The sequence below is a fragment of the Tenrec ecaudatus genome, chromosome 5, assembly GCF_050624435.1.
Source record: "Tenrec ecaudatus isolate mTenEca1 chromosome 5, mTenEca1.hap1, whole genome shotgun sequence".
Taxonomy (NCBI): domain Eukaryota; kingdom Metazoa; phylum Chordata; class Mammalia; order Afrosoricida; family Tenrecidae; genus Tenrec; species Tenrec ecaudatus.
Window position 1 is genome coordinate 75,106,764 of NC_134534.1, and position 288,358 is coordinate 75,395,121.

At 38.5% G+C, this 288,358-nt stretch overlaps 1 non-coding gene across 1 annotated transcript; it reads left to right on the forward strand.

The window, feature by feature from the left end:
• Positions 1-74,486: 74,486 nt before the first annotated feature.
• LOC142449711 (small nucleolar RNA SNORA48) lies at positions 74,487-74,629 on the forward strand. Its single transcript, XR_012784829.1, has one exon. It is a non-coding gene; the product is annotated as a small nucleolar RNA SNORA48 (small nucleolar RNA).
• The last annotated feature ends 213,729 nt before the right edge of the window (positions 74,630-288,358 follow it).

Sequence of the window (288,358 nt, forward strand, 5' to 3'; positions counted from 1 at the left end):
CATGGAAGAAGCAAACGAGCCTGTCTGACCACAAGGTGCAGAAGGGACCAGTTATCAGACAGCAAAGAGCTAAAGACCATATCAGTGGGTGCCCACCTCCCTGATACGACCAATGAAGCCAAAATTGTGCATAAGCAAATGTGGTGAAGAAAGCAGAAGTTGCCCAGCTATCAAAAGATAAAGCATCTGGGGTCTTAAAGGCTCAAAGATAAACAAGTGTCCATATAGCTCAGAAGCAACAAAGCCCACATGGAAGAAACACACCAGCCTCGAAGGGATCAGGTATTAACCATCAAGGAACATAAAATCTTATCATTGAAAAGGTGGGTGAGTGCAGAGTGGAGACTCAAAGCCCAAAGGTAGCCAACTGGACACCCTTTGCTGAGTGGCTGTGGGGAGGAAATGAGCCAGGCAGGGTGCAGGGTAGCAATGATGAAACATATAACTTTCCTCTAGTTCTTAAATACTCCCCACCCCGTGTCCCCACTATCATGATCCCAATACTACCTTGCAAATCTGGCTAGACCAGAGGATGTACATTGCTACAGATAGCAATTGGAAACACAGGGAATCCAGGACAGATGACTCCTCCAGAACCAGTGATGAGAGTGGGGATGCCTGGAGGGTGGGGAGAATATGGGGTAGAAAGGGGGAATTGATTACAGAAATCTACACATAGCCTCATCCCTGGGGGAAGGACAGCAGAGAAGAGGCCAGAGGGAGACGTCAGACAGTGTAATATATGACAAAATAATAATAATATATGAATGATGAAGGGTTCATGAGGTGGGGGTAGTGGGGAGGGAGGGGGAAATGAGCAGCAGATATTAAGGGCTCAATTAGAAGGCAAATGTTTTGAGAATGATGATGGCAACAAATGTACATATGTGTTTGACACAATGGATGTATGTATGGATTGTGATAAGAATTGTACGAGCCCCAATAAAATGATTTTAAAAAATAATATAATATGTTCCCTGCTCTCCGGTTCCTGTCGATGTGGCTGAGTGAGTTGCTGGAAGCTAAACTAAACTTTTAGAACGAAAACTCTCTCCTCTCCTTCCATCCTTTCACAGAGAGAGCATATGCTGTTTCTCCCTAGGAAATTCTCTTAACTTTCTCTGGAGTTCATTGGATCCCCGGTAAGAATACTGAAAGAAAAGAAAAGTCTTTTTGAGCCCCAATAATAAATGTGAGGAAAAAAATATCAAAGCAAAAGAAATCTCTATAAGTACAGGCATGTATAAAATGTAAACAATTTTTACTCTTTTTATTTCCTGACAATTTCATTTTCTAGCTATATCAGTTATCTTGTTGTGAATCTTAGAGGAAAAGTAGGAAAACAATCAAGGTTGTAAGAATGAATATGGAAATGCATTGAGAGGGTGAATAAAGGCAACAAAGGAAAGGTAACATAAAGAACAAATACTTTGAAATGAAAATCAGAATTTAACCTTTTGAGTATTTCATGAGGCTCCTTGTACTTGACAAAAAGAAAGCCAGGCCTTGTGTTTTATTGTGATCCTACCCCTACCTCTAATGCCCTTCTCTTCTTAATAACATGTCTTGTTACTAATCTAAATAGTACCATCTTTCATATTATTAAACTATAATCAGCTACAAAATCTAAATTCTATTCATAACATCCTGATGTTTCACATTCTCATTTTTAAAGTTTAAACCATTGCTAAAGACAGGGTAAAAGTAGTCACTTTTGTTTAATGGCTATTAAAGATACCATAAATAATTGTTGAATCAAAATGGTCAAATAACTATGTTTGTCACCTATCTGTTGGCAAGCAACTTGACACCAGATGGGATCCCCTAAATACATATTTTGATTTACCCTCCCAAAGAGTTATTTTTAATTCTATAGAATATGTAGAAATTAAGGTGAATGATAAGGAAAAGCAACTTCATATTTCATAAAGAAAGAGTAAAATATAACATGATATATTACCAAATATTGGATTTTGGAAAGGACTTTTGAGGATGAGTTATTTTGTAGATGGACCAGCTAGCAACAATTGAAAGTCATTGATGGGGAGAGATAGTTGATTTGCACATTCTGTGACTCTTAAGGGAAGGACTTAGAAATATTAGAAGAGAGCAGAGAAGTTACAGGGCAGAGCTTGAGTGGTCCACTCCCTTTGCACACTTCTTCAAAGGGCAGCCATGACTTTGGTTGAACACCTGCTCTCACAAAAGTCCACTCAGTTCTATGTCAGTCCTCCCAACAAACAAACAAACAAACAAACAAACAAACAAACCCACAGCCACGGAGTCAATGTTGACTCATAGTGACCACGGGGGTTTTCTGTTTGTGGGAGTAGAAAGTCCTATTGAACTGCTGGTGGTTTTGAACTTGAAACCACTACCCCACCAGGGTCTATAATCCTCCCTTATGATTCAGGGAATAGAAGTAGCGGTGGGGAAGAATAATATATACAAAAGCATATTAAACTCTGAGATCAAAGTTTGCTAGCACATTTGACTGTTTGGGGGAGATCTTCCATGATGGAGATAGTTCTCCTGTAGACATGATTGGAACATGGAGCTGGCCTCTCTTACTGAGCTGTTTCACCATCCTTCTTGGGGTCAGTGATCTATACCCTCAGGGGGCAGGCAGGTAACATAAATGTATGAAGACAATAGGCATAAAAAATGAAGATAGAAATGCTTGTATTCAACAAAGTTAAATTTAGGTTTATAAGGTCCTAACATATTATATCCTGGGCTCAGGATATTAAACCTTATGAAAAGCAGGATCAGTTCTATATTTTTATTGCTATAACTCCACCAGTAAACACTGATAGTAGTAGACCTTCCATAAGGATGGTGCTGGCATACGGGAACTGATATAATCTGATCTTTTGCTTTATAGCACCACAAAAGTGCTCTTTTAGGTCTTCAGTGGTCTTCAAATGGCAAAATCTAAGACTGTATATTCAACCTCTATGGGTTAATTGCTTTCAATTAAAAATAATTAAAAATAACTGATTATTGGAAAGTTTTCTTATCTTTCTTGATTTCATATTCCAGAGGCCTCTCTCCTCCCCTCCCCTCCCCTCCCCTCCCTTCTTCTTCTTCTTTCTTCTTCTTCTTTCTTCTTCTTCTTCTTCTTCTTCTTCTTCTTCTTCTTCTTCTTCTTCTTCTTCTTCTTCTTCTTCTCTCTCTCTCTCTCTCTCTCTCTCTCTCTCTCTCTCTCTCTCTCTCTCTCTCTCTCTCTCTCTCTCTCTAGCTGTGTCTATTAGGTCTCAGATTCCTACCTACCCCTTAAGTGCTGTTGTAAATAATGGCATCTTCCTTTCCCCCTTCCATCCTTCTGTTTGGCTTAATTAATCAATTTCCATATCTTTAAGTACTCTCTATTTACTGATTCCATTTCAATTATGTTTCTTCTTAAATATAAAAACAGAAAGGAAAAAAATCACCCAAACCTAAAACCAGAAATTTCTTTCTGAATATCTCCATATGGATATTCCACCAAACCAAACAAAATCACTGCCGTTGAGTCAATGTCAACTCATAATGACCCCCTGTGGGTTTCCAAGGCTCTTAACTGTGAAATGGAAAAGAAAGCCCGGTTGCGAGCTGCAAGGTCAGCAGATGGACACCTGGAGCCGAACAGTGGGAGAAAGATGGGGTTTTCTATCCTGTTTAAGAGTGAAAGTCTTAGAAACCCACAGAGGCAGTTCTAGCTTGCCCTATCGGGTTTCTATGAGACGGTATCAAATCTATGACAGTGAGGTAGTCTACAGCTATACTCATATGTGTCCCCAAATCTTTGTTCCACCACTAAATTCCTCTGTAATCGCTACAGTACTCACTGTTCCATATGTTTGTGAGATCTTAATAAATACTCAAGGATCCTACTAAGTGTCACAGTGGGTTAAGCATTGGATTACTAACCACACGGTCATGGTTAAACCTATCACTGCTCTGTAGGAGGAAGATGAGGCTGTCAGCTGTCCCACAGGTTTACAGGCTCAAAAACACTATGGTGAAATTCTTCTCTGTCATATAGTTTCACTGAGTCAGAATAGGGGGACCCCTCTTGGCGTAGGGTTATACCTTGGGCTATGGACCCAAGATCAGCTGTTTGAAATTACTAGTCACTCTGCAGGAGAAAAACCAGGTTTTCTACTCCTGTTGAGAGGTGCTTGCTCAGACACTCAGAGGGGCAGTTCTACCTATCTATTGGGTGTCTGTGAAACGGAACTGACTCGCTGGCAGCGAGGAGTTAGAACTAATACAATAGCAGTGGCTTGGCTTGCTTTTGGTTTGACTAAGTAACTGCCACCGCTGTTCTGTCCATTTGCGTTGCATGAGCCTGAGCACAGTAACCATAGTCTCCATTCAGGGACTGCAGAGGAGCAAGTGCCTAACAAATAGGGGTTGAATACATAGGTGTTCAATAAACAAGACATATATCATTTTGGAAAGCATCCCATAGTAATTTTAGTTTATGGGAAGAGCCTGGACAATATGCTGAGAGAGCTGGATTTACACATCAGCTTCTGTTGCTTTCTTAATGTGTTATTTATGGTGAGTTTGTTTACTTGCCAAGGTTTTGGTTTCCATATTTTAAAAAAATGAATATTGTTTTTCTGCTAAATAAAACAACTGTGAGTCAGTACAGTGCCTGAGTTAATGAAGGCTTTCAATAGATGGCAATTCTTGCCATGTAATCCCTTTCCTCCTCTTCATTCACATTCTCACTGTTATTTTGTCCTCCCTGAACTTAAGTAATAAAGGTAACTTGGCCACAGGGTTTATTGAAATTTGTAACTTGTTTTGGGAGAGATATTAAAAAGTGGAAGGTGACTACTCATCTCTGCCATTGGAGCTTAAGGAGGAGTCCCAATGCCAGAGGAAAGAAAGCCAGTCCAGTAAGCTGGGATTTCATTCTCTCTGTGAATCATAATTTTCCTTGGAAAACATAGAAAAATAATTTGCAGTAAAATATTTGTTGAAATATATTTTTCCACTACACATGTTATTCTGAGGTTTAAACATTTTTATTTAAGTTAATCAAGATGTTTGTGTTAGTGAAGTTTAGCTGAAGTCCAATATATGATTTGATGCAAAATTCTTTGCTAAGTAATAGTAGGGGGTTCCTCCCAAAAAACCAGGATTATTTTTCCAAACTATGTATTTAAATTTTTTTAACAAAGCAACCTCATCACCTTCAAACTAATATCAATTACACTTAATACATTGCTCAAATCTGGGAGTGCATTCCTGGAAACATGTTTAATGTTTGGATGGCTGACAGCACATCCCTGGTTTTTTAATTCACCTCTTCAACATCCTCAAATTGCTGTTCTTTCATGTCCCTCGTCATTTGTAGAAATAAAAAAAAGTTGCAAAGTGCGAGGTCAGGTGAGGTCACAGAGTGAGGTCAGGTGAGGTCATGTGCGTGGGGTAAGTGAGGCATGCTGTATTTTGCCAAAATCTGGCGCATCGAGATGGCTGCATTGAGCAGGTGCGCTGTCGTGGTGGCAAAACCAGTTCCCCATCTGCCACAAATCAGGCCATGTTGGTCACACACTGTTCTGCAATCTTTTCAGAACTTCTAAATAGAAAGTTTGATTACAGTCTCATCTGGTGGAATAAACTCCGATGCACTACGTGTTGACATTTTTATCTTTGGTAAGTTGAAGAGCTTCCAGATGAGGCTTGTCATCAATCAATATTTCACCGTTTTTGAAATGAGAAAAGTACATATGTACACTTGAGTTTTTTCCCATCGTGCTGTCCTTGTAAGCTGTGTTCAATGTCACAACAGTTTCTGCAGCATTTTTCCTGAGCAGGAAAAAAAAATCACAGTTGCATGCTATCCTCTTAAATCAGCCATCACAGAAAACAAGGTTAGAGCTTTAAAGAGCTTTAAATTGCTTTAAAGAGGTATTTTGCATCAGATTGACCCAATGCAATATGGCATCTGCACGTGAAAGCTGTAAATGAACACAGAAGACCATAAAAATTTATTTATGTATGTATTGTAAAGAATATTGGCATTGGTAAAGAATATTGAATAAACTGTGGACTTTCAGAAAATTAGCAATAGGTCTGTCTTGGAAGAACAGCCAGAATTCTATTCAAACTAAAGATGGGAGACTCACAGCACTTGGCTGAGACAGGTTCTGAAAAGAGACTAGTCTCAGAGTGCAGTAGCACCGAAGAAACATATCGTTTTCCTCTGGTTCTTTAATGCTCCCTCCCCAAACCCCCACCACCCCACTATCATGACCCTAATTCTACTTTAAAAATCTAGCTAGATCAGAGCATGTACATGGATACAGATAAGAGCTGGAAATACAGGGAATACAGGACAGATAAACCCCTCAGGACCAATATTGAGAGTAGCCATACCAGGAGGGGAAGGGGAGGGTGAGGGGAGAAAGGGGAAACCAATCACATTGACCTAATTTTAATCCCCTCCCAGGGAGATGGATAACAGACAAGGGGGAAAAGGGAGACATCAGATAGTGCAAGATATGAAAAAAATAATAATTTATAAATTCTCAAGGGTTTATGAGGGAGGGGGGAAAGGAGAGGGAAGGGAAAAAAACTGAGGAGCTGATACCAAGGGCTCAAGTAGAAAAAAAATACTTTGAAAGCGATGATGGCAAAATAGGTACGAATGTGCTTGGCCCAATGGATGGATGGATGGATTGTGATAAGAGTTGTGTGAGCCCCTAATAAAATGATTTTTAAAAAAGAGAGAGAGGGACTAATCCTCGGGAAAGGACATCATGCTTAGCCAAATGTTTGCTGATAAGTTGGTTCTGACTAACAGCGACCCGGCATACAACAAAACAGAACACTTTCTGGTCCTGTGTTATCCTCACAATTGTTATGTTTGAACCCATTTTGCAGTCCCTATGTCAATACGTTGTGTTGAGAGGCTTCCTCTTTTTACCTGCTCTTCTATTTTACCAAGTGCAAGGGCAATGACTGGTAACGGAGGTCCATATGTGACCTTTCTGGCTTCTCGATCAGTACAAGGCAGAGGTCAGCCATGTCGCTGACCCTGGCTTCTCGATAGGCACAAGGCTAAATGCTCCCTTCTTAACATTTTACCTATTCTGAAATTCATAGTTCCTCCCATGCCACTCTGCATATATGCTGGGTTTAATAATCAATTGCATTGGCCACACAGTACTCTCAGCTACTACTTACAACTTTAAGGATGTATAGGGTCCCGATGAGTCATAATCGACTTGGTGGCAGGGAGTTTATTGTTTTTTAATTAGGGAAGTCAGTAGGTTACTATAGGTCAGGATCATAAAACAGTATATATATTGTTACCCCTCTCCTCCGCTAGCGACCACGTCTCTCATCCTCAGTCTCATCCACGTGGTCCCTTGGCCTTTGCCTCCATGGGCCTAGAAGCCAGCCCATCTATAGTTTTGTCTCTCAGTTCCATAGTCTAGGGCTGCGCGAGGAGACCCCAACCGCTCTGCATGGCTCCTCCTAGTTCCTGATGAATCCGGTCTTCGTGGCCTTCACCACTTCAGACAGAGCAATTGAAATTGGTCTTCAATGGTCTTCAGGGTTTCTCTCTCTTTCTGGATGCTTCACAGATGTCTCATCCTGTTAGCCATGGAGGGGGTAATAAAAACACCAATCCCCTCTATTAGTTTTACATGCCCCTGTTTGTATAGGCCCACCCAATCATTTGTTGGGAGTTTGGTGGGAGTTACAGATGGGAGCCTTGGTAGCCTGTGGTAATGCATTGGGCAGCTAACTGCATGGTCAACAGTTCGAAACCACCAGCTATGCCTCAGGAGAAAGACTAGAATTTCAATCCCATAAAGCGTTACAGTTTTGGAAACTCACAGGGGTACCTCTACTTTGTCCTAGAATCACTGTGAGTTGGCATCGACTCAATGACAGTGGGTTTGGGCTTTTATTTTTTTTGAGTTTACAGAGACTTGGGTCAAAGTATGACATTTCACTCCATGGCATCAAGCATGGCGTCCTTTTCCAGGGACTCATTTCTCCTTCTAACACATCCAAGGTACGTGAGATGGAGACTTTCCATCCTCACTTCTAAGCAGCATTCAGGCTGTACTTCCTCCAAGGCACATTCATTTGCTCTTTTGGTTGCCCTTTGTGTGTTCACTATTCTCCGCCAGCACAGCTCACACGCTCCTGTTCTTCTCAGCTCTTCCTATTTCACAGGCATATGAAGCAGCTGGGTCAGACACACCTTAGTCTTTAAATTTACACCCTTGCTCTTCAACACTTTAAAGAGAACTTTCCTGTCTTTTCAATCACCTTTTGGCATCATCATGTGTGATGCTCCTGATTTTCAGTTTGTCAGATCTTCGATCATCAATGTTCAATGAGTGAAATCTATTCTTGAGATATTCTTGAAATTCAGGTGGGTTATGTTCAAAGCCATATTTGGACTCTACCAGACTCAAAAATAAAATTCCTCAACTTCAGCTTGAACTTTCAGATGCGTGATTGATGACTTTCCACAGTCATTCTCTGGCCCAGTTTTGGCTGCTGATCTTTAGCTGCTCGACCGTCTTCTCCCACAGATGAAGTCAGTTTGATTTTCGTGTATTCCGTCCTAGAAATCCATGTGTACAGGTGCTGTTAATGTTGTTGCAAAGAACTATTTGTGATGAAGAAGCCATTGTTCTTGCCAAGGTCTATAATGCAGTCTCCAGCTTCATTTCTGTCTCCAAGGCATAGTGGAGAATCTGTGAACAAGAGATGGGGTGACAAGGGTAGCAACACTGGGCTCAAGCAGCAGCAAATGTGTGGGCGGCACAGGACTGGGCACATTTTGGATGGCTAACCACCAGGACAGCAATTTGAAAGCAAAGTGGCTCTGTGTGAGAAAAGGGAGGCTTTCTCGTCGCTTAAAGAGTTACAGTCTCAGAGGGCATAGGATGCCTGGAGGGGCTTGATCAAGGGCAATGTAGATGAGAGAAATACCGAAACCCAAACGAAGGCTGAACATGATAGTGGGATGGAAGGAGAGTCAAAGGAAATAGAGAAAAGAACTGGTAGGCATAGGGCATTATAGAGGTCTAAATATAGGCATGCATGTATGTAAATACATTAATATATAGTGTTAGAATAGATCTATGTACATATATTTATTTATAAAATATTACAGCAGCAGATGGACATTGGGCCTCCACTTAAGTACTGTCTCAATGCAAGAACACTTTGTTTTACTAACCCGCCACTCTGTGATGCTCACCTTCCCTGACATGATTGCTGAAGACAAAATGGGCGCAGAAGCAAATGTAGTGAAGAAAGCTGATGGTGCCTGGCTATTGAAAGATATAGTGCTTGGGGTCTTAAAGGCTTGAAGATAAACAAGCAGCCATCTAGCTGAAAAACTACAAAGCCCACATGGATGAAACACACCAACCTGTGTGATCATGAGGTGTTGATGAGATCAGGTATCAGGCATCAAAGACCCCAAACAAAACAAAAAAAATCATGTCTATGTGAAAGAGGGGGAGGGCAGAGTGGAGGCCCAAAGCCCATCCGTAGTCAGTTGAACATCCTGTCAGAAGGGCCACAAGGAAGAGACGAGCTAGTAAGAGTGAAGTATAGCACCAATGAAACACACAACTTTCTTTAGTTATTTAATGCTTCCTCCCCCTCCCCCACTATCATGACCCCAATTCTACCTTACAAATCTGGATAGACCAGAGCATGTACACTACTAGTACAGGTAAGAGCTCACAACACAGGGAATCCCAACACATAAACCCCTCAGGACCAATAATGGGAGTAGCATTACTAGGAGGGTAAGGAAAGTCTGGGGGAGGGTAAGGAAGAACCGATCATCATGATCAATGTGTGATCCCTGCCTAGGGAGACAAACAGCAGAAAAGTGGGCGAAGGGAGACAGCGGTCAGTGTAAGGCATGAAAAAAAATAGGTAAATTATCAAGGGTTCATGGGGGAAGGGGGTTGGAGGAGGGAGGAGCTGATACCAAGGGCTGAAGTAAAATGAAAATGTTTTGAAAATGATGGCAACATATGTACAGATGTGCTTGACAATGGATGGATGCATGGATTGTGATAAGAGCTGTAAAAGCTCCCAACTAAAAAAAAAAAAAAGAGTTACAGCCTCAGAAACCCATGGGGGCAGTTCCCACCCTGTCCTCTAGGTTTGCTAGAGTCCACATTGTTACAATGGCTGTGAGGTTCTTCACAGGGTCACTAAGAATTAGAACCCATTGAACAGCCACTGAAACAGCAATAGGGCACAAAGCATATTTGCTAAGATATGGACTCTGTTCTGGAGAAATAGCACAAAGCTTTAGTTAGACTTTTTAAGGCATGTATCAGACTCAACAACAGACAAACATCAGAGCTAGGTCTGAGGGACCAAGTCAGAGAAGCAACAAAATTAACTTCTTACTGAAGTTGAAGGGTTTTTTCCTACAGGTCCAAAGAGTGACTGAGAGACTACCTGTTGAGGCCGGGGAAGACCTATAAGGCTTGATATGTAACAGACAGCATAACTTCTCGATGATTCTGAAGGAATTACGGAATGGGACTGGGGCAGCAGTAATCTCATGTTTGGGGGAGGCGTTGTCTTAATTTCATCATGAGGATTTTTGCTCTGATTCATGCTTTCAAAGTCGAGTGCTTTAAAAATATCTCTCTGTAAAAATTTCAGAGGTTTTGAGAATTTTGATTTCAGAATTCAGTGGATGCACTACGTAGGAGTCCTGTGCCAGGCGCCCTAGGTGACAGTGAGAATTTTACCTGGAATGAAGACACTACAGTCAGAGCTGGCAGATAATGCAAAGGATAGCAGTTGCTTAAGGCACGGACTCGAAGGAGTGAGGATGCTGGAATCAAGCACAACACCATAGATTGGAAAAGTAATACACAGTTGGCTGTGGAAAACTGGAAAGCTGTGAAACAGGAATTAAGAATCTGTTGAGTTCTGAGGGGTGGGGTTGGGGGCAGAGAAGCATGAAAAGCATTACCCAAATCGAATTACCCTAAGTTACAGAGAAATCTGAAGCTGAAACTAAGATTCTAAGGGAGTAGAGACTTTACAAGGAATAGTATTATTTGTGGATTTGGGATCAAATGACGAATCAGCTGACACTTGAAAAGGACACTAGATGCATAGTCTGTTAAATGCTTGATTATTGTGTCATATGCATGCAAGTCAACGTGGGTATCTCTCTTAAATAACTCTCTGACCTGCAATTTGAAACAAACAAATACATGATCGAGTGCAAAGTTGTTGTCCATTATAAGAACAGTTTGGGGGACAGCACAGGACTGGGTGGTGTTTCCTTCTGCTGTGAGTTGGAACTCACGTGGTGACATCTGTCAATAACAACAATAGGTTATGTTTATTTAATTGATGCCTGAGTGATCTTTCTCAATATCTGATCAATGTGTTTTAGCAATATATTTTGTAACATTCTGTTAATTGCCACTGAGTAGACTGCTTCATGGCAACATTATGTAGAATAGAAAAATGTTGCCAGGCTATGCCATTTTCATGATTCTAGTTATGTATGTGTCTGTAATCTCACGCACAAGTAAAATTCTACTGAAGATCATTCAACTGTGGTTGCAGCAGTAGATTGACAGGGAGCGGCCAGTGGTTCAGGCCACATTCAGAAGAGGACATAGAAAAAGGAGTATCATTGCTGATATCAGATGGATCTTGGCTCAAAGCAGAGAATACCAGAAAGCTGTTTAGTTGTGTTTTATAGACTATGCAACTGTATTTGACTGTGTGCATTATAACGACCTTTGGATAATCTAGAGAAAAATGGGAATTCCAGAGTACTCAGTTGTGCTTATGTGAACATGTCCTACAAGCAGCAGCAGCTGTGGGAAGAGAACAAGTGAATCCGGCCTGGCTTAACATTAGGAAAGAGTGTGCATCGGGGCTGTATCTTCTCACCATGTTTATTTAATCTGTATGCCAAAGAAGTCGTCAGAAATGCTTATATGAAGATTGTATGAAGAAGAATGGGGCATCAGGGTCAGTGGAAGCATTATTCCTAACCTGTGATATTCAGATGACACAACCTTGCTTGTTGAAAGGGAGGATGACTTAAAATACTTGCTGTTGAAGGTCAAGGATTGCAGCCTTCAGGATGGATTATGACTCAATGTCAAGAAGATCCAAATCCTAACAACTAGACCAATAGGTAATCTGATAAGTGGAGCAAAGGTTGACGTTGTCAAGGATTTTGTCTTGCTTGGATCCATAATCAGTGTTCTTGGGAACAGCAGTCAAGAGATCCAAAGATGCATTGCAGTTAGTGAATCTGTTTCATAGGACTTCTTTAGAGTGATGAAAAGCAAGGATGTTATGAGTGCACCTGACCCGAGCCATGGCATCTTCAATAGTCTTACGTGCATGTGAAAGTTGCACCTTGAGTGAGGAAGACTGAGGAAGAATTGATCCATTTGAATTAAGGTGCTGGTGAAGAATATTGAATATAACACGGACTGCTAAAAGGACAAAGTGATCTGTCTTGGAAGAAATATACCCAGAGTGCTCCTTAGAAGCAAGGATGGCGAGACTTAGTCGGGTATTTTGGCCATATTGTCAGGAGAGACCAGTCCCCGGAGAAGGCTAACAAGTTTGGGAAAGTCGTGGGGCAAGGAAAAGAGAAAGCTCTGCCACCAGATAGATTGACACAGTGGCTGCAGCAATGGTCACAGGTGTGGGAACAATTGTGGCGATGGTGTAAGACAGGCCACAGCAAGAATCTGTTGGGCATCGCGTCACTCCAGGTTGGAACATACTCTACAGCGTTTGACAACAAGCGTGCTTTTTACGGCTCTCACATCAATCCATTTCATTGAGGATTTCCCTCGGGTTCACATTTTCTCTACCTTGTCAGACAGGGTGTTATTCTCTAGGTGCCATTCCGGTGACAGGTCATCTTGATGCCGTCTTCAAAGCACGTGCGTCGATCTTCTGCCCATCTTCAGTTCTCAGGATCCCCCTGGCTGTACTCTGCTTCTTTTAAGACTCGTTTCTTGTTCGGTTGGCAGTCCGCAGTTGCTTCGGTTTCCTATCCTTCATCCACCTGAAATATCATTCCCCTACCTGAAATATTCTTACATGCGTGACTTAAAATATGCTGATTTACTTACTCACAGGTCTAGGAGCTGGAGCACCTAATTCAGGGCATTGGCTCTCGTAGAAGACTCTACAAGGTCTGGGAGAAGAGCTTGGTCAACTTTAGGTTCCATATTTCTGGCATTCCAAGGTTCCTAAGTGATCTTCACAGGGCATGTGTCCTCTCCTATGAGTAGGTTTAGGATACCATCTACACTTAAATAAATAACCTTTTTAGTAAAAACTCTGTTTCCCAATATTATTTTACCCACAGGCTTATCACTTTGGATTCCAACACCTACTTGGGTAGGGGGGCATAATTAAATTCATAAGTGGCATATTCAGTATTCTCAGCCAATACAGCCGTTTGAATGCACTGTCTCTTCTTCTGTCTTCATTTTCATTATGCAACTTTTGCGCATAACACATATCAATATCGCATTGAGGACTAAAGTGTACCTGTCCCCATCCAAGGTCTAGCCAATCATGTCATTTTCATGTAAAGGTTTCTAATGTAGAAATACAAAATGGATGTTTGTTGTATAATATCTGCAAACATACCTAGACTAATTATAATGAGCAAAGCTGTGGGTCAAAGGGATTAATTTCACCTATTTATTTATTTATCCCAGGGAACTCAGAATTTGATGGTGGAAATCATCCATATTTTATTTACAATGACTACTAAATTTCAAAATAAAGCTATGCTGCCATTGAGTGGATTCTGACTGGTAGCTACTGCACTGGGAATGGAGAAATAACTGGCAACATGTATATTCTCCAAGAGACTATGTCTGCCGAGGGATAAAATACGTAGTCAACTAAATAGCATTAGACTTATGACAGAGTTTAGTGAAAGTTTGGAAGTGAAGCCCTAATACAGATGAGGGAATACAATAGTAGCAGGAAGGATCCTTCCTTCCACTTCAATAACTACCTCCAGGAAGGCAATTACCTCCGCTTTGAGATTTGAAGTACATCATAATTAGCTAAGAGTGGAACATTCCAGAGAGAGCAACAGGAATACAGTAATGTGGCAAGCTGCACTGGACAAATTATTTATACAAAAGCAGAACAGAGGTTAGGGTGTAACCTGGAGAACTGGAAAGTAGACAGTGCAGAGAAAGCTCCAGTGGCAAGTCCTAACGAGGATATGGAACAGTGTTTGCGGGTCTGGTACAAACTTTGGGTTTTGTCGCAAAATAGGTGCCCTAAAATTAGATAAGTGTACACAAGTAATATTTTTAGGTTTATGTTTTAAAGATATGATCATAATATTAGTGTTCAGTACAGTTTAGAGGGAGATTATTTTCAGGGTTAGATGTATTGCAATTCCTTCCAGGAGTTAAGAGATTTGGAACTAAGGTAATAGCAATGGAAATGAGAGGAAGCAGTAGATTCATAGTCCTATAACATTATGAAAACAGACTCAATAAGATTTGGTAAACAACTGGATATAGTGTGCAAGTATAGACGAAGCAGAAACTGTTTTCATCCCTCACTGCATTCACGAGTCTTACACAGAACATGTGGTGAAATAATGGATGCTAGGGGAAGCAAACTTCCTCTCCTCTCGCTCTAATTGTAATTGCTCCTAGAGCCTCAGTAGTAAGATGTATGATTAACTATACAGTTGCGTTTGGGCAAGATCTAATCTTAGATCATCTAATGGAAACACGGTTCTTTTTGATGCCCTCAGAGTTGACTGCCACGCAACCTGAGTCCAGGACGCATCAAGGTGAACGTCCACTTACCTCCTTTCCCCCCACCTTTCCACTGCAAGTAGACTCTTAAAAGCAAAGGTACTTAAATCGTTTTCCCTCTTTCCCAATGATTTCCTTCACTGATGGTGTATCAAGGAGCAATATATGTGCCGAAGATAACAGCCCATCCATTTTCCCATGGAGAACACCTTTATGGAGTCAGTCTGAGAAAAAATTTCCTCTTATTTGTTAAGTAATGAAGCTTAAAAAAACACCACTGATTAATGTCAATTATTTGCTAAAAGCTCTAATCACACATGAATGAAAAATGAAAGTAAACAAGAGAGGAGGAAAAGGGATTATGCAATCACACATTAGTAGGGGCAGTGAGTAAAAAAGGGCTATCATCTAGTGAGAAAACAAGAAAAAGGGTGCAGGCGATAGACAATGAAGTTGAATTTTGAACAAATTGAGGTAAGTGCAGGTATGACATCCAAGGAACAATGATCAATAGGAAGTCAGACATATGAATGAGTGCTCAGGAGGAAGCTTGGGGTGGTGTGATAGGGTATGTCAACTTGGCTCAGTCAGGATCCTTAGTGCCTTAGCAATTAAGGCATAATATTCCCCTATGATTTGACATAATACAATGCAATCAACTCCATGGGGTCTGCTGTGAGTGACCAATAAGCTGTTAAATTATTCAGGCCATAGCTACAATGCAATAGCAAAGTTTCCTCATTGATGTGACTCAATTCCTATATAAGTAAATGCTGTGGGGACGCTTGCTAGTTTTTCTGCTGGGTCTGGATCATCTGGCTTATTGACCTCTCTTTCTTTGGACTTCGGCCAAATCCAATGGCTTGCCATAATGCCTGCCAAACCTGGGAGCTTGCTGTGACCTGCCATCTGACCTGCTGACCTAGGATTCATTCACCTCTGCAGTCATAAGCTTGACTATGCTGATTTTGGATTCATCTGCTTCTTCAGCTAGCTGGTGGTGTTCCTGCTAAACCTGGGTTCATCAGCCTTTTAAGTTACACCAGCTAAAGCCTCCAGCTTGAACAACCATGGACTTGAAATTGGATGGACTCTTCCCTGGCTACAGTTATGTGAGCTATTTTCATGGTATAACTTCCTCAATATTTCTCTCTCTCTCTCTCTTTCTCTACACACACACACACACACACACACACACACACACACACACACACACACGGTTTGGCTTTCTAGAGAATCCAGCTTAAAATAGGTGGGGATTTTAAATTGGAAGTAGTTGAGAAAGGGTGAAGCAATTCAGGATAAATCTATGTAGTTGGAAGAAAAGATAACTTAAGGTGGAACCGTGGAGAATGGCACTGTGTTTCTTAAAAAGGAAATATGCTCGTGAAGAAGCAGTCATGAAAACAGAATCAAGGAAGAAGACAATGCTGAGAAAGCAAGGAGACAAGAGGATGACTGATGTGTCAGTCAGTCAGCCCATCAGTCAGGCTGTCACTGCCATTGACTCTTTGACCACTCATTGTTAAGACCCTGTAGGGCAGGGTAGAATTGCCCCGGTAAGTTTCTGAGATTGTAACTGTTAACAGGAGTAGAAAGATCTCTAGATTTGCAAGGTGCCCTGGTGGCGGCACAGGTTTGCTTTGGGGACTGGAGCTGAGGAAATTGGGGTTTAGGGAAAGGAAGGAATTAATACTGGCTGTGCGTTTAGATAAATTATTGACTACAGAGACGAGAAGTTAACACAGGCTTTAGCGAGGTCCTGTATGCTGTTCCATTGGTCCATGTAGCTGTCAGTGTAGCAGTACCAGGATGTTGTAACGGTTGGGGCTGAGAAATGGGCTTTGAGGTAGAGAAGGGAGAGGCATTGTACTTCTTCTTAAGAAATTTGTTTTTTATTTATTCTGGACCTCTTTCCATTCCATATAAAGTTAATGATGAGATTTTCCATTTCTCTAAAGAATGAAATTGCAGTCTGAATTGGAATTGCATTATACTTATAGATTGCTTTGGGTATTATTGACATTTTTACAATATTAACTCTTCCTATCTACACACATGGAATGTTATTCCATTTATCCAGGTCTCTTTTGGTTGCTTATAGCAGTGTTCTGTAATTTTCTTTGTAAAAGTCTTTTGTTTCTCTGGTTAGACTTATCCCTAAGTATTTCATTTTGTTTGTGTGGTTATTATACATATTATTTTAAATTTATTTTTAGAGCACTTTTTATTACTGTACAGGAATCCAACTGATTTTTGTACATTAAATTTTTATACTGCTGTGTTGCCCATTTTTTCATTGTTTCTAATAATTATTTTGCTATATTTGGGATTTTCTATGTATAAACATCATTATCAGCAGCTAATAGGGAGAGTTTCATTTCTTCTTTGCCTATCTGGATTCATTTGATTTCCTTTTGTTGTCTGATATCTCTGGCTAAGATTTCCATCATGATATAGAAGCTATAGTAGTATAATGTTTACATTGTGGGCTGCTAACTTCAAAGTCAGAAGTTTAAAACCAGGAGAAAGATGGAACTTTCTGTACCACACCTTTCCCCTCTAAAGAGTTACAGTCTCAGAACCTCGCAGCAACATTTCTACCCAATCAGATAGAGGCGTTATGAGTCAGTGTCAACTGTATGGCAGTGGGTTCTTGTCTGTTTCCCTATTTCCAAGGGGATGTTTTTTGTTTTTCAATGCTTACAAAGATGTTGGCTATTTGGTCTTTATTGTGTTGATAAGTTCCCATTTTATTTCTATTTTCTGAGTGTCTTTTTAATCAGGAATGGGTATTGTCATGTTACTTTTCTGCATTAACTGATATGGTCATAGAGTTCTTATTGTTTGTTTTCTTTATGTGGTTGATTACATAGCTGTTTTTCAAATGTGGAGAATCACACTTGATGATATTGTATTTTAATTAAAAATATATATATTCTTGTGGTCCATTGGCCAGGGTTTTGTTGAAAAGTTTTCATCTATGGTCATGAAGGATATGGGCGTGGGTTTTCCTAGCTCAGTAGTATTTTGTTGGTTTTGTATTAGGGTTATGCTTAAGTCATGGGATGAGCTTGGGAGATTTCTGTCCTTTGATACATCCTGAAATGCTTTGTGTAGTGTCCGTGTCTGCTGTTCTTGGAATGCTTGCTGGATTCTCTGGTGAGGTCATATGGACCTGAACTTTTTTTGCATTGGATGATTTTTAAGTACCTGATCTAATTCTTTTATTTGGGTATTGTTATGAAATTCCATCAGTCTGTTAATGGGTAGATAGTGCATTTTTAGAAATATGTTCATTACATCTAAGTTTTAAAGTTTGTTGGAGTACAGTCTTTCATCGTAATAGATTGTTTTTTAAATTTTTCATTTAGTTCTATTGTGATGTTACCCTTCTATCTTTTATTCATGATATTGATATCCCCTCTTTCCTTTCCTTTGTAAGTGATTTGTAAGTGCCAGTGATTTGTCAATATTGTTATGAATTTCAAAGAACCAACTTCTTTTTTTTAAACATTTTATTAGGGGCTCATACAACTCTTATCACAGTCCATACATATACATACATCAATTGTATAAAGCATATCTGTACATTCTTTGCCCTAATCATTTTCTTTTTTTACATTTTATTAGGGGCTCATACAACTCTTATCACAATCTATACATATACATACATCAATTGTATAAAGCACATCCACACATTCCCTGCCCCAGTCATTCTCAATGCATTTGCTCTCCACTTAAGCCCTTTGCATCAGGTCCTCTTATTTTTTCCCCTCCCTCCCCGCTCTCCCCTCCCTCATGTGCCCTTGGTAATTTATACATTGTTATTTTGTCTTATCTTGCCCTATCCGGAGTCTCCCTTCCCCCCTTCTCTGCTGCCCATCTCCCAGGGAGGAGGTCACATGTGGATCCTTGTTCCCCCTTTCTAATCCACTCACCCTCCACTCTCCCAGTATCGCCCCTCACACTCTTGGTTCTGAAGGTATCATCCACCTTGGATTCCCTGTGCCTCCAGCCCCCATATGCACCAGTGTACAACCTCTGCCCTATCCAGTCCTGCAAGGTAGAATTCGGATCATGGTAGTTGGGGGGAGGAAGCATCCAGGATCTGGGGGAAAGCTGTGTTCTTCATTGGTACTACCTCGCACCCTGACTGACCCATCTCCTCTCCTAAACCCCTCTATGAGGGGATCTCCAGTGGCCAACAATTGGGCCTTGGATCTCCACTCTGCACTTCCCCCTTCATTCAATATGGTACATACACACACACACACACACACGTACACACACACATATATACATATACATATACATATATATATATATATTTTTTTTTTTTTGCATGATGCCTTATACCTTGTCCCTTTGGCACCTCGTGATCGCACTAGCTGGTGTGCTTCTTCCATGTGGGCTTTTTTGCTTCTGAGCTAGATGGCCACTTGTTCACCTTCAAGCCTTTAAGACCCCAGACACTATCTCTTTTGATAGCTGGGCACCATCAGCTTTCTTCGCCACATTTGCTTACGCACCTTATTTATTTTATAGATCATTTTTGTTTTCTGATTCTGTAATTTTTTTGATTTTGCTTTTCTTGGTGATTTCAGGTTTGTTTTGCTGTTCTTGTTCTAGTTTTGACAATCATGGGTTAAGGTTTTGATTTGGGTTCTCTATTCTCTCTTCATGTGTTGTTTTTGCAATAAATTGCCCTTTGAGTGTTGCTTTTCCTTTGTACCAAAGGTTTTGTTATGCTTTGTTTTTCTCATAGTTTCAAGAAATGTTAAAATCTCACTCCTAGTTCATCTGTTACCCAGTAGCTTTTAAAGCAGTGTTTTGTTCAGTTTCCACGTATCTGATTCCCACTTCCCTGCCCCACTTAATCTTCACATTGCTGATTTCTAATTTTATAGTATTTTAGTCTGAGAAAATAGATTGTCAACAGTACTTTAACTTTTATGAAGACTTGGTTTGTGTCCTGATATGTGGTGTGTTTGAGAGAATATTCTATGTTCACTAAAAATATATATATAGTGTAAATGTTGAGTGCAGTGTTATATGTCTATATAGTAGATCTAGCTGATTAATTGTGTTGCTTAATTCTTCTGTGATATTACTAAATTTATTTCTTTTTTATTATTAATGAATTTATATATTTTTTCATTTTATTTTTTATTAATAAATCTTTTTATTGGGGCTCATACAACTCATCACAATCCATACATACATCAATTGAGCAAAGCACCCTTATACATCCGTTGCCCTCATCATTCTCAAAATTTGCCTTCCACTTGGGTTCCTGGAATCAGCTCAATTTCCTTTTTTTTAATCCCCCCCATCCCTCTCCGCTTCCCCCTTCCCGTTGCACCCTTAATAGTTTATAAATAATTATTTTATCTTATCTTACACTGTCCGGTGTCTCCCCTCACCCACCTTCCCATTGCCCATCTCCCAGAGAGGAGGTTACACATAGATCTCCAAGATCGGTTCTCCCTTTCTACACCCCCTTCCCTCCCGGTGTACCACTCCCACCGCTGGTGTTGAGGGGTTCGTCCGTCCTAGATTCCCTGTGTTTCCAGATCCCTACTGCGCCGTTGTACATCCTATGGTCTAACCAGGTCCTCAAGGTAGAATTGGGGTCATGATAATTGGGAGAGAAGGAAGCGTTCAGGAACTAGAGGAAGGTTTTGAATTTCATTTTTGCTATACTGAAGCCTGAGTGACCCATCTCCTCCCCACTACCCCTCTGCAAGGGATGTCCAGGTGTCTACAGATGGGCATTGGGTCCCCATCACGCACTCCCCCTCATTCATGGTGATGTTATCCCCCCCCCACACCGCCTTTGTTGTTTGAGACCTGGTCCCCTCTGCCCTTCACGCTCACCTATGTTGGTGTGCTGCTTCCGTGTGGGCTTTGTTGCTTCTGGTCTAGATGGCCGCTTGTTTGCTTTCAAGTCTTTAAGTCCCCAGATGCTATATCTCTCAGTAGCCGGGCACCATCAGCCTTCTTCACCACACTTGCTTATGTACACATTCACCTTAAGCGCTTATGTGAGGAAGGTGATTACACAATAATTGTTTTTGTTCCTTGGTGTCTGCTACCTGGTCCATTGAACACCTCATATTTGCTTAGGCTGTGCGCTTTGTTGCTTCTGAGCTAGATGGCTGATGATCTGTTCACCCTTGAAAATGGTCTATTGAAGTCCCTTACTATTTTGGTTGTATTGTCTATTTTTCTCTTCAGTTCTATAAGAGTTTGATTAGTCCCTTACTATTTTGGTTGTATTGTCTATTTTTCTCTTCAGTTCTATAAGAGTTTGATTAATATATTTCAAGTGTCTTTCATTGGTTATATATGTGTACTATGGTTAAGTCTTCAGGTTCTATTGTCTTTTTAATTGTCATGTAGTGCCTTTATTTGTATCTCATGATGGATATTGCCTTGATGTCTACTTTTTCAGAGATTAATAACTACTCCTGCCTTATGCTCATTGCCTTTGCCTTCATAGGTATTTTTTCCATTCTTTAATGTTTAGTGTATCATTATCTTTGTGGCAGAGGTGTATTTCTTGTAAACAGCATATTGATGGCCTTAATTTTCTTTTTAATAGATGAACTTATTTATTTAACATTCTTAGAATTTTGTTTTATTATTATTATTTTTTTTTTTTACTGAACTCAGAGGTAGAATCTCCCAGAGAGGACAGCCTCTATCTCTTGGAAATCTATTCCTGACATTTTTTGTTAGCTTTTTCACTCTCTTGGCCAAACGTTTGGTATATTTGGTGGCCTCATCCTTATTTTTCATGGTGCCCTGTTTCAGACCAATGTACCAGCATTTGTATTGCAGGGCACAAACGGAGACACCAACATCACAGCAACACACAAGCCACCACTTGTCTGTCAGTTTGTCATACAGTGGCTTGTGTGTGTTGCTGTGATGCTGGAAGCTATGTCACTTGTATTTCGAGTGCCAGCAGTGTCACCCAAAGTGAACAGGTTTCAGCAGAACTTCCAGACTAAGAACAGACATGAAGAAGGAATCAGCTACTCAACTCTGAGGAAGTAGCCACTAAAAACCTTAGGCACAGCATAAAAACATCATCAGATACTGAATGTCTAATGATTGGAAGCAGAACATGGTGGGAGATAGTAGTGGACAATGGGTACTTGGTGTCAGAAGGTACTCAAATATGACTGAGGAAGAGTTGCTGTCTCCCAGTAGCACCTGACATACTAATGTGAATGGAGTAGAGCCTGTGGGAGGACAGCCATTGGGATCCTATGGGCTGATGGGGCACAACTCAAGGTGATAAGAAATGGCTGCAAAAACGTGCTAATAATTGTGACTTGAAATGCATGATATGTGAATTTAGGAAAATTAGAAGTCTTTAAAAATGAAACGGAATGCTTAAAGATTGATAACCAAGATATTAATGAGATGAAATGTATTGATATTGGCCATTTTGAGTGAGAAAATCATATGGTTTACTATACCAGGAAGGATAGATTCAAGAAAAAAATGGTGCTTTATTCATTATCCAAACAGACATCTCGAGATCTATCTTGAAATACAATGCTGGTCTGTGATAGAATTATATCTATCTTTTTTTAAGAAAGTTTAATTTAGTTGTATTAAATCAATTGAAACAACTATAATTCAAATGTATGTACCTATCCCAAAAGCTAGTGATGAAGAAATGGAAGAACCGTACCAGCATCTCTAGTCACAAATCAATCAAACATGAAGTCAAGACATAATTGAAAATTATTGGCAATTGGAATTCAAAAGTTAGAAGCATAGAAGAAATAACAGTAATGATAAACACTGTCTTAGAGCAATGAAGCTGGGGATCACATAATGTAATTTTGCAAGACCAATGACTTGTTCATAGCAAATATATTTTCCCAACAGCATAGACAGTGGCTATATACCTGGTCTTCTTCATGTAGGATATACAGAAATCCAATTGACTACACCTGTGACTCTATGGAAGAGACCATAAAGAAGCATAATACTAGCAGCTAAAACCAGGCCATGGGCTGAGTTTGGAAATGATCCTCAATTTCTCAGAGATAAGTTCAGGTTGAAGCTGAAGACAATTAAAACAATCCCAGCAGAGCCAAAATACAACTTTGAGTATATCCTATCTGAATTTTGAGAAAATCTCAAGAGCAGATTTGGCTGATTGAACGATTGAACACTAATGACAGAAGATCTGATGAATGGTAGAAGGACATCAAGAACATCGTTCACCAAGAAAGCAAAAGGTTATTTAAAAAGACAGGAAAGAAAGAAAGAAAGGATAAAAGTGGATGTGAGAAGAAATTCTGAAACTTGCTCTTGACCATGGAAAGACTAAGACAAATGGAAGAAATGATGAAACAAAAGAGCTGAACAGATCATTTCAAAGGGCTGCTTGAGAAGATATTGCGTAATAAGTCAAATATTATAATGAAATATGCAAAGACCTAGAATTAGAAAACCAAAAAGGAAGACTCTGTTCAGCATTTATGAAATGGAAAGAACTGAAGACAAAAAAAATCATCCTTGAAGTTGTAATATGGAAAGATTATTTGGATAAAATAGTGAATGATGCAGGAAGCATCCAAAGAAGATGGAAAGAAAGCAGAGGGTCACTGTACCCACAGGAACTAGTCTAAATTTAATAATTTCAAGTGATAGCCTATGAACAGGAACTAATGGAAAGAAATCCTAGATGCACTGAACGCATTATCCAAAAACAAGGCTCCAGGAACTAATGGAATTAGTAATTGACATGTTTCAACCAGCTGATGGAGCACGGCAAGCACTTATTCTTCTATGCGAGGAAATTTGCAAGACAGCTATTGGCCAACAAACTAGAAGAGACCCATTTTTGTACCCATTCCAAATAAAGGTGACCTATAGACTGCTCAAATTATAGAACAATATAATTCTTATCACAAGCAAGTACATTTTTTTCTGAAGCTCATTCAGCAACAACTGTAGCAGTATATTGACAGGGAGCTTCTACAAGTTCAGGCCAGATTCAGAAGAGAACATAGAACAAGGGATATCATTGCTGATGTCAGATGGATCTTGGCAGAAAGCAGGAAATACCAGAAAGATGTTACCTTGTGTTTGATTGGCTATACCAAGATATTGGACTGTGTGTACTATTTCAAACTGTGGATAACCTTAAGAATGCTTGTCCAAGAACGCTACATTGTGCTCATGTGGAAACGGTACATGAGACATGATATAACTGGTACATGATCAAGAAGCAGTTGGGCGAACCAAACTTGGGAATACTCTCATTTAAAATAAGGAAAGTGGTGAGACAAGGTTGTATCCTCTCACTATGTTTATTTAATCTGTATGCTAAGGAAATCATCCGAGAAGGTGGATTATATGAAGAAAGATGTGACATCAGGTTTGGAGGAAGACATTAACAATCTGTGATATGCAGATGACACAACCTTGAGAGTGAGGCAAACTTGAAACATTTGCTGATGAAGATCAAGGATTGCAGTCTTCAATATGGATGGTAACCCAATGTAAAATCATTATAACTAGCCCAATAGGTACTATCATGGTAAAGAGAGAAAGGATTAAAATTGTCAAGAATTTCACTTTACAAGTATTGAAAAGCAAGGATGTTACTTTGAGGACTAAGGTATACCTGACCCAAGCCAGGATGGCCTTTTTAATCATCTCATATGCATGTGAAATTTGGATATTGAATAAGGAAAACCGAGAAAGAATTGCTGGGTTTGAATTGTGGGACTACTGATGAATATTGAAAGTACCATGGACTGACAAATGAACAAACGAATTGATCTTGGAAGAAGTACAGCCAAAATGTTGCTCAGAAGCCCAAATGATAAGACTTCATCTCATCTACTTTGGATGTGCTATCTGGGAGTACAGTCCCTGGAAAAGGACATCATGCTTGGTGAATGGAGGGGTAGTAAAAGAGAGAAGATGGATTGACAAGGTGGCTGCAACACTGGTCTCAAACAGACAACAATTGTTATGATGGGGCAGGATCAAGCTGTGCTTCATTCTGTTATACATAAGGTTACTATGAATCAAAGCTAACAACACCAAGTTGAGTATCTTTCTCTTTTCTTTTTAATTGTTTTATTAGGGGCTCATACAACTCTTATCACAATCCATACATACATCAATTGTGTAAAACACATTTGTACATTCATTGCCCTCATTATTCTCAAAACATTTGTTCTCCACTTAAGCTCCTGGCATCAGGTCCTCATTTTTTTCTCTCCTTCCCCACTCCCCCATCGCTCATAAACATTTGATAATTTTTAAATTATTATTTTGTCATATCTTGCCCTGTCCGATGTCTCCCTTCACCCACTTTTTGTTGTCCACTTTCCAGGGAGGAGGTCACATGTAGATTTTTGTAATCGGTTCCCCCTTTCCAACCCACCCTTCCTCCATCCTCCTGGTATCGCCACTCACACCACTGGTCCTGAAGGGATCATCTGCCCTGGATTCCCTGTGTTTCCAGTTCCTATCTGTGCCAGTGTACATCCTCTAGTCTAGCCAGACTTACCAGGAATTAGGATCATGATAGTGGGGGTGGTGGGACTAAGCATTTAGGAACTAGAAGAAAGTTGTGTTTTTCATCGTTGCTACATCGCACCCTGCCTGGCTCATTTCCTCCCAGAGATCCTTCTGTAAGGGGATCTCAGTGGCTTACAAATGGGCTGTGGGTCTCTACTCCGCAGTATGCCCCTGATTCACTATGGGAAGATTTTTTGTTCTGATGATGCCTGATCCCTTCAACACCTCGTGATCCCACAGGCTAGTGTGCTTCCTCCATGTAGGCTTTGTTGCTTCTGAGTTAGATGGCCACTTGTTTACCTTCAAGCCTTTAAGACCCCAGAAGCTATATTTTTAATAGCCAGGCACCATCAGCTTTCTTTGCCACATTTGCTTATGCACCCATTTGTCTTCAATAATCGTATCATGGAGGTGAGCACACAATGATATGATATTTTTGTTTTTTGATGCCAGATAACTGATCCCTTCAGCATCTCGTGATAACACAGTTTTCTCTTTTCATATGGCATTTACTGATCAACTCAGCTCTAGCAATCCAAGCTCACGAAAAAGTGTCACAGAAGCAAGTTTTTATATATTTCCTTATAATTCAGACCATCTGACACCTTTAACCATTTTCATCAGTTCTTGCTCCATAGACTAGGACTATCTGTTGGCTCCGGATCTACCCAGCACTTTATACTCTTTAAACCTCTCCTCTCTCATCTTTATCTTTAGTCATTCATGCCAACATGTGGCAAAGGAACAATCCAATCTTTAAACTGCTGCAATTCCCCCCACAATTTCTAATCAATAGGTGGACCCAGTTGAATACTGCAGCAAGTATAGCAGGCTGCTCACCTATTCCTCTGGTTCCTTGAGGCTTCCTCACCCCCAATATCATGACCTCCATCCTGCCTTTCACTTCGAGCTAGACCGACCGGCATATGTGCACAGGTACAGATAAGAGATGAGAGCTCAAAACACACAGATTTCAGGAACAGGAATTAGAGTAGTGGTACCAGGACGGTAGGGGGAAAGTGGGGAGAAGAGTAAAGGAAGAGGGAACCGATCACAATGATTAATGTATAGCCCCCCACCCCCACCCCAGGGGTAAGGACAACAGAAACAGTCTCGTGGTCTTGGCCCTGGTGCTGTCTTTCCATGCATGGATCCTGGACATGCTATACTCCATGTACTTTCTGGTAGTCCTGGGATTCTCTGTTCTGCTTCTGAAATGGCTCACTTTATACCCAGTGGGATGGCAAAATCTAACTAAGCCCCTCCACTAAAAGTATTCTCTATATAATATTCCAGAAAATGTAAAGTCTATGGTATGTCAATTGTAGCTATTAGAAATAGCTATGATGGCAAGAGTTCAAGAAAGCTGATTACAAGATAGAATGATTGAGAAAACAATTGAGGTCGAAGACTGCATTTAGTGTTGTGCAAATTGATACAAATGAATAATTTTATTCATCGGTGTCAAAAGTTGAGGAATAGAAACAGAATTTAAAAAGTTAAACCTTCAAAGGACAGTTACTTACTCAGGTGTTGAACTTCACTGTCCAAATAGCAGCATCTACTAATGTTTGGAAGCATTTAGATCTCTCTGGAGGAAATCCGTTTCATGTAGTGTACTCACTAATGCACTAGGATTGAAGAAGCAATTCACTAAAGGTGACTGTGGGAGAGTTAATATACTAATCAAGTGTCAGTTTCTACCACTAATTAGGCATTTCACAGACTGATAATGTATTTTCAACTATGCTGATAATATGTTGTATTTAATAAATGTTTTTTCGATGTAGTATTTTCTCTACCATGGCCTGTCAGAAGAAAGAGCAAAACTGTTTTGAAAAAAATTATAGCCAGATTATCCTTTAGAAGTGCAAAAGGCCAGACTTATTTCATGTACCATGGACATGTTATCAGAAAGGCCCAATCATTGGAGAAGGACATTATATTTGGTAGAGTCAATTAAAAGGGGAAATGTCTTCAATGAATAGGATTGACATATCAATTGTAACAATAGGGCCAATATGAGAACAGTGCATGTATGGGCATAATTTGCATAGTGTTCTGTTTTATATAAGGCTTTTTATGAATCATAACCAACTCAAGAGCACTTAACAACAATATTAGCTCTTTCATATTTCCAAGTACTTTTGGGGAGCTATGAATTGGCAACACTCAATGGCGGTGAGTTTGTGGGTTTATTTTTTCTTCCCTGAGTGTGAGGGTCACTGCTTTGATTTTCAAAAGTTTTGCTTCTTGCTTGGGATTCTGCCTCAGACTTGACATTCTTGTCCTTGTATCTTTTTGTTCCCGGGACTACCTGTTCTTACGTCAACACTTTCCACAGCCTTGGGGATGAGGAGGATCTTCCAGATGGGCATCTGATTTTTGAATTTGGGACTTAACAGTATCCACAGCCATGTGATCAGCTTCCTTAACGTTTGCTAAGTCTGTTGAGATGCTGCAGTGAATTGCAGAACTCTGAGATATGAGTTTCTATAATAAGGGGTGGTGATGGGGGACTGGTGATTATTATCCAGGATAATGGGGTGCTATAACATTTTGGGAAAGGGCCATTTGAGACACTGTACTCTGCATCATGAGGACTACTCCTGTATTAATTGTTCTAAAAGAAATATATTTATATATTTCTCTATATATTTATTATTCATCTATTATATAAAATATATGTATATAAATATAATATATAATTTATTATATATTTTATATAAAACACATATTTTTATACATATTTTATATATACAACATATATCTCTTTTAGAACAATTAATACAGCAGTAGAATTTTTGAAATTTGTTATTAAACTTGTTCTACTCGAGCTTAAAATAAAAGTAATCATGGACAGGGAATTGTATAACTAGTACCTTTCTTGACATACAACATTGGAACATAAGTTTTCAAATAAACATGGCAAAACTAAAACCCCCCAAATAATCTCTCCTTTGGTGATGACCAGTTCCGCTGCTTGCACTGTTTGGATGCACATCACCCTGAAATCCTAGTGTGTGCTGTTTTGGCAGGGAGATCTGTGAGGGCCTCCGCCTTGGTCAGTGATACTGGGGTGGATTATTACTCAAAAATACCAGATGGCTGACTGTAATCAAACAATAAAGCAACAGAGAAAAGTTAATCCTGATTTCTTAATATGATGTTAAGCTTTTGCAAAAAAAACAAAAGCAAATTCCAGTGTAAGCTTAGGCCATTGATGTGTTTTATCACAATATAGAACACATATATGTTGGGATATTTCAATTATAGGCCTAGATTTTTCTGACTTTACATTGCAAGAATTTCAGAGTATGATCCTAACTTGTCCTTGCCCTGTGGCCATGTCTCTGGGCATCACTAAAAGAGGTGGCTTCAACTTTGGAGTGCGTTTAGAGCCACTCTGGATGCTTTCTTCACCTCCATGAAGCAGTCGGGATACCTGATTTTGACTTTCTTCATTGCCTCACTGCTGTTATTGTAGGTGTTGGTTTACTTTTGCCCACTCTAGGAGGTCTTTGACACCTTGAACTATAGTTTTCATATTTGTGCCCCTTTACAAGTATTTGTTAATAATCAAATAAATAAAGTTAGAATCATGGGATCCATAGAATATATGGTTATTGATATTCTCAATTTCTCCAGTATTAACCGGGCATCATTAGCGATGTCTAAAAATTATTTTAAAATGCAGCCTTTACTTGAACACGTCCAGGGTCTGTTTATTCTATGTCGAACCACACTCAGTGCATTGCTGTTGAGTCTGTGACGAGGCAGAGCAACTCATCTGGAGAGAGGAGAGCCGTCCCATGGAGCGTTCAACGATGCCCTCTCTATGGAAGGAGCGTGTCTGACCTGTCTCTCAGGGACCTTCTGTTGGGTTCCCCACAATCTTTCTGTTACAGGTGAGCGCATTTACCGCTGCACTGTCAGGGCTCCTCTTCCTAGGCAAAGGCACTGAGTTTTATACCATCCTAGCGGTAACATTTATTTAGCTAATGTGTCTCAAAGGGTAATCTATCTTCCCCTCCAGAATAGAAGCTCTCACCGGTGATAGTTGCTTTCGAATGAGTTGTTGTCAACATCAGCCCTTCCCATGATCCTGGCACTTTTTTTAGATCAGGTGTTTGTCTGATTTAGCTGAGACATTACTGCCCTTCACCTTCAGCATTTTTTGTTTCTGGCTAAAATAACTCTTTTCTCTGTTTTTCTTCCACTGCATTCATTTGGCAAATAACCTCTCTGAATTAATTTAAGCACCTGCCTTTTCAGTATCTGCCCCTAAGCTGCTTAATGCCACTGGAGAAAATAAATTGGGTAGATTAAACCCCAGATTTATAGTCACTACCTCACCTGTGCCTTCCATACTCTCTGGCATACCTAGGTTTCCCCAGTCAATTTACTCCCACTTTCCATAAATGTTATTTCAAGCTTCACCAATCTTTCAAAATGTTCAACCCCAACAAACCCCATTTCTCCCTTTCCCTGCCATCTCTCATTTCAGCGGATGATCCCTTGGTACCTGTGCCAGAGAAAACATGGAAATCGCCAGACAGAAATGCCTCCAGCATCTCCTCTCTCCTTCTTTTACTCTGTGCATGCCTTCCTCCTGTCCAGGATCAAGCTGTGCTTCATTCTGTTGTATATAAGGTTACTATGAGTCAAAGCTAACAACTTTTTGGGTCCTTTCTTTGTGCTGTCACTAGTCCCTGGCTGCTGCAGACAGTTCATGCAATCGGCTGCTAACTGAAAAGTGTGAGGTTTTAGTCAGTCTAGCGGTATTTTATAAGAATACCCTAGCAATTTACTACCCCCCAAATCAGCCATTGAAAACTCCACGTAGCACAGTTCTCTTCTTACATGGGGTTACAGTGCGTCAGAAGTGGCTCCACGGGAATTGATTTGTACTATTGACCATCACTCTCTTCAATATTTCTTCTCTATTGGCTCCGTAGTATCAGCCTTTGAGGAGGGTTCAAATTTCGCTCATATTAAAAAACCTTCACATCTCTTATTGGCGTGTGTACTCTATCTCATAAGTACACATTTTAAAAATTTTATGTCTCACTGTTGTTTTTCATGTCTTCATCTGCCTTTCACTGCTCAATCTGCTGAAATGTTTTCCAGCTTAACTCTGTCACTAAAGTTGCTTCCAGGAAAGTCAGTAGTGCCCTCTCTATAGAAAAATCTCCTGGGGACTTTTCAGGATTTACCTTATTGATCTCAGAGTGACATTTGGAATTGCTAATTGCTTCTTTATTCTTGAAAACTGTTCTCTAGCTGCTCTGACAATTCCCTGTCCAGATGTTACCCTGATCCCTTTGGATGCTGCATCTCAGAGTGGTTTGCAGCCTCATGGGTGGTGCTCCTTAGTTTTGTGTCTTAGTCAGGTTGGCATGCTCCATGGATGGTCTTATTCATTCTTTGGCTTTGAAATACCATCTGTTTGAGTATAACTCTAAAATATGTATCTCAGATTTGTTTCTCTGTCATTTGGAGACCTACAGTTGAATTTTCCACTTAAACGTTAAGATCTCCATGTTTCAAAGAAGCTATTTTTTTGTTCCCCAAGCTGCACACTTTCCTGTGTTTTCTCACAGTGATTGGCAGCCCTCAGTTGCCTAAATGTATTTCGTGACTTCTCTCTAGTCGCATCTCCATGTTCAGTGGACACTGTCTTGAAACATCCCTCAGTCACTAAAATGCTCCCTCTGCTCACACTCACGTCCAGCTTTCATTGCCGCAGCTGTTTACTTGATCAAAAATCAATCCAAGTGGATTTTTCACCTCTAGACTACCTAATTCAAATTCCATCTCCAACTGTAGCCATCATGATATTTCTCAAAGGTCTAATCAGGTCACACTCTTTAGTGACTCCAAGTTACCATCTGAAGAAAGTACAAGCCCCTTAACCGGGTTGACAAGTCCATTATAGTGTCCTCTGTCTATCATCCCATCTTTGCCAGTCTAATCTTGAGGCTCCAACCTTCTAGTACTAATTCCAAGTACTCTGTGTGCTAAACCCACTCTCCTTTCTGGAAGTTCTCACACAATTTTAAGTTCTGCCTGGAATAATTTTTACCAACCCCCAACCCAAGTTCTCAGTTTTCATATTAGAGACTGTCTTACAAAAATTCTAAAACAATCATTGTGTGATCACCTTCCTCATATAAATGCTGAAGATGAATGTGTGCATAAGCAAGTGTGGTGAAGAAGGCTGATGGTGCCTGGCTACTGAGAGATATAGCATCTGGGGACTTAAAGGCTTGAAAGAAAACAAGCAGCCATCTAGCCCAGAAGCAACAAAGCCCACACGGAAGCAGCACACCAACATAGGTGAGCGTGAAGGGCAGAGGAGATCAAACAACAAAGGCGGGGGGGGGGGGTCCGTGGGAGGAATCACATCACCATGAATGAGGGGGAGTGCGTGATGGGGACCCAATGCCCATCTGTAGACAGCTGGACATCCCTCCCAGAGGGGTAGTGGGGAGGAGATGAGTCACTCAGGGTTCAGTATAGCAACAATGAAACTCAAAACCTTCCTCTAGTTCCAGAATGCTTGCTTCCCTCCCAATTATCATGACCCCAATTCTACTTTGCGGACCTGGTTATACCAGAGAGCGTACAACGGTGCAGTAGGGATCTGGAAACACAAGGAATCAAGGACGGATGAACCCCTCAACACCTGCAGTAGGAGTGGCGACACCAGGAGGGAAGGGGGTGTAGAAAGGGAGAACCGATCTTGGAGATCTATGTGTAACCTCCTCTCTGGGAGATGGGCAATGGGAAGGTGGGTGAGGGGAGACACCGGACAGTGTAAGATAAGATAAAATAATTATTTATAAACTATTAAGGGACCAGGGGGAAGCAGGGAGCAGGCAGGGAGAGGGAGGGGGAAACAAAAAGGAAACCGAGCTGATTCCAGGAACCCAAGTGGAAGGCGAATTTTGAGAATAACGAGTGCAACGAATGTATAAGGGTGCTTTGCTCAATTGATGTATGTATGGATTGTGATAAGAGATGTATGAGCTCCAATAAAAAGATTTATTAATAAAAATAATCTTCTCTGAGTAAGAATGAGTTGCCACTCTTAGGTGCTTCCATATATTTTTACCTACTATAGCATCCAACAGAGCTTGTGTGCATTTTATCTATACTTTTAGCTTTGTAAAGGTCAACTCATGTCTATTTTATATCACATTTATTTCTAGCAAATGGGATATATTGGTGCTTAATGAAATGAATGAATCATTGGATGAATGCATGCTTGTTTGGACATATACATGTTTTATCTATTTTCATTGTGTTATTTGGTCCATTCATTCTTTGTATTATGAAATTTTTACAAAATCTACGGTCTCATATCTCCTGAAGAGCTCCACAAGAGTGGCTTACATTCACATTTCCATATTTCTGAAAATTCGTAGCTCACTGGAACCTAGCTTAGTATTTCTAGTATGCTTTTGGACACTTCTGTTCTTATTTGTTGGGTTACTCTGAGTCAGAATCGACTCGTTGACCGTGTGTCAGCTTGCTCTCCTGCTGCTTGGTTTTTGTGCTGTCTCTTCTCTGAGTCAAATCAGTACAGATCTGATATTCAGATGTTTTCACATTTTTCAAGGATCCTTACATATAATAAAATATGGGTGTGGAATTTCTCACCATCAAGGGCTCACTCATTTCAGTGTTTCCTCTTTTGCCATCTTTATATACTTCTTTCCTTTATATTTTCTTTTGAAATGTATCTTGCCAAAAAAAGTCAGATTTTTCTTGCTTGCACAAACCAGATGAGATCTTTTCTGGCACTTTTGTTTTGGCTCCTGCTTTCTAATCCGCTTCAAGCCTGCCCTTTTACCACAAACAGTTTAAGATACTTTGCAAATCAAAGACAGTTTCCTTCTTATGAGAATAATGCACTCCTCATCTCGTTTTGATTGAAAACTTTTTATTCCTCCATTCAACAAATATTTATTGAGCTATATATAGTCCTAGGCACTTAGCTGGGTGCTGTGGACGCAAAGCTGTGAGGAGGGGACCATTTATCATGAAGAGTTTAAACTTAGGGGAAAACAAAAATGAAAGAAATATGGTTAGAGTTAGGAGCGCGCATAGAGAGGAGACTAGTGGTGGCAATCCAGTGTCACAGACCGATGCTAACTCCAAGCTGTCTGATGGGTGATGAAGACTGGAGAACTTTAAAAAAAGTTGGTTATGAAAGGCAGGAGATAGCTGGGATGGCTCGAGTGGAAAGTGGACATGCAGGGTGTCAGCTCATTCCTTTTGTATCCAGCCCAGAGCCTAGCCAGGGTAGCGAGTGTCTAACTGGGGCCACTGGGCTTTGTTAACTTCTTTTCGGGTTTGGTGTTTTAGAATGGGTAGAGTGCAAAACGATGGAAATTCTAGTAGTTCAAACATGTGAGTTCTAAATCTAGCTAATTCCTTACCCCAAAGAAAACTTTAGGCTATCCCAATAAAATGATTTTGAAAAATAATAAAAAATAAAAAGGAAAAAAACAAATTTAATTTAAAAACAACAAAAAACTTTACGCTAGCAATATAATCTGTGATTTTGTATCTTTGCTTTATCAAGAGAGTGAAAGTATCTATATTGTCTTACAAATTAGTGAGAAGCCTATCTAAACAGTATGGATATGTTGTTTAAAATTATGTGATACAAATGATCTACTAACTAAATAAAAATGTAATATTTAGAAATTAAAAGCTGTAGGTTTTATGAACCCAAAGTTCCAAGTCTTAAAGGACTCCATAAGTATGGGTACAGTGATTCAATAAATAAATAAATACATCATTTCCAGGCTACTTTACCTTTTTTATATTTGCATGTACTGGCAATATTTCTAAATGGATCAATCAAGAGGATGATGAACCACAGTAACCTGACTAGTTGTTGGGTTTTTTTCTTCCCAATGAGTTCGGGAATCATAATGATTGTGGTTTCAGATTTTTGTCCATTCAATATGGTGCATTTTTCCAGAAAAGATTCTGCCTTTGCAAGTATATTTTAATAACAAAAGAATGCTTTCAAACTGTGAGTCAATTTAGAAAGGACAACCCAACATCTCTGAAGGCCAAACACTCTAAGAGTCAAAGCAAGACCTATAGAAAGGAGACTAAGCCTTTAGCTGACTCTGCACTAACGTTGTTTCAAGCAACGTTGCCAGAGAGGTACAATGCTAAAACAGAAATGGTGTCAGGATGAAAAACCAGGGAAAGGCATACGTGGGATATGAGTAATGTAAGGCAATATATGATTTTCTAAATAAACATTTTGTAACAGTACAGTGGGCTTAGATTTTTTTATAAGTGTCTTTTCTTAAATGCAGGATGAGTTAGGTAATATATTAATAAAACATATGATGAAAAACAGAGCAATGTACAATGGGAAAGTTTTCATCATCCCCCATCATCTTTTTAAAATTAAAAACTTCTCACGTTTTTTAAAATGAGGAAAATCATAGTTAGAAAGAACTCAAACATCCCCCAAGCAATATATTAAATTATTTTTACAAGTCTTATTATGTTTATAAGGATAATTGTAGAATTATAGTTATTTAAAAGCTGATGTTTTTCCTGAGTCCTGATATACATTGCTTAAAACAAATTTATTTTATTTAAAGAGACAAAATCAATGTAGAGAGACAGTCTCGTTATAAAATTAAATTAATAGCCTCATCAATAAACTTGATCCAATCATCTATTCAGCATAACAATTAAAAATAGAATATGAGGCTTCACATTTATTTTAATTCAAGATGACCCAAAAAGTCTAAGTACAAACAGTTCTTTAGCTCCCACTAAAAAACAAACATTTAGTAGAATTTAAAATGTTTTACAAAAATAGTTCAATAACATTTAATATTCTCTTTGAAGAATTTGAAAAATGTTTGTTTACCAACTAATTTTATGTCATAATGTGATAACTAGATAAAAATTTCATTGACTCCACATCAGAATGAATGCTTTGATCATGTTGAATAATATCAAATAATAAGTTAGTCCAATTTGATATTACAGTTACAGAAATTCTTTTTATGTAAGTGACTGGTTATTTGATTTACTATTAATCCAACAAAAGTAAAGTGGCTGATTTATAGAAGTTTCTCTTTTCTAAAAGAAGGTTCTTTGAACTATTCTGTGTTTATCATTACATGTTTTTTGTAACCTTTAGAAAATAGAGAACATGATCACATAGGAATCACACAACTCTATATCAATAAGTATTCTCATATCAACACAGTATTCTCAAGGGAGTATGAAAGGAGAGATGTCTTAAAAATTATGGTGATTTAATTTTATTTTGCCCTAGAATGACATTCTCCTGAGTATTTGTGAAAATGAAGATGAATATGCAGGGATACATTCGGTTGATTTTGTGCCAGATGGCCAGTTGAAGAGGCTGAACTAAGCTGAACTGATTGATTCGTTTTTGCCATATTGCATGCTGGGTATTCATACAAGGACTAACATTTTTGGTAGTTTGCTAATTCCTCCCACTTTTTAAAACTTTCTGGGGATGACCTCTGCTTTAAAATAACATCTTTTCTTTTTCTGTAAGTTATATCACGTGGTCAGCTCTGCTAATTTTTCTTAAACTTTCTCTAATAGAACTAATTTATGCATGCTGTGTATTATTCTGTGTTCATAAAGATTCAATTTTCGTATTGACTGACAAACATTTAAAATAAAGAAAAATAATCGCCTTTTCAAACTCTGGAGAAAAATCTGCTGGGAGCAGAAATTATGACTAAGACTGTAGTAGGTGCATATAACTTTAAGTGTATATAGACTGTACCTTCTGACCTCCACAGCATTTCCCTGTCAACAAAGAGAAGGCCAGTGGCACATCTATTTGATACTGGTGTCATATGTTCTTATATCCGCAGAGACAGAACTATCTAGCAAGTGACAACCCACTGATTAAGGAGTGGATATCTAAATGACCAAAGCAGGTGATTTTAATGACAATGTGTTCATGGTCTGCTGGGATACTCGCAAACGTTTATTTGTCATGGTTCTTCTCTGTGTTGCTCATCAGTAACCGAAGTTGAAGTTTCAGATAGCTCACACACAGGAATGTGAACTATCATGACTAGGACTGCTAGACTGAGCACTTGCTCTCTCTACATTCGTTGGGTCTGTGGCATGAGCAGGTTTTGACGATAAGTTTGCAGATAGTGACTGATAGTTTAAGAACCACACTATGGTAAAGTAGTTACCAAAACCTTATAGAAAAAAAAATCCCTAGGTAATTCTTGGCCAGGGATGAGTGATTCCTGTAGGGAAGGTAAAGGAGTGACTCTTTTTTGAAAGTTTAGTATATACTAATTTAAATTCAAATAATACGGCTTACTCTACAATAAGACAAATGTTCAAATTTTGTGCTATTATAATAAATCATTCTCCTCCCCACCGACCCCCCCAAAGACAGATGTTTGGGGTTTTAACCTCAAATAAAACTTGGAGGTAGAAATAAAAGTGGAAAAGAGGAAGGAAAGAGCTATCATTGCACCTTTAACAAATCACAAATAGCACCATTTATTATAAAATTATTTTTAAAAGGATCATTGTAAGAGTTATAAAAGGACTTTGTATATATGACTTTATAATAAATAACTCTGAATCCATTATGGACAGGAAATTTCACAATAATAGGAGAGAAAACACTTTTCAGAGGAAAAAACAAATTATCACTAAACATGAGTCTACCAGTTTCAAAACTTCAGTCATTTATCCTCCACAGGAATTTTAGAGAAAATCCTAGGCAAAATGAAGGAGATTATTCCAAGGTGCATAAGGCTAAATTTTAATCTATTTTAATTCTCATTTATATGTTTATCAAGATTACGTAATATCTTCTGTGCATGACTGGTAGATGAAAAATTTAATAAGAAAACAGATTTTATTGAGAAAAGAGAACTAAAATGGCATTATCTGGGAATGAAATTTGACCTTTATGATTTGGGTTGTGAGAGCAAAATTTGTCAATTTATTCTGAGAAATTAGTTTTGTTTTTTTCATCTCCTGCAACTGGAGAGTGATAGAAGCTTCACATGAATTTCCGCTCTGTTCAAGAGTCCCCCGGCCTCCACGTTACCTCTAGTGAATTGGTGAGCCAAACAGGGCAGGCAGCCCTGCGGACTCCAGGCTGGAAAGGATTAAGCTGTGGACTTGCAGTACTTTATTGACCTGGGTCTCAACATTAACCTGTTCTGATCCTGTAATTACTGTGAATGGATCAAGGCTTACAGTTTTCCTTAATAACACCCCATGATTTTTTTATTCTGTAAAGAGATTTTCTATTCATGTTCTTTACTCCTTTTCAGAGGTACAGATTTGTAACAAGAAGGAATGTGTGTGGCGTTGCTGGCACACTAGGAGAGTCGGATGCCCAGTGTTCACCAGCTATACAAGACAGAATTCCACACATCCACGTGTTTTTTAAGCCTAACGAATTCTACAGTTTTGACTTGTATTTTTGGTTAACTAATTCTCCCCCTTCTTCTTGTCCCACTCCTACTGGTCTTAGGAGTAATAAAAGTGGATATAAAAACATTGATTACAAATAAGATTTATTTCTGTACATAAGGAGTTTTAAAAATACCATAATTCCATAGTTATCTCCTGATTTTCATTTTTAGGTTGCCTACAATCAAAATGATATTAAAATCACGAGTGACTTTAACATAGAATAATGCATACTCAGAAGGAATCATGTGTATGAGTGGTTCAGAGGCTATAATTAATAATCAGTATTTTATTTCAGTTTAGAAAAACAGCTGCAGCTAGCTGATAACATATAAGAGTAAAGTAAAACCTGACTATTAATAATGATGATTTGAGGTAATCAAAAATGGTGACATTTTAATTTCATTTTGAAAAATGGTTGGAAGTCTAAAAATAGTTGACTGAGTTAAGAATTGAAAGGTAAACAGTGATCCATGTTAGGAATTGACAGTGATCCATGTTAGGAATTTGATGATCACAAAGTCTGAAATATTACAAAGTAGGTAGTCTGCTTCTTTGTGTGCAATTTTAAATTTTCATGGAAATTGTGCAGAAATTCAAGAGCACGCCTTTGAAAAGTGATCGTGTTCCATGAGTGAAGTGAGTGAGAGAACACAAAAACAAAGTCATATCTGAGTAGGCAAGAGAAAGAATCAACACATTAGTGAACTAATTTTGTAACTATTACATTCAGCACGGCAAATACATTATAAGATTTCTATGAATGTTGTATTTGTCAAAAATAATTATATTTGTAAAGTGTCAGCATGACTTATTCTTTTTCAGAGAAATAAATAAAATATTTTTGAGTAAATATTCTAAAATTTAGTGTGGTTAAGAAAAAATGGGAACTCCAATATAGTGTAATACTTCAACAGTTATGGAATATTAGATGGATGATGTAATCCAACTTCCTTCAAGTTTCTGTTTAAAGTAAGTAATGCATATAGGATATAGTGTTAATGTCATAAATTTGTTTTATCATAATTTTCTCATATCTTAAATAGAGGGACTATTATAAGTCAACTTGATTAGCCTGTCAAATACCTCTGTCTTTGTTGTTGTTTTTTCTAAGCCTATGAATGAGTTATATTGTGCCTTTAAGAAGTAAGAATTTGAAATTAGGTAAGTTAGTAGTTGGCTGAATAAATCCAGTACATGGATACTGATTATGAAAATTACATTGGTTTAGAAGTGCTATATGCATCATCTATTTAAAGGTGGCATTCTTTGATGATATTTGGTATTTCATATCATCAATGATTTTTATAATGTGGTAATATTAGCTAATGATAATCTGAAAACATGGCAGGTTTATAAAACTAAATTGACAATTAATTATATTAAAATTGGATATATATAATGTTATACTTTGAAATACTGCGTAACTGATAGGAAAGCCACAGTTTAATTACATCTTTTTCATAACTGTTTCCAAATGAAAAACATTTGGAAACAGTAGGGTAGTTTTCATCTATAGAATCTTTTAAAAGACCAAACAGAAAATTTATTCGTCTTATTTTTTGTGGGTACTAAACATAGAAAAATATATAGCAGTTGATTTATTATAAGTGGGCTGGGTCATGTCTCCTAGTGGGCTTTTCAAACCTTTACTTGATGCTCTGGCCCTTGCTGTGTGTCTATCACTTTGTGTTAAAAGGAATTTCCCATGAAAGCCCACAAAAGTAGCCTAGAATCTGATTATCCTCTTCCTGTGAAAATGTTGATGAGTTTGGGTCAGTATTCCACCTCTGTTGACTTCATTTGCACGAGGCTCTACAGGAAGGAAGTTGTTTCTGACTGAGAGTGGCAAATGTAGCCTTTAGAGCTAGAGAGGCTTCAAACTGTAAAACACAGAAGGTTCAACATGACAGTAATAGGAAGCCATGCTGTTAGGAAAGTCTATGAGATTATGGTCACATTTTTATGGTAGGTCATCATGTAAGCATTTCTCCCCTCCATCTTGGACAAATGAACTTGATAAAGAAGACAGAGATGACTAAGAGTTTTAAGAGGTCCTTCCCAAGTACTTTGTTTAGACTGCTCAATTTAAAAAAATTCATCAAATCATTTGAATTTATTTTTGGCCCAGACCTATTTGTCTTAATAGGAAAGAAGATAATATTTGATGAGGGCCTTTATATTGACCACCAGAATAAAAGTAATATATTTTCAAACGCAATTACTCTTGTGCTTCGACGTCATAAAGGCAGGTCTGTCAATAATGCATCATATTTTGTGTAGTCCTTCACAGAGTGGATTACAGGAACATTTGATTGGACTTTGAGTCCCAATTAGTTTAACTCAGATCTTAGAGGTGCTAGTGACTGGAGGCAGAGGGTTTGCTATTTTGTTTCAGGGGGAAAAATGTAGTTTTCAAATGTTTGCTTCATTACAGCTTAAATAAATAAACATTTGTTTTTATTTCATAATCTGATGTGTTGTACTCTACATTTTGACAATAAATATAGAAAATTAATTTTTTGTAAAATTGTTTAACTGTGAATTGACTGAGTTCTCTATTAAGAATCATACCCAGAGTTTCTAATGAAAAACTTGCACTCTTAATACTTTCTTTAGTAGATCCCACATTAAAGATTATAAAAACGAGCTATCAGCTGAGCAATTTCCATTCTAAATATAAACTGAAGCAGTGAGATTCACAAGTTTATATTCAGAGAGCCTTGCTATGTAGGTGATTTAACTTTTGATTGAACAAACCGTTTTTAAAAGATGTGCATTTATTTTTTTCTATATAAGAATATTCTGCATTTTATCATGTATTTGTATTTCAGAATTGACTGAGAATTATAGGATATTCAAATGCTAATATTTTTATTTTTTAATTGTCATGATTCTGGACCATCCCATCTTTTATTTTAGAAAGCACATATTTATTATACATGGTAACACTGGGTAAAATTTACTCAGTGTAGCTATTTTTCTTTATATCAAGTACAAGAAACATTTGAAACAATTAAAAATATTTGTTCTTCCTTAGGAGAAGAGCTTATGATTTCCCTTGAAAAAGAAAAATAGTAAGCCAAATTCAAAGACAAAATTTAATGTTACTTAAGTATGCCAAATGATGTAGGTAAACTAAAAATTGAGTTAAAAATTAGTATAGCCAGCAGCAAACATAAGAATAAAAATAGCCGACTTTCAGAATGTCCTACGCAAATATCAGCAATGTTTGTTTCTCTGTGACCTATGTAGAATTAGTGGTAAGCTTTGCCATGTTGTAGATGAGTCTCTTCTTTGATTTAGATAAACACATTGAGGACACATGACTGGTACTTATATTCGTAGGGGGGAAATATTGGATATAGGAGATATAAGGACAGTTTCCATTTTCCAGCTTTCCATTGTTCCCTGCCTACATCAATTTTCAAATATAGGCTTACCAACATTCGGAAAACCAAGTCTATGGCCATGTATTTTCCCCAGAAGTCCATGATATTCCTTATGTTATTGTGGAAGGCTTCCCATGGATAATGCATAATTGTATGTGTATGTTTCTAAATTAGGTATATGTTTTCAAGAATCACACTTCCATCTCAAAAATGGTATAGTGAATGCTTATCACATACTTATTTAAGCAAAACTAAATTCTTATTCGAGCATAGTATATGAAATAAGGAGGAACTGATGATTCACAGAAGCTTATAAATAGTTACCACGTTGAGAAGGCCTACCTTGTACTGTGTACTTTTCCTTACTTAATCCCAAATGGAAGATAGTACACGCGAGTTTTGCAGGGAAATGCAGGCTCCGAGGGGGTAAATGTGAGTAGAACTTATAACTAGAGTGTACAGCTACGTCCGTCTGAATGAACTCTGCCAATTTATTGTGGTATTTGCACCAAGGTTTAGAGTTGACAAAGCATTTTCATATGAAGGAATCTAAGTGTATGAGTTCAAATAAAACATAGAAAATTCTAAAATGCTGAAAAAGCAAATACATTTGATGGCCTGTGGGGCAGCTTTACACTTGCTAAGTCGACCAGATATTGTTTTACATTTACATAGAGACTTCAGAATGTCTGAAAAGTCCCACATCCTTTATAAATCTTTTAAAGGTAGGGTCTTTTTGGAATGAAGAACCAGACCTGTGGACACAGTATAACTATGTGATATTGGAAAGGAGACAGTAAGGATTCCTTCTTGCTCCTTGGTGCCAATCCTCAAATGACAATACTGCATTCACGTTTGCAAAATGCTGAAACGCCTAAGAATGGTAGATACTGGATCTTATGCCTTCTTGTTGAAGTGTCCTTTCTTTACTATCAAGTACTTTTCCTTCTAGTTCCTCCCAATCAGTAGTCTTTACAATGATTTGTTTAATAATTTTTGTATACCTATCATAATCATTAAGCCAAATCAAATGTGTGTAATTATGTTTAGTATTTTGCTTTCTGTGCTCTTTCAAATAAAATGGGGAATCTATTTCATTTTAGTTTTGCAAGTACGTTTTGGTTTGGAGCTGTTCATTGTGTATTCCAAAGACATAGTGCAGGTCTAGTACCTGTGTTATATATTTAATAATACTGGAGGTGAAATTCACTGTTTCGGCTTTAAGAAAGCAAAAATGCTAGGAAACTCCTGAGAAATTCACATTCTTTATTTCCAATCTGGCCATTCTGTCAGCTGAGGTGAGTAAGTTGTGGGAAGGAAATATAATCGCAAGTGGTCAGACACCCCAAATTTTCATTATAAGTTCCACAAATAACATGGCTTTAGGATTTGGGTTCAAAACATAGTGGACTAAATTATTTTAAATGGATTCTAAGATTTCCTACTTTCAATGACAGTGGCAAATGACTGCAATTTCCCAGCAATTCATTCAAATTAGTAATAGAAAACTGAACACAGGGGAGATAGAGGCTCGATACAGTCCCTTATCAGAATACCATCTTTTATGAGTAGACATTGCATTAACTTTGTAGTATTCTTACTACGTATGTTTCAACCAAGTCTAATTGCTGAAAAAAATGGAAAGAAATTTTAATTGTGGAGCATTTGAAGAAGTGTCCTGGGTTCTTCTAGAAATCCACTGCATGTAAATTGCTGAAGCACTGTGGCAGATTAAAGGCAGGAAAAGAGACATAACACTAAATACAATGTGTGATCCATAACCCTGGGTTAGACCCCAGATTTCTCATTCCTACAAAATAAGTTCCACAGAACATTATCAAGAGCAATAGCAAAATCTAAAACATCGGCTTTTTACTAGATACTATGATTATATCAAGGTTAAATTTATTGGGTGCAATAATGGCAGGAAGGTTTATGTGGCACACTGCCCTTTCTCTGTGAAGGGACAAGTTGAAGTGGCATCGTATTTGTATTTTAAATTAAAATTGCTCATCATAAGAATATAAATTTTAGGTTGAACAAAACTTTTAACGTTCATTAAGTTTTGACTGGAAGGGAGAAAGCGAATGTGGGGAAAATATTAGTAATGATTGAATTAGAATGAAGAGTATTGCAATGTTCATTGACCTATTTCAAATTTTTTGTAGCTTGGATCATTTTCAGGAAAAATTGGAAAATGCTAACATATTGTTTCCTTTTAGATAGTTATAAAATTATTTTATTTGGAATAGACATACAGTAATCAATGTCCACAATAAATTCCTATTATCAAGAACAAATAAAACCTCTTCTTTCTTACTCAGGAGGTTCGGTGCTCAAATTATCTAAACAATTGTTTATAGATTCATGTCACTTTTATAGAAACTGTCACTTATGAAACTTTCATCAGAAAACCATTTTGAAGTGAATTTCGCATCTCTAACTGTATGGACATATTTTTACCCTATTAGTTGGAACTCACTCTATTGTTCGATAAATACAATACTTTGATATTTTGATTTGTTTAACTATGAACCATGACAATTTAAATTCCTGGTCCATCTTTTAAATAGAGTAAACTAAAATTTTTGTTACTAAAATTTATGTATTATATAAATCAAAACACAATATATTCTAGAAAAATGTAAAATGTATTCTGAAATGACTGACATTCAAGATAATACAATGTGATCTTACATCTCTTAAAATCTAACAGATCTGATTTTAATTCTTGGTTGGAAAAGTTTACGTTTATTTGAGTGTGAGATCTCTGTCCTTTTTTTCAGTAAAATGCATGTTGCAATGAATTGGTCCTAAGTATCAGTCTACAGACTGGCCAAGGAGGCTCCTGTAGTATCAGGTTGGGGATTTGTGTTGTGGGGATCCCCCTTTCTGATTTGAAGATTGCATGACAAAGGACTATTAAAGTAAAGGGCAAAGAATTCAATTTCTTGATGTTGCTTTTCTTGGACAGGCTTTAAAAGTAGGTCACGTAATGTTATCTGGATGTGTGCATTACAGCAGCACCTGCTATGCTTAAGGCCGATCAGTGTTTTCATTTTCAGGGTTTTTAGACTGTATCTTGATTCTTTAAACCCAAATAATCTTCTATCCAAATGATAGTGAATGGATCTATGGAAGGAATCATGCTTTTATAGTGTGCAGCAGTTAAAACAAAGATGTCTAGCATAATATATGCTGAGGTAAAAATGAAAGCCCAGGATTAATAGAATCAATCTAACATTGGATAACTCAATATTTGGTCTCTTTTTTAAGGTCTGTGAATTGTGCAATTAGATGTCTACTTAGAGATCCTATTAAAATGGTAATTATACGTTTCTGAAATTTCTGTTTCTTATATTTTAATCACCAACAGATGAATGTACTACCTTTTAGCTTTTATAATATTTCACCTTTTAAATTTGTCTAAGTAAGGCTTTTTGGAATGGGAAATTGTATTTTATTATCATATGCTAGTCCATTAATACAAAGAAAAATGCTACTAATATTGCATATATAGATACATATAAAGATTTTATATACTCCCATTTCATTAAAAATCCATTCTTTGATATATCTGAATTAAGTGTCTATGTGACAGATAAGAAAACTAATTATTTTTTGGTATAAATATTAAAATTGTATAGCTTTCTATAAAAATTGATACCACTTATGTCTATCTTTGAGATTCCTGAGAAACTATGAAAATGTTGTAATTTCATTTTCTGTAAGAGATATATATGCAAGAACACATACATTTCAACAAAAGTAAATTTTAAGCATTTAGTTTAAGAACAGATACATATTTGGTAAAGCGATTAGTTTGTAGATTTATAAGTATTTCTCAAATAAGCCCCTCCCCACCAAATACAATCCAAAAGCTAAAATAAAAAAGGTAGACATGCTATTCTGTACAGAAAAGATCCTGTGCTGCTACTGGGGACTAATTAACTACAATAAAAAATGCTGAGTTGATTGTCTCTTAGTAATATTTCATATGAATTGGAAGGTCATGCTGCCCTTGAGCAAAACTTAGGTAAAAAATATAAATTATAAAGGAAATGGTCACATTGCCTAAAAGGATGATTTGATTTTGATGGATAAGTCTTGTTTTTTTAAAAAGAAGCATTATATCTCTGATTAAGAAATTGAAATATTATTAAGAGCAGTAAGCAATTATTATTTGGTGAAGTTAAACATATATTTGCCACAATATGATGCCTTGTTCTTGTAAATTGGAAACTCTATTTTTATGTAATACATTTACCAAGGTTTTTTTTTTTTAAGGTTTCCTGCAATATAGGCTCACCAGGGTTAGATTAAAAATTAGTTTGAAAGAAGTGTCAATGACGTTTTTCCTCCCATCTGTGTTCTTGAGTTTTCTTTTCAAGGACTTTGATACCGAGAGCTCATGCAGCAATATTGAAGCTGGATGGGATGAGTTAAGGAGAGAGGCTTAAGATGGCTTAACTGGCATTTCTGCTTACATTTTAAAGACTCAGATCAGTGTCATCTGAGGCATCTTGATGATCTGATTCGACTTAAAATATTAGAAATACAGAGGGAATGTGCCGTGCTTTGCATGTTTGGTGAGTTTATATTTTATCAAGGTTGCTTACTTCATACAAAGATCTCGACTGACAGTGACTTTTCCCCCATTGACATTAAATGAGAAGGCAAAAAAAATTATTTTTCCCGGGAAAGCCAATGGTTTCCTACATAAATGGGTTCAGATTTAATTTTAATGGAAGTGAAACATAGTCAATAGAGGCAAATTAAAACCATATAATTTTGTAATCTTAGTTTAGCTATAATTGCAGCAATAAAACAGTGGAAAGAATAATTGTGGAACATATGTTTGTGAGTGACATTACCTAGGTGACTCCTCCTTTACGGCAGTGTGCTGTCCTATTTGCTTCCCCCTCCCTATGTATTGGAATGACAAACCTGCGAGCTTGGAGTTCATGCTGATTGCAGCAGCTGCTTACACATGGCGTCTCCATAGCAACTGCGAAGGTTGCCATGCAACCATATTCTTTTAGGGACAGTGAAAATGCCCAAAGGCTTACTAAAAATACATGGTGGGAAAAAAAATCTGAAATTTTCTTACTACTTTTAGTGGTTATGAAAAACTATGATGCACGTAGAAAGCGCGGGTCAAGCAAATCAAAATCCTGCCCTGGCCTTTCAAAAATGGCTTGCTGTTGCCTGAAATCTCAATCTTTATTCACAGAGATGACTTCTGATCGATTGTAAAATTGGTAGCTTATGCTAGGCCGCTCTTGCAGTCTGGAAGATGCAGTATGGTGCTATTGGTATTCCTCATGGGGTTAAAGGTCAGTAGAAAGTCATCAATGGCATATTGATCGGTGGGGCTGCAAAATGCTCATGTTTACACCTTCGCTCTGCTTAGTATTTCGTACCAAACCTTTCGTAGACGCATGCAGTCTCTGAGTGGGGTTTGGAACAAACCATTCCATCAGCAAATATGACATCACTTTAGTCAGCTCCGCTGTTTCAGCAGCTTTCTATAAATAGCTAGTGAAAACACTGAAGACAAGACTACTTGCAGCGACTTTAGCCAACCAATCTGCTTATTCAAATCGTTTTAGAGAGGTTAACTTTCTAATTTTTAAACTCTTCAGTAATTCTCTAAATTTTTCAATGAAAATGATTCTTTAAGGGCTATTTTTGTATACATATAAGATCTGCTTACGCATGAAGATTTCCATGGCACAGCCCTGTGAGGGCTGACCCCCTTTAAAAACACGGATAGCTACGGACCAGCATCTAATGAGGTGGGCGATGCTCTACCGTCTCAACATATATGCTCTCATTCAGATAGGTTCTTTGCTATCATCTAATGTATTCTCTTAAAAATAGAATTTAGTGAAAGACAATCATTTAGCAGAGATATGACTAGCACCAATTTATAAGACTGTAAGGCTTATAAAAATCAAATAAGTTTGTAATACAGATAACTATTTAAAAAGGATAAAGAACCCCTATCTTATAGTAATTTTCTTTCACCTTATTTCACATGTACTCTGTCATATTCTAACTCTTAACATTTTTGTGCCATTTTATTAAAGATTATTCCATGGCAATATTTTCAAGTGAGTACATTTCTCAAAAAATACTCTAGAATGCTGCCATTTCTATTAGACTACTAGTGACATTGTCATGTTTTGCGGTTGAGGCATTTAACACCTTTCTGTAGCTTTTATAGTGTTACACATGATGGCATAGTAATAGAGGTTTTTCTTAATTCAATAGGTAAAACAGATGTCTCTGAAGTCATTATGACCTGTTTCTATAGTCTACCAATATGTATGATTAATCTATTTATTCAATCTAGTTAGAGTGCCAAATGAATGCTTTGCTTATAAAACTTCATCTATCTACACCAATTTAACAATGTACATGTATATCTGGCAAATAGAATACAGCTTCCTCAATGTAAAGCATCCCTAGGAACAACATAGAACATCTATTTAGTAGGAAAATCTCAACCCACATACTAGCCAATTTCTTACTCCTGTTATAGTTTTCTTTTGTTGCAAGCAATTTATGTTCTTAAAATACTCAGATATTCTTTTTTAGAAAAATCTGTGATGGACAATAAGAATGTTATCTAAACCAATATTTTTTCTTTTTGTTATGAATGCATATATATTAACCTATTGATGCTTTATCTCTTTGATATTCTTCTCTAGTAGATAACTCATAAAGAATACCTAACAAACATGGGTGTTAAATTCAATTAGTAGCTGCATTGAAAGTAATGTTTTTGCTGTTGATTCTAATATAGATTTGCATTATTACATGAGCAGAGATTATCTGGAATGGACAAAATGTTCTATAATATCATGACCTAAATGGAAAACCCATTTTAGAAAAATCATTATAAAATTAAATATATAAGCACTTAGTAATCATTAAATTTAACAAGTTACTTGAACAGTTAATATATCTGACATTTTTGCAGAATTTGAGCTCATATTATTAAAAAAGAGCAACTATTCATCAAATAGTATAAATAATCTATGGATGAATGCTTTACCTTTATTCTAGAGTGTTATTTTTTAATTACATACCTTATGACAGAAATGAAAATATTTACATTAGTATTGATTATCCGCCTCCAATTCTACTATTTTAAAAGCGAAATAGTATGCCAGTTGCTTTTTTAGTATTTTCTTGTTAATAGCGATTTGCTGTACAGTCACTACACATATGTATTTTATGTACCTCGGGTTTGGTTTTAAATTTGAATCTTTTTCTGGGATCTGTTTTGGATTTGCATCCCATGGCCTATTAACAAATGAATAGACTGTTTTCATTTGCCTTGATTAGCAAGCCTCTTTCTGAGTATGTAGAGATTCCCAAAATATTCGGGGTTTAAAAATGTATTTTAATTTAATTTCTTTTTCTAAAAAGCCACCTTGAAAGTGTGAGAAAAATCTTCTTTGAGATTATATTGGATGGTTAATGAAATAAGAATTGTAATTATGCTGATAGCTTTACTTAATGCATCTTAAATATACTCCTACATGTTCATCTATGCTAAAACGTAATAACAAGGCCAAAATTAAGCTTAATTTCTAAGCATCAGCTCTACTCAAAATTTTAAAAGTTAACATTAATAGCTCAGAAAGATAAATGATTAACCAAAAGAGATAACTGCTTATTCAAATATAATGACAGGTGTTTCAAAAACAATTACACAATCCTATTTTAGGTCAGAATCCCTCAACACTCTAAAAAATGAAACTTGAAAAAAAATCTTCCTAAGCTCTTTTTTTTTTAAATGACAGTGAACCATTAAATCTCATGAGTAATGTCAGAAAAGAAGCTGGATTGTGCATGGATTGCTCTTTACCCAGGATGCACTTCTGTCTGCAAGATTCTGAATAGAGACACACCTGCTAGCTAGCTGATAACACTCTGGGGTCATTTCATTGAAGAAACTGTCAGGCAGGAGGTACTTAAAATAAAGCCACAGACAAAATCATGACCCACACTGTGGAGACTAAAAAGGTGTAAAAGCAGGAAGGAAATGTAGATAAATGCACATTCCTTTGTACCATAACAAAACTTTTACATGTAAATCCAACTGAAGAAGAAAGAATGGGGAAGAATGTTTCCCTCTACAGTAGAAACAAATTAGATTGTTCAGCTGCACACTTGGCTCCCAGCCAAAGGAGTCGTGTGCCATGCTTGTTTGCCTACCAGTGCTGCTTAGATTGGCAAATGCCCATGCAGTTTGAAGAGGGCAGGCGGAGGACTGGATGTCTGCCAGGAAGTGTGTGGGACGGATGCCACTGCTGGACTCCGTAGCCTAGTAGGAATGAGGAGTACAAAGGCATTCAATAATCTGAATGTCCCTTTGCTTCAAGAGAGTGGTGCCAGGCAGCATTTAATGAGAGATTGCTTTGTTACAAAGTCCTCAACATCAAGTGGGCTGGTGAGCTCATTAACCTGACGGCAGCAAATAAAAAAGGCACACTCAGAAGACTCCCATGATAGCCTACTCAATGGGGTAAGAGCCCTTTTGCTTCCTTTATGGTGATCCATTAGCAAGCAGCAGTGTAAACACCGTAAAGCAAGCCAGGTTTCTGATTGTTCAACTAAAGTCTGTTTCCCCTTGGGGATTATACCACCAGTTGATGGAGGATTTTTCCTCTCAAGGTTTCTATCTACTATATAATGACCTTCTTTGCAATGAAGGATTTGGGGGGTTGCTCTTAAGGGCCTCGTTCCAGTTAGCGAAACATGAGCAGTTCAGGTGTCTGACAGAAGGTAATGATGTAGGACACACAGAGGCACAAACTACAAAGTCGAGGAATCCCAAGGGGAAATCTTGCCGTGCGCTTCAGAAGCCCAAAATGGTGAACATGTTGCATTGCTTTCTATGGTTCCCTTTATTTTTAGCTTTCATGGGACGGTACATTTATCCAGGAGGTAGGCCACCCCGGCAGTTAGGAGATAGTTAGTTCACTGAGCATCTGCGTCGGAGTGCTGCTCGGGCTCTCTGGGGACCGCCTTACTCCGCGAAGGCGCGCGCGCCAGCAAGCATTCATTTCGTCTCCATTTGAAGCATGTTTGATGGGTTGTTGTGCAGGAATTCAGTTTAGAGCATCTAACAAAAATGCGACAGAATATTTTCTTTTAAAAACTGTCACTCTAAGATGGCTATCAAGCCACTTCAATAGTACATCTCTAGAAATCTAAAGGCCATCTGTTGCTTTGTGACGAGGTCCGTTTCTAATCGGAAAATGTCATACCAGGGCCCATAAATGACTCTGGGGATTGGTTTGGGGAATGGGGAATAAAAAGCCTGTTACTTTCAGGTCACCAGTTCAAATCCAGGACTTGTCACCAATGAGTGTCAGTCATTGTCTTTTCATTGATATATGATGATCAGGATAAAAAGAGTTAATGATTTTGGTTTTAATTTTAACTGGCACGTGTCTTTAGCAATCAAAATTGCTACCTACCTATCTTCACCACAGAGTCTGGATATGGAAACGCTTATTTTTATTTTCTTCATTATTCTTCTGGGGAAAGGGTCAAGTAAAACTGTGATGAAATCCTTTGTGAGGTTATTCTGGCACTTCATTAATTTTTTTTAAAATAGAGTACATCAAATTGACTTGTGCATGTTTCTAAATATAATGGTCTGCCTTCACAATTGATTTCAAAGCAAAGTAATGCTGAAAGTGACTTATGTTCTAAAAACAGTCAATTCATCTAACCATATAAAACAAAAGGAGTTGTATTCCTGTTTCCCATAGAGAATATATTGTTTTTAAAGGTTGTTATCTGTATAAATGAATGGTATGGAAATTAGTTTGTGTTTGAGATATACAGAAAGAAAGATAGATGGATAGATCAAGTTAAAATCATAGATGATTTTCTTTTTAACTGGCTTCCTGTTTAAGATAAAATAGGCAACAGATTATTAAAAATAACAAACAACAAACTAAAACTACTTTTTATTGACATATGGTTGGGAAGTAGATCTTTTTAAGCATGCTAGACCACTAGAGCATTACAAAGGTTTAAGGAGCATTTTAGAGGTTATTTTTCTGCATTGTGAACATTTGGATGTGAGCCTACGAAATTTATTTAACCTTGCTTGTTCATCTTTTTTTTTCCCACTTTACTTCTCATAGTAGCTTATGGAAATGCATTAACAATTTTTAATTTTTTGCATAGCCATTGCTAAGACTAGAGCTAAAGTTGTATAGTAGAAGAAGCAATGATTTGGGGAGGACATTTCAACTTCTCCACTCATGAGTTGTGTACCTAAGTTTCTTCACATATACATAGACAAGAACATGTGGCTCATAGGATATTGAAGAACTCAAATTCAGAAAAATAACTTGAACATTGATGGACTTAGAGGTGTTATCATTGTTGTTATTCCCAGAATATTGTGATTTTAAGATCTTGTTCATTGCCTAGTCATTAAACATCAGCCATCCAAGACTCATTTTATTAAGCTTTGTCTAGAACTCTGTATGTTTATTGCTGCTATCAACAATGATGGTACAGAACCCATTGAGAACTAAAAGCAAACATACCATGTACATCCTACTTTCCAAAAAAATCAGAAGATTTGATGCAGACTGTTTACTTAGCCATCCTTTGACAATAGTAAATAGTTGACCATCTCAGAAAAAGGTAGATCATTTAAGGTACTCAGATTACCTGATGTAGGAGGCTCAAAACTCTTATTTTTTTTATGTTACAAGGTGTTCAAATATGATATTTTCTCCTTTGGTTTTTGAATGGCAAAAGTAAGCCCAAACACGCACTTCTCTAGGACGCTCCCAGTGCAATGCAGAACACTGCTACTTACTGAGTTATGCCTGGTGATAACTACAAAGTTGGAAACTGACGGTCCCTCTATGGGAGAAACGTGTAGCTTTCAATGCCAGTAGAAAGATTTACAGCCACAGAAACTCACAGAGGCGGTTCTACTCTGTCCGGTAGGGTTGCTTTGAGTTGGAATTGAATCTAAGGCAGTGAATTTCTTTCGTTTTGAGGAGCCAGTTCAAAGTTGTGACAAGATCCAGGGCTTGATTTCCAAAAAGACCTGGGTTGAAATCAACCCAGTCTTCAACTAGCTGTGTGTGACTTTGACTAGATTTGTTACTGCCCCCATGCTTTTCTTTTTCTATCTTGAAAATAGGGATAATGTTTTATTTGGAAAGTTATGATAGTCTTCATAAAGAGCCACACACAATGCAATATCCAATTCAAGACATAAAGAAAGATCTGTTTGTTGCCTGTCTCTTAATAGAAAGGACAAGAACACTGAACTATGGAAGATTCACAGAGGAGCTGACATATGAAATAGAAGGATGGTAGAGAATTTGATTCTGCTGGTGAGGGAAGTAGGCGTGCTGTGCCTTAAGCGGCAGCATGAGGAAACCAGAATTTGCTGTGCAGTGGAACTTCAATATGGCTAACCAGACTCTACAGATAAGAAGAGAGTTTTTTGTCATGATTCTAAATGATCTTGTATAAGATCCTATCCTCTCCTGGCTAGTCAGCTGTGCTAATCTCTTTCCTGGTGCTTACACCAGCCTCAATCCTCATAAGTCTGTCTCCACACTGCAATTGGAATGACCCCACCCCCATCCCCACCACAATAAAACCACATATCACCGCCTTAAAATTCTTTCCTTTGATTTATGTTAATTCTCCCAAACTGGCCCAGACATCTTCGGTGGGACCAATAATTAAAAAAAAAAGAAGAAAAACTCGTTTCCTTGGGGGGAGTAGTGACTCACAGTGATCCTATGTGTATCAGAGTCCAATGGGGCTCCATAGGGTTTTTGATAACTAATTTTTGGAACTATATCATCAGCTTCTCTTTGAAGGCATACTGGGTGGAATCAAAGCTACAGCTTTGCGGTGAGTAGACAGTGCCTTAGTTGTTCATACCACCCATTGGCTTCATGAAGAGGCAACGGGACATTTAAAGGAGACAATATCACAACTGCTAATAGTATAACTTAGTTGACAAATGCCATTCAGGGATGTGTCCATCTGGAGAGGGCGCTTTCTCTGTACTGAGGATGAAAAAATGAGCAAGCTTTGGCACAAAAAGCCAAAGTTCTCAAGATACCAGATTGTATGAACGGCTCTGTGTTTGTGACTGAAATCATTCCCCTTGTAGTCGGACTCTTTGTCCTCTCGGTCCTCCTATTCAAATCTCTCACATCTCTAAGCTCTCCCTTATGTAAATCTCACAAGACCACATGTTCCCGTGCCCCTAATTATTAGCTACTACATTTGCATATGTATTTGCTCGTTATCATATTATTAACTGAGGAGCAGATCTTGTAACTGAAGTCATCAGGAGCGACACTTGTGCCGGGGCTTTTCGGAGAGACCTGTCCTCCACTCGGAGCTGTGATTTCTGTAATCGCAAGAATGCAGAACCCATTTTCCTTGACATACCTTATGAATGTCTTCATCTAGTTTGCGAAGCAAAAGTCATCTCTCCAAATGTACTAAATTAGTTCTTACAGTCTTACTAACAGCACACAAAAATATTGTCAAGCATAAAAAATATCATTAGAAAGGATTCGTTCAAATACAGAGTATATAAGCTAAATTAAGTGTTGCAATCTTCAAGGCTGCTGGTATGTTTTACTATTTGTCTCTGGAATACGGTTTTCTAAAATAATCTGTATACATAAGGAAACATATAATACAGTCATAAACTGTGCGTCATCCTCCATACTTTGATCAGATGGCTTCTCAGCTAATAAGAGCTAGCATGATAATATGTGCTAGTTTTTCTCAGCCATTGAGGGTCAGTGTGCCATACTACAAACACTGTTCATTTCAGTTTTTTTCCTTATTATATTCTCTGTGAATAATTTTGGCCCATGTCTGCTGCTAAGAAATGTATTAGATTAAAAAAATGCATTAGATTTGTCCCTGCTACCCCAAAGCAAAGAAACACTATCTTACCAAACTGAATTGAAATTTACCAATGGCAGAAGGACCTTAAGGAAATCGTGGAGGAAAGCAGATGCAGACGGCCAGGCCATTGAGAACGCATGCTCGGATTCTATAAAGGGCCTCCAGCCCGTCAGTATAGCAAGAGAACGCCCAGCGACATTTTGTGAACCACGTGTAGTCGTGTAGGGGTTGAAGTGTGGCCGAGTGTGACTGGATGCTTTTATCCACATGACGCTGAGGCCAGCCCGGCCCAGAAGACTCCCAGTTGACCATCCATTTCCTGAAGCGCATCCTTTCTGTCAAACGGAATCTGTATGGAGGCTGTGTATGTCATGTTCTTAGCCTGGTCGGCTTCTTATCCAGGGCAAAAGTTTTCTTTGTTCAGATGAGAATTATGTTGCCTTCAATGGCTTTCCATTTTTTCGTTTTTGTTTTTTTTAATGATAGATGTTGCATACGCAGAGTTTGTACACTGTTGACTTTTGGTTTAGTTCTGTTTTCACTCTCACGTTTTGCCTTTTGGGGTGTACTGTATCCCCAGTCAGAAATTTTCCTTTTTTACGTATCTATTTTCTCATTGTTGTGAGAGGTGACCCAGTGTATTTGACTCATGGGGACAGTTGAACTGCCCTATGAAGTTTTCCAGGCTGTCATCTTTACCAAAGCAAAAGGACAGGTATTTATTTTATGTGTTTCATATTCAGTTAGAATAATCAGATTTGGAGTTAGCAGCTGAATGCTTAACCCTTGTACCCTAAGGTTCCATCCCCACTTGTCTGGTGATATGAAATTTTTTGGATCTTCAATCTAGTATCCTTTACGAGTTTTAAAAAAACTCATAGGCCAGGCGAGGTATTGACTAATGTGCCACTTGCATTGTTAATCTATCTTCATTTGCCTGTCATGGTTTACCACCATATATCGCCAGCACCTAACATGATGCACTTAATGCATTATATGTTCGAAATTACTATTTGCTGAATGATTGAGTGGAGACTAATTCAGTTTTCACCATCCTATCTTTTCCCTTCACTCCTTATTTTCCAATTATTTTGATGTCAATAAATATTCTTCAAACACACAATGTTCTTTCACACTTTCTGCCTATGTTTACCATCTTCTTCAGTGTGAAATGCATTTTATGCATATTGGAACTCTACTCAGAGCTTCAATACTTTGTCCTCAGATTAATTTCTTTTGTTGTGTGTGTTTTTCTTACTTTTATTGGGGGCTCTAACATCTCTTATCATCATCCATACATGCATCCAGTGTGTCAAGCACATTTGCACATATGCCACCCTCATCAGTTTCAAAGCATTCTCTTCCCCCTTGAGCCCCTGATATCAGCTCCCCATTTCTTTCCCTTCTCTCCCCCCACCCAGCAAAGGAATGGTGCAGCAAGGTCCTCAGGGAATGCTAAAGGTAGACTTTGGGGCCAGGGCGTGATGCCCCAACAGACTGGACTGGAAAACACTCCTAAAAGCCAACAAATGATCCTTGAACGAATTACAAGGTTTTCTTTCTTGTTGTGTTTTGTTTTGTTCTTTGTCAATGGTTTGTTGTTGTTTTGTTGTATGTTGTTGCTTGGTTTTGCTCTGTCTTGTTTTTGTGCATGTTATTATCTCCACAGGTCTGTCTATATAAGATAGGCTGGATGAACAAGCTGAAGGAACAAAAAGGGGAGCGACAGTTCCGGGGGGAAATGGGAGACAGGAGGTGGGGGGTAAGGAAGTGCTGTTAACAAACCCAGGGAGAAGGGAACAACAAGTGATCCAAATTGGTTGTGAGGTGGGTGTGGCAGGCCTGGTAGGGCATGATCAAGGGTAATGTAATGAAGAGGTATTGCTGAAACCCAGGTGGGGATGGGGCATGATAGTGGGACAGGAGGAAAGTCAAGGGAAATAGATGAAAGAGCTGGGAGGCAAAGGGCATTTATAGAGGTCTAGACAAAGACATGTACATATGCAGATATATATATGAGGATGGGGAAATAAATCTATGTACCTATATTTATAAGTTTAGTACTATGGTGGCGGAAGGACATTGGGGCTCCACTCAAGTACTCCCTCAATGCAAGAATACCTTCTTCTATTAAATTGGCATTCTATGATGCTCACCCTCCCGACATAACCGCTAAAGACAAAGCAGGTGAATAAGCAAATATGGTGAAGAAAGCTGATGGTGCCCAGCTATCAAAAGCGATAGCATGTTGGGTCTTACATATTTGAGTGGACATCTATCTCAAAAGCAGCAAAGCCCACATAGAAGAAGCACACCAGCCTGTGCGATCACTAGGTGTCGAAGGGATCAGGTATAAGGCATCATCATAACAAAAAAAATCTTACCATAGTGAATGAAGGAGGAAGTGCTGAGTGGAGACCCAAAGCCTATTTGTAGGCCACTGGAGATCCCCTTGCAAAGGGGCCTAGGGGAGGAGATGAGTCAATCAGGGTGTGATGTAGCACCAATGAAGAACACATCTTTCCGCCAGTTCCTAAATGCTTCCCCACCCCGCCCCCTGCCCCCCACTATCATGATCAGAATTCTACCTTGCAAATCTGGGTAGAGCAGAGGATGTACACTGGTGCAGATAGGAGCTGGAGGCACAGGGAATCCAGGGCAGATGATACCTTCAGGACCAGGTGTATGAGTGGCGATACTGGGAGGGTAGAGGGTGAGTGGGTTGGAGAGAGGGAACCCATTACAAGGATATACATGTGACCTCCTCCCTCTCCCTGGGGGATGGACAACAGGAAAGGGGGTGAAGGGAGATGTCAGACAGGGCAAGATATGACAAAAAAATAATTTATAAATGATCAAGGGCTCATGGGGCAGGGGGAGCAGAGAGGGAGGAAGGAAAAAGAGAACCTGATGCAAAGGGCTCAAATGGAGAGGAAATGCTTTGAAAATGATGAGGGCACTGAATGTACAGATGTGTTTTACACAATTGATGCATGTATGGATTGTGATAAGATTTGTATGAGCTCCTCATAAAATGTTTTTTAAAAAGTTATTTTCATATCTTACATTGTCCTCTGTCTCCCCTCACCAACTTTTCCATCATTCATCCCCCTGGGCGGGGGTTCTAAATCGATACTTGCGACTGATTCCCTTGATTCCCCACCCCCTCCCCTAATCCTCCTGGTATCTCTACTCTCATTGTTGGCCCCGAGGGGTTTATCTATCCTGGATTCCCTGTGTTGTGGACTCTTATCTGTAACAGTGTGCATGCTCTGGTCTAATCAATTTGTAAGGTAGAATTGAGGTCAGAATAGTGGGAGGAAGGAAACACCAAAGAATTAGAGGAAAGTTGTGTGTTTCATCAGTGCTGTACTGTACCCTGACTGGCTCATCTCTTCCCTGTGTTCCCTCTCTGAGAGGAGGTAAAATTGTCTATAAATGGGCATTGGGTCTCCAATCCATGCCCTGCCCCCACTCCATTCACATTGACTATGATTTTGTTCTAGGTCTTAGATGCCTGATACCTGATTCCATCGATACCTCATGATCACACAGACTGGTGTGCCTCTTCCATGTTGGCTTTGTTGTTTCTCAGCTATATAGTCGCTTGTTTAATCTTCAGATTTTTAAGACACCTGATGCTATATCTTTTGATAGCCTGGCACCATCAGCTTTCTTCTCCACATTTGCTTATGCACCTATTTGTCTTCAGTGATCGTGTTGAACTGCTCTTGTGTTAAGGGAATACTCAAGTAGAGGCCTAATGTCCATCTGAAATCTTAATTCTTAACATATAGATATAAATGCATAGGCCTATTCCCTTCTCATCATATATAATATATACATATCTACATATCTATGTGCCTTTATTTAGGACTCTATAATGTCCTTTGCCTCCTGGTTCTTTCCTCTATTTCCTTTTACTTTCTCCTTGGCCCACCATCATGTTCGGCTTTCATTTGGGTTTGGGTTTAGTAATTCCTCACTGCTACATTCCCATTGATTAAGCCCAAGAGGCATCCTATGCCCTTCTTTCCACTGATTTTAGTTCACTTGTTGTTCCCTTGTCCCTGGGTTGGTTCCCCTTCCCTCTTTCCTTTTTACCACTTCCCCTTCTTCGGCATCCCTCCCCCAGAACTTTAGTTCCATTCTTTTTATCTCTGAATTATTTATCATGCCTAGCTTATCTAGATAGACATGCAGAGACATTAATCAGGTAAAGTCAAATAAGACAACAAAAGAAGTCAAAACCAACAAAACAATTACAACAGAAACCAAAATAAAAATAACAAAAAGAAAGCCACTGACAAAAATGGAAAAGCCTACAAACATTTCAAGGTCTGTTTGTTGGCCTTTACGAGTGTTTACCGGTAGAATCTGATGGGATACCACACCTTTTTCAAAGTCTACTTTTGGTATTCCCCGGGGGTTTCATTCATCACTTTGCTCCCCTGCTGCTCTGTTGCATGCCCTTAGTGTTTCACCCCAGTGTGATGGGGTCAGATTGTGCACTATTCCCAAACTGTGTCTCCAGTGTTGTCTTCTGAAGCATTATGGTTTAGTGAGGGGCATGGTGTCTTGTGGTAAGGCTGGCCGTGTGGTACTTTCTGTGTGTTGTCTGCTCTGAACAGAAACGTTGTCCTTAGGGCTTGGTAGGACAAGATGGCCTCTCCTCCCTCTCTATCCCTTTCCATTTCTCCCATGTGCTCTAATCTGATGCACCCCTCTCCCCAAGCTGTAGCCCCAGTGCTGTCTTTTGAAGTACAGTCTTTTACAGTCTTCTATGGGGGTGGGTATCCACATAGTCGGGATTGGGGTCCACCCCACAGACCTCTCTATTGGTTCCCTGGTACATGCCATTATGTTGAATTCATGTCTTAGCATATCTGGTTGATATCTGGTCTCTCTTTCCCTCTCCTGTGGAGATATAAGCAATACCCTCCATTTGGATGTGTTAGTTGGGTGGGTTAGTACCCTGCTCTCCCCCCGCCGCCCACCCCCAATGTCTCTTTCCCTCTCTCTTTTTCTCCTGCCTTCTTTACCCTTTTTATTTAGTTGGCTGCCATATGTATCCCCAGATTGGGTTTGGCCCCTGCCATAGTTGCTGGACCTCACCCAGGGATGTGTGTATAGTAGCTTTTTCCCTATGTCTTCCCACCTTTTTTAAAGCTTACCTCAGTGGACTCATGTTGTACTTGCACTTTTCTGTTTGGCTTACTTTACTTAGCATGATTTCCTCCAGTTCTTCCCATGCGGTGATGTGCTTCATATGTTCATTGCTACTTTTTAGGGATGTAGAGTACTCCATTGTATATATGTACCACAGTTGTTTTTTTTTTTTGATCCATTCACCTGTTGCAGGAAATTTGGGTTGTTTACAATGATTGGATTCATTTCTTAAACTCTACCACAAAAAAATTAGTTGTTTCTCTGTCGGCACTTACACAACATGCCAATTGTACCTTTATCCCATTTTTCTTGCATGCTCTCAGGGGGTGGAAATTATGTAATAATTCTTTGTTCCCCACCTACTTTTTCTATCACCAAACCATGGCCCTGGAACATACATTATATGTGCTTGATAGAGGTTCTGTTTTATTATTATTATTAAATTGGATTGGAGAGAGTAGTTTATTTTCCAGAGTTCCAGGAGGCCTATCCTTAATAAGGAGCCCTTCTGACACAGTGGTTAAGCAATTGGCTGCTAACTTGAAGGTGAGAGGTTTGAACTCCTCAGCTGCTCCGGGGAGGAGGGTGCGGCTGTCTGTGTTGACAAAGATTTACGTAACATAGTCCTGGACACCCTACTCTTCAGTCCTAGAGGGTGGCTATTAATTGGAATCCACTCTACAGCATTTTGCTTCATTTTATTTTATTTTGGATGCTTGAGAGATGAGAGTGAAGCATGTTAGTTATTGTTCCTTGTTACAGAGGACAATGTTGGCATACAGATCTTGGGGAGAGGGGTACAAAAGAAGGATGCAGAGGGACTGGCAGAGAAGCCTAGCACATTTCTGTGGGAGGCCCAGGGGAGGGCTCTGGTGAAGTGACTCATCATGGTTTGTGTCACACCACTCAGCACTTTGTGTAACCCCTGCTTTCCCTCTCAGGAAAATCTGCAATAAAGGTGTACATTATTTACCATTTCTGGAAGTGAACTTATAAGATTTGGGAGCTTGTTCATGGTTGTCAGAGGTAGATTGCAGGACAGTTTTTTAAATAGATTATATGGTATTAAATATTAAAAAAGAGAAGAGGTGAAATAGAGGTTAGGAGATCACAGAAATGTATATATATATTTCTGGCTACATTTCACAGGTACAAGGAGAAAGATAATTTTAACCCTTTTTAATAAACAGCTCATAATATCCTTGACTTCCTTTTGTTATATTGCTAGAACTCTCTGAAAATGATTCAGTCACATTAAAAAACTTACCATAACATTAGATGCACTCACTGATGTGTTAAAGGTCATTTATGGTTTATGTGAAATTACATTGTGTGAAATGGCATATCAAACACTGATGGGCTTAAGAAAAAATATGCTGATTTGGGCTTAAGGAAGTATGTAGGAAATGGATGTGATTTGAACTCTCATAGCTTTGTAAATTCTTGGGGAATATGAATGAAGTTCATTGCTGATGTCAAGAGACTAAAGTATGGAAACAAAGGGAACGATGTATTTACTTGTACATGTTTAAGGTATTTACAGCTTTGTCTTGCTGGGGTGCAAATTCACAGAATTCTGGAGTTGAAAGGGTCAGAGGACATTATTCCGTTATTCAACAGTTTAATGCTTAGTTTCTGAGATTGCATGACAAAAATTAGAAGATGTGTTTTAAAATTCGTTCTTCCAATGAGGTAGTGTTAGCATTCTCTTAAGGAAATTCTAATAGCAGACACCCAAGTTTCTCCAACCTCACTTCAATTCGGCTCCAGTACCCCTATTTCCACCTAAGTATCTAAAATGGGAGGAGACGACATTGTTATGTTTTGTTCATTGTAACTGCAGGCTCAATAACAGCCTGCAGTTGCAGATACAACCTTGTTGCTTAGAGTCTAGAGACCTTCCGGCACTTGCTGATAAAGATCAAGGACTATAACCTTCACTATGGCTTACAACTCAATGGAATGAAAACAACCCCCCACAACTGGCCTAATAGAGATATCATGATACACGGAGAAAAGATTGAAGTTATCAATGTGCATAGAAGCCACAGTCAAGATATAAAAGGATGTATTACATTTCATTGCAAATATGCTGCACAAGACCTATAGAAGAGCACAGATGTCACTTTGTGGAATAAGGTACATCTGACCCAAGTCATGGTATTTCTCATTTGCCACATATGCACGTGAAAGCTGAACAATGAATAAGAAGGACCAAATAAGAATTGATACATATGAATTATGGTATCGGTGAAGCATATTGAAAGTACTATGGACTGCCATAAGAACAGACAAACGTCCCTTGGAAGGAGTACAGCCAGAATGCTCTTTCGAAGGGAGGATAAGAAGACTTTACTCATGTGCTTTGAATATGTTACCAGGAGAAAAAGTCCCCCCAAAGACATCATGTTTTGGACATGAGAGTCAATGAAAAAGAGGAAGGATTTCAATAAGATAGAGTGACTCAATGGCTGCAGCAACGGGCTTGAACCTTAGTGCGGTTGTGAGGACGGCCTGGGACTAGGCCCTTCTAAACGCAGTCACTGAGAGAAGAAGCTTACAGAACCACACAAGCACCACCTGTGCATGCGGTGTCCACGTTCTTTTCTGCAGAATGAAGAGTAGCTTGTGGCTGCACCAGAGAAAACAATGTTTGTGGTTTCTTCCTTTATGTAGTGAGAAAGAATTAAAATGGGGGGGGGCAAAAATCTAAACACACCCTTTTATATTTACCAGAAAACTGGAAACCAGAACTCACTTTTCAAAATTGTCACTGACTTTTCTTTTCCATAGTAGGTGATCTATGCTTTTTGGAACTTTTTAATAGGTATTGTATTACAATGACCGTCTCCACCAATAATCAGTTCTTAATGTAAGACATTTTCCCCACAGCTTATGCTTACTGAGCACATTCTAGGTGGGAGAACAGTCATAAAAGTAAAATGAAATAAAAAACCAGACACGCTTCCATTCTAACTGGCATGCTTTCAAAAGGGGCCCTTACTTTGTCAGGCCTTTGGAGAATGAGACAGGTGTTTCAGACACAAATGCTCACCTTGGGGAACCTTCGCTCTATCAGAAAGGGGCATGGAGGACGACAACCAGTTGTCATCAAGTCAGTTCTGATGTGTGCATGACAATGGCTTCATGCCAGAGTAGAACTCTGCGACACAGAGTGTACATAGATGATTTTTAGGAAGTATATCACCAGAGTTTCTTCCGAGGTTCCTCTGATCGTCTGAACCTTTAACCTCGCAGTGATTAGCCGAGTGGAGAGACCATTCGCACCACCCAGTGACAAAGGAAGGGAAAGAGGCCATATAATCAATATTTATTGAACCATATACTCATTACCCTGCAATGTACTTAAACAAAACAATTGAATTTAATCCTAAAATTCCTTTAATGTTATCTGGGGGTGGGGTGGGGCAGGGAAGGATGAGGATATTTTGTAATGGTTTAATTATTCAATTAAGTTATTCGATTATTCAATGATGAAAACTTACATTTTCAATGTTAACATAATAAGGAGAACACAAAAAAAAGAAACCAATGTTAATGGTCTGCTCCAGTCACTGATTTGGGCATGTGAGAGTGTAGAGTGAATAATGAATTTGAAACATGCCATCTACATTACTGGAGGAAGCATGTTGCCCTTAACAAACATAGGGAATGCAGTGGTGAGTTGGTTAGGGGAGAAAACAATATGCCTATTGTGCCATCTATCCCATAGATCCCTTCGATCCACTACCTCTTTTTACTAGATCCCGTCTTAAAAGGCCTGCAATAGCCAGCTCCTCGGTAGATAGATATTTGGAGTGATTTCAGAATGATGTTGAGTTGTGATAAATGTAGCAAAATTACACTTGGTGATAGAGTAAAGATATGTATATGATGGAATATAATATCTGTGCTAGATAGGAAAAGACATGAAATACAAAACTAGATTAAGTAGTACAGGCTGTGCAGGGTAGGATAGGGAGAATAGGGGATCTAAGAAAACAGCTTTTCTTGGTGAGTTTTAAGCAGGTGATATGATGATGTGGGACTGAGAAAATGGGAAAAGCTGTTAGTGACCAGAAAGTAAGGCACTGGAATAAAATATTTCAGAGCTGAAGAAGAAGAAGAATACAGAGTTTCCAGAGAAGGGAGGCTGAAGTGATGGGGGCATGAGGATCGAGTTCAAGCGCTAAGGAAGTGGTAACAGTGAATTGCTGAAGGCCCTGCTTATGTGTATGGTAAGAACTGCTGAGCTAGTAATGTTCAGTGTTGCCATGTGAGAGAGGGGCCAGTCCCATCGGGCTTTCTCCATTGTGATTTTTCAAGAACAGATTGCCCGGTATTCCTCCTTCAGAAACGTTGCATGGATCGGAGTTGCTTGCTGGGTTTGAACCACCAATCATTTTTGTTCGTAGTCAAGTGCTTAACCATTGGGCAACCAGAGATTCTCCTGTTGATGCTCAAAGACAGGCTATACAGAATCTGGAAAAAAAGACAAATTGTCTGCTTGTTCATGGTGAGAGGGAATAGAAGTAGTGTAGCAGGATAGTGTTACACTTAAGAAGAAGAGATGTGTTGCCGTTGTTAGAGAAAATCGAATAGGTTCTTACTTATAATGACCCTATGGACCGCAAACAACTCACTGCCCATTTTATGTAATCCTCACCTTCATTGAATGTTTGCATCTATTCCTGCAGCCACTGTGTGAATCCACTGAATTGAGGGTCTCCTCCTCCTCCTCCTCCTCCTCCTCCACCTCCTCCGCCTCCTTCTTCTTCTTCTTGTTTTCAGACTCTCTGCAAAGTGTGATGTACTTTTCCAGGCACTTAAGTCCTGGGTGATTGAGAGGGTTCCACTTTGGGCTGCTTTGTTAGTCTGGGTACATAAGAGAAACAAATCCACAGAAACTCATATGCATAAGAGAGAGTTTTATATAAAGTGTAAGTTCACATCAAGAAAACGTCCCAACCCAGTGCTGCCCCAGCCCACAGTCCAACATTAACCCATATGTCTGACATCAATCCACAAAGTCCTCCTCCATCTCACAAAACACACACTATGACATCGACTGCAGGTGGAAAGCCGAATGAGTGAACATGTAATCATCTCAGCGCTAGCAGCGGTCTCCACACGGCTGCTCCAGCACCCCGGGCTGCATCGGGGTAGGTCCATGCGGCTTCTCCTCAGGGATGACTTGCAGGAACTGAGCTTTGCCAGCTGAAACAGAAAACTGGCTAAGGCACTGCACCTTGGTCCGACCATCAGAAAGCAAGAGACCCAAGAACTCGAAAGGCGAGGCTCACCTAGCCATTTATCTCTCTGCCCTTCAATTAACCCCACATGTGATTATCGGCCAGGTTGGCACAATAAACTAAGTACATCAGCTACTAATCACAAGGCCATCAGTTTGAGATCACTGGATGCTCCAGGGGAGAAAGATAAAGCTTTCTACTCCCCTAAAGAGTTGCGGTTTTGACAGCCCACAGGGTCCGGTCTGCCCTGTATGATAGGGTTAGGATGAGTTGGAATCAACTCTCTGGCAGTGAGTGTATCCTTCCTTGTACCATGTTCAAAGTATGTGACATGAAGTCTTACCATCCCTGCTTCTAACAGAACCTCTGTCTGTACTTCTTCCAGGACTTATGTTTTGTTTTGTTTTATCCATTCTTCTAGTGGTGATGGTATGTTCCATCTTTGCCAACACCATAATTCAAATTGGGTAAATCTGCTGTACAAGATTGTTTTGGAGTTGAAAAGTAAAGATGTTACTTTGAGGACTAAAGTGTGCCTAGCCTAAGTCATGATCCTTTCAATCGCCTCACATTCATGTGAAAGATGGTCACTGAATAAGGAAGGCTGATACTGTGGCTGCTGCAACAGCGGGCCCAGCATATGAATGGTTGTGAGGATGGACATGGACCAGGCAATGTGTCCTTCTGTTGAGTACATGTTGTTATGGGTCAGAACTGACTCAATGACACCTAACAACAACAGTATCAGAAGCAAACCTAAGATAGAATTGGAGCCTGAAGTGGATATTGGAAGTAATCTTAGTTTTACTGAGGCACAGAATATATTGGAAACAAATAACTAATGTATGGCTTCCTATCATGTACAGGCAAAGTGGCAGAATAGTGGGAAGAGCCAGAGAAGAGGAAGAAACAGGGGAGGGATCCTACTGTGTCCTGACACCTGGTGCCTTTCCTCCAATTTGAAATTTTATCATCACTGTATGGAAAAAAATGATTACCATACTTTATTTTCCCCACCCACCCATATCATACTTTTCTTAGCTGAGTCTCACAACAATTCTAGGGAGCAGAAGCTGTTATTTCTATCTTACAAATGAATGTAAAAAATGATGAGACCCTAGGAGGTTAATAGTTGAGGGACTTTTAAGTCATTGAGTGTCAGCTGTGTAATCTACTTGGATGCAGAAATTAACCAGAATAATGACAAAATGTAGAGACCCAAGCTATGATAACTAGAAAGCAGGAAAATATACCACAAAGTCCTGATATTTGCTTGGTCATACACATCACCTCTGCTCTTATATAGAAGAGAAAAAGTGCAATGTATGAATATATTGGGATATAGTCACAAAAGAGACAATAAAGTACTTTTGAAGATGACATCTTATCATTGGCATGATTTTGACACTTGGTCAATTCTATTATTCTAAAGATTATATTGGGGTTTGTGGATTTTTGAGAGCAGAGATTACCAACCTTTTTCTACAAAATCCAGGTAGTATGTAGGTTTTGTGAAACATGTGGTCAGTCTCAAATAATGAACTCTATTATTGTAGTGTGGTAGGAGCCTTAGACAATACCGAGTGAGCATGGGTATAGTCGAATCAATTGTTGTTTATTTACAAAAGCAGATAGTATATAATCTGTTGGCTATAGTTTGCTAGTACTTGGTCTAGACATGTCTTCTTCAAAGATGGGATTTATAATATCACGTTGGCAAGAACCTGACCACGTAGGAGAACTAAGGCCTGAAGGATTCCTGCATCCAAACAATTTGAAATAATAGAATTGACTAATTTCTGGAAGCAAATATTCTACCTGAATGAACACAGATTGTGACATAAAAACTTAACAGACCTAGAACACAAGAAGAAATTGATTAGGCCATTAAAATCTCCCAACAATGAAAGGACTAGAGCACGCTGATTGGATGGGATATTTCAGAGAAGGCTGTTACATTCCTGTTGTCGGGTAAACAGTACAGCAACCTCCCATCAGGAACAACTGCTTAACAATACTCACATAGAACCTAAGGAGAGACGACACCCGGTACTATGTTACTGATTGGCACTTTTGATCTTGTTTCTATCCAGCCCTCAGGGACCCAGTCTGTGTGCTATGGACAATTGGGATTCTAGATGCCATCATTTGGAGGTACACAACATCATTCATAGGCCATAGAGAAGGATCTGATATGGAAACCCCACATAGCTAATTGTGTTTTACCTCAAACTTACCTGTAGCAGATGTAAGGAACTGACTTACTCCCTGGGCATGAAGCCTGAAATGCCCTTTTCCCTTAGGAGAAGAAGCAGATGACGGTTTTCCCAAGACTATGGATTTTGGCTGGGACCTCATATTTGAGGGTGGCCAATGAATGGTGGCCCAGGACTACTATGCACTTACTATTTTAATGCTTTCCTTGCTTTCTTATGGTATGAATTAGTGTGGTAGGCATGATTCTGCCTTTGTGAATGAATGTTATTGAAGGCTTTACCCTATCACGACCCCCATTGTTTGTATAACTAGTGTCCAGTCACTTAAGAGTTTAATCTGTACCAATCAGAAATTCATGTATTTCAGTCTGAATCTGGTCTATACTTGTATAGTTTCCTTTTCTCAACGATGCTTTCAATTCTATACTATTCTGTGTCCAAAAGACCTGGATCCTAAAGGCCCCCCTTCCTATTCCTGTATTCAGGGATGGAGAGGTCTGACCAACTTTAGGTGTTTGTAGCATGCCCTTCTCTTTATTTCACAGAGAAATAATCATTTGCTCCATGTCAGGATCCTTGTTAGACTTGTGATTATATCTTCCTTAGTTTTTTATGTTCATATTTTAGTATTTATCTATACAAGATAGGCAGGATAGGCAGTCTTATGCAGACAGAAACTGGACTGATGGTTCTTTGTGTTCATGGGAGGGAAGGAGGTGGGGGTAGGTGAGTGGTGAATCAATAACAGGTACAGGGGAATAGCAAGTGCTCTAAAATTCTTCAAGGAGGGTGGAATTTTTTGACAGCCTTGATCAACTGAATTGTATTAGAGAGAAGGTAATGAGAGGTGAATGATTGGTAAACATGATAATGGGGCAGACAGGAAAAAGAAAGAAGGGAAAATATGTATGTATGCATATATATGTATATATGCAAATATATAAATATGTGTCTATTTGTTTAGGTATATATGAGTAAATGCAACAAGGAATCAGACGCATTTTGGGCCTCTGCCTAAATCTTACCTCAATACAAGAAAGCTTTGTTCTAATAATGTGTCATTGCATGATACTTATCTCCCTGACATGATTGCTGAACACAAAATGGGTGCGTTAGAAAGATGTGGTCAGAAAAGTTGATGGTGCCCGGCTATTAAGAGATATAGCATCTGGGGTCTTAAAGGCTTGTAGTTAAGCAAGCAGCCCATCTAGCATGGAAGCAACAGATCACACATGGAAGAAGCACACCAGCCTGTGTGATCATGAGGGAATGACAGGAAGAGGTAACAGAAGTTCAAAAACAAGCAGCCAAATCAATGTGAAGGGGAGTGGATGAAGTGGAGACCCACCTGTAAGATCATTGGACAGTCTTTCTCAGATAGGTCACAAGGAATGGATGATAAATCCAGAGTGTGGTATAGTACTGATGAAGCATATAACAATCCTCTAGTTTTTAAATATTTCCTCCCCTTACTATTATGCTTTTTATTTGTTTACCTCATTGATCATCTTAGATTTGCATATGTTTATTTGTATATTTAAGATCATTTGGCACACGAAGTAAAGACAGATAACCCTTCAAAATCAGTAACAGGAATAACAGTTTCCTGAGGGTACAGGAAGTGGGGGGGTAGGGAGTGGGTAACATTAATGACTGTGCAGCCACACACGATGGGATTGAGCAACAGCATTGTATGTGAATGGATAGATAGGATTGTATAAGCTATGGGGGAGGAGCCCCAAACTATTACAGGAGGAAAATAAAAGGGTTCTTGGGAGGTAGGGTGGGAGTGAGGGGATATCAAGGATTTCAAGAAGAAGAAAAAATGTTTTGAAACTGATTGTGGTACTAATAGTACAATACTACTTGATGTGATTGAATTATGGATGCTATGATATCTGTAAGAGCTTCCAACAAAATGGTGAATAAAAAAAGAGGGAAAAAATAAAATTATTTGAAGTGTTAAAAAATCTTTACCATTGGCTAATTAATAACACTATCAGTAAAATTGCCTTATGCACCAGGGGGGATGATTTGTAAGGTTCTCTATCATAAAATGACAATGATGTCTCTATAGTGAATCAGAGATATACATAAACCATAGACATATGAATGAATTTGGGGCTTTCACTTAAATCTAGCTCCAATCTACACACAGTTCGTTCTTAGGACATGGCCCTACTTGATGCTCACCCTGTGAAGAGATCGCTGAAGATATAAGTGCTAGAGTAAAGTGTAGAGAAGGAAATAGATGGTGCCAGACTTTGGAAATGAATAGTGTTTGCATCTTAAAAAGCATCACTATCTAACTATCTCATCCTCAAACAAGCAACTATTTAAGTTAGGTCTCAACTAAGTCTATGTGGAAAAAGCACACCAGCCTGTGTAATCCAAGGATTGTAAATAATAAATCCAAACCAATGGAGGGAATGGTTTCAGAGATTAAATTGTGAGCACACCATCTGCAAAAGGCTTTGCATAGCAGTGGAAACCCAAAATCCTCTTGGAGAGCTCCACATGAGTTAAGTCTCTGATGAGTCCCTTCTGAACACGATATTGGAATGTGAATATTGGAATGTGAATATTGGAATGTGAATGGGCTATGAAATAGAGGGCATTGTAAAGTTCACTGTGTAGATATATTAGGTTAAAATATAATACCTTATCAGTTTTTCTCTCTTTTTGACCCATTTAAAATTGTTACAGTTTTAAAATTCTTCTTTCTTTTTGAGTGAGGTTTTTCTGTGTTTCATCTAGTCATTGTGATTGTTTGCTTGTTTAGTTCCCTGTGTGTGTTTTGTATGATGATCTGTAAATGAGATTCAGGATAGGTAGCGCTATAGAGACAGCAGCTGCATTGATAACTGACTAGGATATAGCAGGAGAGGATGGGGGCCGGGTAGATAGGAAGCTAATGAGAAGAGATCTGCTACAATTGATTGTGGCGATGATTGCACATATTTTCTTAATATGATTGTGCAATTAAATGTATAGTATATTAAGTATATGCCAATAAAGCTATTTTTAAAAAATTAAAGGATGATTTTACTAGAGAATTCTACCAAACATGTAGAGGAGTTAATATTAATTCTATATAAACTATTCCAGAATATAGAAAAACACAAAATAAGACCAAACTCATGTTATGAAGCAATTATAACCCAATACTCAAACTAGACAAAGGCATTTTCATAATAGGAAATGATATACCAATATATCTTATGAATATATACATGCAAAATTTTTCTACAAAATCAATTTTCTACATAATTCAACAAAATATAAAAAAACACACCATAATCAAGTGGGATTTATACTAGGCATTTGAGTGGTTGAATATTAGAAAATCGAGAAATGTAAGCTGCCATATAAATAAGACAAAAGAATCATAATATATCAACTGATGTGGTCAAGGCAAACATTTGCTTTTGATAAAAACACTCGCCAAAATGAGAATAGAAGGTAAACTCCTGTTCACAATGAAAGCCATTTGTTTGAAACTGGTGGTTAGCATTTTACTCAATGGAGAGCAACCGAAAGCTTTCCCCTTCTGAACAGGAATCAGACAGGGACTCTATTTTGATATAGCCCTGGAAGTTTAACCAGAGCTATTAAACATCAAAAAGAACTAAAAAGATCCAGATTGGCAGAGAAGCCACATAATCCTCTCTCTTTGTAGACAATAGAACTTCATGTAGACAATATAACTTCATATGTAGGAAAACTATAAAGATGCAATAAGAAAACTGCTAGGAGTAATTGAAAAACTTGGCAACATTGTAGGCTATAAGCTCAGTATATAAAAACAAATAGTACTTCTGTATATTAAGGAATAGAACTCTGAAAAGGAAATTAAAGATTAGCATTTATTACCACCCAAAAGATTAACACTCTTTAATAAACATAACCCCCCCCAAAAAAAACTGTACCAAGGAAACTACAAAACACTACTAGAAGAAACTAAAAGCGGCCTATATAAATGGAAGAATGTTCCATGTTCATACATAGGAAGACTTAATATAGTAAAAATATCAATATTATCTAAATTAATCTATAAACATAATACTATTCTGATCCAAACCTTAGCAGTGTTCTTCAAATAAATGGAAAAACTAATTACCAACTTTATATAGAAAGGGAAGAATTGCAGGTAAGAAAACTTCTATTGAAAATCAAAATAAAAACAGAAGGCCTCTATCTTCCTAATTTGAAAATCTATTACATAGCCATGGTATTCAAACCAGCTTGGTATTAATATAATGATAGATATGTAGACAAATGTATCAAAATAGTAAACCCAGAAGTGCAACCAAGCACGTACAGATACCTGATCTTTGATAAAGGGCTAAAACAAATTAAATGGGGGAAGAGAGAGTTGTTTTCATTAATGATGCTGCAAAAGAATGAAACAGGACCCATAACTTACATAATGTAAAATCTGGAACTCAAAATGTATTAGGTGTATTAAAGATCTAAAAGTACATCCTAGAAATATAAAAATCATCAATGAAAAAAATAAGGAAACATGTAAGGCACCCAATACAATTCTTAAACACACAACTAAACTCAGTGAAAAACACTCACACTATAGAACTAGATTGAGCCTCCTAAAAATATGGCATTTCTCTGCATCAAAAGACTTCTTCAAAACGGTAAAAAGAGAACTCAACAGATAGGGAAAAATATTGACAATGGTACTTTGGATAAAGGGCTAATATCTAAAAAACAAGACAAAAAACCCACACTACACCGTAGAAAGAGCAATACAAATAGTTTAATTAAAAACTGGGCAGAAGACATGAATAGACAAGTCACTAAACATAATATCAAGATGACCAACAAACATCTGATGAATTTTTTTAGATCATTTGCTACAAGAGAAAGGCAAATTAAAATATGGTGAGATACCACCTCACATGAGCACTGGTAGCAATATGAGCCCCCAGTAACATGATTAATAGAATAAAGAAAGAAAAGAAAAAAATGTTGGATCTGCTGTGGACAGATCTGAATCTTCATGTACTGCTGGTGGGATTGTCAATTTGTACAGCCACTATGGGATTAGCACGTCACTTCCCTAAACAAATGCAAACTGAAGAACCATATGACCCAGCAACCTCTGCACTCTGTATATACCCAAAACAGATATGTGAGCACTCATGTTTATTGAAGCAGTATCTGTGATAGAAGAAAGATGGAAACAACCACATGCCAATCTATGGAGGAACGGGGAGATAAAACCCTGGTGTGGCATACAACGGGACCTTCGGCATCCTCAAAAACAGCGATGAAACTGTGAGCTGCCTCATAACAGGGATGAATTCCGAAGACATTATGCTCAGCAAAGTTAGTTAATGTCCTAAAGACAAATACTATGTGAGATTACTGTTAGAAAATTAAAAACACATGGCTTTGACAGCAAAAGACACAGATTTTGATGATTATGGGCGTGTGAGGAGAGGGGAATGAAAGGGAGGGAAGAGAGGAAAACAAAGAAACAAAACATGTTTCTGACAGAGATGCGTACTGACAGACACACCCGGCGGTGCACACACAGGCACAGCAGGTCTTAAAACATCATTATTTTAATCATTACATGTATAATTCAGAAGAGAGGATGGTCTTTCATAACCTTTTCATGTGCATTTTCCTTGTCCCACCACCCCCATGCTGGGACAGGTTGAATTGCCATGAATTTAATGAACATAATTTTTATTATCTGGATCTTTTCCTAGAGAACTGTGAAAGTGTAGGATATTAAAAATGTCCTGAAATATGATAGAAAAATATTTCTTGACTCAAAAGAGAATTTATCACCTTTCATATAAAAATTTGAGATAGGTTAAATGTGGAAATTTCAAATATTTTGATGAAAATTTCTTCCCTGATAGATTTAATGCATTCTTCTTCACAACAAAGGGTCACATTGATGATATCCTATCACATATTGAAATAGCATTGTTTGTACTTTGAAGAGAACTTTTTGGACAATCTCATTATACTACATCTTAATAAAATAAGTCAGCATGATAGCATTGAATATCAATCTGGAACTAAACCAAATATGCTATCCAATTATACTCACCAGCTAAGAAGTAGAATGAAAATGATTATGGATAACTTTTGTCAATTGTTCCCAGTTACTTAAAGTAAGCTCCGTGTCAAGGATGCTCATAACTGTAGTTTGCTTTCCCCTGAGAATGAAACTAATGCATTGTAATGGGCGTTCAGATTCTCCTTGCCACATGATGTCTAATATTTAATCATAAGCACTATACAATTTTGATCTTCCTGTATAATTTTGAATTCTAGAAATCTAGAACTAGAACTATCATTTATGTTTCCTTAAAAGTTTTCTTATATTTTACATCATTGCTATGATACCCCCTCTAATATCCTTAATGTTATATTGCCATATTATCTACCTCTTCTGAGTATTTCAAAACAATAAAGAAAAGTGAGAGCAGGTAACTAGAGGAATTGAAAATGACAGATTTTGTTAGCAATCCAGGAATGTCTACCAAAGAGGTACTGTGTAGGTTGTATGGAAGTGATAACTGGCACCACTGTGGAGACTGGGTGGAGTTTGAGCAGATAGTTCTACTGTTGTTAGTTGCTGCCAATCAATTCTGACTCTCGGCAGCCCCAGATATAAGAGAATGGAATGTTGCCTGGTCCTACACCATCCTCAGGATCTCTAACATGTTTGAGCTCACTGTTAGTTTTTAATCCACAGGGCTCATCTACTAGCACCCTACTGGACAATATTCTGTTGTAAGTCATAGAGTTTCCACTGGCTAATTTAAATGAGTAGATTTCAAGGCCCAGTTTCTCATATTCTTGAAACTCTGCTGAAACCTGTCCACCATAGGTGGCCTGGCTAGTATTGAAATACTGGTGGAATAGCTTCCAGCATCCTAGCAATCCAGAGCCAGCACAGTATGACAAACTAGCCCAGTGGATTGAACGTTGAGTTGTGTTAGCTGAAAGGTTGGTGGTTCACACACACGAGCTACTTCCCAAGAGAAAGGGAGGCTGCCTACTTCCATGATGATTCAGTCTCAGAACTCATCTGGAACAATCTTACTGTGTTCCATTGGGTCAATATAACTTCCAATTGACTCTATGGCAAGCGGTTTGATTTTTGGCTTTGGCTTGGTGTAATAGCTTCTAGTATTCCCAAGCAGTACACAGCCACCACAGTATGACAAGCAGGCAGAAGGCTGATGCAGATAATGAGTCACACCTCTTTATCTTCTCATTTGTGATTTCAAGATAGTTTGAGACCTAGGTTTGCCAACTGTGAATAGTATATGGAATACAATGGCTTGAATTATTCCTACTTATGATGATGTAATTTTTTGGAGTATGTACACAATTTAGGAGAAACTTTTAGTTCCTTACTAAGGCTTACTTACTTGGGTAAATGAGGCTATTTAGTTCAGGCTAATGAGGTTAAAGTACTGGGTAAAATATCCCTGCATGAGTTTAACAGCTTTGCACTTCAACGCCAAGGGCATCTCTTGTGTGAAGCCCTCTTCTGAGTAGATAGGTGCGCAGAAACAGCAGTGCATTCCTGTTTCACAGAGGGTTGTTACAATGAGTTGATATAAAACATATCTGGAACAGACAATAATATACGAGGCCAATCCCTGGCCATGGGCAATGAGTATCTGATTGGTGGTGGTGCTCTTCTATCAGTCAGGGACAGAGCCAACTTGAAGTCCTTTGTTCATCCTAGCTTGATGCCTGGATTGTGGCCAGAGCTGTTTCATGCCTAGGGCACATTTTAAAAGGTTGTCATACACATGTTGCCAATTTAAGTGTCCTCATGTCTTTGGAGGAATTTTTATTCATCTCGTGAAGGATAGCATCTTCCCAGTAACATAATTTGAAGAGGGTGGGGGGGGCGGGGATATGCCCATAGTAGAAACTTGGCAAACAATACGAATGATTTAATGTGGTTTTCAACTAGCTAAAATAATTAACTAATATATATATATATATATATATATATATATATATATATCCAAATTATTTGGGACTTGGATTTCCTATCATCTTATTTATTATATTAACAACCTTGTTAAACAGTAGATACTAAATAGTTGTGGTTGAATCAAATGATACATTTGACTAAAGTTGCTTAATTATATAATATGCCAGACTTTGTATTTCTAGTGTTCATATGCATTTTTAGATATTGTTATTATTACTCTTCAGAAAAAGTTATTTTCTCATTTTGAACAACATCTCCACCTTCAGTTTATATTTAAGCCCTTCATATCATTGTTTTCCATTCCACTTAAAATTCCAGCAATACTAACATAATTTCTTAATTTATTTTGGAGGCTTCCCCTCTGTTTTCACATTAAATTAAACTTCCAGATTTGGTATTCTATCCTTGTTCCTTCTATCGAACACTATCCTTCAGAGTACATACAAGTGAAGCACTGCTGAAGATAATTCAGTAACAGTTGCAGCAATACTTCAACGTGCAGTGCCAGGAGTCAGGTGGGATGGAGAAGAGATTATGAAATGAGGGCTATCATTGCTGATGCCAGAAGGATCTTGACTGAAACAAGAGGATGCCAGAGAGATGTTACCTGTGCTTTCTTGACTATGCAAAGACATTGCATTCTGAGGATAAGGAGAAATTATGGATAACATTGCCAAGAGGAGGATTCCAGAGGCCTTAATTATACTCATGTCTTACCAACAGACTGTCACTCAAACAGCATAAGGGAATGTAAAGTGGTTTTAAACATATTTATCTAAGCAGGATATACTTATTGGTAACCAGACTTATTTAATCTGTATGAAGAGTAACTAACCTGAGAACGTGAATTACATGAAGAAGAATGGGGCATCAGTGATATGTAAATGACACAACGTTGCTGAAAGTGAAGAGAACTTGAAGCACTTCCTCACGAAGATAAACACCAACAACCTTCAGTCTGGATTACAATTTAATGTAAGGAAAACAAAACAAAAAAACCAGTGTAGAAAACAAAACCAAAAAACAATCTAGAAAACAAAACTAAAAAATAACAGTAACAACAACAACAACAAAATACCCCAGCCAACTGGGCCAGTGGATGACTTCCGTACAGCAGGATGCAAATGCTTATGATTGATAGAAAATATTATGAAAAATGGGGAAAAGATTGGTAGAGGGTTTCATTTTATATACCACCACAATTAAACCTTCATGAAGGAACTGTGAAGAGATTCAATAGCATATTGCATTTGACAAAATGGCGATACAAGAGCTCTTGTTAAGGAGCATCTATGTCAACTTTGAGGATGCAAGTGTGTGTGCCTAAGTCATCTCATGTATTTGGGCAAAGAAGAAAGAAGATTGCAGAATAACTGTTGCATTTTAATTATGGTGTTGGTGAAGAATATAGAAAGTATCATGGATTGACTGAAGAACTAAAAATCTGTTTTGGAAGAAATATAACCAAATGCTTCTTAGAAGGAAGAATTTTGAGACTTTTAGGTACTTTGTACTTGCTATCAAGAGAGACCAGTCCCTGGAAATGAATACTATGCTTAGTAAAGTACATGATCAATGTACAAAGAGGTTGACCTCCAATAACATGATTGGCAGCCACTGGGCTGCAATAAGGAGCTCCAACCTAACAACTGTGAAGACGATACATGACCAGATAGTGTTTTCTTTGGGTGTACATAGGTTCCATATGTGTGGGAACTGAGTTGTTGATGGCACTTACAAGTAACGTGATCTTTGAGGTGTTTATATAAGATTTCCCAAAGGAAACTCCACCTGGGATAGTTCTTCCATAGTAAGATTTTAGTAGTTTAAAATTTGGTGATTTAGACTCATGGAAGACTATGTGTACTACAGAGGAATGGAGTATTGTAGTAGAACCCAGGTCCTTGCCGGGAGAAGAAGTATTTCTCTGAGAACCAAAAGAAAGTTTTCCACTTTATTTTGAGATGCTGAAATTTACAAAGATTCTTAGAGATGTTGAAAATGGTTATGAAGACTTTTTAAAGTTTAATTCAAATGTGCCTTTCCTCCTCCCTAATACCAAGAAATGGATCATGGACATAGAAACACAATAAAGTTATTTGGCTTTGGTAACTGAAAATAGGAAAAGTATGGACAATTAAATTTAACTAGTAATTATCAAGACTCATTTTAAGGCAAGTAATTTTAACCTCACCCCCCACTGAAATCCAGAACTAACCAATTGAAAATCTAACTGGGTTTAATTTCATTTCCATTATTTTGGCTCATTTCTTCTTAAGCCCTGCCCAGCTAAAAAGAGGTTCGGCGTAAGGAAGTTTGTGCAGCAGTGGGTCTGTGGATGGATTCTAGAATGAAATGCCTGTTTGGGTGGGCTTGAAAGGAAGTCAGCTGAATTCATTTTTTCTAGTAGTTAATTTGACAGGAATGTCCCAAAATGAAAGTTTGTTGATTTATTTTCTTTGATGTCCTCAGCAGGCCTAATTCTTTCTAATTGTTAACTCTCAGAATGAAATGCCATGTCTTAGATTTGGAGCTAAAACCCCGTGGGAATCTACACCCTTCTGATTGTTGAGACAATTCCCACGCAGTCATTTTTCTTGAGGTTGTTGTAATGGTTTGTGGCATCAAGGAAGTCAGCAATCACAATAACTATTGGCCAAGTTTGATGAGCCTATTAATGACAACGCTTTAAAGAAAAGTCTTACTTTGATAGTAGTCAAAACAGAAATCATTCTTAGAATATTAGAAATAGTTCCAATGTCATGCTGTTTTTTAATGTCTGTCCACAGTATGTCAGATCTACCTGCAGGTCACTTTTACGTAGTCTTCAAGGCTAGGGCTATCTAATACAAAGTAATTCTGGGTGTTTTCACAGGCTTAAATATAAAGTTGATAATACTAAAATCTGGAATTAAATTTTTTCTTGCTTTTTTGGTCTTATATCAGTACTTATTCTGATTGCCTTTAAATCCACTCTGTGTCATGGAGACACCATATGTGTTAACGTAGAACTGTGCCGCAGAGTGTTTTCAGTGACTAGCCTTTCAGAAATAGATGACCAGGGGCCCTCAAAACCTCACCTTTAGGTTAGCAGTGAGCACCTTCATTCACATCATGGGTCGTAAGTCAAAGTATTCTTGCTGGAGTTCCTGTTCACACATGCACAGGTTCATTCCAAACAAAGTACATTTGAACATGTCATTGTGATCACTTCCCTCAGCAATGAACTTGTTTTAGTCTTTATAAGAAGTCCTTAAAAAAGGGAGTCTAATCAAAACAGTGGGTTCTGAAGGGATTTGCTGGGCCACTTAAATTAAAGGCAGAAAGTATAGACACACAAGACAGACTTGATGTGAAAGCTCCACTGAATGAGCTGGGCTCTCGCTCAATATTATCTACCATCCTTGGACTTCAGACTGAAATCCCTTCTTTGAGATGAAGCCAATGTTGGTTTCTCAAGGCTGTGGAATTGGTGGTCATTGGATGTTGGTTAGTAACCCTGGTTTTGCTGGTGTACCATGAAAGATGGCCCCAAACTACCATATAATTTCTACTTAATGCTTTCCTTATTTTAATATGACATGTACTAATCTGATAGATGAATGTTATTGGAAAATTTCCCCTAACACCAAGATCCAAAATCATTGTAAACAGAGGTCAATCACTTAAGAATTCAGTGTGTAAAAAAAATAGCAATTCATGAATTGCTGTTCCGAGCTGGGCTGTACTTGCATAACCTCCTTTTCCCAGCAGTGTGTTAAATTCTGGGCATTGGATCAGTTAATGATGCTGTCAGTGGACTCGCCTTATGCCTCAGGGGGATGGTTGGTAACTCCCTTTTTCATGAATAATAATGAGGGCTCTAAAGTGACCCAGAGTCATATCTAATCTGTGGACCAGTGAATGGATTCTGGGCTCCAATTTAACTCTAGTCCCTGCCCAACAACAGTCAGTTTTTATGACATGGTCTTCATGAAGAGATCACTGAAGGAAGATAAAGGGGCTACAGCCAAGTGTGGTGAAGAAAACAGACTACCCAGCTATCAAAAAGAATAGTGTCTGGGCTCTTAAAGGCTTGTATTCAAACAAGCCATCCATCTAAGTGAGACATCAGCCAAGACCACATGGAAGAGGCACACCAGCTTGTTTGATCCAAAGGTGACAAATAACAAAATTAAAATAAGAAGTAGGAAAAAGCATCAGTGCTTAAATTGCAACCACCCAATTTGCAGAAAGCTATGGATGGCAGTAGGAGTCCCAAATTCATCTGCTGGGTACCAATGTGGATTAAGCCTCTGGTAGATCCCTCTGACCACAGTCAAGGGGTGAGAACAACCTTACTATCACACAGAGAAGATCACAAACTTGAATATGGCAGAAGGAACCATGGTATAATATGTTACCTGGTCATTACATCCTTTTGACCCATTCAGGAATTATTTTAATTTTAAATATTTCTTACTTTTGTCTCAACAGAGGGTTTTTCTCTGGTTTGTTTTAATATTGCAAATAATCTGTTGTTTTCTTTTATATTTACTTTTTTTAAAAAAACATTTTATTAGGGACTCATACAACTCTATCACAATCCATACATACATCAATTGTGTAAAGCACATCTGTACTTTCTTTGCCCTCATCATTTTCAAAGCATTTGCTCTCCATTTAAGCCCTTTCCATCAGGTCCTCTTTTTCCCCTCTCTCCACGTTCCCCCCTCCGTCATGAGCCCTTGATAATTTATAAATTATTATTTTGTCATATCTTTCCCTGTCCGATGTCCCCCTTAACCCCCTTTTCTGTTGTCTGTCCCCCAGGGAGGAGGTCACATGTAGATCCTTGTAATCAGTTCCCTCTTTCCAACCCACTTACCCTCTACCCTCCTAGTATCGCCCCTCACATCCCTGGTTCTGATGGTATTATCCACCCTGGATTCCCTGTGCCTCCAGCTCCTATCTGCACCAGTGTACACCTCTGCTCTATCCAGACTTGCAAGGTAGAATTCGGATCATGATAGTTGTGGGGGAGAAAACATTTAGGAACTGGAGGAAAGCTGTATTATTCATCAGTGCTACATTGCACCCTGACTTTTTAAAAACTACTTTCTAGTTTATGAAGCACAGAAGGGGCAGTTGTATAGAGATAATAATTTATGTAATTGCTGATTGGGGATAAGGTGGTAGGAGTAGAAGGGAATTATTTATCTATTTACTTATAATTGCCGTATCTTACATTATTCAATATATCCATTCACATGCAATTCTGCTGTTTGTGTTCTTCAAGTGGAGTTATACAGTCATCAATGCTATCAGCTGCCCCATTCACCTCCTTTCACCCATTCTCTTCCCTTACCCTCAGGGAACCATTACATCTGTTACTGTTTCTGAAGAATTATCTATCTTGGCTTTCATGTATTGAACAATCTTAACTGTTCAAATGAACATATGCAAGTCTAAAATGATTACTGTATAACAAATAAAAAACAATAGCAATATTATTTTGTTGAGATCAAGACTTAGTAGCTTCATTTTATTAAGGTCTGATAAGATGCTTTATATGACGTCAATATTGTAAAACTTACTAAAATTTATTTTCTGTCAGAAAATAGTCTAGATCAAACACATGTGCAATGAAGTAGAGTGTGTCCTATGCTACTGCTGAGTGCTCTATGTCTGTTAGATTCAAAGGGTTGCTATTAGGCAGGCCTTCTCTTTCCTTATTTCTTTTTAAAACTGTTCTCTCCATCATCAAAAGGGATACATATAATTTCCTTCTCTGTCTCATACGAAATTTTTACTTAAAATTTATTGTCATAAAGTAACATTGCCACTCCTGTTCACTTTGAATTACTGTTTACTAGGTATGTCGCGTGCCTCCCCACCATCTAACCTAAATATGAACCTGTGTGTAAGGTGTGCCTCTTGTCATATGGACACATCATACTTTTAGTCCAGTCTACCACTGTTTCTCGATTAGAATATCTAATACATTTATACTCACTACAATTAATTATCAATAAAGAATAATTTACTTCAAATATTTTGTTAAACATTTCTTCCCTCCCTCTCCTGGTGAGATTGGTGGCTTCATTGTTCTCTATCTTCAAAACTGAGTTCTTTTTAGGAATACATTTTCCCTTTGTTATTATTATTTTGATAACTTATTAGAAAATCACTTAGATTCTCTTTAACACATGAGAGTTTTCTTATCAATATCAATCACCTTCATTTAAAAAATGTTATTGTCAATTACAATTATGTAACCTAGAACCCCCCCCCCCCATCTCATTGTAAATGTATTTTATTATATGCGTTCAGGTGGTGGTTTAGTGTCGATCCTTCTAATTGTTAGGCTTATATCATATTTTCTTCTATATAACTCCCTTTAATATTTCTTGCAGGGCTGGTCTGCTGGTTACAAATTACCTTAATTTCTGTTTGTCTGGGAAGATCCTAATTTCACCCTCATTTGAGCGATAATTTTCCTGGATATATCATTTGTGGTTGTTGACAGTTATTTTATAGTAAGGCTTTGTATATGACACCTACCGCCTTCCTGCCTACATAGTTTCTGGTGAGAAACCAGCACTTAATCTTATTGTTGCTTCTTAGTAAGTAACATTTCCCTTATCGACTTCTGCTCTCTAAAGACTTTCTTTATCGTTGTACCTGGTAAGTTCAATTATGATATGTCTTGGAGTATTTATCTTAGTGTTTAACCTATATGGAGTTCATTGAGTATCTTTGATGATGATCTCATCTTCCATATTAGGAAAATTTCTGTGATTATTTCTTAGAAAATACCTTCTGTAGTGTGTTTCCTCTATTCTTTCCTGAATTCCTATTATGTGTAGATTATTTCTCCTCATGTTGTCCCATAGAACCTTTATGCCCTATTATTTTTCCACCTTTACTTCAAAATGAGTAATCTCAGATTCTTTGTCTTCCATTCATCAATTCTTTCTCCCATAATTTCTATTCTATTTCTCCATCCTTCTAAAGAGCTTTTTTGTTCTGGTATTTGATTATTAAGCCTTGGAATCTCTCCTTATTTTTTATTTAAGTTTTCTATTTCCTCATTAAATTCCTTGTTTTGCTTTTCTGGTGTCTTTCTGAATTCTTCTAAACAATTTTCATGTTTTCCTTTATCCTATTGAGACAGCATAGTACTAGTTTTGGGGGGGGGTGTTTTTGTCAAGAATGTCAACAATAAGTGCTTCAAATATTAGGTTTATCTTTCTTTGTTGAGTAAACAGAAAACATACACTGCCTTGAAGATTCACAAATGTCCACATCTTTCACAATTCCTTCCAAAAGTTCCTTTTTGTCTTTCTGCTCATCAGTGCTAGTGTGTGAATGTGTTCTGAGAGACTACCTCCCCGTAGGCACTGCTGGCCCAGGCTCCGAGCTGCAAAGAAACTATGGATGGCTCCCCTTGATCCCTGCTGCTCCCACTCCCTGCTATGATGCAGATTTGGAGAAATGGAATGGCTGGATGACCCTGGTGTACTTCTGGTCCTGGGCATTTCATCCCAGTCAGTTATGACCTGGGGGCTGTTGTTGAGGTGGCTGCTGTCCCCTGCCCACACTCTTGGCACCAGGATGTTCATTCTTGCACTGCTCTCCAAAGGTGCACCGATCTTAAAGAAAACAATTGACAAACAGCCATGGGCACAATCATTAATAAGCACCTGAGATAAACACAGTGCAAAGTAACTGAAAACACGCAGCCCTTTGCACCTCCACTTCATCAAGGCATGATGTCTTGCTCCACAGACTGGTCTCTCCTGACAATAAGTCCAGAGTCCATGAGACAAAAATCGTGCTATCCTTACCTTTAAGGAGCATTCTCAATATATTTCTTCCAAGACAGATTGCCATTTACCAGTCTATGGTACTTTCAAATATTTGTCTCAAACATCACAATTCAAATGCATTGGATTTTCTTTGGACTTCCTTATTCAATGTCCAACTTTCACATGCATAGGAGGCGATGGAAAACACACACCATGGCTTGGGTCAGGTGCTCTTTAGTCCTGAAAGTGACCTTCTTGCTTTCCAAGACTCAAAAGAGGTCGCGCGCAGCAGATTTACCCCATGCAACTCTTCTTTTGACTTCTTGTCCGCTGCTTACATGAACATTGTGTTTGGATTCAAATAAGACAAAAACCCTCGACAACTTCAAACTCTACTCAATTTATCATGATGCTATTGGTTGTGAGGATTTGAGTCTTCCTTATGTTGAATTGTAGTCCACACTGAGGGCTGCAATCCTCCATCTTCATCAGCAAATGCTTCAAAGGTCTTCCTCACATTGAGCCAGCAAAGTTGTGTCATCTGCATAACAAAGGTTGTTTAAAAGCCTCTTTCCAATCCAGATGACACATTTTTTTCCATGGCAAAGAGTCTATTTTCAGCCTGATATAGTTAAGATGAGTCTTTGTATCCTGATCAATGTGCTAAGCTTCTAATGTTTTTTTTTTTTTAATCAGGGAGCACGAATGCACTGCCGCACTCTCACAAATCATGCAGTGGGTGATATGCCGTAAGGACCATTGCTGCTACTGCTAGTTGTGAGTCAATCTTTTCCAGACTCAAGGCAATTCCATGGCCTCTGTAGGGTTTTCTTGGATGTAATTTTTGTAGAAGTAACTGCAATGCTTTTTCTTCTGTAGGACTGCCTATGAGCTTGAACTACCAATTTTTAGGGTTAACAGCCAAATGCAAATTACTTACACCACTTGGGTTCCTTTTGAGTGACATCAGCATCATAAAAAGACAGAGTTTGTTAACACCAAAGGGATCAGTTACCAGGCATCAAAGAACAAGAAATCATATCATTGACTGCACACCTCCATGATAGGATCGCTGAAGACAAATGGGTGCATAAGCAAATGTGGTGAAGAAAGCTGATGGTGCCCGGCTATCAAAAGAGATAGTGTCTGGGGTCTTAAAGGCTTGAAGGTGAACAAGCGGCCATCTAGCTCAGAAGCAAAAAAGCCCACATAGAAGAAGCACACCGGCCAGTGTGATCACGAGGTGCCAAGGGACCAGGTATAAGGCATCATGCAAAAAAAACAACAACGATATAAGTGTGTGTATGTATGTGTATATATATACCATATTAAATGAAGGGGGAAGTGCAGAGTGGAGACCCAAGGCCCAAGTGTCGGCCAATGGAGATCCCCTCATAGAGGGGTTTAGGAGAGGAGATGGGTTAATTAGGGTGCGAGGTAGTACACAGCTTTCCCCCAGATCCTGGATGCTTCCTCCCCCCAACTACCATGATCCAAATTCTACCTTGCAGGGCTGGATAGGACAGAGGCTGTACACTGGTACATATGAGGGCTGGAGGTATAGGGAATCCAGGGTGGATGATACCTTCAGGACCAAGGGTGTGAGGGACGATGCTGGGAGAGTGGAGGGTGAGTGGGTTGGAAAGGGGGAACTGATTACAAGGATCCACATGTGACCTCTTCCCTGGGAGAGGGACAGCAGAGAAGGGGGGAAGGGAGACTCCGGATAGGGCAAGATATGACAAAATAACGATGTATAAATTACCAAGGGCACATGAGGGAGGGGGGAAAGGGGAGGGAGGGAAAAAAAAAAAGAGGACCTGATGCAAGGGGCTTAAGTGGAGAGCAAATGCCTTGAGAATGATTGGGGCAGGGAATGTATGGATGTGCTTTATGCAATTGATGTATGTATATGTATGGATGGTGATAAGAGTTGTATGAATCCCTAATAAAATGTAAAAAAAGAAAAGAGGAGAAAAAAAAGAGACAGAGTTCTTAGAGTTCAGAGAAGAGACAACTTCACTGAATTTCTAACTAGAAGGTACCAGAGGAGAGGAGGTAATGTCTCGGGGATGGCAGGTACCGAAAAAGAGGAGGGGTGGCAGTATTTGATTTGTGCCTTAAAAGAGAAAAGCATGATTTTGATAGAGATGAACAGTGGTGGGAACATTACTAAAGAACAGAATGATACTGACACGGAAGCGATGCTTAAAAACATGATTCCAAGCTTTGCCATGCTTCCAATCACCTAGAAGTTTGTTAAAGCTGATTTGCTGGGCCTCCTACCCAAAATGTCTGATTCAGCAGGTGTGGAATAGAACTCTACAATTTTCACTTCAAAGTTCCATCTCAACTTGAAGAACAAAATAAACAAACAAAACGTTGTTTGGAGAAAAAGTTTGAGTAGCAGGAATTATAAAGGAGTAGTAGAAAGGTTTCTAGAAAAAAGGATTGAGAAGATATAGACTATTTGACTAAGAGCATTGTTATTCCTTCGAAAATAGATATAACTGAAAGATTGGGAAAATAACATTCTTCAAGTTTTACTCTTAGAATAACTTTAATTAGTTCTAGGGATGATGACTTTCCTCATAGATGAACTTATTATATAATTATTTTTTTTGATACTGTGGGAACCAGGAGGCTAGGTAGGAGGCTGATTTCTTTCTAGGTTCCTCTCTGGCTTAGTGATGGTGGGTAGAAAACAAGGTTATAATTGAAAATATAAAAATGCGTTTAAGTGACATTTCCAAAGAAGAGGCTGGGGAATTCATTAGATATTTAGGACTAAATCAGAGATGAGTATAAAGTTTTGTGACTGGGAGAATGAATATACAGACAATTAAGAAAAGCATGAACATCAAAGGGAAGCTCTGACTTTGTGGAGATAATTAATTCCTTGAAATATTATGTCATATAGAATTTTACTGAGGGCTTGATAAATTTGAAGTACTCATGGGACATCTCAGTTTAAAATCTCTCTGAGAAGTAGAACTGAGAGAAGGAATTTAACCTAGTTAACAGTTGCAACTATAGGCACGGAGATGTTCATTAGGAGTTTGAAGAACTGGAAGCCTTTTACATTTTACATACTAGACTTCAAGATTTCATGGGCAGTAAAAAAATTGCAGGTGCTGATAAATTTCAGGGTGAGATCATGGAAGTGGATGAGTGAAATAGAGTAAAGAAGAAAGGCATATAAATCGAGGAAGTCAACCAATTTAATCTAGATTTTTTGGTAATCCAAGTGTGCTCCAAAATTGATCAAGAAGAGAGCCACAGAAAATGACTGAGTGAATAGCTGTAAGTTATTATGAACTCTAGAAAGCGATGAGGGAGACTGTATATTATAGTGAGAAGAATGAAGAATTGTGTCCCCATCACAGAAGGTTGAACATAAGTAAATATATATGTATTCTATTTTAATTGCATTCTATTTTAATTGCATTTCCCCATGAACTTGAGGAAGCCCAGGCGAGAGCTGGTCCTGTGAGCTTGGATTTGAATTGTACTAGCTGCTACCTGGGATGAGGCTGTCTGCTCCCATAGAAGTTTATACTCTTGGAAACCTTATAGAGGGTGCCTATGCGCCAGATGGCACTTGAAGGCAGTGGGATATATGTGTCTATGTAATAAAGGTATATTAATATTAATATACATTTAAGGGCACAATGGACTGGAGGTAAGAAATGTTCAGCTCATTCTTTCACAGGGCTTTCGTCAAATCCTAGAGAACTTGGCAGAGAAGAAAACTCAAGCCTTACTTGAGAATGTCATAAGGGGTGTGCTCACTGCCAACAAGTCACTTCTTGCTCACAGTGACCCAATAGAACAGAACAGAACTGCCCCTATGGATTTTCTGGCTCTGTAAATCTTTATAAGAGTGGAAAGCCTTGTCATCTTCTCTCAGAGGGACTGGTGGCCCGATGGATAAGCCAGGGCTCCAAAGGGAATGTAGTGAAGTGAACTTTCCTCTGTAACTCTTTGCAAGTGATTGTGTGCTGTCACCTGAAATAGAAGCAGTGTGCTCTGGAGTGATGCAGACAATTTACTCACTCCAAGTTAAAGGAAGGGGAAAAAATGGACTTTGTATTAAAAGGTGTGAAATAGACTGTCTTTGTGATGTCCCATCTGAAATCAGAATACACGGTGAATAAACCTTTTGTGTTGGGATTTATGCTTTGAAGAGATATGCATAAATGTTTTTGCATTAGCTTGGGGTTTCAGAGCAACAATGGGAAACAACTGTTGAGAATGAGCAAGTTAATGGAGCAATGTCGTTCTCTAATCTGGCCCTTCCTGGCGACATCCACACCCAACAGGCTTGTCTATGAGCAATTTATGACAAATGCCACTGAGATTGCAATAAGTAAAATCCCTTGGCTAACTGCATTAAGTAAAGGGAATTTTTCTAACTACATTAAGTAAAACAACTTGGGTTATAGTGGGTCATGCAATAGGATGTGTGAAACTAGAGGGGATGGCTCAGTTTTGCCATTCCACTGGGACTAATTGAGCCTTTTCAGAAGGGGTAACAGGCCATGCCAGGAGTAGCAAGAAAGAAGAGCTTGAAGCGAAGTCATCCCTGCATGGAAAGGTGACTGAGACCATGATACAAAATAGAGGAACAAGCCGAGATCATAGATGCACACATTTATTTGTCCTACTGCCCTCTTGCAGGACAAAATAAATAAATATATAAATTCTCAGGGGTCTTTTGACAATGACAAACTTTAGTACAATGGACCATACTTCAGGACAAAGCATAGATCTCTGCTTGCTCAGCCCCTGGTTGTTCTAACCGGCCTAGGGCATGGCATTGCCCACCTTGGGAAATCCTAGCCTAGATGGTGCAGGCGACGTGGTGCACTTCTTAACCCACACAGCAGGCGCAGCTCAGTGCTACGGGAGCGTTGTACAACTTAGCCCAGCAGAGCAGAGGCCAAGGGACTGAGTGACTGAGAACCGGAGAGAACCATGTTTGGCAGCATGACTGAGTAGAGGCACTGAGGATGAAAGAACGGGATCCTTCTTTGTGACCTGTTAGATACCCTAATAACCCCTCCAACTCGGAGTGTTGTTTGTGAGTCCGATGTGGCCTTTGCCAAGGACTACCCAGCCCAGCAAACCAGAAGAGTGCCACAGGAGTGCTTGTTGGTGTCGGGATAAGGGACAGAAGGATAGAAGGTGAGCATGTCAGACATCTGCCTCACAGAAATGACCCGTGGGAAGATCTGGAATCGTTTTTCCATGGTGCAACCAGAGAGGGTCAGTAGTGGCTCCCAAGGCATCTCTGCAGAGCACAAGACTGAAAGCCCTGTGTGGGAGAAGAACATTCGGTTGGAGGTTGAGAGGAGATTCACGACATAGGTTGGTAATGGGGGAGATACACTGAGGGAGTAAAACTGGCATTCAGAGGCAACAATTGGTAGAGGGGCTATGAGGGAAGGGCATGCACTTCCAGGGCTACTTCACAGATGTGAATTAATTTGAACTCATTCTGCCCAAATAGCTTTGCTGTTAGAGCCACTGCAAAACACATCTTGCACTTTTCAAAATGGAGAGTTAGTTAATAATGAATACAAGAAAGAATGAAATGCTCTAGAATTGATTGCAGTGATAAGTGAACATCTCATTTTAGTATGCATAACCCACTGAAATATATGGCATTTGAATTATATGTTAATAACATCTTTAAAGCAAACAGAAAATTATTTTTGGTACTTTTTGAATGTTGCTACTTTTAAAAAAGTGCACATATTTAAGTTTTCCTTAAAAGTTTCAACATTGTGTGATAACCATTTTAGCCTCTGTGGCAAAATAGCAGATTCAGAGGTCATATTAATAATATAAGAAATGTAGGTGTCATTTTTTTCCCTTTTCCAGGTGCCATTGAATTCAGTATAACTGATGGTTCCACCATATCTGTAGAACTATGCCTCATTGATTTTTCAGTAACTAACTTTTCAGAAGCAGATTGCCAGTCTGTTTATCTGAGGTGCCTCTGGGTGGGACTTAAACACCCAGCCAGGTTTAGAGCTGATCACGCTGACGCAGTGAACTCTCCTGGGATTCATCTGCAGTCTCCACATGCAGCGCCATCAAGCGGACACCAATGTCTAGCTACGTTCTATAGAGTTTTATAAGCTCTAAATATTTACAGGAGCAGATAGGCTTAACTTGAATTATACTGTAACCCAGATGATTAAACTCTTACTTTTCCACTTTTACTTAAAGGTAAGCAATTATAATGGCAAAATCAGTTGATTATTTGAGAAACAATACACAATATTATTTATACAGTTAAGACAATAGTGTATTATTTTATTTTTTTAACCCTCGTTTTATCATCAAGCTAAATATCCAGCCTTGCTCTATTTTTTTTTTTATCCCATCTCTTGGGTATCTTTTGTGGAATAGTTATAACCACAAGTTGGGTTTACAGAACTTCACCAATTTTAAAGGTCAACATGTAAATGAACTAATTAGGTCAATGCAAATCACTATAGCACTTTCTCTTACAAACCTCACACCTTTTAAATTCTTTCTGAATTAAATAATGAGCCATATTGTTAGCAGAGCTAGACTAACATAAAAAAGATATTAAGTATTTAAGTTTCTTAGATAAACAGAAAGCTCATTTGCAGATATTTTACAATGATAAAATAATGCATAAAATTAGAAGTATAAGATTTACATAGTACAATATTTACAAAATGGAAATGCAACCTTAGCGCTAAGAAGAACAGGAAATTATAAACTGAAATTGAAAGGAATCAAGCAAATGGAACCAGCTTTCGATTTGTCTAAAATGAATTCCTCTTTCAGCAGTCGAAGAAACTGTTCATTAATACAACCAGCAAACACATAACAAATGAATCTAAGTAACCGCAAGCAAAACAAAAGGAGATTCGGTATCATTTGAAGTATCTTAATTATTTAGAAATGATGCGATTTCATCGCATTAATTACTCCTGTTATTAGTAATTTTGTTTGCCATCAAGCAAGTGAAAGTGGCTTAAAGCTGAGTGAAATACTGGCTTATTGACAGAGAACATAAAACAACAACAAAAATCGTCTATCTCTTTGGTTGTGCTGAGTATGCGTAGTATAGTCCGGATCATGAATCACTAAATTACTTTAGGACACAGAATATTTCTAATGATCGATATGAAGCTGGACTATTAGTAACTCATAGGCAGATTAAAATCAATTTAATATTTGTATGCAAAATTATTATTATTTTTAATTGTGAAAAGATGACTGAGCAAAATGATGATGTTTAATCTCTGTTTCTAGTCCGATTTATATGTTATTGAACATATCCATTTTCCCTAACTTATATCAGAGCTAGAAATAGGAAATCCCCTTTTTTCCTGTTTTACTGCTTACAACATTCCAAAGACACCAGATGCCTCTGTTCTGAAAATAATAAATAGTTACATTTTTATTTTGATATGCATGTGAATCGATCCCTAAAACATAATAAAACTGACATTCCTTATTTCATGATATCTACGAATATGAGTTCTCAGTAGAAGTTTCATTTTTTTAAACCTTAAGTATTTATATTTTAAAACCGAGCGGAATTTTAAAATGAATAACAAATGAGAGAGTAACTTATAATATATTAATTCATGCACCAGCAGATGCCTCTTTTGCTATTAGAGTATGCTTATGTTCTCAGTTTGGGTGAGAGCGCTCACGTGAACATACTCCTCTTGCAAAGGAGACAGCTGCTGCCGCATGTATTAATACAGATCAAATGGCTCCAGAGTAAACAGAGTGCTATAAATTACTTGAAGCCCTCTGCTGATGTCATTCATGCACCTTGAGACTACAGGAGGCTTGATGAGGTTGCTTCCTTCTGTGTGACATCATTGCAGCCACAGAGATGGGGGACGGATTTCATCACTTTGATTCCCTAGCCCATCCGTAATAATTCAAGCCTTCTATTTGGCTATCATGGTTAAAGCTATCTTTAGTTAAATAATTTCAATGATTACATTTTCACTCTTCTTTTATTCTGCACGGATTCATTCACTGGTCATTGGCAGGTGCTGATATTAATAGAATTCCCAGTGTCCAATCAGAGATGGTTCATTGCCTAAGAAACTGATTCTTAAGGGAGAGAGAGAGAAGAGAAAAAACAACAATAACAACAACCCAGAAACAATTGGTGCAGTAATTAAAGAGGCTTTAATTTAGCAAGACTCTGTGTAGGTAAGACCACAGGGTGGAGGCATATTTGTCCTGGAACTATGAGCATATGGCCTTACTCAGTGTTTGTGAAACATGCCTGAAAGCATGGTGGATTCCTAACCACATTAAAAGCATTGTGTTGTTTTTCATATGAATTTACTATTTTTGATAGCCTACGTAAAATTATGGATATGTATGAAAGATACTTTAAGAACTTTATTTAAGCCTTGTGAGATTTTTTTAATTTATACCTCATATAAAATCAAGTGAGCTCATCTTGAAAAGAAAGCTAAATACTTCTCATACATTGTCAATTTTTATTCTGTATTTTGATAGCATAACATTACTTTTTCAATACTTTTCTTATTGGAATTATCAGTTGGCTATGGACAGAATAAGTAAATTTGTTATTTGGCGTGAGCTAACGTTTTTTTGGGGTGGTTTTTTTTTTTTTCACATTACAGTGTTTGTAGAACTACACAAAGAGAGCTGTTGGGATCTGACCTCTTTCATTTAATGAGGATTGGGAATTTAATTGGCTTAGAGGAAAGTTTATATCCTAGTAACTTCAGCACAGTCTAGCCACACGAAAGTTTATAGTTCAAGGAGAAACTATTATAAATCTCATTTGGATAGATTTCTAGATCTCTCTAGGAGCCAACACTGACTGGTTTTTCTTTCTTTCCCTCTTTCTTATTTCCATCCTCTCTCTCTTCCATCTCTGCACGCTCCTCATTTTCCTTCTTCACCCTTTCTCTTTCCCTCTTTCTAAAAGTGATGAACAAATTGGGAACTGTATCTTTGTTCTAAAGAACCCAAGTGCAAAGGAACAGCAGAAGAAAATGAAAACATTTGTGTCTGTTATTGTGATGTTAACATGAAAATCTATACCTCAGGGAGGTGTGAGGCTCCTGGGCTGGAGGTGGGCCTATTCCCTTAACAAAGAGGAGAAATGAGCAAATCCTTCGCCTTAATTTCCTCTTGGAAATGTCTTTGAGAACCCTCCTAGCCATGACAGCCTTATTCACACTCGCCTAGCTTGCAAAGGGTTCAAGATTTGAGTACCATATTAAAATAACTGGATTTGTGCAAACCATGCAACAACCTTCTACTGTGCGTGTTCTAAGCGTGCATTGTTCATATGTAAGTGCACCATCTGTAAAAATAGACTAGATTATAATTAAAATATTGTGAACAGTCATTTCAAATGCTATTTTAAATTTATAGACAGATTTTTCATAAAGTCAAAGCCAAATAACAAAAGGGATCATGTCTGATTCTCTGAATGAGACCTGTCTTCTAATTAGGAATAGCCTATAGAAATCATTCCACTCAACCCCCTTATGTTGCATATGAGTAAACTGAGGCCCAGAAAGGTGAAATCATTTGCTCCAAAGTCAAGTCACTGAATTTTCTGTTTAATTGGAACTTTCCTATATTTCCAGTACATTTTTTTTTAGAAACTAAAAGTACAGCATGTTTTGCAGTGTTATTTAAAGTCAGGAAGGCCATCAGTCTGAGTGATGGTTGTTTTTGTATCATTTTTTTAATTATGACTACACGACACAGCCTTTGTAAAGGGATATTGTCTGTGTCCTGAAACATAAAAGGGGAAAGCACAGAAAGTTATATTTAAAAGTACAAGTTTATTCTAGAATTATTTAACTAGTAAGTGGTTCCACAGAAAAACCCCCATTGAAATATGAGCCTGCCTCGTCTAATGTGGGAATGACTCAAAAGCTTTGTCTTCAAGAAGGTTTTATAGCGCTTGTATCAGAAGATAGGACAAAATACCCGGTTCGAAGTCAATCTCCAAAACGTGCCTTCCTGTTCCATTTAGAAAGATTATTGAATTAATTTAGAAAGCTTTCTAAGAAGAGAAATCTTTGATTTATCAACAAACACATGTTTACCCCATCATCTTCATCTCTAAGTTTCATTTGTATCCATTTGGACATCAGCGGACACAAAAGGGAGGACAGGAGGAACCTGTACTGCAGAAGCAGGTCTTCAGTGGTCCGTAGTGCGTGGGAGCTTGGGTGCGTAAATCTCAAGAGTGCGTAGGTATTTTGTTAAGGAGCCAGCAGCAGAGTTTCTGATTCCTGTTGGTGTCTAGGGTGGGGTGGAACAGTGCTGTCTCACCAAGAAGAGGATTATAAAAGAGTATTCAAAAGGATTTCCCAAAAGTGGACCTGTAGGGGTGGGGAGGGTCACCATGCACAGGGGAGGAGGAGGGGGCAATCAACACTGAGGAACAGCGAGCCTGGCAGCTGTCCCTCTCCCTCTCCTGATGGGAATCTCCCCAGCTGTTCCGGAAGGCGCTGAGGGGAATCCCCAAAGAGACTGTCTCTTGCTCTTTTGCACGGACTCGTCTCTAAGTGACTGCCGCCCTTGGCAGACGATGCTGTTCAGAACAAGGGAAGTCGAGCAAGAAGGACTACTGTGTGCTTCAGGTTTGAAGTGGTTTCACCAAGGAATTTGGGAGGCTAAACTGAAAGGATAGTTCAGTGAAATCTCCTTGGAGACCGTGAACTTCGAGGAACCGATCTCAATTGCACTACTTTCTGGAGCCTGTACTATGCATAGGGATCCTATAGGAACTACACCCTCGTATGTTTGAAATTGTCTAGATGAAACTGGAACGTTCTCCTTGGTATTCCATTTATCATAGCAGTGCTGATACAGTAGCTATTCACCAAGTGTAATAACTAAAATGACTCAATCTAGTAAATTTTATTTAAAAAATTAATTGTAAATATTCCCACAAAAGGGACAAAGACCAAATGTAGAATATATATTATATATATCAATGTAGAATATATATACATATATCAATGTAGAATATAATATATACATATATAAATATAGAATGTATATAAATGTAGAAGATAGAGAGAGCGATTTCCCTTTGAGGGGCCACCTACACATCAGCCTACCTCTTGTTCTTTTTGAGATTCATTAGTAGCATTATTGACTGGAATTCTACAGAAAGCAGCATGATTAAGGCCTGAGCCCATCAGAAATGGTCTATTATTAATCCTTGGTTTTATACTTTAGGTTTGAAAGTAATTCTGCTTGGCAGATGTTCCATAAAAAGCAGCGGCACCTGAGTGAAATGGTCGCGGTGATGCAACCATGGGCTCACAATACTTGTGTGGAGAGGCAGGACTGGGCAGTGTTGTTCTGTTCACGGTACATACATGCAGTCCCTCTGAGTCAGCAGCCACTTGATGGCAACTAATAACTACAGCAACGTGTATAGCATTACATCTATCACACATGTTAGACTTCAAAAACTATATTTATGGGTATGGTATAAACATATTCAGGAACAAGTAATTTATCAATAAAAGAATAAGACATATATACTATTATTGTCAAGATACATGCAATGTATTTCCTAGTAGTTTAACTATATAAAATATATCATTATTTAATTTTGGTTAGAGAAACCGAGCAGCTTATTTCACATATGAAATTAATTATATTACTCTCGAATATTAAGCCCTGGGTTTTAAGCCAAATTTACAAATACTACTCTTATACATTATTTAGGTTATTTGAATATGCTTTATTGTGCCCTGAATTTCTCCTGATGGGTATTACAGATATTTTTTGAATTTTATTTTTTTAATTGCAGAATTTTGTATAGGACATATTCTCTGTATTACACAGGGAAGATTTGATAGTCCACATTTTCATTCGCTGATTCTCATTTCATCATTGGGAAAACTTTAGCACTCCAAAGTTGAGTGAGGTCATCCAAGACATTCAATTACTGCACTTGGTATAGGAGGGCACATGGTTCACTCTCAGTAGAATTCAGCAGTCGATCCATGACACTCCTCTGGGGTTTTTTCTTCTTCTTTTTGGCCCTAGAAAGAATTATGTAGTTATATACCCCTATTGAAACCATCCAACTGTGGTTTAGGGTTGGCCTTACATTGGAGAAGTGTGGGTGGTCTTAAAATTTTATCCTGTTAGTTCCCAAAGAAACTTAGGAGTGGATTTGTTAAAGAACCACAATTGCTGCTATCATAGAAAGTGCTTGGGATTTAGTGACTAACATCGCTGGCTTACTTGGAGCCCTCTATTAACACTTGTGTGAAACCAACTGTGCTTATTTTTCTATAAAAACAGGGTAACCATGCCTACTTTACATCTCTAAAGGTATATGATCCACCTTCTCAGGGAAGATAACTTGATTGAAATATTTCTTTCATCCTATATCTTTTTTGACTCAAAAAAAGTTCTGTTCAAAATACCGGCTGAACAGCATGATCCAATTTTATGTTAACTTTGACCTAACCGGTCCAACTGGTTCTATCAATTTTTACAACCCTCACTGGTGCATTAAAGATTGATGTTTGGTGGTTAAAAACATTATCATGTGGTAGTTTTCTGCTTGGGAGACTTCAAGGATAACTGCTCACATTTCATCGAATAAAAGGAGACCACAACTCGTAGCTTAGCCATCAGATGGGTGCTCTGGAGTCGGGATGGGGAAATCACAGGATAATGCTGGGGGGGGGGGGGGGGAGGGAGAGCGTGGCCGGGAGCCATGTTAGCTATTTGGCTTCATTACGTATGGAATTTTTAAAAAATCTATGATAACAACGTGATATTTGAAATGTGTTACTAAATTTTATAGCATTTTGTCTTTACTTTAACTCAGATACTTAAAGGACAATTCTTTCATGTGGTGACTTAGCCAGGATACCCCTGTAGGTTTCTTACACGTAGTTTCTTTTATTGAAAAAGTGTGGGATCTGCTGGTGCAACATCAATAAGTTGCTCTAAAATTCATGCTGTTTGATTTCTGTCATTGGTACTTAGAAGCCACATAGCTTCAACTTTCTTTTCTTTCTGTATGTTCCTCATTATATAGAATAAACAAAAGTTTAAGACATATGCACTTATATGAGAATAGTTTATAAGTGTACAAGGTTAAAATCTGGACCAGTAAAAATACGGTTGGTCTTTCAAAACCACCAATCTCTTCTAGAGAGAAAAGCAATGACGTATGCTCTCATAAAGGTATATGGTTTCAGAAGCCATATGCTGTAGTTCTGTTATTGACTATAGTGACCCTGTGGGTCACAGAAGGACATACTCCAGGTCCTGCACCATCCTCCTACTAGTTGTTATGTTTGAGTCCAGCATTGCTACAGCGACGTGAGTCTACCTCACTGAGAGCTTCCTTTTTTTCAACAACAGCTACTTCACCTAACGTGATGGCCCTCCCCTGGAACTGGTCCCTCCTGATAACACAGCCAAAGTACGCGAGATGCAGTCTTGTCCTCTTTGCTTTCAAGGAGCCTCTGGCTGTGCTTCTTCCAAGATGGATTTCTTTGTTTTCCAGGCAGTGCCTGGTATTTTCAATAGTCTTTGCCAATGCCATAATTCAAATGTATAAATTATTCTCTGGTCTTTTAAATTCACTGTCCCACTTCCACCTGCGTACAAAGTGATTGAACAACCATAGCGTAGGTCAAGCACCCTTTACTCCTCAAAGCTACATCTTCACTTTTGAATATTCGCAAGAGGTCTGGTGTAGCCCTCTGAAGAAAGCATGTGCCAGTGCAGTATGGTGTCTGAGTTCTTGACTACTGCTTCCGTGGATGTTGATTATAGATCCAAGTAAAAAAAAAAAAAAACAACTCTTGGCAACTTTAATTTTGCTCCAACGATCACAATATTTTTTAATAGTCCAGTTGTGAGAACTTTTTGCTTTTTCACGTGGAGCACTTCTGCCTTTTTCTGTGGATCGGCCACTATGAATTGGAATCCACTTGATGGCAGTTGGTTACATTTTATTTATAAGTAAATCAACAAACTCATCTTCCCTGGACACAGAGAAGCTTTATTTGGGACTAAACTACCCAAAAAGTTGAGTGCTTTCCAAAAATTACTTGAATAAACTTTTTATTAACATTTGGAATATAATTTTGCTGAACATTTACCATGAATTAGGCAGTTGGCTTTGAGGGCTAAATTCTTACTTAAAGAATATTCTAGTATGTTAAATATGATAAGACAGCAAACTCAATTTAAAATTATTTTTAATAGTTAAATTAAGATTTCTTCTACCTTTGCACAGACTTGCTATTATTCATATTCACTGAAACAGCTGTAGATGGACCAGATGGGCATAGGATTGTATCTTAATGAAAACATAACTTGTTTACATTTGTATATATATACAGTACATATGATTTTCTTATTTTCTGCTTACACGTCTTCCAGGCTGAGTGCAAAATTTATAAGCTAGTGCTTATTTTCTAAAACTCATAATGATAGGACAATAAGTGCTGAATTTTAAGAGAGTAATTAACCTTTTTTAGGGGGAGAATCCATACACTGATTTCTCAACTATCTGGAGTACTTTAAGCATTTAATTTAAGTTAATCCAATTAGAATTCACAACAACCCACTGGAGGTCTGTAGTACTATTATCCCCATTTTGCCGATGAGAAAACTTCAGCAGAGAGAGACCAATAATTTGGCCAAGGATAGAAACTGCCAGGTCTGAGTATCGTTTGTTTTTAGAATCCGTGCTATTGATTCTTATGTCTTATTGAATACAGAGGAACACTGGTGGCATAGTGGATTACACAATGAGCTGCTGATCGGAAAGTTGGTGCTTAGAAAGCTGTAGAAAGATGACGGTGCCTTTTCCAGTAAAGTTTTAGAAACCCAAATGTACAGTCCTCTCTGTCATGCAGGGTTGCTATGATGCAGAATTAACAGAATGACAGTAGGTTGTCGAATACGGCAGGTGATGCTTTGGGGGCTAATCATAAAGCCAGAAGTTCAAACCCACCAGCCACTCTGTGGAGAGAAAAAGTAGTCTGTGGTGGTCCTGTAACAATTTACCGACTCCGAAATGTACAAAGGCAGTTCTACTCTGTTCTGTAGGGTTCCTGTGTGTAGGACTGAGCTTGATGACAATGAATTTTAAGACTTACAGTTGTTATTGCTAGGTGCCATTGAGTCAGCTCTAGTCTATAGCAATCCAATGCGCAGCAGAACAAAATACTGCAAGGCCCTGTAAAATTGAGACTAATCAAACACTAATAATTGACAGGTCCTGAAAGTTCTTATTGTATTAATGATAAAGCTGCCATTCCCAAAGGTATTCCTGGGACAGCTTGATTTATAAATGGGAATGCTCAGAGTTTAGTCAATTTCTAGTTCCAAATAACCCTAGCAATCCCCTGTGTGTGCTACGTAAGAGGGGCTTTGGAGCTACTGCAGGACCCTATAGGCCAGGGTAGAACGCCCTCCTATTGTTTCCAAGACTGTAGCTCTTTCTCGGGATGCTGGGACTCGGAATTGACTCCATGGCGGTGAGTGTGAGTTTTGGTGAGATGTCATTCACATACCATAAAACTCACTTTTTGTAAGCATGCAATTATGTATATTTTAGGATAGTCACAGTTATGCAGCTAGCATACTTCATTTTAGAATATTCCTATAACCCCAGAGAAACTCTGGACTTCCAGTCAGCCATCAAATTTCCCAGTCTGTGACAACCATTAATCTACTTCCTGTCTGCAGGGATTGACCTACTGTGTGAATTTCATATAAATAGAAGCACATAATGCAGTGTGTGTGTGTGTGTGTGTGTGTGTGTGTGTGTGAGAGAGAGAGAGAGAGAGAGAGAGAGAGAGAGAGACTGCTTTTTTCCTCCTAGTTCTCTTTTCAAGGTTCATATGGGGCAGCATAGTAATACTCGATTCCGCTTGCCTGTCAAACAATATTGCACTATCTGGAAATAAAGGAGCCCTGATAGTCATGGTTACACATTGGGTTGCGATACAAAACATCAGCCGTTTGAACCTGCGAGCTACTTCTAGGGAGAAAGATGGGGCATTCTACTCCGTAAACAGTTACAGCTTGAGAAGTTCACGTGGCCACTTCTATTTCTGGTCACTATGAGTCAGCATTGACTCAATGGCAGTGAGTTTTGTTTAACTTTTAATATGTATATACCAATTTTTGTATATTCATTTGTACATGAATACTTGGGTTGCTTACACTTTGGTTGTCACGGCTAATAATTCTATGAATATTTTTGTATAAGCATTTGTATGGATACAGGATTTCATTTGTCTTTGGGTATGCATGTAGTAGTAGGATTGCTCAATCATATGATAAGTCTAATTTGCATGGTTGAGGATACATCAAGCCATTTCCCAATGCAACATCACCATTTTATACTCCTACTAAGAGTGTACAAGTGTTTCAATTTTTCCACATACTTGCCAGTGCCTGTCATTATCTGTCTTTTTAATTATGACTAAAGCTGTATGTGTCTGATGTGTATATCTCATTGCAGTTTTGATTTTCATTTTCAAATATTAATAATGTTAAGTATGTGTTCATGTGCTTATTGGTCAATTGTGCACTTTCTTTGAGAAATGCCTATTGCCATATTTTTCCTATTTTTAAAGTGGTTTATTTGTCTTTTATATCTACCTCTATATCTTCTAGATACAAGCACTCTATTAGATATACACCTTATAAATAATTTTCCCATTCTGAAAATTGTCTTTTCATTTTCTGGATTGTGATCTTTGATGCACAAAAAATTTTAACTTTGACATTAGCCAATTTATCTGTTTTCTTCTTTCCTTGCTGACGTTTGCTATCTTATCTAATCACGGTTATGGAGATTTAGTTCTGTATTTTTCCTAGGCATTTTATAGTTTTCACTTTTCCACATCAAATCTTTTTTTAAACATTAGCTTTAAAAATTAAACGTTTTGGTCAGAGCACCACTCTTTAAAGCCGCTTTCAGTCTAAATAATCCAGAGTCAGCATCTTCCTCACAATGACTGTGTCCCCTTTTCAGGCTATAGTGCTCTTTTAAGTGATTTTAATGTAGTCTTGAATGGAGCTTCACATTTTCGTGATGTCATATTATGCCATCCAATTTCCTTCCCTCTGTTGCAAAAACGAGAAAACTAGTTGGAGTATGGTCTACCCTTTAGATTCTGTTCTATCTATCTCCCATGGTTTTGCATCTATGTTGACTTATAAACTTTGAGTGGGATAAACATGTTTCCTAGATACCTGGTGCTTTGGACACCACAGACATCTGATGAGTGTTAGAAGACCTGTCACTGTGAGTGAAGAGAGAGAGGTTAATGAGTGAGAACATAAAAATGTTTAACATAAGTATTTTGAATACTTCTTCATTCCTGTTAGGTACTATCAAACCAGCTCTGACTCAGCAATCTCATGCATGACAATGAAGCATTGTTCTGTCCTATTCCATCCTCAAGATTGATACCAGGTTTGAGCCCATTGCGTGTAGCCATGAATAACCCATTCAGAGAATCTACCTCTTTTCTACTGATTCTCTGTTTACCCAGCATGCTGTCTTTCTTCAGTGATTGATATCTTTTGATGATGTAGCCATGGTGAGCTTCACAAGGTCTCACCATCCTTGCTTCTCAGGGGTTTTCTGGTTGTACTTGCTCTGCGATATAATTACTCATTCTTCATCCGGTCCATGGTATATTCAAGATCTCTCATTGACATTGCAATTTTTTAGTTTTAAGTATGTCTTTAGAGATTTCTTTCCCCATCTTTAGCTCTCTGAAAGTTTGAACATTTCAGGATGTATTTTCTAAAGAGGTCAGAATGACCTTGAAGGTTCTAATCTGGATTTTAGTCGTCAATTGGTACCTTTTTCTATGTATATCGGGCTGTATTTAGTGATGATATTGCTGTTCCTAGCCACGATGTCAACTATGATTAATGGCGACTTCATGTGTAAAGTAGAATACATCAAGTTTCAGGCGTGCCCTTGGGGAAGCAGATTGCCCTGTTTTCTGGGGTGCCTCTGAACGAGCTCTGATTGCTAGCATCCAGATGAGGAGTTGAGCCCTGTCCTGTTTGTATGCTGAGGGCATCCTTATTTTGAGATAGATAGACTGTTGAGCAATATAATCACACCAATTGAAGTGTGGACCGGGAAACTGACACAGGAATTTAGTTGGGTTTAGAAGACTGGTGTTTGCTGTTTCTGATTTACTGGTCCCCCTTTAGCAACCAAGTGTTCGAAAACTATGGTAGTAATTGCTGATGTTGTATGGAAATATCTAAATAAAAATGGCTTCATTTTAAATGGTATGTCAAAGAATAGCTTTCTTTTGAAAGCAAATATTCAGTATTCCCTTTATACCCATATGGATTGCTATGAAATTTCAAAAAAGGGCAAAGTATAAACATATTTATAGTTTTAAAGTGGCTGGCAGTGTTACTTATAAGCAAGTGGTCTAGTCTGAATCTTTAAATGATATGAAATTTAGGATTCAGAAATGATCATGAATTTAGATTTGTAAAAGAATTACAGACAGCCTCAAAATGTGACCCCCAAATGTGCTTAATTTTAGGTTATTTCTCACAGAATATTGCTAGAAGTAATTTCTTAATAATTTGCTTAGTCCTGTTTGGAGTACTTTTAAAAAATGAACCATTGACTTTGCTAAAGTGATCATTCTAAAGAATAATAGAAAAGAATTCTAGGAAATTGTACTTAAAAGATTCCACGTACCATTCCTAATTTATATTAGGACATTTTCTAGAAAATACTTTTTTAAAGTTTTAGGATATTAGGCTTAAAGTCAGTTTTCTTCCAAATTTCTATAATTACTTCAGAACTTTTTCACAATCATGACTTCGTCCCAGGAAATATACAAATAATAATAATGTATGCCAAATCAACTCTAGTCGTTTTTCTCATCAGCATGACAGAATAAAAAATGTCTACTCTTTTAGGCCACCTAAAGTCAGAAAATTCAAACAAAGTACATACACCTCAGTTGCCTAATAATTTGCAATGGAAAGCCGGATTATCTCAATATATTTTTGCCAGGCTGATAGCAGACATATGAGTTCTATTCCAGAAACCTGCTGTATGTCCCATTATGTTCAGCTAGGAATGTGTGAAAATCCACCTTTTTTGAGCGCCCCCCCACACACCCCACAATGGTTACCGCCGTGTACATAAAGCCTGTCAAAGCTCCAATTTCCAATATTCTAATGAATATCAAAAGAGTCCGGTATTTCTGACTTTGACAAATTGCAGATGAGGTTTTATTCATTAAGAGGGCCTGCTAATGTTTATTTAAATGCAATTTACTGTTGCATTATTGATTAGCTACTGCAAAATTATCTTACAAGGAGCACGTGTGGCAAGAAGATTTCAGGTTGAGAGTGGATTTATCTAGGGAAGGCCTGTAGGCTTGATTTAGGCCCCAGGACATGAGAGTTTTAATTTATCTGGAAAGAAAGGCCTGGTGGAAGGTTTGCTTTGTTTGCATTTAGACAGCAGATGAAAGGGGTTTTGATGTTGAGCTGGGAGAAAATGGCTGCCACTCTTGTTATTCACGCAGAGAATTCAGTAAAAGGAAAGAAAAATCTATTACTCAGGCAAGATAAAACAAGCCTTTTCTTACTCTGAAATCATTTTTTGAATCAAATATGTGGCTCTTGTTACCTTCCAAAGAAGAAATAAAAAATTTAAAATATAGCCTATTATCTACTATCTTTTTAAAAATTCATATAGCATGTATTATTATGCCTTACTTTCTATTGCTTTCATAGACTTTGGTGGGTCCTTGTGTCTAATGTAGCTTACGTGGAAATGTATCTTAATTTAAGAGTTAATATTAGTAAATTGTGAACAAGCAGATCTTTCAGATGTTATTTTTTAAAAAGAGGTAGTACAGTCAGCATTTATTTAGGCAGAAATCCTCCTACACATACCAGAAATGCACTATTGACACTAGGAGGTAGGCACAATTCCCCTAAAAAAGTAAGACTTTTTCATGTTGATTTCTTTTAGTTTAATTGTGATGAATATATTAGTGAGTAAAACAAAACCAGAAGAACTGCTCTAGTAATTCTACAAAACTAATAGCACTATATTTCTGTGCATATATTAAAAGATCACAATTGAATTAAAAATAAGCTATATTAAAGGGAATAAGTCTTACAAAAGTTCATAAAGTTTAAAGAAAAAAAAATTTCCTCTCATATTTTGTGTGTTATAGATATTGAGAAAGCAACATAAAAATCTTGAAATTTCTTACCAAAACAACTAAGGCGGTAACATTCCCAGTAAATAACGGGATTTCATTTACTCAACTTTCTTGGTACCAATGGTGCAATATTAATTTATAAAGATAATTTTGGGACTCATGATTTGTAAAAGGCACATTAACGATAAATCTGCATGATGAGAGATGATTTTGAATGTGGAAACTTCTGTTGGAGGTCGATTATCAGTTTGACAGTCCTAAGAATTTCATGGTAATTATTTTGAATATATATATATATATCAACCAACCATAAAAATTAACAACTTATTTCTCAACTAATCAGTAAGATGTATGCCTTAGATTTCAGTATGTTATAATATGACACCTAAGCATGGGTACTGAAATATTATAACCCAAAGACATTTCAGCTGACTTATTATTCTACAAAAAAATCATACCATTGGGAGCATCCTGCATCGAAAAAGAATCAGGGCAAAAAAAAAAAGAATGTATAAAACAAGACCAAACAAAAACCTATCTCGGTGTGATCTGGGGCCACCAGCGAGAATGACAACCACAGAATTGTGCTTTTCTTTTGGTTTATACCACTGGCGATGCAAGGGCGATGACTCCGGAGTCTGACACACTGAAGGTGAATTACTTACCCTATATTTTGAGTCTGCAAGAATAAACACTAAGAGACTGTTGTCCTTTGATTTACAAGAATTCTGAAGTATTCGCTAGTTTTTGACTTGCAGTAACACGGCATCATTAACTCCATAATTGTGTTGTTGTGGTTTCTTTTCCCCTATGTAGCTTTTTGTTTTGATCTCCCTTTCAGTTAAGTTTCTCTGTTCTTTCTCAAGGAACCTCTTGCTATTTCCCCCCCTGTTCCTTCAATTCTTGGCAAACAGAATAACCCTTGAGGATACTCAGCTCATAATCAGAGCAATGAAAAATAAAGTAAGTTATATATTTTGTGTACCACTTCCAGATAAACTGGGAGGTTCCTTCAAAAATATATATATATAAAGCTTGTGATTTGTCTTTACAAGATGAAACTTGGCTTAACAAGAGGTTGAGGAAGATAATTCTCAAAGAGATGATTTGTTAAGATGCTAATAATAAAACATGCTATGCTAAATTATGCTACTTTTATTTGAGGGGGAAAGTTATGGTAGCAGGGACTGTGTTATTTACTCTGTATGTTATATGGGTTTTAGAAATTCTATATCTACAGCCCGAAGTGCTGGGGGATCGACGGGGGGAGGGGACAGGGTGAAAACTGGCCCCTCTAAAGAGCCTTAGGAGTCTTTGGTTTGTGCAAATGGCTAACCGCTTGACTACCAACTGAGCGACTGACGGTTTACATTGACCCATGGGCACCTTGGAAGCAAGGCCTGGCAATAGTCATCAGAAAGATCACAAACATTGAAAACCTTACGGAACAAAGTTTTATTCTGACACAAAAAATGATCACCAGGAGTCAGAATTGATCTGATAGCAGCCCGTTTTTAAAAAGGAGTTGTTTAATTCAATTGTTATATTCTAACATAAATTTTAAAACGTCCAACAATGATCAACAAGTGAATTTATTAAGAAATAAAATGTATTTCTGTAATTAGCTCATTCAACATGCATCTACTACTGAACACCTACAAGGTGTCTTGGCTCCTCTACATGCAGAGTCTGCCTTTGTAATAACAAAGGTGCAATCCTAGGAGAGGCACTGGATAACAAAAGCATAGCCAGGACTGAGTGGGACTAGATGATTTTTTAAAAACCTTTCCCACGCTGAACTATCTGCGATTTTCCCTTTTTACTCGAGTTTATTTGGCAAGGACTCAGATAGAGTTAATACATTTTGCCACTTATTTGTTCTTGAATCTCCAGTCTTTTAGAATGAAGGCCTTCACATTCTTCGAATCTGAAGAAACGTTTTGCAATATTTCTTATGCCACACAAGCTTGGATTGAAGTATACTCTGGGGAAGAATAGTTGATTATACATTAAATAAGTTCATCCTGAGCTTTCTCTTAAAAAGCTAAAAGCTATTGAATCTAACGTCTATGCCAGTAACATTCCTTTTTCCACAAAGGGTAATAGGGCATTCGATAGCAAGAAATGGCGACCCTTTCTGGCCAAGTAAACTTTTTATTTGACTCTATAGCTTTAAAAATTGCAAAATCGGCGCTCAGGACTATGCACTTATTTTTAATTAAAGTTTACATTTCTTGATTTGAGTTGAGGGCTCATAATTTTGTCCTTTGAAAATAAACCTATTTTGCTACCTACTAAAAGCTCTGAAGACAATGCACAACAATTATTTTCACGTAGAATTCCTCAGATGGGTCTAGTTTCTGAATTTCTTTGTTAAGATATTTTGGAGGAATACCTAGAGACGCGGAAGCATTAGACCTTCTTGGGATGCTGTCATTGCAAATCATGTATCCTTTCTGTGATGCAAGACCCTGCCGATGTGCTCCCTGGTAGTCGGCATTGCACAGAACACCTTACATAAACTTTATCGTACTTCTACATTGATCCGACCTGGGAAAGGGGTACAAATGAAAGCTTGCATATTGGATTACTGGGCATTTGACACTTATAAACCAAGCTAGCCAACACATATAAACAATTTTCAATTCTAATTTGTAAAAAAAAAGAGATGCCTTCTTGGTAGCTTGGAAGACCAGGTTTAAATACAAAATTCCTAGTCTTCTTCCTATCTGCAGGTGGGTAAGCCGGTGGGAGGCCTCTAATGAGACCCTTAGTCTCCAAGGCCGGTCCGTTTTCGTTCCCTCTGCTCTCACACCCACTTATGTGTGTGCATCTCTGCGTGAGCTTCCAAGCTCTGTCTATGCCCCTCCTTCTGACTCTCTCACGGGACTCCGCCCTGACCATGTCTCAAGTCTAAAGTGTGTGCGTGCGTGTGTGCTGGCCCGGTTCAGCTCAGAAGCTGATTTGGTTTGCTGGCAAGTGCTGTTGTTGAGAGCAGGGGCTAGGGAAGGCTTCCTTGGCAGAATGGAGGCTTCTCGAATCTTACCCAGGTTGAAAGTTGTTACCGAGCAGCATCATTTTCAGATGTCTACATCCTGGATAGCATTATTTTTCAGCGTTTAATTTTCTGATATTATAATTAATGTTACCATCAGCATTCGTGAGCCTGTATCCCCGTTCTTGGGTGCAAGAGATTCTCTAGGATTTTTACCTAAAAATGAAATCGAATCTTAACCTACGAACATCTTTGATTTTACCTGATAATGCAAACTTGTTTAAGCGAATGTTCCAATGTAGACTCCTTCCCGTGGCGTGGGACTCCCAGAGCGCTAAAGCATTGTACATAGGTGACTTTGTTTATCTATGATGTTGCCAAACGGATGGGTGTGAAATAGAGTAGTTTGGGGATAATGGTTACATTCTCACTTCTCTAATTTATAATGGGATCCAATATCATTTTATAGTTGTACTAGTCATTGTATTTTGGGGAAATGCTTACTCGTGCCTTTTGTCCATTGATCTTATGTTATTTGTGTCTTTCATATTGACTTATAATAGTTACTTAAGAGATTCATATGTATGTTGTGCACATGCACATTTGATGGTGTAGTGTACAAGACTGCACATCTAACTACACACTCTTCATGGCCCCTACATGTTACTAAATTATATGGTAGTGTGTAAAAGAGGGTGAGGAAAACAATGAGTCCGTCTGCTTCCTTAGAGGTATAGTCTCAGAAATCCCAAGGTGCGGTTCTGCTCTGTCTCAAAGGAATGCCACCAGCTGGAATTGATTCAATGTCTGTGGGGTTTTGAGTTGTGCATGGCTATTAGTTCCTAAGTGTGCTCTAAGGAATTACCAAAAAGTTTTCTCAAAGGCCTTGAAGCTACAAGTCTGAATTCAGGGTTTCAGAGTCATGAGCTCTCCAGAGTAATGGTTCTCAACCTGTGGGTCACGACCCTTTGGGGGGCAAATGACCCTTTCACAGGGGCCACCCGAATCATAACAGTAGTAAAATTACAGTGATGAAGTAGCAACAAAAATAATTGGTTGGGGTGGGGACACCACACCATGAGGAACTGTATTCAAGGGTCGTGGCATGAGGAAGGTTGAGAACCACCAGAGTCTTTAGAGAAAATTTGTCTTTGATTCGTCCAGCTTTTGGTAGCTCCCAGCATGCCTTTCCTTGTAGATGTGCCACTGCCATCTGGGTTTCTGTCCTCATGTGGCCACCTTCCCCCGGTGTTTGCCTCTCTGTTTCTTCTTGCAAAACATTAAGCACGTTGAGCCACTTTCATGTCCACAAAGTGCGGCTCTGTAGGTTAGACAGTGGGCTGCTAATCACGGAGCAGTTCAAATCTACCCACAGCTCTGCAGAAGGACGAGGCTGTCTGCTCCCTCAATATAGTCTGGGAAACCTTATGCAGGTCACCATGAGTCACAATCAACTTGATGGCAGTGAGGGTGTTCCCCCGTCTTCTCTCTCTCTTTTTAGTGTAACCTTACCTTAACTAATGATAACTACAAAAAAGCCCCTATATACAGTAGGCTTATGTCCTGAAGTACCAGGGGTTAGGTCTACAGCATCTATCTATCTATCTATCTATCTATCTATCTATCTATCTATCTATCTATCTATCTATCTATCTATCTATCTATCTATCATCTCTCACAATGTCACATATAACACAGTCCTAGATGGTTTAATCTTGTATCAGACAATGAAAACTCTAAGGATGATAGGAGGCCAGTCTGCAACAAATCATGGGCTTAATGTAGGACCTGCTAACATTTCATTTCATCATCCACCAGGCCACCATGGGATAGGGGTGAGTGTGTGTGGCTATGCACCACAATAAACTTTTTAATTGACCCTATAGTTTTAAAACTAGAATTTACTCCTCTCCAAATCCATGGGCATACACTTTGCCAGCACCAACCATGTGTATATTTGGGAAAGCATACCTATAGCCATAGAAGCTCTGGACTTCCTTGAGGTCAATTCTCCCTTCTGCCTAATTTAGGGATCTGCTCTCCCTCTGCCCAACATGGGTATTCTCATGTAGGAGACTGAGCCTGGGAGAAAACAGGAATATGTAGGTGTAGGTAGGGGAAAGCAGGCAAATGCTGATGTCCAGCCGGGATGCTGCCTATGGAGGCATGGGAGAGCTTCCCCGGGCAGAACTGTTCAGATTGCCCCAAATGATAAAATTACTTAAGACTGTATTTTCTAATTTGCCACAGGTACTGTACAGTCTGCTAATTATTCATCATTGTCATTATGGAAGCTACACCATGTGTTTTTCTCCCGTTTTGTGCTTTCTATGTTTATTTTTTAATGTTGTCTGAATGACAGAAGCTCCTAATTGTAATACAGTCAGCTAAATCAATCATTTCTTTATGTAGTTGATTCAAACTTAAAAGTTCTTATTTTCTCCACCCCCAGCCAGGCTTGGGGCTTTGGGGTTCGGCTCAAGGGGAGTCCCTCTGGGACATGGGGCACAGTGAATGGTATGACTCTTTGCTGGGCATGCCTACACAGTAGGGTATGCTGGGCCCCCTTAGGGTTTCCTGTATGGGCTCCAATACATTTCTTTCCTATTGCTTAAAAAAAAATTCTTCTCTACTGTGAGGTCATTCAGTTATTTTCCATAAGTTTTATTGCCTCATTACATGTAAATATTTAAGGTGTCTGTGATTGGCCTTTGTGTGAGAATGTGAGTTAAATAAAAATCCATTTTAATAAGAAACAGCATCAAGAAAATATTGTAAATAACATGAGATTTATAAATCATTGAAAATGAATTTTCATAGGATATAGCCTTCTGATCAATGAATATAAGGTGAATATAGTCTCTCTCTTAAAACATCAAAACAAATCCACTGCCAATGAGTAAATTCTGGCTTATAGCAATTTTCTATAGGTTTTCTGAGGCTGAACCTGCGGCTAGCAGTCCAACTCTGGCCCCAAAGTTCCATGTGTTGTTGAATATAAAGTACTGCTGCTGAGTTTCAGTTGATCACATACAAGATGAAGGTTATTAAGGATTTCATTTGACATGAGCCTATAATCAATGGTCTTGGAGCGGAAGTCAAGAAATCAAATGACACTGCATCGGACAACTTTAAAAACCTCTTTAAAGTTTTCAAGAGCAAAGGTGTCACTGCGAGCACCAAATGTGCCTGACTCTTCATGGCATTGTCAATTGCCACATATACATGCAAAAGTTAGACAGTGCATAATGGATATTAATGCGGGATTGATGCCCTTCAAGTAAGGTGGTGGAAAGTAATATTAAATATACCATTGATTGTCAGAAGAACAAAGTAATTTGTCTTGAATTGCCATACTGTTCCTGAGGGGTGAAGATGGCAAGAGCTCTTCTCACTTGTATTTGCTGTCAGAAGACACCCCGTCTGAGAAGGATGTCATGCACGGTCAGGTAGAGGAGACCCTTAAGGAGATGGACTGACACAATAGCTGTAAAAATAAGCTCAAACATAGGAATGGCTGTGAGCATGGTAGAAGACTGAACATTGACTTCACTGTGACATACACGGGGTCTCTACGAGTCCAGGAGGCATCAACAACTTGACACGACTTAATAATAATACCAGCAAAGTAGAAGGGTTAATGGTTTCCTCAGAGCCTCAGTAATTTTAGATTTCTACATAAAAGAAAATGATCTCTCTAGAGGACTATCCATCTTCCTGGAGGATTTCGTTGGTCTTTGTTACATCGTTGGCATTCATTTTGTTATGTTTGCTCTTAACAATATTGCCTTCTTATATTTACTTCCTTGTGCATTTTTGTTTTTATTTTCCTTATTGAGTTTATTACCTTATTAATTTTAATGAATATTTAAGGTTATAGATTTTGCCTGAAGTACCACCACTTTAGCCATATCCCACACTTTTCATAAGAAAGGATTTTTATTATTACTTAGTTTAAATTATTTTCTAAAATTTCATTTATCTATTTGATCCATTCATTACTTCGGGTGTGTTTATTAAATTTCCAGCTTTTGTGCCTGGTTATCCCTTGATCGTTGATTCCCACCTTATTTATATGGTGGTATAAAAATATGGTTTGCATACTACTTAATTGCTTGAAATATTTTAAGATGTTCTGTAAGACACTGCTTCTGGTCAGCTTTCATAAAGGTGACATGCATGCCAAACTATATATACACTAGTTAGTTTTGAGAAAATGCTCGCTATCTTGCTCTTGGATCAACCATGCTAATGGGTTATATACGTGTTGATATTTTATAACTTTCATCTATCACTTACTGAAAATGTTGTCTTCAAATATCTCAAGATGCGGCTAAGTGACAAATTGACCTGCTTCACCAACAGGTTGGTGCTTTAAATCCCCCAGCCACTTGTTGGGAGAAAGATGTGGAATACTGCCTTTGTGGAGATTTATAGACTTGGAAATTCTATGTAGAGCTACGATGAGTCAGAATTGACTTAATGGCAGAGAGGGCTATTATGTATTTTATTTCTATTATTTACAACCCATTAAACATTATTAATATTTTTATTTTGTAGTGTGTTGTTGTTGACTGCCATCAAGCCATCACAACTCATAGCAATCCCATGTTCAATAGGATGAAGATTGCCTAGTTTTAGCCATCCTCATAATCATTGCTTGAGGCTGCAATCATTGTTTCAGCCACTGCTTCCAACTATCTCTTTGAGAGTCTTCCTCTTTTCCAAGCATGATGATATTTTTCTCCACTGACCGTTGCATCCTGATACTCCGTCCAAAGTACTCTAGACAAGGTCTCACCACCTTCATGTCTAAGCAGTATTCTGGCTGTACTTTGCCAAGACCTATTTGTTCATCCTTTTGATACTCAGTTCATGGTATATTTAATATTTATCACCCATAAATATTCTTCTAAATTAATGTTGCTTTACATATATTCATGCATGCTCATAAATTTACCATTTCCTGTGCTCTTGATGATTGTTTTGCATGCCACATTTTCATGTGGATTCCTTTTTAATCTGTTTAAAATAGATCCTCCTAAATTTTCATTGGCAAAGGTTTATTCATTGAAAACTCAAGAATATCTTCTTGCTCATTTTGATGTACATGTTTGCTGAATGCAAATTCCTAAGATGACTGCGTTTTTTTCAAGTACCCCGAATTTTTCATTTGCTTTCATTTTCTATTGCTGTGCATCAAAGTATCAAAAATTAATGGCTTACTCCCCATCAGCCTATTCAATCACAGCTTCACATTTCAGAGGTCTGCCACAATGAGGCTGTTTCTTTGGACAGAATACGACAAGACTAAAGAGTTAGCTGTTCTGAATTATCATCTGCATGCTGTGGCATAAACATCAATGTTCATTCTTGTTTGGAGCAAGATTTAGTTCATTGTTGTTATAGTCTATAGCTTTTGCTTCCTGCATGCACTCAGTTTGGACTTTTCTCAGTATTTTGAGATTGCCCACACCCCTTGCTACATGACTTCTTCCACCGTTGAGACTGCAATGTCTCATTCTCATGGTTCAAAGTTCTGGCTTTCTTTGTCTATATTTTAAAATACTCAGATGATCAGGTAAAGCTAAACTTAATAATCTCTTTTTATCTGAAGGTCAGCTAATAGAGCACTGTAATAGTTTGTAGCAGGTTCCAACTCATAGCAACTCTATGTACAACAGAATGATATAGCAACAGGTCCTATGCCATCCTCACAACATTCCTATGTTTGAGCCCACTGCTGAAGCCACTGTGTCACTCCATCATTACAGTTATGAAGTAACAACAAAAATAATTTTATGGTTGGGGGGGGTCACCACAACATAAGGAACTATATTATAGGGTCATGGCATTAGGAAGTTTGAGAACCACTGTTATATATGTTTCTTTATATATATATGTCATATATAGAAAGAGATACCTTTATATCAAGAAAATGTTTCAAGTAGTTATAGAAGTGAAAATAGGCAAACCCAGTCTGGTTTCAAGTCCATGGGTCAGATATTAAATGGGAGGCTTCTCCTGACTGGCAGATCTGCAGAGGCAGATGAATCTAGGGTCAGCCAGCCATGCTTGTGACTGGAGAGGCCCATCAGATGGCAGCTGCTGATGGCTCCCAGGACGGGTAGGTGACATGTCAGGTCTTTGGCTCACATTCAGGGAACCAATGTTTGGCAAATAAAATACAGTACCTCGACTGAGAAAAAGCACTCAAACTTCCCCACAACATCCACTATATACGAATTAGGACTCATTCCTGAAGAAACTTCCTTTCAGTTGCTTTGGGGTTGTGACGTGAGGATTGTGACGTAAGGGATTGAACTCCACATTAATCTGGTTACAACTCCTTGGTTCTTCATAGCAGATGCCATTATGGAGTTGATAACATTGCTTTAAATAGCCTCACAAGGAATTACTCGGTCTCCATAGCCTACCAGACATTGCAGTTGTCTAAAGTGTTTGTGTGTGTGTGTGTGTTACTGGTTTAGAACTGAGAAACAGTTAAATAGTGAATTTTATTGAGCATTTACTTTGTTCTAAAGACTAAGGATACAATTATTAGTAAGCGAAACAGATTTATCTTTGACTGTAGTGAAATGCACTAACTTAAAGGCCAGTCCAACGACAAAGACAAATAATCAAATAAAGATCTATTAGTTTTCTTTTCTCACATTCTACTAGTCATTCTAATACGTATTCAATATTGTTCTCAGTGTTATATCTACTCCTTTTATTATATTTCCTCCTATAGCAAAAAGGTTCTATAAATGAGCAGAACTTGAAGCAAGTGATATTCTGTGTTTCATTTGTCAGGTATGCTCTGCTATATTTTCTTTCTTGAAGATGCTAAGATAAGCTTCAAAGGGATTCTATAAAAGTCAAAGTCCAAAAAATAGACATCTTCCTTGTGAGGGAGAAACCTGCCAAAGGGAAATGAGAACCATGGTTTGATTTCAATGTTGAAGGTCAGATAGTATGCACTTTACCATTTTCCTAGTCATTCATCATTGGTGTCGGTTCTGATTTCTGGGGAGTATGTTCAGATTGGTAGGTATATCTGCAGTATGAGGTGATATATTGATATTTCCTCTGTCTGAATCTATGAGTCATAGATCTTTTGAAGTGCCATGTTATGTAACTTTGGCTATTTCAGAGCCAATATCAAAAGGAGAGAACACACTCAATTCCTTCTCTCCTGAGTGTGAAGTCAGCAACACGTGTCAACACTTCCACTGTACTTTGCTTATTGCAGCCCTTCTTCATTTGATAAGGAATAGGATCTGAAAGAGGATAGCTCACATACTGCAGACCTCGGTCTGCTTATCTAGCTTGCTGCTTAAAAAAAATGCACTGCTTAAAACGATTTATTTACAGCAAAAAAAATCTAAGTGCATCTAAGTGTGATGTCAACTAAGCCAACATGGAAGCAGCACACCAATATCTGATATCCAAGGATTGCACATTATATAATCCAGGGAGGAGGGGATAGTGTCAGAGCTTAAATGGTGAGATTCTGGTTTGCAGAGGGCTATGGCTGACAGTGGAAGCCCAAGATATATTTGCAGGATCTACACAGGGCATATACCTCTGATGCTTTCCTTGTGACCATAATTGAGCAATGGAAATAACCTAGTTATCAAAGAGAGAGTATGGTAGTTACCTAATCTGGTGTCAATTTAAGGATTAAGAGTGTAGGGGCAGAGTCTAGGCTGACAATCTGGAAATAGCCAATGAGACTTCTATGTGGGCATGGCCTTCTGAGAATTCTGGGACTTCCTGGAGGCAGAAGACACCTCTCTTTCTCTCTCTCTCTCTTTCTCTCTCTCTCTCTCTCTCTCTCTCTCTCTCTCTCTCTCTCTCTCTCTCTCTCTCTCTCTCTCTCTCTCTCTCTCTCTCTCTCTCCCCCTGGGAGACATTGTAGAAGACAAGCCACATGGACACAACCAGACCTCGAAAGCCAGAGAAGCCACAGAGACACCCCTGCCAGTGCTGAGATGTTTCCAATTACACTGGATCCAAAGACTTTCTACTCACTGGCCTGTGATCTGCATTCGCTGTCATTGCATGTGTTTCGTGAGTCTGCAGAGGACTTTATAGATTGATATTGGAAATATGGGCTAATATCAGATTTATGGACTTGTTCTGGACTGTGCTGGATGATTTTTCAATGTTCAATTGCTCTTGTGTATAAATCTATTTCTTATACACATATGTGTATCCATGGATTTATTTCTCTAGTCTACCCAGATAACACAGAGAGTATTCTAGAGATGATTATAGTGGATTAAAATAATAAATCTGACTTTAATAGTTAAAACCTTGTCCTTAGTTTTCCCTTTTGATATACTTTGATCTGGTTTTTAAATGTTTCTGTTTTTCCTATTTATGTCTGTTGTATTTTTTCATTGTTGATAGACCTCTTAACTCTGTTACATATTCTTCTATGTTTTGAGTATGTGAAAGCTAGGCTGGATGAATCTATAGAGATAATAACTAGAATAAGGGTTCCTGTAGGGAGGGGGTAATACAGGGTGTGTGTGTGGGGGGTCATGAGCTGATATCAAGTATTACAAGAAAGAAGAAAAATCTTGAACCTGATTGTAGTAGCTATTGTACAACACTGCTTGATACAATTGAACTATGGAATCATCGGATGTCTGGATTAAGTCCTAATAATATGGTTTGAAAGAAAAAATAAAACTCAAAACACATTTCTTTATGCAAACCCAGGTTTTCTTTGGACTGTCTGATTTGGCTTAGATGCAGTGCCAGTCTTGCCCGCACTGCCTTGTTGTTCCGTTGGGTCTGACCCTATTTGTTGTGCTGCTCATCTCCAAGGTCTTCTGACTCACTGTCCTGCATGCTGTGACCTTCATGATGACAGTACCTTTACCATTGCTCGCTCCATCTCTGAGAGTTAAACTTTATGCCTTACAGGGTTGCTGGTTCTGAACTTGGGGACTTTGTTCTTTGCAATCAGATGTTTTCCATGCTTCTCCACTTTGTTTTGATTCAATACTTTTAATAAGACCCACTTTTAACCCCACTCTCTTCCAGATTTAATTGATGTAGTTTTGTGTGTGTTCGTGAAACAAAAATTGAAATTGAAAATCTAGAAAAAGGGTTTATCTTAGTCAAAATTCAAGGTCTACATCAGTAGATAATACTCATTTAAACTTCTCAACATTCTCATTAGTTAATGAATAGGAGAAATAAATGAGCTCATTTTTTTCTTAGAAACCATGTTCTGACAACAGCAAAGCTGTGGACTTTACAGTTCCATCCCTTTAGAACAGTGGTTCTCAACCTTCCTCATGTCGTGACCCTTTAACACAGTTCCTCATTTTGTGCTGACACCCCCAACCATAAAATTATTTTTGTTGGTACTTCATAACTGTAATTTTGCTACTGTTCAACCCTCAAAGGGGTTGCGACCCACAGTTTGGGAACCACTGCTTTAGAATATTAACTGGTCATCAAGCATAATTAAATTGCTCATAACATAAAAAATTACATTTTGGCATTGAAGGCAACAACTTTTTCTTCATAGTTGTGCATTTAACAGATGCTCACCTCTTAAAGCTGGCTGTGCCAGTGATATGATTTTTCATCCTTAGATAGTTAAGGAATGTTTTATTTACTTGTAATCCAAAAGCAACTTATAGGGAGAAAATACTCTGTAAAGATGTGAAGAATATATGATAAAACATTTAGAAACTGGACATGGAAGTGGATATGTAATATATACAAAACAGTTGCTAAAATTAGAGAATTTTGAAATTATACATACCCATGAAGTTTTCTAATTTAACCTCACATCTAAGGCATAACTTGCAATGAATACCATCTTTGTTGTGGAGCTGCTGAACAAATGCAAAATGGGCTCCTCTCTCCTCTTCAGAGGCAGCGCATGTTAGAACGTTCTCCTACACATTGGAGAAAACCCACCTCCTTGTAACTAGCATACGGATTGAAAATATTATCCTCTAAAAAAATTGAAATAAATTCTACCTTACAAATTGGATTAGACCAGAGCATGCACACTGCTACAGATAAGAGCCTGAAACACAGGGAATCTGGGAGAGAAAAACCCACAGGGCCAACCAGGAGAGTAGAGATACCAGGAGGATTAGGGGAGGGTGGAGAACCAATCACAAGAATCAAACTAGAACCCCCTCCCAGGGGGACGAATAATGGAAAAGTGGGTGAGGGATGACGGAGGACGCTGTAAGATATGGAAAAAATAATCTATAACTTATCAAGGGTCCGTGGGGGGAGAGGGAGAAGTAAGGGGGAGCTAATATCAGGGGATCAAGTGGGATGAGGGCGCTTTGAAAATGATGATGACAGCATATGTGTGAATGTGCTTGACACACTGGATGAATGTGTGGATTGTGATAAGAGCCCCCAGTAAAATTATTTTTTTTAATTGAGCATTGTATTGGCTTCCTAGGGCAGCTGTAACACAATACCACAAGGTGAGTGGTAATAAAGACAAAAATGCATTGTCTCAGTTTACTGGAGATTACAGATACGAATTCGGGGCATCAGCAGGGGATGTACTCTTCAACATCCCCAAAGAAAGCACCTACTTTATCTGCTCCAGCTATTTGGAGCCTTAGGCTAATCAGTGCATTTTCAGAGGGCGTCCTTTCTCTGTCTGTTTCTTCTACTCTTTTATAAAAGAAACCACTCTAAAGGGATGACACTTACAAAGAACCTATGCTCAAAACAAGATCACATCCCCAGGTAACAAGGGTTAGGACTTTGACATATCTTTTTTTTTTGGGGGGGGGGGTGGCGAGTAGGGCACAATAGAATATAGAATAAGCAATAACTATGTACTAGGCATTATATTTATAGGTTTTTGGTTACAAAAATAAATATGACCCAGTCTTTCTTCGGGAACATCTCACTCTCTAGCTAGGGAGACAGGCATGTCAAGAAATAATTACCATGGTGGAAGAAGTTAATAAAGGTATTTATGTGAGTGGAGTTCTTTGAGCTGCTTATCGAGCGACATGGTTTCCAGACTCTTCATCATTAGAATAAAAGTCTCTGAGTAGAGGTTGAAGAGATCTTTAAAAATGCCTTCTTATATGAGGTGGCTGTTCTGAGCCATTCAGTTATAGTAAGTATGGCAATAATTGGGTCTTAGCTATAAGATGGTTTTAGATAAAAATAAGTAGAAAAGATCCAATCAATCTTGGATTAGGCATTTACAGATGTGAATCTGTGTATGACTGCGTTTGCAATGCATAAATGGTAATGTAGTTCATTGACTCTTGGAAATAAGTTAATAATGTTAGTCTCTATATTTTAACTTCTATTAGTTGATTAATTCTTTGTCCATAATAAACATTTTAGATTGTTTTAAATTCTTCTAGTTAGACATATTTCCTTGAATTCTAGTTACTTCTCTTTATGCCTTTGATATGATTTTCTAGCCAAGAAGTTTACAGGTGTTTATTTTGCTGTTTTGTTAAATGGATTTGGAATAATAGTAAACATTCTATTATTGGTTTTATTTTAAGTAGGTGAGGGTGCTTTTTAGTTAAGAAATGAATTCACTCTGGTTTTTAGAAGGGTACTTGTTTGATGGTTTGGAACACCTTATCCTGCACACAAACAAGCAAAATCATCAAAGCAAGGACCTCCAAATTATGTGGATGATTCCTTTTGCTATATATCATATCATGTCTTTACGTTGGGTCTTTTCTCCTCTTCTCTTTGGAAGAGTTGTATAATAAAGGACAAGCTTGTCCATCAGTTATGGTTTTCAAAATACTTTTAAATATCCAATACTCAAAATTTATTTTAAAATATTGTTCTCATAAAACAAAGACGAGGTTCAAAATACCAATGGGGCTTCAGAAATTTGTGGAAATTTTCCATTATATAGTTTCATCCATTTTCCATGAAATTTGGAAGCTCTCCTTTACACTGTTTACAACTCACAGGATATCGACTCAACTCGGAACTGCTAATTTAAATCAAATGTTCTCTTGCATATGAAGCATTTTCAGAATTTTCCTTTGATTAGGTTCTGCATTGTCTTCATTAGTATCCAAAGAGAAAGTGCCTCTACATTCGATGGACTTTGGTTTTCTCACTATTCCTGTGAATGCAAGACAACCATTGAGCTGCTCTGGGACTGGATATTTGAGCAGGTAAAATGAGGGACTGTAGCGAAACCCATGCCGAAGTACTTCCCAGCTACCATGTTCCACGTGTCTCTGTCACCCTGTGGCCCAAAGCTCCTTCTCAGGAGAACAGGTCCATTCATTATATCTGACTGTTCAGGGGAGTTAGCGGTTTCCCACAAACCACAGTTATGTCACCAGGCTACACAGTAATGAGCCTTAAAGCCTTTCTTCCTGTTGAGGGAACCTCCTCTTGGTTAATCTAACAAAAGCAGTTGCTTGGCTGACTTCACTTGCCCCTGCTTACCCACTTCATGCCTAGCGGAATTGTGATGATCAGAACTTTCATGCTGTGAGATTGGCTGTCTTCTAAGTTCTTCTTTCATTTCCTTGTATTACATACAATGTAGAGTAGATAAACCCACATTTACAGTGTGGTGTGTGGGTGACCTGAAACTTCAAAACAAAAGAAATGTGTAACAATGTCAGGAATTAAGTTGATGAGTATTCTAAGCCCTTAGAAGGTTTAAATTGGTGTTATTATTGTCAGATCTGAGTGGAAACTGCATGTCTGGTGGATTTAATGTTCAGTTTAGCCTTGCCATTGGAGATGTCATTTACATGAGCCTTAGTTTAATCCTTTGTCAATGAGAAGCTGAACCAGGTGATCATGAAGAGCCATGTCTGATGAGAATTGTCTGTTATCCCAACAGTTGTATTAATGACCCTCTGTAAGCTGTTTTCTTCCCATTCATCTTGTAGTTGTGTTGTGGCTCAGCCTTTGGATATTGTCATTTAAAAATTTTAGATAAGACTGGATTTTATCTGATAAATGCATAGATCAAGTAAGCAATTGGTGCTCATTCATAGTTGTGCTGCAACCTGACAGCCAAAATTGAATTCTGTGACATTTGATCCAATCGCTATCTTTTGACTGTTACATCGGTTGTACCATAGGACATTTAAGCCATACCAAAAACCTGAAACAGTCAGTTCGTGTTACTGTAGGAGTATGAATATGGGTTGAGCAGTGTTGTCAAGCACTGGACCGAGTGATTTCTGGAGGTAGACCGTGCATGAATCCTTCAATGTGTAGTGTATCCCTCAATCCGTTCCACATCAGAGCCGAACTCGAAGGCTGGCTTCTATTATGTTGGATCACCTGCTACTGAAATAGGATTGTGCTGTTCCAATTACAGTCTGCCACTTGATAAATGCAAGATTATGACTCAGAATAATAAACACGGAGGTGTTGTAGGAGGCCCAAAAGCAGCTCATTGTCTAACGTTACAGCTGTCTTTTTTGGAGTATTCTCAAAGGTAAACAGCATTTGAATGTGTACTGTACACTAACAGTTTCTGGAAATGGCAGTGCCTATCAATTTAAAAAAATAAAAAAATAAAGCCTTTCTGTAAACGGTTCACATAACCAGTTATTTGGCTTGAAATGGCCTCCCCATGAAAATTTCTGCTGTAATGTCAAGTCAGGGAATAGTGAAGCTTTGCTGGAGTCCCAGTGTCTAGGAGATATACTATAAATTTAATTTCATGGCAAAGTGAAGTCTATTACAGAAAATCAGAAAGAACTACCTTCTCAGCAAGGCCATCTCTCTCTTTTTTTATTGAGTCCTTTTTGTGTAGCTTTTCCAAGCTTTTTCTGTGCCTGCCAATAAAAGGGGGCACTTTGTTTGAGGACAATTCTGACAGATTAACCAGCAAACATGTTTCCAGTGGTGCATGGGAGCACTGGGTCAGAAAGGGCCCTCACAACTACCTTCTTTAGTTGAGTGGTAACTGGGGAGTTCCCTCTTTTTAACCAGATCCTACTGAACTTAAGCAGTCCTGGACCTCTTCTTGTCTGATAGATGTGTCAGTAAGACGGGTGTTTGCTGCTGTGCAAATGTAGACCAACAAGGGAGGAAGCAAAGGTGGGTACCAGGATCACACCTTAGAAACATCCCAAATGTTCGGAGAAAGACAAAAAGCACAAGATCTAAACCATAGCTACAACACCCCTTCATCGGTGTTTCCTGATTTGGTGTTATGTGGTTCATTCAACACATCAATTAAAGACCGCCTTGGTACTCTGCTAAACAGCTGATGGTTTTTAAATGGCGGGCTAGGACAGCAATCATTATTCTGTTGGGCTCAACATAGAAAATTCTTGGGCATTTACCAGAGAGTTACATTTGCACAGAGCTGGACAGTGATGAGCCGCTGCTAATGTTATTGGATCCCCTGGGACTGTGGTATTTGAGAGCTTGCCTTCAGCTTCTCTTTTGAAAATTGCCATGGAACAAATGCTAGGTTTCTCCAGTATTTGTAGAAGTGAATTAGAGGGTATATTAGTAGAAAAAGAAAGAAACAGGACCGTTACCTCTCTTGCCCTATAACTTTGTGAACGATGGGAAGATGCACTACGTCTCCACTTCATTGACTCTAGTCATTCAGTTTACACCTGGATCAATGAAATGTCCTGTACATGTTCATGAGGTAACTCTCTACAAATATCTATGATCGTGTTGACACTCCTCTAAATTCTGTGAGGTACAGAAATTATAAACATGGTCACTACTTGCAAGAAACCGATGACACAGCAAATCTCTATAAATGAGAGTAGTAATCGATTTTTTTGGTAAGGCAGTGAAGTAGTAATAATAATTACAAGAAACATTTCTTTAATGTTTACCAACTGTCATCCCCTTTACTGTGCTCTTCACTGTATGTCTCAGATAATCATTCTAACAACATTTATAATAATTTTCACAAAGTCCATTTTACTCATGGAAAATCCGGTGTTGGCAATTATTATGTAATGAGGTCAGGCAATTAATAACTGTTTCCAAGTCTGTCTGACTTGGGTCTGTGACATTAATTACTAACTATTTAACTTCCCCAATATAGAAATCACTATCATTTTAATACTAATATTCTAAAGTCTTCTTGTAAAAATACATCCAGCTATTTGTGTTCATGTGCTGCTTTTTCTTCTATTATTTGCATGCTCATTAAATATTTGTTAAACTAATGATTGAGTTGCTGAATTTCTTAAAATTAGGAATTGCAAATATTTGAATTTGAAGCATAATTTTCTCATGTGTTAAGTGAGAGGGAGTAATAAAACAATTTTCACAATGTTCTGTTCACTTTGAAAAAAACATATTTGGGAATATTCATATTATGTTTTAGTATTTTCCATACAGCCATCTAAACATGTCATTAAAAACACATTTGCTATCATCAACCTAATAAATAGAGAAATAAGTTCATTCTTGAAATGATATTAACTTTTGGGTGATCTGATACATCAAACATCATTTTTTAGAACCATTTTATTGGGAGCTAATACAGATAATATACCATTCCATAGTTCAATCACATCAAGCCAATTGCGACCACCATCAGTTTTCAAACATTTTCTTCTTTATGAACTTCTTGATGTCAGCTCTCCTTTGTCCCTCCTCCCTCACTGTCCCCTTGAAGAGCCCTTATACTACTTCTTGTCTCCACAGGTCTGTTAAGCCTGGGTTTCATATACTGGAAACTATAGAACAGAAATTCAGCAGGATTACTCACAAAGACAAAACTATTCAGAGATAAAAGCCGATCTGAAACACACACACATACACATACACACACACACACAAAAGGTTGAAAACCAGATCAGGCCCAATGTGTATCAGCAGGGGGATCAAGTGACAAAGTTGTAACCATTCAAATCAGGTTCATCATTTTGTCCATCATCGCCCATCGTCATCTCTTTAATATTCTCTCTTGGGTTGCGCTTTATTCCCACCCCTCCACTATGAATATGGGGAAATCACCAGAGGGATATAGCCTGGTAAAACTCACAGTGTACTTTGGGCTTCCATTGCCACCCATAGCCTTCTGCAAAGCAGATTCTCACACGTCAGGCTCTGATTCTCTTCCTTCCTTCAGTTTTGGATTATGTGATTTACAAGCCTTGGGTCACAGATGTTGGTGTGCTTCAGTCATGTGGATTTAGTTGATACCTAATTTAGATGGCTGCTTGTTTGGAAGTAAGCCTTGAAGACTCCAGACACTATTCTACCTGATAGCTGGGCACCATCTCATTTCTTCACCACACTTTGCTCTAGCACCTATATCATCTGTGTTCCCTTCCTGAGGGCCATGATGTAGGAACGGAGTGCTCTTAAATTGTGCTAGGGTTCAGTGTGAGCCCAAAATCCATTCCTGGAGCTATGTTGTTGTTTTTGTTCTATCTACCTTTGACTTCCCTTAGAGTCTTCCTAGTTAATTTACAGTAGAAGGTCTTACTGATCAATGCAGAAACTCCTCTAGATGAACAGGACTGTACCTCAAACACACCTGTAACCTGAGGACATAAGACTAAAAATTTATGGCGAGCCTCGCATTTCTTGTCTCTTGCTCTTTGATCATCGGACCAGTGTGCAGCTGCCTTGCTTGTTCTGTCTCTCAATTTGCAAGCTACACTACCTGTGGGACACCTAACCGGTGGACTGTGTCGCTTTCATTTGAGGTTCCTTCAAGACCTGCTTTGCCACAACATTGGAATTTATATCTCTTGAGCTGGGGAGTGTCAGACCCTGTCATCTGGCTGACTGTTGGTGACTTGCCTTTCTGTTTGCTTCCTGTCCCCGGATAGCCTGAATTGCTCCACAGAGGACTACCTGGAAGTCCTCAACACTTGAAGGACTGCCAGTGTCTCATGGGAGTGAGTTGCACTGAGTCATTTGTACTGCTTTATAATTTAATTCACTGTTTATTTCTTATGTTATATATGTATCTATCTGTATAAATACATATAAAATTATTAGTGTTCTGGTTTTGTTTCTCTAGAGAACCCTGTCTAACACACGGAGGCTCAGAAAGCTACAGGGACTGCCCACAACTTTACAGTGAGTGGAGCAGTGGGCCTAAATCTCACATCATGTTGTTGTTCAGTGCGGTTGAGCTGGTGTTGATTCACGGTGCTCCTGTGTAAAACTGGACAACATGCTCTATCCTGAGCTATCCTTACAATGGGTACGTTGTTTGAGCCCTTTGTCATTCCTTCTCGGCACGTTCAGCCACCGGCTCAATCCTTTCTTTGAGTTTCCCCCCTCTTGTTCTCACTCTCTACCAAGCATAATGACCTTTTCCAGGGATTGGTCTCTTCTGATCACATGTCGAAAGAACATGAGATGAAGTTACAGGTTTCTTGCTTCTATGACCCAAGGAAAGTTATTTTCATTCACCTCATGTGCGTGGTTGGGTTGTTTAGAGAAATGAAACCACTGACACTCATATATGTGTAAGAAAGAGCTTTATACAAGAAGTAATCTTATATCAAGATGCAGTATTTGATCTCCATCAATAAATTCTTTAAGCTCGCTTGCAGCAAGCCAGATTGTGTCATCTGCTAGTCACAAGGTATTCATGAGTTTTCCTCCAATGCTGATGCCATGGTCTTCATGTAGACCATTTCTCGATTATCTGCTCAGCAAACAGATTAAATAACAGAGTAAAAGAATGAAGCCTTGACATATACCTTTCCTGATTGTAAAGCAGGCGGACTATACTTGTTTAGTTCAAATGACCGCCTCGACACCTAAGCTCCTCATGGGCACAGTTAAGTATTCTATAATTCCCATTCTTTATAAAGCTATACATTTGTTATGATCTACATAGTTTAACTAATTTTTGTAGTCAATAAAACAGAGGTAAACAAATATTTTCTGTTTTCAGTCAAAAATCCATCTGACAACAGCTACGTTGTCCTATTTCTCCTCTGGATTGAGCTTGAATTTTTGGCAGTCTCTGTACATGTTCTCCTGCCATTGTTTCCACAATTGCTTCAGAAAATGTATTTTTGGTGTGTGGGGTATTAATCTTGTTCTCTAAGTTCTGCATTCTGTTGAATCATCTTTCTTTCATCAAATATGAATCTCCATTTTCAATTGTTTAGGCATAGATGAGTGAGCACTCTCATCACGGCATCCATTTATTGAAACATTGCCATTGGCATCCAACTAATTCCCGGACCATGTTTTTTCTGACAGTGCCTTCAGTTTATCTTGAACTTCAGTTTTTGATCAGATGCTGCCTCCTGAAAAAGTTGAACACTAGCCAATTGTTTGTGCTACAGTGACTGCTTATTTCTTCCATATTGTTTTGAAACTTCTGATATTGGTCACAATTTTGCTCAAAGAATCTCTCAATATTATAACGCAAGGCTTGATCCCCACCCAATTCTTCCAGTTTGGTTTTCTGGCTCAAAGTCTTTATATATTTCACAATAAAACTTTGTTTTATTTTCCCAGGCCACACAATTGAAATCTTCTACACAGATATTTTATTTCATGTTTACCTTTTTTTCCCCACTTTATTTGTTTTATGGTAAAATTTCAGTCTCTTCTGACATCCATTTCAGTCTTGTGTGTTTCTTTCCTGTAATTTTAAAGACCATTTGCTTTTCCCTTCATGTCATCCCCACCACTTGTTTTGTCTTCGGCCATTAGAATAGTGCATCAAATCTGCTCTAAAATAGGGCCTGTACATTCAATTTGGATATACTCAGGTTGTATTTTGCTATTATGCAATATCTATAATTTTTTCTATCATCAAATTCATATTTTTCAACAACTGATCCTTTTATGTGTTAAACTCTTGTTATGAGCAACTATCAATGCAACTTAATTGCATGTTTTGTCAGTTTCAGACTGTAGAAGTTAGTAAAAATATTTATTTCTCCATCTTTGGCTCTAGTGGTTAGTGCATAAACTTAAATAATAGACTTACTACCTAGTCTTTCTTGTGGGCATATGAACATCATTCTATCACTCTCAACTTTGCGTTAAAGGATAGATTTTCTTTTTGATAATTATGGTGATGCCATTCCTCTTCTATTTGTTGTTTTCAGCATAGCAGACCTTGTGTTTGTTTTCTTGAACATGGGCAAAGGTAGTCTATTTCAGCTCACCAATGCCTAGGTTATCAATTATGCTCTCGATTTCATTTTTGAAAGTTTACATTATTTTTAGGGTTTGTGTTCTGATTACTGTGTTCATGTGTGCAACATTTTTTTCCTTCAATTTGGAGTTGTGCACAGCAGCAAATAAAGGTCTGGACAACTTTATCCCACCTACCTCGTTCAGGTTGAGTCCACTTTGATGAGGTAGCCCTGCTCATATTTTACCTGTCTTCCCACCGCAAGACCTTCTCTTCTGACAGTATGGTTCCCTCTACTATTTATAAGGTCTTAGATTCTCTCTCTCTTTTTTTTTTTTTTTTTGCAGAAGTAGATTTCCAGGTCTGCTCTCTTTCTCTCCCATAGTATGTAAGCTCCACTGACACCTGTCTGCCATAAGCGACCCTGCTTGTAGTCGAAATAGCTGTGGTGTCACTTCTGGAACCTGTGTAACAGGCAACCCACCCCAGTACAACAAACTGGCATGCAACTGACAGGTGGCATCATAATGCCGTGAACACTTATTGAGTAATCTCAGTTGAGCTTAATCCAATATTCAATAATGCCTTGAGTGCAATTATTTACTCTATTTTAAAATAGAGCAGATGGAAGCCCCAAAAGATGAAAAATATTACCGAGTGCCAGGGGTTGTTAATGCCAAATCAAAGTGTACTCATAGGAAGACAGTTTATGCAAGAAGTTCCATTAAGTGAAGTAAAAGTGGGATGTGAATAGTTTTTACTTAATGCCAAATGAAGCTCAGCACTCGGGCCTTCCCCTTCAGTATCATTTGCGTTTTCTTCAGGTAAGTGCCTAACTGGTTGAAACTGTTGCAATAAATGCCTATTCTCTTCCCTGTTCTAGTTTTCTTATTTTCATTTCCACTCTTACTGGTGCTAAACTAGAGATTTATGGCATGGCTTTCTCTGTGCTGTCCTCTTGATACTTCCCTGTACTCTGTTCGTGACAGAGTATTTGTATTTCTAATAGAACATAGAGAGGTGCTGTTATAGTTATTTTTGTAATTTAAATTGTGTAGATGCACACTCATACACACACCCTACCGGAATTCCCCAGGAAAGGAACCAACTGCATATATCTTACAATGTACTTAAACATTTAATTATTTCTATATTTTTAAAATGCTGAGTTATGAACTTCCCACTTCCCCCCAAACTAAACCAAACTTACTTAGTACAAGTCATTTCTAATTTAGTGTGATTTTGTATAAGGTTTTGTAGATTATAGATCTTACAGAAAAAGACAACCTCATCTTTCTTCCAGGGAGTTCAAACCACAGACCTAGCAATTAGCACAAAGCCTAATCCACAGTGCCCTAAGGGCTGTGTCCTCACCCATGTACTCCTACATTTTAACATGTTTTTCTTTCAGAAAAAAATTCAACCCAGGTATTTTGTGGATGTTTTAAATATATATTCACACCCCCTCAGCTAGATCTTAGGTTCCATACATATTTTCAAGTGGTGCATACATATTTCTATAGAATAGGATGATGAAGTCATTGTTATACATTTAGCATGTTGTACATGAACATTCTTTCCTTGGATCTGGAGTATCATATTTCGCACATTAGGAATGTAGTGCATATGCTTTAAAAAAAATCACTGCCATTGAGTTGATTGTGAATTGTGTTGTCTTAGGTGCCATTAAGTCAATTTCAACTCACAAAACACTGCCTGGTCCTTTGTCATCCTCACGATTGTTCTTATATTTGAGTCTGTTGTTGCAGCCACTGTGTCAATCCACCTTGTTGTTGTCATTCAGACCTCTTTTCCCTACCCTCTACTTTACCAAGCATGATGTCTTCCTCTAGTGACTGAACTTCTTCTGGTAATATGTCCAAAGCTTGTAAGACTCAGTGTCACCAGCTTTGCCTCCAAGGTACATTCTGGTTATACTTCTTCCAAAAGAAATCTGTTTGTTCTTTCGGCTCTCTAGAGTATTTCAATATTCTTGACCAGTGCCATAGTTGAAATGCATCAGTTTTCATTGCTTTACCTTAAGTATTCAAGGCCCAAATTTCACATGCATATGAGTCTATTGAAAATACCATAGCTTGTCAAAGAACTAAAAATCATATCTGTGGGTTCCCACCTTCCTGATACGATCACTGAAGACAAACGTGTGCATAAGCAAATCTGGTGACGAAAGCTGATGGTGCCCGGCTATCAAAACATCTAGCATATGGGGTTTTAAAGGCTTGAAGATAAACAAGTTGCCATCTAGCTCAGAAGCAACAAAGCCCACATGGAAGAAGCACAACAGCCTGTGTGACTACAAGCAGTCAAAGGGATCCAGTATAAAGCATCAAAGAACAAAAAAATCATAACATTGTAAATGTGGGTGAGTGCAGAGTAGAGACTCAAAGCCTATTGTAGGCAACTGGACACCCCCTTAATGAAGGGTTGTGGGGAGGAGATGAGCCAGTCAGGGTGCAAGGTAGCAACGATGAAACAGGTAACTTTCCTCTAGTTCTTAAATGCTTCCTCCCCCACTCCCCACCCCTACTATCATGATCCCAATTCTACCTTTCAAACCTGGCTAGACCAGAGGATTTACATTGGTACAGATAGCAACTGGAAACACGGGGGGAATCCAGGAGAGATGAGTCCTTCAGGACCACTGGTGAGAGTGGTGATGCCTAGAGGGTGGAGGGAATGTGGGGTAGAAAGGGGGAACTGATTACAAGAATCTACGTATAGCCTCCTCCCTGGGGGATAGACAGCAGAAAAGAGGGTGTGGGGGAGACATTGGACAGTGTAACATATAACAAAATAATATTAATTTATGAACTATGAAGGGTTCATGAGGGCGAGGGGAGGGGGGCAGAATTAAGGGCTAAAGTAGAAGGCAAATGTTTTGAGAATGATGATGGCAACAATGTACATATGTGCTTGACACAATAGATGCGTGTATGGATTGTGATAAGAATTGTATGAGCCTCTAATAAAATGATTTAAAAAGAAAATACCATAGCTTAAGTTAGATGCACCTTAGTCCTCCAAGTGACATCCTAGCTCTTCAGCACTTTAAAGAAACCTTGTGTCTCAGTTTTATCCAAAACAATGCATCATTCGGTCTCTTGACTGCTGTTTCCATAAACATTGATTGTAGGTTCAAGCAAGACAGGATCCTTGACAACTTCCGTACTTCCTCTGCTTGTTATGATGTCATCTATTGGTCCAGTTGTGCGGATTTTGGTTTTCTTGACATTGAGTTGTAACCCATACTGAAGGTGGCAGTCCTTGCTCTTCATCAGGAAGTGTTTCAAGACCTCTTCACTTTCAGCAAGCAAGGCAATGTCATTTTTCTATCACAAATTGTTAATAAAACTTCCTCCAGTCCCGATGCTGCATTCTTCCTTATATAATCAACCTTTTCTGATTATCTTCTCGCCATATAGATTGAATAATTGTGATGAGATGATGCAATACTGAGCATACGTTTCCTGACTTTAAATAATATACTTTTCTTTGCTCTGTTCCCACAACTGCCCCTTGATCCATGTACATGATCTGCATGAGCACAATCAAGTGTTCTGTGATTCCCATTCTCAAGTTTATCCATAGTTTGTTAAGATCCACACAATTTTGAGGGTTTTTTTGCATAATCAATGAAATACAATCAAACATCTATGTGACTTTCAGCAAAATCCATCTGGCATTCGAAATGATAGTCCTTATTCCACATCTTCTTCTGAATCCAGTCCTAACTGGCAGCTTCCTGTCACTGTTGCTGCAAGCTTTGTTGGAAGATCTTCAGCAAAATTTATTTGTATGTGATATTAATTATGTTGTTCTATAATTTGAGCATTCTTTTGGCTCACCTTTCTTTGCAGTGGGTACCAATTTGGAACTCTTGGAGTCAGTTGGCTAAGTAGCTGTCTTCCAAATTTTTTGGCATAGTTGAATGAGTGCTTCCAGTGCTTCACCATGTTGAAGCATTTCAGTTGGAATTCCATCAATCTCTGGAGTCTTGGTTTTTGGCAAATGCTTGCAGTAGCTGTGGTTCTTGCTTATATACTGCCTCTTGAGGTTGAATGTCAATTAGTTCTTTTTGGTACACTGACTGTGAATTCTTTCCATCTTCTTTTGATGCTTTGAGCATCATTCAATATTTTGCCAATAGAATATTTCCATATTGCTTGAGTTCCTGAGACTCAAATTCTTTCATTTTAAAATATAATGAATGCATCTTTGCCTTGTGTTTTTTAACTCTATGCACATTTGTGTTTTTCAACTCTTTGCACATTTCATTACTATATTTTTCTTCTCCATTTGCCTCATATATTCTATTAAAAGCAAGTTTCAGAGTTTCTTCTGATGTTCATTTGATCTTTCTCGCTTCTCTTTTTAATGGCCTTTTGTTTGCTTCATGGATTATATTCTTGGTGTCATCTCAGAGCTGCTCATGCATCATATTTTCTGTCATTGGTATTTCTGTCATTGGTATTTCAAATTTGTTCTTGAGATGTTCTCCAAGTTCAGGTGAGATAGACTCAAGGTCATATTTTGGCTATGGTGGACTTGTTTTCATTTTCTTCATCTTTAACCTCAACTTACAAATAAGCAACTGATAGTTCCTTCCACATTTAGTCCCAGGCCTGGTTAAAAGTGCTGCTGGTTTTAAGCTTCTCCGTCATCTCTTCTCACAGATGTAGTCAATATGTTCTCTGTGTGTTCCAGAAGGACATGTGTATAGTCACTGTGTGTGTGGTTGAAAAACGTTATTTGAAATATATGTCATTGGTCTTGCAAAATTCGTCATGCAATCTCAAGCTATTTCTATATACAGGGTCATCTTTCCAACTACTGTTCCTTTCTCTTTGTTGCCAAATTTTACATTCCAATCACCAATAATTATCAACACATCTGAATTGTTTATTTGGTCAGTTTCTGATTGCTAACAGTGATAGAGTTATTCCATTGTTTCATCAGTAGCTAAAGTGGTTGATGCATACATTTGGATAAGATTTGTATTGACTTGATTTTGTTGTAGGTGGATAGATATTATCTTCTCACAGAGAGCACTGTACTTCAAGATAGATCTTGAAATGCTTTGTTTGATGATGAATGGCACACAATTTCTCTGGAATCTGTCAGCATACTGTCAACATAGTAATCCATATGATTTCCTGATTCAAAGTGACTATTTCATTTCACAAATACCCAAATTGTCAGTGTTTATGCATTCCATTTCATTTTTGGCAGCTTCCAATATTCCTAGGTTCATGCTGTGTTTGATAATTGACTTTTGCAGATATTTCTTCTCATCTTGAGTCATGCTCTGTCAACAAATGAAGGGCCCCAAGGTTTTATTCTCAAAAGCCTTACTCATTAGACATCACTATGATTGACTCTCCTTTGAGAAGGCAGCTCTTCCTCAGTTGTATTTTGAGAGGCTTCAGATCTGAGGAGTTCATCTCTGAAACTATCTCTGACAATGTTCTGCATTTATTAATGAGATTTTAAGCATCTGAGATAATATTTTCAGTGGCCAATTCCTCAGAAATGAACAATCTATGATTTTTTCATGGTCTGCTCATATTCTGGAAGCTCTGCTGAAACCTATTCACTTTGGGCGATATAGATGGTATTACAAATACCATTGACATAGTTTCCAGCATTGCAACAACATACATGTCACCACCAAAGGACAAACTGACAGACAAGTAATGGACTGTGACCCCTAGTTACCCTACATCAGGATTCCAAGGCTTTTAAATATCTTCATATAAAAGAGAGAGTGCCATCTTTCTCCTAAGGAGTGGTTGGTTTGTTGGAACTGCTGACCTTGCAGTTAGCAGTCCAATACTTACCTCCACTGCACCATCATGGCACCTTTGTACATACACCCCACCTACCACCCACCATTGCCATTGAGGAAATTCCAACTCATAGTGACTTTGTGCAGGGTTTCCTAGGCTTTGCAAATCTTTGTGGGAGCAGACAGCCACATCTTTTTCTTGCAGAATGATGAGTGGATTCAAAGTGATGACTCAAGCGGTCAGTAGACCACATTTACCAGCAGGGCTCCTTTATTATATTATATAAATTTTATTATATACAGGTCTCTGCCGTCCAGTTGATTCTGACTCTCAGTGAATATATAGGGTGGGATAGAATGACTGCTATGGTTTTCTGAGACCGTGAAACTTTACCTAAGTAGAAAGCCTTATCTTTCTCCTGAGGAGTGGCTGATTATATGTAATTTCTGCCAAAAGGAAAGATTGAATTTTAACTCAGTCACTTAGTGTCTGTGTGACTTCAACTGAGAGCTGTTTAGCATTCCACGAGGAAGGCACCTGATTATGCTATTATTTTTATACAATGGCTAAATAATTTGAATTAAAATGTTAGAATTAGAAAGTATATTTGATCAGTTTATTGTTTCCCTAGTTATTTTTAATGTGTTCATAGCATATAAATACATTGCAAACAGATGTGAATATTTAGTCCTGTCCACCTGTCATTTATAAGTAGTAAATCATCTGGGATGGCATCAGCACTGGCAGGAGTTTTGAAGGAGAATAACACATCCCAGAGAAAACATGGTATTGTTGATTCCCACACTTGGCAACCCAACATTAGAAAGAATGAGACACCACCTGGTCCTGTGCCATCCATCCTCCCGCCGTTCTCATGTTTGAGGCCATTGTTTTAGCCACTGGGTCTATCCGTCTTGTTAAGTAGTGTTTCAACCTGGTCTTGTTTTCAAGTTTCTCAAAGTTAACTGCAGAGACTAGTTTATCTTCTTAATGGCCCTTCACACTTTCAACTTCATGTAAATATTTGAAAAGTAAAGGAAGGGGAAAAAAAGACATGAAAAAGATAAAAAGCAGGCAGTCATATTTGATGTATCAGGTTTATAGTCCATTTTGCAAGATTACAATTATGGGGAAATCAAATATGAAAGAAGGGTTGAGGAAATTCTGAAGACATTGAAGTTCACGTACATGTATATTCATACAGATCCCGGTTCCTCTCGCGTGTATGGAAGGAAATACCTACCTCCCCTGAAATACATTTTCTTTTCTTTTTCTGATTCTTGTTCCCATCAAGATTGCTCTTGTTGTTCATTTTGACAAGATTCTTTTGGTATAAAAGCATTTAGCCCTTAGGGGAGAGAGGTAAGGAAAGTGTTTTGAGCATGATTTGTTTCCTGTGCTACATATCTCTAAGGATGTCTTGGTCCACAGAAAATAATTACCTTTACATTGTCCAATTCAGTACATGAGAAACTACATGCCAAAGTAATTTCAAATCTTGTTAGAGTTCAGAGTGAGATAAAACAATGGTCATGGAGCCTTTTTTGGTTTTAATTTTGATCCTTCTGTAACATTCAATACTCTTAATGGTCCCTGTTTTTGAAAATGTTCATTTTCAGTTATTTCAACAACATTCTTTTTCAGTCTGCTTTATGATCTCCCCTTCTTCCATTAACCTGTGAATTACCAATGTTCCTTAAAGGGCTGTCCGTTGTCCTTTTGATTTGTTGCTGTTGTTTTCTTTTCTGTGGATTATCTTTTTTAATTTCTACTAACATGGAGCAAAAATATCTCCAGTGAGTATCCAAAATTCCAAACTTATCATTTTATTCCAGAGGCCTGCTCTTCCCATGTGCCATCATCCGTGAATACCCCCAAACAACATGTTGTCTAAGCACAAAACAAAGGACAAGCTCTAACATTTCCTTTATTACATGTAATCATTCACATAATTCTTCAATGTCCACTTTCTTAACATCTGCCTCTTTGTTTAATCAACACCTACTACATCTGCCTTAATTCAGCTTTAATTATTAATTTCTCTTAGGTCATTCCACCAGCTTTCTCGTAGGTTGCAATTTCCTCTGATCCAATCTTCAGATTGCAACAAGAAGCATCTTCTGAAACATGTATTCACAATGATATTACTTTCTTCTTAAATACTTCATTTGTTCCCTAGATTATTCAGGGGAATACAGCCTCTTGGCTTAGCACAGTGGATGATGACAGGCTGTACTTTCTGTTCATGGTTTGGGTTTCATTAAAATCTGCGAAGCAGATAAAAAACAAATGAACAAAGAATTCACTGCCATTGACTTGATTCTGATTCAGAGTGACCCTATCGGGCATAGTAGAATGGACCCTGTGGGCTTCTGAAATGATAACTCTTTAGGGGAGTAGAAAGCCTTGTCTTTCTCCCATAGAGCTACTGGTGTTCTTGAACTGCTGATCTTGCCAGTAGCAGCCAAATGAGTAACCACTACACCACCAGGGGACAGTTTTATCAAATAATCCCATAAATATGTAGATTGATATAAATAAAAAGCCCTGCAGAAGAAAGAGACACCATGCTAGAAGGGTCTAAGGACGATTTTCTGTGTCATCGGAGCAGAGACTGTGGGGACAAGTAGGTAATACGGTGATGGGTGAAAGGCAGGATGGGAACACCATTCGAATAGGTGCAAGGGCATGGACACGAGTTCTAGGTTTGGAGGTGCTTGTTGTGATGCAATACTTGAAAAAATATTGAAAATAATTTGCATACTCCAAATAGATTTCTTTGGGAAATAAGGGCCTCCTTATTTAATGCTATATCTGACGACTTTCTAAGAGTATCTTGGCTAATTAGCAGAAGTTTCCCACTCTGTCCTTTCAGTGGGGGTGACCTAGATAAGACCAATGGGACTGGGAAAAAAGCAACAAATAGTTATCATTGTTGCTGTTGTTAGTCGCCATCATTCCAGCCACAGGGACCCTGTGCACAGCAGAAGGAACCACTGCCTGGTGCAGGGCCATCGTCACAAGGGTTCCTGGGCTTGAGCCCATTCTTGCCGCCATCGTGTCACTCCAGCTCCTCGAGGGTCTCCCTCTTGTTTGCTGCCCCTCCACTTTGCCAAACATGATGGCCTTCTCCAGGGACTGATCTCTCCTGACAATAGACCCAAAATATGCTGGATCAAGTCATGCCACCCTTACCTCTAAGACAGGGGGGCTCACACCTTTTCAGCATGCGAGCTGCTTATAATATCATCAAGTCAAAATGCTCTACCAACTACATATATTTATTTTTATTGCATTTTAATTTTTATTTACTTATTACATTTATTCATAAAATGCATTGAGAATTCTTTATATGTAAAATGTATGTTTATGTACCTTGCATAACCGCATGAGTCCATATTGCACAACAGAACACAATTAACTGTACACAGTGCGCATTTTTTGTCATTACCTGTGTTTACTCTGATGACTTGCACTGAATAAATGAGCTAGGAATGTATAGTCCGGACAGTAGCTGCTGACAGCCAGCCTCAAGCACACTGCCAAATGATCCTCAGTCATGGTGGAATGGTACCTGCACTTAATGATCTTTATGTGGGAAAAGGCTGACTTACATAAATAAGTAGAGCCAAATAATGCCTTCAAGGAGGTAACATATTTTCTTATGTTTGGTTACTTTCCCTCTGCAAGTAAGTTCCAGAACTGTTCATGCTCTGGACTTCACTTGAATGTCGGCTTGTAGTGTCAAAGTATCCCATTGGTATGAAAGGATTACATTTGTGTCTTCTTACTTGGTCCAGCTCCCCCACTCATTTTAATATCTTTTCTTACCTTTAAAAAACAAAAACAAAACAAGGTCTAAAAATTGGCGATAACTTAGCTTGTCAGTTTTGCTGCACTTAGTGCAGTTGTTTGCATATACGTTTGACTCCTAAGATCACATCTGATTGGCTGCGCTGTATATCATTTAAGTGATGGGATTGATGATAGGCTTACATCTATTTTTTTAATGCCAGGCAATCTACCCACACTACATTTGCAATCGACTAGTAGATTGTGATCAACGTATTGAGCACCCCTGCTCTACAAAGTACTATTGCCATACTTCTTCCAAGATAGATTGGCGTGTTCTTTTAACAATCATGGTACTTTTATTATTCTTTGCCAGCACCACAATTCAATCCATGGATACTTCTGTCTTCTTTATTCAGTGTCCAAATTTCACATGCACATGAGGCAAGTGAAAATACCATGGCTTGGGTCAGGAACACCTTAGTCCTAAAAGTAACATCCTTGCTTTTCCACACCTTAGAGAGGTCTTGTACAGTAGATTTAGGTAGGATAATGTGTCCTTTGATTTCTTGAATGTTGATTCTATGAGCATTGATTGTTGATCCCAACAAGACAAACTCCTTGACACCTTCAACCTTTCCTCCATTATCATGTAACTTACTATGTTGTGAGACTTTTGGTCTTCTTTACATAACGTCATCATCCACATTGAAGGCTGTGATCCTTGATCTTCATCAGCAAGAGCTTTAAGTCCTCCTCACCTTCAGCAAGCAAGGCTGGGTCAGCTGCACATCAAAGGTTATCAATAAGGCTCCCTCCAATCTGCACGCCACATCCATCTTCATATAAACCAACTTCTCTGACTTGCTCAGCATGCTATTGAATGGGGATGGTGAGAGAATACAATTCTGCCCGTACCTTTCATGATTTTAAGCCCTGCAGTTTCCCTTTGTCCCTTTCACACAACAGTGGCTTGCTCCTTGTACAAGTTCCTCGTGAGCACGATAACATATTCTGGAATTCCCATTCTTCAAGGTTCTCTATAGCTTGTTATGGTCCACATAGTGGAATGCCTTGGTGTAGTCAATAAAACACAAGTAAACAACTTTCTGGTATTTTTTGCTTTCAGCAAAGATCCATCTGACATCAGCAATGATACCTCTTGTTCAATGCCCTCTTCTGAATCCAGCCTGAGCTTCTGACAGCTCCCTGTCAATGTTCTGCAGCAATCTTCGGTAAAGTTTTACTGGCATATGATTTCAGTGATACAGTTCTATAGTTTGAACCCCTGTTGCTCAAGTAAATATGTATTAAGGACCTTTTATATGCCAAGATGATCACTCTAGACAGTGTAAGTATTAAGAGTGAACTAACTAAATAGATAAGAAGGCCTACCTTGTAGAGTTTAAATTTTCTTAGAACAAAATAATTTAAATGGATAAAAATGAAATGTATACTTTGGTAGATAGTAGTATGATAGTAGATATTAGTAGTCATAAGTGCCAAGGATTTAAAAAAAATACAAGACAGGGAAAAGCATTTAGAGTTTCAGGACAAGGTACCATATATACTTGAGTATAAGCTGACCCAAATATCAGCCAAGGCACCTAATATTACCACAAGAACTGGATTAAAAATGTTCTGAAAACTCGCCTTATACACTAGTATATAGGGTATTACTATTTTATATGGAGTAGCTAGAAGAGGACTCTGTAAAGGTAACGTTGGAACCAAGACTTGAAGGAAACTATGAATCTAGCTTGGCTTGGCATGTGACTGATGAGCAGAAATCAATGCTAGTACTAGGAAGGAAGCAGAAACTTTTCTGGGGTATTTGAGGATGAGAAGGGGCACCAACAGCTGAGAGACAGTGGGCAGTTTATGTTAGTGAGGTGGCCAGCCTGGGTTTTAAGATAAAGGGCTGACCTTAAAGAGATATTAGAGCTTCTTATAAGATGTTCCAGTGGGACGTTCTGCCTTAATTTCAATAGAGAACAACTGGATGCCTTTATAGTAGATAAGAAAGAAAGAAGAATTGGTGGAGGGCATTTGGCATCTCCTAAATGTGACAGGAAACAGATGATCTGTCAGAACTCCTTGAGACTGGTGAGACTATGGAATGCAGGATAGAATATGTGTAATAAACTCCAGGTGCCCAGGCAGTGCTGTCAGGTTAACTTTGAATTGCTCACTACAAGGTCAGAGTTCAAACCCACAAGCCACTCCCTACTCTGCTCCCATAAAGATTTATAAAACCTTGGAAACTCTGTCTATAAGGTCAGAATCAGTGAGTCCAAATCAACTTGATGGCAGAGGATTAGGTTTACTGTTCTCACAAAGCACAGTGCTGAATGAACGCACAAGAAAAATGAGGAAGAAAGGTCAATTACATATTCAGCAACCTGCCCAAACCTGCCTGGGAGGAGGCTTAGATAGACGAAACTAAGTTTCTGGTTCTCTTCCTATTATTAGTCACATTTCATCTTTGCCCTTTTGATCGGTGGCATCTTTCATGTTAAGTACGCTTGCATTGGTGCTGCCGTGATTGTGCTTCTGTATTAAATCCAAAAAGCAAACACAAAACCACTGGCCCCGAGTCAAACGTGACTCATGGAAACCTTTCTACACAAGGCTCCCAAGGCTAAATCTTCCTGAGAGCAGTCAGCCTCACTTTTCTCCCGTGAACAGCTGGTGGGTTTGATGGGAGTCTAAATCACAGCACCACCTTGCTGCAAATAGTAGACACTAATCCCAGTCACAATAGCAGCACCAATTCCCGAGTTAGCCACATTACCTTAAATAACCCTTTCTTTGCTCTGGAATGGTGAATGGAGGACATGTTTCTAGATGAGTTACTTAGCATGCTGGAATAGTGACAGAGGTAGCTTAATAGCAGAAAAGGCCTGGTTCCAAATGGCTCTGATAGCAGTCTTGCTCGCCTTTGCTTCCCTTGGAGGTCAGTGAATTCTGCGCATTGGGTTCATCACAGGTGACAAAGTAAAGGGCACCTTTACAACCATACACGGTGAATGTCGAGTTATTTTGCCAAAATCCATCTGAGTAGGTCATCCTCTTCTGCTCCCTCTGTATTCCATGTGCTGGTGTGTGTTGCCACATGGTTGATGCCCACTCTCGGGAATCCCCTGTGTGCCAGGGAGACTGTGCCACAGGGTGTCCAAGACTCTTGGAGCATTTGCACTACCAACCGTTTGCTTCGTAGTACAGCGTGGACCTATGGGGACCCTCTGGGCATTCTTTTTTTGTCCTGGTTTTGTAATATTTTGATGACTGAAAGTGGAGGAGTTTTTCAAATTCTGAGGTTAGCTTGACTCTCCAACTATGAACTTGTCTTCCTGATTGTGCAACGTACAAGGGAGTGTGCTCTCAGTGTAATTACCATTCCTTAATTCACAGTTGTATGTCACTTTTTACCTTATTGAACACTCAAGGGCCTCTAAATGAGCTCAACTTAACAGGGAACAATTTTCTTTACAACTGTATTTTTCATTAGTGTTGATGGAAAAGCTAATCTGACAAGGTTTTTGAAGGACTTCTACAAATGTTAAACCTGCCTATTGTTGATAAAAGAATTTCAGAAACCATACTAGGCTTGTCATGGGAAAGGAGAAACCAGGGTATTAAATCAACACCTAATAAATAAATACCTGCTAATATAGTTCATAAAACTCCTGACCCTCCTACGTTAGGAGATAGCATTTTTAATCATCAGAGTAAATTAGATAATCAAGTTTTAATCCTTCATCAGTCACATAAAACTCTAAATATTAATTCCACTCTCAAAATATATGATACAAGATCAAATGTTGATGTCTGTTTTTAGTCATATGATCCCTAAAACCAGTTTTGTTAGCTCTTTTAATTACTGATTGATTGTTTCTATATCAGCATGATTTATTTTTTAAACCACTGCATAAGGTACTTTAATGATAAAAATAAAGGTGTAGTATGGAGATAAGAAAAGTCATTTATCACAAACAGATAATTATACTTTAAAGTATAGTAATCCCCCAAAGGGACCGCTATGGTGTCTGATAACGATTTGGATTTACCAAGTTCCAATGAATTCATATCCAACTCTCAATTTTAACCATGATATTGGAAGGCTCACTTGATAACATTTTTAAAATTTTCAAAATAGTAGTGCCATTATTGCTTCCTACCGAATTCTCTATGTGCATCCTAAGCCAAGCCCCTTGCCTTCCAGTTGACTCTCCCACAGACAAAGGAAGTCTACAGACCATGCGGACAGCTCCATAGGGCTTCTGAGACTGGAACTTTAGGGAAACAAAATGCTTCATCTTTCTCTCACAGAGCCACTTAATGCGTTCAAACATCATCCTTGTGGTGTGTCTTCCTGCTACTCTGAATGTTTTGTGAGGGTAAAAATATTGGGCAGCATTCTTCCTCTAGTTATTGGAAAGTTATTTACTAAATATCAAAAAACGCACATCAACATTTATCCCAACGTCATTCTAAGTTCTCAAAAAAAATTCCAGAGGGAGAAAATCTCTGATACAGAGTGTGATATTTAGGCTGGCTGATTACCTGGATGGGTCAGAATTCTCCCATGATAGAATCTAGTGTAGTGTGGTCCACACCACGCTGGTTTTTCTGAGAAGCAGCCAAGGAGTTGTGAGGAGGATGTTATGTTGCTACATCTCATCAAGTTGGTTCCTGCCCATAGTGACCCTGTGCACAACAGAACCAAGCACTGCCTCGTGCTGTCGATGCCACACTCAAGACTGTTCCTATGTCTGAGCCCATGGTTGCAGCCATGGTACCCATTCATTGTATTGAGAATCTTCCTCTTTTTCCCGACTTCTCTAATTCAGCGAGCATGATGCCCCTCTTCATTCACGGAAACAAGAGTTCACATGGAATGAGGTCTGGTAAGTAAGGTGTGTGGGACAAGAGAGGTATGCAGCTTTTTTGCCCCAAACTGGCGCACTGAAATGGCTGCATGCGCAGGTGCTTTGTCGTGGTGGCAAAACCAGTCCCTGTCTGCCACAGATCAGGCCTTTTGTGTGTCACACTGTTACACAATCTTTTCAGAACCACTAAATAGAAAGCATGATTAACAGTCCAAATGCACTACAGTTTGACATTTTCGTCCTTCCGGGAAGTTGACAGATGTTTGTCATCAATCAACCTTTCACCTTTTTTGAAATTAGAAAACCACTTATACACTTGAGTTTTTCCCATAGCGCTGGTCCTTCTAAGCTGTGTTCTGCATCACAACAGTTTCTGCAGCATTTTTCCTGAGCAGGAAACAAAATTTCACAGTCGCACGCTGTTCTCTTAAATCGGTCATCACAAAAAACGAGGCTTTAGGAAAACTGCTTTTATGAAAAACATTCCCTGTGACCAGAGACAACCTTCCCAGGCGATGCCACTGTTTCCAAGTGCTAAGGCTGAGTGTACATCTCCTGTTCATTGTCACCACTCTGGAAACTCCCCTTAGCTGGACATTTTCAGGTTCTTCGCAGCCTCCTCCTGGGATAAAGATTGCCAAGCCTCAGGACACTTAGGACGACATGTCCGTTTTATTTTAATCAGTCTCTCAATCATCCCGTTTAGGTGTGTTTTGGATTGCTTTCTGTGAGGTGATTCTACACCTCAGCACTGAAATAAAACACCCAGGGGAGTTGGGTGGGTTACATTTAGCATGTTGTTATTAGACATTATCGAGTCAGTTTTTTGACTCAGAGCTGACCCCATGCGACAGAGTAAAATTTTCTCCTAGGGTGTTTTAAGTTGTAATCTTTACAGGAACAGAATGCCAGGCCTTGCTCTCAATAAACTGCTGGATGGGTTGCTAGTTTTTCAGTGAGTAGCTGAGCTCTGTATATATACACCAGTCAGGAGGACCCTTAATCATGGCTGCTCTCTTAAATGAAGCATAACATATTTGTTGAGAAGGAGTCTCTGAAGGTGCAAATTGTTAAGCACTCGGGTGTGAGACAAAATGTAGACAGTTGGCATTGACCCAAAGTTGCCATGGAAGAAAGTCCTGAAGACCTACTGCTGATAAACGAGCCATTGGAAACCCTCTCCAATAAGCGCTCTGCTCGGAAACACAGGGGCTGCTGGGAGCTGGAATCTACTCAGTAGGGACTGCTCTGACTTCCTTTCTGTTATTAAAACTTCCGCGTGCAGTGCATTTACATGTAAAATTTTATAAGGTGATTTTGGTTAGCTGAACGGTAAGGTTAGTATTGAAGATACTAACTAGCCTTTTTAAAGACCCGTTTTATGTTAGATTATACTGAATTTTTACTATCTCTGATATCGATATTCTATCACATACTGAATTTTAATTGTTATGAATCTTTCCTCTCATAATGACCCAGATGGGTGGCAGGAAGAAGCAACAGCATAAAACAAATAAATGCAGGGCTCCTGAAGTTAGATAAAGTAGAAATTGTATCAAAGACCACTGGGGGACTCATTCCTACATGCTGAAAAAGAGGTAGCTGAAAGATCATTTTTACATAATTACTAAGCAGTTTCTTTCAAAGTAAAAGTAATCATCACTTTTTATGTCCTGTAATATACATGTAATGCCGGAAGTAGACACTTAAATAAAATCCAAAGCATATTATTTGCTCATTATGGTGCGAGAGCAATTATTTGGCTATGATAGAGAAGCTTACTGTCTCTTCATGCACTGGAAAGAACACCCTCTGATATTCTTTCCTGAACCCTCTGTGGACATAATACAGTTTCCTGAACAGTATCTTCTCAGACTTTGCTGTACTGACAAAATCATAAACTGCCTTTGCAATTTCATGTCCTGCTATCCCTGCATTTGAAGCTCAGATAACGGCTAAATTAGCTTTTCCACTCTTCCCAAACACCCTTGGTCCCTGGAACCAAGCATTTGCTAATTTAGCCTTTTCTGCTCTTTTGGCCAAAATGCCCTGGTTTCTCTGCCAGATAAGCACTGGACAGCTAACCACAAGGTCAGCGATCCAAACCCACAGTCACTTCAAAAGGGAAAGGGGAGGCCAACTGCTACTGTGGAGATGTCGAGACTCCGCAGCCCTGCATCAGCTCTCTTTGACTCAGAGTTGGCTCTATGGCAGTGGGTGACTTTTACTGCCTCTCAGTATCTGTGTTGTCAAGTGCCCTTAAATTGATTCCGACTCATGGTGACTCCGTGTGTGTAACATGGAACTGTTCCCAAAGAGGTATTTGAAAATAGTGACTTTGGGGAAGCAGATTGTCAGGCTTGTCTTCCACATGCCACTTGGTAGATTTCACCCACTGACCTTTCTGTTGGTATTCAGTATTTAACCATTTCTTCCATTCATGACTCCTATCAGGTTCTTACTCTGTTCAATAGTTTCCTCAGTGATGTGTTTCTTGCCCCACCCTCTGGTGATTGCTGTATGCCAGGCTCTGTGCTAAGATAATGGTTTATAGAAATGGATTTACTTAATTCCCACAAAATACTGTAGATACAGCTTGCTAATTTTGCACTTTATGTACTCAAGATAGAAACATTCACTGGGTACCTCAAAGAGGCAATCACAATGTTGGAATCTGGGAACGAAAAACTGTTGTAATCATGGTATTTGCCCAAGAGTAATGTGTATCAATTAGGAAATGAATTTTCAGAGAGATGGACTTGGCCAATGTCAGTAAGTGAGTGACCTAGAGCTTGAATCTAGGTCTCTCTGGACCTGCTCTTACAGGCATGCTGGGTGGTTGGGGTTGTAGGCAGAGGAGCCTTTTCTAAGGACCAGAATGTCTCGTCTTCTTTGACATACTTTCTGCCTGAGTCAGATACATTCATAAGTGTGTGTGTGTGTGTGTGTGTTTGTGTGTGTGCGTGAGCGTGTGTGTGTGGTGTTGTGGGGACTGATAGGAGAGTTGGAGAGATGGATGGAGGGATGAGCAAGCTTCTCTGGTGTTTCTAGGTCTCATTTCCCTGGCTGAGAATGTTTTTATATCACAACTATATAGCAAAGTTTCCACATTATTTCCTATGTATGCATTTTTCAGGGTCCCTGGGTGATGCAAGTGGTTAGAGAGGGTGCAATGTATCCAGAGATGCCTCCAAAGAAAGCCCTGGTGATCTACTTAAAAACAAAAGAACAACAACAAACAAACTTAGTTACTGAAAACCTGATGGAGGACAGATACTCAGTCACATGAGCAGTTGCTATCCACGCTTCCATCCCCAGAAGAGTACAGGTTAGTTCCCTAAAGCATGTTTCAATGATTTTGCTCAGACCAGTTTTAAGTTTGAATCGACTATTGACAGCTGCTTTACAAAGCAAAACAAACAAACAAATAAATAAATAAGGTACGGGGGGGTATGTGTTCATAGGCTATAATATTACCCTGATTATAGTTTTTGTTTCTCTAAGGAGAAATGAAAGTCATATTGGTTGACTGAATACTGATATTTTACTAGATCTATCTATTCTCTCCATCCTCATATCACTGTAAGAAGGTATTTCTACCCTTATTTTACACATAAAGAACGGGACGTGCAGCTGACAAGGAACAGGAATGGAATCCAAACTGTCTGTTCCCAGAGTCCTCCTTCCACTCTACCATTCAGCTGTGAGGTCTCTGTTAGGATGTAGGCCCCTTAAAGGTAGACACCATCTAGATTTGTACGTTCACTGCCTACAGCACTTGGCATAATGCTTTACCCAGATTATGTTCTCTGTGTGTGTTTGTCTAGCGAATGAAGAACTAAAGCAGGCCAGGAAAGATTTTTTTTTGCTGTTGTTGTTTGGGAAAATCAAATAAGCATCAATATATAAAGCCTTTGAAGAATAAATAAGCCATCTGAAATTATAATGTCAGACACATTATTACATTTCACAGTTTTACACAATTTACACATTCCCATTGATCCATGAAATAATTTAATTAGATAGATCATAGCATTATGATATAGTTTGATATTGCCTTTTTCCCCAGCATGTTGTTGGACAGAGATAAATTCCCTCTCAGAAAGGAAATATATTACAGAAAGGTCTAAATACGGATGAAAGGACTAATGTCCAGCTCTTCCATCCCCAGAAGAGTACAGGTTAGTTCCCTGCAGCATTTTTTAATGATTTTGCTCAGACCAGTTTTAAGTATTCCAAGCAATGGAGCTTCTGTCATAGCGAGGAACATTAGAGGTGGATTGAAATATTTTTATTGGCAACAGTTACGGCTAAGTTTTTGAGGTGGAGCGGGAGAGAGGCATTTTCTAATACTTTTTCCTTACTAGAACGATGAAAGCTATCAGAGCCGTAAGTGATACATTTTGTGATGCATTTAGTATTCACCTTTGTTGTAAACAAAAACAATAGAATCAAATTAGACATATTTGGTCATTTTAATAATTATTTATTTATGGTTATTGAGACTTGCACTGTTTAGACCTTCAAAACTCACTGCCACGGAGTCAGTACTGATGGGGAAGCCCCATCTCTCCCTGCACACCTGCTGGTGGTCTCGGATGGCAGGCCATACCAATCACAGCCCAATGGATAACCACTATACCACCGAACTCCTTCTATTTAAAATCATGTTATTATTATATCCATTTAATATTAACCACCTTGCTTAGGGAAGCTTGGATTAAGCATTTTCACATTTAAGTTAATTTTCATTTCATATGCACAAGGTTGAGGATAGGACTTTCTGGTTTCAATTCTCTAGCATAATCAGGTTACTTCAATTCATAGGGGTTGTACAGATTGATAGGAGGTAAAGGTAAGAAAAACATCTTAACATACTTATAGGCAGATGACACAGAGAACATAGATTTCACTTGTGCATCGATGATTTAGTGTATTTGTGGAAGTTCTTCCATGCTTACGTTCTGCCACATTTCTTCTGAATGTCTGTGAAGGGCTCAGTCTTTCTTTATATTTGTTCCAGAGTCTTGCTGCCCCTGGCTTTTCTCGCTTCTTTCCTCTGAACTATCTACCGAAGCATGGCTTTTTCTTACTGACTTCTTCCTGTGATTCTTTTGGCTCCAACCTGTCCTATTGCCTGTGTGTTTCTCAGAATGCAAGAGTGTCAGACCCACCTTTTTCTGTTGATTTTATGTAAAAATTGAGATCTTGCCACCCATACACCCAATAATAAAGAAACTGTTTCCAGCTTCTTTGAATGGAATGTGGCTGAAGATGCATCAAGGCCCACATAACCTGCCAGTACAGACTGATCGTATTATCATTATATTAAAATAATATTTTGTATTTCCAGTGACAGAATGGTATTGTCTTAAATGACAAATATGCAAATGAAATCTCAGAGACATGACATGACTTTCTCATAACCACACAGCTAGCAAGGATGACTGGGGCCTAGTTTCTCTGAATTTCATACACAATGATTATAAAACTACTTCATTGAGTAGTACATTATGCATATTTAGCTTTGTTCAACTTGATGTTATAAGTGCTTCTAATCAGCGATTCACATTTCTGAACTTCAGTTTCTTTTTTATTTGTAAAATGCAAGTCTCACAGTGTCCTGAGTATAGACAAGATGATATAGATGAAGCTGGTAGTCCAGTTCTAAAGAACTAATAATCTATAGCTAGTGTTCTTAAGTTCTGTAGGATCTAAAATATTTGAACATTTCCTTTTTATAATTTTTATGTTTTTGCCAGTGTTGCCAGTGTTGTCCAGCACACTCTTCTTTTTCACTTTTCTGAGGTTTTTCCTGCATGAAAATATCCTCCTATTTTCAGATTTTCAGCAGCGATCTTGATGATAATAGACAAGATTTATTGAGCATCCATCCGATAGCTACTCTGCCTAGGTCACGTCACTGACATTTACACTACTCTTCTAAGGTCTGTGCTGAGGGCAGTGGGGCTCAGTTGTTACATACTTCCCTTCTACATGGGAGACCAAGGAGCTCTTGAGGTGCTGTTGGGTAAGGTAGGATTGCTAACTGTAAGGTCAAGGGTTGAAACCCTCCAGCAGCTCCTCAGGAGAAAGAATTACAGTCTGGGAAAATGTATGCAAGGCCACTCTGAGTCTGAATCAATGAGACAGCGGTGGGTTGTTTTTTGGGTTCGGTTTTGTTTGCATGTTGGAGACCAGAGTTCAGTTCCTAGTCAGTGCACTTCACGTGCAGTACCGCCCATCACCACAGGCTGAGTAGGTTTAAGCAGAGACTGCAGGCTAAGATGGAGAGAGAAAACCTGGTGAACAACTTTCAAAGTCATCAAAGGGAAATCCTATGGACCCCAGTAAACCTGGATACAGCGCGAGGCTTACTATTGTTGTCAGGTTCCAGCAAGTGAGTTCTGACCTGAGTGACCCCATGTGCAACAGAACAAACACTGTCCAGTCCTCCCCCTCCACAAAATGGATCCTATGCTTCAGTCCATTGCTGCAGCTACAGTGATGACCCATCTTGTCCAGGCCCTTCCTCTTGTCACTGCTCCTCTCCCAAGAATGATGCATTTCCCCAGGGACTGGACTCTCTGAACAGTCTGTCCAGAGCAGGCAACATGAAGCCCCCCCGACCTTTCCTCCAAGTAGCACTCTGGCTCATACTTCTTTCAAGATAGAGTGGTTTGTTTTTTGGCAGTCTATGGTACTTTGAATATTCTTCGCCAGCACTGCAATTCAAATGCATCAATTCCTCTTCAGTCTTCCTTGTTAAATATTCAACTTCACATGTTTGAGGCCATGGAAAATATCATGCCTTGAGTCCAGTTCTCCGTAGTCCTCGGAGTAACATCTTTGCTTTCCTCGAAGGAGCTCTTGTGAAACAGATTTACTCTATGTGGACAACTTTTGATCCTTTCACTGCGGCTTCACGAGCATTTATTGAGGATCCAAGCAAGATAAAATCTTGCCAACATCAACCTTTTCTTTATTTTTCACAATATTTCCTATTGGTCCAGTGGTAAGGATTGTGGTCCTCCATACATTGTGTCATAATCCATATTGAAACATGGAATCCTTCATCTTCATCAGCAAGTGCCTCAAGGCTTCCTTACTTCCAGCCAGCAAAGTTGTGTCATCTGCACACCACAGGTTGTTACTAAGCCTTCCTTCACCCCTCCTGGTATGTTCATCTCATTTAATCCAGCTTCTCGGATTATTTTCTCAGTATACAGTTTGAATAATTATAGTGAGAGGATATAGCCCTTTTGCACACCTTTCTTGATTTAAACCATGAAATATTCCACTATTCTGTTTGCAAAACTGCTTCTTAATCAATGTACAAATCCCCCATGAGCACAATGAAGTATTCTGGAATTCCCTTCTTCTCAAGGTTATCCATAATTTGTTATGATATGCACAGTCAAGTGCGTTGGCATAGTCAATAAAATATAAGTAAGCATCGTTCTGGTATGCTCTGCCTTGAGCCAAGCTCCATCTGACATTGGCAATAATGTCCCTTGTTCCATGTTGTCTTTTGAATTTGTCCTGAGTCTCTGGTAGCTCCCTGTCAATATACTGTTTCATTGTTGGATGATCACCAGCAACATATTACATGCAGATGACATTAATTATATTATTCAATAGTTTGACTATTCTATTGGATTATTATTATTATATTTTGGAACATGTACAGATATGGATGTCTTCCTGCCAGTTGGCCAAATGGTTGTCTTCCACATTTCCTGGTACAGACAAATGAGTGCTACCAGTGCTTGATTGGCTTGTGGAAACTTTTAAATTGGCATTCTCTCAATTCCTGGAGCCTTGTTTTTAGATAACATTTTCAGTGTGGTCTGAGCTTTTTCCTTCGGTGCCATTGATTCATGCTCAGATGCTACCTCTTGAAATGGTAGAATGCCAACTAATTCTTTTTGGTACAGTGACTCGGGCATTCTTTCCGTCTTGTTTGCATGCTCCAGACATCATTAGATGTTTTTCCCCATAGAATCTTTCAAAATTACAATGGAAGACTTGATATTTTTCTTGAGTTCTTTCAGTTTAAGATATGCTGGGTGTGTTCTTCTTTTTGGGTTTTCTAATTCTAGGTCTTTGAATATTTCTTTATATTTGGCTTTGGCTTTTTGAGCTGTCCTTTAAAATGTTCTATTCAACTCTCTGAGTTCATTGTTTCTTCTGTTAAAGTTCATTTGCTTTAGCTAATCTATGTGTAAACAAGTTTCAGAGTCTTTGATTTTTTCTTTCTTTCCTGTCTTTTTTATGATCTTTTGCTTTCTTCATGAATGATGACTTGATGTCCTCTCCTAGCACGTCAGGTGTTTTCCATCAAATCTGTTATTGAGATGTTCACAAAATTCAGTTGGGATAGACTCAAGGTTGTATATTGGCTTTCTTGATCTTGTATTAATTTTCTTCAGCTTTATCTTATATGACTCATCATTGTTCCACAGTCAGCCCCTGCCTCATCCTGGGTGCTCATATTGAGCTTCTTCATCTCTTCCCACAGCTATAGTCAATTTTATTTCTTTTTATACCATCTGGAAAAATCCTTTGTGTAGTCACCTTTTATGCTGTTGAAAAAAAGTATTGGCTCTGAACAATCTGTTGGTTTTGCAAAGTTCAGTCATGCAATCTTCAGCTTTGTTGCTATCACCAAGACCATATTTTTCAAACTACTGTTCTTTTTTATTTGTTCCCAATTTTTGCATTCCAATCACCAATAATTATCAGTGAATCCTGATTGCATATTTAATCAATTTCTGACTGAAGTAGTAGTTGGTAAAATTCTTCAATTCTTTCCTTAATAGCTTTTTGGTTTGTACATAAATTTGAATAACAGTTGTATTCATGGATTCCCTTAAAGGTGGATAAATGTAATGCTATCAGAGGCAACATTGAACTTCATGATTTTGCAATTTGCATCTTGTCTTCTTCCAGGCATAATAAACCATATGTTTTTTCTCATTCAAAATAACCAACACCAGTAAATTTCAGCTCACGAATGCCCACAGATATCTATATTTATGAATAATATTGTTGAAGACTTCCTATTTTCTTAGATTTATACTTTACACATTCCAGGTTGCCCTTATTAGCAGTTTGGCAGTTGGTTCACCTTACCTGGAGGCCCATCAGCCAATGAAGACCCCAAAGGTTCCACTCCTAGAGGCTTCATCTTGGCCTTCCCCACTCTGAGAAACTAGTACCTCCACCGTCAAATTTTGAGTACCCTTCAACCAGAGAGCCCATCTTCTTCAACTCTCGCCAGCAATGTTCTGCTTCCATTTATTCGGCCTTCAGTATCTGACAATGCTTCCGTGCTATGCTTAAGGATTTTGGAGGCTCTTTCCTCCAAAGCAGGGAACCGAATCCTTCTTTGTTGTCTGTTCTTAGTCTGGAAGCTCTGGTGTAACCCATTCACTTTAGGTGACTCTGTTGGCATTTGAAATACTAGTGACATACCTTTCAGCATCACAGCAACATAAAATAAATAATGAATATGATTGAACTATTGAGTTGTATGGCATGTGAATTATATGCCATAAAACTACTAACTGAATAAATTAATTTTAAAAATACATAATTAAAACATTAAAACGTTTCACTGTCTAAAATTATTAATAGTCGTGAGTTTTAGGAATTACCAGCCCATTATACCTCACTGAAGCCTAGTCTATTGATATTTCTACATTCTCTTTCATTTTCAATGGAACAACACATAATAGCTCTATCACTACCACAACATTTATAAGACAATAAGCCCTGGATAAACCATTTTTCAGTGCTTAGCTGTGAATTGATAGGTCAACCAGTCAAACCCATTAGCCAATCCATGGAAGAAAGATGTGATAGTCTACTCCATAAACATTGGCAGATTTGGAGATCCTATGGGGAAGTTCTACTTTCTCCTATGGGATTACAAGTTCAGAAAAATTCACTGGCAGTGAGTTTTAGGTTTATTTATATGGCATGCCATTTGGAGTCTTCAGCTATTTAGAATACAAAGTGAACATATGATCACCCTCCCTTGTCCTCCAGCAACTGACTGTCCAGTCATGGAAACATAATTACAATACAATCTTCTACTTCCATAGAAAGATTATACTAAGGGAACATTAAGGACAAAGTATTCTACCAAAATTTTAAATACTATGATAAGGAAAAATTTTGTAAAAATGATATTTTAAAAACAGATAAATAAGAAGTGGGGTAATACATTTGACTCTACAAGTTAAAAAAAGGTAACATTCTAAAGTATAGTTGTTCAGACAGATCACCAGTGTACACCATAGATAAAGAATGTGGGTACCAAAATGAATGTAGCAATAGAATGAATGAAGTGTCTAAGAAACTGCTCAAAAATAGAAATTCCAATTCCAATAAATAAAAAGCATAAATAGAAGGACAAATGTTAATAAATATAAAAGAGCATGATTTTACACATAAAATTGAAACATGAATTAATGTAGCAAATGATATTCAAAATTAGATGGGAAAATTTTGAAGGATTATTAATACTGATTCACACTCAGAGAAGAGAGAATATGAAAGATACAGTTGATGGGGTATTAGCTGAAGCTTTTCGTATTCAACTTGAAAATAAAAATTAAAGGTAAGCACCCAAAATTATTATATCTGACTCAATGTATATTTAAATTCAAAAGTACTATGAATATATTTATCTTAAATATAATTTTTTAATTTAATAAAACATTTTATTGGGGGTCATACAACTCATCACAATCCATACATACATCAATCGAGTAAAGCACCTTTATACATTTGTTGCCCTTGTTAATCTCAAAATATACCTTCCACTTGGGTTCCTGGAATCAGCTCGTTTTCCTTTTTTCCCTCCCCCCTCTCCACTCCCCCACCCCCATGAACCCTTAATAGTTTATAAATTATTATTTTATCTTATCTTACACTGCCCGGCGTCTCCCCTCACCCTCCTTCCCTTTACCTATTCCCGAGAGAGGAGGTTACACGTAGATCCCCGAGATCGGTTCTCACTTTCTACATCCCCTTCCCTCCCAGTGTCGGCACTCTCACCGGAGGTCCTGAGGGGTTGAACCATCCTAGATTCCCTGTGGTTCCAGATCCCTACTGCACCACTGTGCATCCTCTGGTCTAACCAGGTCCACAAGGCAGAATTGGGAACATGATAATTTGGGGGGAGGAAGCGTTCAAGAACTAGAGGAAGGTTTTGAGTTTCATTGTTGCTACACTGAAGCCTGAATGACTCATCTCCTTCCCACTACCCCTCTGCAAGAGGTGTCCAGCTGTCTACAGATGGGCACTGGGTCCCCATCCCATCATGCACTCCCCTCATTCATGATGATGTCATCCCCCCCCTTGCCTTTGTTGTTTGAAACCTGGTCCCCTAGGCCCTTCATGATCACACATGTTGGTGTGTTGCTTCCATGTGGGCTTTTTTGCTTCTGGGCTAGATGGCCGCTTGTTTACTTTCAAGACTTTAAGTCCCCGGACGCTATATCTCTCCATAGTTAGGCACCATCAGCCTTCTTCACCACACTTGCTTATGCATACATTCATCTTCTGCATTTATGTGGGGAAGGTAATCACACAATGATGGTTTTTGTTCCTTGGCGTCTGCTACCTGGTCCGTTCAACACCTTGGAGTCACTTAGGCTGTGTGCTTCTTCTCTGTGGGCTTTGTTGCTTCTGAGCTAGATGGCCACTTGTTTGCCTTCAAGCCTTTAAGACCCCAGATGCTATATCTTTTTGATAGCTGGGCACCATAAGCTTTCTTCACCACTTTTGCTTATACACACGTCTGTCTTCTGTGATCATGTCAGGAAGGTGGGTATCATGAAATGAATTGTTTAGCTGGGCAAGGTGCTATTGTATTGAGGAAGTGTGCACGAAGAGGCCCAATGTCAACCTGCTACCCTACTACTGAACCTATAGATATATGTAGATAGATATATTCCCCCATAATCATAAGTATATTTACATATGTATATGTTTGTATTTAGGTTTCTATATATGCCCTTTGCTTCCTACTCCTTTCCTCTATTTCCTTATGCTTTCCTCCTGTCCCACTAACATATTCAGCCTTCATTCTGGTTTCAGTAATTCCTCTCAGTTACCTCGCCCTTGGTCACTCCCTACCAGTCCTCCCTTCCCCTCCCTGGCACTGGTTTTGAACCACTCACTTTTCCCTTGTCCCTGTGTTGGCCAACACCTCCTCCCTTCCCCTACGTCCCACGCTCTCATGTCCCTGCGGGACCATTGGTTCCATTATTTTCTTCTCTCAGTGTTTGTCCAGCCTATCTTATCTAGGTGCATAAAATTGCGGACGGCTTTGACAGCACCAAAGTGACACATAAGAACATGGTGACGATGGCAGCAACACTGACAAGCTAACAAACAGAAAAGCCACTGACATACAAAATTTAAAAAAAGAGAAAAACTGAAAAAAAAAAAAACATAACAAAAAGACAGAAAAAAAGAAAGAAAAAAGTCTGGTAGTAGTTCAAGGTCTGTTTGTTGACCTTTAGGAGTGTTTTCTGGAAGAGTCTGATGGGGTGCCACGTCCTGGCCCCCAAATCCATCCTTTATACTCCCTTGGCACCTCCTTGCTCTGCTTCCCCCGCCGCTCCATTGCACACCCCCATTGTTTTGCCTTAGTATGGTGGGGTCAGCTCAGTTGCACATCCCACATTGTGTCTCCGGTTCTGTCCCGTGTAGGGCCATGGGTCAGTGCAGGATGTCACATCTTGCTGTGGGGCTGGCTATATGGTACTCTGTACATTGGACCCTCCGAACCGGGCTACCGTCCTCTGAGCTTGGTGGGCCCAGATGTGCTCCGTTCCGTTCTTCCTCCTTCCTTTGCTTCAGCTTCCTTCTGGGTGTGGTGTGGTGGGTCAGTTCCTTTCCCACACCAGATGATCTATTTTCATTTTCTGTGGTACTCCCTTCGATGGTGGAGGTCTAGCTAATTCTGGTTAGGGCTGGCTTATGGTCAAGCCTCTTTGTAGATTCCTCCACACGTGTTATGTTGCCCTCCCTGTTTGGTGTGTCATGGTGGGGTCCACATGCATGTTCCAGTTCTGTGGGGACACAACCAATACTCTCCCGTTGGGTGGGTTAGTGCCCTGTTCCCCTCATGCCATCCACTCAGTTTTGCCCTACCCGCTTCTCCCTCTACCTGCTCTGCTTCCCCTTCTTTATGCTGGGCTCTCATGTACCTCCCTAAGTGTGGCCTGTCCTCCCTCCAACTATCTATGCTTCAACCTGTTTATTGCGACATAGGTGTTTGATCTTCTATCCCTGGCATGCTGATTGTACTTACCTCAGGGGATTCATGTTATATCTGTCCTTTTGAGTCTGGCTTACCTCACTTAACATGATTCCTTCCAGCTCTTTCCACGAAATAGCATGTTTCATGTGCTCATCTGTGCTTTTCAGTGCTGCATAGTACTCCATCATGTGTATGTGCCAGAGTTTACTAATCCACTCATCTATCAATGGAAACTTAAGCTGTTTCCAAGTCTTTGCGATTGTGAATTGGGCTGCATTGAACATTGGAGTGCACATGACTGGTAGTGTTTTATTTATTGCTTCCACCAGGTATATGCCCAGTAGAGGGATGGCTGGGTCATAAGGTAGATCAATTTCCATTTTCTTTAAGTATCCCCAGATTGCTTTCCACAGTGACTGTACACATCTACATGACCGCCAGCGGTGGAGAAAGGCTCCTACTTCACCACAGCCCGTCGAACACTTGTTGCGCTCTGATTTGCTGATTTGGGCTAGCCTCAGGGGTGTTTGCTTTTTATGCTTTTCCACTGCTCTGAGTGTCTTTTGTTGTGCCAGTACCATGCTGTTTTGACCACTCTAGCTGAGTAATAGGTATTAAAATCGGGTAAGGCGAGTCCTCCAACTGTGTCCTTCTTTTTGAGGAATTCTCTACTAATTCTGTGTATCTTCCCTCTCCATATGAAATTGGTGGTCAGTTTTTCCAATTCTTTGAAGAAGGTTGATGGTATTTGAATTGGTATGGCATTGAACTTTTAAAGAGCTTTAGGTAGGACTGTCATCTTTACTAGGTTAAGCCTTACAATCCACGAGCAGGTGATGTTCTTCCATTTTTTGAGGTCACTTTTGGTTTCCTGTAGTATGGTTTTATAGTTTTCCTTATATATGTCTTTAGTATTTTTTGTTAAATATATTCTTAGGTATTTCAGTTTGTTCTTAGATACTGTGAAGGTTACTTCCTTCTTAATCCCCACTTCCATGGTCCTTTCTGATGTGTATAGAAAACTTACCGACTTCTGTTTATTGATCTCGTATCCTGCCACTGTTCCATATTCCTCTATCACTGTAAGTACTCCAGCTGTGGAGCTTTGGGGGTTTTCAATGTACAGGAACATGTCGTCTGCAAATAGCGATAGTTTTACCTCCTCCTCTCCCATTTGCATTCCTTTGATGTCCTTCAGCTGTCTTATGTTGTTAGCCAGAACCTTCAAAATGATATTGATTAGAAGTGGGGACAGGGGGCATGCTTGTCTTGCTTTTTCAGTGGGATTGGTTTTGTCTTTTCTCTACTGACTATGATGTTGGCAAATGGTTTTTCATAGATAGCTTGTATCAGCTTGACGAACTGACCTTCCAATCCTATCTTCATGAGTGTCTCAAAAGGGAATGGGTGTTGGATGTTGTCAAATGATTTTTCTGCATCTATAGATATTATAATATGGTTTATATCCTTTTTCTTCTCGATGTGGTGTATGATATTGTAGGATTTTTTGGATGTTAAACCATCCCTGCATCCCTGGGATGAATCCTACCTTGTCGTGGTGCATGATATGTTTTATATACTTTTGTATTCTATTGATCAATATTTTGTCAAGGATTTTTTCATCTGTGTCCGTTAGAGATATTGGTCTGTAATTCTTTATACCTGTGGGGTATTTGCCCTGTTTGAGTATCAAAGTAATGCTGGCTTTGTAAAATGAGTTTGGGTCTTTGCCATCCTTTTCTATGTTATGGAATACTTTATGGAGGATCTGTGTCAACTTTTCCCTGAATGCTTGGTAGAATTCTGCTGTGAAGCCATCTGGCCCTGGGATTTTTATGTTGATAGGTTGTTGTTTTTTTTATGAAACTCTCTATTTCTTCTTTCGCTCTGGGTTTGGGGAGGTTCTTGATCTCTGTCTGAGATAATCTAGGGAGATACTGTTTTTCCAAATATTTATCCATGTTTCTGAATTCATTAGAATACAGACTTTCATAGTACTTTGTGATTATCCTTTTAATCTCATTGGGGTCTGTTGTTATTGCCCTTGATTCATCCCTCATCCTTGCTATTGATGTTTGCTCCTTTCTATCTTTGGTAAACTTTGCCAGAGGACTGGTAATTTTGATAATTCTTTAATAGAACCAGCTTTTCACTGTATTTATCTTTTGCATTCTCTTGTCTTCCCACTGGTTTAACTCTCCCCTAATTTTTATTATTTATTTTCTCTTGCTATTGGAGGGGTTGTTCTGCTGAATTTGTTCAAGTTGTTGGAGATTTAGTGTAAACGTATCTGCCATGCGCCTCCTCTTTTTTCATATATGCATTTAATGATATCAAGCTACCTCTGATAACTACCTGTGCAGTGCTCCATAAGTTTTGATATGTTGTATTCTCTTTCTCATTAGTTTCTAGAAACTTCCTAATATCCTCTCCAATCTGGGTATAAATCCATTCATGTCGCAGGAGATCATTGTTAATTCTCCATTTGGTTTCCCTTGCTTTTCTGGCCATCCTCTCATTAATCTCCAGCTTTATGGCATGGTGATCTGAGAAAGATTTCAAGATAATATCTATGTGTTTGAATTTACTCAGGCTGGACTTGTGTCCCAGCATGTGATCTATTCTTGAAAAAGATCCATGTGGACTTGAAAAGAATGTGGAATCCTTTGTATTTGATGGAAAGCTCTATAGATGGCTATCAGGCCCTGTTGCCTAATTACATTGTTTAGCTCTCTAACTTGTTTGATGAGATTCCTTCCAAGTGATCTGTCTTTCTCTGATAGCGGAGTGTTAAAGTCACCTACAATGATTGTTGAGTCTGTGATTTCTTTTTTCTCTTTTTAATAGTTTGTTTGATGAAATTTGCCGCAACATTATTAGGAGTGTAAATACTCAATATGCTAAGTGCTTCTTGGTTTACTGAAATTTTGAGCATTATGCAGTGTCCCTCTTTGTCTTTTTTTCTGGTTTGGATCTTGAGGTCCAATTTGTCAGAGATTAAGATAGCCACCCCTGCCTTTTTGGAGTTACAATTTGATTGGTAAACTTTCTGCCAATGCTTTATTCTTAGCATATTTTTGTCTTTGTGCTTAAGATGTGTTTCTTGCAAGCAACAAATTGATGGATAATGTTTTCTGAGCCAGTCCTCAAGTTTTTCTCTATATTGTATGGACTTAATCCATTGGATTTGAGAGTTATTATCACTATCTGTGGATTCATAGTTGTCACACCCTGTTTTGTATTTTGGGTGTTTAGCTATCTCACTTCATATCAGAGTGCTGTGTTTGAGTGGAGAGTTTCTATCGTGTCTTCTTTTCCATCTGAGACCATGGTGTCCTGGCAATTGTTGCTGGCATGTTGGCTTTTTTATGTTGGTAGGCTACATGGTGGTCTCCTGCTTGTTCTTGTTCTTGGTGGAGGTTGATTCTCTGTCCATAGTGAGTCAGCCAATATCTTCTGCAGGATCGGGTGTCTTGCAGCATATTTTTTTATTCTTTTCTTTTCCTGAAAGAACCATACCTCACCATCTACCTTAATTGATAACTTGGCAGGGTACAGGATTCTGGGGGAGGCATTATTTTTTCTTTCAGCTTTTGGAAGATGTTGCTCCATTCTCTCCTCCTCTTCATGATATCTGCTGATAGGTCTGAGCATATTCTTACCTGTGCACCTTTGTATGTGACTGTCTTCTTTTCACTTGCTGCTCATGAAATTTTCTCTTTTTCCTCTAAGTTGGATATTTTTACTATTATATATCTTGGTGTGTTCTTCTTGGGGTCTAGTCTAGCTGGCATCCTTTCTGCTTCCTGTTTGAGTGCCTGGTTCTCCCTTGTTAGGGTGGGAAAGTTTTCTTCCAGAAATAACTTTGATATCTTTGCTGCGGACGCATATTGTGTTGTGCTCCAGTAGACCGATTATTCAAGTATTATTCCTCTTCATTGCATCTTTTATTGATCTCAGGTTATCTTCTGTTTCTTTAATTTTCCTATCTGACCGTCTTTCTCGCTTGCTTCGGTCTGTTTGAGCATCCTTGAGATCACTGATATGGTTCTCTGCCTCCTCAAAACTAATCGTAAGTTCTGTGACCTTGTGTGTGGCTTCTGCTACCTCCTCTGTTAGCTCCTGCAGTTCCCTTTAGTGGGTGGACTTCACCTCTCTATTGTGGACTTCATTCCCTCTATTGTGGACCTCATCTCCTCTATAATTATATCCTTATTCTGGGTTGCTTCCCTAAGCTCCTGTATTACTGAGAGTAGACTTCTGAAAATTTCCTTCTGTGCAGATCTGTATCTGTTTCTTCTATGAGAGACGTTAGCTCTGCTACTATGTTTTGTCTCTCTGTTTTTTTTTTTTTGTTGGAGTGGTGTTGTCTGTTGATTTTTCCTAGATCCCTTCATAGGCCCCAGGTTACTGGGAGGCCAGGGGAACCTTATCTGTGTTACTGTTAAGGATTCTTTCAGGCGACTGCTTATGACCTACTATAAGGATAGGTCAGACTGCTTTGTAGGCAGAGTTCCCGGAAAGCTTAGTGACTCGTAGTGGTGAGATGTTTCAGCGACTGGAGTGGGGCTGGAGCCTCAGTGAGTGCCCTCAGCCTGCTTTGACCTGGTTTGTCAGGGTACCATTAGCAACCCTATTTTTGTTTAGTAATAAAAAGAATTTAAAAGGTTAAAAATTTTTTAAAATAATTTTTAACAAAATTGTGGGAGGAAAAATGGAGAGAGTGGAAGGAGAAGGTATAAAAGAGGAGAGAAAATAAGTGATAATAGTGGAAGTTGAAGGAAAAAAGAGATAGAAGGAAAACCTATAGAAAAGGGGCAGAAGAGAAGTAATAGCAATAATGAAAAAGGAGGTTGAAAGAAGAGAGAGATGAATACTCAGAAATTAAAAGAAAGAAAAGAACCAGCATGAGATAAAAGATGATTTTTTATAGATAAAAGATACATTTTTCCCTTTTCTTTTCCCTCAAAGTTCTACTGATGCCTAATAGAAAGCAGAGGTGGGCAAGGCCTTGCTGCCATGGAACGTGGTGCTGATCTGGGCTCCAGAGCTGGGCTATGTGGAAGGAAAATGCTCTTCAGATCAGCAAGCGCTCCCAGGTCCCTGCAGGCGTGTAGAGTTGAGCCTGGGGAGAGGCTACACAGGCGTGAGCAGCCCCACAGGGGCGAGCCTCCTGCACTGGCCGGAAAAGGCTGGGGCCGCAAGGGTTGCAGAGGATGCACAGGCCGCAGTTCCTCGTCTCTTATGCCGGCTGGGAAGGGCTGGGGCAGGTTTAGAAGCTGGCACTGGGGACCCTGCAGGGCACCGCAGTGGTGAGAGCTGCCCAGAGTGCACAGAAGGCTCCAGCGGGCACTGCAAAGCTGCGTCTTAGGTTCCTTCGCAGGTGGGGACGTGTATCGCTTGAGGCACCAGTCCTGTGATCGGGCACAGGCTCCTCAGTGATGTGGTCCCAGCTGGTTCGGACAGTGGTGGCTCTGGCGAGCAACAGAGGGCAATGGCGCCTGCCCTCCACCCTGTGCAGAATACGCTGTGGTAGGCTCAGAGCTGCCAGCCGCAGGAAACTTCACAGCGCACCGAGGAGGGCGAAGCTGCTTTGCCAGGAGTGCACAGCCCTGTCTCTCGTGCTCCCAGTAGCCAAGGGCGCCAACTGTCACGCCCAGGCTGTCAGCGTTACAAGAGGCGCCCCGTGGTACGCAGGTTTACCACTCTGAGCCGTGGGCATGGATCTCCATGTTGACGCAGGGCAGCCTGAGGTGGCTCTGGCGGAAACGCAGTGTGAGGGTTAGAAGCGGGATGGTTTCAGGCTGCAGGCTAGCGCCTTTGGGAAGTGCGCGGCACCATTTCCTGGGCCAGCAGTGGAGCGGGAGCTAGGCTGATGGGTCGGGCGACCGCGCAAGTGGGGTGCCGGTGGAGAGGTCCCAGGCAACGGTGTGGGTGGATGGTTCCCCCGTGGGGGTCCGCCCTGGCAGCCCCTGGTAGCTTGCAGGTCAGTTACCCGGGCCTTGGTCTGAATAGAGGGAGGGATGCGGCCCAAGGGGAGAGGGGAACGGAGGGACAGGGAAGCTTCTCTCCTAGTGGGGCCCATGAGTGAACAGGTGCTGTAGGGGTCCCGGGACTCCTACGCGTGTCTGGTGTCTCAGCAGAGCAGGCAAGCGACTTGGCGCAGGGTTGAGGTCTGGGGATGGAGTGGGGCTTTAGCTAGTCACAGCCACGATGGTGGCAGCCTAGTGACCCGAGATGTCCCAAGAATCGGATACTGGATCACTGAGGCCCTGGCTCAGGACAAATGCATGGGAGTGGGGGTGGAGTGTTGGCCCTGGGTGATATTTCACTCACCAGCCTCCTACCACTCGGCCACCTGGACACCAAACCCGCCTTGTTCAAAAGAGCACTCAAGAGTATGTGGGTCCCCTGGTGCGCCATCTTCCCAGGTGTCCCCTGAATACATTTTAAAATGAATCTACTTATATCCAAATTTCAAAGTACTGCTAGATGTAACTGAAATAGCAACTAACAAAGAGAAAACATTGTGTAAGACCTGGTATCTGCTCCTGTACAAATGACAGCCCAGCAACCTGCACGAGATTCTTCTTAGCTGTTTTATGGCATGAGGATGAGTGGGGATTAACTCAATAGCACGTCACACAAAAACACTGTGTAAAATGTAGTATATACGCATTACTCTGTGTGTATGAATGTTTTCAGGGCACATAATACATGCCCAAATATTATCCTCTGATGAGTGATTAGGGCTGCAGACAGATTGAAATTCTCAACTTTTATTTCAGCACAGCTGCATATTTTGTCCATTTATTTGAAATGAATCTGATTTTATCAAATACTAAAAATACTATAAAAGCATTTTAAACCAAATATTAATTAGAAAATGAAAATGAAACTTCTCTATGAAGACGGTGTCACTTACTTTAGCTTCCTACTCAGCAAAAAAAACCAAACCAAAACATTCATTATATGAAATGGAAAGTACCTCTTTAAAAAGATGTTTTACAAGCTTACAGATGTGAGTGGACAGAACTCTTAAGGAACCGAGCGAATTGATGAGAAGGGCCAAAACCAACTCAGGAATCAGAGAAGCCAAACATAGCCATCCCCTTAGATGCCAGAGCTGGGAAATTCAGCATTCACTTTTAAAACCACCATACTACTCTTTATAGTTTATGGTTTCACAACTTGCAAATCTCTTGCTGTTTTTTCTGTGATGTTTCCATGCTTTCTTTTCTAGACAGAAATACTAATAATAGTTAAATTTCATTTGGAAAATGAACCTATTTTGATTTTCTACTGTAGGATATTGGAAACGTTGATCCTATGGCTGAATGTTTTTGGAAGTACAGAAAGAATGGGTTTACCAGCTTACCTAGTCCTGCCCTATAATGCCTATCCTCCAGCTCCATATCACTTAGTGTCCCCATTCCTAAACGACTTAGGGAATGGGGCTCCTCGTTCTTTGGGGGAACGAAACCACCAGATAATAGAGCTGATTTTCTGGAAATGTTTCAGATATCCTGCTGAAATACACCTATCTCTCACTGTTACTCTGATTTCCTTTTACCTTCCTTGATAATTTTCAAAGTCTTTACGGATGATAGTATTTTTGTTCTATGGATATTTTTGAATAGTTGTTCATTTGTGTGCATTTGTGTATGTTTTCCCATGCTGTTCCATTTTGAAATTTAACTAATGGAATACTTCTTGCTAATTGAATTGTGACTAGAGAATGATATAAACCACAATCATGTTTTCAAGAAAAATTAAAAGCTAATTAATTAATTTTATTGTGCATGACAACATAAAATAAAGCTCTTTGATTATAAATTCAGATTTTCAGTGCAGTTTTCCTAGTAATATCATGCTTTTGAAATGGCAAGATGAGATCGTTTAGAAGGAAAAGGTTTTTCCACATTCAGGCACATGCTTTAAAATTCATGGCCATTTCTCATACCTTAAAAAGCATTTCGTGGGCTGTATAAGGGAAAAGGGGGATGGGAGAAATTCTCAATAGGTTCTGCATTAGCTCATTAAATACTAAAATACCATTTCTATTTTACATAATTTAACATGGAAAACTATAAAAAAGGTGAAACTGGCAACCCCTAGGCGTGCGATTTAAAACATCCTCATTTAGATGCTAATTTTGATTCTAAGTGTACGACTGGCTTAAAAAGAAAAGAAAAAGAAAAAAAACATTAACAATGGGCCAGATTACTTAAAAAGGATTATTAGGCAAATATGGGAGGGTGTTCTGATACCAAGTGGCCCCTTTTATGACCAAATACAACTACACTAAGAAAAAGGGGATAAAGATATTTGTTTTAAGAGGAATGAGAGAGATGCACAGAGGACAAAACAGCTATAAAATAAAGTTACCATTCCCCGCGCGTTAGGATCCTACCTCATACAGTATTTGGCTGGATGAGGTCTCTTGTAATGGTGAAGTGAGCTAAAGAACAATTTATTTAATAACTTCATATCCTTCCTTTTGTGTTAATAAAATCTACCATGAAAGAAAAAGTTTTAAAAAATGAGGAATAATAAACAAGAGGGAGAGTATGTTATCTCCAGCTGAGATTGAACTCATGACTAGCAGATATGAAGCTATAATGATATTAAACCCATCAGACAAAAAGAAAAGGTATAAGTAAGTGTATAATACTGTATAAATTAAATGCGTGGAGGATGGGCAGAGAGTTCTGTAAGCATATCACAGCCAGTGAATGCTGAGCTGACCTTGCATATGACTCACTGCCAACATCAAGTACATTTCTCAGTAAAAGGAGGACAAAAAGTGTTTCACCTACAGAGCTAACGCATCCTGACCTAAAAAAAAGTCATATATTACTTTTGAATCTATTAGATGATTAGTCTTTTGCATTTCACACAGCTTTCTTGCTTAAGTCATTTGTAACTCAAATTTATTCTTCAAAGAGACTGCCAGATTAATTTTCTTTAATGGCCTCTTCCTTGTGTTATTGCTAATTGTTTAATATTGTTATGCTTATTGCAATAATGTACACAGCAAATGGACAGATGTGTCTTATTCATCTAATGCTTTAGGTAGTAAAAGATCTTGGCCATTGCTGCTTAAAAAATTCTTGTTGGATGGATGGATGGATACTTTTTGATAATCTTTTTCTACGGAATTTTAAAATATCACTCATTCTGACACCTAAGAGCCTTCCAACACTCCTTTCTATAATTTCAGATTATATACCACTTGTAGCCAAAATGGATGACTCATGATTTACTGAATTCACCCTTCTCTTCACAATTCATCTGTGTGACTTGGCCCTTGCTGTGAAATGCATCTGGAAGACCATTTCAGCTTTTTTTTTTTCTATCTGCCTTTCAAAATTCTACCTGCTTCATGTTCCATCATAAGCAGAAGCTTCTCCACTGAACCTTTCTTCTTGACTGATGGGAATATAGCTTTTATTTGAATTTAATGACAATGGAAATAATATCTCTCTCTCTTCATGCAATAAACCCTCAAACTGCTTTTTAAATAATAATAATAATTATTATTATTATTGTTTCTAGAATGGTTTTCTTGCCTCCCAATGGAAAGTATTCACGCATCAGAAGCACTTTTGTAAGTTAAGTAACTTCTATGAGGAAAAGGGAAGTTTGGGGTAGTCCAGTCTCAGACAGCGCAATCTATCTCTGGACATCCTTCAAGGTGGGTGGAACCGTGCAAGGGCCACTTTGGAGGAGCAGGGAATAGCCACAGGGAGGAGCACCGACCAAGAGGGACAGCCCTTGGCCTTTGCTTTTTGACCCTTCCTACCCCGACTGGTGGAGGTGCGTTTGAGGGTATTGGCTGGTCTTAGTGACTGAGTTCAGGCGTTTTTGACACCTAATGTTGCTGCAGGTGTGTAGTTTGCAAGCCCAGGTTGAGCTTCACCTGCTCTTGGGTGACTTTGGTCCTAGCATGTCCAGCTTCGGATTGTCGCCACAGGTGTCTAATGCGTGCCTGGTTTCTTTCAAGCCCTTATTGTGGCCTGACCATCTAATTTTATTTAGGGTCGGCATTCGGTGGAGACAGCCCCTTTCTATCCCTAATCTTCCTACCTGTCTTATTAGCTATTTTTACATCGATCATATTTTTATTTTGTTGTAAGCTCACTAAGGACAAAAAAGGTGTATGATTTATCTATTGTCCCTTCATTAACGGTTTTTTTTTAAAACAATAATGTGTCTTAGGATTAATTTATTGGATTGATCAATTTAATTCAATATATTATGACAAGTTATTAAATTATTAATTAGACTAGGAGAGAAAATACAAGAATGCGTCATACGTTGTAAGTTGAAATGTGCTTTTATGAAACCATATTTAGTCATAGGAATGTATTTATACTGTGTCACAATATAAAATATATTCCTCACTGTTTCCTGCAGAAAAAATATGTTAAAATGACAATTCTATAGCATTTGGTTTAGTTCCGTTGTACACAATAGGTAGTTAATATATATTATTAATGAAAAATCATTTACATAAGTCCCTTCATTTACTTTTAAACAGCCCTATTGTCCAAATTACACTAACAGCCATTGCTTCATTTCAGGAATGATAAAAGACTTATCAGTGAAATGTATTTGAGAACAGCCAAGGAAAAATACTAAAGTGCATTGCTGTTGTTGTTAATTTTAGGGACATTTTAATGCCTAGTTTTGAGGTTTCCTTATTTGAAGTGTGGTCCATTTTTATTCATTGCTAATGCTTTTTGCTGCTTAATTCTAGTCTCATGAAAAGACTCTAAATAAATGTAGATTTCAATTAAAAGAGGCCAGACTGTCATTTATAATTAACCATCCTCATAGTGTGAGATTGTTTGCTAGTCAAATGAAATAAAAATGGTGGTTTTTGCAATGAATTCAGGGTTGGGCTTGTTGCAGCACATTTGACTTTCTGTTATGCCAACACAGCTGGAGTCAGAAGGTGGATGTGGTTCTGAGCTGCCTGCCCATGAATAATGGTAGGCAAGGGGCACACAGCTCTGCAGGGGGGCACGGGGGGGCGGCACTTTGAGGAGAGACTCAGAAATACCTCTTTGTGCTTAGAGGATTGATACATCAGAACAGTCTAACAACTCAAGCTGGAGAGCAGCAAATACGGAGCCAAACCATTAGAAATGAAAGTGATCACACACAAACATTCAGACCCTTAAGGGACTGATCATGATCTAGAGAATATGCTTCCACTTTCTGGTCTTTCTACCTCAAAGAGGAGCATACTTTTTAATCTCTGATGTTAATGTTCGCCTCTTATTAGCACAACAGACCCATGATAAGAATACAAGGATGATGATCTTAGGGCTTAATGTTAATAAACTTCTCCAAGTTTATAAGAGCTTTAACATTGATTGCTTGTGACATGTTGGCAACACTGCCCTTACGTTCCTGTTGGAATGCCCATCATGATGTCTATACTCCTGTTTTACACACCGGAACCTCTCCCTTTCCCCATCCCTTACTACATTGACTTATTTCTTTTCCATTTTACACTCTCATTTATACTATGGAATTGGTGGGGTCCTAGTCTGTAGTAGCTCTCTAGTCACTTACAATTGTCACTGTCATTGTTATACTCTTGTCATAGGCAAGGTTCTTCTGATTCCATGAACATGGACAAAAAGACATGAAAGCCAAAATTGCATCCTGGCGATCATTAGAGAATGACTTGCAGGAGAAACCTACAGGGAGACATGCCATAGATCATAATGCTTCTCCAAGCATACACAGGAGGCCTGGTGGCATAGTGGTTACACTCTAATCACAAATAAGGCTAATGACAAATAAGGCCTCTATGTGGGCATGGCCTTCTTCTGAGAATTCTGGGAAATCCTGATTTTCCTCCTTGGAGGTGGGAAACACTTTCTCTCTTTGCTCACACCCTGGGAGACATAGAAACTGACAAGAAACATGGACTCACCCTGATGCAAGCCTGGGTGCTGGAGACACCATTCAGAGACCCCTGCGAGTGCTGAGATGTTCCCAAGGACACTGGATCCAAAGACTTTCTACCCTAACTAGCCTGTGATCTCCATTTGGTGTTATTGCATGCATTTTGTGAGTCTGAAAAGGACTTTGTAAATTGGTGTCAGGCATATGGGCTAATATCAGACTTACGGACTTGTTCTGGACTGGGAGGGGATGTTTTCTCAATGTTCAATTGCTCTTGTATATAAATCTCTTTCTTAATCACACATGTGTGTCCATGGATTTGATTCTCTAGTCTACCCAGACTAACACATCCAGAGACACTCATATATGAATAAAAACTTTTATATCAAGAAATAATTATGCATCAATAAAAAATTCCAGCCCAGTCCAACTCAAGTCCATAATTTCCTCTTCAGACTCATTCATGCAGCCACATTCAATGATGCAGAATGCAAGAAGATCACGGGCTGGTGGGTGCGGAGCTGTGTGGATCCAACAGCAGTGACTTATCCCAGGGCTCACACAGGGCTCCGCATGGCTTGCCAACAGGAAAGTGAAGGCAGGGGGGCGGGGGGGCGACCTCCAGAGAGCCATTTGTCTGGTCATACCTCCAAAGGAGGTCATCAAGCTGCAACCTGATTGACTGAACCCCAACCATATCTTCTTACAAGTGCCATGTTGGCACCAACCCCTCCACCTCCTAACTATTACACCCTGCTTCAGGCCAAGTTTGATGAAACACAGTCACTTGATCCATTGGGTGGTCCAGGTGGACAGATTTGAGCAAACATATTGAACGTCACCAGGACTTGATATAATAGACATCCCTTGCTGAGTTTTTTGTTTTGCTTCTGGTAACCCAGATAAATTAGCTCTTTGTCATCAGACGCAGTCCTGTGTTGTTCCTGATCCATCTTCTCAAGTAATTTTTCAATAACTTTCAGATCCATTTGTTTTATTTTCCCTGCTAAAAATACCCATGTCCAGATACCACATGCCTTGTTGATTTTCTCTGCATCTAATCTCACAATATTATGTGTCATTAAAAAAAGAAAGATAGTAGAGACCCAAAGCCCATCTGTAGGCCACTGGATATCCCCTAAAAGAAGAGTCTTGGAGAGGAGACGAGCCAATCAGGGTGTGATATAGCAACCATGAAAAATACAACTTTCCTCTAGCTCCTAAATGCTTCCTCTCTTCCCCACCCCCACCCCATCACTATCATGCTGGAAACATAGGGAATTCAAGTCGGATGATCCCCTCAGGACCAGCGGTGTGAGTGGCTATACTAGGAGGGTAGAGGGAGAATGGGTTGGAAAGATGGAATGATTACAAGGATCTACATTTGATCTCCTCCCGGGGGACAGACAACAGAAAAGTGGGTGAAAGGAGATGTCGGACAGAAAAAGATATGACAAAATAGTAATTTATAAATTATTAAGGGTTCATGAGGCAGGGGGCAGCGGGGAGGGAGGGGAAAAATGCCAGGGAGAGCAAATGTTTTGAGAATGATGAGGCCAATAAATGTACAAATGTGCTTTACACAATTGATGTATGTATGGATTGTGATAAGAGGTGTATGAGCCCCAATAAAATGATTTAAAAATAAATAAATAAATATATATATTTTCCCCAAAAGACTAAAAAAAAAAAAAAGATATGATTTCAGTCATTAATTTTTGTTTCTGTTACACAAGACATATTCCAGGGTTCAGAATGAATGTAAAAAAGCAAAGTTTGGAAGGTTAATCTCAACTTTTGGTTACTTGTACAGTTACAGAAAATAATTTGTCTGCTTATCATGACCAGAGTACATCACTACTACAAACCCACATATCTACTCTCACTATAATACACAGTAGTTGAAGGAATGAACATATATTAGCTAATCAACATGCAATCATATTCTTTACCCCCCACCAACAGCTTTTAGGGATTTTAACAGGAGTTTAGTAGGGCCACTGTGGGAGTAAGATAAGCCTTTCTGCTCCCCAGATTTATAGCCTTGGAAATCCACAGTTCAACTCTGCCTTACAGAGTTGTTATGAGTCAGAATTAACTCAGTGACAGCGGGTTTTTGTGGTCACAGTGAGTTGGAAGAGACTTAATGGCAGTGAGGTTTGGGGTTTGTTTGCTTATATTAGGCCGGGGGTAATTAAAATGAGTTAAGGGCACTAAGGCAAAGTTAGTTCTGTGGTAGAATTCCTACCTTCAATGTGAGATACTCCATTCCACTTCTAGCAAATTTAACTCATGTGTTGTCATCACCCACCTGGCAGGTTAGTCTTGTGTGTTGCTCTGACTTTACACAGGTTTCATTCGAGCTTCCAGACTAAAACGAACTAGGAAACTTGTCCATGTACTTCAGAAATTGAATCAATGAAAACATTATGCTTTGCAAGGCTTGATCAGCAACCAAAGGGAATGGTCTGGGGCTCAGCAAGGTTTAGCACAGCTGTGCAAGTGGTCGCCACATGGTGAAGCTGGCTTGACGACAATTAACAATAACTAAAAATTTGAGTGGAGCACTAGTGTGTATTATATATTTCTTAGGCTGCATTCATGCATTTCTAATGTAGTTCAGAGAAAGTTTTTCTGTATTTATTTTCTCTTCTCTAAAAAGATGGGACTTGGTCCAGGGACAGACCCCAGACACTGAAATGACTGGTGGTTTGAATCGCGTGGTCGTGGATTCTTTTAGGTAGGGATGCAATGGGTGTGATTGTTGGTGTGAAGTTCAGCTTCCCTGAACTGTTCTATAATTTATATAACTGTTCTGTATAGGCTGACTAGTTCTATAATTTTTTAAAGAAGTAAATTAGTTTCTCTATGTTTCAGTTTTCTTATTTGCATATGGAAGATAAGATTTTTCCGTATCTTACACCCATTATGAAGAACCTAAATTGTTGTTGCAGAGCAATATATTGAAAAACATGCTAGCATTTATTATCTTTGATATTTATATGATTCTGAGTCGGTTGCCAAACATAATAAAGGCATATATTTTAACAAATAAATGAATGATTTTGCATTAGCACTTTCTCCTGTTTAGAGCACAGTTCTGTTAAAAATTTTACAAGCACAGAGCTCTTTTAAAAATCATTGCTATTATAACAGAGGCACACAGAGGAGTAACATCAAATTATCCAACATTCAGGACCCATGTCTACTATGAAAGAATTGAAGGGAGAGCCTCATATGAATAGCCACTTTGCTTTTTAAAATTGATCATTTTGCACAGCTCATTAACTTTTGCCAGATTTATATATTACTAGATTCAATATGAGATATTATTTTTATATTCATTGAATGACAAAGTTAGAAATCTTCCTGAAAGCAGTAGATAGGAGCAGATACAAAATTTTTATTTTATTAAAAATATTTAAAAGAGGTAGAAAAAATGATACTACTATCATGAATAACAAGAGCAATTAGTGTTTACCAAGTCCGGTGAGTTGTAATCAACTCCATAGCAGTGGGTGTGGCTTTGTTTTGTTTGGCGTGTCTTAATATATTTATAATACTGTATAATTTAATCTGAACTCACCCCCATGAAGTAGAAGCCAAATCTCACTCCATAATAATGAAAGTAATACATAGGGAGTTTCGGTAACTTATTCAATGTCACAAATTAATATGGGTATCTGGACCCAGATCATTTGACTTGGGTCTTATAATGTGATTTCCTATTGTTAGGAAAGAAGACATAACTTTTGATCCACAATATTCTGGTAAAGCAGTTTTCTCAGAATGATGAAGGAAAAAAGAAGGAGACCTTGTTCGCAGCATTGTTGATTTCCAGAGTGGATATACTCCCCCCAAAGACGATGTCAAGGTACTCATGGGACATCACGTGAATCCCCAGATTCCTGAATCTACACCGCCATCTAGAAGGGCCCCCTGATTCAAATGCGTTAGCACCAGCAGAAACGACAGACAGGACCCAACCAAGCTAAATATTGGCACTATGGGACAGTATTGGCTGTGATGAGCAGTTTGAGGGGCTCCAGCCACTGTGGCACTGAGTCGCTAATGGTGGTGAGTAGGGAGCAAGATAGAAAACAGGAGCGCTTGTAGGGCACAGAAGAGGACAATGGTAACGATGTTGGTGGACTAGGAAGGAACATTTAGTTCAGGAAAGATTCAAGAGGTAGTTGCTGGGAAGGGCTTGGTGGCAGCATAAGAAATTATGATGGAAAAACAAGAACAACAACAAAAACAAAATAAGAACACCCTCCTTAGTAATTAAGACAGGGATTTGATGGCAGAACATTTCTTATTTTCTTTAATTGAGAGAAAAGAACAGATTAAAAACACAGCCATATTTCCAAATTATGTGAATTTATAGGAACATTCCCATAGAAATACTCATATGTCTGAGCGTTAGCTGAAGGTGAATTAGACTATGAAAATAAAAGGGGAAATTATTGCTCATTTACCTGTCATAACCCATTCTATCATAAAATTTGATATAACTATATGTAGGCATATACAAGGAAAGTAAAAAAATACTGTTTACTCCAAACAAAACATGTTTATACATGTCTTCATGACTGCAGATAAATTCTTAGTAATATGCTTGCTTTATTCTCATTAGAGTGTTTGTTCCTTTAGAGAAACAAAGCCAGCTATGCTTATATGTGTATATCAAGAAAGACATTTTATATCAAGGAAACGGCTTATAAGTTGTGGAAGGGCGTAAGTCCCATTCATTTCAAATCCATGGTTCAAATGTTAAACTGGACGCGTTTCCTGGCTCGTGTAGGTGCCAGGCCGAGACAGATGAATCCAAGGTTCGCATTTCAGACTTGTAGCTGCCAAGTTGAATAAATCCAAGGGTAGCAGGTAATATGCTATAATTCCCAGAGTTGCCAGGCAATATGGCACACTGTTTGCTCAAGGTCAAGAACCAGCGGTCGATGAGACAGATGTAGGATCCAAGCCTTCACAGAGAGTAAGAAGCCTTCTCCACCGAGGCTTGCTTAAATATGGGTAAGCCACCCCCTGAGATAACTTCCTTTCAATGGTGTCACCTCTGTTACTTGAATAGGATATTGTACTCTTCTCAATATTCTTACAACTGCTTTGTTGTCCACAGCAGATCCTATTATGGAGTTTACTACACTGAGATCACATTATCAGGGAGGCTTCAACTGCCAAGTACCTAGGCAGGCTTCACTGAGAATCCTAGCCCAGCAAAGTGGACACAAAAATATCACAGTTCCTGAAAAAAGAAGAACAAAAATTCAAAACAGGGGCATTTGATGGGATTCACTGGGTTGGTTAAATCCAAGGTGGAGAGGGCAGCTCTGAAGGCTATGGAGATTCCATTCTGGGTTCCTGGAGATGTAAGCTTGATAGATTTTCTTGAAGGATATAAAACAAGTGCAGGGCTTCTCATGATGAGGTTGTAAGAAAATTGAACACTGCATTAGTGAGGGGTTAAAAATCAAGCTAGGAAAGTTGTGCCAAGGAATTTTCTGATCATGACAATGCACTTGGTCATTTTTGAAACTATGAAGGGCTTTCATATGAAAATTTCTTTGGGGAACTTTATCTCATCTACCCTACAGCCCTGAATTTCTCCCTGGGACTCCCAAATCTGCATAAGCTTAACATCTGAGCACGGGTTTGCAGAAGGCTATAGTGACAATGGAAAACAAAAACTTAATGTCCACATGAATTCAACCTCCAGGGAATGTCTTCGGATCATCACCCCACATGCGAATAGTCTTGCTAGCAGACTGAAGGCATGGTAGTCAATGATTCCAGATGTTGTTAGGTCAAAATGTAACAACTTATCATGTGATCTCCCTTTTGGGGGATTTGTATTCTTTATGATGATACCCATAGTTTGTTATGTTCCACATCTTTGAATAGCCAATAAAACAGAGTAAACATCTTCTTGGCATTCTCTCCTTTCAGCCTAGTTGCGTCTGGTGTTAGCAATAACATCCTTTATTCCACATTTTCTTCTAAATCCAGCTAGAATTTCTGGCAGCTCCCTGTTGATGTAGTGCTGCAACTATTCTTGAATTATCTTAAGTAAGATGTTACTCGCATGTGATTTCAATGTTATTGTTTGATAATCTCCTCATTCTATTGCATCACGTTTCATTAGCGTGGACACGGGTCATTGGCTCTGTGTATTCCTTCCATCTTCTTTTGATGTTTCCTGCATCCTTTGTTTTTTATTCAGTTCTTTCAGCTTGAGAAATGCCGATCATGTTCTGTTTTACATATGTCTTTATGTTTCAGTGTTGTCTCCAGCTAGCCGCTGACATATTCTGTGCTATCTTGCTACTCTCTGTTCAAGAGTGAGTTTGTTCTTGAGATATTTCTAAATTCAGGTGTGTTATACTCAATGTTGTTTTTCAACTTTCGTGGATTTCTATATTTGTTTTAATTTTCTTTAACTTCAATCTGAAGTTTCACGTGAACAATTGATGGCCTGTTCTACAGTCAGCTCAATCTTGTTTCAGTTGATGATATTGAGCTGCTCCATCGTCTCTTCCCACATGTACAGTCAATTTGATTACTATGTGTTCCACCTGATGAGTCCTCTATGTGTAGTTGAGTGTATGTTGTTGAAAAAAAGGTATTTGAAATAAAGGAGTAATTGATCCTGCAAAATCCTATCGGGTTATCTCTACCTTCATTTTTATCACCAAGATCATCTTCTCAAGCTACTGATCCTCTCTTTGCTTTCATTTTTCAGATTCAATTGCCAGCAATTACCAATTCAGCTTCCTGACCTGTTTGATCAACTTCAGAATGAAGAAGTTGTTGTTGCTGTTAGGTACCATGGAGTCAACGCCGACCCATATCCACCCTGTGTACAACAAAACAAAACACTGCCCGGTCCTGGGCCATCCTCCCAGGTGTTCCTATGCTTGGTAGAACGTTGGTAGACTTTAGTCTTTGGTACATTTCTTCAATTTCTTCATCATTGACTTTAGTGTTTGGTACATAAATATGAGTAATAGTTGTATTAATGTGTTGTCTTTGTAGGCATATCGCCATTAGTCCATCATAGACAGCATTATGCTTCAAGATATGTTTTGAAGTGTTCTTTAGGACAATGAGCGCAGCACTATTCCTTTGGACTTTTTCTGATTCAAAATGACCACACTTGTCCATCTCAGGACACTAATTCCTAGAATATCAATCTTCCTATTTCCTTTTGATCACAGCTAGTCATCCTAGAGTCCTATTTCACTTTATGATTATTAATAGATATTTTCAAGCAATTCTCATTTTGAGTTGGGATCCATCTGACAATGAAGTTCCCCAAAACTTTTTATTTCATACACACCATTAGGGTTGACTCTACTTTGAAGGACCATTACACCCCTAGTTGTATTTCAAGTGCCTTACAACCGGAGGAGCTCCTCATCTGTTATTGTATCAGACAATGTTCTACTGCTATTTGTAAGGTATCAGTGGCTAATCCATCAAAACCGAGCCACCTATTCCTTCTTTCTTGTCTGTCTAGTCTGGAAGCTCCGCTGAAACCTGCTACCATAGGTCACCCTGCTGGTTTTGGAAATACTAGGAGATTAGCTTCCAGTATCATAGCAAGAATTAAACTGCTGTGGTACAACAACCTTACAGATGAGTGTTTGGAAGGAGGGTTAGAGAAATGTCAACATTGCCTTTAGAATGGTGCACACCTCGATGGAAGATATGTAGAGAAATGAAAGTATCTCATTTTGCTATATTTCTTTAATAGCAATTTCTAGGATATTGGAGTAATACTTAAAGATGCTTGTAGACTTACCCTCTTAGTACCTGTATGCATATATATAAATATACACAGGTATGCATGAGTTTATATATACACACGTGTGTATAAATATGCACTGTGGGTGAAGCATTAGTGCTAAGCTGCCAACCACTCTTCAATAGGAGGAGAAGGGCACAGGCTCCTGGAGGGACTCAAGGTGCTTTCAAGGCTGTGGCTTTTTGGAAGCTTATTACTAAGCCTTTCTTTCCAGGCATCTCCGAGTGCATTTGAACCATCAACCTTTTGGTTAGTCGTTGAGTGCTTAGCTGTTATAATTCATTGACATATGGAGATTGGACAAACATTTAATATATTGAAACATGGAGATTTATATTGTCTGCAACTGAATCTAATATTCACCTTCTGAAACCACGCAGGTTACAAAGTGAATGGGAATTAGGTGTATGTGGGTGCTTTTCAGATGCTGATGTTGGGTTGTAGCAGCTTGTGATTTTTTGACAGATATCAAATTCCTTGGAATCCCACAGAACGAAACACTTCCTGTCAATTGGTGGCATTTCGCAGAGAGGAGCAGAGACCTTTTCCCACCTGCTCTTCATCAGCAACTCTAGGAATTTATCCAGTCTTCTTAGCAGTGTCTACTTTTTACATTCACAAGAAGAAACACCTAGGAACAGATTGACCTTCTTGCTTATGCAGTGTATGGGAGGCAAATTCACATATGGGGGAGGTAGTTATTTCTTTATTAGGAAAGTTTACTGCAGTCCTTTGTTTAACTTGAACTAATCACATAGCATTTGAAGCCACCTTTGTATGTGTTTGTGTGTGTGCACACGTATGAAATAGTTGCATAGGCATATACATAAACTGATGGTTAGATCCTGCCAGTGGGAGCAAGATGAGGCTTTTGTTTTGCAGTAAAGGACAGGTGTTCAAATATTATTGGAGTTTAGACCAGGGAGACACAGATGAAAGCTAAAGTGGAGATATATTTACTTCAATTACATTGCATCTCAACATGACAAAGTTTATAATATTCTTCATTGCTCATAAATTAGAATTGTTTATAAGCCTTTTACTAAAATCATTGTGTTTTAAAAAAATCATTTGATCATTGTCTTAGTTAAGTCCAGTGTAGCTTTTAAAAGCTTGACTTGATATTTTAGGCTTGATTTAATGATAGCCTTCACTTTCAGTACCAATCTGTGTTCAACGGGATACGCTAGGTTCAGCGACACTAACAAGTAAGGCCCCAATTCTCTGTGGATTTTCATGTAGACGCTTTTTCCTACCTTTATTCATGTCATGTGTGGTTTGTGGACTCTGGCACGGCTCTATTTTAAAGGTTAGTGGAATTATCCAGGTTATTGCTCTGCTGTAGCATATTAGACACATGCTGTCCAGGTAGCATGACAAGAGAAGAATTCGGAAAATGTGTGCCAGTTCTATGCTGAAGCTTGGAAAAGATAGATAGGGATCATTTTGTTTGCAGTTCACTGACAAAGGAAACACATACGTGGCTACAACATGACTGCAGGGGACGCTCCTTTTGTGTGGCCTGACTAAGGAAACCATCCATGAGCTAATGAACACACAGCTTTGTGTCTAACTTAGCTCAATATTTAGTCTAGTAATACATTCTTAAATTGTGGATGTCAGATGGACCTTATCTGAACACACATAATATTAGAAATATATTAACTTGTATTCTATTGACTAGATAAAGGCATTTGACTATACAGATCATAACAAACTATTTGTGGCATTGCAAAAATAGAAATTCCAGAACATGTAGTCGTGTTCATGCAGAAATGAAACATGGACTGAGCGCCAGTCATTCAAATAGAAAAAGTGGATATTGAATGGCTTACAACTAGGAAAGGTGTACAAGATTGTATCTTTTTACCATATTTACCTAATGTGTGCATCTGATAGACTATATAAAGAAGAACTAGGCTTCAGGATTGGAGAAAAATTCATGATTACCTTGTGATATGCAGATGACAGAATCTTGCTTGTTGAAAACAAAGAGGAATGGAAACCATTATAAAGATGAAGGACATGGCGTCAATATGGATTGTACTTCAACACAGTGGAAAAAATGTTACGGTTGCATCTCTGGGCAGCCTCTGGGTAACAAAAAGGATTGAGTTGTCCAGGAGTTCGTATCATTTGGGTCCACAATCATTGTCCATGGAAACAGTGGCAAAAACTTTCATATAATTTATTTTAATAATTTTTTTAAAGGTGGTTGTATTTTCATAAATTCTTTTGGTTTTTCTTTATCTGTAAATACTCTTATGTATCCCTCTTGTGTTAAGATAGAGTTTTGCTAGATATAGGATTCTTGGTTGGTAGTTTTTTCCTTTCAGAAATTTGAATATATCATTCAATTGTCTTCCTACCTGAGTGGTTTTCATAGAAAAATCTGCATTTATCCTGATCACTTGGCCTTTTAATGTAATTGTTTTTTGTTTGTTTGTTTATGTTCTCAGGATTGTTTCCTTGTGTTTAATATTGGGAAGTGTGATTATTATATATTGAACGGATTTCCTTGTAGGGTCAATGCCATTTGGTGTGGTATGGATTTCCTGCATATTTATTTCATGTGCTGTCATAATGTAAGGAAGCTCTCCCTTTATATTTCATTGATGATTTTCTCTTGTGTCTGTTCTGAGACACTTATCAGGCATATATTGTTCCTTTTGATGGTGTCCTATATTATTCTTAGGTTTTCTTCAGATTTTGGGGCCATTTTTATAACTCAGTCTTCTTGTATTTGGGTCTTGGGAGATTTATCTTCACTATCACTAATTCTTATTTTCGTTGTTTCTATCATGCTGTTTTATTCTTTTACAGTGCTTTCCAGGTCTAATATTTTGCTGTTTGCCTTTTGTCTTTCTGTTTGAAGTTGTATGATTTTTAGCTTTTAATTCATTTTGTCAGGATTCTCTCTCTATGTAATTTGCCTCCAGTAAGTTAAAGTACCTGGGGGCTCTCTCTACCTGCACCCCGCTCATGGGAGGATCCATAGTCCTCTCTTTCTCCAGGAGCTACTCTGGGTTCATTTCTGTGTGTTGTGGATAATTCTGTTGTTTTCTCCTGCTTGCCCAAGTGTGCAGAGATCAACTGCTGCTTCTGAGCCATAGTGCTGCTGTTAGCCAATTTGTTTTCCTGTTTGACCCTGAATATAGAGTTATCTCCACACACACCTGGGTAATTAAGGTAACCAGATAATTTGGCACCAGCTCCACATCAGCAGGAACCGAAGTCAGCATACATTTAAATATGGACTCCATCAATGTTTTGCTTTTGAGACTGGTTCCCAAGTCACCAGGGTGTACCTGACAATTATTGATTAAACCAGTGGGCCAAGAGAAAGAAGAGTCTAATTAGAATAGTGTTCACCAAAACTATCTCCTATGGGACCTGTGTATCAGTGTTGGACCCCATTACAGTTTGGGCGCGAGCTTGTGGACAGGCAGGTGTTAACATTTTTGAGTCCTGGTTCGGTTTCAAATGCTCACTTACTGCTGAGCTGACCCTGGAGTCAATCAGGCTGCCCCAGTGTTCCTGAGAAACTCCGCCATAATCCAAACCCTTCCACGCCCCCCAGCTCCCACTCCCAACAGTTCTTTTTGCCAGTTTCTACCCATGGTGCCTTTGGCATTTGTTTTGCTTTACCCAGAGGGGTTTCTGGAACTCAGGCTGCTACAAACTTTCTGCCCCTTTGGACATTTTGAGAGAGAGAGAGAGTGAGAGAGAGAGAGAGATGTCAAGGGTGATTCAAATAGCATCTTGTATTTGGCAAACTTTCTGCAAAAAAATTAAGAATGTCAAAAGCAAGATATAACTTTGAGGAATAAGACACACCTAGGCCAGGCCATGGTGTTTGGAAACACCTCCGATATATGTGAAATCTGAACAATCAATAAAGTAGACCAAAGGCAAACTGATGCATCTGAATTACGGTGTTGGCAAAGAACACTGTGCATACAATGGACTACCAGACGAATGAGCAAATGTGCCTTGGGACACATACAACTGGTTATGAGGCTTAGAAACTAAGATGAGTAGAATTCATGGCAAATGCTTTGGACATGTTTTCATGTGGGATTGGTGCTTGGAGAAGGACATTATGTTTGGTAAAATAAAAGGTGAGTTAAAAAAAGAAGACCCTCTATGAGATGGCTTGATCCAGCAGCTGCAACAACAGGTCGGGCACAGGGTCATCGCAAGGATGGCTGCAGAGTAGGTAGGGTTTCATTCTGTTGCACGCAGGTTGCTATGAGAAATCTGAAAGAACGAATCCCTTGACCATACCGAGCAACCATCACTGAAACCTGTGACTCGGCGAATTCCCAAATAACTAGATATGGCTATGAGAATGTGAGGTACTTTTGGCCCATCCTTGGGCCTGAAGAGTTTGATCATATTTTTAAAAGGTGTACAGTGCTCTTGTGGTGGGGAGGGTATGGCTATGCAAATAAGCGCAAGGAAACTCTAACACAGCCACCGGTCTGTGTTACCAACCCACTATGTTTAAAACGACCCATACCCCAAAGTGGGAATCCCACTGCCATTAAGAAAAAAAGAGACAGAATGGATTGGGACCTAAGATCCCTGGGTTAAGCCTCAAGGGTGGAAAAAGACAGCGAGAAGCGGCAGCAGAGAAATGGTGGCAGGAGAAACAGCAGAGGCATGACACTCACATGGGACAAACTGCTGGCATGCAGAGACCACAGAGCAAGAAAACCTGGTTCCTTTGGGAAGAGTGTTTGCTGGTGGAGTAGGGTGGCTCACAGCACTTAATTGACAGAGCTAATGGATTCGTCACCCTTTCCCCAGCATAGTAGGGACCAGGCCACACAGCTAAGGTCCAGAGAGAGGTGTACTTGCAAACATAACTGGAGAAGATTATCCTGATAAAATAATTGTATCCTGAGCATCCCTGAAGCTGAATTTTAACCTGTTACTTCCTGGTAAATCCCATATTTTGGAAGATAAGCTGGGAGTTCTGCAATGTAGGATTGACACCGCAGAGAAGTGGAGAGTGTCATCAAAGGACCAGTTGATATCAACAGAGGTGAAAATTTTGAAGTTGGAGTCTGACTTCTGTCTCATAGGGTCAGCCTTTTGTGGCCAGAGCTATGGATCTTGTTCTTCCTCCCCTATTTTAAAGTTAGAAAAGGTCAAATGCCTACTATTATTTATGCTTTCTCATATTTTAAATATTTTTATTCATATAAGCAAATGTGCAAGACTTCAGAATCTGGAACAAATCGAGAAACCATCTCGTGGTCTATTGGCTCAGAGTAATTGTGAAGATGAGGCTAAGGAAAGGAGTGCCGTGTGTGCTCCAAGATAGGAACACGTCGCTCCTTATGGGTGCTTAGTGCACTGTGTTACTTCTGCTTTCATACTTTTCTTTACGCTTTATCAGGCTCTATGTAGTAAGGCTAGAGCTGTTGCTATAAATTGACATTTAGATTAACTATTAACATCATAAGATTAACTATTTGGTCAAAATCAATGGATTTGTGAGTCTTTGAGTCAAGAGCTCAGGTTTTCTAACTCTTAAATTTGTGTATTCTTCCCCTAAACATTTACACTTCCCGGAAAAGGTACTTTCCTTTTACTCTTAAATTATTTCACATGGAATAGAAAAATGGAACCTTTCTGCTTTATGAGGCATGGAAGGCTAAGGACATTCTGATGTCGTTCTTGTGAAGTTTCCTTTTTCACCCCTTTCCTATAGCCGTGTCTCCACCTGCACACTGCCATTGCCAAGTGCTTCTTGAAAACCCAGGATCCCCATGCAACCGGATCTTAAAGGATACTTCCATTTGGGTTCCCAAGGGTTTATTTTCTTTGATTTCATGCTTTTTTAAAGTTGAGGGTTTGCAAAGAGAGAAAATTCCTTCGCGAGATGGGTTGACATTGTCTACAGCAATAGGTTCAAATAAAGGAACAATTGTGAGGTTAGTACAACACTGGGCAGTCTCCATCCTGTTCTACCAGTACCACTATGAGTGAGAACTGACGGCTGAACCTAACCACATCATTGACTTTGAGAGAGAAAGAGAGAGAGACAGAGACAAAGAGAGAGAAACAGAGAGGGGGGGGGGTGTAGTGTTTGGTCCATTAGAATGGACGACTTTAGAAAAATCAGCATCTTTAATTGGCATCTCAAGAGAGCCAGTGAAGCTGGCTCCAGAACATATTCCATTTACTTTATCACTTGAGCCCGGAAACTTGCCTTCCTGCTGGGAGTCAGAAGATGACTTCATTTGGTCACTACTGTTGTGTGTCTATTTAAATTTTTCTCAACACAGTGACCCAAATGAGAGAAGAAGTAGGAAACGTGTCCTATTCAGAGAGTCACACTTCACGGTCTGCCACAAATTGCTATTTTCTAGGAAGAAGCCATAAAATTTATCCCAACTCAATTAATTTTTATTGAGCACCTACAGAGTAATGCAACACTCTACTAGAGACCGTCAGACACCTGAAGTTCAGAGAATGTGACACATTGTTGTTCTGTTTGAAGACTTTCTCATATTTAAAGTTTAACAAAGGGACTTGAACTAAAGTGTAAAGAACTTTTTCTTTTATACAAATATATAACATGTTAAGGTCATAATAAAATACTTCTAGTTTCCCTTCATCTGATTTATAAATGACTCCTATAGAAAATTCTTTGTTAACTGCTAATTTTCTATTTAAAAATAAAATATTCGAGAATTAGGACTTTCCTTGTTTTCCCCCATCTTGTTGTATAAAGTGGCTTGAAAAAATTTTTAAGAGTTAAAAAGATTTGATAGACTTATATAATGTGCTGTGTAGCTAGATAAAACCAGTCTATCTCTGGATACTTTATAAATTTAAAAGTGCTCATCATTTTAATTTGATTTTAGGAATGTACATTTCAGAAGTTTATATGTGTATTTAATGTAACTCTAAAATTTAAAAATATGGATAAATACCTTAACATTTTCTATGTAAATAAAAACAGTATTACAGAAAAATATGTGTTTTGGTGATACTAGATATGGCATGATGTAATTTTGCAAGGCCAATAAGTTAATGATTGGCAATATCCTTTTAAAGAACATAAACAGTAACTATACATATGGATTTCACCAAATGTATTGCATAAGAAGTAAGTCAACTATATTTATGAAAAGAGAGAAATTAAGTCGACTCTATTTGTGAAGAGACACAACGAAGACGCCGAATAGCATAAGTCAGCGCAAGGCCAGAACAAGGGACCCTCCCAGTTGATCCTGAATGGACAAATCTGAAGCAGCACAATGCAAAGTCCAAAGCAGACATTCTTCACTAAACAATTGTTAGCCTTGAAGAAGTCTTCAGGGATATTCTTTGGAATAATTTTAAAGGTTTAAAGATTATTTTATGGCTATAATTTGAGGAGTTCATTAGTCTCTATAGTCCCAGAAAATATAGATTGCCTGATAATTAGCAAATTTGTTCTGCAATGTCCCTCTTTTGATCAATAGTATTGTTTTGAATCTTTTATCAAAATACTCAATAATAATTCCTAAGTACCATCCAGTTCTCTTTGTCTGATAGCAAAGGAGGGAGTTGTTTATGGAAGAATAGTGTTTGGGATCTTAAGAGTGTGCACGCAACAATTCAAAGTGTAACAGTTGGTCTCTATTTACCTGGGGCAGAGAAATGAGAGGCAGGAACAGTACTCTAAGGAGCGAAAAGATTGCATGCAAGGTTGTAGGAGAAAAAACCTAGTATGTAGGAGAATCAGTGAGGAGACCAGAGCGCTGAGACTGACTTTGAACGATTGGTCATAGATCAACAGGAGGGACACTGTGGTGGGTTTGGCTAAGACCATGGCGAGCTTGTAGGCCATTCCATTGACAAGGATTTCAGCTTTAACTTTCCGTGAGCTGATAAGTATGGAGCAAAGAATGACACGATCTAATTTGCATTTTAACAGCGTTGGTCTGCTTCTATGTTGCATGAACTTTGGCGCGGGGGGGGGGGGCGGGGGCACAGTGGGAAGCAGAAAGGAAAAAACTATGGAAATAACCCAGGTAGAGCTTGATGGTAGCTTAGCCAAAACGCCAGCAAGGACAAGGGTGTTGCCAATGTAGATTTTTTAAAAAGTTGATATATTTTGGAAGTACTGCTGATGTAATTTCCTATTGAATTAGATGGGAGGTACAGGAAAAATATTAAACATACCTGCTAAGTTTTATGATTAAGTGACTAAATGCTTAAGTTGTCACTAACTGATCTGCAAATGTCTGTAGGGAAATTCGGCTTGGGGTATAGGATAACCAGGCCTTATTTTTTTCGTATTTCATTTCTGATACTATTTAGAAATCAAGAAGCAGTCTGTATCTAGCAGCCTGGAGTAGAGGCACAAATCTGACAATCGCCATAGCATACAATGTTATAACATCGGGTGGAATCAGCTATGGTGTAAGTTTAAGCGGAAAAGAAAATATAATGGAAGAAGTGAGCCTTGGTCTATTCCAATACTAAGAATCTGATAGGACACTGAAGAATCAGCAAGGAGGCAGCAAACAAGTGAGCATGACTTAGAAGATGAAGCGGGTAGACCAATGAAGTATCTAAGCAGATAGTAACTTTGGTGAGAAATAAGCCAGCATTTCAGAAATAAGTTAGTATTTCAGAAAGGAAGTAAAGCTAAAGGCCTTACTGGAGTGGGTTCGAGAGAGAATGGAGTTAGAAGAAGTTGTAACAGTATATATATATGAAAATATTTCAAAGAGTTTTTCTATTTAGGGTCATGGAGAGAAATTGAGCCTCTTTTTGAAGAGGGTGGAAATAAAGCATTGGGATGATTCAATCCCGAGAAGAACATTAATAACTCCAGAGAGGAGGAGGTTGTCAGGAGTATGCTCTTGGATAGGTAAGAAAAGAGGAATGAATCTCAGGCGATGGAGACTGCCTTGGGAGCACAGACAGATTATTTGGAAATAAGTAAGAATTGAGAGCAGAGTTGTAGAAAGAGGGAGGATTGAGAATGCTTTAAATTTCTCTGTGAAATAGGAAACACAGATGGTGAGCATGAACAGGGTGGCTAGAGTAGCCATTGAAGCCTCTGGAGGAGCAAGCATGAAATTGCCCTGGCTTTGCGGGGAGAGGGAGAGTGAGCGAGTCTGGCATAGGGCAATTATTGGCAGGACAGTGACGAGAGTCCTTGTAGATTATCAGAGACCTTGATTTAAAATGAGATGAGTAGTAATTAGTGTACTTTCTTCTTTTCTTTTTTCCTCTGCTGTGTAGATACAGGCATGGAGATCTGGAAAATTGGATTTAATATAGGGCTGGAACTTTCTCAAGACATCATGATGGCCCACAAACTGAGACCAAGTCAAGTGAATGCAGTATATGCCGATATGCACGAATGGAATGAGGAGAGTTGAGGTAAGCATTATGAATTGGAGCCATGCAATTGAATACAAATTTTAATAATATGGACTAGAATAACTCTTTCCCCCAAGAGCAATTTGTATCATAATAACAGTAAGTATAAATTTACCACTTAGAATAAGGTGACCAGGTTTTAACATTGGTAAAGTGGGACACTATTGACTGGCGTGGGTGGGGGTGTGGGGGGGGGTGTTTCATGATTAAAAATTTGTTCTACATGGAGCAAGGAAAATTTTCATAGAATGAAAAAATAGTATTATAATATATTTTTTAATTTCAACATAAGTACAATTTACAAATATAGTACATTAAAAATTTATGTATAGAATTATTTTATTCTTTGGCATATTTCTCATTTGAGTGAATTTTTTAGTAGATTTCTGTTGTTTAAAAGGTCATGAAATATTTCACAAGAATTTGTTAAATTATATTTCACGCATAAAATGGCTTACAAAGTCTCAACACTTAATTGTGATTTTTCTAATGTCCACACTTTATTTACCGTAGAAAAAACGCATTCAGTGGCAGCATTAGTTCCTGGTAAGGACAGCATGTATTCCACAATTTTTAGTGCATTATTGTATGGAACATGGTTTATTTCAAAATGATGAACTATATCTAACCATTTGTTCTCTATTGTGATGCCCAAGATTTAACCTTTTCCTTATCAATATATATTTTTAATAATGATATCTCCTTTAAAAGATCATTTTTGGAAATATTACTACATGGGAAATTTTGAGTAATATGATCAATTGAGTTTTGCACATCATTCCAATTAAGCTCTTGTTTTAATGTAACCCAATGAAAATGTTCAATATCATTGTAATGTACCGTCCACTCTTCTAAATAATCTATGCAGTTACTATAGAACTTTTTAACATGATTCATGATATCTGCATGATTTATTGCACCTTGTTCTTCTAGCTGGTTTACACTATTATGGATAGTTAACAGAAGAAAATTATTTTCTAACCGCTCTTGACACTTAAATTTTAAATTATTAACTGCATTTGCTACTTCGATTACTGAAATTTTGTCACATTCAATAAGTTATATACCATTTTAAAAAAGAGCTGCTTGATTGTATACAAACTCTACCAATTCTTTTTAAAACATTTTATTAGGGGCTCATACAACTCCTATCACAATCCATACATATACATACATCAATTGTATAAAGCACATCTGTAGATTCTTTGCCCTAATCATTTTCAAAGCATTTGCTCTCCACTTAAGCCCTTTGCATCAGGTCCTCTTTTTTTCCCCCTCCCTCATGAGCCCTTGATAATTTTAGATTATTATTTTGTCATATCTTGCCCTATACGGCATCTCCCTTCACCCCTTCTATGTTATCTGTCCCCCAGGGAGGAGGTCACATGTAGATCCTTGTAATTGGTTCCCCCTTTCCAACCCACTCACCCTCTACTCTCCCAGTATTGCCCCTCACACCCCTGGTCCTGAAGTTATCACCCACGTGGGATTCCCTGTGCCTCCAGCTCCTATCTGCACCAGTGTACAACCTCTGCTCTATCCAGTCTTGCAAGGTAGAATTCAGATCATGGTAGTTGGGGGGGAGGAAGCATCCAGGATCTGGGGGAAAGCTATATTTTTCATCGGTACTACATCACAGCCTGACTGACTCATCTCCTCCCCTATATCTCTCTGTGAGGGGATCTCCAGTGGCCGACAAATGGGCTTTGGGTCTCCACTCTGCACTTCCCTCTTCATTCACTATGGTATTTTTTTTGGATGATGCCTTATACCTGATCCCTTTGGCACCTCGTGATCACACAGGCTGGTGTGCTTCTTCCATGTAGGCTTTGTTGCTTCTGAGCTAGATGGCTGCTTGTTCACCTTCAAGCCTTTAAAACTCCAGACACTATCTCTTTTGATAGCCAGGCACCATTGGCTTTCTTCGCCACATTTGTTTATGCACCCGTTTGTCCTCAGTGATCATATCATAGAGGTGTGCAGTCAATGATATGATTTTTTGTTCTTTGATACCTGATAACTGATCCCTTTGGGACCACTCGATCACACAGGCTGGTTTGTTCTTCCATGTGAGCTTTGTTGCTTCTGAGCTAGATGGCCGCTTATTTATCTTCAAGCCTTTAAAACCCCAGGCACTATCTCTTTTGATATCCGGGCACCATCAGCTTTCTTCACCACATTTACTTGTTCACCCGCTTTGGCTTCAGCAGTTGTGTTGGGAGGGTGAGCATTGTAGAGTGCCAATTTAATAGAAGAAAGTATTCGTGCATTGAGGGAGTGCTTGAGTAGAGGTCCTAGGTCCTACTGCCACCTTAATACTAAACCTATAAAAATAGACACATAGATCTATTTCCCATCCTCAAATATATATATTTGCATGTACATGTCTATGTCTAGACCTCTATAAATGCCCTTTGCCTCCTAGTTCTTTCCTCCATCTCCCTTGACTTTCCTCCTGCCCCACTACCATGCTCTGTCCCCACCTGGGTTACAGCTATACCTCTTCTTTATGTAACCTTACCCTTGATCATTCCCTACCAGGCCTGCCACTCCTCCCTCACCACCAATTTGGGTCCCATGTTGTTCCCTTGTCCCTGGGTTTGTTAACACCACTGTATCCATGTATTTTCTGATATTCTACTTCCGCAGTTTCACAAAATTCTTTAAGCATTTCAACGTGCACAGTGTATCTATAGAAATAAGAATATATTTTAATGGTTATTTTCCCCATCTACGGGCAACAAATTAGCAGCTGTTTGAATGGCACTGCATAATCAACACCAATAATGTTTTGATTAAGGTTTTTGCTTAATTTATAAAAAATATTATTTGTACCTCTTCTTGCTTTTCCTCCAAATTTTGCATTTGTGTTGTCTGTACAATATACAATCATTTTATGTTTTGAATGTTTTTCCAAAATATTAATAATGGAACTGAAAATTATTTCAGAAGTTTTGCCGGGCACAGAAACAAAATCTAAAATTCTAATTTTATTCCCGTTTCCAAATAAAAAAATCTAATAATGGTTGGAAATAACTTTATATTCTTATGATTAGATGCATCAGAATATATGGATATAAAATTAATTGTTTCCAAATTTTTGTTTAATTCAGAAAATGCATATGGGGAAAGCACATTACACACAAATGCCTTGGATTTTGTTCTAGCACAGGCAAATTTTTGGTTGATTGAATTTTTGACAACTTGTGATGTACAGTCCAGAGATCTGAAGCAATGATTGTGATTAATAGCATGAAAAGACATAAGTCCTTCTGCTAATGCTAATTTCTTTTCTTCATCTCCATAAGTTGTTTTCTGAAAAAATTCCTGTATTTTGAAGGAAGATGCAGCAGTATTTAAGTATCTTTTATGTTTCTGTGTCTCCAAGTGCTTTGAAATATCATTCTTCCCGCCGTATGGAATAGAAAATTCACCATTACATTTCTCACATTTTTACCATGTAATCGCTTTTGGGTTTTTTTAATAAAAGGAAATTTACTTCTTAGATCATTGTTGAATTTGCATTCTCTTTTCTTACTCATTATGTTAAAATCTAAACAAAATAATTTAAAATTATATTATAAGTTATTTTATACATATTGCTTAAAAACACAGCAAGTAGGTACATAATTACATGAACATATTTTATTGTTAGTTTATAAATTAAATTAATTGTTATAAAGTAACTATATTTTAATAAATATTTTAATTTTAATCCTATATTTATTTCTAAATAATAATAGTACTAACTTGTATTATTTTTTCTCTGAATTTGCCATAAGGTAAGACATAAGTGTCACTTTCAAGGCCAGTGCTAGACTTTTTGCCGCCACTCTAAAATATAAATAAAATGAGAACTGTCTGCTAAATTCAAGAAAATTTATGTATTTATGAAATAAATAAAGTATTTATCTAAACGATCTGAAAAGCTGATTTGCTGACATCACTTGTTTAACTAGCACTAGCACGCAGTATGATGTGTATCGTCTGAGAGACAGTTACAAAATGTTCTCGTCGTTGCCAATGCCAAAAAATGCCATTGTTCATTAAGTCCAAACAATGATGGTTGAATTCTAACAACTGATCAACAATGCGAACTTTGATAAGCAGTTCTCAATCAGTTGTCAACAATTATTTGTTATTATTAAAGTTTAGCATTCTAAAATTTAAAAAAATAATATAAAACTCATATCCTGGTGAAATAGCCACATGGCAGCCAAAAATCGTATATTCCCTTATCGTTATCCTGCCGTCCCTAGCTTGTCGTGAATTCTTTCCAAAAATCGAGACTTTTAAAAAATGCTGTGGGACACGGGACAAATTGTTAAAAATCACGACTGTCCCGTCAAAAGCGGGATATCTGGTCACCTTACCTGAGAAGAAAGGGGGAACTGATTACAAGGATCCACATGAGACCTCCTCCCTGGGAGATGGACGGCAGAGAAGGGGTGGAAGGGAGACTCCGGATAGGGCAAGATATGACAAAATAACAATCTGTGGATTATCAAGGGCTCATGAGGGAGGGGGGAGCAGGGAGGGAGAGGAAAAAAAGAGGACCTGATGCAGAGGGCTTAAGTGGAGAGCAAATGCTTTGAGAGTGATTAGGGCAAAGAATGTACGGATGTGCTTTATACAATTGATGTATGTATATGTGTGGATTGTGATAAGAGTTGTATGAGCCCCTAATAAAATGTAAAAAAAGAAAAGAAAAAAAATAAGAAAGAAAATGATTAGGGCAAAGAATGTACATATGTGCTTTATACAATTGATATATGTATATGCACGGATTGTGATAAGAGTTGTATGAGCCCCTAATAAAATGTTTTAAAAATTAGTAACTTAATGTACAGTTAGTCATTTATTCTGTAAACATGAAAGAAAGGCATAGAGTGGTCATAAATGTTTCCCATGTCATATAGCTTCTCAGCTATACAGCCAGGATCTGCCCTCATTTAGAAGCTACCTTGGGCATTTCACTCAGATTTTTAAAATTAAATGTCTTTATTCACCTCATATATTCTTCAACTGAGCTAGTCAATTTAAGAAGGAAGGTTTTATGTTAGACAGCAGATTGGATCCCATCTCTGATCCCCAACCAGCCACATGATCATGGGTAGATCACTTCAACTCTAATTTCCAACTTTCTTATATGTTACACGAGAATAATAATGTTTCTAGCTTGTATGGCTAATGTTTGAATGTGATAATTGAATTAAAACTATAATTTTAAATAGTCTGTAGCTGCATGGGAGATTTCACTTGACATAAGGAGTCAACTATAAAATGTTTGCAGGTAATACAGCGCTTACGATGAGCTTGTCTTGTTGCATTTCCTTCAGACATCAGAACTTACTCACTTTATAACAATAAATTACTGAATTATGACTACTTTTATTTTCATATGTAGGTAGATCATTTAAGCACCCCTGTGCTACCTATTCTTGAAATGATTCTATTAAGCTGGTTTGATTTCATGTTGAATGAATAATATAAAAAATTCACAGAAGAGATTTTTTTCTTATAATTCAATGAGAGTCACATATATAAAACAAAGATAAGTGAATATTTAAAAGGAAAATACAAGATATTTAAAAATAATATAAAAATATATTGCTTATTCTACCAATAATCCTTACCCTTTGGTGTAACAAGACATACAACTTTCTGAAGCATGTTTCATGGTCCATAGCCAGAATGCATATTGTAATTTCCATATATAAATAAACATACAAAAGTAAACATAATTTAAAACAGAAAGGGTCAAATATCATGATATTATAGGACAGTTGTAGAGAAGAAAAGAAGACTCTATGCTTTATGATAGATCTAAGTTTATATGGCTTTTCCCACACCCAACCCCACCCAAACCTGTATAAATTATAGTCAAAATGGAATTTTCAAGGTGGAAAGGGGAGAGGAAAATGAAAACCATAGAAACAAAAACACAAACAGAACGATGAGGCCTTATATTCCCATAAAAAGTTACAGTCTTGGAAACAAACAGGGCCAAATCTACCCCGCCCTATAGGGGGGTCACTGTGAGTCAGAATACACTCAGTGGAAGTGAGTGAGGACGGATCTAAACTGCCGATAAGACTGTCAAGATGTTGTCTCCAACATCATATTGCCCATTATCCCATATTACTTTGTTTTGTTTTTTTTTAGCACGAAGTCTTCTAGCTTCTACTCACCTAGGATATGTGATTGGACACATGAACTCCAATACAAGGAATAAAAAACAAGACAAAAAACAGCAGGAGATGAGAGCTGTGTTTCAGAGAGAATTGCTGCTCCATTTTGACTATAATTTATACAGGTTTGGGTGGGGTTGGGTATGGGAAAAGCCATATAAAATAAGCCCAGTAGTACCCTTGCATGAAATCTGAATGCTCATTTAGCTAAAAGACCAAACTATTTTTTTTGTAAGAAATGAGAGAGCATTTAGAAAATTTAATTAAGGAAATAGTATTCTCTAGATTTTTCATTATGAAGGTTAATTGTGTGACTGTGAAATAATGGATTGGTTAGGGAAGAGGCTCATGCAGTAGTTAAGACTTTGGCCAAGAGTTATGGAATTAGGAAGGCAAATTTAAGAGATGAAAGGATAATTTTGGAAGTAAATCAGTAGGATATTATAATGATTAAAATTTATGCTTTAGGATGAGACAACAAATATACAATCACATCTCTGAAAAAAACTAGTAATTTTGAGACTATGTAGAAGGCCTATTAGAGAGAAACAGGAAAGTCAAGGGAAGAACATGGTTTTAAAAAAAGAAAAAAAAGAAAAAAGTGTTTTTATTCCCTGAGGAACATGGTAGTTACATAATCTAGTGTCAATTTGGGACTTGAGAGGATTAAGAGTGAAGAGGTGGAATCTAGTCTGTCACTCGGGTTATAGCCAATGAGGCCTCTGTGTGGGCATGGCCTGCCCCTGAGGAGTCTGGGAATTCCTGCATTTCATCCTTGGAGGTGGGAGACACACACTCTCTCTTTCTGCTCACTCTCTGCGAGATTCTCTACTGACAAGACACATGGCACTACGCTGATAGACCCCATGCCCTGGGAACTGGAGGAGCATGTGGAGACCCCTGCCAGCTCTGAGATGCTTACAACGCCCCTGGATCCACAAGACTTTCCACCCACTAGCCTGTGATCTTCCTGCATTCAGCATCATTGTATGTTTTTTGTGAGTCTGAAGAGGTCTTTATAGATTGGTATTGCACATATTGACTTATATCAGATTTATGGACTTGATCTGGACTGGGCTGGAATGTTTTCTTAAAATGAAACTACTCTTGTATATAAACCTCTTTCCTACACATATGAGACTTTCCATTAATTTTTTTTTCTCTATGCTACCCAGACTAAAACATTATGGTACCTTGCGACAGGGGTACTAGAGAAACCATAAAGATGGAGAGTAGATGTTTACTTGATTCTGCCTCATGGTAGTGTTTCTTCTTGGGCTCGCCAGAAGTCAGATATGTCCATGCAGTTCACTGGGTTGTTTTCTGCAAAGAACATGGGAAGTTAAAGTTTTTATTATTTTGTTTGGTTGTTGTCATTGGCTATTTCTGGTTGAGATGATGAAAATGGATGTTGTTCATGTATATTTTAAGCGCAGGGGTAGAACTCACCCCTTGAATTTCTCAGAGACCATGCTGGATGCAGAAAATGGTTGACTGATATCAGAATGGCTGACAGAAGGCCTGGCTCTGGCTTGAGGTAATGCTCTCAGAGGCCTACTCCTGTATTTTGTATAAATAGAATAGTTTAGAAGAGGATTTAGATAAGTTAAATAAGGATTGGACTCGACTGCTTTAAGAATTGAATTTAATATCATATTCAACTTTGTTTATACGGATTTCTTCTGCTTATTATTGATATAGTGATTGATAGAAATGTTTTTTTAGGAAGTATGAAAATACAGAGCTTGTAAACCCGCTTGATATCAGCCATTAGAATTGGATTCTTGATTGGGTTTAGAACATGCCTGCAAAGAAGGTTTTATAAAGATGAGCCCCATGGTTCTTTGGAGTACTCAGGACATTTGCATTCCAAGAGACTTGCCTGGGGCTGTTGACAGATTGAATAAAGTGGGATTGTGGCTTGTTGAAGTGTGAAGTCTCTTGGTTTTTGTCAGAAGCTGGAAAACCTGGACCCACGAAGAAAACTCTCTCTAGGTCTGAATTTAAAAGGAAGCCTGTGAGCAAGCTGAAATGATTGCTAAGTGACCACCTGGATCCATTTGTTAAGTGGAAGTGGGAGAAATGAAGCAATAGAAAGCCAATTGATTTGGTCACTGACACCCTTGGATCTGGTTTACAGGAACTAGAGGAGAAGATGAGAGCAGGTTGCCTGGTCTGAAGTTCATGACCTAGCCCAAGGGGTCTGGGGTGGCTGAGAATTTGTGATGAGCCCATGATCTAAAGGAAAGGTGACCAGTGGACACCCTGGTGAGGCTAAGTGAGGAAGCCCACATTGAGTTGACCAGTACCCGACCAGATGAAGAGAAGTTATTCGGGCCTGTGAACTGAAACATAATGCTGCAGACTTTAAGGATGGCCTGTCCTGCCTGATTTGACTTTGCTTATGGACGTGGACTTCACATGGTTCCAACTTCACATGTTGAAGAATATGATTGCTCAGAGCACTGGGTTGATGTAAGTGGGCAGTATAAAAATTGGATACTCAAAATGGGGGAGATGAAGTCATAAAGTGACTAGTTTACAAACTCTCGTATTGGGAGAATATATTCCTAGGATTATAGGATCAAGGTGTAGGTGTTACTTAACTGCAATTGTTAGGCATAGTATATTTTTGTTTAGTCACTTATAGAATATTATGTTTAAATGAGTGTGGCACATATTAAATTGTGTGCATTTTAGTTTTATCCTGTTAGTTACAGATATGATTTTATTATTGTTTGTCTGAAAATTATATATGGTTAAAGAGTTATGTGAAAGTGTCAAATTGACAAGGGGTGGTCTGTGGTAGTTACATAATCTGGTGTCAATTTGGGACTTGAGAGGATTGAGAGTGAAGAGGTGGAGTCTAGTCTGTTAATCTGGTTATAGCCAATGAGGGCTCTGTGTGGGTATGCCTTCCCCTGAGGATTCTGGGAATTCCTGTATTTCCTCCTTGGAGGTGGGAGACACACACTCTCTCTTTCTGCTCACTCCCCGAGACGCTCTACTGACAAGACACATGGCGCTATGCTCATAGAGCCCATGCTCTGAGACCTGGAAGAGCCATGTGGAGACCCCTGCCAGCTCTGAGGTGCTTACAATGCCCCTGGATCCATAAGACTTTGCATCCACTAGCCTGTGATCTTCCTGCAATTGGCATCACTGCATGTGTTTTGTGAATCTGAAGAGGACTTTATCGGCTAATATCAGACTTATAGACTTGATCTGGACTGGGCTAAGATGTTTTCTCAATATTCAACTCCTCTTGTATATAAAGCTCTCTCGTATACATATGAGAGTGTCCATGACATTTTTTCTCTAGTCTTCCCAGACTAACACAAGGAGCAGGTGTGAAGTGGCAGAAAGCGGGCTGAATGTGGAATCCTGAACTTGAGAAGGTGTGGTTTGAAGCCCATTTTGGACAATGAATAGCATCTTTGAATCTTATTTTTCTCTCGGATAATAATATCTCACTTGCAAACTGATTGAAATAATTATATGAAGTAGTCATGGGATTTCCTGCTACATTGTTGATGCTAAATGAATTTTTAAATTGAATATCTAGTGTTAATCCTAAATTACCAAGGTCAATCATCCTTCCTTGTTTACATGTGTTCCACTTTTCTGTTCCAAATGGCCTTTCTACTCCGATTGGATCCCTCAAGATACCAGAACCCTTCACCTTGTAGGATAGCTCAGCTTGCACATGAGCGGTCCTGATTGTGAGCAAGTGCTTCTGTAGGTTGTGAAAAGTGTCTTCTCGAACCCTATTGTGAGTCAGAACTACTTCTCAGTTTCAGATCCTATGCAATTCAGAATGGGTTGATCTACAGGACAGCCTGGGAATTTGTGCTTTAAAAAGTTTTTCAAGTGATTCTGGTAAAAGGCCCTTGGATTACCCAAGTCCTTCTCTCTGTCTGTTTGACCACTAAATGTTATAAACTCCAAACTCACCAAATTCACCGCCCTCAAGTAGATGCTGACCCATAGCAACCCTATAGAACAGGGTAGAAGTTCTCCTGTGGGTTTCCATAACTGTATAGGATAAATTATATTATTATTTAAGAAAACTGCTTCTTCATTTACTGTCTTCTCCAAGTATAATATGAAATTGCATGAAGAAAATGCTTTGGAAAAACCAAGAAGCACATAGAAGAAAACTTTAATGCAAACCTTATCTTGAGATGAAAAGATATGTTTTCTTGAGAAAACAAAGCAACAAATAGCAACTTTATTATAACAGCTAATGTTTAATAAAGCATTCCACATGATATGAATTTGGTTTTACATGTACTATTCTGCTTAACATTTGTGATTTATTATTTTTTCCATGATACAGCTAAAACTTTAAGGGATTAAGCATCTTTCCAAAAATAACAACAACCAAATTTCAATTACCACGTACAATTGTCTTATTTAAAAACTACTACTTATTTTATTTGTTGTAATAAACAAAATCTCCAAGGAGTTGTACGGAAATGTTAACAGAAAGATGATCCGGGAAATATAAGTGGTGATTACATAGCCCTTGAAAATCTGAGGAGAAAATTTAACCAAATAAGTGAAATCTAGCTCTTTAAGTTACATGTTTATGCATTAATGAATCTAAATAGATTTCATCCAAGTTATTAAAAATTTATTTTTATTCAATGTTAAAATTTTGATAAAAGCTTTGCTTTAAAATAAACGAAATTATCATTATAAAGTTTGTAACTTGTGGTTGAGGATGATACTGTGTATATTATATTGAGATAATTTATCTGTTTTCATTTGTTATTTGTTTTTACCATTATGACCAAAAGATGTTAGACAATGCTACTTTATATATTTGGTAAACTCCTTTAGTCACGTTTTCTTTGGTTTAAGAAGAAATGGTCACAAAAACTACTTACCAGAACTATCCAAGCCAAAAAATATGATTAAAAAGTATCCATCAAATATATATCATTATCTTGCTTTCTTTAGTCATGGGTGTAACTAGAATAAACAAGCTAGTGTTACTTTAAAGGAGAATGTCATGATTTGTTAAATATTTGATTCTACTGAAAATGATCGATTCCTCATAAAAGTTGATTGTTAAATTCTTGGTTGAGTATTATGGGATCTTTCGCATAGTTCGTCAAAGTTTGCTTACATGAATGCAGCAGCTCTTAGACATTCGTTGTGAACAATCTCAACGTGTCAGTGACATGTCACATAATTTCCATTGTAAGGTGCACGCCTGACATTACTTTAAATCTGGTCTGGAAGTAGGCAGTTTCAAAGAGTACCTACAGTGGAACTAAGCACCATCTGGGGCATTTACACTTCTTTAAAGGTATGGTGCCGCCTTTTCAGAGGTTTCAACAGGACACAGCAAGGGTAATGGTGGTCATTTAGACATTCTCTTGCTAAGAGAGATTTTCAATTATAGATTGAAAAATCCTTTACTTTTCCCTCATATAAATCCTTACCTTTATGATGTACTTTTTACCTTATTGTTTTCCAAGGAAAGCTGGTATCTTACCATTTCATTTGTTAATTATTACACATCGTTTGATTTTTTGGTCATAAATTGCCTCTCTTCTTTCCTTTTTTCCTTCCCTTCTCTCTCTCTTTTCTTTCCTCATCAGAATTGGCAGCCATCATCAGAATATATCTTGCATAGTCAAGAAGTATCTATCGAACGTTCTGAAATACTGACACTTCCTAATTGTCAGGGGTTGTTTTGAAGGGCATCAATTGAACTTTTATTTCAGAATGTTTGAGCTTCTTTTGTTTTGCTAGTGCTTTTATCTAGCTTCTGGCTTTTAGATTCTTTTGCATCATTTTGCAAGGTTTTTATAAAGTCACTCCTTTGTGAAAATGTATAGCTTTGTTGAATCACATGGAATTTTTATTGACTTACAGTTCCTTCATCTTGGAACAACTCCTCGGTCACTTCGATGATATAGTATGTGTGCTGGCATGCCTTTTATTGTTTGCTATCTATAGTCTCTTTGATGCTTTGATTTCCCAGTCTGCAAGCAAAGGTTTTATCTCGTGTTCTCAGAGTAGAGTCTCCAACACTTTATGGTGAATACTTTTCACTGAGATGAATTTTTTTTCAAAATAAAATTAATCATGGTTGTATGGCTCTTTCCTAAATTGCTACTGTTGAGTATAGTTTAAAAATCATGTAGCATGCATCTCGGTTTTTCTTTATGTTGTTGAAGATTGGGATTTTCCCTTTTCTCTTGACTAATGAATTGTTTGAGAAATATTTTCTATTTTAGACAATTGTTTACAATCTTAAATAGTACAGTGTATTTATAACAATTCTTCATTGACTGTAAAACATTATCCAGCAGTAAAGGATTGCTAGTAACTGTAAATCTGAAGATACTTATCTTAACAGATCTCAGTCATTAGAAAGACCACATTTTAGAGAAAATATGACATTTAACAGGGAAACAAAAAAGGGAGAAAATGAGGAAAACATGAAATATTTTAAATGCCAGAGAAATACATAAGGCAAATAGCACGGTTTGGGATAAAATATAAGAAGGAAAATAAGTTTGGAAGTAATTCACTTATATAGTATTTGATGGCAAAAATAAACAGTAGAAATTTATATTATTTAAAAGACTATTTTATAATTATCATAATATTATAAAAATCAAGATATATGAAGCAGATATGGATAAAAGGTAGTAACAAATTGTTGACAGATCTAAATTCACATATATAAGGAAATAAAAATTCCTTAATCTAAAATGAAGACTTTCAGTGAACTCTAATTTCATTGTGTTGAAAATATATGTTACTAGGATATATGTCTACATTATTTAGAGCATGGTGGCAATTCATTTCTTCAGAAGCATTATCTTCTCATGGGGTGTGTGTAAGTTTTAAAGGGAAGTTGTCAAATACTAGTATCTGAGAATTGTCTACTTCCTGTTTTAGAAAGATGCAAACTCACAAATCCCAATGCTTAATGTACACAGAGCTCAGTCAATCGAGGCACCAGACTGTACAAAGCAGCAACTCATGGATTGCAGCTCACAGTTGGACTGCACTCGCACAAACTAATAGAAACAGTAACTTAACTTCTGTGTCATTGGATAGATTATAGATGCTGTCAATACAATCACCTTACACCATAAGGCAGCAGTTCTCAACCTGTGCGTTGCAACCCCAATGGGGTTTGAATGGCCCTTTCACAGGGGTCACCCAATTCATAACAGTAGCAAAATTACAGTTATGATGTAGCAATGAAAATAATTTTATGATTGGGGGGTTACCACATGTGGAACTGTATTAAAGGGTTGTGGCATTAGGAAAGTTGAAAACCACTGCCCTAAGGGCTGATTGACGTTTCTATTTTTTTCAATGTTTTTGTTTTCATTTTGTTGTTGTTGATCTTGTTGGTTCTTATTTTTCTTTATTGCTTTTGTCATAAAATGCCTGCTAAAGTAAACCAGAGTCAATCCTAATCTGGGAAAAGCAGATGGATTACGGGCTCCCAAGTAATTCTATCCTTAATCCACGAAGAGTTAGTTCTTATATCAGGGCCCTACTTAATAATTGCCTTTAGGAAGAGACCACTGAAGATAAGAGTGCTACAGAAAGTGTGATGAAGAAAGCAGATGGTGCCTGGCTATCAATTGGAATAGTGTCTGGGTCTTAAAGTCCTTTCAAACAAGCAGCCATCTAAATGAGGCATCAGTTAAGTCCACACTGAAGAAGCACACAAGTGTGGTGATCCAAAGATGATAATAAATCCAAATAGGATAGAGAGAAATGTATCAGAGCTTAAATTGTGAACACCCAATTTGTATAAGGGCATGCAGGATAATAGAAACCCAAAATCCATCTGCAGAGTGTCTAGTCTGATTGGACCTCTGGCAGATCCCCTCTGGCCACAGGCGAGGAACTCGAACAACTTTACTATCAGACAGAGATTATTGCAAACTTCTTTTGTGGTGAATCAAACCATGGTATAATATAATACTTGGTCAGTTGACCTTGCTCTTGACCCCACCTTAATTTAATATATTCTCAAATATTTCTAGATTTTCCAAGAAGGAAGTTTCTTCTCTGGCTGTTTAGATATTGTTAATGGGTTTTCTTGTTTTATTTATTATTTTATCTTTATATTATAATTATTGCTCTCTTCTTTCTATTTTATTTTGTTGTTGTTTTCTATTATTTCTGTTAGGTTTCCTAGCTCAGGAAGTACAGAGGAGTGGATATATAGAGATAATAACTGAAGCAATGTTTTTTGGGAAGGGGAGAGGGGGCTAAGGGAATTAGGGGGCTATCAGTGGATGTGGGAAGGGTAAAGGACATTAGAGCTGATTGTGGTGGTATATATACAACTTTCTTTAGAAGTTGTTTTACTATGGAAGTGTATGGTATATGAATATTATATCAAGAAAACTACTAAAAAAAGAAAGAAAAAAGAAATCAATCTTTCCCTTCAAGGACCATGAGAGAAGGAGGAAGACATTTTTTTTTTGTTTTGTTTTTGGCTTAGGGGGCATTTAGTTCATATTAAAAGTGGTAGAGTAATTTGCAGAGGGATAAAAATAATGGTTGTACAATTCAAAGTATAATCAATGGCATTGAATTACACATTTAGAAGTTTTAAAATTGTCAAATGAGTTGTTGTGTATCTTTTTGCCAAAATTGAAAAAAAATGCATGAAGAATGAGTACATGGAAAATTTTCTAAAATTGATTGTGGTAAAAATTGTACAACTTATACTAATATGATTGAACTATTGAATTGTATGATGTTTGAATGAAATGCCAATGAAACTGTTAGAAGAAGAAGAAGAAGAAGAAGAAGAAGAAGAAGAAGAAGAAGAAGAAGAAGAAGAAGAAGAAGAAGAAGAAGAAGAAGAAGGAGAAGAAGAAGAAAAAGAAGAAGAAGAAGAAGAAGAAAGATGCAAACTCATATCAAACGCATTACCATCAAGTTGATTTTAAATTACAGGAATCATAAAGGGCACAGTATAATTTACCCAAAATGGTTTTCAAGACTGTAAATCTTTATGAAGCAGACTTTGGTATCTTTATCCCACATATAGAAAGAACTAACTTTAAAATAAAAGAGACTGGGTAAAATAGCTTTTTCATATTAACAAGGACCATTGACACAGAACAGTGCTTTTCAAATTATTATGTACACTTGTCTGTCATCTTTACTAGACATAATGTTTTCAAAGTTCATTCAAATTGTAGCACTTTTTGATTCATCACTTTTTATGCCTGAATATCATTCTTTTGTTAAAATACAAAATTGTATTCAGAAGGTATAAGTTGAATCCCAAGAACCTATCCCTGCTGGTGCTTGTTCTGCTGTTCTCTCTTAGACCTCATTTTGAGTAGCAAAAGCCTAGAGTATTTAATTTACTGCATGCATTTTGCCACACAATTGATTAAGCAAATTCTTCATAGCACACCTCACACAATAGGCATTAGCAAAATGTAAAATGCTTTCTGTTCTCCCAAATAAAGGTGATTTATTGATAAACAAAATAATCACCACTTATTGTTTACATTTCACACATATACTAAAATAATTTTTACACTGTACAGCTATGATCTTGACCGTAAAGCAGCATATGTGATAGACCCACAGAGATTACCTTTGGGCTTTTACATCCCTGCAACTCATTGATACCAAACCATGCTGACTCACAGAGATGTTAATTGATTTTTTTGACTTCATTGATTTTTATTGAGATAAAATTCACCCAACATAAAATTTGCAATTTTAACCATTTCAAAGTGTGATGTTTAGAAATATTTACTACATTCAACGTTCTTTTATTAAATTGGAATTCTGTAATTCTCACTTTCCTGACAAAACCACTGAAGACAAAGCGGGTGAATAAGCAAATGTGGTGAAGAAAGCTGATGGTGCCCAGCTATCAAAAGATATAGCGTCTGGGGTCTTAAAAGCTTGAGGGTAAACAAGCAGTCATCTAGCCCAGAAACAACAAAGCCCATATGGACAAACACACCAGCCTGTGTGATCACAAGGTACCAAAGGGATCAGTTATCAGGCATCAAAGAACAAAAAAATCATATCATTGGATGCACACCTCCATAATACAATTGCTGAAGACATGGGTGCATAAGCAAATGTGGTGAAGAAAGCTGATGGTGCCCGGCTATCAAAAGGTATAGCATCTGCAGTCTTAAAGGCTTGAAGGTAAACAAGCGACCATCTAGCTCAGAAGCAACAAAACTTACATGGAAGAAGTACACTAGCCTGTGCAATCATGAGGTGTCAAAGGGATCAGGTATAAGCCATCATCAGAACAAAAAAAATCTTACCATAGTGAATGAGGGGGGGGCGTGAAGAGTGGAAACCCAAAGCCCATTTGTTGGTCACTGGAGATCCCCCTGCAGAGGAGTCTAGGGGAGGAGATGAGCCAGTCAAGGTGTGATGTAACAACCATGAAAAACACAACTTTCCTCTAGTTCCTAAATGCTTCCCTCCCACACCCCACTATCATGACCTGAATTCTACCTTGCAAGTCTTGCTAGACCAGAGGATATACACTGGTACAAACAGGAACTGGAAACACAAGGAATCCTGGGTGGATGATCCCTTCAGGACAGGTGGTGTGAGTGGCTATATTGGGAGCATAGAGGGAGGACGGGTTGGATAGGGGGTACTGATGACAAGGATCTACATGTGACCTCTTCCCTGGGTGATAGACAACAGAAAAGTTGGTGAAGGGAGATGTCGGACAGGTCAAGATATGACAAAATAATAATTTATTAATGATCAAGGGCTCATGAGGGAGAGGGCAGCAGGGAGGGAGGGGAAAATATGAGGACTTGATGCCAGGGGCTTAAGTGGAGAGCAAATATTTTGAGAATGATGAGGGTAATAAATGTACAGATGTGCTTTACACAATTGATGTGTCTATGAATTTTGATGAGTTGTATAAGCCCCTAATAAAATGATTAAAAAGAAAAAGAAATTTTGACTACATTCAAAATGTTGTGGGAATATCGCCATTGTTTATTTCCTGAATGCATTTATCACATCACATAGAAATCTTACCTGTTCAACAGTCATTCTTGATTCTTTCTTTTCTCTAAAATCTGGCAGCAACTAGTCTGCTTACTCTCTCAATGACTTCCCCATTCTCAGCATTGAAGGGAAAGAGAGTCATGCAGTCAGTGTCCTTTTGTGTCTGTCTTCTTCACTAGCCATGTTTTCAACGTTTCTTCATGTTGTAGTAACTATTGATTCATCATTTTTATGCCTGGATATCATTATTTTGTTTCATTTTGTTTAGCCATTTATATGTTGATGAAAATGTGTTTAGGTTGTTTCATTTCTGGCTATTTTGAACTGCAAGAAAGGTTGTGTCCAAGTGTTTATGTAGATAAATGTTTGTATTTTTCTTGGCTATATAAGTAGGACCAAAATTATTGGATCATATGATAATCCTGTTTAATTTTTTAATGATCGACAGACTATTTCCAAAGTAAATACATAATTTTATCACAAGCAGGGCTGCTAACCAGAAGGTCCTTAGTTCAAGACCACTAGCATACTTTTCAGGAGAAAGAGGAGACTTTCTACTCCTATTAAGATTTACAATCTTGAAACCTACAGGAAGTTGTATCCTCCAGGGTCATTAGTAGTCATCATGGACCTTATAGCAATGTGTTTTCTTTTTTTTTTTGAACTAGTAATACATGATGGAACCCTGGTGGCAAAGTGGTTCTTTGTTGGGTTGCTACCCACAAGGTCGGCAGTTCAAAACCACCAGCTGTTCCATGGGATAAAGATGAGGCTTTCTACACCTTTAAGAATTAGTCTCAGAAACACAATGGAAAAGCTCTACCCTGCCCTATAGGGTCACTATGAGTCAGAATTGACTCAATACCAGTGTGTTAGAGAGTAATGTATGAAAGTTGTAATCAACTTTTCTATATTATTATAAAAAAGTTCTTGTTTTTCTGGTCTCTATATTACAGTCATTCCAGTGGGTATGGTATGGTATCCAATGGCTTTGGTTTGCATTTCCCTAATGATTAAAGATGTTGGTCATCATGCTGTATGGTTATTGGCATCTTATATGTATATATTTTAAGAACTTTCTATGCATACACTTTTGTCCATTTTTAGATAGACTTGTTTGTTTTTTTGTTGTTCAGTTGGAGTATATCTGTTTATATTTGGTATATTAAACTAATGTCAATGATATGATTTATACATATTTTATTTGATTTTGTAGGGCTTCTTAATTTTCATCATACTATCTTTTGATGTAATTCTAATTTTATTGTAGTCCAATTTAACTATGTGTTCTTTTTCCTTTTTTGATTGTGCTTTTGATGTCATTTCTAAGAAACCACTGCAAAATCCAAAGTCATGAAGATTTTCATCTGTGTTTTCATCTAAAAGCATAATCTTTTGATCCTTTTAAAGTTAATTTTTATATCTGGTGTGAGATAGATATCTAACGCTATTTTCTATCAAGCTGTTATCCCATTGCCAAATATAATTAAAACAAAGCAATGTATTCCTCGTTGAATTGTCTTGGCACTTTTATTGAAAACTAATTTTCATGGAGTTATACTCTTATTTCTCAACCTTCATTCTACTCTTCTGATCTATATATTTATCATTATACTTGTACCACAGTGTTTTAAATCCTGTAGCTTTGTTGAAAACTTTGAAATTGTGAAGTGTTAGTACTTCAACTTTGTTCTCCCCTCTGTTCTGCAAGATTGTTTGGGTTTTTCTGAGTTTCGTTTGTTGGTTTGTTTGATTTTTGCACTTTTACATGTTTTGGATCAACTTGTTCATTTCTGCTCCAAAGGTTATTGGGATCTTGGTAGGAATTGCACTGAATTTGCTGCTCACTGTGAAATGTAGGGCCATATTAGCAATCTTAAGTCCCCTAAACCATGAACCCAGGATATCTTTCAATTTATTTAGTTTTTCATTTTCTTACATTCTTTTTGAGCAGTGTCTAGTGTATAAAGTTCTTGCATCTCTTTGGTTAAAAATTTACCCAAGTCATATATTGTGATTGATGCAGATGTAAATAGAATTTTCAAAACTTCATTTCAAGCTTTTGCATGAAGCACGAGATAACAAACCCTTGCTAAGACCACATCCTTCTCAACTCTCCAGCCCACACAAGCTGCTCTTCCCACACACCTCGCCGTGCTCAGCTCCTCCCCGCTCTGACTTCTGCTCTCTACTCCTTGCACCCTACGTGAGCTCACAATAACTTGCACCGTACGTTTTAGAGGTCCCAATGCCAATAGGTGACATTCAGTATAATGTTCTAGAGCTCTCAGACTTTGACCAGGTCAAAGGAAAAAGGCAGAGGACAGGAAAAACCTGATTCTGCCAATCACTTATGGAGAATACTTTCCAAAGTTAAAAAATAAGTGCAACATAGGCATTTTGAAATGTCTGTGTTTGATATTGCATAACTATTGAAACATATTAACTCTACATCAATCTTATATATTTTAATTTTATTTCTAATCTAATATAATTCATTTTCCACATGTGCATGTGCAAAGAAGTGTTAAATGAGCTGCCAGTTTTTATCTGAAAATCAGTTTGCAAGATGGAATCAAATGTTATAGTGGCATTATCATAATCTAATTAAAACTGAATATATATAAATACATTGAGGGCCCAAGTTTTAAATTATTATTTTAAAATCAGCATACAGTGATTGGTATGAGTCATAACCTTCAATTTTGGGAATTATAATGGAATTCACATATTCATAAACAGAATTATAGCTTTTTAAAATTTCTAAATATTTTAATGAATTCCGCTTTTTGAGTAATGATAGATACCATATCAATTTAAATACTTTCTCATTAAATTATTACAACTCTTAGAGGTAAACAATATTGTTATCATATTACCCATTAAATTAAGAGAAAACTAGTTAAATAATTTTCCATATTGGTTGGTATGAGTCAGGAGTTGGGTCTAGGCAGTCTTATCTCAGATAATCCTTTTTCACCCGTTGCATATGAAGGAAACTTTGATTTCAACAAATTATGTACACACTTTCAAATAAAAATGATGTTCTTTTGACCTAAAATTATGAATTGAAACTGCTAGCTTACATACATTTATAAATCACAAACAATTCTTTGGACAACATCCTAGTACATATACATCTGTGGCCCAATCAGGTTATAATAGAGTTCAGAAATCCCGAATAAAGAACATGACATCGTGAATATAACAACTTCCTGCCTGCAACATACATATCTCCTGCCTCTACATATATATAAAATGAAGTCCACTTTTTGAATAATGATAGCTATAATTCATTCATATGCATATGCATACATATGTACAAATATATACTTATATGGCTTGATAGTCATAATAAGTGCCTGCTACTAGCATATACATATATTACTGTGCTTTCTATCGATAATGCTCACTGTGTGATAGTGTATACTTAGATATATAGACAGCAGTAGGAAGCAGAATCCAATTTTGTACATCACGTGCCTCTTGAGTATTGTAGTATTATCACTGTGTTTCCATTTCTTTTAAAAATAATACTGTGAGAAGTACATCCTGGCTTCCAATGCAGCAAACCAATGCTAGTGAGAACAGCAGCAAGAGGCAAATAAGTAAAACAAACATGTCATAAACACCACGAATCTAGGAAATCAAGGAATACTATTGTCCATGATTTAACGTGTCACACTCTACAATCACAAAAATCCTCAAAAATAAAGAACTTTTCTACAAGCTGTTAAAGAATGGACTCCTCTGAAAGCCTCAAGGCTCATGAAATTCAAGAGAGACCTCGATCCGATAATGGAGACATTGCTAATGAGGTGGACGGGGGTCTAAAGACAGAAGCAAGTCCCACTCAGTGTGCTGACAATCACTGTTGAAGCACAGTGATTGTGGGAAATCCTTCAAGTAAACGCAGAACCAGATTACGATGTGTTGGTCCAATGTGCACATCCCATGTTATATTTTGTATATCCTGAACATTAAGCAACCCAGGCCTGTACGTTTATAGCCAATATATTTTGGGAAAATGTTTATATTTTTAACATAAGCCAAAATAAAAATGCATATGTGTGACAATATTTTATTAAGTAATTTATTTTTATCACATTATCTTTCCTGATTACATTATTCAAGCTGCTTCCTGGTCTGGAGCTTGACAAAAGTAAGTTCAGAATGACATTGAAGTTCCTGTCTTTAATTGTTGCAGCTATACCAGAATGTAATTTACTTCATAGACTTGATATTCAGACACATTCCCTTTTCTCTTTTGTTTGTATTATTCTGCTTTCCAGTGCCAGTACACGCCTCATAGTCATGTTTTGATTAAGGAACTAATGCTTTATTAAATCTTGAATAGAGTCTGCTATCAGTGTGGTGTTATTCTTATTGACATAGCAACAACTGCTTTGTGAAAAGAGAGGAATGTGATTTATATCCTTATTCTGATTTTGAATTGTTTATACTGGTTCAAATAATTCTTAATATGCCAGACCTCCATTTTTCAGTATGCTATGATACTGGGTTATATCTATTTCAACTTTATCAGTACTTAAACGATAGAGATACCCTTAAATAAAATACATATTTTCTACTTGAAATCTGTTGATTTTCAAGAAATGACTTCTAAATATATTTGACCTTATAATTCTCTCAATAATACTTCATCAGCAAAACACAGGCTTTCATTTAAAATTGGGAAAACGAGGATCAGAGTTTATATAACTGTTCAGAGTCACAGAGCTGGAAAGGGACAAAGGTGGGATTTGAATTCATTCTAGCACCACAGCCCACACGTACCCTGTAGGCAGCTCTGAGGCATATTTTAGAGCCAAAACTCCTTCAGAAGGATTCAGATGTACTTGTTCTTTTTTATTCTCCTTTTTTTTGTGGGAAAATATATACAACATGTATACACATTCTACCATGTTGAAATGTATACATCATTGACAATGGTCACATACTTCATCTTATATCAGTCTTTCATGATCTCTGTCCCCACTGTTTTACAACTGTTAAATCATACTCTCTCCCTCTAGAGTTCTTGTCTGTGCTTCAGAGTTAATTACTATTGCACTTTCATAGAGATAATTCTTCACTTGGGTGCCATACTGAATTGTTTAGTAAAAATGTGATTTCATGGGATTGTCTAGTTCAAGGCTTAACAGTTGTTTGGGGGCAATCGATTTGGGGATCCCTCAGTTTCAATGTGTTCAAGTACTTTTAGTCTGAACGTGTTGTTGGAGAGGTAATGGAACAGAGGAATCAAGGTATCTCCTGGTGCAGTTAGAAAATGTTAATTCCAAAAGTTCAATAAGTACCGTATATACTCTGTATAAGCCGAGTTTTTGTTACCACATTTTAAAGGCAGTTTTTGTGGTAAAATTAGGTGCCTTGGCTGATATTTGGGTTGACTTATATTTGAGTATATATGGTATGTCTAATTATTGTGCTTTTTAATGATAATTCTATGCTTTCTTCGTCAGATATATTTTAACCTCAAGTATTGTAAAAGACTGTTGATACAGTTGAAATGAGGTTAGATTGTCATTTTAATAATTCTAAATTTTCTTCCTATATCAACAGATAGGCTGACAAAAGCTCTGCAAGAATATGACTGTATCCTGGCCCTGACTTGTATAGTTTCCTTTTCTCAGCAATGTTTTAAATTCATTGCTCTTGGCTAAATTCATGACCCTATCAATAGAATTATCTTATGCTACAGGATTATGATTTATAAAGTTCTCTATCCTAAAATGATAATGATGTTTCTAAAGTGCACCAGAGAGATATATAAACCATAAATACATGAATGAATTTGGGGCTGATGCTTAATTCTAGACTCAGTCTAAGAATAATTTGTTCGGATGCCATGGCCCTACTCAATGCTCGCTCTCATGAAGAGATCACTGAAGAAATGGTGCTACAGCGAAGTGTGATGGTGAAACCAGATGATACCTGGCTATTGAATGAATAGCATCTGGGACTTGAAAGGCTTGTCTTCAAATAAGCAGTCCTCTAAGTGTGGCATCCACTAAGTCCACAAGGAAGAAGTACACCAGCCTCTATCATCCAAGGATTGTACATAATAAATCCAAATCCAAAGGAAAGACTGGTTCAGAGCTTAAATCAAGAACACTCAGCCTGCAGCAGACTATGGATGGCCAGGGAAGCCCACAATCCATTTGCAATGGCTGCACATGGGTTAGATCTCCAGGGAGCCCCCTCAACCATAGGTACGGGGTGTGACTAGCTCGGCTGTGAGACAGAGTGCATCGTAAGACAACCATGGCAGATGTAAGTAGGTTAAAATATGATACCTGATCAATGGATCTCCGTTTTGACCCATTTTAAAGTTGTGTCAGTTTTCATCTTTTCTGCTTTCCCTTTGATTGAGATTTGATGCTATCTGCTTTCTTTTTGAATGAGATTCTGTTTTGTCTAGTCATTGTTGGGTTTTGTTTCAATTGCTTTGTATGATATTTATAAGAAGTCCAAGAAAGGTATACCTCTAGAGATATTAACTGGATGGGGGCATGGCAGAAGAGCTTGGAGGCGAATGAGGAACTAACAATTAGTGTAAGGAGAAAGTGCCCTGAAATTGATTGTAGTGATAATTGCAGAAATCTTCTTAATAAGATTGAATGATTAAATTGTTTGATATGTGGGGGGGGGGGACACTATAGCCTATCACTTCAAAACTACCAATAAAGAACACAGACAATAACAAGTGTTGCTAAAAACATGGAGAAATTGGAACCCTGTTCCATTGATGAGTATGTAAGTTTATGTAAAATTGTTTGTTGGAAGCAGTTGACAACTCCTCAGAAAATAAGATATGTGCTTTTCAACTGAGATTTCTCTATGTTTCATTTTGCTACTGTTCGTTTTTTTTCCCATTTGCATTGTTTGTTTTTGATTTTTGGTGTTGCATGTTTTCCTTTATATGAAAATCCAGATAGAAATTCTATAGAGATAGCAACTCTGATTAATAGTTTTGGGGCTCATACAACTCTTATCACAATCCACACATACATCAATTGAGTAAAGCACCCTTATACATCCGTTGCCCTCGTCATTCTCAAAATTCGCGATCCACTTGGGTTCCTGGAATCAGCTTGGTTTCCTATTTCCCCTCCCCCTCCCTCTTTGCTCCCCCCTTCCCCCTCCGCCCTTAATAGTTTATAAATAATTATTTTCTTATCTTACACTGCCCGGCATCTCCCCTCACTCTCCTTCCCATTGCCCATCTCCCAGAGAGGAGGTTACACATAGATCCCTGAGATCGGTTCTCCCTATGATGACTGTACAGCTCTTCGAAATGTCTAAACGATTGCATGAGATGTGTTATATGTCAAAAAACACACATTTTAAAAAAAGTACACATTGAAAACAAACAGAGTATTATGGGGTTCAAGCAAATACCTCAGTGTTTTCCAATTATTATTTGGGGCTTCTATGATATCGTCACAGCCTACCCATTTGAAATCATCTGTTAAGCAATTATTCTATTCTCAAATTAAAATTAATTTTTCTCATTAAAGCAACATTTTTACTAAGTTTCTAACAATGCTAAAGTCTACTGAAAAAAAAACAATTTTACATTTCTAAATTAGATACTATTTCAAAGTATTAAAATAAATCTCTAAAATATTATAAAAAAAGCTATCCTTAGTTTGCAGCTTATTTTGCATAAAACCCCAGCTCTTGGGTCATTCAGCAAGAATTGTACAACAAAGCAGTATGGTGAATACTCATTGCATGGATTATAAATATCCATCTATTAAAATGTTGGTGTGTGCCGTAATTCGAGATTTACTTTTCTAGAAATTCTGAGCAGTTTTTTTGTATTTCTAAAGTGTTATCTTAATTCAGTTTTAAGCAATGTAATACACAAACCTACATTTATGCTAGGTGTTTTAATAATAAATTCACTAATGTTGGGAATGTGTTATTCAAGGAATAAAATATGAAAATAATGAATGATGCAGCTCTTAGACTTATTTAATAAACCTGGAAAATAATACAGTGTGAAATCAGTTCAATTCTCATAGTACACAGGCTGATGTAATATTATTACAAGCTTAAAATACAATGAAACTTCCTAACAATGTATTGAAGTTATATTTTTATCCTAAAAATAAGCCAGCAATTTCTTCTTACATTTCAAGTGTACTTAATAAATTCAGGTTGCATAAACTAAACATGTGTTGACTAGACATTAGCCATTGGATAGAGATCTCACAAGCTGCCATGAAAGACATCATAGTGCCGACAGCAGCAGTTTCCCACATCTAGACAATTACCTTGACATAATGTAAAGAGAATGACCAGCTCAGTGTAGCTGCTTCAGCAGGAAGTTTCCATATCCAACAGCTGTTTACAAAGGCATTGCAAAACTTTATCAGGTGTTTTATTTAGACTAGAGGTTAAATGAAACATCTGGCCAGACCTGATAGCAAAATTATAAATGAGCATCAAAATTGACCTGATTATGTCATTAGGGCGAAGGCTCGGGTTTTGGAGCAGGCAGCGCTCGCAGCGGAGACTTACTTGAAGGGAGGATTAGGCAATTCATTCTAATTTAGACCAAGAGATTTTTCTCTCCAAAAAGTTGCTTTATCAAACGGCTTCTGCCTATTTAAAGTCTGGGCTCTGGAAAATCTCCCCGATACATCATAACATGCTCAAATGTTTTCAAGTACATTATTAAGCACTTGATGACTAACTGAAAGGATGGAGAGTTGAGTTCATCCAGAGAGACCTTGCCAGAAGGACTGCGTTTCCAAAGAGTCGCAGCCATTGGGAATCCTGTGTGCAGTTCTCTGAACACAAGAGTTGCCATGAGTTGGAATTGACCCCTTGGCAACAGGTTGGGTATGAGTTTCTAGTTTTCAGAATGTAGAGGTATGTGAGTGAGTGGGGGCGGTGATAGCAGTGAGGGGTGAGGGAGCAGAGGAATAACTCACTCTTTAGGAAGCTATATAGACATTAAGATGGAAAATCCCCAAATAATCTCATGCACTTTGGATTCATGAAGACAATCTCTAGTTCAAAGATGCCAGGTCTTTGTGTGAAATACTTTTGTTTTCAGGATTGTGCTACCAGTCTGAATGTGATTTTCAGCCTGCTTTAAAATAAAGCACCTGATAAATATGCTGTGCTCTTTTGGGATTGCAGCACATTGTAAGAAGTATTGTATGAAATGCACTGTACAGTATTTTGTTATCTATAAACACAGATAGATCTCTAATCAAGCACTCTGCACCAGCCAAATCACAGTTTATACCCATAAGGTGTCAGAAAACAACAGCAAAACTGTAGAAACCCCTATAATAATGTGATGTCATAAAAACAGACTGCTAGGTTGAGGAAGGGAGCATAAGTATCCAGAACACTATATTTTAAAAATGAACTTAAATGTCAAATAGCATTTACATATTAATTTTGAAAATCTCCCTTGCCTGTTAATTGGATCCATAATTAATAGTATAAGTAAAATATATTCATAAATTAAAAACAAAACCGAATTCACTGTCATCAGGATGATTCTGACTCATCACGACCCTCCAGGACAGGGTAGAACTGCCCCGAGGAGTTTTGAGACTATAACTCTTTACAAGTGTAGAACGCCTCCCCTTTCTCTCATACAGAGCCTCGGCTGATGGTTTTGAACTGCTAACTTTGAAGCTAGCAGCCCAGGGCTTCTTCATACATAATATAAAAAGGAAAATAATGTTGCTTGTTATTGTGGTTAGACACCATTGAATCAGTTCTGATGCCCGGTAACCTTGTATAAAGTCCAAGAAAAAACGATTCATCCTAAGCCAATCTCACAACTGCTCTGTATATGCTCCTTCTTGCAATTATTGTGTCAATCCGTTTCCTTGAGGATCTTCCTCATTTTCCTTGACCTGCTGTTTTGCTAAGTCTGATACCCTTTTAAGAGTCTGATCTCTCTTTATAACATATTAGGAAATAATTTAGATGATCTTACTTCCTTTTATAACCAGCAAATAATACTTGAGCAGAGTCTAATATTTTTTCACTCAAACATTTTAATAGCTAATCTATATAAAATTATTCTTTTAATTATAGGAAAGCCATATAGTAAGCACTTGCTATAACTGATTATATAACTAATTCCACTGGTGGTGCAGTGGTTACGTATGTGTTGCTAACCTTAAGTTCAGCCGTTTGAAACCACCAGCCACTCTGCAGGAGAAAGATGAGGCTTTCTACTCCTATAAAGAGTTTCAATCACTGAAAAGGCCAGGGGGAGTTTTACCGTGTCCTATAGAGTCGCTATGAGTAGGAATCAACTCAATGGAAGTGAGTTTGTTATTGGTGCTGTGCTTAATCCCACTGAAACAAGTACAATGAGCCAATAATGCTATTCACAATATTGACAGATAATATTAATTTTAGCATTAATGTTGTAGCAAACAATCTTGCCAAGCGTTTTATTAATTACCTAAGTATACTCTTTCACTGTCTCCTATCTTTGTAGATTTCCTTTCCCATCTGATAATCTAAGATCAAATCCAGACTCCTGCAAGAAAACAATTGACAATGAATAAGAGCCTCACTTTAGAGGTTAAGAAAAGTGTTCTTGTCATGAAGATACTGGAAGAAGTCCCTAGAATATCTTTCTCCTGATTTCAGTGGTTCCTATTAGGTAGCTGCCCAACTCCACATATTAGACCAGTAGTTGATACCCTATACTGAAAATAAAGGCACTAATTCCTCTGGAAGTGAACTAGATTACTTTGTATGGTGTTTCTGTTACCAAACTCCACACACAAGTATATAAAAAATAATTCATAGAAACCAATCTTAACTCTTCTGCCATTTAGAAGACATCTGCTACATTAAAGTAATAGTGTTATACTATATAGAAAATACCCAGCAAGGAACATATATTTCTATTATTCAGCTATTTGTCAAATAATGTGCTTATCTAGAAAAATGTCTACTTAAGCAAAAAAAACCATCCTATAGAAAAAAGAAACTTCTTACCCTTTTTATAGTCTTGACTATCATTGTCACCAACTGCGAGTTTATTTTATTGCGGTATCTCGCATGTTGCTATGGTGCTGGAAGTTAAGCCACAGGGACGTCAAACCGTCCTGAAGCACATTGTCAAAGCAGAGCTTCCAGAATGAGATAGGTTAGGAAGCATTGGCAATTTCCTTCTGAAAATTGACCAGTGAAAATCATTCTGATCACAGCAAAATGTTTTTGATACAGTGCTGGTATATGAACCCTTTAAGGTAGACTGAAAACCAGAAAGACAGAGCAACAAACAAACTCACTGTAAGGGAGGTGATTTTGACGTGGTGACCCTAAAGGACAAAGTAGAAACCCCTGTAAGTTAATGAAGCTGCACATCATTACAGGAGCCGAAAGCTCCATCTTTCTCTCCAGGAGCACTTGGTGGGTTTTGAGTAACTAGTGGTCGAAACAACTGACCTTGTGTGTAGTAGACCAGTGTATAACCTGTTATGCCACTAATGTTCTTAAATTAGAAGACACTCAAAATGCACAGTGTCCACAACCAAGGATACAAAGATACAAATTATTATAAAGATGACGCAGGACCAGGAACATTTGTATGTACACTAGTCAGAACAAACCTGCTGGTAACTCACAGCAAGAACAATAGTATGACAATGGCTTTTATTCCTGAATTATATAAATAGATTTCCAATATTTTTACTAAAAAATAGAACATATTGGGTGATCAGAGAGAGATAAATGGGGATTTTGAGATACATTTACCAGTGTCTAACATCAGTACTTTAAAATTAAATATAGTGGTTTATACAAATTTCCATCCCATAGAGATGTTTCTTTTCTTTATGGAGTAAACTATTCTGTGAAAATAAGGCCATCAGAAAATATGTATTCACCTCCATTATGCTGAATAAATTATACTTAAAAATAAAATAAATTATTATAAAACAAATTCCAAAGTCACTGCTATCGAGTTAATGCCAACTCATAGCAACCCTATAGAACATGGTAGAACTTCTTCAAGTTTCTGAGAAAGCCTCTTCTTTCTCCCATGAACCACAAAGCCATCAGGCTTCCTATAAATGATTGCATTCTCCTCATTGTCTACATTATGCTTGTATAGATGTAGTTAAAAACAACAAAAACCACGAAGCAGGAAATATTTTGGTGGAGTTTCCCCCTTCTTTTCATCTTGTGTCTCTCCTTCTCCCAACATGCTTTAGAAATAAGTGTGTATAGGTGTTTTACATTACTGAATAGTCTTCACAAACATTGTTCCTATACAGAGATTGCTGCAGCTAAACAGATTTCCTAGTAATCGTTTTATTGGGTGTGTGCTTGGTTTATGTGTTTATTCAACTATTAGGGCGGTGTATTCCCTTTGGTCACTAGTACCAATATATGAACAATACTGTACACACAGAGTGATGAGTATAAAAAAGGTTTATAAATGGACTAGGCAGCCAGTACATGCTATAGGACACCAAGTGCAATCACTACACACTTGCTATTAAATAAATATTTACTATGAAATTAATATCTATGCTATTTAAATGAAAACTTCTTTGTTTCCATAGTTGGTTGTGATCCCCTGATATAAAAACAGTAGTGAGAATCATTAAATCATTAAGAGTTATTTGAGCTATGGCCAAATGCTTGTAAAATATGCCATACTGTGCAGACCTTAATCTCCAGGGACACCTGTTATTAGAACCGATATTATAATAGTCTTGCTGTTGTTGTTCAATGCCTTCAAGTTGTCTCTGACTCATCTCGGAGTATACACATCAGAACGAAACATTACTTAGTCCTGTGCAAGTGTCACAGGCATTGTTATCTTTGAGCCCAATGTTGCAGCCACTGTCAATCCAACTCTTTAAGGACCTTCCTCCTTTTTGGCCAACCTACTATTTTAGCAAAAAATGATAGCCTTTTCCAGGAACTGCTCTCTCTTGATAACTTGTCCCAAGTATGTGAGAAAAGGCTCGCCATCCTCGTGCCTAAGGAACATGATGGCTATATTTTTTCTAAGCCAGAGAGGTTGTTATTTTAGTAACACTGATACCCACCTTTCCTGATTTTAAACCATGAAGCTTTCCCTTGTTCTGTTTGAATAACTACCGCATGATCCATGTACAAGTTCTGCAGAAGCACAATGAAATGTCCTGGGAGTCCTGTTCTTCTCAGGGTAATTTGTAATTTGCTATGATGCACCTCATCGAATGCCTTGGCCCTTTCCCTTACATCACGAGAAAAAGACAACACTTCAGAGGAATCAGTGATATTGTCAATAGTATCCATTAGAAAATCAAGTATGTAATAAAGGAGGCCTTTTATCAAGGTTTTATGATCATAACAAATAAAAGAGAAAGTGAGAGTATAGAGACCATTGTGGAGTTAAAATATTGAGTAATGCATTCCTTGATTTCTGAAAACATCCTAATCAAAGCATTGTTTTATTTCTTAGGACACTTTTTATTTGATTCCTCTAGATTGTCAATATTAGAAATAACCTAGAGTAGTAATGGATTAATGAGATCATTTATGCAATCATTCATTTTATAATTGAGCAATCTATGTTACAAGTGGTGGGCATAGATTCAAAAAAATATGTTCTTACATTCAAAGAACTCGCTGTCCAAAAGAGAGCAGTTGTGAATGAGTGCTTAAAGTGTCTTGGAAGATTAATAAGTGAGGTTATTCTTCAGTAGCACAGAGAAAGAAATGATAGGTATATTCCATAATGAAGCTCACTGCCATCAATTCCATGAAGGTCAGAAAATAATTTCATTGAACCTCTTGGGTTACCCAAGAATGAAAGTAGTTTTTTAAGTAAGTAGTGTAGCAAATGCGTGATTCTATGAAAACTAGCATTGAAAACTTCAGCTACTTATTAAACAAGCACACCGGGAAGACCCTTTTGGTTCCAGAATTTTGTTCAATGTTGAAATATAAAGACAAATAATATACACTTGCTGCCCCACGTTTCAAATAAGTAAAGCTTTCTTGTCCTTGTTCTGCAGTTGATGTATAGCTTTATAGCATTGTGGTCTGAGAAAATAGACTATAAAACTAACAATATTTCTAAATTTATTAAAGCTTGATTTCTGACCTAACTCTGGTAAATTCTAGAGAAGGTTTCACGTGCACAGGAGGAGATCACATATTGTATTGCTGTTGGGTGACGTGCTTTGTGTATATGTAGGAGGTTGTGTTGTTAAGTGTTTCTGTGTCTTGAGTTTTTTCCCTGATCAACTGTCTTTCCTGGGGGGTGGCATACTGGAGTTTCAGACTAGTCTTGCCGCTTGTCTAGTTCTCTCTTCAACTCCATGAACATTTTTAATAAAATATTTCCAGAGTGTTCATTGTGTATGTGTTTATTTTGGTTATATCTTCATGTTCTATTATTCCTTTCATCATTATATCATGTCTTTATTGTCCCTCACAATATTTTGTTTCTTAAAGTGTTTTAACAGAGAATAATATTGCTTTTTAGTGCTTGGTAATGTTTACTCCATCCTTTGATTTTTAGTCTGTTTTTGTCTTTTTGTCTAAAGTGTGTTTTTTTCTCTTTATTTAATAGGTCTTAAATTATTTTTAAAAAATCATTTTATTGGGGACTCATATAACTCTTATCACAATCAATACGTACATCCGTTGTGTCAAGCACATTTGTACCTTTGTTGCCATCATCATTTTCAAAACATTGTCTTTCTACTTGAGACCCTGTTATCAGTTCCTCATTTTTAACCTCCCTCCCCCACTCTCCATCACTCATGAACCCTTGATTATTTATGAATTATTATTTTTTTCATGTCTTACACTTACCGATGCCTCCTTTCACCCACTTTTCTGTTCTCTGTCCCCCTGGGTGGGGCTTATATATAGATCATTGTGATCAGTTCCCGCTTTCTTTCCCCCACCTTTTTCCACCTTCCCCTTTACCCTCCTGGTATGGGTACTCTCAATATCGGTCCTGAGGCATTTATCTGTCCTGGATTCCCTGTGTTTCCAACTCTTATCTGTACCCCTGTGCATGCTATGGTCTAACCAGATTTTTAAGGTAGAATTGGGGTCATGATATTGGGAGGGAGGAAGCATTAAAGAACTAGAGGAAAGTTGTATGTTTCAAAGGTGCTATATTGTACCCTGACTGGCTCATCTATTCTTTGGGACCTTTCTGTAAGAGGATGTCCAATATCCTATAAATGGACTTTGGTTCTCCACTCCTCACTCCCCATCATTCACAATGATATGGCTTCTTGTTCTGGTCTTAGATGCCTGATACCTGTCCCATAGACAAGTCAAACAGACTGTTGTGCTTCTTCCATGTGCACTTTGCTGCTTCTCAGTTAGATGACTGCTTGTTTAACTTCAAGCATTTAAGATCCCAGATGCTATATCTTTTGATAGCCAGGCACCATCAACTTTCTTCACCACATTTGCTTATGGACCCATTTTGTCTTCAGTGATCTTGTCAGGAAGGTGAACATTACAGAATGCTAAGTTATTAAAACAAAGTATCCTTGCATTGAGGGAGTACTTGAGTAGAGGTCTAATGTCCATCTGCTACCTCAATATTAAACATACATATATGTAAATAGATCTATTTCCCTATTTTATATATGTACGTGCTTGTATTTAGACCTCTATAAATGCCCTTTGCCTCCTAGTCCTTTCCTCTATTTCCTTTTACTTTCCTCTTGTCCCACTATCATGTTTGGCTTTCATTCGGGTTACAGTAATTTCTCTTGGGTACATTGTCCTTGATCAAGCACTATCAGATATCCTATGCCATCTTCACAATCCATTTTAGATTACTTATTGTTCCCTTGTCCCTGGGTTTGTTAACATCCACTTCCCCCCAGCCCCTACCCGTGGAACCATCAGTCCTGTTTTTTTTCCCCTCTGGATTATTTATCCCGCCTGTCTTATTTAGATAGACACGCAGACACAATAATAAGTACACATACAAAAAGGACAGAGCAAAACAAACCAACAAAAGAAAATGAGACAACAACAACGACAACAACAAAAGAAAAAAACCTATAAATAGTGCAAGGTCTGTTTGTTGACCTATAGGAGTGTTTTCCAGTCCAGTCTGATGGGATGCCATGCCCTGGCCCCCAAGTCAATTTCAGGTATTCCCTGTGGACTTTATTGCTTTGTTCTCCTTAAAGCGTGTTTCTTGTAGGAAACATAGTGATGGTACTTATTTTCTTATCCAGTCTGCTACTCTCTGTCTCTTGACTAATATGTTTAGAACATTAGCATTCAATATATGTATTGTTATGTGTGTGTGTGTGCACATGTGTATGCGATTTTTTGGTTTATTTATTCTTCCCATATGCTTTTTCTGTTTTGAGTATTGTTTTTCAGGTTGTTGATTTCTGGATGATATTATCTTCAATTTTGCTTTCAGATTTCTCTACTCTTGACTCTCTGTCAAAAATATTTCCTTTCATATTTTTTGTGGTCTTGTTTTTACAAATTCCTTTAATTTATACTTGTCTGAAAGTACTCTTCTTTCTCCCTCATATTGAAGGGGTGGTTTTGCTGGACTTAAGATTCTTGGCTGAGTGTTTATTTGTTTTATTTTATTTCTTGTAGGGTTTGTCCCTCTATCCTTTTCTTCCTGCACAATTCCTGATTACAATGTCAGTTTTATTCTTATTGGCTTTCCTTTGGATATAACTGTTCTTTTTGTTTTTTCCTAGCTGCTCTCAGGCTCTCTCCTTGCTCTTGACATTGAAGAGTTTGATTTTGAGATGTCATTATGTTTTTCTTTGGGGATCTTTTCTGTTTGGGGTTCCCCAAGGTTCTTGAATAGTTATTTTCTCTCTCTCTCAAGATGTTACGGAGCTTTTCTTCCACACAATTTCTTGTATTATATTCTCCGTAGATATTTTTTCTGTTCCTTCCTATTCCAGAATCCCAATGAGACATAGGTTGTTTTCTTTTGATAGTGTCCTTCATAATTCTTTTGTTTCCTTTTTAAATCATTTTATCGGGGGCTCATACAACTCTTATCACAATCCATTGTGTCAAGCACATTTGTACATTTGTTGCCATCATCATTCTCAAAACATTTGCTTTCTGCTTGAGCCCTTCGTATCAGCTCCTCATTTTCCCCCTCCACCCTGCTTCCCCTCCCTCATGAACCCTTGATAATTTATAAATTATTATTATTTTGTCATATCTTAGCCTGTCCAACGTCTCCCTTCACTCACCTTTCTACATATAACCTCCTCTCTGGGGGACGGACAACATAATTCTTAAGCTTTGTTCTTTTTGCTGATTGTTTCTCTCATCACTTGTATTCACAGGAATTGTTTTCAAGTTAATTAATGTTTTCTCTATTACTCTGTTCTTTTACTGTTTTCTAATTCTTTCAGACACCATATTATCTTACTATTTGCATTTTGGAATTCTATTTGTTGTAGTTGCTAGTTTTTTAATTCTTTCTATTGCTTTTGCAAACATTTATTCCATTATTGAATGTTCCTGAGCATCATTCTTTTAAATTACATTCCTCATAGTTCTAGAGCTTTTTCTCCACAACATTCCTTTGAATTTGAATGGTATTCAGTTGTTTTTTCTGGGTTTTCAATTTATTTAATTGTGTATGTGTGTGTGTAGACCATGCGTGACTGCTATTTTCACAGTGTCTCAGTGCAGCTGTTAGTCTTTGGAAGGTTGTGGTCTTCCTTGATAGCACCTCCAATGTGGGCTTTCCTTGACAGGTGTCAGGGACTGCAGGGCCTTCCTGGCTGGGTCTCAGGGATGATAAGGCCTTCCTAGTTGGGTCTCAGAAATGACCAGAGCCTTCCTTGCATGAGTGCAAGGATTTCTGGGGATTTCCTTGATGAGGCTTCTGGATGGGTAGGGGCTTCCTTCCTGAGGCGAAAGGATGCCTAAGTGCTTTCATGATAGTATGTGAGGGTGGTTGGAGTTTTGTTTGCTGTGTCCTAGGACCTCTTTCTTCATGTTTGTTTGTTTGTTTTTTTCCCAATTGTTGGAAAGAATTTCTCTCACCCTATGATCAGTTGTTTATCTTTAACTAGAAGCCTCTTAAACTAATTTTTTGTATGCTCTGCAGATTAGAGAAGCCGTGACAGTGTAGTATTTATGCATTGAGCATCCACATGGTCGGCAGTTCAAATCCACCAGCAGCTTCAGGAGGAAGACTGGGCTTTCCATTCCCATAAACAGTTACTGTGTTAGAAACTACAGGGGGTCACTATGAGTCAGCTTTGACTCGATGGCAGTGAGTAGGTTGGAAGGAGCCCTAAAGCATGGTGGGTTACACTTTGGGCAATATCTGCCCACAATATCCACAATTTGAAATCACCAGCTGATCTACAGGAGAAAAATGAGGATTTCTACTCCCATAAAGATTTACAGTCTTAGAAACCTACAGGGGCAGTTTTAGTCTATCCTATAGGGTCACCACAAGTAAGAATTGATTTGATGGAAGTGATGGTTGTTTTTTTACCCTGTAGGTTGAAAATCTAACATAGGTCTTAGTGGCTAAACTCAAGGTACTGGTAGGGCTATGTTCGTTCTTGAAATTCTTTTATTCTTGCCTTTTCCACTTTCTAAAGGCTGTCTGCATTCATTAGTTCAAGACATATTCTTCCATATCCAGATCCAGTAAAATTGTATCTCTCTAACTATGCTTCCTTTGTCACATCTTTTCTTTTACTTTTCCCCTGTAACTTTTCACTTAAAAAAATATGGCTAAAAAAAAAGACATGTACCAGCTTGCTTGTTTTTTTTTACATGTATAACTAAGTGGAATCGACTATATCCATCATGATGTATTTCACATTGCTTTCTGACATATCTCAAGTGTGCTTTAATATATAAATCTTACTCCTCTATTATCTTCCCAAGCACAAATTAGAGACTTAGTTCAGTTCTGGCCAATTATTGTTAGTTAGCAAACTTCATAAATGGAGTTGTTCAATTCTTTTTATTATATCATAAGGCATGGGATTTCTCATTGTCCCAGCTTGGTAATGTTATTATTAATCAATGTGTTAAGATATTGTCAGTTTCAACCATCTATTACAAAGGTCCCCATTAATATCTCATACCATTATTTTAGCAGTCACAGCTTAGGAACATTATTTGAATAGAAGTTTTAAAATGGTGTTTCCCCTCTACTTTTCCATTTCTTATGTATTAATTATCTGTAATTATTTTATAGAGGATATTTTTTTCTGATAAAATATTTCAATCTGGGAAGTCAGATAAATAGATGATTCTATTTATTTAACTTTTTTTTCTCAAAATAATGATTTAGTATCCACGCATTTTATAAACAGGAACACAAGGAGGCATCAGACTGTGGGGAAACTTCTAGTATAAAATTTCCAATAGATATAAAGAAATAAGAAGCAAAGGGAGGAGTAGAAGAGACTAGGCAAATAAGAGGAAAAAGGAGAAGAGAAAAAAAGAGACTATAGAGTGAAAGAAACTTTGAGAATTATCAACTAATCTCAAAGAGAGAGAGACCTATATTACTCTCCTTTGCATGTGTTTGACATGTGTCATGATGATACTTTTTAATGTCTGTTTAGACCAGAAAAATTAAAACAGTAATCAAATTAAAGTCCCTTTTGCTTTTAAATTGAGATACTTAAGCATTTCCATACAATACTTTGATAACCAGAAATAGTTCTCATCATACACTTAGATAAAGGTTGGCATAGTTGCCTCTTTTAACCTTCTAGCATTAAGTGGACAGCAACTGTACTTTATTCACATTGATTTTCTTTATTGACCAAAATTTATGGTACTTGGGAAGGTCTCACTAAGTGTTTGTTTACCGAATAGCTGCAGTTTTGGATGTTACTCTCATTAGTAATTTTAAAATATCATAACAGGGAGTTTTCCATTTGTTCTGCTCAGTGAGAGAATGATGCAACTATTTGTTTCCTTAAAGTTGTGGCATCCCATGGTGCACTTCTGCCAGACTCTATAGAGTTTCTGTGAATGAGATCTGACCATGGCATAGGATCAGGGATTTCTTTATGAATATGTTAGAAATGCTTACTGAAAGAATTGAAGAAAAGAAAATCAGTCAACAGCAAAATTTTCTACAAAATAGAGAGCTATTTAAAAAATGTGAAGCCATGATAACTTGACCCATACCTTAATGTGACCATGTTAGCTATTTTAAATACCTTGTTTTTGTTCATGAATTGTTAATATGCAACTTTAACTATCATATATAATGAAAAATAAATATAGTTTATCTCAAATTCTTGGAATAGCCAGAAGTTGAGAATGAGAGTTGGTTATTAGTCCCATCAATGCTCAAATTATTCCAAATTTGTTCATCTTGCCATGCAGCACTCAGGGCAGATTGGAACACTAATTAGGGGTCTAGCTGCCCTTTGATGTTGACAGCAACTCTTATTAGTATTAATGTATATGGAAGAGAGAATAGATCTTTGAATAATTAAAAAAAAGCTTTCTGTGTTATGAATACAGACATATAAAAGATTTAATGATGTGACTTTTACATATTTATACTGTGTGCAAATAAACACACACTCCATGTATTGTATATAACTATGTCTTGGGGACTAAATGAAGCTCATAAAACCTTGCCATTAATTATGCTTCCAGGAAATATCCTTTTGTATTTATTCATTCACTCCTGGAAAATGGCTGCAGTCTCTATTAACAATGATCTAACTAATTTTCAAGGCTCACGCTCTAAAAAGAAGCCTGGCTTAGATTTCTCTCAGATGAGGAATACACATTTTGCAGCAATGGCAAATTGAATAAAGGGAAGGAAGCCTCAGCTTTATGTCTTTATATGTTAGGAGTGAGAACATGAATTTATAAGGAAGAAGGGAAAAAAAGAAATGTTTCACGATAGTTGACATTTTCTCTCTCTTTTTGTATTCTTTCATAAATATTGTGAGCTGGAGCTGTAATCCCTCTTTGGGTATGAGTGACCTACAATGTGATTGTACTGTATTGTATTTATAAGTTGTAAGTGGCGCTTGACATGACAGTAAGAATAGCTTGTCTTGACTTCCACTGTGAGAGGCACCAAGGTTTTGTTGGTCAGAAGGTGTGTTTTTCACTTATTATAAAGCTGCTCCTGTGTTTGAATGTCTAGTTACATTTAACCTACACACCCTGGCTTTGTATATGGATAGCTTAACACCTAAATTATATCCTAAGGAAAATTTCTACAGCTGAAAGGTTTTAAAAAAATTACTAAAGGGGTTTTCATTCAAGAATCATGTAAACAAAGCAAGGAACACAATTCTAGGACTTAGTATTCTATTTTCTTAGATCTAAGTACAGAACATTTCACATTTTCTATATGCGTAGCTTTTTTTTTTCTTTAGAAAACCCTGGCCCTGAAAAGCAGCCCTGACATGGTCACAGTAAAACCTCCTTTGAAGGATGCTCCACAGGTCAAGGAACAGACAATACCAAGGGCAAGGTTTTTGTTATGCATGAGGCCGCTGGCCATTTGAGAGCAGCTCCGGGTGTCAGGGAACCCAGTTGATGACAGATGGTGTGACTGTCCTTGAAAATTTTTCCACCTTAAAATGACAGCCTATGTGGAAATACCCTGTAATCCCTGAGGAAGAAATTCTAAAAGCCCCTTGGTAACTAGATAAAGGGAAACGAAATGGTTTTCATTTCAGTTACAGTGGTAGATTTTCGTTTGTTGATACTTAAGAAAACTTGGGTATGTGTACTGAGGTAAGGACAATGATTCCGCTCAGAATAATGAATGGGGAGAAAAAAGGAAAATATAATCAATATCCTTTCAGTTTTTTATTTACTTGCATTAGCAGTGTTTGGTGGGGGCACTTCATAACTGCTAACCATAATTTATCTTCTTTGGATGAATATAATTTTTTTTGGTGTGGGGATTACTTAAATGGTGACATAGTTCAGTAGAAACCGCTAGGGAAGAGCACCTAGATATAAGATTTTCTAGATACACTTTGCCGGTTGAGTTATACAAAATTAAAATAAAGTGCTTTGAACTACTTGCTTCAAATACTATCGTCAATGTATTACGGGATTAAAACAACTCTCTTCTCACTCGTTCCCACCAAACCTAGAAAGACAATTTAAGATTGGAAGAGACAAGAATGCTATAATTTCAGAAACAATTTTGTATTTTCCTCTGCATCTTTAAGAAGTTTAATTATGTGTGTTTGTTCAAAATCACCAAGGAAAGATTGCTAAAATTCTGAGTGACAGTGAGGAGTTTCCTGCTTCTGGATTTTCTGTAGATCCCCGGTGGCAGTTTGCATCATAAAATTAAGACATATAAAAAGGTTCATTCAGCTTGGTTTATTCTGAATGCAAACATTGTTTTAGGTTGGGTTTAATGAGAAAATCATAGCTGTCATTTCTTCTTCATATTCAGTGTCATATACTATAATTTGCTCATATAATACATTGTGTTTTTAAACTATACATCAAGAAGCTGAATGAATTCACAACAAAAAGATCAATAGTTCATTATTTTTGACTCAATTATTTGTGTGTTCCTTTAGTAATTTCATTAAAATTACAAAGTTGAAAATTAAAGCAATATTGAAATCAATCCATTAAATTGTTGGTTTCTGTTCTGAAATAGAAATTTGCTTTAAGCTTTATGTAAAAATAATATTAATTTTCTCTTCACAATATATGAGGCAGCGGCAGTTACTAGAGCATTGTTGATGAGAAGAGTAACTTCTTCACTTTTGCAGTGGTGGCCAATCTTATAAATTATTTTCTACCTTTGATCATTAATCACTTCTATCATAAATCCTTGTAATAACTCAAATCCTCTGTGGTTCACAAATGTAACTACATTTCTTTGGATATGTAAGGAACTCAGTTAGGTTTTGTAGTTTACAGTCTTCATTTTTGGTAATGTAAACATAATTGTTTCAATAAACTAAATTTCAAAGATGTAGTCAGGAAACTAAATAGGAAGATTTACCTTTGATTCACAACCATATTATGAACATGGGAACAAAGGAAAAGTAGAGAAGACATGAGAAGAAAGTCAGGAGAAAGGGAGGAATGAAGGAAGGGAGAAAGCAAAGGGTCTCACTGCAGGTACGACCAATTTTATTTACATTTCAAACTATCTGCTCTTTCTCATGATTTCTGCTGTGGCCACCAGCACCATTTAAAGACAAGCAACACAATACTGTAACATTTTAGAACCCTTGATGGTGCCATAGGAGTCCCGGAGGCTGCCATGGTTAAATTCTTGTCGGCTAACTGAAAAGTTGGTAGTTTGAACACCGGGCAGTTTATGGGAGAAAAAGATGGCAGGCTGTTTTCCTAAAGAGGACACAGTTCTAGGAAACCTACGGGACAGTTGTACTCTGCTCTGTAGGTTTATCCCAAGTCCAATTTGTCGTGGTGGCACAGAACAATAGCAATGGGTGGTGAAATGGTTTGTACTCATCTACTATTCACATAACAATTGGTGGTTTGAACCCACCCACTGGTACTGCCAGAGAAAGGCCTGGTGATCTGCTGTCATCAAGACTGCAGGGGGGAGAGATGATGGAGCAGTTTTGCTCTGAAAAAGATGGTAGCACCCTGAATTGTAATTGTCTTGATTACAATGAGTCTGATTTTGTTGTTGTTCTCTCTACCTCAAATGCTCTTCTCTGAGGCCTTCCCCAAGCCTTTAATCTTCCCATTCTATCAGACTGGACTCAACGTCACAATTGCAGGCCAACCAACCCCTCCAACCATCTCCCGTTCTCCACTGGTGTCCTTAGGCCCTGATTTGCTTACCCGGTTGTGGGCTTAGCGCTAGAGTGTTCCCTTTGGCTCTTCTGTGTTAATCTCTGTGAAACTTAGTACATGCTCAAAATTGGCTGGAAAAAAATGTGCACAGATTCAGAAAGGCAAACATTGCTTTGCGTGTTTCATAATTTTTAAAACTTCCCAATTGTTTACTAGGTGTCAGGCACTTTTCTGAGTGGTGAAGAACACTTGTTAAGAACCTCTCCATAGTATAGATAAACCAAAAATATGATTGACTGTGTGTGATACGGGATTTTTGTTTTTGTTTGGTGGCAACATGGCACCTGTCAGAAGATATGTGTGGAGTTTAGCCTGTCAATGAGGTCACAGCTTGATGACTTCCTTTAGACGTGCCATCAAGGTTAATGGCTCTCCGGAGTCTGCCCAATCCTGACCCCCACTCATCTGCTTTTACTTTCCTGTTGACAAGCCATGCTGAGACCTGCGTGTGCCCTGTGATGTTGGGTCCATGCAACTCTCTACCCACCGGTCTGTGCCCACCTGTCTAATTCCTGAACTCTGCATCATTCATGCATGTGGCTGTGTGAGTCTCGAGAGGGAATTTTGGACTAATATTGGACTTTCAGACTTGCGTTGGACTGGGCTGGAATGTGTTATGGATGAAGAATTACTTCTTGATATACATCTATGAGTGTCACTAGATTTGTCTCTCTAGTCAATCTGGTCTACCACACCGCCTGTGTAAGGCGCTGCTTTGGGTAGAAAAGACACAATTCAAGACTTTTCAGCCAGTTCTCCTCACAGTGTTATGGGTATTTGTTGACATAGAGAATAGTCCAGGTAGAGTGGATGCATTATAAAACTTCACTAGATTGTTTTGTGGTACTTAGAATGCCATCGAGTCAACTCTAACTAACAGCAATCTTATGAATAGCAAAATGCAACACTGTCTAATCCAATGCCCTAATTGTTATATTTGAGTCTGTTGTAGCATTTCTTAGATGCAACAGAGAGGTAGACAACTCCTCATTAGTTGGGGTAGTTTATTGTGCCAACCTGTCATAAACACATGTGGGATTAATTGAAGGGTGGAAGGATAAATGGCTCAGTGAGCATCGCCTTTCAAGTTCTCAGGTCACTTGCTTTGTGATGGTCACATCAGGGTGCAGCTGCCTTAGCAGTTCCCTGCATCAGCTTTCAAGGCTGACTTCCTGCAAGACATCCCCAAGAGAAGCCACATGGACCTACCCCAATGCAGCCCTAGGTGCTGGAGCAGCCATGTGAAGACCCCTGCCAGCTCTGAGATGCTTAGACATACACTGATTCGGCTTTCCCCCTGCAATCAGCATTATAGTGTGTGTTTTGTGATGGAGGAGGGCTTTGTGGATTGGTGTTGTACATATGGGTTAATGTTGGACTTGTGGGTTTAGGCAGCACTGGATTGGGATGTTTTCTTGATGTGCACTTACCATTTACATAAAACTCTATCTTATACATGAGCTCCAGTGGATTTGTTTCATTAAAGTACCTAGAAAAACACACTAGTCTTTCTCTTTTTCAATGTTTTTCTACATTGCTTTTCTAGGAACTGGTCTTTCTTAATAATGCATCTAAAGTGTTCTGGAATTCCCATGATTTCCAATGTTATCCATGATTTGTTATGACCCTTACTGTGCAATGCCCTTTAATAGTCAATAAAGTACAAACAAACATCTTTCTGGTGTTTACTTTGCTTTTACCAAAGGTCCATCTAACATCAGACATGCTATCATGTTCTAAATCCACCTGGAACCTCCAGCAGCTCCCTGCCCGTGTACTAATCCCTTGTAGTCAGTTGGCTAGGTAGCTCTCTTCCCAATTTCTTCATACAGACTACTTTCTGCTTCTTGGGCTGTATCAGTTTAATGGAGAGATCCAATAGACATTCTGTCAACAGCTGGAGACTTGGACTTTGCTAATACTTTCATTGCAATTCAGACTTCTTCCTTCAGGACCATCAGTTCTTGCTCATGTGTTACCTCACGAAACGGTTGAACAAAAATGGATTCTTTATGGTACAGCGACACTACATATTCTTTCCATCTTTTTAAAAATAAACAAAATGTTTCCTCAGTGCAAAACACTGTACCACCAGGACTGTTCTCTACAGATTCAGTCAATGTCTGTGCTGCGGAAAAAGGTTATGACAACGAAGCAGTGATTGCTCTTGGAAAATGCTATCATGTAATCTCCAGCGCCATTTCTAGCACCAAGCCATATTTCCCAATATTTGCGCCTTCCTCTTTGTTTCCAATTTTTTCATTCCAATCACCAGGAATTAAAAATGTATTTTGAGTGTATGTTTGATAAATTTCAAATGGAATAAATTGGTGGAATTCTTCAATTTCTTTATTGTTGGTTTTATGGTTTGTGTGTTATTTTGAATAATAGTTTTATTAAATGTTCATCCTTATATGTGTATAGATATCCCAGATAGATAGCATTATACTCCAAGAAGACCTTGAAATGTTCCTTTTTATGATTAATTTGCTAATTTTGTCATGTCTAGCATAATAAGCATGTAAGTGTCTTATTAAAAATGAGACTACTAGTCTCAATACCCAAGATACTGGTCTTTAGCCATTCCATTTCATTTTTTAGGATGTTCAACTTTCATATTTTCAAACTTTGTATATTCCGTGGATGTAGTAATTACATAATCTGGTGTCAATTTGAGGATTAAGAGTGTAGAGGTGGAATCTAGCCTGTCAATCAGGATATAGCCCATGAGGAGTCTGGGTGGGCATGACCTTTTCCTGAGGATTCTGGGAACTCCTTTAATATCCTCCCTGGAGACAGGAAACACACTCTCTCTCTGCTCAGTCCCTGCAAGACATCCTCCTTGACAAGCTACATGGAGACAGGCAGCCAGTGCCCTTAGCTGGAGGAACACGTGGAAACCTCTGCCAGTGTTGAAATACTTACAACGCCACTGGTTTCACAAGACTTTCTACCCACTGGCCTGTGATTTTTCTGCATTCAGTGTCATTGCATGTGTTTGGTGAGGCTGAAGAGGACTTTATTGATTGGTATCGCACTTATGGGCTAATATCAGATTTATGGACTTGATCTGAACTGGGCTGGGAGGTTTTCTTGATATACAATTGCTCTTGTATATAAAGCTCTTTCTTATACACATGAGTATTCATGGATTTGTTTCTCTAGTCTATCAGGACTAGCATAATGCATTTTTTATTATTTTGTTTTATTAAAAGATCATTTTATTAGGAGCTCTTATAATAGTCCATAAATCAATTGTATCAAGCATATTTGTACACTTGTTACCATCATTATTTTCTAGATATTTACTTCCTATTGAACTGCTGGTATCAGCTTCTTTTTTCCCCTCCCTCCTCACCTCACCCTCAAGACCCCTTGATAAATTATAAATTATTATTATTTTCATATCTTACAATGACCGCTGTCTCCCCCCCCCCCATGGATGGTGTTGATCATCTCCCTGGAGAGAGAGAGAGAGAGAGAGAGAGAGAGAGAGAGAGAGAGAGAGAGAGAGAGAGAGAGAGAGAGAGAGAGAGAGAGAGAGAGAGAGAGAGAGAGAGAGAGAGAGAGAGCGAGAGCGCGTGTTGATGTGTTGATCATCTCAATCAATTCCTCCTTCCTCCTACTTACTTCTAAGGAGGGGTTCAGTTTGACTCTGATTGGGATTGGCCCTGTAGCCCAGTCTTTAAATGCATTTCTCCACATGGTTACATTTCTCTCCAGGTTTGGTGCACTGTGGTGGGGTCTGCATGTACACTCCTAAGCCTGTGGAGACATAAATAATACTCTCCCCCTGGGTGAGTTAGTGCCATGCTCCCCACATTCCCTCATCTCCCTTTTGTTTCCCCACTTTTTTCCCACCCACTTCCACCCTTTCTCCTTCTTTGTGTTGGAATAACATGCAACTTATTGAGTTTGGACCAACCTCCACCGAACTGCCAGTACCTCAACCTGTGTAGTGTGAGATATCTACTGGGCTGTAATTGGCTATCTTTGTTTAGCATAATTTCCTCCAACTCTTCCCATGAAATGACAAGCTTCCTGTGATCATCAGTGCTTTTTAATGATGTGTTGTACTTCATTGTGTGTATGTGCCAAGGTTTACTACTCCATTCATCTATCTGGGGAAATTTAGGTGTTTGTAATTGTTTGTGATTGGGAATTTCACTGCAATAAACATTGGAATGAAGATGACTGATCATGGTTTATTTCTTACCTCTTCTGTGTATATGCCCACTAGAGCAATAGTTGGGTCATAAGGTACCTCAATTTCCATTTGCTTAAATATTGCCAGATTGCTCTCCAGAGACACTATGCCGAATCTGCATGACCACCAGCAGTGGAAGAAAGTTCCTATCGCGCCACATCCCTCCAACATTTGTTAATCTCTGGTTTGGGTTATCCTCAAGGATGTTAGATGATATCGCATGGTTTTAATTTGCCTTTTTCTGGTGGCTAATGATTGGGAGTATTTTCGCATATGTTTATTAGCCATTAGGGTCCCCTATTAGTGAAACTGCTGTTCAGGTTTTTTTCCCACTTCTCTAGGGGGTTAACTGTTTTCCTATTTTTGCAGGCTAAGAGGGTATTGTAGATTTTAGTAATAAGTTCTTTGTCTGTTGTGCCATTGCTAAAAATCCTCTCCCAGTCTGTGGGTTCTTTCGCTACCTTCTTGAAGAAATCTTTCCATGCACACAGTGTTTTATCCTTAATACATCCCACTTATCGATTTCAGGTTCACCTGTGTGTGTACCCTTCCCCATTATAGTTAGCCTATGTATTCCCTGACCAACGTTCTTAGGTTTGTCCATATTCCTTTGTTGATGGTCCTGATAGTTGGCCTGTGATCCATTTTGAATTTGTTCTTGTGCATGGTTGAGGTACACATCTTGTTCCATTTTTCTGCAGGTTGATATCCATTGCTTCCAGCACCATTTGTTAAAGGTTAAAGTAGGCATCCACCTCCCACTTGATGCTTTTGTGGCCCTTGTTGAAGATCAGTTGTGTATATGCTGCTGGTTTGTTTTTTTTGTTATTGTTGTTGTTCTTTTCCATTGGTCTGAGTATCTGTCATTACACCTATACCATTGCTGTTTTGACCACTGTGACTATGTATTGGGTGTTATGGTCAGGTAAAAGGAGACCTCCAACTTTGTCCTTCTTCTTGAGGAGTTCTCTGCTAATTCTGGGCTTCATCCCTCGCCGTGTGAAATTGGTGGTCAGTTTTTCCAATTCTTTGAAGAAGGTTGTTGACATTTGAATCAGGGTAGCATTAAACTTATATAGTACCTTAGGTGAGATTAACGTGTTTACTATATTGGGTCTTCTAATCCATGAGCATAGGATATTCCATTTGTAAAAGTCACTTTTTGGTTACCTGCAGTAGGGTCCTGTAGTTTTCCTTGTGGAAGTCTTTTGGGTTTTGTTTTTTTTGGCTAAATATATCCCTAGATATTTCAATTTGTTTTTGGCTATTGTGAAGGATACTGCCTTCTTGATCCCCTCTTCTATGGTCTCGTCTGATGTATACAGCAAACCAATGAACTTCTGTTTGTTGATCTTATATCCTGCCACTCTTCTATATTCCTTTTTCGCTGTCAGTACTCCTGTTGTGAAACTTTTGGGATTTTTTATGTATATAATCATGTCATCTGCAAATAACAATAGTTTCACCTCCTCCTCTCCCAGTTGAATAACTTTAATGTCCTTAAGCTGTCTTATGCTGTTAGCGAGGACATTCAATATGATGTCAAATAGAAGTGGAGACAAGGGCATCCTTGTCTGATCCCCTTTTCTAGTGGGATTGTTTTTGTCTTTTCTGAGGACCATGAGTTTGCCTGTTGGCTTTTTTTTTTAGATAGCTTGTATTTACTTGAGGACTTTTCCTTCCATTTCTATCTTCTGAATGTCTTAATTAGAAATGAGTGTTGGATGTTGTCATGCTTTTCTGCATCTATAATGTGATTCTTATATGTTTTCTTCTCAATGTAGTGTATAATATTGATAGATTTTCAGACGTTAAACCACCCCTGCATCCCTGGGATAAATCCTACCTGATCATGGTGGATGTTATGTTTTATATACTTTTGTATTCCATTGGCTAGTATTTTGTTAAGGATTTTTTCACCTGTGTAGTTTTCTCTTCCTGTGGGATCCTTGCTGTCTATGGGCATCAGAGTTATAATGGCTTCATAGAATGAGTTTTGGAGTTTTCCACCCTTTTCTGTGTGCTGGAATAATTTGTCAAGGATCCATGGCAGCTCTTCCCCGAATGCTTGGTAGAATTCTTTTCTGAAGCCGTCAGGCCGGGTTTTTTTTCCATCAGTAGTTTCTTGATAACCATATTTATTTCGTTTTCTATGGATCTGTTGAGGTTCTTGACCTCTATCTGGGATAGTCTAGGAAGTAATTGTTTTCCAAGTATTTGTTCATGTCTTCCACGTTGTTGAATTCATTAAACTATGGACTTTACTAGTACCTTGTGATTATCCTTTTACTCTCATTGGGGTCTGTTGTGATCTCTCCTGTTTCATCCCTCATCCTGGCTATTGATGTTTGCTCCTTCCTTTCCATGATTAGACTTGCCAGTGGTCTGTTGATTCTGTTGTTCCTTTCAAAGAACCAGCTTTTTGCTGTATAGGATTTTTTTTTGCATTGTTCCCTTGTCGTACCACTGGTTTAACTCTGCCCTCATTTTTATTATTTCTTTTCTTTTGCTATTGGAGGGGTTGTTCTGTTGACTCTGTTCTAGTTGGTGGAGGTTTTGTGATGCGTATCAGTCATTAGTCTCTCTCCCTTTTTCATATATGCACTTATTGCTGTCACGCTACCCCTGGTAACTGCTTTTGCAGTATCCCATCAGTTTTGATATGTTGTAGTCTCATTCTCATTAGTTTCTAGAAATGTCCTAAACTCCTCTCTAATCTGGGCCAGTAACCATTCATGTCACAGAAGATTGTTACTCCTCCACCCCAAATGTTTGCTGTTGTTTTTCTAGTCATCCTTTAATTGATCTCCAGATTTATGGCATGGTGATCTGAGAAGGACATCTAAGTAATCTCTTTGTGTTTGAATTAACTCAGGCTCAACTTGTGTCCCAGCATGTGGTCTATTTTCAAAATGAGCCATGTGCACTTGAAAAGAATGTGATTTTTTTTGCATTTGGATTGGATTGCAGCTCTATAATTGTCTATCAGGCCCAGGTGCCTAATTGTTTACTCTGTAGCCTCCTTGCTGAGCTTCTTTCCCAGTGATCTTTCTCTGATAGTGGTGCATTAACATCACCAACTATGATTGTTGAGTCTTTGATTTCTTTTTTCATCTTTTGCACAATTTTGAATAATTCAGTGGGTCTCTCATTAGGTACATATATACTTATTATGCTCACTTGTTCCTGGTTTCCTGATCCTTTGAGCAATATATAGTGCCCCTCCTTTTCTCTTGTTATGGTTTACACCTTGGCTCTTATTATGGTTTGTACCTTGAGGTTAATTTTGTTGGAAATTAGGATCGTAACCCCTGCGTTTTTTTAAGTTGCCATTTGCCCGGTATATTTTCTACCAGCCTTTTATTTTAGCCTATTTTTTGTCTGCAAGCTTATGATGTGGGTGCAGGTTATGGGGTGAAATTCAGCGCCTGGTTCTGGGAAGCACTCTGGGCTGTCATTGGAATTAACTGACAGCCTTGGAAGCCCTAATTGGTCCCCAACACTCTCTACTCACTGATCTCAGTCGAGCTCCCGGTGAGCTGCCTCTCTGGTCACCATTTTGCCATTCCCCTCCCATGGTTTGATTATTAATGGTTGCTTGCAGTTGTTTCTTCTTACTTTCAGCTGTGTCCTATCAGTTAAAGGTCCTGAAAGATTTGTTCCATCTATATCATTAAGGTAGAGTCTACTTTGAGGATGCAACCATTCCGTCATATTTTGAATGCTTTGCAACCTGAGGGACTCAACATCCGGCACGATATCAGACATATGCTACTGCTATCAATATGATTTTCTATGGGTAATCCAGACTGTTTACTTCTCCCTAGTCTTTCTTTAATCTATACATGTCTCTGAAATCTGTTCACTCTAAGAGACCTTGCAATATTTGAAATACTAGTAGAATAATTTCCTGTATCACAGGAACAGGATAACTACCAAATTTTGACAAACTGACAGACAAGTAGTGATGTGTTATAAATGTTCAAATAAAAAGTGCTACAATAGCTGAGAGAGTTCTGAGCTAGATTTGAATATTAACATGAAAAAAAAGGGAGGCTGAGAATACAAAAGGGATCCGCAGCAAAATGGATTTTCTTGAGACTATAAACCCAAGCTGTACATAGTAGCTATCCAGGAATCCATTTGAAATAGGTGGAAAGAATATTTGGAAGGGCCAGAAGACATTATATATTTCTGTTTTCTAAATTATATATGATTATAATTTAGAAAACAGAAATACAATTTGCTACAGAAATACAATTTGCTTTTGGTGGCAAGAATATTTTGTGGCTAACATGTAATTACATATCAGCTATGTTTGTTTTATAATGGATTATATATTTTATCATTAATTACTCCACATAAACATAGAGATTAATAGTTCTATTTTGCTAAGTTTTTACTAATTGTCCTAAATTATGTTTCATGCCTCAGATATACCTTTTATTTAGGTTGAAATACAGATGTTTTTAGACTCCTACTACAACTGTAACCCCAAAATTCCAGAAAGTATATCACTTATCCAAGATTACCCAGCTGATAAAATCTCAATCCAAAGCAAAGCTATAATCACAGACATTTTATTCCCAATCCTGCACACGTTGCTTTTCCTTCTGTCTTTTTCACAGTATTGTGCTCAGCACGAAGGATGTCGGTCTCTGCAATCCCCGTGAGACTGTGGGTGAGCAAGACTTGATTCTAAGGCAAAGTTGCAGGTTTGTACCTATTCAGTGTCTCCTTGGAAGAGACCCCTGGCAAAACTGCACCTCAAAGGTTGCAGCTTCGAAACCCTGTGCAGCGCAGTTCTACTTCATAGCACATGGCATCTCCACGAGTTGGCAGCCACTCCATAGTGATTGGTTTGATTTTTGGTTTTCTACAAAGTTTGAATTCCAAATAGGCCTTCATTTTCATTCCTTCCAACCCGATAGAGCTCACATCTAATACTAATCACGTGTATTGTTTTCTTTCTTTCTAACTGCAAAGGAGTGTTTAATTTATTAATGGGAAATATAAAAGGGATAAAAGGAAAACAGATCAAGTAGTTTTTATATGAACTCCACTCTCTCTTCATTATTTGGCTATTTTATAGTAAATCTAATCCATTTTATGTAATGAAGCTTGTCTTTATTATCCCATTATGGCTGTCTTAGAAAAGAAATAATGTGTATGCTTCAGTTTTAGGTCATTTGCAATTATAAAAAGATATGTAGGAGAGCCATATATTCCTTTCATGCTTTTAAAATCTCCTTTGGTTGTTCTGCACGTTCTTACTGTTTTATAAAGACAATGTTAGAAAGCTGTGTTTTTATTGCCCTGATGCCTTGAAGAGCACATACTGTGAAACTAGGCTGGGTAGCTGATTGATGCCATTCCTACCTGTCTAGAGAGATAATGATCAAACATCGAGGGGTCTGTTCTCCAGGTGATATGTGCATGGAACTCCCATTAATGTTAATGGGAATCCTGCAGCTCAGCACAGTGACTGGAGACAAGAGGCTGAAGGTGTGGTAGGTCCATTAATACTTATTTCTTTTATAGCAGCTGGTTGGAATATAGGTGCTAGGCAGTTCTTTTGAAGCTAAGAACCAGACTGATTTTAAAAGTGCTGCTTTTGTCAAGTTTGTACATAAATTGGAAATAAACTGTACATAAAGTATGTTAATTCTAAATTTTAATACTTAAAAACTTCTTATGAAAGACTTGCTATCATTTAAGGATATTTTCAGAATTCCATTTCCTGAAAAGTGACTGAGAAATTTGATTATTTATAGTTCAGTAAATATAGATATGAAATTTAAGACAAAAAACAGTAGTTATAAGGATGATAAAATAAGCTACTTCAGGACATTTGTCAAGAGAGACTAGTCCCAGGAAAAGGACAATATGCTTGGTAAGTAGAAGATAGCAACAAAAGAGTAAGAACTTCAATGAGATGGAAAGACACGGTGAATGCACTATTGAGTTCAAACATAACAACCCTTGACAGGATACGGCTCTATTTCTTGCACCTCTATAGAGGGTCAATGTGAGTCTATACTGTTGAACTCATCTACATACTGGAAGGCACCTAACAATAGCAGCAACACCCAGTTTTAAAGAAAGGGAAAAATTAGATGTATGCAAAAATATACAAAATCAAATAACTCATTAGTCTAGAGGTAAGGTATACATATAAATAGTTTAGTAATTATGTCACATTAATATAGCATACATCGAATATATCCATTAAAAATTCCTTAACTTAGTCCATTCTATTAACTGAGGGGCTAGAATTCTTTTAGACATGTGGAGCTGAAGCCTTGAATAAGATGGACTTTGTCCGTGGTTTCATCGGCTTTATTACTCAAAGAAGGAGCCCTGGTGGCTTAGTGCTTATGTGTTGGGCTGGTGACTGCAAGGTTAATAGTTAGAAACTACCAGCTTCTCCAAGGGAGAAAAACACATCTTTCTACTCCTGTAAAGAGTGCCATTCTCAGAAACTCACAGGGGCAGTTCTGTGCTGTCCTACAGGGTCACTCTGAGTCAGAAATGACTCGATACCAGTGAGTTTGGTTTGGAGTTTTCATAATGCAAAGGAGTACTAGAGAAATATTACCAATAGTGATGTCCAATCCTGACTTTTTGTTGATGCAATTGAGAGCCAGAGAACTGCATAACCTTGATGGTTATCAGAAATGCAGCAGCTGGAAGAGCCAGGACCAAACCCTGGTCCCCATATCAAGCAGTGTAATGCTAGCCTGTGCTCTGCCGCCATGTCTCCTGCAGGACAATGTTGAGTGTGGCCTGAGCACACCGAGAATTTTAAATCCATAAATGCTCATTTCTCCCCATTGTCTTAATAACAAACACCGGGACCATTTTCTCAGTCTCTTATTTTTAGAGTTATCTTACTCTCAATACAATAAAATATATAACTCAATTTAATTATTATATCAGGGAGCTTCCAAACTCAAGGGAAAGTATAATCAAAAGATAATGGATTTTTTCCCTATGAAATTGTTGATGCTCTTTTATATTTTATCTTTTAGCTATGAATATCCTTCTTACTCTGATTGAGTTCCTGATCACAAATCAGTACTTTTACAAAAAATAATTAGAACTGCTAAAACAAAGAAAGAAAGAAACAACAAACCAAAATAAGCAAACTAAATGCAAGCACTGAAAGGGCTAGCTCTACAAAGATTCTTTCATAGAAAGCACTCAAGCCAAGAAATGGCTGGGCCAGCAGCTGGAAGTCAGGCTGAGGTGTGTGTGATAAGACTTGAACATTTGGCAAGGTGGTTCGATAGTCAAAAAGAGAAACAAGTGTGGAGTGGTAAACAATAATAGACATGAATCTGGGAATCCAGATATTCGAATTATGAAATATAAGATGAAAATATTATGTTACAGAAAATTGTTGACATGATGAAGAATTTCATGAGAATAAATCTGTACAAAAGAATCAATAGGATATTAAAACATTACACACTTAGCCCTAGAAATGAACTCACCCTCATGGCTCAGCTTTCAGCCAAACAAGACAGGCGTATAATATGAACAATAATATGAGGGAAGTAGCTACTTCTTAGTCACATGATGCAAAGAAGACAATGTTTGCCTAAGCATAAAGCTCAAAAGGCAGGAACGGACAGGAAGATGACTGAAAGGAAATGATAACGGGTTGGACTGGGAAGAATGTGATTACACGGTGGGGGATGCAATCAAAGTTACAAAACAAACTGTGTATGGAATGGTGAATGAAAAACCAATCTGCTCTATCAATGTTCACTCAAATAACAACCAAAAGATTGTTTCAAAATGTTTGTCTTTACTCACACTTCCAGCTTTTCAAACTCTTGTTGTTGTTGGCTGCCCTTGAGTCTGTTTTAACTCACAGCAATCCTGTGTTCCACGAACAGACCACCAGTTTCTGTGCCATCCTCCCAATTGTTGTTTGAGCCCATTGTTGCAGCCACTGTGCTAATCCATCTGGTCACAGGCCTTTCTCTTTCTCACTGCCCTGCTATTTAACTAAGCATGTTGTCATTTTCCAGGGACTAGTCTCTCCTGATAACATTTCCAAAGTACATGAGATGAAGTCTCACCATCCTTGCCTCGAAGGAGCATTCTGGTTGTACCACATCCAGGACAGATTTGTTTGTTCTTTTGGCAGTTCCCGGTACTTTCTGTATTCTCCGCCAGCACCATAATTCAAATGCATTGGTTCTTCTTTGGTCTTCCTCATACAGTGTCAAACTTTCACATGCAGATGAGGCCATTAAAAACACCATGCCTTGGGTCAGGTGCACATTAGTCCTCAAAGCAATATCCTTGCTTTTGAAGCTCTTTGTATCTCCTACATCAAAAATTATATATGCCTTCTAATCAATTGCTTTGCCACCTGTCAGTCTATAGTCCAGTCTATCTTCACATCTCACATAATTACCAAATAGTTCTACAAAAACATTATTCTCACCATAATTGTCCCCATTTAAAATTTGGGATATTCCTCAGGGTTTTTACAGCTGATCCATGCTACTTAAGATGGTATGAAGTTCCTTTCCCAGTTCTCAAGATTCACCGTCATTGAACCGATGCCCATGCATTCTCATGGCTCCTCATGTTGGAAAGGGTAGAGCTGCCCCCATGAGTTTTGAAGACTATAACTCTTTACTAGGGGAGGAGGGCCCATGTTTCTCCAGTGGAGCAGCTGGTGGTTTTGAAATGCTGATCTTGCACTTAGCAGACATCAGTTTATCTTTCCAGATATGACACTTAATACTTCCTTCTTCTTGTTGCCTCTAGAACTGTGGTCTCTTCAAACTGACCACCACGTGTGGTATACCTCGACTACACTTTCATATTTCCCAATAATTTATCCAGCTGGCAATTTGTTTTTATCCTCAAGGCCCACAACAAATGTCATCTGTAATGTGACCCTTTCTATTTTAACTGGGTAGATCGAATAGAATCATTTTATGAAAAAATATATTTGAGTAAAATTTAACATGCAATATATCTTATACAGTTTGGTCATGCACCTGAGTAGTTCATACTTCTAAAAAATATATATGCTTTAATTAAGCCCTTTCATTTCACCAGTCCCAACAAAAGGCAACCACTGCTAGGATTCTTCTAAGTCATAGAATAGCGTCCCCTGTTGCAGGGCTTAGAGAAATGGATCATATTATATGTTGAATTCAATATTCCGTATAAACTCATTAAGGTGATTTAATTCATCATCACCCTATAAAACAGAGCCAAACTAACTGCCTCAAAGGGAGTTTCAGGTTGTAATCTCTCTGGAAGCAAATTGTCACCTCCTCCTTCTACTGAGTAGCTGGCAAGGTGGACCTGTCAACTTTTTCTTAGCAGCTAAGTACTTACTTCTTAAAACAAGGGCCTCGAGCATTGTTTAGTCAATATTAATTTATATTTTCTCAAATATTTTTTAGTTCCACTGCACTTTATTCTCTTCTGCATTATCATACTTCTTCTGACATCATCTACTTTCTCCTTTAAGACCTCTCTTTAATATTTCTGTTGGTGTTGCTTTACTAATGAAAACTATTGCTTTTATTTATCTGCAAGTATTTGGTAGATTCTATACTGCTAAACTCATCTTCTGAATTCTCATTGCTAGTTACATGATTTCTGTTTTAAATATGCAGTTGGTTAGTATTATTATGCTGATTATCCTCTACTATGTATTGCCTTACTCGTCACACAAACTAACCTGCGCATATCATCTAGCTTGTGATTTTCCATCTTCTCTCCACTCATCCCTGGTAATGGTTGTCTAATTGTTTTTTTCTGTGTATAAACTTTCTTTGACTTTTTATGATAGTCAATAATATAATATGTGTCCCTTATGATTGAATTATTTCACTCAGCATAATGTCTTCCAGGTTATGAACAATTTTCAGATTCTTCAGTATTGTTTAACATTGTAAAATATTCCATTGTGTGACTATACCATAATTTATCCATTCATTCGTTGTTAGGCACTGGGGTTCTTTGTATCTGTTTGTAATTTTGAATAATGATGTGTGTATCCTGATTGCAGATATATTGATTGTGTCCTAGCTCTTATTTCTTTAGTATGTATGCACAGTAGTAGGTTTACTGAAAACACGGTACTGCGGTGCTTTTGGAGTGGGGCTGCTAAGCACAAGGTCAGCGTTTCTATCCCACAACTCACTGCATGGGAGAAAGATGAGGCCTCTTTTCTCATACAAATTTGCATGAAAAACCCAGAGGGACTGTTCTACGTTTCTTTTCGGGCTGCTATGGGTCAAAATCAACTCAGTGGCAGTGATTTGGGTTCAGGTTATAGGATATTTCTTCCTGTTTCTGAAGGAAGTGCCCTGCCATTTCCTACGGTTGCAGCGTCATTTTATAAGCCCAGCAGTACTGTATGTGACTTCGAATCTCTTCACCCCCTTGACAACATTTATTTCTTTCTGTTTTATTGAACTGTCCTGGAGAGATTCTTTTTATTCATTCTTACAGACCTGTTATGAATCCCACTTGTCATGACATCATTGGATTCCATTGGCTAGGGTATTGTTGAGGACTTTTGCATCTATGTTCATGAGGGATATTGTTCTATGCTGTTCTTTTTAGTGCAGTTCCTTCGTGTTTTTGCTATGAGGCTTACGCTACATCATACTATGAATTTAGAAGTGTTCTATAATTGTCTATGTTATTGAATAGGTTGAGAAGAATTTGTGCCAGCTCTTTTCTGAATACTTGATAGAAGTCTGGATTAGGAATCTTGTTAACCCTTTTTCTTCAATGTTGCTTAATTTATTCTTCTTTTGCGTCTAATCAAGTTTTCTACCTCATTCTGTATGGCTTTAAGTAGGTCATGTATTTGTATAAATCTATCCATTTCTTTATGTTTTAAAATTTGTTGGATTGCAGTTCCTCAGAATCTTGTTGTTACTCTTTTTATTTCCATTGGTCTGTTGTGGTACTGCCCACTTGATTTTTATTAGTAATACGTGCATGTTCTACTCTTTTTCTTTGTTCAATTTACCAGTGGCCTGTCAACTTTATTAATCTTTTACAAGACTCAACTTCTGATCTTGTTTATTCTTTCTATTGTGTTTCTATCTCATGTATTTATACTCAAATATTTATTTCACTTCTCCTGGAGACTGTAAGCCTTATTTCTTCTCTTTTCTAATTCTTGAGGTAACATGTTCACTTTGGTTCTTTATTCTTTTTTGGTATGTGTTTATTGCTGTACAATGACTTCTGCGCACTGCTTTTGCTGTGTCCCCAGCATTTTAATGCTCTCTAGTCATTCCAGTTTGCAGTTAGGGTTTTTGATCCCCAGTATATATCTTCTATTATCCAACCATTTTTAAATGAGGTGTTATTCAATTTTCATACATTTGATGTCCCCCAAATCTTCTCTACTATTGATTTCTAATTTTATAACATTAGGATATGAGACAATGTTTTGTATTATTCACTATTTATTTACTTTGTGGCCCAATATATGGTCAGTCCTGAATAATGATTAATATATTCAGGAACAAAATGTGAATTCTCTTTTAGGGGTATTTAGTATTGTGTACATGTCTATAAGACAAAGTTGGGTTGATTGTACTGTCAAAGTCTTCTGTATCTTTGTGGTTGTCATTGTTGTCTTTCTAGTTATTCCATTCTTCACTGAACGTAGTTTGTTAAAATGTGCTACTATTATTGTGGAATTATCTATTTCTGTTTTCACTACAGCTAATTTTGCTTCGTGTGGTTCTTTCCTTGTGTACATAGATATTTATTGTGGTATGTCTTCTTGCTGAATTGGCCTTTCCATCATTTGTAATACCCCTCTGTCCCTCATTCTTTTCCCCCCCTCAAAGTCCATTTTATCATAAAGTAATATTGTCCCTCCTGTTCTCCGTTGGTTACAGTTAGCCTGATAATTTTTCCTATCTTTTTGTTTTTAAATTTATTTTTATCCCTGTGTCTATAACAATTCTCTTTTAGTCAGCATGTTGTTGGGTTTTATTGTCATATCTATTTGACCACTCTTTTTTTCCATTTACTGGTGCATATAATCTGTTTACATTCAGTGTGATTTACAAGCATGGATTTGTTACTGTCATTATTTTGTGTTTTTCATCATGGTGCTTATGAGTCCTTTGTTCCGCACATTTTTAGGATTACACTGACCTGAATATTAGCCAAGGACCTAACTTTACCACAAAAACTGCATTAAAAATGTCCTGAAAAACTCAGCTTATTCACAAGTATATACGGTAAGTGTTTGTCTACAAAGTCTGCAGTTCAACCCACTAGTCATTCTACCAGAGAAAGACGAGGCTGCCTGCTCCCATAAAGATTTACAGCTTCAGCAGCTCTGCCTAGGTGAGGGGCTGACTATGGAACAGACTATCTATTGCCCCTATATCATTTCAGGTTGAAGATAATGAAATTGAAACAAGTACAAGAGAGCCCAAAATGACCTTGAGTCTATCCCACTTGAAATCTGAGAACACCTCAAGAACTGATTTGATACATTGAACACTAATGACAGAAAACTTGATGATCTGTGAAATGACATCAAGAACATCATATATATATGATGTTCCTAATCCTAATCATAGTGATCCAATAGTACAGAGTAGAACTTTCCCTGAGGGTTTCTGAGATTGTCTATCTTTACAAGAGCAGAAAGCCTCATCTGGCAGAAAGCGTGTTACAATAATGCCACCTTTAGGTAATCCATGTGAGTCTGGGCCCTCAAGGGGCACAGGAGTCTGGAATCCTTTCAGTGCTTGTATGAACCTCTGACTTATGAGGCCATGGACTCATGAGTGCCCTGATGGCATGACCTATCAAATCACGTTGTTTTTGAACATTTTGACGTGGTCTGCTTGGAAACAGATATCTGTTGGATAGCTGCTGGTGGTGGTAGGGGTGTCTGTAGCCACTGTTTTGATAGAGATGGTGGAGGTGGTGTCTACCTCATCTCTGATCACTGAGGGGGTGTGGTTGAGAAAGTAAAAGAATGCACTTCACAGATTTCAGTTCAATTGTACAAGCCCCTACCCAGAAGTGTCAATTACCCAGTTCCTGCTCAGGTCCCATCAATCCATGGATGTCCAGTGCTACAACTACCACCTCACTGGTCTTTCCCTACTGTGGGTGCTCAACCCCAAAGGAGAGGGTGCCATAAGTGTAAGGTGCTTCATCTCCTTTGACTAGCTCTCTCCTCACTCTCAAGTGGCTTGTCCTGCACAAATTCTCACCTACATTCTTGCACTTTTCTCAGTGTCTCCAGCTCTTGTTCAACTCAACTTATTAAATCCAGGTTCTTTATCGTGTTTCTCTTCCCACGGGGTTTAAGTTGGCATCTCATTACTCAAGTGTGCCACCCTCTGTGTCCCCAAATGGCTCAGAGAAGCATGTCCTCAGTGCCCTCTTCCAGCTTTACATTTGCTTTGTCTCCCTTTATGATCTAAGTCTTCCCTTTCTCTTTGATGCTCAGAGTTTCAGGATGGCCATCTGTATATCTGCCATTTAATTTTTCTTGCCAGTATTGTACAGCTATTGGACACAGTGTACCTCCAGGACACCATCATCCCTTTGCCTTTCAAGGTAAAATTTGTTTGTAAAAAAACTGATGGTAGACATAAAAGACTGAAGTGGGTGAATGAATGAGGTTTGAGGAAGAATTGAAGAAACACTGACATATAGTGGGTTGTGAAAACAAAAAGCATGGATGAAGCATGGGCATACCTCAGCGATATGGAAAGTTTGGCTCCACACTATTGCAACAAAGCACATGTCTCAGTAAAGGGAGTTGTATAGATCATTTGTTTTCCCAGTGCATATAAAAGTTATGTGTTCACTACATATATTTTATTAAGTATGCAATAGCATTAAGAAAAAAAAATTGAACTATTGTGAGAATTACCAATATGTGAGATGGAGCCATGGAGTGAGCATATGCCGTTGGAAAAACACATTTATAAAAAGCACATTCTCTGTGAGACACAAAAGAGAGCATGTTTGTGTCTCATGAACAGTGAAGAGATCTAAGAATAGATTGTTGAAGGAAACCCATATTTATCAGACAGACTAGGAGAAAGATAAAATAGAAGAATTGGTCTCTGTGTTTTTTCTTTTCTATTTATTGATCATTAGCAACATATGGTGAAAATACTTATACCATTTATAGATCTTAAAGGTAATGCTTTAAAATTTTAAAAAAGATAATCAATAGAACCCTGGATTTTGACGCTAATCCATTCTAGAGAGTGTCAAGATGTGATACACTCGAGTTCCGAATCAAGTTTTCCCATAAGAAATAACTGAAAAAGGATTAATCCATTCTCTAGCACCAAGTTTTTACCCTAACCTTGCCTTTTTATACAAAACATTATATAGAAATTTCAAAGTAAACAAATTCAGAGTTAAATAATATAATTGAAACAAGAAACACAACATTAAAAACATTTTGAACAACTACAGTATGACCCATATTTTGCAATTGATGAGGATGGATCTGCAGACATGGATGCGGAGAGGAGGCATGGAGAGAGAGGCATTGTTTGGAAGGGGAATCCCCTTCCATCAAATCCACTGCTAGCTGCTTTTCGGGATTATTTTCCCTTCTCTGCCTTTTTTCACTAGGACCTGGCTGGCCTGCTCTAAAATCACAGTCTGTCTGATGTGCTCTGCTGTTTGTGTTTGCTCAATTGTTTAGTAAAAGGGTTTGCTAAATTATGATCAACAATATTGACAACATGACTATCCAGTTCCTTATCATGATGAGTCTATTCAAAAAACTTTCTTAGCACCCATGTTTTTTATCTAAATAAGCACAAAAAGCCATAAAAACTAAGAAAATTATAGCACAATGCTTGGATCACAGCTGCAAAAGGCTTAAACAGAGCCAACTAACGACAAGTGACTGACACCGGAACCCTATCGTTTAAAAAATCACGTGCATCGGGTCAGTGTCCGATGTTTTGCTTGAGTTCTGATGCAAAAATGTTTTGACATTTCATGTGGAAATCCGATTATGCTGAGGACTGATGCAGTTGAGTGCCGGGATTCTGCTGTCCTTCATTCATGTTGATAAAGTTTTGTTTAAAGTAATTGGGAAATTTGCGCTTTTTGTTGTTGTTGTCTTTGTTCTTGCTATGTGTGAATACTGACTTATGGCCGGCCCATTTGTGCAGAGAAGAACTGTTCCATACTGTTTTCAAGGCTGTGATCTTTTGACATGGGCCCCTGAATAGGCTCACACCACCAGCCTTTGGCTAGTAGTCAGCACTTAACTGGTTTACGCTACCAGGACTTCTTAAGTGTGTGCTTTATGGGCTCTGAACTACACTTAAATATAAAGATTGTTGATGGGCATAATATGAAATTGATAGGCATCAGATTGAATTTGAAGAGTATATATTTTTGGAAAGCTGATACTTTGATCGTCTCAGTTTTATCTTTGCATAAGTCATCTGGGATGCTTCATGTCATCCAGTCAGCCTATCATGCTACTAACCACACAATACTCATTTAGTGGACATCGGGCCGCAAAGAAATTATACCTTAATCCAATGATTTAGGAAATGCAGTCCAAATGTGGCTATTTAAAAAATAATGATCTCATGACAGGATAATGTTTGGTTGCCCTACCCATTTTAAAATGCAGCACGCACACTCTTGTTATGTGACAAGTTGGAGTATGCTTCCAAAGCCATAGTTTTTACTGTCCAGGGAGAACAAATCCAATCCTGTCTAAGCTATCTGCCTGGCGGAGCAACTGTAGCTTCACTTCATATAAAACGGATAGATAAAATATCCCGGAGGGTTCACTTATAATAGTAATATTAAATTGTAAATTAAGTGGGAGTTTACATTTCTGATTATGAATTTTGTTTTTGCTTTTGGCGTTTTTTAATCGTGAACAAGGCAAATAACTTTTTAATTTTTATTTTAAAATTATCACTGAAATCTGAAATTACTTTTTGGCTAAAACTTCAAACCAGCATCTGGTAAGAAGAAATATATGCTGTATTATTAAACATATTGAAATCTTTGATCTTTAAAACAAAACATTTTCTTAAAATATAATTTAAATATTATACAATTAAATTATTTAAATATATTAAGAGTAAGGCATTCATCATTGCAATCAATTTTAGATCATTTTCTTGATGCTTGTATCCATTATTATTAGCTCCCTATTTCACCCCAATATCCCATAACCCTAACCTAACACTAACCCTTTCCTAAGCAACTATTAATCTACAGATTTACCTTTCTTGGATTTTATATAAAGAAAATCATATTAAAAACTACACATTAAACAAAAGGAAACCTCAATCTAAAAGCAAATGTAAAATAACAGAAACTGGACACAAGTTATAATTGTGTCCAAAAGGAAAACAAATGGTAAGATGTTGAATTGTAACCTAACTCTATCTGCAGTAATTTACTGCACTCTGAGGCAAGATTTATTCACAACCCAGGTCAATGGGCTGAAGGAGTTCTCACTCACTGGGAACTCACAACCCTGCAGGGTAGAACTACCCCTGTGAAACACAGAGACTGCAACCTTTATAGGCATAGAGAGTGGGTCTTTCTTCTGCAGAGGGGCTGGTGGTTTCACACTGCCAAACTTGTGATTAGCTGACTAATCTGTAATCACTACCCCACCAGGGCTCCTGAGGGAGTTCAGAGGATGCTTGATCCACATAAAGTCTCTGAATGGATATTAGGCTTTCACTGTCATCCACAGCCGTCTCCAGTCTGGGTGCTCGGAGTTTCAGCTCGACTATCATTCCCTCCTCTGGTTCTGGATTTTATTACTTTCAGCCCTAGGATTACATGGGATGGCATGCTCTTTCTGTGTTGATTTAGCTGCCATTCACTTAGATGGCTGCTTGCTCTCCCCTCCCCCACCCCTAACAGCTTCATTGGCATTTAACTCACATATCATTGAATTCAAAGTTCAATCACATCACGAAGGTTATAGAATCACCACCACAATCCTTTTTAGAACGTTTGCTACAGTCATGTTCTCATCCTTATTAGCTCCACAATGCCCAGCCACCTCCTGTCCCATAACCTCCAGGAATCATTAATCCAGTTAACCATCTCCATATATTTACCATTTCCCACACAGGAAAACATTAAAAACAAACCAGCAACAAAAAAACTAACAACAAAAAAAAAAACCTAACAAAAACAACAAAGTAAAATAGATAAAAACCTTAATTGAAAAGAAAGCGGGACGCGTTGAAAACTAGAACAAATTCCTATCTCTTATTTTTATGCTGTATCCTAGATAATTTACCTTTTGGACTCATTGACATTTATTTTCATTCAATTTTCCTCAGTAAAGATACATACTATTATAATAAATGTCACATTTTGAACTCATAACTTTTCAATTAGGTCTTGGCAACTTCAATCAATGGTTAACATCCAATATTTAATGTTACACAAAGCCTACACAAATGCCGCCTTGGAATACTGCCTTTAAGATATGAATGGGTATAAAAATTAAAATGAAAAATTCCATCAGATATAAATTGTTTGCATCTACTGAAGTGCTTTGATTCTCTTTCCAGCTACTGCATTTTTACTATAAATCCAATAATATTCACTTTAAAACATAAAATATCTTCCAACTGACACACTAGACACTATTCTTTCTGATAGCCTTGTAAAATCGGGTTTCTTTAACACACTTTAGGATTGCACTCATATCTTCAATGATCACTTGAAGGTCAATATGAATGAATTGTTCTTCATTTAAGCCTTATAGTTAGAAGTGAGTTCAAATTACATTCATGTACTTAAATATATATATATATATATATATATATATATATATATATATATATATAATATATATATTCTTGGTTTATTATAGATGCAGTATTATCCATTTCTTGTGAAATAAAATAGATAAGTAGATAACCTGAGGGGGAATTTGATAATTCTAACAATGATATCATTAATCTATGCATTGTTTAGAGTTTAAAATACTAGGGAGAAAGGGAAAAATTATATATATAATAAAGCTTATTGAAGTAAAATACATGGACCATTCATTTGTTCAGATTAAAACAAGTAACAGCATTTCATAAGAAAATAATGAGGGTTAAAAGAAAAAGAAAATAGTGAGGATTAGACACAAGGCAAACATTTTTATAACTCTCATTCACTAAGGCACAACTATGCCTGTATAGCTAAGACATGTTGTCACAGTATGAATATAATGAATATATGCTGCTTTTAAGATGACAATCATTGGGCAATATTGAAAGCAATCAATTTCAATTTCCAATGATTTCAAAGTTGGGTTGGCAGCCATCTGTTTCTTCTCACCCTAGAGTGTTTCAGCTTTACATCCAAGGGAGTAGTTCAGTTCCATTACTTTGTAACAGGTATGTTTAAGGTAAAATCCAACTCACTTCGGGGGATTTCCAAAGCATATCAGATCATCAACCTTGTATTCAACATTTTTTGTATTTGTATTCAATATTTAAACTACTGAACAAACCACTCAATAATTTATCACTTACTCACTCCCTGATTTCTACTATCTTCCATTTCACCCAAGTTAAGACCAGTAGACAGTGTAGTCCTCTGCTTTATCACTCATCTTCTTCCACCATCCTACCCCTGGTAGACTCCAAAGTCAGCTCCCTTTAGAATAAGACTTTATATTTTCCTCTCTATAGCAGCAGTTCTCAACCTGTGGGTCGCGACCCCTTTGGGGGTCGAATGACCCTTTCACAGAGGTCACCTGATTTATAACAGGAGCAAAATTACAGTTATGAAGTAGCAATGGAGATAATTTTAAAGTTGGGGGTCACCGCAACACGAGGAACTGTATTAAAGGGTCACAGCATTAGAAAGGTTGAGAACCACTGCTCCATAGCAATGTCTCACGTATTTGTCCTTTTGTGATTGGCTACTGTCACTCAGCATAATGCTCTCCAGTGTTTCCTGTTTTGTCATAGTTTTTTAGTGATTCGTGGTATTGCACCGTGTGTTTATACCAAAGATGCTTTATTCATTCTTCTACTGGTGGAAATGTAGGCTGCTTCCATCTTCTTGTTATTGTGAACAAAGCTGTGATGGATATGAGTGTGCATATGTCTGTCCACGTAACTCTTACTTCCAGAAGACATATACTCAACAGAAGTATTTTGGGTCTTATGAAATTTCTTTGCCAGTTGTTAGAGGTAACACTACATTGCTTTCCACAGTGGCCTCACATAATAATTTTATATATATATATATATATATATATATATATATATATATATATATAGAGAGAGAGAGAGAGAGAGAGAGAGAGAGAGAGAGAGAGAGAGAGAGAGAGGAGGGGATTTCCATGTCTCTGCACCCTCTTCAGAAATTTTTCATTTACTCTTAAGTTTTTTAAAACAAAACTTGTTTGTTACTGTTGGTGTAAGGTGGTATCTTATTCTTACATTTATTTGCATCTCCCAGATGGCTAGTTATCATGAGCATTTGACTACAGAGCACCATGCAAGAAGCCAAAAGAGAGATACATCAATGAAAACTATGCAATGTTCATGAATAGGAAGGCTTACTATTGTGAAAATGCTAATATTACATAAAATAATAAATAATCACTACCTAACTCCTATTCAGATTCCAACTTTATTCTTTACAGAAATAGAAAAATAAAATAATTATGAATTTCATATGGAGATGAGAGAGAGCCAGAATAAGAAAATAACATATTAAGAAGAACAAAATAGGAATCTCTCATTTCCCAACCACAAAAATCACAGTAACTAACAGCCTGGTATTGATAAAATGATAGATACTTAGAAAAATGGAACAGAATAGATAACTGAGAAATAAATATAACTGCCTGAAAACAACTGATCTTCAATAAAGGACCAAATCACATTAAATTGGATAAATATACTCTCTTCGACAAATGGTGTTGACATAATTGAATTTCCATCTGTAGAAGGATGAAAAAGGACTTATACCTCATCGCATGTGCAATAATGTACACAAGATGGATCAAAGACCTAAATGTAAATACCAGAATTATAAAGATCATCAATGAGAAAACTGAGACAAATGTACGGGCCTAATTGCAGGGGATGAACACACTATCAAAACAAGCAAACAAACAAACAAACAAAGGAAGTACACATAATAGATAATCAAACAGATGACTGAGTCTTGCTTAAAACAACAAACATAATATTATTTTCAATGTTCCAAAACATTGAACAAAATACAACTCGTTTGAACTAACAGTATTCATTTATAAATAAGTACAGTAATATTTGTCTTTTTGTAGTTGGAGTAATGTGAATTAATACATTTCTTTCTTTCTTCTCTTTCAATCTTAATAAAACCAATATGTAGTCCTACCAAGTCATTATAGAAATGCCTTATATGTGCTTTTTCAATGAGGTTGTGGGAAAAAAAATCAATTTTCTTCAAGTCCACCTTTTCATGCATACGTTGAAGTCCTTTTGATTAGTAAAATATACTAATAAATAAGCTATTGGATGTTTAAATCAAAGTGATTATGCTATATTTTACACACAATATATTATATGCACCTATTTTAAGTTAAAAATCTTGGCACAGTTAAACAATTGGCTACAAACAAAAACTATACTAGTTCTTTCTCCAAAAGAAGAACAAATAGGTGGTCTTGCTCTTCCTGACCCCAAAGAGTACCATACAGCCACTGTTGTCAACCTGCCTGATACTGGTACAATGATAGACACTCAGAGCAATGGATCAGAACAGAGAATCCAGAGATCAAGCATCCGCATATAGACAAATGATTTTTGACAAAGGCCCAGAGAACATTGAATGGTAAGGGGATGACCTCTTCAATTAATGTTGCAAAAGCTGGTTATCCACTTTCAGAAGAATGAAACAAGGTCCATTCTCACTCCATGCTCAAAAAGAAGCTCAAGGTGAACCAAAGACCTAAATGTAAAACCCAAGCCATCAGGATCATCAATGAGAAAATTCAAACAAAGCTGGGAACCTCCCTGCAGGGAGTACATGGTCTATCAGAAATAGCAAAGGAAACACACTCCATGGAAAATAAAATGGATGAGTGCGACCTATAAAAAATAAAACACTTGTGTACATGGAAACACTTCATTATAAAAGTAAAAAGAGAGCCCACAGACTGTGAATGATATAACACACAAAAATCTAATTACTAAAATATTCAAAATTTTACAAGCTTGCAATAAGAAAAAACAAAACAAAAACTAATAGCCCTCTGACAAGGTGGGCAAAGGACCTAAACAGGCAGTTTCAAGGGATGGCACTCTAATGCCTGATAAACATATGAGGAAATGGTCCAGGGCCATTAGCCATCCAGGAAATGCAATAAAAAACTGTGAGATAATACCACCTAATGCCCATTACTGTAGCTCAGTTGAAAAAAAGTAGAACAACAAATCTTGAAGGGGTTGTGGTGAGCTAGGTATTCTAATTCACTGCTGGTGAACTTGAAAATACTGTATGTGCAGGCACTGTGGAACGCAATATGGTGATTCCTACACCCGTGGCTATTGAGCTACCGTATGATCAATCAATAGCATTACTAGGCATGTACCCCCAACAGTAGAAGCACATCACAAGCAGACGTTGCCCCCCAACCCCCATATTCATCACAGCTCAGTTCACAATAGCAAGAAGCTGGAGACAGTTTAAATTCCCATCAGTAGAAGAGTAGATAAAAAAGATTCTGGTAGAATACTACACATCCCTAAAAATCAGTGATGAAACACCTCAACTGGTGGAGGGATCTGGAAAACATTATGTCAAGTGAAGTTCGTCATACACAAAATGTCAACCACTGTATGAGTCCACTGCGGTAGGAACAAGCAGTGAACAGGCAAAAGCTCAGGCTTCCAGGGCACCAGCGTTCTGACCCGGAGCCAGACAGCCTGTTAGAGAGCTGGACTAGTACCAATGAACCATACATCATCTGCCGTAGGTCAGGATAGCATAGGTCACTTAGCTAGCGGGCCCCACAGGATAGCTGGGATCGAATGGACAGGTGTGGGGGAAATGCTGAGGTGGCCTTGGTTGGAGGGGCAGCGCAGGAGTGGAGAGGGAAAGATCAAGTTTCTGGGAAACATGGGTTCATGTTGGCTGAAAAGTGATGAGGCAGGGGAACCCTGCAGATGGAGGGAGGAGAGACTGGGGATCCTCATGGGAGCAGTAGTTGGGGATGGTCACTGGTGGTGTGCAGCAGGTAGGCAGCGCACTGGGACACTGAGCCCTGTATCTTAGAGATGGGTAGCATGCTTTGGAGGCTGAATTGGGGAGAATCCTTCTGGGTGAACTAGACTCTACCTCAGACTCACTTAGGGCCTGAGGACTTGAGTCGGAAAACACATGGTATCTGAGGAGGCAGAGGATGCCTGTGCTGGCAGTGGTGCTGTTGGTTGGTGGACAAGAACGACTGTGTGTTATGCAGAGCCCTGTATTGTGATGCATACGTTTGTGGGGTTCATGTGGCAGCCATTCTGCTATATTTTGCATATGCTTGTGTATGATGGGGTGTGTCTCAGAAGTGCCCTGCCATTGGTGGCCACCCTCTTGAAACTGTGTTATTTGTTTCTCTGTTTTTTGGTAAGTGAGATCCAGGGGTGCGGAACCTAGAGGGGAAAAAACATCACAAGGGGTTGTGGGGAGGGATGTATAGAGGGGTGGGAGAGATAAAAAGTCTAGGAAGGAAAAAATATGGGAGAGATGTATAGAGGGGTGGGAGAGATAAAAAGTCTAGGAAGGAAAAATATGTTCAGAGACTAATCATGGAACCAATCATAAAATTATGTTTGTTATGATTAAACTATGGGATGATATAACATATGCCCTAAGGCCCAAGCTACAGCAGATTAATTAAAAAAACCACCATAGATCAAGGATGGAGTTTGGGGCTCACACTAAATCCTAGCTCAAACTTAAGAACAATTAGTTCTTGGAGAATGGTTCTTCTCTATGTTCACCTTCATGCTGAACATGAAGAGAAGGATGCTACAGAGACTTGTGGAAAAAGAGCAAATGGTGCCCAGCTATCAATTGAAATAGTGACGGGGGTCTTAAAGACTTGTATTTAAATAAGCAAGTACCTAAGTGAGGAATCTACTGAGTCCACACGGAAGAAAGAAGCACACAACCACTGTGATCCAACGATGACAATTACAGAATTCAAATATGGCGAAGAGAAAAGTATCGAAACTAAAATTATGAAAACCCAATTTGCAGAAGGCTATGGCAGACAGTGGGAGCCCCAAACCCATATGCAAATTGCATAGCCAGACCAAGCCACTGGCCGATCCCCTATAGCCAAAACGAGAGTCCAGAACAGCCCTCCTAGCAGGCAGAGACCATTGTCATCTTGATTATTCTGGGCAGAACTTGGTCATTGGCCAGTTGACCTCTTTAGACACATAGAGAGGGGGATGGGTGATAGGGAGATGAAGGGAAGTATGGGAGTAAATAGCAAAGGTGGGAGGGGGGGGAGTATGGAGGTGATCACGTTTGCACAGTTCACTTTGGGGGCTAATCAACCAATGGGGTTGGTCAATGTTTTAGGATGGATATGGTTGTGTTTGTACAATTCCCACTTGATATGTTTGAACGATTGAGCTATTCAATTCTATGATATATTAATTATGTGCCAATAAAACTGTTGAAAAACAAAATGCAAAAATGTACCAGTTCTACATCATCTAGAGGAGTCTTGGAAGAAAGACCTGGCATTCTGCCTTTGCCTTGGTAAGATCAAAAGTAAAACTCACCTTTGGAGTGGAGAGTATTCATACTCATGGTGATACTATACATTCCAGCGTCAGGCTGCTTCATGTTGGGGAGTTTGGTAGGTACTATCGAATCAGCTCTATTCGTTGGTATTCCTTTTCCAAGGACTGGTCTCTCTGATAAGCTGTCCAAAGTACATGAGTTAAAATCTCACCTTCCGTCCTCCAAGGACCATTCAGAGTGCACTTCCTCCTGAACAGCTTTGTTTGTTCTGGCAGTTTACCGTACTTCCAATATTCTTCACCAGTACTCTGATTCAAATGTGTCAATTCTTCAGTGCTCCTTATTCATGGTCCTGCTTTCATATGCGTGTGAGGTGATTGAAAATACCATGCATTGTAAGCTTGACTTAGTCCTGAAAGTGACATATTTGGCTTTAAATATTTGAAAAAATACAGATTTATCCAGTTCAATAAAACATTTATTTCTTGATGGCTTGTTTCATGAGCCTTGGTTGTGGATCCAAGTAAAATTAAACCCTTGAATACTTCGGCATATTCTCCACTTATCATAATGTCTATCTGTTCAGTAATGGAGATGTTGCTTTTCCTTACCGATAGTCATCATCCACACAGACGGAGGTAGTGTTTGATCTTCATCAGTCATTATTTTCAGCAAACCAGGTTGTGTTATCTGCATATTGTTGTTCGTTACTGAGTCTTCCCCCATCCTGATGCCAGATTCTTCTACATATCGTCCAACCACTCAGATTATTTGCTTAGCCCATAGATTAAATGAATATAGTAATGGTACAATCCTGATACAGACTTTCAAAATTTCAAGCCATGCGGTATATGGCCAGAGCGCTCCTTAAAGCCCAGGATCATGAGACTTCCTCTTACCTACTTCAGACAGGTTGTCAGGAGAGACCAGTCTCTGGAGAAGCACATTATGACGGTAAAGAAGAGAGGCGGAATAAAAGAAGAAATCCCTCAATGAGATGGACTGACATAGTGGCTGAAACAATGGGCTCGAGCATGGGAACAACAGTGAGGATGGTGCAGGACTGGACAGTGTTTTGCTCTGTTGTGCAGAGGGTGGTTATGGGTCGGAACTGACTCAATATCCCTTAACAATAATAAAAGCAACAACTGTACACCCTTGTGCTGTTCAAACACTTGCTTCTTTAGGAGCACAATTAAGTGTTCTGGATTTCCCATTCTTTGCAATTCTATCCACAGTTTTTTGTTGTGGTTGTTGTTTTGGGGTCTATATAGTTGACTTCCTTTACCTGGAATATAAAAGTAAACATCTTTCTGATATTCAATATTGTCAGTCAAGGGCTATCTGTTGTCAGCTATGAGGACTCTCATTCTATACCTTCTTCTGAGTCTGGCTTGGATACAGGCTTTATATTTAGGTCTTTAATCTATCCTGAGTATGTTATTTTTGTATATGGTGAGAGGTATGGGCCCTGGATCATTATTTATTTTCTAGCATTATTTGTTGAAAATACTATTTCTTTCAGATTTATAATGTGCTTCAGCACTTTATCAAAAATTACGTCTGTAGTTGCTGGATTTTAGTTACGGATTCTGTTTTCTGATCCGTTGGTGGGCCACATGTCTAGTGCTGTACTGGCATCAGCTGTTTTGGCTTCTGTCTCTACAGAATAAGCTTTGGATCAAGGAGTGAGAAGCCTTCTAGTTTGTTTTTATTTCTTTCGTAGTTTTGTTTATCCTTGGTTTTCTTCTTTTCCACGTGAAATTAATGATTAGTTTTCCCATATCTTTGAAAAATAGTGCTATGACTTGGATTGGGCTTGCATTATAGTTACAGATCGCTTTAGGTAATATTGATATTTTCACAATATTAAGTTTTCTGGCTCTGAATCTTTTTCTTTTTAAGTAGGCCTCTTTTGGTTTCCTGTAGTTTTGGTTCGAGGCTGCCATTGGATGAGTCTCTGGTTAAGGTTAGTCCTGTATGTTTGATCTGTTGTGTGGTTATTGTAAATGGTATTTCTACAATCCTCGTATATACTTTTCCAATATTAAGCCATGCGGTATATGGCCAGAGCGCTCCTTAGAGCCCAGGATGGTGAGAATTCCTCTTACCTCTTATCTGAACATTTCCTATTCAGAGTTCTTATCTTCAATATGAGTATACAGGAATGTTATTGATCTTTGTATGTTGATCTTATGTCTTACCAAGTTGCCATTTTTTTTTCAATTAGTTTCACCAATTTTGGTATCATGTCTTTGGGATTTTCTCTATACAAACCCAGGGATAATGAAACAATAAGTGATCTAAAATAAATGGTGAGGAGGGTATAGAATGTCTGGTGTGGCTTGATCAATGGCAATGTAGCCTAGAAAAATTACTGAAACCTAAATGAAGGCTGACATTATAGTGGGACAAGAGGAAATTAAAAGGAAAAAAACTAGGAGGAAAAGGAAATTTGTAAAGGTCTAAATACAGGCATGTACATATGTAAATATATTTATATATATCAAACGGAAAATAGATCTATGTGCATATACTTATATGTGAAGTATTAAGGCAGCAGATGGACATTGGGCCTCTACTCAAGTACTCCATAAAGGCAAAAACACTTTGTTCTAATGAGCCGGCATTCTGTGATGCTCACCTTCCCAACAAAATTACTGAAGACAAAATTGGTGCGGAAGCAAATGTGGTGAAGAAAGCTGATGGCGTCTGGCTATCAAAAGATATAGCGTCTGGGGTCTTAAAGACTTGAAGTTAAATAAGCCACCATCTAGCTCAGAAGCAACTAAGCCCAAGTAGAAAAAGCACACCAGCCTGTGTGATCATGATGTGTCAATGGGATCAGGTATCAGGCATCAAAGACCCAGAACAAAAAACCATATCCATGTGAATGAAAGCCCATCTACACAGCTAGACATTCCTTTATAGAAGGGTTGTGGGGAGGAGACAAGCCAGTCAGGGAGCAGTATAACATCAAAAAAATATACAACTTTCCTCTAGTTTAGTGACTCTCAACCTTCATAATCCCATGATCCTTAATACAATTCCTCATGTTATGGTGACCCCCCCAACCATAAAATTATTTTTTGCGACTTCATAATTGTAATTTTGCTACTGTTATGAGTTGGGCAAACCCTGTAAAAGTGTCCTTTGATCCCCAAGGGGGTCACAACCCACAGGTTGAGAACCACTGCTCTAGTTCTTTGTTTGCTCCCTACCTGCTGCCATGACCCCAATTCTACCGTACAAATCCAGCGATACCAGAGCATGTATACTGGTATAGATAGGGGCTCACAACACAGGGAATCCAGGGCAAATAAACCTCTCAGGACCAATAATTGAGAGTAGCGATACCAGGAGGATGGGGGAAGGTGGGGGAAGAAAGAGTGAACTGATCACAATGATGACATATAACCCCAATCCCACCCCCACCAGAATATGGACAACATAAAATTGGGTAAAGGGAGACAGTGGACCATGTTATATATTAAAATGATAATATATTATAATTTATCAGGGTTCATGAGGGAGGGTTGGGGTGGGAAGAAGGGAAGTAAATGAGGAGCTGATACCAAGGGCTCCAGTAGAAAGAAAATATGTCAAAAATGATGTTGGCAATACATGTACAAAAGTGCTTGAAAAAAATGGATGGATGGATGCATGGAGTGTTAAGAGCTGTAAGAGCCCCCAATCAAATGATTTTTTAAATTAAAAGAATCATATCATCTGCAAATAGAGTTTAACTTCTCCTTTGCCAATATAGGTGCCTTTAATTTATTTTTCACCACAATGTAGGAGTGGCAATAAAGGACATCCCTATCTAGTTCTCATTCCAAAGAGGCATACTTTCTCTTTCCATTGAAGAAAATGCTGGTCGTTGGTTTCATGTATATGACCTTTATTATACTGAGGAATTTCATTTCTATTCTTATTTTATTACCTTTTGAAATAAAAATGGAGGTAATATTTTGCTGAATGCCTTTTATAAACCAATTCATATAACCATGTTTATTTTCTTTTGTGTTACTTATATGATGGATTACATTATTATTATTTTTTATTTAATAGTGAACCCTTATTGAGCACCAGACATAAATCCCACCAATAATGTTGTGTTTTTTCTGAATGGTTTGTTGAATTCTATTGGATGGAATTTTGTTGAGATATTTGCATCAATGCTCATAATGGATATTGGTCCATAGTTTTCTATTCTGTTAATGCCCTTGCCTGGTTTAGGGCTTCAGGGATATGCTTGCTTCAAAAATATGTTCTAGGATTTCCTGTCTTTTACTGTATTTGTATTCTGGAATGTATATGTATAGCTGTTGTTAATTCTTCTCTGAACATTTGATAGAATTCCTACGTAAAACCATCTGCTCTAGCACTTTTGTTGATATTTTTTAATGACTTGACCAATTTCTTCTTGTGTTGTAGGTTTGTTAATATTTTCTATACTGTTTTTGTCATTATGTATCATCGAGGAAGCTCTGACCCATAGCGACCCTAAGCTTGTCAGAAGGAAATAACGCAAAGTCCTGTGCCAGTCCCAAAATTGTTCTTATGACTGATCCCGTTGATGTGGCTGGGGTGTCACTCAGTCTCGTTGAGGACCTTCCCCTCCTTTACTGTGTCCCCCCACCTTACCAAGCCTGGTGCAATTCTCCAGTGACTGGTCTATCAAAACCACCTTTCCAACCTTGCCACCATTGACTGTAAGGAGCTTTCTGGCCTCACTTATTCCAACACAGATCAGTGTGTCCTTTTAGTATATCCTTTTCCATAGTCCATAGTCCATATTCTTTTCCAACACCACAATCCAAATGCATTGATTCTCTGTCTTCCTTATTCAATGTCCAACTTTCACATGCCTACAAGGTTTGGGTAAGGCATGCCTTTGTCCTCAAAGTATTATTCTTGCTCTTCAGCACTCTAAAGAGGTCTTATAAAGCAGATATACCTAATGGAATGCCTCTTTCGATCTCTTGATGGCTGCTATCATGAGCATTGATTGTGGAAGCAAGTAAGACCAAATGTTCTCATGGACGATTTTACTTGCATGGAATATCCGTGATATTGTTCCATAGTTTGAGCATTCTGCTTGGTCATCTTTTTTGGGGCTTATGTTCAAATAGAGATCTCTTCCAGTCCGTTGGCCAAGTAGCTGTCTTCCAAATTTCCTGGCATAGACAGTGCTTCAGCTTGCTGAAACATTTTGATAGGAATTTCATCAATTCCTAGAGCCTTGGTTTTGGCTAATGCATTCAGAACAGTTTAAACTTCTTTATTCAGCACCATTAATTAGTGCTTACTTATATAATACCTCTTAAAATGGTAGAATATTAATTACTTCTTTTTGGTACAGTGACTCTGTATTCTTTCCATGTTTTGTTAATGTTTCCTGCATGTCAATATTTTGCCCATAGAATATCTCAATATTCCAATTCAAGGCTGGAATTTTTTCTTAATTTCTTTCAGTATTCAAGATGTAGCACCCAGTGTGTTCTTCTGATTTTCTAACTGTAGGCCTTTGTACATTTCATTATAGTGTTTGACTTTGGATTCTCTTGCTACCTTTGAAAATTTACATTTTGGTCTTTGACTCTCTCCTTTCTTCCATTCACTTTAGCTATTCTACGATTAAAAGCAATTTCAGGATTTTTTTCCTGATAGCCACTTTGATCTTTTCATACTTTCCGATCTTTTTAATGACCTTGTCCTTTCTTCATGAGTTATGGTCTTAATGTACCCCCAAAGCTCATTGGGTCTTTGCTCATTAATGTTCTACATATAAAATCTGTTCCTGAAATGTTCTCAAAATTCAGGTGGGATAGACTCAACATTGTATTTGTCTCTCATGGACTTGTTTTAAGCTTTCTTTATCTTTAACCTGAACTTACATATGAGCAATTGATGGCCTGTTCTATAGTTGTCCCCTGGTCTGAATTTAGCTGCCGATATTGAGCTTCTCCATCATGTCCTCCCACAAGTGCAGTCATTTTGATTTCTGTCTATTCCATCTGACAAAGTTAATGTGTATAGTCCTTTTGTGTTAAAAGAACAACAACAAAGGATATTTTCAATGAACAAGTTGTTGGTTTTCAAGATTCTATCATGCAATCTCTAGATTCATTTCTATCACCAAGTTCATATTTTCCAATGACTGTTCCACTTGTTTCCAACTTTCGCATTTCCAATCACCCAAAATTATCAATGCACCTTGATTACATGTTTGATTAATTTCAGTCTGAAGGCATTGGTAGAATTCTTCAATTTCCTTATCATTAGCTTTTGTGGTTGGTGCATAAATTTAAATAATAATTGTATTGATTGAATTTCTTAGTCTATGCTAATTTAAGTGGGTAAATCTGTCTAGAAATTTGTCCATTTCTTCTAGGTTTAAAAAACTTTGGGTACACGCCTTTAGAACATTGCATAATTTTGCCTGTTGTGATGTTGCCCATTTCATTTATTTGTAACATTTACATCTCCTTATTTTCAATTTTTACTTTTGCCAGTTTCTTGTCAATTTTGTCCATCATTTCAAGGATCCAATTTCTTGTCTTCTTGATTTTTTTCTACTTTTTTAATTGATTTGTTTCTGCTCTAAATTTTACTATTTATTTTCTTCTTTTTGCCATGGGTTTGTTTTGCTTTTCTTATTTCGAATGTTGTGGTTCTTGGATTAAAGTTTTGATTTTGATTCTTTTTTCTCTTATGTGTGTGTTTATTGTTATAAATTGTCCTCTGGGTACTGCTTTTGCTGGGTCTAGAAATTTTGCTATGTAGTATTTTTGTTTTTATTTATTTTGAGGAATTTTTCATTCCACTCCTTAGTTCTTCAATTATCCAGTGGTTCTTATTCAAAGTGTTGTTCATTTCCAATTAATTTGATCATTTTTTCTTGCTCTTCTTAGTACTGTCCTATGAAAAAATGTTTGTGCAACCTCAATATTTTAAAGTGCATTGATTCTTGCTTTGTGACTTAACATATGATCTATTCTAGAGTATGTTCTATGTATACTTGAGAAGAATGTATACTGCATTATCATTGAGTGAAGTGTTCTTTATATATCTGTGAGATCCTGTTTATCAATTGTATTGTTTAATTTTTCTGTATCATTTTTTATTTTCTTTCCAATTGATCTGTCCTTCCTTGAGATTGGTTTATTAAAGTCTTCTACTATTATTGTAGTATTGGCTATTTGTCTCTGTAAATGTATTAGACTTGGATGAATGAATTTTGCTGGTTCTTCATTATATGAACAGAGTTTATTATGCTTATATCTTCTTGTTCCATGTGGCTTTAATCATTATATAATGGTTTTCTTAGTCCCTCATGATGATTTTTAATTTGAAATCTATATGATAAAAATTTAATAATGCTATTTGTACCTTTTAAGTTACTATTATATATATATATATATATATATATATATATATATATATATATTCCCACCTTTTAAATTTTAGTCTTTTCTTTTGTACTTGTGTTTAGGTATGCTTCTTGTAAAGTGCATCTTGATGGGTTCTATTTTTTTTATTCCGCTTGTCTCCCTGGTGAGTTATTGTATTCATATTCAGTGTTGCTGTTAATATGTGTGAATTGCTTGCTGTCATTTTGCTGATTTTTTATCACGTTATTATTTTGTTCCTTCATCTTATTTTTTTTTGCTGAGTGCACTTCTTTTTTTTAAATCATTTTATTGGGCTCATACAACTCTTATCACAATCCATACACACATTAATTGTATAAAGTACACATACATTCATTGCCCTCAACATTCTCAAAATTCGCCTTCCACTTGGGTTTCTGGAATCAGCTAAGTGCACTTCTTTTGGTTGGATTTCTTGCCATTTTCCCTGGGCATTTCTTATTTTTGTTTTACTGCTTATTAGCCTTTTATGGCTTTCTTCTTTTTTTGTTTTGCTGAGGGTTTCTTTGGGTTTAGTTATTTTCAAATTTTCCCTTTCCTGTGCAAGGCAATTTGATTTCTATTGATAACTAGTGGACTTCTGTATTTGACTGTTAAAATATATGTACTCTGTTTCCAGTAGTACGTTATTCTTTAGTTTAATGTAAATATTGTCTTTGATTCCCTGTTTTCAATATTGTAGGGTTCCCCCCACCCCCTCACTTTGTGTACTAAGTGGGAAAACTTCACAACGGTGTTGTCTTGTATATTGATCTCAGGTTGATGTCTATTGTAAATTTTCTCTCCAAAGAATTCTTTTTGGTATTTTTGCAAGTTTTATTTTACAAATACCTTTAAGGTGTTTTTTTCTTTGTAAATGTCTTTATTTCTTGAGAGATAATTTTTGTGGATATTAAATTCTTGGTAGAAAATTTCTGGTTTGGGGGTTTTTTCCCCCCTCTCTCATGGTTTTGTATATATGGTTCCATGATCTTCTAGCCTGCATCATTTGTATTGAAAATTCTGAGTTAATTCAAAATGATTTCCATTTTTATGTGGTTTAGAAGGATGTGAATCAACTCACACCTATAATGCCCCACCCCCCCAACTTGGAGACATATTTCTAATTTACTAAAGGGTGTGACTTTAGAAGCCATTCTTCACTCTCTTTGAGTGTATGCTCCACTAAAGGACAAACCACACCTCCATCAAAGCCATTCCTCAGTATATAAGACCATCAGGGACACACAGAGAAAACCCAAGGACTATTTGGAAGAACATGTATAAGATCCCTGTCTGAAATGACAGAGGCTGCCAAGATGAGACACACCAGAGACTGTGGTGCAGAGGCTAAGAGGAGCAGTGCTGAGACCTAAAACACTACAAAAAACCTCACTGCCAACTAATTGATTCTGACTTATAGCTACCATGTAGGGCATGGTAGAAGAACCCTTCTGGGTTTTCCATGACAAACTCTTTACAAGTGTAGAAAGCTTTGTTTTTCTCCCTTGGAGTGGCTGTGGTTTCAAACTGTTAACATTTCAGTTAGCAGCCCAACCATACCACCAAGGGGTCCTAGTAGCAATGAGACTATGGGGAATGTTCTCCTCATCTGGCTCAAGACTATGGAACGGTGAGACAGAATGGCAGGCGGCCTGGCTTTTTTGGCAAGGAACTACATAGCTGGGAGACTGAAGACTAGAGAGATACTTGACTGCTGACAGAAGACAGATGTGCTATGGACCAATGACTGTACCCTTACTGTTTGCTGATCCTGATATTTGACTGTTGACGGAAGGCAGATGTGCTATGGACCAATGACTGCATCTTTATTGTTTGCTGACCCTGATTCAAGGTGACCTATTAACTTCCCTGAACAGCCCTCTCCCCCTTAATTGGGACTATTGCCTGTGTGTTCTGTGTGGCCCTTGAAACAGATTATAAAACCCAACCTAGATGTAAAGTGGCATGGGAGGAGCAATTGGTGTCAGTACAGGTAAGGAAGGATGGAGTGGGAAGCTTGTCTGATCCCTGCCTCATGACTACAGGGAAACCAGAGCAGTTCACATATCTATCTCCATTCTGGTTTGCGGCATTAGAGATTCGTTCACCTCTCCTTTTCATAGCCTCTTTTGACCTGCAGAGAATATGCTACTTTTTGAGATATCCCTGCCTGACCTCCTCCCCTCAAAATTGCTAGTCAGTGTCTGACCCAGGAATATGTCCTATCTAGAAGGTTTAGAACTCAAGGTTTTTGCTGTTGTTTTTTTTTTGTTTCATACACAATAAGCGATTTATATATAGCTGATTTAAGACAGTATGTATGCTCATTTGCTTAACATATTTCTTTTTTTTTTTAACAATTTATTGGGGCTCATACAATTCTTTTCACAGTTCATACATATACATACATCAATTGTATAAAGCACATCTGTACAGTCTTTGCCCTAATCATTTTTTTTTCTCTTTTCTTCTTTTACATTTTATTAGGGACTCCAACAACTCTTACCACAATCCATACATATACATACATCAATTGTATAAAGCACATCCATACATTCCCTGCCCCAATCATTCTCAAGGCATTTGCTCTCCACTTAAGCCCCTTGCATCAGGTCCTCTTTTTTTCCCCCCCCTCCCTCCCCTTCCCCCCTCCCTCATATGCCCTTGGTAATTTATACCTCGTTATTTTGTCATATCTTGCCCTATTCGGGGTCTCCCTTCCCCCCTTCTCTGCTGTCCCTCTCCCAGGGAAGAGGTCACATGTGGCTCCTTGTAATCAGTTCCCCCTTTCCAACCCACTCACCCTCCACTCTCCCAGCATCGTCCCTCACGCCCTTGGTCCTGAAGGTATCATCCACCCTGGATTCCCTGTACCTCCAACCCTCATATGCACCCATGTACAGCCTCTGTCCTATCCAGCCCTGCAAGGTAGAATTCGGATCATGGTAGTTGGGGGGAGGGAGCATCCAGAATCTGGGGGAAAGCTGTGTTCTTCATCGATACTACCTCACACCCTAATTAACCCATCTCCTCTCCTAAGCCCCTCTATGAGGGGATCTCCATTGGCCGACACTTGGGCCTTGGGTCTCCACTCTGCACTTCCCCCTTCATTTAATATAATATATATATACACATACATATATACATATACACATATATACACATACATACACACACTTATATCTTTTTTTTTTTTTTTTGCATGATGCCTTATATCTGGTCCCTTGGGCACCTCGTGATCGCACTGGCCGGTGTGCTTCTTCCATGTGGGCTTATTTGTTTCTGAGCGAGATGGCCGCTTGTTCACCTTCAAGCCTTTAAGACCCCAGACACTATCTCTTTTGATAGCCGGGCACCATCAGCTTTCTTCACCACATTTGCTTGTGCACCCATTTGTCTTCAGCGATCCTATCATGGAGGTGTGCAGTCAATGATATGATTTTTTGTTCTTTGATGCCTGGTAACTGATCCCTTTGGGACCACTCGATCACACAGGCTGGTGTGTTCTTCCATGTGGACTTTGTTGCTTCTGAGCTAGATGGCCGCTTGTTTATCTTCAAGCCTTTAAGACCCCAGTCACTATCTCTTTTGATAGCCGGGCACCATCAGCTTTCTTCACCACATTTACTTGTTCACCCACTTTGGCTCCAGCCGTTGTGTCGGGAGAGTGAGCATCATAGAGTTCCAATTTAATAAAAGAAGGTATTCATGCATAGAGGGAGTGTTTGAGTAGAGGCCCAAGGTCCTTCCGCCACCTTAATACTTGACCTATAAATATCGACACCAAGATCTATTTCCCCAACCTCCTATATATATTTGCATGTACATGTCTTTGTCTAGACCTCCATGAATGCCCTTTGACTCCTAGCTCTTTCCTCCATCTCCCTTGACCTTCCTCCTGCCCTACTACCATGCTTCATCGCCACCTGGGCTAGAGTATACCTCTTCTCTAAGCAACCTTACCCTTGATCATTTCCCATCAGGCCTGCCACTCCCCCTTCTCTACCCTTTGGGGTCCCATGTTTTTCCCTTGTCCCTGGGTTTGTTAACACCACTTCCTTACCCCCCCTACCCCCCACCCCAAGTCCCCCCGGAACTGTCGGTCCCGTTGTTTTTCATCCAGATAGTTCATCCAGCCTGTCCTATTCAGACAGACCTGTGGAGTCACTAATATGCACGAAAACTAGACAGAGGAACACAAAGCAACAGTATACAACCAGACAGCAAAACAACCAAAACAAACCACTGAAAAAGAACAGAACAAAACAGTTCACAAGAGAAAAGCTTGTAGTTAGTTCAGGGATCTTTGCTGGTCCTTAGGAGCGTTTTCCAGTCCAGTCTGTTGGGGCACCACGCCCTGGCCCCAAAGTCCACTTTCAGCATTCCCTGGGGACCTTGCCACTCCATTCCCTTGCTGTTCCGCGGCACTCCCCCAGTGATTTGCCTCGGTGTGGTGGGATCAGGTCAGGTGCAATTCCCACACTGTGTCTCCGGTGCTGTCCCCTGTATCGCCCTTAGTCACTGAGGGGCATCATGTCTCATAGTAGGGCCAGCCATGTTGTTCTCTCTGTGGACTGGCTGCTCTACTCAGGAACATCATCATCACGGCCTGGTGGGCCAGGCTGTGCTCCACTCTCTCCTCCTGCCCCTTCATCTGCTCCCGTGTGCTCTGATCAAATATGTCCATCTCCCATAGCTGCAGGGTCAATGTCGTCCTTTGGAACAAGTTCTTTTCGGGGGAGGGGCAGGAATCCACTTAATTTATGGTGCTGGGGCCAGCCTCCCAGACCTCTCCACCGGTTCCGTCCTCCACGCCGGGATATTGCATTCACACCTTGCGACACTGGGTTGAAGTCTGGTCCCACTTTCCCTGTGGAGATATAAACCATACCCTCCCCTTGGGTGGATTAATGCCCCATTTCTGTCATGCTGATTGTACTTACCTCAGGGGACTCATGTTGTACCTGTCCCTTTGGGTCTGGCTTACCTCGCTTAACATAATTCCTTCCAGCTCTTCCCATGAAATAACGTGTTTCATGTGCTCATCGGTGCTTTTTAATGCTGCATAATACTCCATTGTATGTGCCAAAGTTTGCTAATCCACTCGTCTATCGATGGAAACTTAGGCTGTTTCCAAGTCTTTGCTATTGTGAATTGTGCCGCAATAAACATTGGAGCGCATATGACTGGTCGTGTTTTATTTGCTGCTTCAACCGGGTATATGCCCAGTAGAGGGATGGCTGGGTCGTAAGGTAGATCAATTTCCATTTTCTTTAGGTATCGCCAGATTGCTTTCCACAGTGTCTGTACAAATCTGCACGACCACCAGCAGTGGAGGAGGGTTCCTATTTCACCACAGCCCCTCCAACACTTGTTGCTCTCTGATTTACTGATCTGAGCTAGCCTGAGAGGTGTTAGGTGGTATCTCATGGTTGTTTTGATTTGCATTTCTCTTATGGCAAGGGACTTCGAGCACTTTCTCATATATTTATTGGCCATATTGATCTCCTCTGTAGTGAAAGTTCTTCTCATTTCTTTTGCCCACTTCCTTAGGGGGTTAACTGTTTTCCTCTTTTTGCAGGTCATGATGGTGTTGTAGATTTTAGTAATGAGCCCTTTGTCTGACGTGTCATTACTAAAAATCTTCTCCCAGTCTGTGGGTTGCCTTGTCACCCTCTTGGCAAAGTCTTTCGAGGTGCACAGGTGTTTTATTCTTATTAGATCCCATTTGTCGATTTCCAGATCACCTGTGTGTGTCCCCTTCCCTGTTGCAGTGAGCCTATGTGCTCCCTGGGCCAGTGCTCTGAGATTAGTCCCAATTCCCTCCTTAATGGTCCTGATGGTTTGGGGTTTGACTTCTAGATCTGTGATCCACCTTGAGTGTATTCTTGTGCATGGGGTGAGGTAGACGTCTTGTTTCAACTTTCTACATGTGGATATCCATTGTTTCCAGCACCACTTATTAAAGAGGGCATCTGCTTCCCACTTGACGATTTTGGGACCCTTGTCGAAGATCAGTTGTCTATATGCTGATGATTTTACTCCTGGGCTTTCTATTCTTTTCCACTGGTCTGAGTGTCTATCATTGTGCCAGTACCATGCTGTTTTGACCACTGTAGCTGTGTAGTAGGCATTAAAATCAGGTAGGGCGAGTCCTCCAATTGTGTCCTTCTTCTTGAGGAGTTCTCTGCTAATTCTGGGTTTCTTCCCTCTCCATATGAAGTTGGTGGTCAGTTTTTCCAATTCTTTGAAGAAGGTTGATGGTAATTGGATTGGTATAGCATTGAACTTGTAGAGTGCTTTAGGAAGAACTGTCATCTTTACTATGTTCAGCCTACCTAACCATGAGCAGGGGAGCTTCATCCATTTGTGAAGGTCACTTTTGGTTTCCTGTAATAGGGTTTTATAATTATGCTTATATAGGTCTTTAGTATTTTTTGTTAAGTATATTCCTAGGTATTTCAGTTTGTTCTTGGCTACTGTGAAGGGTACTTCCCTCTTAATCGCCTCTTCCATGGCCCTGTCCGATGTGTATAGAAACCCTACCGACTTCTGTTTATTGATCTTGTATCCTGCTACTCTTCCGTATTCCTCTATTGCTGTAAGTATTCCAACTGTGGAGTTTTGGGGGTCTTCAATGTATAGGATCATGTCATCTGCAAATAACGATAGTTTCACCTCCTCCTCTCCCAACTGGATCCCTTTGATGTCCTTCCGCTGTCTTATGTTGTTAGCCAGAACCTCCAAAACGATATTGAATAGAAGAGGGGACAGGGGGCATCCTTGTCTTGTACCCTTTTTCAGTGGTATTGTTCTTGTCTTTTCTCCATTGACTATGATGTTGGCTGTTGGTCTTTCATAGATAGCTTGTATGAGCTTGAGGAACTTACCTTCCAATCCTATCTTCATGAGTGTTTTGATTAGGAATGGATGCTGGATGTTGTCAAATGCTTTTTCTGCATCTATGGATATTATCATATGGTTTTTATCCTTTTTCTTCTCGATGTGGTGTATGATATTGATGGATTTTCGGATGTTAAACCATCCCTGCATCGCTGGGATGAATCCTACTTGGTCGTGGTGAATGATATGTTTGATGTTCCTTTGTATTCTATTGGCCAATATTTTGTTAAGGATTTTTGCATCTATGTTCATTAGAGATATTGGTCTATAATTCTCTACACTTGTGGGGTCTTTTCCCTGTTTGGGTATCAAAGTAATGCTGGCTTCGTAAAATGAGTTTGGGAGCTTGCCGTTCTTTTCTATGTTATGGAATACTTTGTGGAGGATCGGTGTCAGCTCTTCCCTGAATGTTTGGTAAAATTCTGCTGTGTAGCCATCTGGCCCTGGGGCCTTTTTCCTTGGTAGGTTTTTGATGACACTCTCTATTTCTTCCTTCGCTATGGATTTGTTGAGGTTCTTGATCTCTGTCTCAGATAATCTAGGGATAGATTGTTTTTCTAAATATTTATCCATGTCTTCCAGGTTTCTGAATTCATTAGAATACAAACCTTCATAGTACTTTGTGATTATCCTTTTTATCTCATTGGGGTCTGTTGTTATTGCCCCCGATTCATCCCTCATCCTGGCTATTGATGATTGTTCCTTTCTATCTTTGGTAAGCTTTGCCAGGGGAGTGTCAATTTTATTAATTCGTTCATAAAACCAGCTTCTAGTTGCATTAATCCTTTGCATTGTTCTTTTGTCTTCCCACTGGTTTAACTCCGCCCTGATTTTTATTATTTCTTTTCTCTTGCTATTGGAGGGGTAGTTCTGTTGACTCTGTTCTAGTTGTTGGAGATTTTGTGTTAACATATCTGTCATACGCCTTTCTTCTTTTTTCATGTATGCATTCAGTGATATCAAGCTACCTCTGATAACTGCCTTTGCAGTGTCCCATAAGTTTTGATATGTTGTATGCTCGTTCTCATTAGTTTCTAGAAATTTCCTGATATCCTCTCTGATCTGGACCTTAACCCATTCATGTCGCAGGAGATCGTTGTTTATTCTCCAATTGGTGGCCCTTGCTTTTCTGGGTGCCCTTCTATTAATCTCCAGCTTTATGGCATGGTGGTCTGAGAAAGACGTCTGGATAATATCTATGTGTTTGAATTTACTCAGGCTGGCCTTGTGCCCCAGCATGTGATCTATTCTTGAGAAAGATCCGTGTGGATTGGAGAAGAATGTGAAACCTTTTGCTTTTGGATGAAAGGCTCTATAGATGTCTATCAGGCCCTGTTGCCTAATTACATTGTTTAGCTCTCTGGCCTCTTTGCTGAGCTTCTTTCCCTGTGACCTGTCTTTCTCTGATAGTGGAGTGTTGAAGTCCCCCACTATTATTGTTGTTTCCGTGATTTCTTCTGTCATTTTTTTAATAGTTTGTTTGACGAAATTTGCCGCACCATTATTAGGTGCGTAAATATTCAGTATGCTTATTGCTTCCTGGTTTATTGAGCCTTTGAGCATTATGTAATGTCCCTCTTTGTCTCTTTTTATGTTTTGGATCTTGAGATCCATTCTGTTGGAGATTAAGATAGCCACTCCTGCCTTCTTGGAGTTACCATTTGCTTGGTAAACTTTCTGCCAGCCCTTTATTCTCAGCATATGCTTGTCTGCTTGCTTAAGGTGTGTCTCTTGCAGGCAGCAGATTGATGGGTTATGTTTTCTAATCCAATCCTCCAGCCTCTTTCTTTTAACATATGAATTGAGCCCATTTGTATTCAAAGTGATTATTACAATCTCTGGCTTCATGGTTGCCATATTCTGTTTTGTGTTTTGGGTCTTTGCCTATCTTCCTTCATATCAGTGTACAGCGTTTGAGTGGAGGGTTTCTATCCTGTCCTCTTTTCCATCTGAGACCGTGTTGTCCTGGTACGTGTTGCTGGCATGTTGGCTTCTAGATGGAGATGGGCTATATGGTGGTCTCCTGGTGGTTCTAGTTGGAGCTTGATCTTCTGGCCATAGTGAGTCAGCCAGTATGTTCTGCAGGGTCGGGTGACTTTCAGTATATTTTTTGAGTTCTTCCTTGTCCTGGAAGACCCTTATCTTACCCTCTATCTTAATGGATAACTTGGCAGGGTATAGGATTCTGGGGGAGGCATTTTCATCTTTCAGTTTTTGGAAGATGTTGCTCCATTCTCTCCTCCTCTTCATGGTTTCTGCTGATAAGTCTGAGCATAACCTTACCTGCGCTCCTTTGTATGTGACTGTCTTCCTTTCTCTTGATGCTCGTAGAATTTTCTCTTTTTCCTCTAAGTTGGATAATTTTACAATTATATGCCTTGGCGTGTTCTTCTTGGTGTTTAGCTTAGCCGGCGTCCTCTCTGCTTCCTGTATGAGAGTCGGATTCTCCTTTGTTAGGTTGGGGAAATTTTCTTCCAGGAATTCCTTTGCTATCTTGGCGGTCGATTTGTGTGTTATGTTGTGTTCCGGGAGACCGATTATTCGAATATTATTCCTCTTCATAGCATCTGTCATTGATCTCAGGCTGTCTTCTGTTTCTTTAATTTTCCTATCTGATTGTTTTTCTCGCTTGCTTCCTTTGGTTTGAGCGTCCTCGAGTTCACTGATACGGTTCTCAGCCTCCTCAAGCCTAGATATAGCTTCTGTGACCTTTTGTGTGGCCTCTGCTACCTCCTCTGTTAGTTTCTGCAGTTCCTTTTGGTGGATAGTATTCATCCCCTCTATTGTGGACTTCATCCCCTCTATTGTGCATTTCATCCCTTCTATCGTTGCATCCTTATTTTGGTTTGCTTCTCTTAGCTCCTGTATTACTGCAAGCAGAGTTCTGAAGATTTCCTTTTGTGGCTGATCTATATCTGTTTCTTCTATGAGTGACGTTAGGTCTGTTAAAGTGCCTCGTTTTTCTGATTTTTTTGTTGGGAGTGATGTGGTCTGTTGATTTTTCCTTGATCCTTTAATAGGCCCCATGCTTCTGGGAGACAGGAGTAACCTTATTGTGTGGAGGCTCAGGCCACTGTGCCGTCTCCTGGGGTGGCTGGGGCGGGCTGCGGCAGGCTTAGGGCTGGCACTGGGGACCCAACAGGGCCCCAGGTGGTGAGAGCTGGCTGGAGCTCACTGACGGCTCCTCAGGGACTGCAAAGCCGAGACCCAGGTTCCACTGCAGGTGGAGTGTTTGATCTGCCCGGGCTGTGAGCGGGCGCGGGGAGGCCCCTTGGATAGCTGCGCAGGCAGCTGCGGGACACTGCAGGGAACAATGGTGATCGCTCTCCGCCCTTTTGGCGCGAAACCGCAGGGGGTAATGGCGCCAGCAAAGGAGGCTTGGCGCGAAACCGCAGGGGGCAATGGCGCCCTTCCTCTGCTCAGGCTCAGAGTCGTGGCCGCCGGGGTCCCCGCAGCACCCTGGGGAGGGCACCTACTCTTGTGCCTTGCGCAGGGGGGGGCCCTTGGTGGGCAGACTCAGCAGCGTGGGGCGCGGCGCTCCGCGGAAGCTCAGGGTCCGGGACAGGCGCGGGTTGGGCTATGGCTCCTGTTGGCGGGAAGTGCTCAGCGCAGGGTCCCCGCCAGGAGTGGAGCTGGCGCTAGGCTGCCAGGGGCTGGCGAGGGTGGGCGGGGGTGGGAGGCCAGCGCACGGAGGGCAGGTGGAGAGGTCCGCGGCAGCGGTGCGGGTGGATGGTCCCCCCGTGGGGGGTTGCCAGACAACCCGCGGGTCCGCTCCCCTGAGCTTGGATGAATGGAGGGAGGGACGTGGGCCCGAGGGCAGATCGCTGCCCTGTGGGGAGAGGGGAACTGCGGGAGAGGAAAGCTTCTCTCCCAGTGGTGATCCGCGATAGGGAGTGGGGAGTGGGCCGCTGGAGTAGGCAGGGCAGGCAAGCGGCTCTGGGCTGGCGTCGGGTTTGGGGATGGAGCCTAAGCCGGTCGCCAGTGAGCTCACGGCAGCTTAGTGGCCAGAGATGTCCCACTAGTCCGGTCCTCTTTCACCTAGACCCCTGCTCCGGACAAATACGTGGGGTAGGACTGGGGTGCTGTCCCAGGGGGATATTTCACTCACCAGACTCTTACTATTCAGCTACCTGGTCGCCAATCCCGCTTTGTTTGGAGGAGCTCTCAGAGTATGCGGGTGTCCCTGTCGGCCATCTTCCCCCTCCTCGCTGTTGTTTGTTTTAATCCTTGCTTAGAGAGAGTGTGTGTGTGTGTGTAGTGGGGTGGGGATAGTGGAATGGTGGTGTAGAGGCTCTGTCTACATGCTCAGGCCTTTCCAGAAACTTGTTTTCTTTTCTCTTGAGTTAAAACAATAACTTTTGAAGGTTAATGGTGAAAATAAAATCAACAAACCAAAAAGTTGGTTCTTTGAAAGGAACAAGAAAATAGATACACACCTAGCAAAGTTAACAAAGGAAAAAAGAAGCAGATCTCAATATCTGGAATTAAAGAGGGAACAGGGGAAGTCACAGCAGACCCCAATGACATGAAAAGATTAAAAATGAATAAGTACCTTCCCTAATAGCCATGTAAAAGCTGAAATACCTAGAATTAAGCATACCCCAAAGACCTGTAGGGAGAAAACTACAGAACATTACTACAAGAAATCAAAAGGTATCTACACAAATGGAAGAATATCCTGTGTTCATGGATTGGAAGACACAATAATTTGAAATGTCAATACTACCAAAAGAAATCTATACATTCAATGGAATCCTGATCCAAATCGCAGCACATTTTTTCAAACTAATGGAAAAATTGATTACTAACTTCATATATAAAGAGAAGAAAGGCAGGATAGGCAAATAACTCCTCAAGAAGAACAAAGTAGGTGACTACTTTGCACGAGCTGCCCATAACACCCACTTTACAGCTACAATTGTCAAAACAGCCTGGTACTGGTACGATGATAGATACTCAGAGCAATGGATCAGGGAAGGAAAAAAGAAACAGGAAAAAAGCATCCACATATAGAAAACTGATTTTTGCAAACGCTCCAAAAACATTAAATGGGAAGCAGATGACCTCTTTTCCAACAGCATAAATGGTGTTGGAAAAGTTGGTTATCCACTTGAAGAATGAAACAAGACCCATATCTCACTCCATGCACAAAACCAACGTCAAGGTGGACCAAAGACCTAAATGCAAAACCCAAAGCTATCAGGCTTGGCAATGAAAAAAACTGGGACAAAGCTAGGATCCTCAGTGCAGGGAATACATGGTCTATCAGAAATACAAAGGAAACACACTCCATGGAAAAAATGCATGAGTGGGACCTATTAAAAATAAAGCACTTGTGTGCATGAAACACTTCATTTTAAGAGTAAAAAGAGAGCCCACAGACTGGGAAAAGATACTTAGTAATGACATAACAGACAAAGAACTAATTAATCTAAAGAATTCTTCAAACCTATAACAAGAAAAAAAACCTAATAACCCTCTGAGAAGGTGGACAAAGGACCTGGACAGACTATTAACAAAGGATGACAGTTGATTGACTAATAAACATATGAAGATATGCTCCCAGTCACTAGCTATCCAGGAAACATAAGTCAAAACGACAATGAGATACCATCTAATGCCCATAATTGTGGCCCAATAAAAAAATTGAGAACAACAAATGTCAGAGAGGGTGTGGTGATATAGGGACTCTTATCCACTGCTCATGGACTTGTAAATATGGACAGCCCCTGTGGAAGGTGATGTGGTGATACCTAAAACAGATGCCAATTGAACTGCCATATGATTCAGCAATACCATTACTGGGCATACACACCAAAGATATAAGAAACAGATTGTGCACAGCAGTTTGCTCCCCCATGTTTCTCTAAAACTCTCATACACGAGTTTCTGTGGATTGGTTTCTCTAAAGTACCCAGACTCACACATACTGTATAAGTGCACTGCGTTAGGAACACGCAGAAGAATGGCACAAGCTCGTTTGTTGGGCATCCAGTCCTCTGGTTTTGGACTAGACAACCTGGTAGGGAGCAGGACCAGGGCCAATGAACCGCACATCATCTGCTCCAGGCAAGTAAATATGGGTAACTTGGCTGGAGGGCACCTCAGGACAGCTGGGCTCAAATGGTCAGGGGAGGACAGGGGTGCCCTGTGCTGAGGGGTAGCCATGTGGATCTCAGGTGAGGTCCCCTAGAGAGGGAGGTGGCCCTGTCAGTGGATGAGGTACAGTGATGGGAAGGGAAGCCCAATAAAGGGGAGAGAGAATGGTCACATTTGGGGGAACATAGGTGCATGTGTGTTGATAGGACGGGAGGGAGGGTTGACCTCCAGGTGGGATAGGAGAGACTGAGGTTACATTGGGGCACCTTAGGTGGCGAGTGAGTTTTGTGACCTACAACTGGTGGGCAACACTGAACTTGGGTCTGGGGTACCCCGGGAACACAGGCCAGTGCTGTGGAATTCTGGCATACTGAATCCTGGATCTCCATGTGCACAGCATGCTCCAGAGCCTACATTGGTGAGACCCCATGCAGGAACTCCACTGGGTGAACTGGGTTGTACTTCAGACACGATTGTAACCTGAAGACTTCTGTTGGAAAATGCATGGTGTCTGAGGAAACAGAAGACAGTTAAACCAAGAGGAGTGTACCGTTGGTTGGTGGAAAAGCAAGATCTTGGTACATCAATGCCCTATATGGTGTATTAAGATGTGTATTATTCCAGCAATTTTGATGGACATTTTGTTTTGTTTTGCTTAAGTTTCTTCATATTAGGGTGTATCTCAGAGGTGCACCACCACTGAGGGGTCACCCTCTTGAAATCGTGTTATTTCTTTCTCTATTTTCTAGTAAATGAAACCCAGGGATGTTGAGCCAATAGGGAAAGCAAATAGAACAAGGATTTCAGGGGGAAGATAAAAGGGAGATGATGTCAAGGAACCCAGGAATGGAAAGTGTGTTTGGAGACCGATGATGGAAGTGCTTGTACAATCCTTTTGGACAAGATTGAACTATGGAATGATATGACCTGTGTCTCAACTCCCAGCAAATTAAGAGAAAGGGGAAAAAAAAGCAGTATAAATTCAGAAATGGGTTTTGAGCCCTCATTGAATTCTAGATTCAATTTAAGAACAATTAGTTCTTACATCATGACTCTGTTCGATACTTACCCTCAGGAAGAGAACACAAAAGATATGGACACTATAGGAAAATGTGGCAAAGAATTTGGATGATGCCCTGCCATCAGAAATTAGATGCCTGGCATTCAGATAAAATAACATCTGGGCCCTTAAAGGTTGTTTCTAAACAAGCAGGCATCTAAGTGAGATGTCAAGTGAGTTCACGTGGAAGAAAAACACCATCATCAGTCACTGAAGGATTGGAATTCATATAATCCAGAGTCAAAGGAGAGAACAGCATCAGAGTCTACATTGTGAGAATCCAGTGTGCAGAAGGCGATGGATGACAGTGGGCGTCCAAGATTCAATTGTGGAACTGCAGAGAAAATAAGCCTCCGGAGAAGGCCCCCTGTGTAGAATGGAGGATGGGAAGAAAGTGGGCACTACACAGAGAGTGAGCGAGAGAGGAGTAGAGAAGGTCCAAGGCGTAAAGCTGAACTGAACAATTAAACTTTGTCAGTAGATCCCTTCTAGGATGTAGGCTGAATCTGATGTGGGTTCCAAAATTTTGTGTATTTTGGGGTTGTGTTGCTTTGTTAAGATTTTGTTTGCTCATTTTGAAGTATATCTCAGAGGCTATATGCCATGCAGGCCACCCTCTTGACGCTGTTGTATGTCTTTCCATTTCCCAGTATATAAAACCCAGGATTTCATATACCGCAAGTAGAATAAGAGGTTTGGGGTGAGGAGGTTGCCATGGGTAAAAATAGACGATTTAAGACGTTCATGTAGAAAAAGAATATTTGGAAACGGATTGTGGTAGCAACTGTACAATTCTGCTTGACAAGATTGAACTATGGAGTGATATGTGTATTAAATCCCAACTAATCAAAATAGAGGAAAATATAACTTTTGCTGAGAAATAGAGCGTGCACCATTAACTTTATAAGGACCTGTCAAATATAAATTGCTTACAAAAGAGGTTATATAACATCATTCTGCCTTTGTAGTACCAGAAGTTTTTGTGAAATTCATCATGTCAATGTGTTGGACTTTATTTGGGGGGGGGGGGCTCTATTTTGTCCCATTGATCTATTTATATTCATTTCACTTTTATGATAATATCTTTTCATTAAATATTTAATTGTCATAGTGTAAGACTTCCAAATTGTTCAAAAATAATCTTATCTACTCTAAAACTTTTCTATTTCCATTTAAATCTTAGAATCAACACATCAATTGCTCCATAGTAGCTGCTGAGACTTTTATTGAAATTAAATTAATATGTGGAACAACTTGGGGAGAATTGATTTCAATAGAATTGAATATTCTAACCACCAAATGAGACATAAATCTGTCTCGCCATCTCTTTGAACTGGTTTGCAGTACTGAATGTACTTTTTGAGGGATCAAATTAGAAATTCATTGGTTATATATTAAAAGCATTTTAAACTAGGTTTTAAAAATTTTCATATTTTTGTCCATTGCGGTTGGATTCTTTAACCAAACAGAATTTTTTTACCCAAACAAAATATAACTAAATTCTATTGAATAAAATAGAACCAATTTTCTACTAAAAGCTGCCAAATAGAGATTTTACTTCACTTACCACGATTCAGCCATCCAAAGAAGTAAAAGATTGTAGCTCAGACAATCTGGCTGCTCCTGACCTCATGGCCTCTCGTTGCCTTTGGCCGGCGCACGGATGGAATTGCCATTACTAACATGCCGAGCCCTTCTCCTTGCCAGGACTTCCTCGCTCATACCCTTCTCCTGATGCTCACAGTGGAGTCTGTCTTGAGACCTTCTTTTTTAAAGAATATCGCACTTCCTTTTATTTAAGCTTTTCACATTATAACAGATGCATATTATATTTCCTGGGCTCCCTTTTCTATTCAATTTCTGCCCTTTCACTAGTTTTTTGGATCACTTTATTGGGGGCTCTTGTAACTCTTGTTACAATCCATACATCAATGGTATCTGACCTATTAGTACATATATTGCCATTGCTCTTTCCTAGACATTTACTTTCCATTGAGCCCGTGAGATCAGCTCCTGTTTTTCTTTTGATATATATACAAATGTCTCTTTCTCTCTGAAACCTTCCCCAATGGCAGGTACTTTCCCCTCTGTATCTATATTTCTTCATTGATTGTTGTTCACACTATAAACTTTGTTTAGTTCACTGCTGTACTTATAATAGTGCCTAGCATATAGTAGATGGCTTTCAGTAAATATTGGAATGAATGGATTTGATAACCCAATCATGAGAATTATTTTAGTGATCAGATTGCTGGGCATTGCAGATGATGGGGTTAATGGGGAAGAAACAGAGATGGCTAGTGAACACACCTTCTTTGGGAGGGTGGATTAAAGGGAATATCTGGATAATGTGGAAGTCACATATGGAGGTGGTGGCAAAGGAAGATTTTATTGCTTGTTGTTTAACTATAGAAGACAGTTAAGTGTATTTATCTTAGCCGACCAACCTAAATTACCAAAACCAATTTGAATTATTTGTGTTGGCAAATGGAGAAGGGATCTCCAGATGTGTGGCACCAATGCAATGGCCCCCCATAACTTTAATATCCACTCACTGTCATTCTTCTTGATATTAGAACTTCTTCCTACTCTTCGTTGATCCTCGGCAGGGAAGGGGTCCATGCCTTCCTTCCCCTCATATTTCAGTGGGCATCACTATTTCCTAGATGTCTCATTAAAACAGGTTACTGAGTCATAGTTTCTGATTCAGGAGGTCTGGGGCTGGGACCAAGAACTTTCATGTCCCTCAAATTCCAAGGCCATGTTGCTGATTCTTATTTGGAGACCAAATTCTGGCGAACATTCTCAGATCCAGTTACCTATTAGACTTATCTCTGGGGGCTTTGTTGTTATTGTTTTCTTAATGCAGAGTTACTTTCCAGCCCTACTTTCAAAGAATTAAACTCACTGCCAGGTTATCCATGCTGACTCATAGTTAGTGACCCCCCTGTGGGTGTCCGAGATAGTAGGAGGTCCAATATTTCTCCTGCAGGGCTGTGGATGGTTTTGAACTGCTGACCGTGCAGATCATAGCCCAGCATGTACCCACTACATCACCAGGGCACCTCCCAACTTTGACTTGTTCAATCAGAATGTCAATGGGTGGTACATTGTAATGTGTATACATTTTTAAACCTGTCCCTCCCGATGTCACTGTTGATCACTGTGTTGAAAAGCTACTTCTTTAAGAGAACTGTTCTCAAACTTGACTGCAAATGGAATTAAACAGGAAGTTCTGGAAACTAGAGCTACTTGGGATCTACACCAGGATTTCTGACTGCATTGTCCTGGGTACGACCAGAGTAATGTTTTTAAAAAGGTATCCATATGATATTTAAGTTTGATAATTACTGCTCTAGAGTTTTATTTCACTCACTTGTTTTAGCTACTTTCTTGTCATATATTTCTTTCTGATGTATTATACACATCTATATTTTATAAATTTACCGTGAGCAAGGTGTTATGTTACACGTACTAAAGATAAAAATAGACATAAGGTATTTTCCCCTCTCAAGGTGGTGAATAATGTAATTAAAGACATTAATGGGTACATGCTTAGAATGGGATGACCTCTGCATAAGCAGATCAGAGGAAAATGCACGGGCATACACAGCTGGATTTGTCACTCTGTGATGACTAGAGTGTCGAAGATAGTTGGTTTCTACATTTCCGTGAAATAATGTTTAAAATATAAGAAGGATACCAATAGGGTGAAAAGAACTGTTTTTGTTTAAAAGCTCACATTTCCTTGAAACACTCAAAGTAATGATTAGAGTAATTTTTATAACACTCTGTTTCTTACAATGGCCCGAATAGTTGAGAAAGCATATAATACAAACCTTATATTCATTGTACAAGTGAGTGGCAAAGCCTGCCTTCATTGCTATCTGCTTTTACGTTCCTTTTTATTTCAATTTATATTAATTCAGTTTTATACTCTGTCTTGGACTTAGACTTACAAAATGGTCAATGTGATTCTCTATCCCCCTGTATAGTTTGCAATTAAATTAACCTACTTGGTTAGAGGTCTGTGCTAATGAGATCAACCTAATTAGTTTTTTCCTCAAATAGGGTAGGTGGCTTCACTTTGTTTTCTTCCTCAAATTGCACATCAGGGGCCATTTTGAAATTATATGAGAGTCTCACACAAGGGTGTTTTCAGAAGGAAACGTAAGGTACTAGTGCAAATCCAAAGCGTTCATTGCAGACAGTAAATATGCTCATGCTTTACTGGGGCTGTTATCACTTGTTAATTTTTCTCATCCACTTAAAGTCATTGCAGGCCTCTTTCTGGCCAGCTAGTGATGCGAAGCTTGTCCGGATCCTCCTCAGGTCAGTGGGAAACTCTGTGTTTTAGTTAAGGCTGTAGCTATACACGATTGTGAGAACTTTGTCTCTCGAGGGAGACTATGGTCTATTTAGTTTAGAGCTCACAGGTGCAGAGTTTTACAGTATGTTGGTGGACTTAAAACTTAGGAGAAAACCCATTATGTTTCTGTGGCTTCTTGGACTGGCTTTGAGAAGGAATCTATGTCCAATTCAGGTCTTCTAGAATGGACATTGGAGCTCTTGTGGCATAGCAGTTATGCATTTGGCTGCTAACTGAGATGTTGGCAGATCAAACCACAGGCTATGTAGAGAAAGACTGGGCTTCCTATTCCTGTAAAGAGTTACAGTCTCAGAAACCCACAGGGGCAGTTTTACCCTCTCCTTTAAGCTTGCTAAAAGTCACATAGCCTCGATGGTGGTGAATTTGGAGACTGAACATTATATTCTGTGTGTATAAGTTTAAGTAATGAGCCACTGTGCAGGTCAGCAGGCTAGAGAAAGGCAAATCTTATGATAAACCAGTTACCCTCTAATGAACGCTGCCTCATCATGATCCCATCTGTGTCAGAGTAGAATTAAGCTCCAACGAGTTTTCAATGACTGAGTTTTGGGGGAAGTAGATCTCTAAGTCTTTCATCCAAGGCACTTTTATGTAGAAACAAATCTTTGACCTTTTGTGAGGAGGCAAGCCCATTAACTATTTGTAGTACTAAGGATTTTAGCTAAAGTCATACATTGATATAAACAATAGGGGAACAGGTGGGTGGGAGAGGTTGATCAAATAAATGGTGTTTAAAAGGGGATATTGATAGCATGAAAAAAGGAGAAGATTCACCACTCAAATAACATGAACTCATATGATATTGGGTAATGCGCAGGCCCTCATGGCTGTTTGATATTCCCCACTTGGAAGTGTTTAATATTTCATGAAAACCAGAAAGTTTTGGGCAGCAACGGTGACTATTGGTGTCAACAGTGAGAAGACCCAAAGCTGGAAGCATGTGTCATTCATGCTGGAGCCAGGATAAATGGTGGATGACAAGGTGTCAGAAGCAATGCTCATCTCCTGGCCCTTTATCTAAGGAAGTAAATAGATGGAGTTGCCACTCATTTGGAGAGGGAAGATGGAAAGAGGAACATATTGAATTTGCTAGATGCTTTATATCTTTAAATATATATTTATTTATTTTTCTCTATATATTTTTTAATCACGGTGATTTCCAGGTCTTAGAAGCCATAGAGATGATGAATGGAGAACAGAGAATACAAGGACAATCCCCCAAAGTATAGCTATTAAGGTTCTAGTTCACACATGCACGGATTTATGGAAACCCATTGATGAGTGTAGACAAGCTAGATCAGTAATTCACATGCCTAATTTGGTTAGGGTACTTCAAAAAAAGATGTGTGTTAGTCTAGGAACTAGAGCAACAAATTCATAGACACAGAAATGTGTATAAGAGAGAATTTTATATCAAAGAGTATTGCATAATTAAGAAAACATCCCAACCCAGTCCAGATCAAGTCTATTAATCCAATATTAGCCCATATGTCTGATACCAGTCTACAGGTTCCTCTTCAGACTCATTCAACAATGACAACGAATGCAGGATGATTACAGGCCAGTGGGTGGAAAGTCTGGTGGATCCAGTTGTGGTGGAAGCATCTCAGTGATGGCGTGGGTCTCCACCTGGATTTTCCAACTCTAAGGCTCTTGTCAGCAGGAAGATGAAGCAGAGTCTGTATTCCACCTGCAGGGAGGAAGACAGGCATTCTCAAAATTCACAGGAGATGGCCATGCCCACACAGAGGTCTTATTGGCTGTGACCTGATTGACAGGCTATACTCCACGCCTTTGCAAGCTGACAGATTATGTAATTGTCACAAGATGCGATTAAAACAGTGATTTCTAAGGGGCAATGCTGGTCCAGTTAATTCCAAGGCAGAGAGACCAATGCTCTTATGATTATGAAAACTATTTTTTAGAATCCCCAAAGGGTAATCTTGATAGATTTTCTTAGAAAACACAGGATCATCACTGGGACTTTTGTCATTAAGTTTTAAGAAAATTGAAAACTTCATTGGTGAAAAAAGGGCCAAGAACATGGAGCCCAGGAATATTTTTCCATCATAGCAATACACCTGTTTGTTCTTTGACAGTAAGAAGGGCTGTGCTATGAAATGTGGGGAGAGAAACTACACCCTATCACTATGGGCTCTCCACACTTCATTTTTTCCCCCAATTCACAGAACCCTAGAAAGGAAAGTCATTTGAATTTGTCAAGGATGCCCTAACTGCATTTTTAAAATGTGTTTCCAATCAAAGAGTACAGAATTCTTCAGAGAAGGGTTAGGAAAATGAAAACAAAACTTCAGAACTATAGAGTGTAGATGGAAGCTATGTTCAGAAGAAATAGATTCACATCTTGATATTTTTGTTTAATAAAGGTTTATATGATTTTGTACTAATGCCTTGTGACTTATGCTGGTATGATGAAATTGTTTTAAAAATTTCAAAAAGAGATTAAAGAAGACAATCAAATGATGGACCCAAACATGAAAAGATGCTTTGCATCAACAGTCATCAGAAAAGGCAACTCAAAACCATGAGATACCATTGCACCTCGAGGAGAAGAGCTAAGGTTAATGCCAAAAGGGAAAAAGAAAGAAGCAAAAAACAAAACCAATGTTGGTGAGGGTCATGTTCCCATGAGCAAATGACCACTCCGTCTCGAGAATGAAGAACTCGAGCGTGCCTGGCAGCCATTACTAAGTTTTTCGATCCAAGATTTTCTCGAAGAATCCTGAGTTAAAGGGACAAAATAGAGCACAGCATTGTAAATTCTCATGGACTCCAGATTTCCCGAAGGCATGGAAATTGCCTTGGTAGTCTTTAAAACTTAAACTCAAATCCAAAACGGTTCCCTGACATATTCTTAAGACCAATCCTAACTTAAGGAGTGAAACGTGTCTGCCTTGAGCATTAAGCATTATTTTAAGTACTATCTGCGTGGGATAAAATTGATGACACAACTCAAAAGATTAGATGAGAACAGTGAATTGATGTTTCTGGAGAAGAAAGCCTAAAAAGGAAGATGAGCAGGCATGCACAGTCAAGGGAAGTATGTCATCCATGTCACTAAATGTACATGCTAACATGTATTGGTATGTGTTTGCTTTCCACAGTCTCAACAAAACAATTTTAAGAACCATATTGTCAAGTAAGTACTGCTAGAAAAATTCTTTAAAGAGAGCCTTGCCTGGCAATTCACTTCTTCTTTATATTTATGTAAATGTTAGAATTTTGTTGTAATTTTACTCCTTATGGGCAGGGGGTGGGGGGATGATTATGAAGCACATCCCTATGATCCAACCCGGAAGCGAAAAAAGATTAAGCATCGAAAGAGATTCTTTGGACTGTCACTGATTAGTGACGAAAGTATAACAGTTGAATTTGAAGTGCCTCAGAGAAAGATACATCATAATTTTGGAAACACTATCTGACAGTGTGGTTTTGTTCTATGGATGGAAGCATACAATCCCTTATCTGCTGCCTGACTTTCTTTTCCTTTGCCAACCCACTTTCTGGATAAGGAGGTAACACTCCTCAAGAAGATGGATGACCACCTGACCAACCTCCACAGGCTGGCCAGACCCCAGCAGGACTGGACGTCACATCTTTGAGAGACTTGCCCTCAAACACGCCTGGGAGCCTGAAGCTCCCTGCCACCTGCGAGAGGGGCCCTCTGCGCCACCCTCAACTTGAACCTGCTCTTCCATCTGCTGCCACTGCCCTGGGGACCCTCTGCCAAGCCATGGACTGAAGAGAAACAATAAAGCTTCCTTTTGCAGTGAAAAGAAAAAAAGCATATGGATATTGCTTTAATATTGATAAAAGTGAAGAGTGTTTATGTGCTCCTGTCTGTAGATTTATAAAGTTACCAGATACTTTTGAGAATAAAATACAAGAAAGTAGGTTAAGTGTGGAGGCCTGGTGGTGTCACGATTATGCGTTGGGCTGCTAACCATGCATGTCGTCAGTTCAACTCCACCAACTGTCTTTCAGAAGAAAGATAGGCTTTACACCGCCTTAGAAAATCCCAAGGGGGCCGCTCTACTCTGTCCCAGAGGGTCACTAAAAGTCTGAATGGACTTGATGGCCGTTGGTTTAGATTTTTTTTTCAGTAAGTTTCTGTGGATACAATGCACAATTCATTTGCCCAAAACAACTTTGAGAACTAACTTTTCTTGGGAAGATTACTTGATATCAAAATTTTGTCTGGGCTTGGGCCCTTCCTGATGAATAACACATGACACTGTAAAGCAGGAGGCGAGGTGGTCTGGCCTGACTTACTGCCTGATCTTGGTTAAGTACCGCCATCAACTGTAATGCTGATCACTTTGTGAAACTAAAATCAAAGCATACTATACTTGTTTCCTATCAGGGAACACTTTACAGGTCTAGGCCTTAAAATTCTTTTAAGGACAGCTTCAAATTCTTCAGACAAGTTTGCGGCCCTATTAGGTCTATTGATAGAGTACACTTAAGTTTGTATGTGAGTATGTATTCTGTTTATAAACACAATGAACTTTATATAACTTATATTTATCTATTTTTTCTTGATGAGGTGATATTCAGGTTACTGTGAATAAAACAATAACTGATTTTCCTTTAATAAAGTATCAGTGTCAAGATAAGAGGAGCTTTCCTTTGTTAAAATTATTCATTTAAATATCACTCATTAACTCCATATAATTGGTTGAGTGGAATACTTTATTTGCTATCTGACCACATTTTTTGGTGGAGGAACAAAAATGAATGAATATTCACCCTTCACTTTTCGCTTCAGGCTAAAATGTATTATGCACAGTATTTTGGGTTTTAAAAATAATCACCTTGTCATAGTTCAATGTAAAGTGAGCTCAACTCTGTCAATAGAGACAATCTGAAGGGGAAAAAATATCCCTCAGCCCACAAGCATTGTTCCATTTCAATGCTCCTGATTTTTTACCTGCAACTTTTTTCGGACTGCTCCACGGGACAATATAATGAAGTCTAAAATACTGCACAGTGAAACCTCATCTTTGCTGACAGCACTGAGCTAACAAATACCGTTCTCATCCAATGTTCCTTATTCAGACACTGTATTTTATGTACATAAAATGCATGTATAGAAGTTTCCTTCCAAACACCACACGCACAGAGAAAACCTGGAACCCCACATGTCTAACAATGAATTGCATGAATATATTAACACCATCACAGCACCAACTGCTTTCATTGTTTTGCAATTATAGTCGGGAGATACATCACTTCAAATGTATTACTGAGTATATTGCAGGAGAATGAAGCCACTTTTGTTTTCAAAAATTCAAGCCAAAAATAAAATCGTAGATATTATCTGCAAGTGAAGAGCTGAGCAATTGAAAGTGGCTCTTCTCACCTTTTCTGTGGTCAAAGAGGCAATGAGGGTTCTCTTATTTTAGAACTGACTTTCCCCAAATGACAAAAAAATCTTTCCAATAAATTATTGATATTTTAGAGGCCAGGTGTTTTCAAGTGTACCTCTGTCTGATGAAAGTTAAGAATAATTAAGATTGTAACCCAAGGTAGGTACAGCTAAAATTACTGACAGGCTTTTTGGTTGTTCTTTTGTCGCCCTCCCGGTTTTGGTTCCCTGGGAAAATCCCTTGAGCTTGGAATGACAGTGCGCAGAGTCCTAATAGTGCCCAGCGTCTACCTCCTTGCAGTGGTGTGTGGAAGCCACACAAGATTCACAAAGGCTTCGAGGTCCTCAGATAAAAGCTCAATGTGAATTCCAGTGGAAATCACAACCAGGACATAAATGTGCTGCATCTAAGAAAAGCTTTGGTTTGAAACCCTTTTCTTAAATTGCAGGAGGAAAAACTTAAGGAAATTCATATTTTGACAGGAGGTGAAAAGCCAGCAGTTCAAAATAGTTGATCCAAGGAAGAAATTGTATTGAACTGTGGTGAAGGAGCCAAGTAAGGATAACTTCAGTGAACTGCATAAAGGACAAAGACAACTTTGTAGACAAGAGTCCCTAACCACCTATGTCCTGCAGCTTCACATGAGTGTTGTTAGAGAACTCCTTATCCACAAGCGTACTTTTTCAAGGAGGTTGAAATAAAAAGCCACTATTGCAAGTAATAATTATACAATTATATGGATGAACTATATAAAGTGTAAATGCCAAATAAATACATACTTGGTGCACATGTATATCTTCTTATCCTTTAAATTCCATTTTATAAATCTATAAACTTTCTGGACAGAGGGAGAAAGAAACGCAGATGTTATAATATTTCAATGTAACACAGATTAATGAATAAAAGTATCTGTTGTCTAGGTTAAAAATGTCCATGGTTGGACCACTCAATGAATGTAATAAACATTCTGGTTTGTGCATGTGGAAACTATTGTATCAGTGTGTTTGCTATTTATATTCCAACCCTAACAACAATATATATTTTTGTTTGAAATAGCCATTTATGCATCATTTCACAAACTCCACTTCAGTAGCCCATTATAGACTTTGCCCATTCCTTCCCCCCATGTCTCCTACTTCTGGCAAGCTGGTTTACTAAAGCCCCATACTCCTCGGATTATTTGAGAAAAAAGGAGGCATGAACTCTTTCATTATGCTTCTGCGTCTTCACTTTCCATACCCCCTGGGATGCCCCTCTGTGTGGCACTGACAAATCTGCTTGAAAATGTTTGTTGGGAAATCCATCCCTTCTCTTCTTAGCATCACTAGTGCCTACGACACAATGTTTGGCAATTATTCATTTTTATCGAGCTGAACTGACTGTTGTTCATATGTTCAAAATATATAACGAATAACATGTTCTCAAAGGGAAGATTCTTAAACTGTAGTAGAAGCTTGGGAAAGGAGGTATCTGTGTCATTTTTTTTTTTTTACGACAAGGATAACTGATCTGAATTAACAAAGAGCATCGAAGTGCAACAGCGTTACTGTAAGAATATTACCCTGTCAGGATTTCTGTGTCTCTTTCTCAGCAGCGCATCTAGGAGGGTCATTAGAGTACCATAGAAGAGGGAGAGATTTTAGAAAACTAGAAAAGCTCAGCCTGGGGAAGGCTCATGAGGCCTTGTATTTGATTCTGACCATTTCTTAGAAAGTAAGGTTATACCTGTATCTACTCTTTCTAGCTTCAGAAGAAAGAATTAAATTACAGTTAGAGACATAATCTGCTTTTACATTCAAGAAAATAATTTTAAACATTTTATATCTTCATGTTTTAAATTAAAATAAAACATTTAAATGATAGAGCTACGACTTTATGAATATACTTATTCATAGTAAACAAATAGAAGAAGCATGACATCATAGTAGTGGATATTACCTGGTGACAGTAACTTTAACTCTAAGAGGACACACTTTTTTTTTCTTTTCAATTTGCAGTAAGCCAACAAAAAGCATCAGAGATGGGCTCTAGTGTTAGGACTCCTTTTAAGAGCTATTAGCCTTTCTTGTGTTCTTTCCTTTCTTCGCGAAGCCCACAATTCCATGAATTCGATATAAAGGTCAAGGACAATTGATGGTGGTAATCTTAAATAAAATATTTTGAATTTACTTAGGGTATAAAAGTGTCTTCCATCCTCTATTACCCGTGTGGTAGTTACATAATCTGGTGCCAATTTGGAATTTAAGAGGACTAAGATTCAAGGGGTGGAGGCTAGCCTGTCGTTCAATGTACAGTCAATGAGGCCTCTGTGTGGGCATGGCCTTCTCCTGAGAATTCTGGGAACTCCTGGTATTTCCTCCTGGAGGCAGGAGACATTTTCTCTCTCTGCTCCCTCACTTGGAGACAATCTACTCACAAGGCTGACTTCGTGGGAGACATCCCTGAGGAGAAGCCACATGGACCTACCCTGATGCATCCCTGGGAACTGCGGCAGCCATATAGAGACACCTGCCAGTGTTTACATGCTTAAAATGACACTAGATCCAGAACACTTCCAACCCACTGGCCTGGGATATTCCTGCATTTGCCACCATTGCATGTGTCTGAAGATGACTTTATAGTTTGGTTTTAGACACATAGGCTTATTGGCTTGGCCTGGACTGGGTTGGGATGCTTTCTTAATGTACAATTACCCTTTATATAAAACTCTCTCTTATACACATATGAGTTTCTATGGATTTGTTTCTGTAATCTACCTGGACTAACACAACTGGCTAAACACAATATTAAGCCTCTAGAGCAGTGGTTCTCAACCTGCTGGTTGTGACCCCTTTGGGGGAGGGGTCGAATGACCCTTTCACAGGGGTCGCCTAAGACAATCAGAAAATGCATATTTCCAATGGTCACAGGAACCAAGACACCGCTCCTCTATCAATCTCCATGTGGTCCTCCCACATGCAGATCTGCCCACCTACAAATATCCAGCGTGAAGACTGTTACCCATGGCTCAGTATGCCTCAAGACAGAATTTCATTTATTTGTAATTAGAAATAAATATTTCACAATATGTAATTGCATATTGTTTTTGTGATTAATCACTATGCTTTAATTCTGTTCAATTTGTAACAATGAAAATACATCCTGCATATCCGGTATTCATAACAGTAGCAAAATGACAATGATGAAGTAGCAACAAAAATAATTTTGTGATTGGGGGGTCACCACAACATGAGGAACTGTATTAAAGGGTCACAGAACTCAGAAGGTTGAGAATCACTGTTTAGAACAGGAGGAAAAGGTGTTTGTTTGTTTTTTTCTTTTAAGTCACTTATTTAAAAAAAATCCAAACATAGTGCCATTGAGTTAATGGCAGCTCATGGTAAAGCCTTACAAACTTCATCGAGATATCTCATCTCTTTGCAGCAAATCGGGTAGTGAAATAGAACATCTCTGTTCTGTAGAGGGTGCACCAGTTTCAAATGAACAAATCCAGATAAAAGGTTACAAATCCTAAGAATTTAAGGATGAAGTTAGTCATTTTCAAATGTCCTACACCCTTTTCCAGCTTAAGAAAAAAGTGAGAAGGTGTCTAGAGAATTAGTATCTTCTGCTGGAAAGTAGCCACCTTTATATCCAATTGTAACTAAAAGAACAAGTATTTAATTTATTATTTCAATTTACAGAAGTGCCTTCACAGTCCAGACCTCAATGTAGCACAGAGTACATACTTCATTTCAGTAAAGTAGGAAGAGAACTGGATCAATATTTGAAGGACATGGCACTGGCTGAAGGTCAACGGACTTGGCATCCTCTGGTCTACCCAGCATATCCGAATGTGTGTGCAGACGCAGGAGTACCTGTGCCTTCACCGTGACCCTGTCCACTTTAAAAGGACACATATTGGGCTTGTTATGATAGGTGAGCCTAAGAGTGGCTGTGACATCGGGTGCATAATCAATCTCCTGTTCTTCTATCGTTACATCTACCTCCTGCTTGGTAGTTAAGCAAAATCATTAACTCTAGGGCCTCACTCTCCCCTTTCTAGCCTGAGCAACTCTTCTCCTCCAGTCAATTCGTTCCATTCTAGCTGTGGGCAGAAGTGCTTTATGGGAACTTTATCATTAAGGTTTATATGTTTCCAGTCTTTGTTAGGTGGACTTGCCACCTTTTCAAAGTTCTCACAGAGTTCTTAAACAGGTGACTAGTGGGTAGACCTATTACTACCTCATTTAATCACCTCTAAACCCTTCATTTCTGAGATTTTTAACTTCAGTTTATTAAGATCCATTCTCTACAACTTAGTTCTGTTTCAAATATTTCTCCCTCTCTTAATTCTTCTCAGAATCTACCATAATCCGAGAAGTTGTCTTTCCTTTGTAGACTCAGAAGGACAGAACAGCACTCAGAAGGGCCTAATTAGAGTTCATGGACAAGAGCAAAACCAGCCTACCTGAAAGGTGTTGATGGGCCTGCAGTAGTCCTAAGAAGCTTTCCATGATGGTTTGGGGTTGGGGTTCTGTGATAGTCATACACAGAATTGGATTTGCAAGAATGAAATTGTCTCCAGCTGAAGGGTATCTATACTGACTTTCATCTTTTATTTTAAAATGCATTAGTTTCTGATTTTTTGAGGTATATCCAAATGATATTTGAAATCTCAACCCAAATCAAGGGTCAGTCTTACTAAAAAGATTACAAAACATAGGCATATCAGAGTATTTTTCATTTAATTTAGAATGAAAAGAGATACTCTAATAATGAATTATTAAAAATAAAATTTTAATCTGCTATTTCTCTTTAGAGAATAAGGAAGTCCTGGTGGTGTAGTTGCATTATCGGTTGGCCTGCCAACCGAAAGTTCCCCACCATTGGAAACCACCAGCTGCTGCAGAGGCGAATGATGAGGCTTTGTATTCTCATAAAGATGTGTAGTCTCTGAGAACCCACAGAGGCAGCTGTACTCTGCCCTGTGGGCTCACCATGCATCGGAATTGGCATTACGGCAGAAAGAATTTTTGTAGTTTAGAGAGTAGTTTCTTGTTCTGGAACTCAAAGTTCATCTATGTTTCCTTATCAGTTCAAGGAGTTTTCTGTGATCTGGGGCACAATTTCTTATAGCTAATCCTTGCTTTCAAGTAAGGTGGTTCAGGATTTTTTATCCTTAATCCTTACTGATTTAATATTTTGACTCTAACTAGATTGTACTTTGATAAGTGAACCTTATGCCTTAAAAAGAAATGGGATATTTTGTTAGGAAGGGGGAAAGAGAATGAAGGCTAATTAAGAAAATATGAAAGATATACTTACAGGAAAAAAGATGAAGAATGGATTAAGTCTCTATTGGGAAACAATTCTAGAAAGCTGTCCATCGGGGCATATGAGACTAACAAAGCACTTCGTATTTTTAAAGATATATGTCTGTTCTAATTTGCAGAGTAAGGCTCTAAGACAAGACACTTATACGATTTGCACATAAAGATTAGTGTCAAAGGTATTTTCCCCTTATACCCACTGTTTCCAGAGTAAAATGCAAGGTCTCTGGAAATAGCATATACTATTCTGATTTAACAGGGTTCGAATTGATCACTGCCCCAATGCTTTTTCTTAATTAGTGGGAGTATTTGATATATATAAATGTGCTTAATAAAATGCTTTCCATTGTTATTAATTTTTAAGGGAGTGAATTCATTTAAAAAGTCCGAACTGAAAGGTTTGGAGTCTGTCTCAGATAATTTTGGAAACTATTTAATGGATTTTTAATTTTTATTTTGTTCTGAAAGCTCATCCAGACTGCTTAATAAATGCTAAATTAAACTCCCAAATAATCTGTAGTTTAGATGGAAGGTTACCATAATTAAAGGGGGCTTTGTTTGTCTTCTCAAAGTAAAACAAACAAACAAACAAGCAAATAAAAAGGTAAGGCAGTCAATCCTGGTCATAATATATGGAAATGAGATACCATACTGGTTTATAAGGAATGTTCTGGATTTCTTTCTGGAGGTATACCAATGTCAATTTATAAGGGAAACTCCTTCATTGTTATCCTTTGTTGCATGTATCAGTGAAGCAAGAATAATTATCAGTGTGAATTTCAAGTAGAATCCAACCTAATTCTTATTAGTGACAGTATGTGTGGTATCATATATAAACAAAAAAGACTACCTAATTAAAAGATTTCTTAAAGAGATTTCAATTTCCTAAGTGTTGATGCTTG